The 288,358-nt window shown below is 42.8% G+C and overlaps 2 protein-coding genes and 2 long non-coding RNA genes across 4 annotated transcripts in view; 2 read left to right on the top strand and 2 right to left on the bottom strand.

Moving 5' to 3' along the window:
* Nucleotides 1–29,470: 29,470 nt before the first annotated feature.
* On the bottom strand, nucleotides 29,471–41,206 carry LOC142910707 (heterogeneous nuclear ribonucleoprotein L-like). Its single transcript, XM_076060103.1, has 11 exons — nucleotides 41,115–41,206; nucleotides 40,648–40,733; nucleotides 40,420–40,516; nucleotides 38,911–38,980; nucleotides 35,581–35,667; nucleotides 34,837–35,093; nucleotides 34,360–34,481; nucleotides 33,480–33,681; nucleotides 32,811–32,868; nucleotides 31,865–31,960; nucleotides 29,471–31,408 (listed from the first exon to the last, which is right to left on the bottom strand). The coding sequence occupies exons 5-11, from the start codon at nucleotides 35,654–35,656 to the stop codon at nucleotides 31,353–31,355; spliced, it is 867 nt and encodes a 288-aa protein (XP_075916218.1). The 5' UTR covers nucleotides 35,657–35,667; nucleotides 38,911–38,980; nucleotides 40,420–40,516; nucleotides 40,648–40,733; nucleotides 41,115–41,206; the 3' UTR covers nucleotides 29,471–31,352.
* Nucleotides 41,207–76,267: 35,061 nt separating this feature from the next.
* On the top strand, nucleotides 76,268–235,875 carry LOC142910734 (uncharacterized). The gene is made up of 3 exons (XM_076060129.1): nucleotides 76,268–76,468; nucleotides 76,886–77,882; nucleotides 235,864–235,875. Exons 1-3 carry the CDS (start codon nucleotides 76,395–76,397, stop codon nucleotides 235,873–235,875), a joined length of 1,083 nt encoding a protein of 360 aa, XP_075916244.1. The 5' UTR covers nucleotides 76,268–76,394.
* A 28,757-nt stretch (nucleotides 235,876–264,632) lies between these two features.
* Nucleotides 264,633–269,408, top strand: LOC142910706 (uncharacterized). The gene is made up of 2 exons (XR_012933071.1): nucleotides 264,633–264,700; nucleotides 267,242–269,408. It is a non-coding gene; the product is annotated as an uncharacterized LOC142910706 (long non-coding RNA).
* A 14,644-nt stretch (nucleotides 269,409–284,052) lies between these two features.
* Nucleotides 284,053–288,358, bottom strand: part of LOC142910748 (uncharacterized) — a 4,336-nt gene continuing 30 nt past the window's right edge. The window contains exons 1-3 of the long non-coding RNA XR_012933083.1: nucleotides 288,149–288,358; nucleotides 287,538–287,697; nucleotides 284,053–286,294 (exon numbers count right to left, since the gene is read on the bottom strand). The exon at nucleotides 288,149–288,358 is cut by the window's right edge and continues 30 nt beyond it. This is a non-coding gene — a long non-coding RNA (uncharacterized LOC142910748). The remainder of the gene's footprint in view (nucleotides 286,295–287,537; nucleotides 287,698–288,148) is intronic.

The following is a 288,358-nucleotide window of genomic DNA, read 5'->3' as shown; positions in this document are numbered from 1 at the left end:
GACCAGGGTGGTGAAGTATGGTCAGTACACATTGACCAGAGTGGTGAAGTATGGTCAGTACACATTGACCAGGGTGGTGAAGTATGGTCAGTACACATTGACCAGCGTGGTGAAGTATGGTCAGGTCACATTGACCAGCGTGGTGAAGTATGGTCAATACACATTGACCAGCGTGGTGAAGTATGGTCAGGTCACATTGACCAGCGTGGTGAAGTATGGTCAGTACACATTGACCAGCGTGGTGAAGTATGGTCAGGTCACATTGACCAGCGTGGTGAAGTATGGTCAGTACACATTGACCAGCGTGGTGAAGTATGGTCAGTACACATTGACCAGCGTGGTGAAGTATGGTCAGTACACATTGACCAGGGTGGTGAAGTATGGTCAGTACACATTGACCAGCGTGGTGAAGTATGGTCAGTCCACATTGACCAGCGTGGTGAAGTATGGTCAGTACACATTGACCAGGGTGGTGAAGTATGGTCAGTCCACATTGACCAGAGTGGTGAAGTATGGTCAGTACACATTGACCAGGGTGGTGAAGTATGGTCAGGTCACATTGACCAGCGTGGTGAAGTATGGTCAGTACACATTGACCAGGGTGGTGAAGTATGGTCAGTACACATTGACCAGCATGGTGAAGTATGGTCAGTCCGCATTGACCAGAGTGGTGAAGTATGGTCAGTACACATTGACCAGAGTGGTGAAGTATGGGCAGTACACATTGACCAGAGTGGTGAAGTATGGTCAGGTCACATTGACCAGGGTGGTGAAGTATGGTCAGGTCACATTGACCAGCGTGGTGAAGTATGGTCAGTACACATTGACCAGCGTGGTGAAGTATGTTCAGTACACACCGACCAGGGTGGTGAAGTATGGTCAGTCCACATCGACCAGCGTGGTGAAGTATGGTCAGTACACATTGACCAGGGTGGTGAAGTATGGTCAGTACACATTGACCAGCGTGGTGAAGTATGGTCAGTACACATTGACCAGCGTGGTGAAGTATGGTCAGTACACATTGACCAGGGTGGTGAAGTATGGTCAGTACACATTGACCAGATTGGTGAAGTATGGTCAGTACACATTGACCAGCGTGGTGAAGTATGGTCAGGTCGCATTGACCAGCGTGGTGAAGTATGGTCAGTACACATTGACCAGAGTGGTGAAGTATGGTCAGTACACATTGACCAGCGTGGTGAAGTATGGTCAGGTCACATTGACCAGCGTGGTGAAGTATGGTCAGTACACATTGACCAGGGTGGTGAAGTATGGTCAGTACACATTGACCAGCATGGTGAAGTATGGTAAGTACACATTGACCAGGGTGGTGAAGTATGGTCAGTACACATTGACCAGCGTGGTGAAGTATTGTCAGTACACATTGACCCGGGTGGTGAAGTATGGTCAGTACACATTGACCAGGGTGGTGAAGTATGGTCAGTACACATTGACCAGCGTGGTGAAGTATTGTCAGTACACATTGACCAGCATGGTGAAGTATGGTCAGTACACATTGACCAGGGTGGTGAAGTATGATCAGTACACATTGACCAGGGTGGTGAAGTATGGTCAGGTCACATTGACCAGCGTGGTGAAGTATGGTCAGTACACATTGACCAGCGTGGTGAAGTATGGTCAGGTCACATTGACCAGGGTGGTGAAGTATGGTCAGTACACATTGACCAGGGTGGTGAAGTATGGTCAGGTCACATTGACCAGCGTGGTGAAGTATGGTCAGTACACATTGACCAGCGTGGTGAAGTATGGTCAGGTCACATTGACCAGGGTGGTGAAGTATGGTCAGTACACATTGACCAGGGTGGTGAAGTATGGTCAGTACACATTGACCAGCATGGTGAAGTATGGTCAGTACACATTGACCAGGGTGGTGAAGTATGGTCAGTACACATTGACCAGCGTGGTGAAGTATGGTCAGTACACATGGACCAGGGTGGTGAAGTATGGTCAGTACACATTGACCAGGGTGGTGAAGTATGGTCAGTACACATTGACCAGCGTGGTGAAGTATGGTCAGTACACATTGACCAGCGTGGTGAAGTATGGTCAGGTCACATTGACCAGCGTGGTGAAGTATGGTCAGTACACATTGACCAGCGTGGTGAAGTATGGTCAGTACACATTGAACAGCGTGGTGAAGTATGGTCAGTACACATTGACCAGGGTGGTGAAGTATGGTCAGTACACATTGACCAGCGTGGTGAAGTATGGTCAGTACACATTGACCAGGGTGGTGAAGTATGGTCAGTACACATTGACCAGAGTGGTGAAGTATGGTCAGTACACATTGACCAGGGTGGTGAAGTATGGTCAGTACACATTGACCAGGGTGGTGAAGTATGGTCAGTCCACATCGACCAGCGTGGTGAAGTATGGTCAGTACACATTGACCAGGGTGGTGAAGTATGGTCAGTACACATTGACCAGCGTTGTGAAGTATGGTCAGTACACATTGACCAGCGTGGTGAAGTATGGTCAGTACACATTGACCAGGGTGGTGAAGTATGGTCAGTACATATTGACCAGAGTGGTGAAGTATGGTCAGTACACATTGACCAGGGTGGTGAAGTATGGTCAGTACACATTGACCAGGGTGGTGAAGTATGGTCAGTACACATTGACCAGCGTGGTGAAGTATGGTCAGGTCGCATTGACCAGGGTGGTGAAGTATGGTCAGTACACATTTTCCAGAGTGGTGAAGTATGGTCAGTACACATTGACCAGCGTGGTGAAGTATGGTCAGGTCACATTGACCAGCGTGGTGAAGTATGGTCAGTACACATTGACCAGAGTGGTGAAGTATGGTCAGGTCACATTGACCAGGGTGGTGAAGTATGGTCAGTACACATTGACCAGGGTGGTGAAGTATGGTCAGTACACATTGACCAGCGTGGTGAAGTATGGTCAGGTCACATTGACCAGCGTGGTGAAGTATGGTCAGTACACATTGACCAGCGTGGTGAAGTATGGTCAGGTCACATTGACCAGCGTGGTGAAGTATGGTCAGTACACATTGACCAGGGTGGTGAAGTATGGTCAGGTCACATTGACCAGCGTGGTGAAGTATGGTCAGTACACATTGACCAGGGTGGTGAAGTATGGTCAGGTCACATTGACCAGCGTGGTGAAGTATGGTCAGTACACATTGACCAGCGTGGTGAAGTATGGTCAGGTCACATTGACCAGCGTGGTGAAGTATGGTCAGTACACATTGACCAGGGTGGTGAAGTATGGTCAGTACACATTGACCAGATTGGTGAAGTATGGTCAGTACACATTGACCAGCGTGGTGAAGTATGGTCAGGTCGCATTGACCAGCGTGGTGAAGTATGGTCAGTACACATTGACCAGAGTGGTGAAGTATGGTCAGTACACATTGACCAGCGTGGTGAAGTATGGTCAGGTCACATTGACCAGCGTGGTGAAGTATGGTCAGTACACATTGACCAGGGTGGTGAAGTATGGTCAGTACACATTGACCAGCATGGTGAAGTATGGTAAGTACACATTGACCAGCATGGTGAAGTATGGTAAGTACACATTGACCAGGGTGGTGAAGTATGGTCAGTACACATTGACCAGCGTGGTGAAGTATGGTCAGTACACATTGACCAGGGTGGTGAAGTATGGTCAGTACACATTGACCAGCATGGTGAAGTATGGTCAGTACACATTGACCAGCATGGTGAAGTATGGTAAGTACACATTGACCAGGGTGGTGAAGTATGGTCAGTACACATTGACCAGCGTGGTGAAGTATTGTCAGTACACATTGACCAGGGTGGTGAAGTATGGTCAGTACACATTGACCAGGGTGGTGAAGTATGGTCAGTACACATTGACCAGCGTGGTGAAGTATTGTCAGTACACATTGACCAGCATGGTGAAGTATGGTCAGTACACATTGACCAGGGTGGTGAAGTATGATCAGTACACATTGACCAGGGTGGTGAAGTATGGTCAGGTCATATTGACCAGCGTGGTGAAGTATGGTCAGTACACATTGACCAGCGTGGTGAAGTATGGTCAGGTCACATTGACCAGGGTGGTGAAGTATGGTCAGTACACATTGACCAGGGTGGTGAAGTATGGTCAGGTCACATTGACCAGCGTGGTGAAGTATGGTCAGTACACATTGACCAGCGTGGTGAAGTATGGTCAGGTCACATTGACCAGGGTGGTGAAGTATGGTCAGTACACATTGACCAGGGTGGTGAAGTATGGTCAGTACACATTGACCAGCATGGTGAAGTATGGTCAGTACACATTGACCAGGGTGGTGAAGTATGGTCAGTACACATTGACCAGCGTGGTGAAGTATGGTCAGTACACATGGACCAGGGTGGTGAAGTATGGTCAGTACACATTGACCAGGGTGGTGAAGTATGGTCAGTACACATTGACCAGCGTGGTGAAGTATGGTCAGTACACATTGACCAGCGTGGTGAAGTATGGTCAGGTCACATTGACCAGCGTGGTGAAGTATGGTCAGTACACATTGACCAGCGTGGTGAAGTATGGTCAGTACACATTGAACAGCGTGGTGACGTATGGTCAGTACACATTGACCAGGGTGGTGAAGTATGGTCAGTACACATTGACCAGCGTGGTGAAGTATGGTCAGTACACATTGACCAGGGTGGTGAAGTATGGTCAGTACACATTGACCAGAGTGGTGAAGTATGGTCAGTACACATTGACCAGGGTGGTGAAGTATGGTCAGTACACATTGACCAGGGTGGTGAAGTATGGTCAGTCCACATCGACCAGCGTGGTGAAGTATGGTCAGTACACATTGACCAGGGTGGTGAAGTATGGTCAGTACACATTGACCAGCGTTGTGAAGTATGGTCAGTACACATTGACCAGCGTGGTGAAGTATGGTCAGTACACATTGACCAGGGTGGTGAAGTATGGTCAGTACACATTGACCAGAGTGGTGAAGTATGGTCAGTACACATTGACCAGGGTGGTGAAGTATGGTCAGTACACATTGACCAGGGTGGTGAAGTATGGTCAGTACACATTGACCAGCGTGGTGAAGTATGGTCAGGTCGCATTGACCAGGGTGGTGAAGTATGGTCAGTACACATTTTCCAGAGTGGTGAAGTATGGTCAGTACACATTGACCAGCGTGGTGAAGTATGGTCAGGTCACATTGACCAGCGTGGTGAAGTATGGTCAGTACACATTGACCAGAGTGGTGAAGTATGGTCAGGTCACATTGACCAGGGTGGTGAAGTATGGTCAGTACACATTGACCAGGGTGGTGAAGTATGGTCAGTACACATTGACCAGCGTGGTGAAGTATGGTCAGGTCACATTGACCAGCGTGGTGAAGTATGGTCAGTACACATTGACCAGCGTGGTGAAGTATGGTCAGGTCACATTGACCAGCGTGGTGAAGTATGGTCAGTACACATTGACCAGGGTGGTGAAGTATGGTCAGGTCACATTGACCAGCGTGGTGAAGTATGGTCAGTACACATTGACCAGAGTGGTGAAGTATGGTCAGTACACATTGACCAGAGTGGTGAAGTATGGTCAGTCCACATTGACCAGCGTGGTGAAGTATGGTCAGTACACATTGACCAGGGTGGTGAAGTATGGTCAACCCACATTGACCAGGGTGGTGAAGTATGGTCAGTACACATTGACCAGAGTGGTGAAGTATGGTCAGTACACATTGACCAGGGTGGTGAAGTATGGTCAGTACACATTGACCAGCGTGGTGAAGTATGGTCAGGTCACATTGACCAGCGTGGTGAAGTATGGTCAATACACATTGACCAGCGTGGTGAAGTATGGTCAGGTCACATTGACCAGCGTGGTGAAGTATGGTCAGTACACATTGACCAGCGTGGTGAAATATGGTCAGGTCACATTGACCAGCGTGGTGAAGTATGGTCAGTACACATTGACCAGCGTGGTGAAGTATGGTCAGTACACATTGACCAGCGTGGTGAAGTATGGTCAGTACACATTGACCAGGGTGGTGAAGTATGGTCAGTACACATTGACCAGAGTGGTGAAGTATGGTCAGTACACATTGACCAGGGTGGTGAAGTATGGTCAGTACACATTGACCAGGGTGGTGAAGTATGGTCAGTACACATTGACCAGCGTGGTGAAGTATGGTCAGGTCGCATTGACCAGGGTGGTGAAGTATGGTCAGTACACATTTACCAGAGTGGTGAAGTATGGTCAGTACACATTGACCAGCGTGGTGAAGTATGGTCAGGTCACATTGACCAGCGTGGTGAAGTATGGTCAGTACACATTGACCAGAGTGGTGAAGTATGGTCAGGTCACATTGACCAGGGTGGTGAAGTATGGTCAGTACACATTGACCAGGGTGGTGAAGTATGGTCAGTACACATTGACCAGCGTGGTGAAGTATGGTCAGGTCACATTGACCAGCGTGGTGAAGTATGGTCAGTACACATTGACCAGAGTGGTGAAGTATGGTCAGTCCACATTGACCAGCGTGGTGAAGTATGGTCAGTACACATTGACCAGGGTGGTGAAGTATGGTCAACCCACATTGACCAGGGTGGTGAAGTATGGTCAGTACACATTGACCAGAGTGGTGAAGTATGGTCAGTACACATTGACCAGGGTGGTGAAGTATGGTCAGTACACATTGACCAGCGTGGTGAAGTATGGTCAGGTCACATTGACCAGCGTGGTGAAGTATGGTCAATACACATTGACCAGCGTGGTGAAGTATGGTCAGGTCACATTGACCAGCGTGGTGAAGTATGGTCAGTACACATTGACCAGCGTGGTGAAGTATGGTCAGGTCACATTGACCAGCGTGGTGAAGTATGGTCATTACACATTGACCAGCGTGGTGAAGTATGGTCAGTACACATTGACCAGCGTGGTGAAGTATGGTCAGTACACATGGACCAGGGTGGTGAAGTATGGTCAGTACACATTGACCAGGGTGGTGAAGTATGGTCAGTACACATTGACCAGCGTGGTGAAGTATGGTCAGTACACATTGACCAGCGTGGTGAAGTATGGTCAGGTCACATTGACCAGCGTGGTGAAGTATGGTCAGTACACATTGACCAGCGTGGTGAAGTATGGTCAGTACACATTGAACAGCGTGGTGAAGTATGGTCAGTACACATTGACCAGGGTGGTGAAGTATGGTCAGTACACATTGACCAGCGTGGTGAAGTATGGTCAGTACACATTGACCAGGGTGGTGAAGTATGGTCAGTACACATTGACCAGAGTGGTGAAGTATGGTCAGTACACATTGACCAGGGTGGTGAAGTATGGTCAGTACACAATGACCAGGGTGGTGAAGTATGGTCAGTCCACATCGACCAGCGTGGTGAAGTATGGTCAGTACACATTGACCAGGGTGGTGAAGTATGGTCAGTACACATTGACCAGCGTGGTGAAGTATGGTCAGTACACATTGACCAGCGTGGTGAAGTATGGTCAGTACACATTGACCAGGGTGGTGAAGTATGGTCAGTACACATTGACCAGAGTGTTGAAGTATGGTCAGTACACATTGACCAGGGTGGTGAAGTATGGTCAGTACACATTGACCAGGGTGGTGAAGTATGGTCAGTACACATTGACCAGCGTGGTGAAGTATGGTCAGGTCGCATTGACCAGGGTGGTGAAGTATGGTCAGTACACATTTTCCAGAGTGGTGAAGTATGGTCAGTACACATTGACCAGCGTGGTGAAGTATGGTCAGGTCACATTGACCAGCGTGGTGAAGTATGGTCAGTACACATTGACCAGAGTGGTGAAGTATGGTCAGGTCACATTGACCAGGGTGGTGAAGTATGGTCAGTACACATTGACCAGGGTGGTGAAGTATGGTCAGTACACATTGACCAGCGTGGTGAAGTATGGTCAGGTCACATTGACCAGCGTGGTGAAGTATGGTCAGTACACATTGACCAGCGTGGTGAAGTATGGTCAGGTCACATTGACCAGCGTGGTGAAGTATGGTCAGTACACATTGACCAGGGTGGTGAAGTATGGTCAGGTCACATTGACCAGCGTGGTGAAGTATGGTCAGTACACATTGACCAGAGTGGTGAAGTATGGTCAGTACACATTGACCAGAGTGGTGAAGTATGGTCAGTCCACATTGACCAGCGTGGTGAAGTATGGTCAGTACACATTGACCAGGGTGGTGAAGTATGGTCAACCCACATTGACCAGGGTGGTGAAGTATGGTCAGTACACATTGACCAGAGTGGTGAAGTATGGTCAGTACACATTGACCAGGGTGGTGAAGTATGGTCAGTACACATTGACCAGCGTGGTGAAGTATGGTCAGGTCACATTGACCAGCGTGGTGAAGTATGGTCAATACACATTGACCAGCGTGGTGAAGTATGGTCAGGTCACATTGACCAGCGTGGTGAAGTATGGTCAGTACACATTGACCAGCGTGGTGAAGTATGGTCAGGTCACATTGACCAGCGTGGTGAAGTATGGTCAGTACACATTGACCAGCGTGGTGAAGTATGGTCAGTACACATTGACCAGCGTGGTGAAGTATGGTCAGTACACATTGACCAGGGTGGTGAAGTATGGTCAGTACACATTGACCAGCGTGGTGAAGTATGGTCAGTCCACATTGACCAGCGTGGTGAAGTATGGTCAGTACACATTGACCAGGGTGGTGAAGTATGGTCAGTCCACATTGACCAGAGTGGTGAAGTATGGTCAGTACACATTGACCAGGGTGGTGAAGTATGGTCAGGTCACATTGACCAGCGTGGTGAAGTATGGTCAGTACACATTGACCAGGGTGGTGAAGTATGGTCAGTACACATTGACCAGCATGGTGAAGTATGGTCAGTCCGCATTGACCAGAGTGGTGAAGTATGGTCAGTACACATTGACCAGAGTGGTGAAGTATGGGCAGTACACATTGACCAGAGTGGTGAAGTATGGTCAGGTCACATTGACCAGGGTGGTGAAGTATGGTCAGGTCACATTGACCAGCGTGGTGAAGTATGGTCAGTACACATTGACCAGCGTGGTGAAGTATGTTCAGTACACATCGACCAGGGTGGTGAAGTATGGTCAGTCCACATCGACCAGCGTGGTGAAGTATGGTCAGTACACATTGACCATGGTGGTGAAGTATGGTCAGTACACATTGACCAGCGTGGTGAAGTATGGTCAGTACACATTGACCAGCGTGGTGAAGTATGTCAGTACACATTGACCAGGGTGGTGAAGTATGGTCAGTACACATTGACCAGAGTGGTGAAGTATGGTCAGTACACATTGACCAGCGTGGTGAAGTATGGTCAGGTCGCATTGACCAGCGTGGTGAAGTATGGTCAGTACACATTGACCAGAGTGGTGAAGTATGGTCAGTACACATTGACCAGCGTGGTGAAGTATGGTCAGGTCACATTGACCAGCGTGGTGAAGTATGGTCAGTACACATTGACCAGGGTGGTGAAGTATGGTCAGTACACATTGACCAGCATGGTGAAGTATGGTCAGTACACATTGACCAGGGTGGTGAAGTATGGTCAGTACACATTGACCAGCGTGGTGAAGTATGGTCAGTACACATTGACCAGGGTGGTGAAGTATGGTCAGTACACATTGACCAGGGTGGTGAAGTATGGTCAGTACACATTGACCAGCGTGGTGAAGTATGGTCAGTACACATTGACCAGCATGGTGAAGTATGGTCAGTACACATTGACCAGGGTGGTGAAGTATGATCAGTACACATTGACCAGGGTGGTGAAGTATGGTCAGGTCACATTGACCAGCGTGGTGAAGTATGGTCAGTACACATTGACCAGCGTGGTGAAGTATGGTCAGTACACATTGACCAGGGTGGTGAAGTATGGTCAGGTCACATTGACCAGCGTGGTGAAGTATGGTCAGTACACATTGACCAGCGTGGTGAAGTATGGTCAGGTCACATTGACCAGCGTGGTGAAGTATGGTCAGTACACATTGACCAGCGTGGTGAAGTATGGTCAGTACACATTGACCAGCGTGGTGAAGTATGGTCAGTACACATTGACCAGGGTGGTGAAGTATGGTCAGTACACATTGACCAGCGTGGTGAAGTATGGTCAGTCCACATTGACCAGCGTGGTGAAGTATGGTCAGTACACATTGACCAGGGTGGTGAAGTATGGTCAGTCCACATTGACCAGAGTGGTGAAGTATGGTCAGTACACATTGACCAGGGTGGTGAAGTATGGTCAGGTCACATTGACCAGCGTGGTGAAGTATGGTCAGTACACATTGACCAGGGTGGTGAAGTATGGTCAGTACACATTGACCAGCATGGTGAAGTATGGTCAGTCCGCATTGACCAGAGTGGTGAAGTATGGTCAGTACACATTGACCAGAGTGGTGAAGTATGGGCAGTACACATTGACCAGAGTGGTGAAGTATGGTCAGGTCACATTGACCAGGGTGGTGAAGTATGGTCAGGTCACATTGACCAGCGTGGTGAAGTATGGTCAGTACACATTGACCAGCGTGGTGAAGTATGTTCAGTACACATCGACCAGGGTGGTGAAGTATGGTCAGTCCACATCGACCAGCGTGGTGAAGTATGGTCAGTACACATTGACCATGGTGGTGAAGTATGGTCAGTACACATTGACCAGCGTGGTGAAGTATGGTCAGTACACATTGACCAGCGTGGTGAAGTATGTCAGTACACATTGACCAGGGTGGTGAAGTATGGTCAGTACACATTGACCAGAGTGGTGAAGTATGGTCAGTACACATTGACCAGCGTGGTGAAGTATGGTCAGGTCGCATTGACCAGCGTGGTGAAGTATGGTCAGTACACATTGACCAGAGTGGTGAAGTATGGTCAGTACACATTGACCAGCGTGGTGAAGTATGGTCAGGTCACATTGACCAGCGTGGTGAAGTATGGTCAGTACACATTGACCAGGGTGGTGAAGTATGGTCAGTACACATTGACCAGCATGGTGAAGTATGGTCAGTACACATTGACCAGGGTGGTGAAGTATGGTCAGTACACATTGACCAGCGTGGTGAAGTATGGTCAGTACACATTGACCAGGGTGGTGAAGTATGGTCAGTACACATTGACCAGGGTGGTGAAGTATGGTCAGTACACATTGACCAGCGTGGTGAAGTATGGTCAGTACACATTGACCAGCATGGTGAAGTATGGTCAGTACACATTGACCAGGGTGGTGAAGTATGATCAGTACACATTGACCAGGGTGGTGAAGTATGGTCAGGTCACATTGACCAGCGTGGTGAAGTATGGTCAGTACACATTGACCAGCGTGGTGAAGTATGGTCAGGTCACATTGACCAGGGTGGTGAAGTATGGTCAGTACACATTGACCAGGGTGGTGAAGTATGGTCAGGTCACATTGACCAGCGTGGTGAAGTATGGTCAGTACACATTGACCAGCGTGGTGAAGTATGGTCAGGTCACATTGACCAGCGTGGTGAAGTATGGTCAGTACACATTGACCAGCGTGGTGAAGTATGGTCAGGTCACATTGACCAGGGTGGTGAAGTATGGTCAGTACACATTGACCAGGGTGGTGAAGTATGGTCAGTACACATTGACCAGCGTGGTGAAGTATGGTCAGTACACATTGACCAGGGTGGTGAAGTATGGTCAGTACACATTGACCAGCGTGGTGAAGTATGGTCAGTACACATTGACCAGGGTGGTGAAGTATGGTCAGTACACATTGACCAGGGTGGTGAAGTATAGTCAGGTCACATTGACCAGCGTGGTGAAGTATGGTCAGTACACATTGACCAGCGTGGTGAAGTATGGTCAGGTCACATTGAACAGCGTGGTGAAGTATGGTCAGTATACATTGACCAGCGTGGTGAAGTATGGTCAGTACACATTGAACAGCGTGGTGAAGTATGGTCAGTACACATTGACCAGGGTGGTGAAGTATGGTCAGTACACATTGACCAGCGTGGTGAAGTATGGTCAGTACACATTGACCAGGGTGGTGAAGTATGGTCAGTACACATTGACCAGGGTGGTGAAGTATGGTCAGTACACATTGACCAGCGTGGTGAAGTATGGTCAGTACACATTGACCAGGGTGGTGAAATATGGTCAGTACACATTGACCAGCGTGGTGAAGTATGGTCAGGTCGCATTGACCAGGGTGGTGAAGTATGGTCAGTACACATTTACCAGAGTGGTGAAGTATGGTCAGTACACATTGACCAGCGTGGTGAAGTATGGTCAGGTCACATTGACCAGCGTGGTGAAGTATGGTCAGTACACATTGACCAGAGTGGTGAAGTATGGTCAGGTCACATTGACCAGGGTGGTGAAGTATGGTCAGTACACATTGACCAGGGTGGTGAAGTATGGTCAGTACACATTGACCAGCGTGGTGAAGTATGGTCAGGTCACATTGACCAGCGTGGTGAAGTATGGTCAGTACACATTGACCAGGGTGGTGAAGTATGGTCAGTACACATTGACCAGGGTGGTGAAGTATGGTCAGTACACATTGACCAGCGTGGTGAAGTATGGTCAGTACACATTGACCAGCATGGTGAAGTATGGTCAGTACACATTGACCAGGGTGGTGAAGTATGATCAGTACACATTGACCAGGGTGGTGAAGTATGGTCAGGTCACATTGACCAGCGTGGTGAAGTATGGTCAGTACACATTGACCAGCGTGGTGAAGTATGGTCAGGTCGCATTGACCAGGGTGGTGAAGTATGGTCAGTACACATTGACCAGGGTGGTGAAGTATGGTCAGGTCACATTGACCAGCGTGGTGAAGTATGGTCAGTACACATTGACCAGCGTGGTGAAGTATGGTCAGGTCACATTGACCAGGGTGGTGAAGTATGGTCAGTACACATTGACCAGGGTGGTGAAGTATGGTCAGTACACATTGACCAGCATGGTGAAGTATGGTCAGTACACATTGACCAGGGTGGTGAAGTATGGTCAGTACACATTGACCAGCGTGGTGAAGTATGGTCAGTACACATTGACCAGGGTGGTGAAGTATGGTCAGTACACATTGACCAGGGTGGTGAAGTATGGTCAGTACACATTGACCAGCGTGGTGAAGTATGGTCAGTACACATTGACCAGCGTGGTGAAGTATGGTCAGGTCACATTGACCAGCGTGGTGAAGTATGGTCAGTACACATTGACCAGCGTGGTGAAGTATGGTCAGTACACATTGAACAGCGTGGTGAAGTATGGTCAGTACACATTGACCAGGGTGGTGAAGTATGGTCAGTACACATTGACCAGCGTGGTGAAGTATGGTCAGTACACATTGACCAGGGTGGTGAAGTATGGTCAGTACACATTGACCAGAGTGGTGAAGTATGGTCAGTACACATTGACCAGGGTGGTGAAGTATGGTCAGTACACATTGACCAGGGTGGTGAAGTATGGTCAGTACACATTGACCAGCGTGGTGAAGTATGGTCAGGTCGCATTGACCAGGGTGGTGAAGTATGGTCAGTACACATTTACCAGAGTGGTGAAGTATGGTCAGTACACATTGACCAGCGTGGTGAAGTATGGTCAGGTCACATTGACCAGCGTGGTGAAGTATGGTCAGTACACATTGACCAGAGTGGTGAAGTATGGTCAGGTCACATTGACCAGGGTGGTGAAGTATGGTCAGTACACATTGACCAGGGTGGTGAAGTATGGTCAGTACACATTGACCAGCGTGGTGAAGTATGGTCAGGTCACATTGACCAGCGTGGTGAAGTATGGTCAGTACACATTGACCAGCGTGGTGAAGTATGGTCAGGTCACATTGACCAGCGTGGTGAAGTATGGTCAGTACACATTGACCAGCGTGGTGAAGTATGGTCAGGTCACATTGACCAGAGTGGTGAAGTATGGTCAGGTCACATTGACCAGGGTGGTGAAGTATGGTCAGTACACATTGACCAGAGTGGTGAAGTATGGTCAGTACACATTGACCAGCGTGGTGAAGTATGGTCAGGTCACATTGACCAGAGTGGTGAAGTATGGTCAGGACACATTGACCAGGGTGGTGAAGTATGGTCAGTACACATTGACCAGGTTGGTGAAGTATGGTCAGTACACATTGACCAGGGTGGTGAAGTATGGTCAGGTCACATTGACCAGGGTGGTGAAGTATGGTCAGTCCACATTGACCAGCGTGGTGAAGTATGGTCAGTACACATTGACCAGAGTGGTGAAGTATGGTCAGTACACATTGACCAGCGTGGTGAAGTATGGTCAGGTCAAATTGACCAGCGTGGTGAAGTATGGTCAGTACACATTGACCAGAGTGGTGAAGTATGGTCAGTACACATTGACCAGGGTGGTGAAGTATGGTCAGTACACATTGACCAGCGTGGTGAAGTATGGTCAGTACACATTGACCAGCATGGTGAAGTATGGTCAGTACACATTGACCAGGATGGTGAAGTATGATCAGTACACATTGACCAGGGTGGTGAAGTATGGTCAGGTCACATTGACCAGCGTGGTGAAGTATGGTCAGTACACATTGACCAGCGTGGTGAAGTATGGTCAGGTCACATTGACCAGGGTGGTGAAGTATGGTCAGTACACATTGACCAGGGTGGTGAAGTATGGTCAGGTCACATTGACCAGCGTGGTGAAGTATGGTCAGTACACATTGACCAGCGTGGTGAAGTATGGTCAGGTCACATTGACCAGGGTGGTGAAGTATGGTCAGTACACATTGACCAGGGTGGTGAAGTATGGTCAGTACACATTGACCAGCATGGTGAAGTATGGTCAGTACACATTGACCAGGGTGGTGAAGTATGGTCAGTACACATTGACCAGCGTGGTGAAGTATGGTCAGTACACATTGACCAGGGTGGTGAAGTATGGTCAGTACACATTGACCAGGGTGGTGAAGTATGGTCAGTACACATTGACCAGCGTGGTGAAGTATGGTCAGTACACATTGACCAGCGTGGTGAAGTATGGTCAGGTCACATTGACCAGCGTGGTGAAGTATGGTCAGTACACATTGACCAGCGTGGTGAAGTATGGTCAGTACACATTGAACAGCGTGGTGAAGTATGGTCAGGTCACATTGACCAGCGTGGTGAAGTATGGTCAGTACACATTGACCAGGGTGGTAAAGTATGGTCAGGTCACATTGACCAGCGTGGTGAAGTATGGTCAGTACACATTGACCAGCGTGGTGAAGTATGGTCAGTACACATTGACCAGGGTGGTGAAGTATGGTCAGTCCACATCGACCACTGTGGTGAAGTATGGTCAGTACACATTGACCAGGGTGGTGAAGTATGGTCAGTACACATTGACCAGCGTGGTGAAGTATGGTCAGTACATATTGACCAGCGTGGTGAAGTATGGTCAGTACACATTGACCAGGGTGGTGAAGTATGGTCAGTACACATTGACCAGAGTGGTGAAGTATGGTCAGTACACATTGACCAGGGTGGTGAAGTATGGTCAGTACACATTGACCAGGGTGGTGAAGTATGGTCAGTACACATTGACCAGCGTGGTGAAGTATGGTCAGGTCGCATTGACCAGGGTGGTGAAGTATGGTCAGTACACATTTACCAGAGTGGTGAAGTATGGTCAGTACACATTGACCAGCGTGGTGAAGTATGGTCAGGTCACATTGACCAGCGTGGTGAAGTATGGTCAGTACACATTGACCAGAGTGGTGAAGTATGGTCAGGTCACATTGACCAGGGTGGTGAAGTATGGTCAGTACACATTGACCAGGGTGGTGAAGTATTGTCAGTACACATTGACCAGCGTGGTGAAGTATGGTCAGGTCACATTGACCAGCGTGGTGAAGTATGGTCAGTACACATTGACCAGCGTGGTGAAGTATGGTCAGGTCACATTGACCAGCGTGGTGAAGTATGGTCAGTACACATTGAACAGCGTGGTGAAGTATGGTCAGGTCACATTGACCAGCGTGGTGAAGTATGGTCAGTACACATTGACCAGGGTGGTAAAGTATGGTCAGGTCACATTGACCAGCGTGGTGAAGTATGGTCAGTACACATTGACCAGCGTGGTGAAGTATGGTCAGTACACATTGACCAGGGTGGTGAAGTATGGTCAGTCCACATCGACCACTGTGGTGAAGTATGGTCAGTACACATTGACCAGAGTGGTGAAGTATGGTCAGTACACATTGACCAGCGTGGTGAAGTATGGTCAGTACACATTGACCAGCGTGGTGAAGTATGGTCAGTACACATTGACCAGAGTGGTGAAGTATGGTCAGTACACATTGACCAGTGTGGTGAAGTATGGTCAGTACACATTGACCAGGGTGGTGAAGTATGGTCAGTACACATTGACCAGGGTGGTGAAGTATGGTCAGTACACATTGACCAGCGTGGTGAAGTATGGTCAGGTCGCATTGACCAGGGTGGTGAAGTATGGTCAGTACACATTGACCAGGGTGGTGAAGTATGATCAGTACACATTGACCAGGGTGGTGAAGTATGGTCAGGTCACATTGACCAGCGTGGTGAAGTATGGTCAGTACACATTGACCAGAGTGGTGAAGTATGGTCAGGTCACATTGACCAGGGTGTTGAAGTATGGTCAGTACACATTGACCAGGGTGGTGAAGTATGGTCAGTACACATTGACCAGCGTGGTGAAGTATGGTCAGGTCACATTGACCAGCGTGGTGAAGTATGGTCAGTACACATTGACCAGCGTGGTGAAGTATGGTCAGGTCACATTGACCAGCGTGGTGAAGTATGGTCAGTACACATTGACCAGCGTGGTGAAGTATGGTCAGGTCACATTGACCAGAGTGGTGAAGTATGGTCAGGTCACATTGACCAGGGTGGTGAAGTATGGTCAGTACACATTGACCAGGGTGGTGAAGTATGGTCAGTACACATTGACCAGGGTGGTGAAGTATGGTCAGTACACATTGACCAGAGTGGTGAAGTATGGTCAGTACACATTGACCAGGGTGGTGAAGTATGGTCAGTACACATTGACCAGGTTGGTGAAGTATGGTCAGTACACATTGACCAGGGTGGTGAAGTATGGTCAGGTCACATTGACCAGGGTGGTGAAGTATGGTCAGTCCACATTGACCAGCGTGGTGAAGTATGGTCAGTACACATTGACCAGAGTGGTGAAGTATGGTCAGTACACATTGACCAGCGTGGTGAAGTATGGTCAGGTCACATTGACCAGCGTGGTGAAGTATGGTCAGTACACATTGACCAGAGTGGTGAAGTATGGTCAGTACACATTGACCAGGGTGGTGAAGTATGGTCAGTACACATTGACCAGGGTGGTGAAGTATGGTCAGTACACATTGACCAGGGTGGTGAAGTATGGTCAGTACACTTTGACCAGCGTGGTGAAGTATGGTCAGTACACATTGACCAGCATGGTGAAGTATGGTCAGTACACATTGACCAGGGTGGTGAAGTATGATCAGTACACATTGACCAGGGTGGTGAAGTATGGTCAGTACACATTGACCAGGGTGGTGAAGTATGGTCAGTACACATTGACCAGCGTGGTGAAGTATGGTCAGGTCGCATTGACCAGGGTGGTGAAGTATGGTCAGTACACATTTACCAGAGTGGTGAAGTATGGTCAGTACACATTGACCAGAGTGGTGAAGTATGGTCAGTACACATTGACCAGGGTGGTGAAGTATGGTCAGTACACATTGACCAGGTTGGTGAAGTATGGTCAGTACACATTGACCAGGGTGGTGAAGTATGGTCAGGTCACATTGACCAGGGTGGTGAAGTATGGTCAGTCCACATTGACCAGCGTGGTGAAGTATGGTCAGTACACATTGACCAGAGTGGTGAAGTATGGTCAGTACACATTGACCAGCGTGGTGAAGTATGGTCAGGTCACATTGACCAGCGTGGTGAAGTATGGTCAGTACACATTGACCAGAGTGGTGAAGTATGGTCAGTACACATTGACCAGGGTGGTGAAGTATGGTCAGTACACATTGACCAGGGTGGTGAAGTATGGTCAGTACACATTGACCAGGGTGGTGAAGTATGGTCAGTACACTTTGACCAGCGTGGTGAAGTATGGTCAGTACACATTGACCAGCATGGTGAAGTATGGTCAGTACACATTGACCAGGGTGGTGAAGTATGATCAGTACACATTGACCAGGGTGGTGAAGTATGGTCAGTACACATTGACCAGGGTGGTGAAGTATGGTCAGTACACATTGACCAGCGTGGTGAAGTATGGTCAGGTCGCATTGACCAGGGTGGTGAAGTATGGTCAGTACACATTTACCAGAGTGGTGAAGTATGGTCAGTACACATTGACCAGCGTGGTGAAGTATGGTCAGGTCACATTGACCAGCGTGGTGAAGTATGGTCAGTACACATTGACCAGAGTGGTGAAGTATGGTCAGGTCACATTGACCAGGGTGGTGAAGTATGGTCAGTACACATTGACCAGGGTGGTGAAGTATGGTCAGTACACATTGACCAGCGTGGTGAAGTATGGTCAGGTCACATTGACCAGCGTGGTGAAGTATGGTCAGTACACATTGACCAGCGTGGTGAAGTATGGTCAGGTCACATTGACCAGCGTGGTGAAGTATGGTCAGTACACATTGACCAGCGTGGTGAAGTATGGTCAGGTCACATTGACCAGAGTGGTGAAGTATGGTCAGGTCACATTGACCAGGGTGGTGAAGTATGGTCAGTACACATTGACCAGAGTGGTGAAGTATGGTCAGTACACATTGACCAGCGTGGTGAAGTATGGTCAGGTCACATTGACCAGAGTGGTGAAGTATGGTCAGGACACATTGACCAGGGTGGTGAAGTATGGTCAGTACACATTGACCAGGTTGGTGAAGTATGGTCAGTACACATTGACCAGGGTGGTGAAGTATGGTCAGGTCACATTGACCAGGGTGGTGAAGTATGGTCAGTCCACATTGACCAGCGTGGTGAAGTATGGTCAGTACACATTGACCAGAGTGGTGAAGTATGGTCAGTACACATTGACCAGCGTGGTGAAGTATGGTCAGGTCACATTGACCAGCGTGGTGAAGTATGGTCAGTACACATTGACCAGAGTGGTGAAGTATGGTCAGTACACATTGACCAGGGTGGTGAAGTATGGTCAGTCCACATTGACCAGCGTGGTGAAGCATGGTCAGTACACATTGACCAGAGTGGTGAAGTATGGTCAGTACACATTGACCAGCGTGGTGAAGTATGGTCAGGTCACATTGACCAGCGTGGTGAAGTATGGTCAGTACACATTGACCAGGGTGGTGAAGTATGGTCAGTACACATTGACCAGCATGGTGAAGTATGGTCAGTACACATTGACCAGGGTGGTGAAGTATGGTCAGTACACATTGACCAGCGTGGTGAAGTATGGTCAGTACACATTGACCAGGGTGGTGAAGTATGGTCAGTACACATTGACCAGGGTGGTGAAGTATGGTCAGTACACATTGACCAGCGTGGTGAAGTATGGTCAGTACACATTGACCAGCGTGGTGAAGTATGGTCAGGTCACATTGACCAGCGTGGTGAAGTATGGTCAGTACACATTGACCAGCGTGGTGAAGTATGGTCAGTACACATTGAACAGCGTGGTGAAGTATGGTCAGGTCACATTGACCAGCGTGGTGAAGTATGGTCAGTACACATTGACCAGCGTGGTGAAGTATGGTCAGTACACATTGACCAGGGTGGTGAAGTATGGTCAGTACACATTGACCAGCGTGGTGAAGTATGGTCAGGTCACATTGACCAGCGTGGTGAAGTATGGTCAGTACACATTGACCAGCGTGGTGAAGTATGGTCAGGTCACATTGACCAGCGTGGTGAAGTATGGTCAGTACACATTGACCAGCGTGGTGAAGTATGGTCAGGTCACATTGACCAGAGTGGTGAAGTATGGTCAGGTCACATTGACCAGCGTGGTGAAGTATGGTCAGTACACATTGACCAGAGTGGTGAAGTATGGTCAGGTCACATTGACCAGGGTGGTGAAGTATGGTCAGTACACATTGACCAGGGTGGTGAAGTATGGTCAGTACACATTGACCAGCGTGGTGAAGTATGGTCAGGTCACATTGACCAGCGTGGTGAAGTATGGTCAGTACACATTGACCAGCGTGGTGAAGTATGGTCAGGTCACATTGACCAGCGTGGTGAAGTATGGTCAGTACACATTGACCAGCGTGGTGAAGTATGGTCAGGTCACATTGACCAGAGTGGTGAAGTATGGTCAGGTCACATTAACCAGGGTGGTGAAGTATGGTCAGTACACATTGACCAGAGTGGTGAAGTATGGTCAGGACACATTGACCAGGGTGGTGAAGTATGGTCAGTACACATTGACCAGGGTGGTGAAGTATGGTCAGTACACATTGACCAGGGTGGTGAAGTATGGTCAGGTCACATTGACCAGGGTGGTGAAGTATGGTCAGTCCACATTGACCAGCGTGGTGAAGTATGGTCAGTACACATTGACCAGCGTGGTGAAGTATGGTCAGGTCACATTGACCAGCGTGGTGAAGTATGGTCAGTACACATTGACCAGCGTGGTGAAGTATGGTCAGGTCACATTGACCAGCGTGGTGAAGTATGGTCAGTACACATTGACCAGCGTGGTGAAGTATGGTCAGGTCACATTGACCAGAGTGGTGAAGTATGGTCAGGTCACATTAACCAGGGTGGTGAAGTATGGTCAGTACACATTGACCAGAGTGGTGAAGTATGGTCAGGACACATTGACCAGGGTGGTGAAGTATGGTCAGTACACATTGACCAGGGTGGTGAAGTATGGTCAGTACACATTGACCAGGGTGGTGAAGTATGGTCAGGTCACATTGACCAGGGTGGTGAAGTATGGTCAGTCCACATTGACCAGCGTGGTGAAGTATGGTCAATACACATTGACCAGAGTGGTGAAGTATGGTCAGTACACATTGACCAGCGTGGTGAAGTATGGTCAGGTCACATTGACCAGCGTGGTGAAGTATGGTCAGTACACATTGACCAGAGTGGTGAAGTATGGTCAGTACACATTGACCAGGGTGGTGAAGTATGGTCAGTCCACATTGACCAGCGTGGTGAAGCATGGTCAGTACACATTGACCAGAGTGGTGAAGTATGGTCAGTACACATTGACCAGCGTGGTGAAGTATGGTCAGGTCACATTGACCAGCGTGGTGAAGTATGGTCAGTACACATTGACCAGAGTGGTGAAGTATAGTCAGTACACATTGACCAGGGTGGTGAAGTATGGTCAGTACACATTGACCAGCGTGGTGAAGTATGTTCAGTACACATTGACCAGCGTGGTGAAGTATGGTCAGTACACATTGACCAGGGTGGTGAAGTATGGTCAGTACACATTGACCAGCGTGGTGAAGTATGGTCAGTACACATTGACCAGTGTGGTGAAGTATGGTCAGGTCACATTGACCAGCGTGGTGAAGTATGGTCAGTACACATTGACCAGGGTGGTGAAGTATGGTCAGGTCACATTGACCAGCGTGGTGAAGTATGGTCAGTACACATTGACCAGAGTGGTGTTGTATGGTCAGTACACATTGACCAGAGTGGTGAAGTATGGTCAGTCCACATTGACCAGCGTGGTGAAGTATGGTCAGTACACATTGACCAGGGTGGTGAAGTATGGTCAACCCACATTGACCAGGGTGGTGAAGTATGGTCAGTACACATTGACCAGAGTGGTGAAGTATGGTCAGTACACATTGACCAGGGTGGTGAAGTATGGTCAGTACACATTGACCAGCGTGGTGAAGTATGGTCAGGTCACATTGACCAGCGTGATGAAGTATGGTCAGTACACATTGACCAGCGTGGTGAAGTATGGTCAGGTCACATTGACCAGCGTGGTGAAGTATGGTCAGTACACATTGACCAGCGTGGTGAAGTATGGTCAGTCCACATTGACCAGCGTGGTGAAGTATGGTCAGTACACATTGACCAGGGTGGTGAAGTATGGTCAGTACACATTGACCAGAGTGGTGAAGTATGGTCAGTACACATTGACCAGGGTGGTGAAGTATGGTCAGGTCACATTGACCAGCGTGGTGAAGTATGGTCAGTAAACATTGACCAGCGTGGTGAAGTATGGTCAGTCCACATTGACCAGCGTGGTGAAGTATGGTCAGGTCGCATTGACCAGCGTGGTGAAGTATGGTCAGTCCACATTGACCAGAGTGGTGAAGTATGGTCAGTACACATTGACCAGGGTGGTGAAGTATGGTCAGTCCACATTGACCAGCGTGGTGAAGTATGGTCAGTACACATTGACCAGGGTGGTGAAGTATGGTCAGTACACATTGACCAGCGTGGTGAAGTATGGTCAGTCCACATTGACCAGGGTGGTGAAGTATGGTCAGTCCACATTGACCAGCGTGGTGAAGTATGGTCAGTCCACATTGACCAGGGTGGTGAAGTATGGTCAGTACACATTGACCAGCGTGGTGAAGTATGGTCAGTACACATTGACCAACGTGGTGAATTATGGTCAGGTTACATTGACCAGCGTGGTGAAGTATGGTCAGGTCACATTGACCAGGGTGGTGAAGTATGGTCAGTACACATTGACCAGGGTGGTGAAGTATGGTCAGTTCACATTGACCAGGGTGGTGAAGTATGGTCAGTCCACATTGACCAGCGTGGTGAAGTATGGTCAGTCCACATTGACCAGCGTGGTGAAGTATGGTCAGTACACATTGACCAGCGTGGTGAAGTGTGGTCAGTAAACATTGACCAGCGTGGTGAAGTGTGGTCAGTCCACATTGACCAGCGTGGTGAAGTATGGTCAGTCCACATTGACCAGGGTGGTGAAGTATGGTCAGTACACATTGACCAGGGTGGTGAAGTATGGTCAGTACACATTGACCAGCGTGGTGAAGTATGGTCAGGTCACATTGACCAGCGTGGTGAAGTATGGTCAGTACACATTGACCAGGGTGGTGAAGTATGGTCAGTACACATTGACCAGGGTGGTGAAGTATGGTCAGTCCACATTGACCAGCGTGGTGAAGTATGGTCAGTACACATTGACCAGCGTGGTGAAGTATGGTCAGTACACATTGACCAGCGTGGTGAAGTATGGTCAGTCCACATTGACCAGCGTTGTGAAGTATGGTCAAGCAAATCGCTCCTCAACCTCTCACCGGGAGACTAGCATGATGTTTTGTGTTTCTCACTCATGATGTTACTTTGTAGTATGAACGTTGAGATGTATAAGGGGCACCGAGGGGTGATCAATAAGTTCTGAATTACTCATTGGTTTTGTCGGTAAAGTCACGTATGTAGAAATACAATAAAATTATATTAAAACAAAAAAAACACAATCACGACGTTTCGATCACAACGCAAGCGATCTTCATGAGGTGTCAAGAACAAATCGCGGAGGTAAATACAGCAAAAAGATGAGAGACGAGAATTCAACAAACCTGAAAAACCATTATGTGAAGCACATCCAGTCAGGCCAACGACACAGTTAGACACTTCCAGGCGGACCACGAATTTCAGAAGAGTTTTACATTTCGTGTTCAACCTTTGGATTGCACATACCACCTGATGAAGATCGCTTGCGTTGTGATCGAAACGTCGTGATTGTTTATTGTTTTAATATAATTTTATTGTATTTCTACATACGTGACTTTACCGAAGAAACCAATGAGTAATTTCATGCAGTCACGAAAGCTTTAATACTTTATTAAGTTCTGAATTGGCCCGTAGTAAGGTAGGGGCAACTGATGAGGGGTTGACAGCTGCGCCATCGAGAGGGAATCTTGATGGTTACGGTGTTTGTCTTTGTGGGTGAAGGACGCCAGTGGGAGAGCCTCGCCATGGACACGTCAGGTGACGAACTTGGCCGTGGTGGCAGCAGCAGCAGCAAGGCCGCTTCTGACAGCCGGTGATGGCTCTGTGGTGATCGTGATGGGGTTGGTGGTGGTGATTGTGAGGGTGGTAGTGATGGGTGGTGATCGTAATGATTGTGGTAATGGTGGTGATCGTGAGGGTGGTTATCGTGATGGGGTTGGTGGTGATCATGATGATGGTAGTGATGGTTGGGGATCGTTATGGTGAATGTGAGGATGGTAGTAATGGTGGTGATCGTGAGGGTGGTTATTGTGAGGGTGGTTATCGTGATGGGGTTGGTGGTGATCATGATGATGGTAGTGATGGTTGGAGGTCTTTATGGTGATTGTGAGGGTGGTAGTGATGGTGGTGATCGTGAGGGTCGTGGTGATGGTGGTGATTGTGAGGGTGGTGATCGTGATGATGGTGGTGATCGTGATGGCGATGATGTTCATGACGATGGTGCACGTGATGGGGATGGTTATGATGGCGATTGTGGTCATCAGGGCCATAGAAAGTCATAGACGACAGTTAGGCAATACAAAAAAAAGATGTGTTCCTGACCAGGGAGTATACATTTTGTGAAGTATAATTACCTTCTCAGGGAGTATAATTTCCAACAGTTTTGCACTATTGGACATTGTGCTCCCTAGTTGGATCGTATTCTCCCCGTACAGAAATTCACGATCACATTGTGTCTCGTACATTTTCTCTCCCACCTGTCACAATCCCAACACCAGGTACGATTCCAACACCAACTATGACCCTTCCACCCAATTATCTCCAGCCGCCGAGGAAGCCTCGACCCTGCTCTCAACCCCCTTGGGCAGGCCCACCTCTGACGATCTGACAAACGAGCTGGAAGCACTGGTGCAGGAGATTAACGATAAACGCGCCAGGGACTTGGAGATGTTGAACGAGTTCCAGAATTCACTATTATTCGAGGTGAGAGGATGTTACTACGACCCAGGGTCGCCTTAATCTGGCTCTCTTGAGCCTCTGGGGCTTAACACCTGGGTCCTTAGGCACCCTCATTCTGGCTTTGAAACTGTGCGAAGGATTTATGAAACAAGCCTCAGAGTTGTAACACTGAACCTGACGGGGAGCCTTCAGACCAAATTGAACGAGGGCCATTTTCAGGAAACGGTTGGCAAAAATCATCAATGATGATTGCATGTGAAAGAAATGCTGTATCTTAAAAAAAAAACTGACTCAAATCTGATGACTTGATCTCCCTTTTGTACATTTGGGTAAGCAACTTCCGTTGAGATCTTAGAAGTCACCTTTCTTGAGGTGCGCTCTTCAGATACCCAGTGGTCGCCCATGTAACCCACGTAGCAACAAACTCGTTTTTTTACCAGCTAGACCAGGGGTGGGAACATTTTTTGACTCGCCGGCCACAGTGGGTTCTAAAATTTGGCAGAGGGGCTGGGCCAGGAACAGATGGATGGAGTGTTTGTGTGAACTAAATATAAATGACGTGTTAAAAATAATTACGTGAAAGGATTTGGCCTTTAACAGGTAGCAAAGCATTTATTTGCAAGGCAATTTAACAAAGTGCACGAACATAAACAATACAAAAACATAAATTTTGATTTAAAGCTTTCGTGACTGCAGTAATTCATATTCTTAGCTCTTTTGGTAAAGTCACGTTGAAGGGAAACAATTAAATAATAAAATATATAAAACAATAAAAATTCTCACGACGTTTCGACCATAACACAAACGGTCGTCATCAGGTGTGTCGGTTTGCATTAATTTATTGTTTCATATATATTTTATTTTATTGTTTCCCTTCAACGTGACTTTACCGAAAGAGCTAAGAATATGAAATACAAAAACGTGTCGTAACTCGCGGTCAAAGTGCACCATCTAATGGGGAAACGGGGGCATTACAGGAGAAAGGGAAAATTCTATTTAATAATAATATTTGGACAAGTTCGGCGGGCCGAATTAAACGGCCCGGGGGCCGTACTTTGCCCACATCTGAGCTAGACACAACTCTTTCACCATACGGCAGGATTCCTCACGTTGGCTATTAGGCCACGTGACATCACGCACGTTATCTCTGTCTTGGGGGAGCTTGGCTGTCATCACGCTTTATCTCTTATCTCCAGCTATTTAACAACAAAAAAACACTCAGTGGGACACTCCAAGAGCATTTGACTTACAGAACCACCAGTTGCGCATTTACTTACCGTGACAATGTGTGTTTCCCTCAAGTTTAGTTCAAATAAATGTTTAACAAGGTGAGAACTCAAGGGACCAGGATAGTCTCATTGTTCAAAATCGATCCCCCGAGTCCAAGGTTGACAAAAGAGTAAGCAACAAAGAAAGTACAGAAATTATCACATAAAAAAATCTGAAGAAAAAAACAACTGCCGCCATTCACCGCTCCGCCACTAAATGGTGGTAATGTCACCAAATAGCTTGCGCCTTTGAATCCATGGTGCCCATTTCGAAGGCAAGAGGTCATTGGACAGGCCCAGATCATTGTGGGTTAACTGACCGAGGTAAATGGCAGATGCACGGCCTGTGAGCCCCAATGTGCCAACTTGTGTGTTTTAGCCGCCCACTGCTCCACTCTTTAGCGTCGCTCCTCCACCCTACATTGATGCTTGCAGAGCGACTGCCTCCAACTGCCCAGTAGCATCCTTCATGAGCCTCCTCCACAGAGGCCGATCTTGACAACGCTGGTACCAATCCTTGGCAAGTCCAATCAGCTTTATATTCTCCTGTACCACAGCAGCCCCTGTGTTTTGTAGCTTGTACCATGACCATTCAGTCCTTTCTATCTGGCTAGACAGAAACTGATTGGGCATGCGGTGGCTGGGCATGTGGGCTATGTGACCCAGCTAACACACAGTCTAGCCTCATTGAGGAAGTCACTGGTGTGACTTTGTCCAGATCTTTCAAGATCATGTGAGTTCCTCACAACACAGCCTGGTTAAATGCAGGGTGGATTGGAGGCAGGCCAGCCTGAATGTTTCAAACCGATGCAAAATGTTCCTTTAAATGTGTTCAGTTCCACGAAAACAAAACACGATCATATGAGGAATTGAAAACATTTCCCTCCATTATTGCTTGTAAAATTGCCCTTTCGCCCCCCTCCCTCCCCCCACTGTAGGTGTCTCAGGTGTGCGATGCTATCCGCTCCTCCGTCATGTCACGTCACGAAGGCTACAATATCCGCTTGACCATGCAGTTTGGGGAAATGGCGACGGTGCTGCAACAAGCTCGACAACAAGAGGTAGCCCTCGCCACCTCGTGGCAAGCCCTGGACTCAATCATGCAGTTACAACAGAGTCCCTAGAGGGCGTCAGTAATGGCCGTGTCAGACATGAGCCCTGGGGTATTTATTTACAGAGAGAAAAAGCAATGTAGGAAGTTCACAACGCCCATGGTAGATTGACAACGGATTTGTTGGTAAAGTCACGTAAAATAGAAATAATAATAAAAGGAAATTAATAAAAATAAAACCTACGACGTTTCAATCGCAGCGCAAGCGGCGGTCGTCATCAGGGTTCATATTGGCCATGCCATGTTCTGACTGAGTTCGTACCGGATTGAGGCTTCACTTGAGCCTAACGAGGTGCAGAGTAATGGGAGAAAACTGGCAGAGGAAAAAAAACCCTATAGAGGAATCGAGCCGGAGGACTCCACCATTTGTGGAGGTGCAGATGTGCGTGTTTGGCAGGGGTCTTACACGAGACCAGCACTTAAAACATTCATATGCCAGGTTCCTAAACTTAAATACAAATTGTTGGCTGATCCTTCACTCACAACGCTCCTCCACACGTGGAATTATATCACATTTGTATAACATCTAAACATGATCCTGGCCCACTCAGTTTTTATAATTGTCAAGTCAAAGTTGATTTCCTGCTCAAATGTGCAATGGTGTTGTGTTTTTACGGCCCTTAACCAGTCTTATAAATGTCACATTTCAATGATGGGTGTGAGTCGACCCATAGGACAACCACTGTTTACTTCCCTACTTAGTGGTACTAATTGTATTGTCCCTGGAGGGCTCATAGGCTGAGTCAACCCCCAACCTTAGGATTTTATTGGTTTTTAATAAGATATTAATTCCATAATTGGATGTTATAAATTTGAGCGCTTTTCAGTTTTGTTGCATAAATAGTATGAGTTTTCAGATTTTAGTTAGACCTTTTCGGCAATGTTAATTGTAAAATGTTGTGAAATGTATTCTAATATATTCTTAGCTGTTACTGCAACTGCTTTTAAAATTGCTTTGTACTTGCTGTGCTTTCGTGATGTTTCATGAGTGCTGACCCAGGGCTCACTGAAATAAAATACATCGAGACTCTGGGCTTACACTTGGTTATAAAGTTAATACTGGTAGGAACCTCCTGGTTATTACACCACCAGCCCACAGGGGATTATTGTTGGGTCCGTCCGTCGTGCATCCACAAATGGGAGGGGTGGGGCTGGGTGGAGAGGGGAGGGTGGGGAGGGGCTGGGTGGGGAGGGGAGGGTGGGGAGGGGAGGGTGGGGAGGGGAGGGTGGGGCTGGGTGGGGTGGGTGGTGGAGGGGCTGAGTGGGGTGGGTGTGGCGGGGTGGGGAGGGGAGGGAGGGGAGGGTGGGGCTGAGTGGGGATGGGTGGGGCTGGGTGGGGAGGGGCTGGTCACCCCGTGGTGCCCTTATAAAACTCAACGTGTAACCTACTCACGCCGGCTCATGCCCGCCCACACAGTCGAGCATATTTACGGAATACACCACGTGGTGGTGCCGCCGTTGACCCTGGCCATTGACCGAGCAGCCCAACGTTCCTACTACCAGCTCCCTCCGCAGGAGAATCTGTTATGTTATCTTATGGTTGTGCCTCTACGTGCCTTTGGCCTTGCTTTACATACCCTTTAACTCTCTAAACATTGGGCCTCGCTCTTTGGCTCTTTAGGTAAAGTCACGTAGTAGGTATAAAATAAATTAAATCCGCGACGTTTCGGGCGCAACACAAGCGTCCGCCGTGAGGTGGGACAATCACAGCAAGAAAACAATTGCTGAAGAGGGCAAAAGGGCTGCTGTGACAAGAGGCTATGTAGGTAAGAGAGGGGTTCAGGAGCCAGGGAGGAGAGAGTAGAGGGGGTGTGGAGTAGGGGCAGTGGAGTGCTGCAAGTGAGTCACATCTAGATTGGGTCTTGCGTTTCATTATAAAGTTACATTTTCCGAAAGCGCACCAACCTGCTCTCATCCGCTTATTTTGTAAGTTTGATCCCAGGCGGCCTTCAGTTTTATGCGTGCCTCTTATGGCAGCCAGGATGCGTTCTTGATAAACGGAACACTTCGTGAAACAGCGCTGTAGGAGGTCATCATAACATGCTTCCAATGGAGATGCATTACCGAATGAGCATTGGTTTTCCTCTGACCAAATATGAGCACTTTATTGGGGTATCAGTACCCGCCTTAATTACAATACTGTGCACATGATAAATGTTTAGAGTTTTTATATGTATTTAAAACAAGTTCAATGGTTAAAGACGTAAGAGTTATTCCTGTACATGTGTAGTGGGTTCTTTAAGACAGCGTAGAGACGAATCGGTAGAGGCAATGCTTATTTATTACAAAGGTGCTTAACACAATACAATACAGCCTTCTACTTGAAGGGGTAACGGCCCCTTCACCCGCTGCTAGCTGAGGAGGTACGGCTTCGGTCTAACTCGCCCTATTCCTGGGCTAGGGTCTCGGGGTCCTCCGGCTAAGGGGGTCCTAGGGGAGGCTAGTCTGACCTGACCCAGCCAAGGTACAGGTCTCGACCACTGGCCACACGGGACCCGTCCCTGATAAGCCACCCACACAGACACACAGTCACTCACCTAGCCACCCACACACTCAGTCACTCACTCACCTAGCCACCCACACAGTCACTCACCTAGCCACCCACACACTCAGTCATTCACTCACCTAGCCACCCACACACTCAGTCATTCACTCACCTAGCCGCACACACACACAGTCACTCATTCACGCACTCACCTAGCCACCCACACACTCACCTAGCCACCCACAGACACACAGTCACTCACCTACCCACCCACACAGACACTGTCACTCACTCACCTAGCCACCCACACAGTCACTCACTCACCTAGCCACCCACACAGTCACTCATTCACTCACCTAGCCACCCACACACTCAGTCACTCACTCACCTAGCCACCCACACACTCAGTCACTCACTCACCTAGCCACCCACACACTCAAGTCACTCATTCACTCACTCACCTAGCCACCCACACACACTCATTAACACACTCACCTAGCCACCCACACACTCAGTCACTCATTCACTCAGTCACTCACTTAGCCACCCACACACTCATTCACTCAGTCACTCACCTAGCCACCCACAGACACAGTCACTCATTCACTCAGTGACTCATCTAGCCACCCACACACTCACTCATTCACTCAGTCACTCACTTAGCCACCCACACAGACACTTAGTCACTCATTCAGTCACTCACCTAGCCACCCACAGTCACTCACCTAGCCACCCACACAGTCACTCATTCACGCAGTCACTCACCTAGCCACCCACACATTCACTCACTCATTCACTCAGTCACTCACCTAGCCACCCACACACTCATTCACTCACCTAGCCACCCACACACTCAGTCACTCAGTCACTCACCTAGCCACCCACACACTCAGTCACTCACCTACCCTATGCCCAACTTCCTTCATGTCTCCACGCTCATGTTCAATCGATTCCAGTTCGATGTCAAACATGCATCTCTCCATACTTTTATTTTCAAACACTGTTCTATTTTCTCTTGGGGTTTATATTTGCAAGCGTATTAACCTGCTAAATACACGCACTGTACAGAATGGCAACCCATGTTTTTCAATGGGATTGTCAATGAGTCGGGGTATATTTTTACCAGCCCCCCCCCAAAAGGGTCTCTTTGGCATTTATTTCAGAGCTCTCCGTTATGAAATTAAATGGGCAATATTAGTGCCATGGGCTACAGCAAGAAAGGAGCATCACTCGTGGTGGGAGCAAAAACTTTGGCTATGAGCAAGTTGAGAACCCCCCCAAATTGTAAATTAATTGGAGCCGCTAAAGTTACGGCACCCGAGGACTGCCAAGTGAAATCTGGTTTGGGGCTCATGGACAAAATGGCAATGCACACGGCAGACAAACTCGGCAGGTTAAGGAGACTAACCATAATTATTTTAATTTCAACATTCTTCATTTCCACTGCGACCTTTAAAATCTTTCGGTGCAGTCAATATAGAAATCTAAATTAATCCTCCAAAAAATGACAACTAAAATGTAAACGCGTCAAATTGCACTTTCGACCTATACCCACGGTTAACTTTCAACAAGAGTGATGGGACATTCACAAATAATACACAAAGTGACAATGATGTTGACACCGACGTTCAATACGGCATGAAACATGTTGAGTTGTCTTCTATGAAGGCTGGGCAGTGGAGAAGCACAGTTTGAGGGTGTAGAAGTATGGAACATCTGAGAAAATAAAAACAGGGGAGCCACATGACGTCTTCACTGGAGCACACAAAAACTTAAAACAATGAAGCGATTCTTAGGAGGATCTTTGTCGATGTCGACAAACTCGTTCAGGGAGCTAAGATAATGTTGAGTTGTGATAAGTGAAAGTGCTTGGCTATGTCAACTTTCAATTCCATTCTGTATATGCAAACAACAACGAAATCCAAATCGCCCATAAATAACAACCTGTTAATATATAATACAACAATCTACAACTGCTTTCACTTCCTGCAATTTCACCCAAGGCTGCTAGGCAGCCAGTGTACACAGATGGTGCTATGGTAATAACAAGCGCCCCCCCCCAAATCTGAACATTAGGTGCTCAACAGAGCGTACGACCAAAGATTTGCCAATAATGCAGCACCGCTTCAATGTCATCGCACCAACACAAATGGCCAACACCCCACAACTTACTTGCGTTCTTCAGGGGGTGATGGTTAATGCACGCCAGAGCCTCCATGGCATCGTTCTTGGTCTCCCACTCCGTCAGGCCGGACACGCTCCTATCGGCTGGACACGTGGACGGACCATTGCTCATGGAGTCATTTGGGTCGTGTAAAACGCAACACCCTTCACCATTTTGATTTAAAGCTTTCGTGACTGCAGGGATTCATATTCTTGGTTCTTTCGGTAAAGTCACCACCACGTAGAAGGGAAACAATAAAATAATAAAAATATAAAACAATAAAATTCTCACGACGTTTCGACTGCAACACAAGCAATCATCATCAGGTGTGAAAACCACAGCAAGAAAATTTGAAAAAAGTGGCGGTTATTTTTAACGTTAGCACCACGGAGAGCGATTTGGCAGTTGTTCAGATGGACGAGTTCATCTATGTTCTGAAAAGAGGAGGGGGGAGACGAAAATAATGGATGCGGTCTGAAAGCCACCGTAAGCGTGAACAATCAATTAAGACCCGAAATGGTTTATCAAATCCTTCCAATGATTGCTAAGCCAGAATCCATCTTCTCGGTTGAAATTGTCTGTGTTTGTATATATTTATTATTTTGTTGTTTCCCTTCTACGTGACTTTACCTAAAGAACCAAGAATATGAAACCCTTTGCCGTGTTTAAAGGGTGGTGTCAGTCGTCGGTGAATTTCTGCAGCAGGAAGGCTTCAGTCCGATGCCTTGGCTACGCTAACACGCTTCAGTCAGCTTGGGCGCGAGTGAATAGCAAGGATTGCTCTCGGGAGAGAATTTCTCACAGGGTTTCTTGAGCATGGCCTCATAGCACACGTTGCAGATCATCTGGTGTCGTGCTGTAAATCAAGCGACGATTGCATGGAGAATACAGTACACGATTTATTCTGTGCCATGACACGTAAGATAAATAATAAACATACTTTGCGGGACTTACTTTTTCCAGAAAACACTTTGAAAGAGCGGGGCTTCGCAATCGACATTTCGTCGCACAGCTGCGGGGACAGAACGGGCGGCGTTCACGTTATAGTTGGTAACAGTTAACGTGCACCGGTAAAGCATTCGGGAGATGTCATTTTAATTGCAGGCACAAATCCCGTTGTCCATTTTTAAATTTACATTCGCCAGCTTTGGAGCAGTCTTTTAAAGTGCTCAGATTATTGTGAACACCAAGCATAGACTCAGGGGGAATGCAACCATTTGCAGAAACAATGTCCAAAGACTGAAATGTAAACCTTTCGAATACGAATGAATATGAATCGTAATGTATTAAACAGGACAAATTAACGCGAGGTGTTGTCTAGTCTGTAACAAAAAAGTCCCTTTGGAACATCGACTGCATTATTTATACATCTTATGTTTTAACCGCTGAAAGGAAACTACATTACACCATTTTACATTTGTCCCGTCACAGGAAACGTGTCATTGGCCACCACAAACTCCACAACATCAATAGGCTCATCTTAAAAACCCACGATTGTTTCACGTGCAAACTTTGGACTTGAATATTTATAAAAGCTTCACCTGGGAAAACTTTTAAAGAAACCGAACGCGCTCCCCTTCTGCGCTGCTGGCAGTAGGCTGAAGGGGCGGCGGGGGCACGGACCTGCGCGAACATCTCGGCCGTGATGTCCGTGGGCGCGTTGAAGAAGTGCAGCACCACGGTGGGACGCTGGTTGCGGTTCTTCGCCGCCTTCTCGCTGTTGGCGTAGCGGTGGTTGTGAGAACCTGCGTAGTCCCTGTAGCTGTCGGTGCCGTCCGGCAGCTCGAACGCCTGGCCCGGCACAATCGACCGCTGCCTCGACACGCTGCCAAGACGAGGGCGGAAGGGAGGGAATAGCGCGAAGAAACTGTTTTTAGTTTTTATTTTATCACGTTCCAAATTTCACGTGCTCTTTGGTTCGATTCGGTAAAGTCTCGTGGGTAAAAAATAAAATAACAAAAAATCACGACGTTTCGGCCACAACACAAGTGGCCTTCATCAGGTGAAGGGACCGGACTGTCCAGAGGACAGCGTTGGAGTGAAGACAGCAAGCCCAGGTCGCGTCCTTTAAGCTTGTTGTCGCGGCATCTTTTGAGGAAGGTCAGCGTCTCGATGAGCTTTGACTTCTTGTCCCGTTGTCTGTTGAAAGCTCTAACAGATAGGTGAAAGCCCTCCCCGTAGAGCTTCAAATCTAGAATCCAAATTTCACGTTCGCTATTTCAATAAAGGCCCTCCCCGTAAAGCTTCAAATCTAGAATCCAAATTTCATGTTCGCCACTTCAATAAAGGCTCTGGACAGCAAGTCACCGGGGTCCTCGTGAGCTGTGACGAGTGTTTCGTTCACAGTATTCATCAGCTCTCTTTTTCACCGTCCTAAAATTTAGTCACTTGCACTAAATATTTACTAAAGTTGTCTTCTCTAAATGGAAAGCAGTATCCAATTACATTAACAGGATATGACGAGTTACATTTACCAATTTAACACGGGAACAAAAAGGCTCACCAGAGGTTGATTTTATTTCCAAAGATCTGAGACATATTGAAGTGAAAAACCGCCCTGTGCACGGCGTACTGATCTCCCATCTCGACCATGGCGGCTCCCGGCTTGCTCTTCAGGAACTTAACCTACAAAAATAACAACCCGTAAGATGGTTCAGCATCGTGCAATCTTGCACGAAAATATCTACAAGTTTCGTTGTAACGCATTGTTGAAATGTGAAGTGTTGGCCGAGGGGCCATTAGAAAACATGCACAAAGAACACTTCGCATTGGGTACATTTTTGTAAAGAAAATTACCAAATGTTTATGTTGTCAATCGGTGCACAAATTTGGTCGTGTGAATCTCCCACTTTATATAACACGATCAGCGCACGACGTGCACCACACGCGTGCGTACGCATTGCACCGCGGTTGAACCTTTGGAAGAAAAAAAACGGGGACTCATTTCAAAGCAGGTGCGCGCAACACCCAGCGAAGGCACCTTCTCCACGTCGCCGAAGAGGCAGAGGATGTTAAACACGCGGTCGCAGTTGAAGCGTTCGGCGTCCAAGTCGTACACAATGAGGACCTTGTTGTCGGCCTGCTGGTTCATCATGGCCTGCACGTGCTGGCCCTGGGTACCACCCTGGGGCCCAACCTGGTTGCCCATGCCTACTCCCATGCCCATTCCTCCCCCACCGCCCATGCCGTCGCCGCCAGATCCGTAGTCGACGCCCGGTGGTGGTGGCTGCTGGTGGCCTGTGACGCAAACACACAAGAGGGGGAAACGCATCGTGAACTAGCTGAAACTCTCTAAACTTCTCTGAAAAACAGATTTATGATAACCATCATCTTACACACGTGTGCCCTTTCCTATAAGGTCAGGTAACCCAGGAATCACCACTCTACTCCTTGGAGACACTGGAAAACATTGGTCCAGAAGACTCAGTTGCCTAGGGAATAGACTAAACTAGTTTTTATTTTAGGTTGAGGGCCACCAAGCTAGAGCTCTTATTCAGCATAGCTTGTTTTAAATACCCAATACATCTGATAGCTATTGGAAATATCGTCTCTTAAAACACAAAGCAACTCATACGTTGCAATTGTTAATCGCAAAAAAAGGTTTTTAGGATGCACCTTAACACTAATTCCAAATAAGAAATGTTCTCAACAGGCAGCAGGTTCTTTCAATCTGACAGCAAGCTGAAGGAAACCGAAATTATAGCATTCGCAACAAGGGGATTACCTCCACAGTCGCCACCACCGCAAGCGTGTGCTTTGGGATGGTCGCCAAGGAGAGACGTTTGCTTCGCTGGCATCATTGCATTGTCCTCTGAAAACAACAAAAAAACGATCACCAAATTCACCCACGGGAAACATAAGCGCTCATTGCTGCACAAAATAAGGACAATCCAAAAAATGCATTCTGCACCCAGAACATTCACATGACCAACACATTAAGAAATTCCGGGCACACTCCACACGGGGGCGCGCTGCGTCTGTCGATAAAAACAATTGGCGGTATTTTTTAAAATGCAGATTTCACACGGCGCAACATAAATAACGAGCACCATACAAAATACAGCGCGTAAAGAAACGCTCATCGCAAGAAGAAGAAAAAACAAAATTTATTCGAGGTGTACAGATGCACGCGACAAATTGTTCCGAGGTGCGGCGTCAGCGAGTGTCCGTGGTTGCCGCCTGCGATGCCCGCTCATTTCTTACCCAGTCTACGCTTCGACGGGAACACAAAGTTGCCCAGAGTCGGGCGGCGGCTGACGACCCATCGCGAGGAGGATGCAATAGAAAGGCCGGCGCCTTCTTTCCTGCGCCAACAGCAGTCACGCTTGGCACAAATGCACCCCCCCGCGTTGTCCGTGCCACCGCACCTCTCGCTCTCCGGCGACCCTTTTTGGTTTGGGGCTTAAAATTGGGACGCTTGAAGTGGGCGACGGGGCCTTACGAACCTTTAAAATGAAAAAGATCGCCGCTTATAAACCGATGCGAAATGCGTTGTGTCTGGCATCTGCAATGTCAAAATCCTCGTTTGCAAACAAAACTTTAGCAAGGCAGTCTAAACGTACGAGCGTGGAGGTAAATTCTCACCAACGGAGCGATTTTAAGCCCCAAACGCATCGGCACGCGTTCCGTTCGGCTTATTTCCAAGTCCCGTTCGCGGTGAATGCGGGCTTTCGTCGCTCCCGGCTTCTTCGCGGCGGTTCCGGTGCTTTGCCGGTCTGTCAGCGCCGTGTCCCCCGGTGCCTGCGGCTGGACGCAGGTTATCCGATGGCCTCTGCCAAGCGGCACGTGGCGGTTGCGGTGCAGCGGACGCGGCGTGCTGCGCCGAGTGCCGAGTGTTCCGTGACGTGGCGCTGCAGGCGTGGGGGGCGCGGGTCGGCCGTGCGTGTCACAGCGGTGGCGGCGTGTTGGTTGCATGGTCCCCGGTGCCTCCCAAGTGCCGACGAGGATGTCGCCAATGTCGCCGTTCGTGTCGTCGCCGTTCACGTCGGTGGCTGTTGGCTGCCGGGCGCTTGATTGCTCGTGTGTTGCTTGCAAATTGCCTCGTGTGCTTGTGTGCGGCAATGCTCGCAGATGCTCCTTGTAGCGTTGATGTTGGGAGTGAGGAAAATACTCTTCGAAGCGTTTACGGAAATTTGGCGATTAAATCAAACCGCACCGTGTCCCTGAAGCTCCCTTGATAAAGTGGCGAGACTTACCTCTTCGGAAACTAATATCTGTGCGTACACACAATGTACTCGGGACAAAGATACCATTTTCCTGTTCAGGCTCAATCGTACCAAATTAAAAGGGTTACTTTATAATAAGTGATATTTTCAATCGTAAATATCGGCTTTTATGACATCCTCTAAGCTTCTCCGCTTAGTATCCAGACACCACATAATGCAGTCAAGGTTTCTCAACCCTACAAAATATAAAAACGCAACGTGCAATGTCCACCTCAAATATGCCAGTGAAAGTTGGCACCTACTTCTGATCCAACAGACACACACCCTGGTAAATCTAAATATAAAAGTAAAACCTTGGATTGCGAGTAACTTGGTCTGCAAGTGTTTTGCAAGACGAGCTAAAATTGAAAATAAATATTAACTTGATAAACGAGCGAGGTCTTGCAATACGAGCAGTGTACGTGTAGACACACTTTGTACTGCCGTGAGTCACGTGATCACACAACTGATAGACGAGTGCTTTGATGTACGAGCGCTTTGGATTACAAACACGTTCCCGGAACGAATTATGCTCGCAATGCAAGGTTTTACACTGTAGTGTAAAAATGCCCAGCCTTGATACACCCCGAACAACCGAGTACCCGCCTATGGGCCACATGCACTTGACGTTGGGAAAATCTTCAAAGCTGATCAAAATCTAAAACGCCACCAACTTAATGGCAATGTCTATCGCATGTCCAGTACCAGGGCAACAGCTTTAATGGTAACAAAAAAATTAATCCAATGGATTATTGAACACTCCAGCAGCCACATGCCTCCTTGTGAATCCTGTTCTTCACAACATTCACTTATACTGCCACATTGTTGTGAAGGGTAAACTAGAAAAACAAAGTACAAGGGCAGGAGTTTAAAACCAATCTGCCCAGAGTAAACTACGCAAGCTTAGCATGGGCTAAAAAAACACAAAGATTATTTAGTTATATGTTGCGCTAGCTGTTACTACCCGGCTTCGCCCGGGACTTGGATCCACCACGCCCGGCCGCCTTTGTCTCCCCAGTGGCGATGTTCACACACCACAGCAGTTACTCGTTTGAGGCTGAGTCGACCTAGGGGAGGCCCAGGACCGGTTAAAATAATCGTCACCGGTGGTGGCGGTGAGCGGGAATCGAACTTGGGTCGCCGGGTTCGTAGCGCAGCGTAGCGCTAACCGCTACACTACGGGTCACGTGACAGATTTGACGTCACAGCTCACTTGCCGTGCAAAAAATAAATGCATTATCGAGCTCCCCCCCCCCCCAAAAAACAAAAGTGTATTTGTGTAATGTTTGCACGGTGTACAGTCTGGAAAGTACCCACATGGCAAATTTCCAGTTTGTTGCATGTCGGGAAGTACGCTAAACATTTTGAACAGACACACATATTCACAACTTTGCCTTTTATATATATGGAGAAGATAGGTATAAACGAAAATAACCTTGACCAGCTCTACACAATTGCAGTGATTGCATGATTGATACAAAAGAGGGGAATGGCGTTTCAAATAACTTCCTGTGACAACGACCAAGTTCTGTAGATTGTAAACAGTACACCAATGTGCTTCAAGACAACCAAGTGTCTGCAGGTGTGACATTTTTCTGCAACCAAAATCTCAAGTGCAGAAGCTGCATTATCCTCTTGAGAACGCTCCAAACTTCCCCCTCTACTTGGCCACTGATCTTCAAGTATAACACGGCAAAGCCGGCCGCGTACAGAAAGTCAATGCCTGTTTCATCACGCCGTACACACCCCCCAGCCCTTGCGTTAAAAACGTCACCCCCCACACACCCGAGGGCTCACCACCACCAGCTGTCGAGAGAGCGCGGCTCTGATATGCTCAATATTGGTCTTACCTTGCTTGAGGCCAGGGTTGGTGAAGTCCCAGGTATCAGAGTCATTTTTAAACACATTCAGACGCGTCGCCTGTAAAGAGGACACAGCAGGGGGAAAAGATAAACATTATTCGTGGCCAGCATATAGGGCATAGATGCTGGGAAAAAATTATATAACTTTAGAACCTTCTTTGGTTCTTTCGGTAAAGTCACCACGTAGAATGAGGATAAAATAATAAAATAAAACAATAAAATTCTCACGACGTTTCGGCCACAACACAAGTGGCCTTCTTCAGGTGAAAGGAACAAACCTGTCGTCCCGACCTTGTGTTGTGGCCGAAACGTCGTGATAATTTTATTGTTTTATTTTATTATTTTATTCTCATTCTACGTGGTGACTTTACCGAAAGAACCAAAGAAGATGAATCCTTGCAGTCACGAAAGCTTTAAATCGAAACTTTAGAACCATTTAAAATTTACAAGCATAATAATTATTAAGCGGTCATTACCCCCGAGACAATTACGGCACGCAACTTGCGGTAAAGCCGAGGTACTTAACGCAACCCTTAACCTCCTGGGAGATGAATGAATAAGAGCTGCCACACGTAGCAAGTCAACGATAAGCTAAACTTTCGCACCGTACGTAGCAAAAGCGTGCTTATCGGAGTTGTGGGAAAACAGTGGCCTTCTGCCACCAGTTTTTTTTTTAAGATCACGTGTTGATTATCCCTCTTCGTTGGAACAAGCTCCCTTCGTGTTTGCAGATAAAAATCGCTATCCCTCGGTGGCCTATTTAAATTCCAAACTTGTTTAATCGCACATAAGTTTGGCATGCTCTGCCTAACTCGGTATTATTTATTCGCAGTGTTCCTCGTGTACTGTAAAGCGTTAGCCTTGATCGTATACCTCAAAAATGTTGAAGTGCCATAACCCCGTTATGAAAATGATGCATTCGTTATTACTGTTCTGTAATTTTATTTCCTGCTAACAATGTAACATCTCCCCTCAGGTACTCTGCAGGTCTCGCAAAGCAGCCTATGGCTGAATGTTAATCACCCGTCACCAAATAAAATCGAATTGAAAACCAACTCTACCCTTCCCACTGGATGCGAATTTTACATTAACTGGCTCAGGGCACTGGCTCAGATGAGAACCACCCTCACACGGTAATATCAATTGGGAAAAGTTTGACTTTAGACAACGGCAAGGATGCCCGTCATGCACAATGGGTTGTTGTAGGTTGTGGGGCTGTGTGGTGGGCAGCTGTAAAATCCATTGGGTGCATTGTATTTCTATGCAGCCACAATATATGCTACACTCCTTTACCCCGCACACAAGTCAAATAACCCCCACAACAGGCATCGAGTGCAGAAGCCCTCATCTAGCAATGAATTGCCGTGTGTATTCAGCATTATTTGCTCACCAAAGTGGTCAATTCATAATATTAAATGAAATCTTTGGTCTGCGGGTGAAAAAACCCAGGTTGTGGTGCACACACTTGTGAATGTACAAAGTATCGGTTGTACTTGCCCTTGCATAGTCCACTATGAGAGTACAGCAGCCCGAATAGATGTCCGCTCCATTCAGAGATGAGTTCGCTCTCTCGGCGCTCTCAACCGAAACAAACGTGGCCAAAAATTAAGGAAAACACGACCATTTCATTTTAAAAACAATACATTTAGCATCTCCAAAATAACACGTAAAATTACGTGAATGGCGGACATATCGTTACGGTTATGCATCTCGTTGAAAGGATATTCCACAAAGGCCTGCAGGCCATTCTTCCTGAAGATAACAATGCGTTGCAGAGGCCCAAATGGTTTGCAAATGTTGTAAAGCACATCCTGCAGGACCACATGGAGCACACAAACGCAGCGAGGTGATTTTGCACGCATTACCAAGTAAATTTGAAAAGCTTTTTTTCCAGTGAATTTTTAAGATCGAGCCATACAGGACATCAACGCTTTCCAAAATCAACATTAGGTCTATATATTGTTTTTTATTCAATGCCATTGGTAGACTTCAAAGCACAAACAAAAAACACGACTTCAATTGCCTCAAATGAACCAAAGGATCAATGTAATTTCCTTAGCAAAGCCATTCACTGTAATCCAAAACGGACATAATTTCACTCGTATAAATGAAACATGCGCGTGTGTGCGTGGCACACCCGACAAACTATTCACACATTAATGTCCAGCTGCTGTAAGTGTAACAATGCCCACCGTGGTGATGGGGTAGATGGGGTTGAGAATGGTGAAGAGCAGGATGTGGTTGCTGTTGCCGTTGTCCCCCGGGACGCCAGGGCGCCAAAGCTTCTAGCTGGTAGAGAAGTTAAAGTAGGCCGGCTGCCCGCACACGTAGACGGAGCCCTTGGACGAGTAGTCGACGCAGCTGCGGGAGCTCTCCGGGTCTTCAAACTCCACCAGCGCCTGCCGCGTCTTGGGTATCATCACCACGTAGCTGCACGGAGGGAGCGATTCAAACGAGTGCCGTTATTCAAAGATGTGGCCGACTTTAAAACGCATGCCTGTTGTTGTTAATGTTAAACACGAGGTTGGTCTGCTCCAAGTCACCTCATTTGATCTCAAGAAATGTTTCAATGCATGCAACGGAGTGGAGACTGGTTGGATGCAGGTTAGATGCCACGTCCCATTTCAGTTTGGCAGTGTAGTACGTTGGAATTGAATGTACTGTAAGAATATAATTATATTTAAAATACATCTTGAGGGTAATGTAGTCTTCTTCTGTCGATGTATCACCTGACAAACGAAGCCTCTTCAAACGTACATAAACAAGGTACGTGTGTGCACCATTTCAATACGAGATATTAATTTTTAACACGGTTACTAATCACAGTTGAACGTGTGCCGCTTTTGTCAGACGGCACAACAAAAGCAGCAGCGGCACTTTAATTCGGAGGGAATTCGTGACTTGGGGAAATTGAAAATCAAACGGTTTTTGTTTCCATTTAAAGCTTTCGTGACTGCAAGGATTCATCTTCTTTGGTTCTTTCGGTATAGTCGCGTAGAATGAGAATAAAATAATAAATTAATAAAAAAAAACACAATAAAATTCTCACGACGTTTCGGCCACAACACAAGTCGCCTTCATCAGGTGAAGGGACGAGACTGTCCCATTTCAGTTTGGCAGTCTCGTCCCTTCACCTGATGAAGGCCACTTGTGTTGTGGCCCGAAACGTCGTGAGAATTTTATCGTGTTATTTTTATTAATTTATTATTTTATTCTCATTCTACGCGGTGGTGACTTTACCGAAAGAACCCCAAAGAAGATGAAGTGGTTTTTGGTTGGTCACTTCAGGCTGGCAAGGCCCCGAGTAAGCCACGCACGGCGTCGCCGATCACGCCGTGACGTGGGCAACGCCGCGCCCTCTCGTCCACCGCCACACGCGGCCACGACTTTTTATTTACGGAAGTGGTTCTTGAGCTTTAACCTGCAGCCTTGCCACCCCCCCTTTGGTTCTCAATATTTTTTTTAAAACGTACAATGTTTATTAATTTAGAGGTTTGATGGAACAAAGTAGCGGTGCGTACGTGCCCGTGCTCAATGTGTTTCGATGGATTTACCTTGTTAAAAAATAATCTGGCACGTCTTGCACCCCCAGAAAGGGCATCTCCCACCCCGTGCTTAAGAACCATCGAGTATTTTTGTGTTATGCAATTTCTTGAGTTATTGAACCGAAAATCGGTAATACTCGAATTTCCAAGGTCTACGTTCACTCCACGTCCGCAAACACCACCACCACAACAATAATAACAATAATAACAACACCAATAACAATAATAACTATAATAACAACAATAATCTTTGTTTTTTTTTCGGTAAAGTCACGTATAAATAAGAATTAATAAAATTACATAATAGCGTACGACGTTTCGGTTGCAACACAAGCAGCCATCATCAGGTACAGAAGAGCTAAATTTAAGAGAGAGGGGAAACACATAACCCCAGATGTATATACAGACACCCAAGTAGGGGGGAACTAACACCGACACAATAGGGGACATAGAGAGAGAAGCATACCAAACAGACAAGAGTTTAGCAGAATTTGGAAACCAAATAAAGCAACATAGACGGTCGGTCAAAACACAATTAACGCAAAGCCTGGTTGATTACGTTATTTCAAAGATTGCTAAATTGCAAGTTAAGTATGAAATTTAAGATACAGACGGCACACACACACATAGACATTCAAGTACAGCAGACCAGCACAGGTACAAGCACACAGTGAAGTCGCCTTAAATAGGCAGAGAAGGCAAGGCTGAGAGACAATGGGACATATTAGCATGAGAAGGCAAGGCTGAGAGACAATGGGACATTTTAGCATGAGAAGGCAAGGCTGAGAGACAATGGGACATTTTAGCATGAGGTATGCATAGAGCAAAGTGGAGCACGGCAGCAAACATTCGGAAGCACCAAGACCGACACACAGGCAGAGACAGCACAGAGAAACAAATCCAAGCACAGACACAAAGGCAGATACACAAGCAGAGACAACACAAGACAACACAAAGACAGACACAAAGATACAGACCTTATACCTCCCCGTAGAGGCGGTTTAAACTTGGTTCAAAGCTTTCGTGACTGCAGGAATTAATCTTTGGTGTTTTCGGTAAACAACAATAATAATACAGCTTTCTTCCCCATGCGGGCAACGGTCACCACCGACTGGTCACCTGACTAGGCCAAAGTACCGCACGGCCTCCACGAGGTCCGACTCGAGGGCTGTGTCCGAGAGTCCCCGCACGTGAACCACAGCCGACGGTGGGGGCTTGTGTGGGTCCTCAAACGTGTCCTGTGCACGTCGGCAAGGAAGCAAACTCAACACGACTATTGTGCAAAGCTGTTGTTTCCTCCTATACCGAGAAGACAGTTTTCAGTTTCATTTATTTGGTATAGCCCTGTGAGCCATTTGGCTCTTGAATCGGGTGCAACCGCAACAAACAAAAACATGAACAATAAAAACATCTTAAAGTGACTTTGTGTGACTGTGCAAACAAAAAATCCAGGAAAAAACAGCAAAATAATCCTTGAAATAGCACCGTACACCAACGCTGTGTGCAAAAATCCCAGTGGGATGCAAGTCAAACAACAACAACAACCACAAGACAACTAAGATTAAAGCCATCAGTCTAACTCCGTACTACAACAAAACAATCATGGCCAAACCATAAAACTTTTTCAAAATCACCAAAATAAAGCCAAGGCTAACATCGCCGGCAAGTGATATCGGAGCAGATGCAGACACTTGCATTAAAGGGCTTTTTAAATCTGCATCCGTTTGGCAAAAAATGGCCATAGCTCAGTGCCATCATTTCAGTAATCGCTAAGAACGTTCGCGAGTTTAACTTTAAATCTAAACGGCCCTCGAGTTACAAACTCTGGAACTCGCATCCCCCACCGCCAGGTGCGCTTTTGTAGACGCTGTAAAGTTTATTCCGCAAAGTTTTTAATCACATTGGGGAGGGTCGAAGAGCTACCCCACGACGCTATCGCGTGGGACATTTAACATATCGGTATTTTAACTTAATTAGTATTTTAACTTTTGATTTAAAGCTTTCGTGACTGCAGGGATTAATATTCTTGGTTCTTCCGGAAAAGTCACCACGTAGAAGGGAAACAATAAAATAATAAAAATATAAAACAATACAATTCTCACGACGTTTTGACTGCAACACAAGAAGCAATCATCATCAGGTGTGAAAACCACAGCAAGAAAATTTGAATAAAAGTGGCATTTTTTTAACGTCAGCACCACGGAGAGCGATTTGAGAGTTTGTTCAGATGGACCAGTCCATCTATGTTCTGAAAAGAGGAGGGGGGAGACGAAAATAATGGATGTGGTCTGAAAGCCACCGTAAGCGTGAACAATTAAGACCCGAAATGGTTTATCAAATCCTTCCAATGATTGTTAAGCCAGAATCCATCTTCTCGGTTGAAATTGTCTCTGTGCTTGTATATGTGGATAGCCTCATGAACGAATTTCTCCTGGTAGGCAATGTTTTTATTCGTGGTCCGCCAGGAAGTGTCTGTGTTGTTGGCCTGACTGGATGTGCTTCACATGTTGTTTCAGGTTTGTTGAATTCTCGTCTCTCATCTTTTGCTGTATTTACCTCCGTGATTTGTTCTTGACACCTGATGAAGATCGCTTGCGTTGTGATCGAAACGTCGTGATTGTTTTTTGTTTTAATATAATTTTATTGTATTTCTACATACGTGACTTTACCGAAAAAAACAATGAGTAATGTTTTTATTGTTTCATATTTTTTTATTATTTTAGTTCAGTGCAAAGAGAATACCCACCCTTAGAAGAGAAAACGCCGTATAAAAAAATTACACTGGAAATAGCCCAAAGTGTTAACGAACACGAAATCCACGTTTACCAAAACGCGTTTTACTGAACGTAAGCAGAGCCTAGCGATGCTGTGGTCCGCGTGGTCCATCCCCAACACCAACAACGAGAAGCTCTTCGCAACGGCACTGGAATCTGCGAGTTACAAAGCTAAACAATCACGTTAAATAATATAAACACGGCTGGTGGTGGTGGTGGCACGTCGCCTGAGTGAAGCCTCTGGCCCAGGCCTCACAACGAGGCTCTGGGCGAGGAGGAGTAAAATAAACATCTTCTCGTTATAAAAACACCTCGTCAAGTCGCTCGTCACTGACGCTCACCATCGCGCCCGCCTGGACGCGGTCGTTGCCTTCGCCATTGACTCCCAGGCGCTTGGCCGCGTGCCGGGCGGCGGAGGCGGCGGCGGTGGTCAACATCGTGATGGCGTGGAGCGCCGGAGGGAATCGATTCGCGATCCTGTCGCTCGAAAACGACGCCCGCGCGGATTGCCGAGCGTCAGCGGCAGCAGCGGGCGGCGGCGGCGGGGCGATTCCAACGCGTGACATCGATTCTCGGATCGATGTGGCCTCTGGCGATGTTCGCGCGGCTTGGTGTGACCCCACAGCCACTCGTCACGTGACGCCTCTCTCGGCCGACTGGGGCCGGCGACGGAGATCTGAAGCAGTCGTGGGCCTCCCCCTAGGTCGGACTCGGACTACATAATTAAATTTGATTAAATTTTTATAATATTAAATAAATAATAATAAATGATAAATAAAAATAATCAAATTTGATTATTGTAAAAGCATTATAAATAAATAAAAAAATCCAACAATCACATTTTATTACTTTTAAATAAGAATAAATAAAAACCACGTTTTATTATTTTTAAAATAAGATTAAATAAATAAAAAACATACATTAAAATAATAAAATGTGATTGTTTTAAATAATAAAGAAATATACATTATAAGTTAAAATAATCAAATTGGATTATTTTTAAATAATAATGATTAAATAATAAAATAATTGACCTATTTCGATCACTTTTACATAATAAATAAAGGCAGAAATATTTAATTAATAATTTAGCCTTTCTTTATAACCACAAATAATCACATTTGATTATTTTAAATAATAAGTAAATAAAATTTCGTTTAAAATGTAACTAATCAAATTTGATTATATTTAAATAAGAATAAATAAATAAAAATAATGAAATCTGATTATTATATGAATTAAAAAAAGAGGGATGACATTGTCATCCTCTCAGCCGACAAGGTCAATGCCACTGTCATCATGGATAAAATAGAATATAACAACAAAATTAAAGAATTACTCAATGATGGTAGCTATACAAAAATAAAAAGAGATCCCACCAACAGCCTCGTCATACAAACCAAAATCATTTCTGATTCAACCACATTAATTGATCAAACCAAACAGTTCTCGTTGAAACCTTCTGCTGCCAGGCCACCAAGATTATACGGCTTACCAAAAATACATGAAGTAGCACCCTTCGTCCCATCGTCTCTACTACAGTGAGGGAAAAAAGTATTTGATCCCCCGCTGATTTTGTACGTTTGCCCACTGACTCAACACTGCCCATAGACTCAACACTGCACCATAGACTCAACACTGCACCACCATAGACTCAACACTGTACCATAGACTCAGCACTGCACCATAGACTCAACACCGCACCATAGACTCAACACTGCCCATAGACTCAACACTGCACCATAGACTCAACACTGCACCATAGACTCAACACTGCACCATAGACTCAACACTGCACCATAGATTCAACACTGCCCATAGACTCAACACTGCCCATAGACTCAACACTGCCCATATACTCAACACTGCACCATAGACTCAACACTGCACCATAGACTCAGCACTGCACCATAGACTCAGCACTGCACCATAGACTCAACACTACACCATAGACTCAGCACTGCACCATAGACTCAGCACTGCACCATAGACTCAACACTGCACAATAGACTCAGCACTGTACCATAGACTCAGCACTGCACCATAGACTCAGCACTGCACCATAGACTCAACACTGCACCATAGACTCAGCACTGCACCATAGACTCAGCACTATACCATAGACTCAACACTGCACCATAGACTCAACACTGCACCATAGACTCAACACTGCCCATAGACTCAACACTGCACCATAGACTCAACACCGCACCATAGACTTAACACTGCCCACTGACTCAACACTGCACCATAGACTCAACACTGCCCATAGACTCAGCACTGCACCATAGACTCAGCACTGCACCATAGACTCAACACTGCACCATAGACTCAACACCGCACCATAGACTCAACACTGCCCACTGACTCAACACTGCACCATAGACTCAGCACTACACCATAGACTCAACACTGCCCATAGGGGGATCCCTGCCTAGGGGTGTGAGGGGTCAAGGGGATCCCTGCCTAGGGGGTGTGAGGGGTCAAGGGGATCCCTGCCTAGGGGGTGTGAGGGGTCAAGGGGATCCCTGCCTAGGGGGTGTGAGGGGTCAAGGGGATCCCTGCCTAGGGGGTGTGAGGGGTTTTACTGGCACGAAGTTTTCGCCGAGGCTTCGCGGTCCGCCCCTCTAGGCCGCTGTAACTTTATTGACACCACGCGGTTCCTGTAACTTTATTGACACCACGTGGTGTCTGTAACTTTATTGACACCACGTGTGTCACTGTGTGTCGCTGTGTCACTGTGTACACTGTGTGTGTGTACACTGTGTCACTGTGTGTGTGTACACTGTGTGTGTACACTGTGTGTGTGTACACTGTGTGTGTGTACTGTGTGTCACTGTGTGTCACTGTGTGTACACTGTGTGATGTACTGTGTGTCACTGTGTGTGTGTCGCTGTGTGTCACTGTGTGTGGGGAGCGATAGTGTAGCGGTTAGCGCGCTGCGCTATGAACCTGGCGACCCGGGTTCGATTCCCGCTCACGGCCAACACCAGTGACGATTATCTGAACCGGTCCCGGGCTTCCCCTAGGTCGACTCAGCCTAAAATGAGTACCTGGTGCGGTGTGTAAACATTGCCACTAGGGAGACAAAGGCGGTCGGGCGTGGTGCTGGCCACCCACCCCCTCGTGTACCGTTCAGGCCTTCATAGGTGCTCGCTAACAGCACTTGCCCCTACAGTCTAAGGCTATATGGGGGATCTTCAGCAGTTTCTATTGCTGTGGTTGTCCCACCTGATGACGATTGCTTGTGTTGTGATCTAAACGCCGTGATCTGTTATGTTTCTACCCACGTGGTGACTTTACCGAAATAACTCAAGAGTGTGGATTCCTGCAGTCACGACAGCTTCGAATCAAGATTACCTACAAACAACACAACTGAGATGACGAAAAAAGTATTTGATCCCCCGCTGATTTTGTACGTTTGCCCACTGACTCAACACTGCCCATAGACTCAACACTGCACCATAGACTCAACACTGCACCACCATAGACTCAACACTGTACCATAGACTCAGCACTGCACGATAGACTCAACACCGCACCATAGACTCAACACTGCCCATAGACTCAACACTGCACCATAGACTCAACACTGCACCATAGACTCAACACTGCACCATAGACTCAACACTGCACCATAGATTCAACACTGCCCATAGACTCAACACTGCCCATAGACTCAACACTGCCCATATACTCAACACTGCACCATAGACTCAACACTGCACCATAGACTCAGCACTGCACCATAGACTCAGCACTGCACCATAGACTCAACACTACACCATAGACTCAGCACTGCACCATAGACTCAGCACTGCACCATAGACTCAACACTGCACAATAGACTCAGCACTGTACCATAGACTCAGCACTGCACCATAGACTCAGCACTGCACCATAGACTCAACACTGCACCATAGACTCAGCACTGCACCATAGACTCAGCACTGTACCATAGACTCAACACTGCACCATAGACTCAACACTGCACCATAGACTCAACACTGCCCATAGACTCAACACTGCACCATAGACTCAACACCGCACCATAGACTTAACACTGCCCACTGACTCAACACTGCACCATAGACTCAACACTGCCCATAGACTCAGCACTGCACCATAGACTCAGCACTGCACCATAGACTCAACACTGCACCATAGACTCAACACCGCACCATAGACTCAACACTGCCCACTGACTCAACACTGCACCATAGACTCAGCACTACACCATAGACTCAACACTGCCCATAGGGGGATCCCTGCCTAGGGGTGTGAGGGGTCAAGGGGATCCCTGCCTAGGGGGTGTGAGGGGTCAAGGGGATCCCTGCCTAGGGGGTGTGAGGGGTCAAGGGGATCCCTGCCTAGGGGGTGTGAGGGGTCAAGGGGATCCCTGCCTAGGGGGTGTGAGGGGTTTTACTGGCACGAAGTTTTCGCCGAGGCTTCGCGGTCCGCCCCTCTAGGCCGCTGTAATTTTATTGACACCACGCGGTTCCTGTAACTTTATTGACACCACGTGGTGTCTGTAACTTTATTGACACCACGTGTGTCACTGTGTGTCGCTGTGTCACTGTGTACACTGTGTGTGTGTACACTGTGTCACTGTGTGTGTACACTGTGTGTGTGTACACTGTGTGTGTGTACTGTGTGTCACTGTGTGTCCACTGTGTGATGTACTGTGTGTCACTGTGTGTGTGTCGCTGTGTGTCACTGTGTGTGGGGAGCGATAGTGTAGCGGTTAGCGCGCTGCGCTATGAACCTGGCGACCCGGGTTCGATTCCCGCTCACGGCCAACACCAGTGACGATTATCTGAACCGGTCCCGGGCTTCCCCTAGGTCGACTCAGCCTAAAATGAGTACCTGGTGCGGTGTGTAAACATTGCCACTAGGGAGACAAAGGCGGTCGGGCGTGGTGCTGGCCACCCACCCCCTCGTGTACCGTTCAGGCCTTCATAGGTGCTCGCTAACAGCACTTGCCCCTACAGTCTAAGGCTATATGGGGGATCTTTGTATCTTTGTTTTTGTCACTGTGTGTGTCGCTGTGTCACTGTTTGTGTACACTGTGTGTGTACACTGTGTGTGTACACTGTGTGTGTGTACACTGTGTATACACTGTGTGTGTGTACACTGTGTGTGTACACTGTGTTTGTGTACACTGTGTGTGTGTACACTGTGTGTGTACACTGTGTATGTGTACACTATGTGTGTATACACTGTGTGTGTGTACACTGTGTGTGTACACTGTGTATACACTGTGTGTGTACACTGTGTGTGTGTACTGTGTGTACACTGTATGTGTGTATACACTGTGTGTGTGTACATTGTTTGTGTCCGCATTGAACCGAACCCCCGGCAAGGCCATCCACTTAACGTTGAGAGAAAATTCACACGAAATGTCCTTTTCAACGAAGTCTTCCAGATGTAAATTGTTACAAGCTTTTAATGAAGAAATAAAATCATCTAATTCAAAACACAACACAATTCAAAGATGCTTCATTTTAAAACTTCAAAACGGAGCATGGGGTACTTGCGTGAATGCGTCCTTCGTGTGCAAATGTTGTGACTTTCCTGGCCTGAAGGCCGTCAATGTGTTGGACCCTTATTGGTGCACAGCGTCTCAACAACAGCAGTGGGGTTTGCTTCAACCGATAGGTACGAACATCCAGACGTCAATCAGCAAGGAGCATTTATAGTCCTAGCTAGACAAAATCTACGTCAACACGTAAGACAAAACTACAATTCGTGTTGTAGAGAATGTACCTCCTCCTATACGTGTAACTTTTAAGTGGTATGCCTTGTAACTGATAAATGATCCGAGCGTGCTCCCTATTTCAAAGACAATGAGTTGCTCCAGAGGCAGACGCTTTGTGAAACACAAAAGTACCCTTTGACCTGTATCACAAGAACAACGGGTCTCACCCGAGTTATCTGTACAGGTTACTTCCAAAACACACACACACACTTTGTCCTAACATCACTTATTCAATGTTTGACCCTCAGATAAAATGTTACATTTACGCGCACAATCAGACAAGTATTAATTCTAAATTATTGACGGGCATATTAACAACATTGAATTACTGCAGCGAAATTGACTGCATCACGTTAAATCGTATTAACAAGAAGTTATTTTACAAATACGCACCGTCTACTTAACAGTGTATGTACAACGTACTATTGTTGCGTCATTCAAAACGAGTAGGCCGTTGCATGCTGGCGTCTGGGTCAAAATGTATCAAATTCTAAACATTACGCTACAAATAATAGATCACGGCGTTTCGATGGCAACACAAGCAATCGTCATCAGGTGGGACAAGCACAGCAGCAAGAAGAAGAAACTGCTGGAGTAGGCGCCTACTACTTCAGCAGTTTCTATTGCTGTGGTTGTCCCACCTGATGACGATTGCTTGTGTTGTGATCTAAACGCCGTGATCTGTTATGTTTCTACCAACGTGGTGACTTTACCGAAATAACTCAAGAGTGTGGATTCCTGCAGTCACAACAGCTTCGAATCAAGATTACCTACAAACAACACAACTGAGATGACGCATCAATCATCGCCCCCTACTGACAGGCTCTTGTCCACATGCAGGCCGGTGCAGGGCCACCACCTTGTACCACACAGGGGCAGCTGCTACTTGGGGATGCTCTTCGAGTGTTTCAGACGAGGTACGACACGAAACTTTGAGTTGCTGAGGCGATAAAGCAAGCACCGTGTAAATGCAATTGTTATAACATAGTGAATGCTTGGGAGCTTATTGTCTCTCGCTCCTGGTTACAGATCTACCCAACCCATGGGCCCACAAAGTGTTCAACTTCACGTTCTTGTCATTAAAGGCCTGTGACAAAGGTGCATCTATTGTAGCGACATCGTCTCTGGCTTACACATCTACCGGGTCTCCACTTGACTTTGGATTGTCAAGGAGGAAGTCCACCCACACCTCCACTTCCACAAACTGCTGGGAGTTGCCTCGCTCTGCCTCAGTCAGAATTCTCCTCCTGCTTTACGTTGCCTCCATCGATGTGAAGGTCCCATTTTGGAGTTGAATCTTCATCTTCACATTTCACCTTCACTTCTTCGCTCTTCACCATCACTTCTTCACATTTCACCTTCACCTCTTCATATTTCACCTCGATACCTTTAAAAGTGTCCAAGCTGGGATTTTTTTCCAGTTCATGTTTCATGAGGGATGGGCTCATTGCGGCACTTTGACTTTCACAAGCTGATTTCAGACTCCACTCCTTGTGGATCTTCTGATGCTTCTGTGTTCTCTGGTGTACTTGAAGATTTGATGAATGTGCAAATGCCTTCCCACACACACTGCACTTAAAGGGTTTCTCTCCCGTGTGTACTCTGGTGTTTTTTAAGAGCAGATGACTGTGAAAATGCCTTCCCACACACACTGCACTTGAAGGCTTTCTCTCCCGTGTGTGTTCTCCGGTGTGATTTAAGACCAGATGACTGTGAAAATGCCTTCCCACACACACTGCATTTGAAGGGTTTCTCTCCCGTGTGTGTTTTCTGGTGTTTTTTAAGAGCAGATGACCGTGAAAATGCCTTCCCACACACACTGCACTTGAAGGGTTTCTCTCCCGTGTGTGTTCTGTGGTGTTTTATAAGAGTAGATGAATCTGAAAATGTCTTCCCACACACAGTGCACCTGAAGGGTTTCTCTCCCGTGTGTGTTCTCTGGTGTGTTTTAAGAGCAGATGAATCAGAAAATGTCTTCCCACACACACTGCACAAGAAGGATTTCTCTCCTGTATGTGTTCTCTGGTGTGTTTTAAGAACAGATGACCGTGAAAATGCCTTCCCACACACACTGCAAATGAAGGGTTTCTCTCCTGTGTGTGTTCTCTGGTGTGTTTTAAGAGCAAATGAATCTGAAAATGTCTTCCCACACACAGTGCACCTGAAGGGTTTCTCTCCCGTGTGTGTTCTCTGGTGTGTTTTAAGAGCAGATGAATCAGAAAATGTCTTCCCACACACACTGCACAAGAAGGGTTTCTCTCCTGTATGTGTTCTCTGGTGTGTTTTAAGAGCAGATGACCGTGAAAATGCCTTCACACACACACTGCACTTGAAGGGTTTCTCTCCCGTGTGTGTTCTGTGGTGTTTTATAAGAGTAGATGAATCTGAAAATGTCTTCCCACACACAGTGCACCTGAAGGGTTTCTCTCCCGTGTGTGTTCTCTGGTGTGTTTTAAGAGCAGATGACCGTGAAAATGCCTTCACACACACACTGCACTTGAAGGGTTTCTCTCCCGTGTGTGTTCTCTGGTGTTTTTTAAGAGTAGATAAATCTGAAAATTTCTTCCCACATACAGTGCACTTGAAGGGTTTCTCTCCCGTGTGTGTTCTCTGGTGTGCTTTAAGAGCAGATGACCATGAAAATGCCGTCCCACACACACTGCACTTGAAGGGTTTCTCTCCCGTGTGTGTTCTCTGGTGTTTTTTAATATTAGATGATTCTGGAAATGCCTTCCCACACACACTGCAAATGAAGGGTTTCTCTCCTGTGTGTGTTCTCTGGTGTGTTTTAAGAGCAAATGAATCTGAAAACGTCTTCACACACATACTGCACTTGAAGGGTTTCTCTCCCGTGTGTGTTCTCTGGTGTATTTTAAGAGTCGATGAATCTGAAAATGCCTTCCCACACACAGTGCACTTGAAGGGTTTCTCTCCTGTGTGTGTTCTCTGGTGTATTTTAAGAGCAGATGACCGTGAAAATGCCTTCCCACACACACTGCACTTGAAGGGTTTCTCTCCTGTGTGAGTTCTCTGGTGGGTCTCAAGAACTGATGGCCATGCAAATGCCTTGTCACACACAGTGCACTTAAAGGGTTTCTCTCCCGTGTGTGTTCTCTGGTGTGATATAAGACCATATGACTGTGAAAATGCCTTCCCACACACACTGCACTTGAAGGGTTTCTCTCCCGTGTGTGTTTTCTGATGTTTTTTAAGAGCAGATGACCGTGAAAATGCCTTCCCACACACACTGCACTTGAAGGGTTTCTCTCCCGTGTGTGTTCTCTGGTGTGTTTTAAGAGTAGATGAATCTGAAAATGTCTTCCCACACACACTGCACCTGAAGGGTTTCTCTCCCGTGTGTGTTCTCTGGTGTGTTTTAAGAGCAGATGAATCAGAAAATGTCTTCCCACACACACTGCACAAGAAGGATTTCTCTCCCGTGTGTGTTCTCTGGTGTATTTTAAGAGCAGATGACCGTGAAAATGCCTTCACACACACACTGCACTTGAAGGGTTTCTCTCCCGTGTGTGTTCTCTGGTGTTTTTTAAGAGTCGATGAATCTGAAAATGTCTTCCCACACACAGTGCACTTGAAGGGTTTCTCTCCTGTACGAGTTCTCTGGTGCTGTGTCAAATTTCCAGTCCGATCCGTGCTGTATGCACGCTGGTCGCATTGTTGACTTGTCGTACCGAGCTGCTGTGCTGAGGGCCTTTGCTCCATCAGACCAGCGTCAGCTGCAGCCAGAAAATAAGAATATCCACACCATCTACACGTCAGTATCGAGCCATGGAGGAATGAATATAAACAGTCACACGTGAGTTACACGTCTATATTCATTCATGTATTCACGACTAGCTGTACTACCTGGCTTCGCCCGGGACTTGGATCCACCACGTCCGGCCGCCTTTGTCTCCCCAGTGGCGATGTTCACACCACAGCAGTTCCTCGTTTGAGGCTGACTCGACCTAGGAGAGGCCCAGAAGCGGTTCAAATAATCGTCGCCGGTGGTGGCCGTGAGCGGGAATCGAACTCGGGTCGCCGGGTTCGTAGCGCGGTGTAGCGCTAACCGATACACTACAATACTTTACGCTTCCACACACACACAGATACACACACAGACACACACACAGACACACACACAGATACACACACAGACAACGCTAACCGCTACACTACAATGAGTGACGCTTCCACATGCGCGGGTCACGTGACAGATTTGACGTCACAGCTCACTTGCTGTGCAAAAAATCTATACATTATTGAGCTCCCCCCCCCTAAAAAAACCAAAAGTGTATTTGTATAATGTTTGCACGGTGTACAGTCTGGAAAGTACCCACATGGCAAATTTCCAGTTTGTTGCATGTCGGGAAGTACGCTAAACATTTTGAACAGACAACACACAATCACAACTTTGCCTTTTATATATATTTGGAGATGCAGTGAAAAACCTTCCCAAATTCATCACGCGGTTTCAGTTTTTTGATTTTCAGTTTGATTTCTTTTGGTTATAGTCCCGTGAGGCATTCGGCTCTTGAATCGGGTGCAACCACAACAAGCAAAAAAACAAAACCACGACCGAGAAAATCATCTTACAGTGAGTATGTGTGACTGTGCAAACAGCACTGTCATGGCACGCAATGAGAGGGCAAATGTCATAAATATTCCTGTAAGCCCTCGCATCTTCAACATTAATGTTGCCATAGAAACGTTGTGGGGTGTTTTGCTTCATTTAAAAAAATATAATTTATTATGTTATTTTAATTTTATTTTCTATCTACGTGACTTTACCGAAAGAACCAAGAATATTAATTCCTGCAGTCACCAAAGTTTTAAGTCAAAACATTCACACACGTTGACAAAGCCTCACCTTGTGTTGTTGTGGGCAGGTCGCTTCTGATAACAAGAGCGGTATAGGAGCTCAAGCGGGCTTGGCCTGGTAACAAAAGAAAATAAAAACTGCGTGAATATTTACAATAAAACAAAGTTACAAAGTGGCGAGCCGGGTGAAGACAAATTAAATTTAAGCGAGATAATTAAAGTGAATGCAATCAGGCGAGGGCAGGAGGCAAGGCCCCGCGTGGCTAGGCCCTGCGTTGTAAAGTTCCAACCTGGACATCGATTCCCATGCTCGCTGCTACTCAACTGACATCCCTACGAGAGAGAGGCTCTACCTTGGTAAACAACAACAACAACCACCACCACCACAACGATGAGAATTTCTCACCTCGGATTTCAGTGCAAGCGCGCACACGGCAGCTTCCTGTTGCCTCGCGACAGCAGGAAGTAGTATGACGTCACTTCCCTCCCACAAGCGGCTCTGTAACTGAATAAATTATGTTAATGAGGCCTGCCCATATGTCGAGGGATGGGGGCGTGGGCACTGAACCCATTGCAATAAACTCGCGACGGCTTTAACGAACACATTATGTTAATGAGCCGCCAGTCACTGGGCGTAGCTTTGCCCAAATAAGGATTGCCACTGGAACCATATTGGCAGCGACCCGAGCGGAGGTGACGTCACGCTCAAGAGCGCGGTGGACGGGGGAGGGGTGAACACCTTGGTGACATGACGTCACTAGCGATGTACACCTCCCCCTGACGTTTCACGCCGATGAGGTAATGCAGAGTGGTGACGTCACAGAGTTGGAGTTTAAGTTGATTTAGATTCATTTTCCATTGCTCCCTCCCTTGGGTGTGTGAGCTCAGCAACAACGTGGACATTGTTGTGTGTGCACTGTGTGTGTGTGTACACTCTGTGTGTGTACACTATGTGTATACACTGTGTGTCACTGTGTGTGTCACTGTGTGTGTACACTGTGTGTATGTACACTATGTGTATACACTGTGTGTGTACACTGTGTGTCACTGTGTGTGTGTACACTGTGTGTGTATATATACACTGTGTGTACCCTGTGTGTGTACACTAGGTGTATACACTGTATGTACACCGTGTGTACACTGTGTGTGTGTACAGTGTATACCCTGTGTGTGTGTGTACACTGTGTGTGTACACTGTGTGTGTACACTATGTGTATACACTGTGTGTACACTGTGTGTGTACATTGTGTGTGTACATTGTGTGTGTGTACACTGTGTATACCCTGTGTGTGTGTACACTGTGTGTACACTGTGTGTGTGTACACTATGTGTATACACTGTGTGTACACTGTGTGTACATTGTGTACATTGTGTGTACACTGTGTGTGTACATTGTGTGTACACTGTGTGTGTACACTGTGTGTGTCACTGTGTGTCGCTGTGTGTGTCACTGTGTGTGTCACTGTGTCACTGTGTGTGTCTGTGTGTCACTGTGCCTGGCACAAGCGTCGTGGTGACGTCACCGCCACTTAGTGGCGAATGGCGGTTGTTCTTGTGTCACTGTGTACACTGTGTGTGTCACTGTGTGTGTACACTGTGTGTGTGTACACTGTGTCACTGTGTGTGTCACTGTCACTGTGTGTGTGTACACTGTGTATATGTACACTGTGTGTGTACACTGTGTGTGTGTACACTGTGTGTATGTACAGTGTGTATGTACACTGTGTATACAGTGTGTGTGTACACTGTGTACACTGTGTGTACACTGTGTGTGTACAGTGTGTGTACATTGTGTGTACAGTGTATAAACTGTGTGTGTACACTGTGTGTGTGTACACTGCGTGTACACTGTGTGTGTGTACACTGTGTGTGTGTACACACTGTGTGTACACTGTGTGTGTACACTGTGTGTGTGTACACTGTGTGTGTACACTGTTTGTGTCCGCATTGAACCGAACCCCCGGCAAGGCCATCTACTTAATGACGAGAGAAAATTCACACGAAATGTCCTTTTCAATTAAGTCTTCCAGATGTAAATTGATACAAGCTTTTAATGAAGAAATAAAATCATCTAATTCAAAACACAACACAAGTCAAAGATGTTTCATTTTAAAACTTCAAAAGGGAGCATGGGGTACTTGTGTGAATGCGTCCTTCGTGTGCAAATGTTGTGACTTTCCTGGCCTGAAGGCCGTCAATGTGTTGGACAATTATTGGTGCACAGCGTCTCAACAACAGCAGCGGGGTTTGCTTCAACCGATAGGTACGAACATCCAGACGTCAATCAGCAAGGTGCACTTCTAGTCCCAGTTAGACAAAATCTACGTCAACATGTAAGACAAAACTACAAGTCGTGTTGTAGAGAATGTATCTCTTCTACGTGTAACTTCAAGGTGGTATGCCTTGTAACTGATGAATGATCCGAGCGTGTTCCCTATTTCAAACACAATGAGTTGCTCCAGATGCTTCGTGAAACACAAAAATACCGTTTGACCTGTATCACAAGAACAACGGGTCTCACCTGAGTAATCTGTACAGGTTACTTTCAAACACACACACACACTTTGTCCTAACATCACTTAATCAATGTTTGACCCTTATAGATCAAATGTTACAAGTATGCACAAAACCAGACAAGTATACATTCTAAATTATTGACAGGCATATTAACAAAATTGGATTACTGCAGTGAAATATACTGCATCACGTTACATCATATTAACAAGAAGCTTTTTAAAAAAGTTGCAGTCTGCTTCACCGTGTATGTAAAACATACTATTGTCATTCAAAACGAGTAGGCCATTGCATGCTGGCGTCTGAGTGAAAATGTAGCAAATTCTAAACATTACCTACAAACCACACAACTGAGATGACACATCAATCATCGCCCCCTACTGACAGGCTCTTGTCCACATGCAGGCCGGTGCAGGGCCACCACCTTGTGCCACACAGGGGCAGCTGCTACTTGGGGATGCTCTTTGAGTGTTTCAGGCGAGGTACGACACAAAACTCCGAGTTGCTGAGGCGATTAAGCAAGCACCGTGTAAAAGCAATTATTATAACATAGTGAATGCTTGGGAGCTTATTGGCTCTTGCTCCTGGTTAGAGATCTACCCAACCCACGGGCCCACAAAGTGTTCAACTTCACATTGTCATTAAAGGCTTGTGACAAAGGTGCATCTATTGTAGCGACATCGTCTCTGGCTTACACATCTACCGGGTCTCCACTTGACTTTGGATTGTCTCGGAAGTCCACCCACACCTCCACTTCCACAAACTGCTGGGAGTTGCCTCGCTCTGCCTCACAGTCAGAATTCTCCTCCTGCTTTACGTTGCCTCCATCGATGTGAAGGTCCCATTTTGGAGTTGAATCTTCATCTTCACATTTCACCTTCACTTCTTCCCTCTTCACCATCACCTCTTCATATTTCACCTCGATACCTTTAAAAGTGTCCAAGCTGCGATTTTCGTCCGGTTCTTGTTTCATGAGGGATGGGCTTATTGTGGCACTTTGGCTTTCACAAGCTGATCTCAGATTCCACTCCTTGCAGATCTTCTGATGCTTCCGTGTTCTCTGGTGTACTTGAAGATTTTATGAATGTGCAAACGCCTTCCCGCAGAGTGCACCTGAAGGGTTTCTCTCCCGTGTGTGTTCTCTGGTGTACTTTAAGATGTGATGACTGTGCAAACATCATCCCACACAGAGTGCACCTCAAGGGTTTCTCTCCTGTCTGTGTTCTCTGGTGTACTTGAAGATTTGATGAATGTGCAAATGCCTTCCCGCACACACTGCACTTGAAGGGTTTCTCTCCCGTGTGTTTTCTGGTGGTTTAAGAGCAGATAACTGTGAAAATGCCTTCACACACACAGTGCACTTGAAGGGTTTCTCTCCCGTGTGTGTTCTCTGGTGTTTTTTAAGAGATGACCGTGAAAATGTCTTCCCACAAACACTGCACTTGAAGGGTTTCTCTCCCGTGTGTGTTCTGTGGTGTTTTTTAAGAGCAGATGAATCAGAAAATGTCTTCCCACACACACTGCACAAGAAGGGTTTCTCTCCCGTGTGTGTTCTCTGGTGTGTTTTAAGAGCAGATGACCGTGAAAATGCCTTCACACACACACTGCACTTGAAGGGTTTCTCTCCCGTGTGTGTTCTCTGGTGTGTTTTAAGAGCAAATGAATCTGAAAATGTCTTCACACACTGCACTTGAAGGGTTTCTCTCCCGTGTGTGTTCTCTGGTGTGTTTTAAGAGCAGATGACCATGCAAATGTCTTCCCACACACACTGCACCTGAAGGGTTTCTCTCCCGTGTGTGTTCTCTGGTGTGTTTTAAGAGTCGATGAATCTGAAAATTTCTTCCCACACACACTGCACTTGAAGGGTTTCTCTCCCGTGTGTGTTCTCTGGTGTGATTTAAGACCAGATGACTGTGAAAATGCCTTCCCACACACACTGCACTTGAAGGGTTTCTCTCTCGTGTGTGTTTTCTGGTGTGTTTTAAGAGCAGATGACTGTGAAAATGCCTTCACACACACAGTGCACTTGAAGGGTTTCTCTCCCGTGTGTGTTCTCTGGTGTTTTTTAAGAGCAGATGACCGTGAAAATGTCTTCCCACAAACACTGCACTTGAAGGGTTTCTCTCCCGTGTGTATTCTCTGGTGTGTTTTAAGAGTAGATTAATCTAAAAATGTCTTCCCACACACACTGCACCTGAAGGGTTTCTCTCCCGTGTGTGTTCTCTGGTGTTTTTTAAGAGCAGATGAATCAGAAAATGTCTTCCCACACACACTGCACAAGGGTTTCTCTCCCGTGTGTGTTCTCTGATGTATTTTAAGAGCAGATGACCGTGAAAATGCCTTCACACACACACTGCACTTGAAGGGTTTCTCTCCCATGTGAGTTCTCTGGTGTGTTTTAAGAGCAAATGAATCTGAAAATGTCTTCACACACTGCACTTGAAGGGTTTCTCTCCCGTGTGTGTTCTCTGGTGTGTTTTAAGAGTAGATGAATCTGAAAAGTCTTCCCACACACACTGCATCTGAAGGGTTTCTCTCCCGTGTGTGTTCTCTGGTGTGTTTTAAGAGCAAATGAACCTGAAAATGTCTTCCGACACACACTGCACCTGAAGGGTTTCTCTCCCGTGTGTGTTCTCTGGTGTTTTTTAAGAGCAGATGACCGTGAAAATGTCTTCCCACAAATACTGCACTTGAAGGGTTTCTCTCCCGTGTGTGTTCTCTGGTGTTTTATTAGATGAATCTGGAAATGCCTTCCCACACACACTGCACTTGAAGGGTTTCTCTCCCGTGTGTGTTCTCTGGTGTGTTTTAAGAGTAGATGAATCTGAAAAAGTCTTCCCACACACAGTGCATTTGAAGGGTTTCTCTCCCGTGTGTGTTCTCTGGTGTTTTTTAAGAGCAAATGACTGTGAAAATGACTTTCCACACACACTGCACTTGAAGGGTTTCTCTCCCGTGTGTGTTCTCTGGTGTGTTTTAAGAGCAAATGAATCTGAAAATGTCTTCCCACACACACTGCACTTGAAGGGTTTCTCTCCCGTGTGTGTTCTCTGGTGTCTTTGAAGATGAGATGAATCTGAAAATGCCTTCCCACACACACTGCATTTGAAGGGTTTCTCTCCCGTGTGTGTTCTCTGGTGTGTTTTAAGAGCAGATGAATCTGAAAATGTCTTCCCACACACACTGCACTTGAAGGGTTTCTCTCCCGTGTGTGTTCTCTGGTGAATTTTAAGAGCAGATGACTGTGAAAATGCCTTCCCACACACAGTGCACTTGAAGGGTTTCTCTCCCGTGTGTGTTCTCTGGTGTTTTTTAAGAGTCCATGAATCTGAAAATGCCTTCCCACACACAGTGCACTTGAAGGGTTTCTCTCCCGTGTGTGTTCTCTGGTGTTTTTTAAGAGTCGATGAATCTGAAAATGCCTTGTCACACACAGTGCACTTGAAGGGTTTCTCTCCTGTGCGAGTTCTCTGGTGCTGTGTCAAATTTCCAGTCCGATCCGTGCTGTATGCACGCTGGTCGCATTGTTGACTTGTCGTCCCGGCTTGCTGTGCTGAGTGCATTTGCTCCATCAGACCAGCGTGAGCTGCAGACAGAAAATAAGAATATCCACACCATCTACACGTCAGTATCGAGCCATGGAGGAATGAATATATACAGTCACACGTGACTTACACGTCTATATTCATTCATGTATTCATGACTAGGTGTACTACCCGGCTTCGACCGGGACTTGGATCCACCACGTCCGGCCGCCTTTGTCTCCCCAGTGGCGATGTTCACACCACGACAGTTACTCGTTTTAGGCTGAGTCTACCTAGGGGAGGCCCAGAAGCTGTTCAAATAATCGTCACCGGTGGTGGCCGTGAGCGGGAATCGAACTCGGGTCGCCGGGTTCATAGCGCGGCGTAGCGCTAACCGCTACACTACAATGCGTTAGGCTTCCACACACACACAGACACACAGACACACACACACACAGACACACACACAGACACACAGATACACACACAGACACACACACACAGATACACACACAGACAACGCTAACCGCTACACTACAATGCGTTACTCTTCCACGTGCGAGGGTCACGTGACAGATTTGACGTCACAGCTCACTTGCCGTGCAAAAAATCTATACATTATTGAGCTCCCCTCCCCCCCCAATAAAAACCAAAAGTGTATTTGTATAATGTTTGCACGGTGTACAGTCTGGAAAGTACCCACATGGCAAATTTCCAGTTTGTTGTATGTTGGGAAGTACGCTAAACATTTTGAACAGACACACAATCACAACTTTGCCTTTTATATATATTTGGAGATGCAGTGAAAAACTTTCCCAAAATTCATCACGCGGTTTCAGTTTTTTGATTTTCAGTTTGATTTATTTTGGTTATAGTCCCGTGAGCCATTCGGCTCTTGAATCGGGTGCAACCACAACAAGCGAAAAAACAAAAACACGACCAAGAAAATCATCTTACAGTGACTTTGTGTGACTGTGCAAACAGCACTGTCATGGCACGCAATGAGAGGGCAAATGTCATAAATATTCCTGTAAGCCCGCGCATCTTCAACATTAATGTTGCCATAGAAACGTTGTGGGGTTTTTTGCTTCATTTAAAAAAAGAAAAATTATTCTCTTTTATTTTATTTTCTATCTACGTGACTTTACCGAAAGAACCAAGAATATTAATTCCTGCAGTCACCACAGTTTTAAGTCAAAACATTCACACACGATGACAAAGCCTCACCTTGTGTTGTTGTGGGCAGGTCGCTTCTGATAACAAGAGCGGTATAGGAGCTCAAGCGGGCTTGGCCTGGTAACAAAAGAAAATAAAAACTGCGTGAATATTTACAATAAAGCAAAGTTACAAAGTGGCGAGCCGGGTGAAGACAAATTAAATTTAAGCGAGATAATTAAAGTGAATGCAATCAGGCGAGGGCAGGAGGCAAGGCCCCGCGTGGCTAGGCCCTGCGTTGTAAAGTTCCAACCTGGACATCGATTCCCATGCTCGCTGCTACTCAACTGTCATCCCTACGAGAGAGAGGCTCTACCTTGGTAAACAACAACAACAACCACCACCACCACAACGATGAGAATTTCTCACCTCGGATTTCAGTGCAAGCGCGCACACGGCAGCTTCCTGTTGCCTCGCGACAGCAGGAAGTAGTATGACGTCACTTCCCTCCCACAAGCGGCTCAGTAACTGAATAAATTATGTTAATGAGGCCTGCCCATATGTCGAGGGATGGGGGCGTGGGCACTGAATCCATTGCAATAAACTCGCGACGGCTTTAACGAACACATTATGTTAATGAGCCGCCAGTCACTGGGCGTAGCTTTGCCCAAATAAGGATTGCCACTGGAACCATATTGGCAGCGACCCGAGCGGAGGTGACGTCACGCTCAAGAGCGCGGTGGACGGGGGAGGGGTGAACACCTTGGTGACATGACGTCACTAGCGATGTACACCTCCCCCTGACGTTTCACGCCGATGAGGTAATGCAGAGTGGTGACGTCACAGAGTTGGAGTTTAAGTTGATTTAGATTAATTTTCCATTGCTCCCTCCCTTGGGTGTGTGAGCTCAGCAACAACGTGGACATTGTTGTGTGTGCACTGTGTGTGTGTGTACACTCTGTGTGTGTACACTATGTGTATACACTGTGTGTCACTGTGTGTGTGTCACTGTGTGTGTACACTGTGTGTATGTACACTATGTGTATACACTGTGTGTACACTGTGTGTGTCACTGTGTGTGTGTGTACACTGTGTGTATATATATACACTGTGTGTACCCTGTGTGTGTACACTAGGTGTATACACTGTATGTACACCGTGTGTACACTGTGTGTACAGTGTATACCCTGTGTGTGTGTGTACACTGTGTGTGTACACTATGTGTATACACTGTGTGTACACTGTGTGTGTACATTGTGTGTGTGTACACTGTGTATACCCTGTGTGTGTGTGTGTACACTGTGTGTGTACACTGTGTGTGTGTACACTATGTGTATACACTGTGTGTACACTGTGTGTACATTGTGTACATTGTGTGTGTGTACACTGTGTGTGTGTACACTGTGTGTGTACATTGTGTGTACACTGTGTGTGTACACTGTGTGTGTCACTGTGTGTCGCTGTGTGTGTCACTGTGTGTGTCACTGTGTGTCTGTGTGTCACTGTGCCTGGCACAAGCGTCGTGGTGACGTCACCGCCACTTAGTGGCGAATGGCGGTTGTTCTTGTGTCACTGTGTCACTGTGTACACTGTGTGTGTCACTGTGTGTGTACACTGTGTGTGTGTACACTGTGTCACTGTGTGTGTCACTGTCACTGTGTGTGTGTACACTGTGTGTATGTACACTGTGTGTGTACACTGTGTGTGTGTACACTGTGTGTATGTACACTGTGTATAGTGTGTGTGTACACTGTGTACACTGTGTGTACACTGTGTGTGTACAGTGTGTGTACATTGTGTGTACAGTGTATAAACTGTGTGTGTACACTGTGTGTACACTGTGTGTGTGTACACTGTGTGTGTGTACACTGTTTGTGTCCGCATTGAACCGAACCCCCGGCAAGGCCATCTACTTAATGACGAGAGAAAATTCACACGAAATGTCCTTTTCAATTAAGTCTTCCAGATGTAAATTGATACAAGCTTTTAATGAAGAAATAAAATCATCTAATTCAAAACACAACACAAGTCAAAGATGTTTCATTTTAAAACTTCAAAAGGGAGCATGGGGTACTTGTGTGAATGCGTCCTTCGTGTGCAAATGTTGTGACTTTCCTGGCCTGAAAGCCGACAATGTGTTGGACCATTATTGGTGCACAGCGTCTCAACAACAGCAGCGGGGTTTGCTTCAACCGATGGTTACGAACATCCAGACGTCAATCAGCAAGGTGCACTTCTAGTCCCAGTTAGACAAAATCTACGTCAACATGTAAGACAAAACTACAAGTCGTGTTGTAGAGAATGTATCTCTTCTACGTGTAACTTCAAGGTGGTATGCCTTGTAACTGATGAATGATCCGAGCGTGTTCCCTATTTCAAAGACAATGAGTTGCTCCAGATGCTTCGTGAAACACAAAAATACCGTTTGACCTGTATCACAAGAACAACGGGTCCCACCTGAGTTCTCTGTACAGGTTACTTTCAAACACACACACACTTTGTCCTAACATCACTTATTCAATGTTTGACCCATATAGATCAAATGTTACAAGTATGCACAAAACCAGACAAGTATACATTCTCAATTATTGACGGGCATATTAACAAAATTGGATTACTGCAGTGAAATATCCTGCATCACGTTACATCGTATTAACAAGAAGCTTTTAAAAAAAGTGGCACAGTCTGCTTCACAGTGTATGTAAAACATACTATTGAGTAGGCCATTGCATGCTGGCGTCTGAGTGAAAATGTAGCAAATTCTAAACATTACCTACAAACTACACAAGTGAGATGACACATCAATCATCGCCCCCTACTGACAGGCTCTTTTTTTCGATTTAAAGCTTTCGTGACTGCAAGGATTCATCTTCTTTGGTTCTTTCGGTAAAGTCACGTAGAATCTTAGCAGCGTTGATTGTAGCTCTGTCGTCCCGACAGGTTTGTTCCTTTCACCTGAAGAAGGCCACTTGTGTTGTGGCCGAAACGTCGTGAGAATTTTATTGTTTTATTTTATTATTTTATTCTCATTCTACGTGACTTTACCGAAAGAACCAAAGAAGATGACAGGCTCTTGTCCAGGCTCTTACCACACAGGGGCAGTAGCAGCTGCCCCTGTGTGGTACAAGGGACACCACCTTGTACCACACAGGGGCAGCTGCTACTTGGGGATGCTCTTCGAGCGTGAGATGAGATACAAAACTCCGAGTTGCTGAGGCGATTAAGCAAGCACCATGTAAAAGCAATTATTATAACATAGTGAATGCTTGGGAGCTTATTGGCTCTTGCTCCTGGTTAGAGATCTACCCAACCCACGGGCCCACAAAGTGTTCAACTTCACGTTCTTGTCATTAAAGGCCTGTGACAAAGGTGCATCTATTGTAGCGACATCGTCTCTGGCTTACACATCTACCGGGTCTCCGCTTGACTTTGTATTGTCTAGGAGCAAGTCCACCCACACCTCCACTTCCACAAACTGCTGGGAGTTGCCTCACTCTGACTCACAGTCAGAATTCTCCTCCTGCTTCACGATGTGAAGGTCCCATTTTGGAGTTGAATCTTCAGATTTTACCTTCACTTCTTCACTCATCACTTCTTCACATTTCACCATCACCTCTTCATATTTCACCTTGATACCTTTAAAAGTGTCCAAGCTGGGATTTTCGTCCGGTTCTTGTTTCATGAGGGATGGGCTCATTGCAGCACTTTGACTTTCACAAGCTGATTTCAGACTCCGACTCCGCTCCTTGTGGATCTTCCGATGCTTTTGTGTTCTCTGGTGTACTTGAAGATTTGATGAATCTGCAAACGGCTTCCCGCACAGAGTACACTTGAAGGGTTTCTCTCCTGTGTGTGTTCTCTGGTGTTTTACAAGATCAGATGACTGTGCAAACGCCTTCATGCACACACTGCACTTGAAGGGTTTCTCTCCCGTGTGTGTTCTCTGGTGTATTACAAGATTACATGAATCTGAAAATGTCTTCCCACACACACTGCACTTGAAGGGTTTCTCTCACGTGTGTGTTCTCTGGTGTTTTTTAAGAGATGACCGTGAAAATGCCTTCCCACAAACACTGCACTGGAAGGGTTTCTCTCCCGTGTGTGTTCTCTGGTGTAATACGAGATATGACTGTGTAAACGCCATCCCGCAGATCGTGCACCTGAAGGGTTTCTCTCCCGTGTGTGTTCTCTGGTGTTTTTTAAGAGCAGATGAATCTGAAAATGTCTTCCCACACACACTGCACCTGAGGGGTTTCTCTCCTGTGTGTGTTCTCTGGTGTGATTTAAGAGCAGATGAATGTGCAAATGCCTTCACGCACACACTGCACTTGAAGGGTTTCTCTCCCGTGTGTGTTCTATGGTGTACTATAAGATGTGGTGACTGTGTAAACGCCATCCCGCAGATCGTGCACCTGAAGGGTTTCTCTCCCGTGTGTTCTCTGGTGTTTTTTAAGAGCAGATGAATCTGAAAATGTCTTCCCACACACACTGCACCTGAAGGGTTTCTCTCCTGTGTGTGTTCTCTGGTGTGATTTAAGAGCAGATGAATGTGCAAATGCCTTCACGCACACACTGCACTTGAAGGGTTTCTCTCCCGTGTGTGTTCTATGGTGTACTATAAGATGTGGTGACTGTGCAAACGTCATCCCGCACAGAGTACACTTGAAGGGTTTCTCTCCCGTGTGTGTTCTCTGGTGTTTTACAAGATTATATGACTGTGTAAACGCCATCCCGCACATCGTGCACCTGAAGGGTTTCTCTCCCGTGTGTGTTCTCTGGTGTTTTACAAGATCAGATGACTGTGCAAATGCCTTCCCGCACACACTGCACTTGAAGGGTTTCTCTCCCGTGTGTGTTCTCTGGTGTGTTTTAAGAGCAAATGAATCTGAAAATGCCTTCCCACAAACACTGCACTTGAAGGGGTTCTCTTCTGTGTGTGTTCTTTGGTGTTTTTTAAGAGCAGATGACCATAAAAATGCCTTCCCATAAACACTGCACCTGAAGGGTTTCTCTCCCGTGTGTGTTCTCTGGTGTGTTTTAAGAGCAAATGAATCTGAAAATGCCTTCCCACAAACACTGCACTTGAAGGGGTTCTCTTCCGTGTGTGTTCTCTGGTGTTTTTTAAGAGCAGATGGCCATAAAAATGCCTTCCCACAAACACTGCACCTGAAGGGTTTCTCTCCTGTGTGTGTTCTATGGTGGTTCTGAAGAACTGATGACCATGGAAATGCCTTGTTACACACAGTACATTTGAAGGGTTTCTCTCCTGTGTGACTTCTCTGGTGCCGTGTCAAATTTCCAGTCCGGTCCGTGCTGTATGCACGCTGGTCGCATTGTTGACTTGTCGTACCGAGCTGCGCTGAGTGCCTTTGCTCCATCAGACCAAATCTGCAGAGGAAGCGTCAGCTGCAGACAGAAAAAAGAATATCCACACCATCTACACGTCAGGCACAGAGGAATGCACACGAGACTTACACGTCTATACTTATTAATATATTCATGATGTAGTGAAAAAGTTTCCCAAATTAATCAGATTTGATGAACGTGCAAATGCCTTCACGCACACACTGCAACTTGAAGGGTTTATCTCCCGTGTGTGTTCTCTGGTGTACTTTAAGATGTGGTGACTGTGCAAACGCCTTCACGTACAGAGTGCACCTGAAGGGTTTCTCTCCACGGGCTGCTATGGCACACAATGAGAGGGAAAATGTCATTAATATGCCTGGAAGCCTTCATATCTTCAAGATGAATGTTAACCCAAAACTCTAAGCACAATTTCGGCTGTCTGACTACAAAATGAATATTTATGAAAACTAAATTCAGCTGACATAGCAAAGGGTTTTGAAAACAATACTATTTGTGTTTTGCAGAAATGCATGAATTAATGTTCAATCGCAACTCAGGTGTGAGTCCAGGCTCAGATGTTCTTGAATGCTGGGGATGAACAGTTCTGATTTCAGCTGAATGTGTGTGCTGTGTTCACATCCTGTTTCCATTCTTACAAAGAGTTCCAGAGGAAAACAAAAATAAACTATTGCTTTGATATAACCTCCGTGTTCAACCTAGTTAATAGACTTTACTGCAAACACAAACTTGACACTGTCACACACTGCCATGAGTAAACAGGTGGTGGTGTGACCAGCACCATGCCTGGCCACCTTCATCTGCTCAGCATTAATTCTTCCTCACTCCACCAAATAATGAATCGAGGATCATCAACATAGCCGAGGCTATCCGTGTCTCTGTCTCTCTCTCCCCGTGGTGAAGGTGTTCCCATCCACACATTCAGAGTCAACAGCGGCACGCGCTTAGCGTCTTTGACCGATAGATACATTGACGATTGTATTGTTGGTTCTTTCAGTAAAGTCACGTAGATAGAAAATAAAAATAACAGATTAAATTCAATAAGATAAAGACCACTTGTGTTGCGATCGAAACGTCGTGGGTTTTTTGCTTCATTTTAAAAAATATATATTTTCATTTAATTTTCTATCTACGTGACTTTACCGAAAGAACCAAGAATATTAATTCCTGCAGTCACCAAAGTTTTAAGTCAAAACATTCACACACGTTGACAAAGCCTCACCTTGTGTTGTTGTGGGCTGGTCGCTTCTGATAACAAGAGCGGTATAGCAGCTCAAGCGGGCTTGGCCTGGTGAAAAAAATAAAAACTGCGTGAATATTTACAATAAAACAAAGTTACAAAGTGGCGAGCCGGGTGAAGCCAAATTAAACTTAAGCGAGATAATTAAAGTAAACGCAATCAGGCGAGGGCAGGAGGCAAGGCCCCGCGTGGCTAGGCCCCGCATTGTAAAGTTCCAACCTGGACATCGATTCCCATGCTCGCTGCTACTCAACTGACATCCCTACGAGAGAGAGAGGCTCTACCTTGGTAAACAACAACAACAACCACCACAACCACAACGACCACCACCACAAGGATGAGAATTTCTCACCTCGGATTTCAGTGCAAGCGCGCACACGGCAGCTTCCTGTTACCTCGCGACAGCAGGAAGTAGCATGACGTCACTTCCCTTCTACGTGGTGGTGACTTTACCGACAGAACCAAGAATATAAGTGTGCTTTCTCTCTCTCTGCGTGTCCTCGTGTTATTATTATTTCCTGCAGTCACCAAAGTTCCAAATCTCTCATTGACACAAGGCCGTAATTAAAATATATAATAATTATAATATGTTATAATAATTATAATATATATTGGTGGGGGACATATCCCCCCCCCAATAATCAAACATGCTCAAAATGTCCCCCCCCCAATATATTGCTATAAAAATATTTTTTTAAATAATAATTGCTATGCTATGTTAATAAAAACAACAATTTCGCTAAACCTTGGCCACAAAATCCGGACTTGTCTTCATATAACAATGCGTAGTTTTGTGTTTGTATGATTGCGTTGTACTTTATGAATCCCTAATCTCTGCCATTACATACTATGAAACAAGAAAAGTAAAAAAAATAAACAACAGAGCAATGTAATACAATACAATATTATACATTATTGTATCAAATAAAACAAAAATTCCATCCCATGTGTTAGTGAAATTTTTCAATATTTTAGGAAATGTCAGGAAATTAGTTTTCAAATTTAGATTTTTTTTTCCTGGGGGGTGGGGACCCCAGAGCCCCTGGTAGATTTGGTCCCCCCCAATGTTGACTCCATGGCTACGGCCTTGCATTAACTCGCGGATTTCTCTACACCCCCTCCCCTCTCTCTCTGCCCCCCTCTCTCTATTTAAGGCCTCGACACAGAGGCGTTGTTTCTCTGTGCCTACAGTGAGGGAAAAAAGTATTTGATCCCCTGCTGATTTTGTACGTTTGCCCACTGACAAGGAAATGATCAGTCTATAATTTTAATGGTAGGTTTATTTGAACAGTGAGAGACAGAATAACAACAAGAAAATCCAGATAAACGCATGTCAAAAATTTTATAAATTGATTTGCATTTTAATGAGGGAAATAAGTATTTGACCCCCTCTCAATCGGAAAGATGTCTGGCTCCCAGGTGTCTTTTATACAGGTAACGAGCTGAGATTAGGAGCATAATCTTAAAGGGTGTGCTCCTAATCTCAGCTTGTTACCTGTATAAAAGACACCTGTCCACAGAAGCAATCAATCAATCAGATCCCAAACTCTCCACCATGGCCAAGACCAAAGAGCTCTCCAAGGATGTCAGGGACAAGATTGTAGACCTACACAAGGCTGGAATGGGCTACAAGACCATTGCCAAGCAGCTTGGTGAGAAGGTGACAACAGTTGGTGCGATTATTCGCAAATGGAAGAAACGCAAAAAAACTGTCAATCTCCTTCGGCCTGGGGCTCCATGCAAGATCTCACCTCGTGGAGTTGCAATGATCATGAGAACGGTGAGGAATCAGCCCAGAACTAAACGGGAGGATCTTGTCAATGATCTCAAGGCAGCTGGGACCATAGTCACCAAGAAAACAATTGATAACACTTCACCGTGAAGGACTGAAATCCTGCAGCGCATGCAAGGTTCCCCTGCTCAAGAAAGCACATATACATGCCCGTCTGAAGTTTGCCAATGAACATTTCAATGATTCAGAGGACAACTGGGTGAAAGTGTTTTGGTCGGATTAGACCAAAATGGAGCTCTTTGGCATCAACTCAACTCGCCGTGTTTGGAGGAGGAGGAATGCTGCCTATGACCCCAAGAACACCATGCCCACCGTCAAACATGGAGGTGGAAACATTATGCTTTGGGGGTGTTTTTCTGCTAAGGGAACAGGACAACTTCACCGCATCAAAGGGACGATGGACGGTGCCATGCACCGTCAAATTTTGGGTGAGAACCTCCTTCCCTCAGCCAGGGCATTTAAAATAGATGGTGGATGGGTATTCCAGCATGACAATGTCCCAAAACACACGGCCAAGGCAACAGGAGTGGCTCAAGAAGAAGCACATTAAGGTCCTGGGGTGGCCTAGCCAGTCTCCAGACCTTAATCCCATAGGAAATCTGGAGGGAGCTGAAGGTTCGAGTTGCCAAACGTCAGCCTCGAAACCTTAATGACTTGGAGAAGATCTGCAAAGAGGAGTGGGACAAAATCCCTCCTGAGATGTGTGCAAACCTGGTGGCCAACTACAAGAAACGTCTGACCTCTGTGATTGCCAACAAGGGTTTTGCCACCAAGTACTAAGTCATGTTTTGCAGAGGGGTCAAATACTTTTTTCCCTCATTAAAATGCAAATAAATTTATAACATTTTTGACATGCGTTTATCTGGATTTTTTTGTTGTTATTTTGTCTCTCACTGTTCAAATAAACCTTCCATTAAAATTATAGACTGATCATTTCTTTGTCAGTGGGCAAACGTACAAAATCAGCAGGGGATCAAATACTTTTTCCCTCACTGTATGTGTGTATCTCTCTCTGTGTGTCTCTCTGTTATCTCTCTCTGTCTATGTGTCTCCGTGTCTGTGTTTTGTCTCTCTTTCAAATTGAGCAATCTTTGGAAGAACGTTATCAACCAGGTGAGGTGTTGACTCTTATGTTGGCTGTCTCTGTTGTATTGCATTACATTTCTATTCTAGATTTAAAGCTTTCGTGACTGCTAGGATCCATACTCTTTGGTTCTATTGGGTAAAGTTACGTAGGTAAAAAATAAAATAACAAAAATCACGATGTTTTGGCCACAACACAAGCGGCCTTCATCAGGTGAAGGGATGAGACTGTCTAGAGGACAGCGCTGGAGTGGAAAAAGCCACGCGCAGATCACGACCTTTAAGCTGTGTGAGAAGAAACAAAGCGCCTTGACAAAGGAATTAGCATATAATTTAGCATTGAAATGGCTCATTGAAATAGCTAAGTTAAAGTATACACATCCGCAGAGGCACCCCTTGACAAAGGAATTAGCATAGAATTTAGCATTGAAATAGCTGAGTGATTAGCTTGTAATTGGTCACAGAAATAGGTATGTTAAAGTCAGAGCATATACATTCACCGACGCACTTAGTACAAATCAAACAGGAGAATTTAGCGAAATACAACCACGCTCAGACCGCGGACCTTTAAACTGTGTGTGAGCAAACAAGGTGTCCTGACAAAGAAATTAGCATAAAAATTAGCATTTGATTGGCCGATTTTAGAAAAGAGGTGTTGTACGTGCCGGTGGACTTGCCGTTTGGCGCGGGGGGGGGGGGGGGGGAGGAGAGTTTACCTATTGATGGTGTGAAAAGGGAATTTATAAGAGCTGCGAAAGTTTGGGGTACCACTACTTGAAAAATATACTGTACCATTGAAATTAGTTTAATGTTTAGTTCGATTTAGAACATCTTTCCAATGGTTGCTTAATTTGAAACCATCCTCTCGGTTGAAATTGTGTCTGTGTTTGTAGATCTGAATTGCCTCATGAACAAATCTCTGATAAAAGCCCGTGGGTTTGCAAAGAACCTTGGTATCGGAGAAAATTATATCGTGATCCCCCACAGCGTTGTAACAGTGATCAGCCACGGCAGAAAAGAATTCGTTTTGCCGTGTTTCAAATCTGATTTGTGGTCGCGAATTCGGTCAGAGACATGTCAATTTGTCTCCCCGATATAGCAATCACCGCAGGTACAACTCAATTTGTACACCCCGGGGTACTGTAAGTCAGGAATGACATCCTTCGCGGATGGGATCAGATCACGAATTTTGTGTACTGTATTGAACCGGACCTGGATCTTGTGTTTGTTTAGAATTTTGGAAATCTTTTTAGTAATGCCTGCTATATATGGTAGTGTGATGGTTTTGACCGGAGTATCAAGTGGTTGTTTCTGTATGGAGGGAGAAACAGCTTTGCGGATGGTACGGTCAGAGTAACCATTCCTTTTGAGGACCAGTTGTACATGTTTTAATTCACTGGTCAGGTGGTGTTGGTCCGAAATGCAATGAGCCCTATGGTATAAAGTTTTGATGAGATAATTATTTTGGGTTGGGTGGTGGTGGGAATCAGGTTTCACGTAGGAATCTGTGTGGGTGGGTTTCCTGTAGACAGAATGCCCCAATGAGCCATCAGGTCTCCTCTCAAACAGAACATCTAAGAATGGTAGCTTGCCATCTTTCTCCACTTCCATGGTGAATTTGATGGCGGGATGTTTGGAATTGATGTAGTGTAGGAAAAGGTTCAGAGCTGGGAGGCCATGTGGCCAAATCACGAAAGTGTCATCCACATATCTCTTCCACAGGGAAGGTCTGAGGGTGGAAGTCTGGATGGCGTCTGATTCAAATTTCTCCATGAAAATATTGGCTATCACTGGTGATAAGGGGGATCCCATGGGGGTACCCTCATTTTGTCTGTAGAAGGAGCCATTCCAAGTAAAGTAGGTATTGTTGAGGCAGTGCCTAACCAGTGCAGGTGTGTCGGGGTCTAGTCCATGTTGGACCAAATTTTCAATTATTTCAATGGTATCAGGTACTGGGACCTTGGTGAACAAAGAGACCACATCGAAGCTGACAAGGATATCGTCAGGGGACAGTACGTCTTTGACCTACGTGACTTTACCCAATAGAACCAAAGAGTATGGATCCTTGCAGTCACGAAAGCTTTAAATCTAGAAGTGTACACACACACACTGTACACACACACAGTGTACACACACACAGTGTACACACACACACACACAGTGTACACACACAGTGTACACACACACACAGTGTACACACACACACAGTGTACACACACAGTGTATACACAGTGTACACACACACACAGTGTACACACACACGGTGTACACACACACAGTACACACACACACAGTATACACAGACACAGTGTATACACACAGTGTACACACACACACAGTGTACACACACACAGAGTATACACAATAATGTCCACGTTGTTGTTGCTGAGCTCACGCACCCAAGGGAGGGAGCAATGGAAAATGAATCTAAATCAACTTAAACTCCAATCCCGCTCTGTGACGTCACCACTCAGCATTACTTCATCGGCGTGAAACGCCAGGGGGAGGTGTACTTCGCTAGTGACGTCATGTCACCAAGGTATTCCCCCGTCCACCACGCTCTTGAACGTGACGTCACCTCCGCTTGGGTCACTGCCGTTATTGGTCCAGTGGCAATCCTTATTTGGGCAAAGCTACGCCCAGTGACTGGCGGCTCATTAACATAATGTAATTCTTTGAAGCAGTCGCGAATTTATTGCGACGGGTTCAGCACCTACAATATATCGAATGGTACATTAACATAATTTAATCATACTTTAATTTGTTTACGGAGCAGCTCATTGTGGGAGGAGCGTGGCTCGTACTCCGGAAGTGACGTCATGTCACCTGCTGCCGCGTGGCGTCACGAGGTCACAGGAAGCTATCGCTTCCTGCACTGAAATCCGAGGTGAGAAATTCTCATTGCGATTGTGGTTGTTGTGGTGGTGGTTGTGGTGGTGGTGGTTGTTGTTGTTTACCAAGGTAGAGCCTCGCTCTCGTAGGGATGTCAGTTGAGTAGCAGCGAGCATGGGAATCGATGTCCAGGTTGGAACTTTACAACGCGGGGCCTAGCCACGCGGGGCCTTGCCTCCTGCCCTCGCCTGATTGCGTTCACTTTAATTATCTCGCTTAAGTTTAATTTGTCTTCACCCAGCTCGCCACTTTGTAACTTTGTTTTATTGTAAATATTCACGCAGTTTTTATTTTCTTTTGTTAGCAGGCCAAGCCCGCTTGAGCTGCTATCCCGCTCTTGTTATCAGAAGCGACCTGCCCACAACAACACAAGGTGAGGCTTTGTCAACGTGTGTGAATGTTTTGACTTAAAACTTTGGTGACTGCAGGAATTAATATTCGTGGTTCTTTCGGTAAAGTCAAGTAGATAGAAAATTGAATAAAATAACAATGAAATAAATAAATAACTTCAAATAAAGAAAAACAACTCACGTCGTTTTGATCGCAACACAAGTGGTCTTTATTTAATGTAATTGTATTATCTGTTATTGTTATTTTCTATCTACGTAACTTTACCGAAATCAACAAGAATACGTGTGTCAATGTCAATCGGTCAAAGACGCTCAGCGGAGAGACGCGCAAACTCCAAATATACAGCAGGCGTCAGGGTCGGGATCGAACCCACGACTTCCTGTACACCAGGTGAGGCAGTTAACATCTCACCACGGAGAGGGACACGCAAACTCCAGTTAGCCTTGGCTATGTTCATTGATCCTCGATTAATTACTTGGTGGAGTGAGGAAGCATTCATGCCAAGCAGATGAAGGTGGCCAGGCATGATTCTAGACACGCCACTGCCAGTGTGTGACAGTGTCAAGTTTGTATTTGCAGTAAAGTCTATTAACTCTGTTGAACACGGAAGTTATATCAAAACAATAGTTTCTTTTTGTTTTCCTCTGGAACTCTTTGTAAGAATGGAAACAGGAGGTGAACACAGCACACACGTGCAGCTGAAGTCGGAACTGTTCATCCCAGCATTTAAGGACATGTGAGCCTGGATTCACACCTCTAATTTGCGATTGAACGTTAATTTATGCATTTCTGCCTAACACAAATAGTATTGTTTTCAATACCCTTTGCTATGTCAGCTGAATTTAGCTCTCATAAATATTCCTTTTGTAACCAGACAGCAGAAATTGTGTGCTCGGAGTTTTAGGTTAACATTCATTTTGAAGATACGAGGGCTTCCAGGCATGTTTATGACCATTTGCCCTCTCATTGTGTGCCGTAACTGCCCTGTGATGAATTTGTGAAACGTTTTTACTACATCATGAATATATGAATATAGACGTGTAAGTCACATGTATATATGCATTCCTCTGTGCCTCGATACTGACGTGTAGATGGTGTGGATATTATTTTTTTCTGTCTGCAGCTGACGCTTCCTCTGACGCTTCCTCCGCAGAATTGGACTGATGGAGCAAATGCACTCAGCGCAGCTCGGTAGGACAAGTCAACAATGCGACCGGTGTGCATACAGCACAGATCGGACTGGAAATTTGACACGGCACCAGAGAACTCACACAGGAGAGAAACCCTTCAGGTGCACGATGTGCGGGAAGGCGTTTGCACATTCATCTACTCTTAAAATACACCAGAGAACACACACAGGAGAGAAACCCTTCAAGTGTAGTGTGTGCAACTATGCATTTGCACGGTCATTTGCTCTTAAAATACACCAGAGAACACATACGGGAGAGAAACCCTTCAAGTGCACTGTGTGTGGGAAGGCATTTTCACAGTCATCTGTTCTTAAAGAACACCAGAGAACACACACAGGAGAGAAACCCTTCAAGTGCAGTGTGTGTGGGAAGGCGTTTGCACGTTCATCTGCTCTTGTAACCCACCAGAGAACACACATGGCAGTGAAACCCTTCAAGTGCAGTGTGTGTGGGAAGGCATTTTCACAGTCGGTTGCTCTTGTAACACACCAGAGAACACACACGGGAGTGAAACCCTTCAAGTGCACTGTGTGTGGGAAGGCATTTGCATGGACATCAGTTTTTCAGACCCACCAGAGAACACACACGGGAGAGAAACCCTTTAAGTGCACTGTGTGTGGGAAGGCATTTGCATGGTCATCAGTTTTTCAGACCCACCAGAGAACACACACGGGAGAGAAACCCTTCAGGTGCAGTGTGTGTGGGAAGGCGTTTCCACGTTCATCTGCTCTTGTAATACACCAGAGAACACACACGGGAGTGAAACCCTTCAGGTGCACGATGTGTGGGAAGGCGTTTGCACATTCATCTACTCTTGTAGAACACCAGAGAACACACACGGGAGAGAAACCCTTCAAGTGCAGTGTGTGTGGGAAGGCGTTTCCACGTTCATCTGCTCTTGTAATACACCAGAGAACACACACGGGAGTGAAATCCTTCAGGTGCACGATGTGTGGGAAGGCATTTGCACATTCATCTACTCTTGTAGAACACCAGAGAACACACACGGGAGAGAAACCCTTCAAGTGCAGTGTGTGTGGGAAGGCATTTTCACAGTCAACTGTTCTTAAAAAACACCAGAGAACACACACAGGAGAGAAACCATTCAAGTGCACTGTGTGTGGGAAGGCATTTTCACTGTCATCTGTTCTTAAAAAACACCAGAGAATACACACAGGAGAGAAACCCTTCAGGTGCATTTTGTGTGGGATGATGTTTGCACAGTCATCAAATCTTCAAGTACACGAGAGAACACACACGGGAGAGAAACCCTTCAAGTGCACTCTGTGCGGGAAGGCGTTTTCACAGTCACCACATCTTAAAGTACACCAGAGAACACACACGGGAGAGAAACCCTTCAAGTGCACTCTATGCGGGAAGGCGTTTTCACAGTCACCACATCTTAAAGTACACCAGAGAACACACACGGGAGAGAAACCCTTCAGGTGCACTCTGCGGGAAGGCGTTTGCACATTCATAAAATCTTCAAGTACACCAGAGAACATAGAAGCATCAGAAGATCTGCAAGGAGTGGAGTCTGAAATCAGCTTGTGAAAGTCAAAGTGCCCCAATAAGCCCATCCCTCATGAAACAAGAACCGGACGAAAATCCCAGCTTGGACACTTTTAAAGGTATCGAGGTGAAATATAAAGAGGTGATGGTGAAGAGGGAAGAAGTGATGGTGAAGAGGGAAGAAGTGAAGGTGAAATGTGAAGATGAAGATTCAACTCCAAAATGGGACCTTCACATCGATGGACGCAACGTGAAGCAGGAGGAGAATTCTCACTGTGAGGCAGAGCGAGGCAACTCCCAGCAGTTTGTGGAAGTGGAGGTGTGGGTGGACTTGCTCCTAGACAATACAAAGTCAAGTGGAGACCCGGTAGATGTGTAAGCCAGAGACGATGTTGCTACAATAGATGCACCTTTGTCACAGGCCATTAATGACAAGAATGTGAAGTTGAACACTCAATTCCTAGGTTCAACCTGCAGAGTAAGAGCGGCCAGTCTTTGTGGACCTGTGGGTTGGGTAGATCTCTAACCAGGAGCGAGAGACAATAAGCTCCCAAGCATTCACTATGTTATAATAATTGCATTTACTCGGCGCTTGCTTAACCGCCTCGGCATCTCCGAGTTTTGTCGTACCTCGTCTGAAACACTCGAAGCGCATCACCAAGTAGCAGCTGCCCCTGTGTGGCACAGGGTGGTGGCCCTGCACCAACCTGCATGTGGACAAGAGCCTGTCAGTAGGGGGCGATGATTGATGCGTCATCTCAGTTGTGTAGTTTGTAGGCAATCTTGATTCGAATCCACACTCTTGAGTTCTTTCGGTAAAGTCACCACGTGGGTAGAAACATAACAGGTCACGGCGTTTAGATCACAACACAAGCAATCGTCATCAGGTCGGACAACCACAGCAAGAGAAACTGCTGAAGTAGTAGACGCCTACTCCAGCAGTTTCCTCTTATTGCTGCTGTGCTTGTCCCACCTGATGACGATTGCTTGTGTTGCCATCGAAGTGCCGTGATCTATTATTTGTAGCGTAATGTTTAGAATTTGCTAAATTTTGACCCAGACGCCAGCATGCAACGGCCTACTCGTTTTGAATGACGCAACAATAGTACGTTGTACATTCACTGTTAAGCAGATGGTGCGTATTTGTAAAATAACTTCTTGTTAATACGATGTAACGTGATGCAGTCAATTTCGCTGCAGTAATTCAATGTTGCTAATATGCCCGTCAATGATTTAGAATGAATACTTGTCTGATTGTGCATGTAACATTTTATCTGAGGGTCACACATTGAATATGTGATGTTAGGACAAAGTGTGTGTGTGTTTTGGAAGTAACCTGTACAGAGAACTAAGGTGAGACCCGTTGTTCTTGTGATACAGGTCAAAGGGTACTTTTGTGTTTCTCGAAGCGTCTGCCTCTGGAGCAACTCATCGTCTTTGAAATAGGGAGCACGCTCGGATCATTCATCAGTTACAAGGCATACCACTTGAAAGTTACACGTATAGGAGGAGATACATTCTCTACAACACGAATTGTAGTTTTGTCTTACGTGTTGACGTATATTTTGTCTAACTGGGACTAGAAATGCACCTTGCTGATTCACGTCTGGATGTTCACAACCATCGGTTGAGGCAAACCCCACTGCTGTTGTTGAGACGCTGTGCACCATTTAATGGTCCAACACATTGACGGCCTTCATGCCAGGAAAGTCACAACATTTGCACACGAAGGACGAATTCACGCAAGCACCCGGTGCTCCTTTTTGAAGTTTTAAAATGAAACATCTTCGACTTGTGTTGTGTTTTGAATTGGATGATTTTATTTCTTCATTAAAAGCTTGTCTCAATTTACATCTGGAAGACTTCATTGAAAAGGACATTTCGTGTGAATTTTCTCTCGTCATTAAGTAGATGGCCTTGCAGGGGTTCGGTTCAATGTGGACACAAACACAGTGTACACACACACTTAACATACAGACACTTACATACAGACACTTACATACAGACACTTACATACAGACACTTACATACAGACACTGAGACACTTACATACAGTCACTTACATACAGACACTTACATACAGACACTGAGATATTCACATTCAGACACTTACATACAAACACTTAACATACAGACACTTACATACAGACACTTACATACAGACACTTACTTAGACACTTACTTACAGACACTGAGATGCTTAAATACAGACACTTACATACAGACACTTACATACAGACACTTACAAACACACTGACATACAGACACTGATACTTACATACAGACACTTACATACAGACACTTACATACAGACACTTACATAAAGACATTTACATACAGATACTGAGACACTTACATACAGACACTTACATACAGACACTTACATACACACACTTACATACAGACACTTACATACAGACACTTACATACAGGCACTTACATACAGACACTTACATAGACACTTACATACAGACACTTACATACTGACACAAACAGACACTGAGACACTTACATACAGAAACTTACATACAAACACTTACATACAGACACTTACATACAGACACTTACATACAGACACTTGCATACAGACCCTTACATACACACACTTAGATACTTACATTCAGACTCTTACATAAAGACACTTACATACAGACACTTAGACACTTACATACAGACACTTACATACAGACTCTTACATAAAGACACTTACATACAGACAATTACATACAGACACTTACATACAGAGACTAAGACACTCACATACAGACACTTACATACAGACACTTACATACAGACACTGAGACACTTACATAGACACTTACATAAAGACGCTTACATACACTTACATACAGACACTGAGACACTTACATACAGACACTTAGATACAGACACTGAGACACTAACATACAGACACTTACATACAGACACTGAGACACTTACATACAGACACTTACATACAGACACTTACATACAGACACTGAGACACGTACATACAGACACTTACATACAGACACTGAGACACTTACATACAGACACTGAGACACTTACATACAGACACTTACATAAAGACACTGAGACACTTACATAGACACTTACATACAGACGCTTACATACAGACACTTACATACAGACACTGAGACACTTACATACAGACACTTACATAGACACTTACATACAGACACTGTGACACATACAGATGCTTACATACAGACACTTATATACAGACACTGAGACACTTACATACAGACACTTACATAGACACTTACATAAGACACTTACATAAAGACATTTACATACAGATACTGAGACACTTACATACAGACACTTACATACAGACACTTACATACACACACTTACATACAGACACTTACATACAGACACTTACATACAGACACATACAGGCACTTACATACAGACACTTACATAGACACTTACATACAGACACTTACATACTGACACAAACAGACACTGAGACACTTACATACAGACACTTACATAAAAAACACTTACATACAGACACTTACATACAGACACTTACATACAGACCCTTACATACACACACTTAGACAATTACATACAGACACTTACATACAGACTCTTACATAAAGACACTTACATACAGACACTTAGACACTTACATACAGACACTTACATACAGACTCTTACATAAAGACACTTACACACAGACAATTACATACAGACACTTACATACAGACACTAAGACACTTACATACAGACACTTACATACAGACACTTACATACAGACACTGAGACACTTACATAGACACATACAGACGCTTACATACACTTACATACAGACACTGAGACATTTACATACAGACACTTGCATACAGACACTTACATACAGACACTTACATACAGACACTGAGACACTTACATACAGACACTTACATACAGGCACTTATATACAGACACTTACATACAGACACTTACAAACAGGCACTTACATACAGACACTTACATACAGACACTTACAAACATACACTTACATACAGAAACTTACATACAGACACTTACATACAGATACTTACATACAGACACTTACAGACACTTACATACAGCCACTTACATACAGACACTTACATACAGACACTTACATACAGACACTAAGACACTTACATACAACAACAACCGCAATTCGCCACTAAGTGGCGGTGACGTCACCACGACGCTTGTGCCAGGCTATGTGCACCCTGAGGCCACGTGAAGTGTCGAACGCCCGCTGGCAGGAGGTCACGGGGCAGACCCAGGTGCCACGGGTCGACTGACTGAGATGACTGGCTGATGCACCACCTGTGCCCCCTACTGTGCCAACCTGCTGTGCTTTAGCCACCCGGCGCTCCGCTCGCTGTTGTGAGCGTCGCTCCTCCGCCCTCCGTTGTTGTTGGAGGGCGACTGCCTCCAACTGCCCAGTAGCATCCTTCACGAGCCTCCTCCACAGAGGCCGATCTTGACACCGCTGGTACCAGTCATCGGCAAGTCCACTCAGCTCCACGTCCTCCTGTACCACATCACTCCATCTCTTCTCTAGCCCGTGCCGCGCCCGCTTAGCCCCCTCAATCCGGCCAAACAAAAGCTGTTTCGGCATGCGGTGGCTGGGCATGCGGGCTACATGACCCAGCCATCGCAGCCTTGCCTGCCGGAGGAGCTCACCGATGGGACCCTGCCCAGATCTTTCAAGGATTTGTGAGCTCCTCACACAATCCAGTCTGGTTAAACCCAGGATGGATCGTAGGCAGGTCAGCCTAAATGTTTCTAACCGGCGAAGATGTTCCATTAGGGAGGTCCACGTTTCGCAAGCGTAGAGAAGGGAGGGAATGACCGTGGCCGAGAAGACCTGAAGCTTAGTGCGGAGCGACAGACCAGGTAGCTTCCACACAGCGTTACGCAACCGATGAAAAGATATTGCCGCTCGACTGATTCGGAGTGAGACCTCTGCTGTTAAACTGGAGCCAGTCATAAGCACACTGCCCAGGTATGGGAAACTCTCCACTCTCTCCACAACTGCCCCATCACCGATTGGGAGTTGTGGGGGTGGAGTGTCCGATGGTACAAAATACCCAGGCAGGTGCTTAGTTTTGGTGGGGCTGATGGTAAGGCCCCACCTCTTAGTGGCACGCTCCAGTCTCAGCAGCAGCGTCTCCAACTCCTCCTCTGACTGAGCAGCTATTACCAAGTCATCAGCATACATAACGTGGTTGAGCAATAGGGAGCCATCCCTTGACCGCACCCGGGCATCGATTAGCCTCCCATTATATCTGTACCATATGGAGATTCCCCCGGTACAGCTATTGAAGGCTTCACGAACTACGTGGTCAAAATAGATGTTAAATAATGTGGGAGCCAGAGGACATCCCTGTCGCACCCCAAGGTGTACAGGGAATGGCTCTGACTCCCGGCCACGTAGTTTTACCCGGGCCCGCTCACCATCATGAAGGTCCTTAATGATCGTGAGCAGAGGGTCAGGTACTCCAAAAGCACGAAGAACGACCCAGAGCCCAGGCCTACTGATGGTATCATAGGCCTTGACCAGGTCAATAAAGCAGAGATGTAGGTCTAGTTGGAATTCCCTACACCTCTGCTGTAGCAGACGGACAGAAAATATGGCATCTGTGCAGGACCGCCCTTTCCTGAAACCGCATTGGGGCTCCGCAAGCCTCTCCTCAGCGTGCCTGGCAAGGCGATGCTGAATAATCCTTGCCAGGACCTTTCCCGGCACACTGAGGAGTGAGATGCCCCTGTAGTTGTTACAGTCTGTGCGGTCCCCCTTCTTAAAAAGGGGGACCACCAGGGCATCCTTCCAATCCTGCGGAACCCGTCCAGTGGTCCAGACTGTTGTTATGATGTCATATAGGGCAGTCTGTGCACAAACGCCACCCTCCCTCAGCATTTCGCTTGGGAGATCATCTCTGCCCGCTGCCTTTCCTGGTCTCAGACTCCGGATCGCCTTCAATACTTCCTCAGCAGATGGAACCTCAGCCAGCCACTCACAGGGGGTGACTTCATCCAATATTTGAGGCACCGCAGCCTCAGCAGGGTCATCCTCACTTTGTGCCACGATGTCTTCCTGGCTGAGGGATTTTCCCTCCCCCAGGACCTCACAGAAATGCTCAGCAAATCTGCGAACCTGTTCCTGGGGGTCGGAAATTGGATCACCGATTTTTCCCCTAATGATGGTAATAGGTGTGGCGCTGCAGGTTACTTTTTTGATGGAGTTAAATAGAGATTTGTGATCACGGGCCACTGAGGCAGACTCCATCTCCTCAGCAACCCGCGACCACCACCCATCCTTGCAGCGCCTCACGGCTCTCCGAACCTCCGAGCGAAGGCTGCGGTAAGCCTTCTCATTCTCTGACGTGGGATTCTGTAGGCGATGACAGTGGGCCTGTCGCTTTTTCTCAACCATCCTGAACAACTCCTCTGTCATCCAGACACTTACACACAGACATTTACATACAGATACTTACATACAGAAACTTACATACAGACACTTACATACAGACACTGAGACACTTACATACAGACACTTACATACAGAAACTTACATACAGACACTGAGATACTTACATACAGACACTTACATACAGACACTTAACATACAGACACTTACATACAGACACTTACATACAGACACTTACATACAGACACTTACATACAGACACTGAGACACTTACATACAGACACTTACATACAGACACTTACATACAGACACTGAGATATTCACATACAGACACTTACATACAAACACTTAACATACAGACACTTACATACAGACACTTACATACAGACTCTTACATAAAGACACTTACATACAGACACTTACATACAGAAACTTACATACAGACACTGAGATACTTACATACAGACACTTACATACAGACACTTACATACAGACACTTAGATACAGACACTGAGACACTAACATACAGACACTTACATACAGACACTGAGACACTTACATACAGACACTTACATAGAGACACTTACATACAGACACTTACATACAGACACTGAGACACTTACATACAGACACTTACATACAGACACTGAGACACTTACATACAGACACTGAGACACTTACATACAGACACTTACATAAAGACACTGAGACACTTACATAGACACTTACATACAGACGCTTACATACAGACACTTACATACAGACACTGAGACACTTACATACAGACACTTACATACAGACACTTACATAGACACTTACATACAGACACTTACATAAAGACATTTACATACAGATACTGAGACACTTACATACAGACACTTACATACAGACACTTACATACAGACACTTACATACAGGCACTTACATACAGACACTTACATAGACACTTACATACAGACACTTACATACTGACACAAACAGACACTGAGACACTTACATACAGACACTTACATAAAAACACTTACATACAGACACTTACATACAGACACTTACATACAGACCCTTACATACACACACTTAGACACTTACGTACAGACACTTACATACAGACTCTTACATAAAGACACTTACATACAGACACTTAGACACTTACATACAGACACTTACATACAGACTCTTACATAAAGACACTTACACACAGACAATTACATACAGACACTTACATACAGACACTAAGACACTTACATACAGACACTTACATACAGACACTTACATACAGACACTGAGACACTTACATAGACACTTACATACAGATGCTTACATACACTTACATACAGACACTGAGACATTTACATACAGACACTTACATACAGACACTTACATACAGACACTTACATACAGACACCGAGACACTTACATACAGACACTTACATACAGACACTGAGACACTTACATAGAGACACTACTTACAGACACTTACATACAGAAGCTTACATACAGACACTTACATACAGACACTGAGACACTTACATACAGACACTTACATACAGACACTGAGACACTTACATACAGACACTTACATACAGGCACTTATATACAGACACTTACATACAGACACTTACAAACAGGCACTTACATACAGACACTTACATACAGACACTTACATACAGACACTTACATACAGGCACTTACATACAGACACTTACATAGACACTTACATACAGACACTTACATACTGACACAAACAGACACTGAGACACTTACATACAGACACTTACATAAAAACACTTACATACAGACACTTACATACAGACACTTACATACAGACCCTTACATACACACACTTAGACACTTACGTACAGACACTTACATACAGACTCTTACATAAAGACACTTACATACAGACACTTAGACACTTACATACAGACACTTACATACAGACTCTTACATAAAGACACTTACACACAGACAATTACATACAGACACTTACATACAGACACTAAGACACTTACATACAGACACTTACATACAGACACTTACATACAGACACTGAGACACTTACATAGACACTTACATACAGATGCTTACATACACTTACATACAGACACTGAGACATTTACATACAGACACTTACATACAGACACTTACATACAGACACTTACATACAGACACCGAGACACTTACATACAGACACTTACATACAGACACTGAGACACTTACATAGAGACACTACTTACAGACACTTACATACAGAAGCTTACATACAGACACTTACATACAGACACTGAGACACTTACATACAGACACTTACATACAGACACTGAGACACTTACATACAGACACTTACATACAGGCACTTATATACAGACACTTACATACAGACACTTACAAACAGGCACTTACATACAGACACTTACATACAGACACTTACAAACATACACTTACATACAGAAACTTACATACAGACACTTACATACAGATACTTACATACAGACACTTACAGACACTTACATACAGCCACTTACATACAGACACTTACATACAGACACTTACATACAGACACTAAGACACTTACATACAGTCACTTACACACAGACATTTACATACAGATAGTTACATACAGAAACTTACATACAGACACTTACATACAGACACTGAGACACTTACATACAGACACTTACATACAGAAACTTACATACAGACACTGAGATACTTACATACAGACACTTACATACAGACACTGAGACACTTACATACAGACACTTACATACAGACACTTACATACAGACACTGAGATATTCACATACAGACACTTACATACAAACACTTAACATACAGACACTTACATACAGACTCTTACATAAAGACACTTACATACAGACACTTACATACAGAAACTTACATACAGACACTGAGATACTTACATACAGACACTTACATACGGACACTTAACATACAGACACTTACATACAGACACTTACATACAGACACTTACATACAGACACTTACATACAGACACTGAGACACTTACATACAGACACTTACATACAGACACTTACATACAGATGCTGAGATTTTCACATACAGACACTTACATACAAACACTTAACATACAGACACTTACATACAGACACTTACATACAGACACTTACATAAAGACATTTACATACAGATACTGAGACACTTACATACAGACACTTACATACAGACACTTACATACACACACTTACATACAGACACTTACATACAGACACTTACATACAGGCACTTACATACAGACACTTACATAGACACTTACATACAGACACTTACATACTGACACAAACAGACACTGAGACACTTACATACAGACACTTACATACAAACACTTACATACAGACACTTACATACAGACACTTACATACAGACACTTACATACAGACCCTTACATACACACACTTAGACACTTACATACAGACACTTACATACAGACTCTTACATAAAGACACTTACATACAGACACTTAGACACTTACATACAGACCCTTACATACAGACTCTTACATAAAGACACTTACATACAGACAATTACATACAGACACTTACATACAGACACTTACATACATACACTTACATACAGACACTGAGACATTTACATACAGACACTTACATACAGACACTTACATACAGACACTTACATACAGACACTGAGACACTTACATACAGACACTTACATACAGACACTGAGACACTTACATACAGACACTTACATACAGACACTTACATACAGACACTTACATGCAGACACTGAGACACTTACATACAGACCCTTACATACAGACACTGAGACACTTACATACAGACGCTTACATACAGACACTTACATACAGACACTTAGACACTTACATACAGACACTTACATACAGACACCTACATACAGACACTGAGACACTTACATACAGACGCTTACATACAGACACTTATATACAGACACTGAGACACTTACATACAGACACTTACATACAGACACTTACATACAGACACTTACATACTGACACTGTGACACTGACATACAGACACTTACATACAGATACTTACATAGAGACAGTTACATACAGAAACTTACATACAGACACTTACATACAGATACTTACATACAGGCACTTACATACAGACACTTACATAGACACTTACATACAGACACTTACATACTGACACAAACAGACACTGAGACACTTACATACAGACACTTACATACAAACACTTACATACAGACACTTACATACAGACACTTACATACAGACACTTACATACAGACCCTTACATACACACACTTAGACACTTACATACAGACACTTACATACAGACTCTTACATAAAGACACTTACATACAGACACTTAGACACTTACATACAGACACTTACATACAGACTCTTACATAAAGACACTTACATACAGACAATTACATACAGACACTTACATACAGACACTAAGACACTTACATACAGACACTTACATACATACACTTACATACAGACACTGAGACATTTACATACAGACACTTACATACAGACACTTACATACACACACTTACATACAGACACAGAGACACTTACATACAGACACTTACATACAGACACTGAGACACTTACATACAGACACTTACATACAGACACTTACATACAGACACTTACATGCAGACACTGAGACACTTACATACAGACACTTACATACAGACACTGAGACACTTACATACAGACGCTTACATACAGACACTTACATACAGACACTGAGACACTTACATACAGACACTTACATACAGACACCTACATACAGACACTGAGACACTTACATACAGACGCTTACATACAGCCACTTATATAAAGACACTGAGACACTTACATACAGACACTTACATACAGACACTTACATACAGACACTTACATACAGACACTTACATACTGACACTGTGACACTGACATACAGACACTTACATACAGATACTTACATAGAGACAGTTACATACAGAAACTTACATACATACAGACACTTACATACAGATACTTACATACAGGCACTTACATACAGACACTTACATAGACACTTACATACAGACACTTACATACTGACACAAACAGACACTGAGACACTTACATACAGACACTTACATACAAACACTTACATACAGACACTTACATACAGACACTTACATACAGACCCTTACATACACACACTTAGACACTTACATACAGACACTTACATACAGACTCTTACATAAAGACACTTACATACAGACAATTACATACAGACACTTACATACAGACACTTACATACAGACACTTAGATACAGACACTGAGACACTAACATACAGACACTTACATACAGACACTGAGACACTTACATACAGACACTTACATAGAGACACTTACATACAGACACTTACATACAGACACTGAGACACTTACATACAGACACTTACATACAGACACTGAGACACTTACATACAGACACTGAGACACTTACATACAGACACTTACATAAAGACACTGAGACACTTCCATAGACACTTACATACAGACGCTTACATACAGACACTTACATACAGACACTGAGACACTTACATACAGACACTTACATACAGACACTTACATAGACACTTACATACAGACACTTACATAAAGACATTTACATACAGATACTGAGACACTTACATACAGACACTTACATACAGACACTTACATACAGACACTTACATACAGGCACTTACATACAGACACTTACATAGACACTTACATACAGACACTTACATACTGACACAAACAGACACTGAGACACTTACATACAGACACTTACATAAAAACACTTACATACAGACACTTACATACAGACACTTACATACAGACCCTTACATACACACACTTAGACACTTACGTACAGACACTTACATACAGACTCTTACATAAAGACACTTACATACAGACACTTAGACACTTACATACAGACACTTACATACAGACTCTTACATAAAGACACTTACACACAGACAATTACATACAGACACTTACATACAGACACTAAGACACTTACATACAGACACTTACATACAGACACTTACATACAGACACTGAGACACTTACATAGACACTTACATACAGATGCTTACATACACTTACATACAGACACTGAGACATTTACATACAGACACTTACATACAGACACTTACATACAGACACTTACATACAGACACCGAGACACTTACATACAGACACTTACATACAGACACTGAGACACTTACATAGAGACACTACTTACAGACACTTACATACAGAAGCTTACATACAGACACTTACATACAGACACTGAGACACTTACATACAGACACTTACATACAGACACTGAGACACTTACATACAGACACTTACATACAGGCACTTATATACAGACACTTACATACAGACACTTACAAACAGGCACTTACATACAGACACTTACATACAGACACTTACATACAGACACTTACATACAGGCACTTACATACAGACACTTACATAGACACTTACATACAGACACTTACATACTGACACAAACAGACACTGAGACACTTACATACAGACACTTACATAAAAACACTTACATACAGACACTTACATACAGACACTTACATACAGACCCTTACATACACACACTTAGACACTTACGTACAGACACTTACATACAGACTCTTACATAAAGACACTTACATACAGACACTTAGACACTTACATACAGACACTTACATACAGACTCTTACATAAAGACACTTACACACAGACAATTACATACAGACACTTACATACAGACACTAAGACACTTACATACAGACACTTACATACAGACACTTACATACAGACACTGAGACACTTACATAGACACTTACATACAGATGCTTACATACACTTACATACAGACACTGAGACATTTACATACAGACACTTACATACAGACACTTACATACAGACACTTACATACAGACACCGAGACACTTACATACAGACACTTACATACAGACACTGAGACACTTACATAGAGACACTACTTACAGACACTTACATACAGAAGCTTACATACAGACACTTACATACAGACACTGAGACACTTACATACAGACACTTACATACAGACACTGAGACACTTACATACAGACACTTACATACAGGCACTTATATACAGACACTTACATACAGACACTTACAAACAGGCACTTACATACAGACACTTACATACAGACACTTACATACAGACACTTACATACAGGCACTTACATACAGACACTTACATAGACACTTACATACAGACACTTACATACTGACACAAACAGACACTGAGACACTTACATACAGACACTTACATAAAAACACTTACATACAGACACTTACATACAGACACTTACATACAGACCCTTACATACACACACTTAGACACTTACGTACAGACACTTACATACAGACTCTTACATAAAGACACTTACATACAGACACTTAGACACTTACATACAGACACTTACATACAGACTCTTACATAAAGACACTTACACACAGACAATTACATACAGACACTTACATACAGACACTAAGACACTTACATACAGACACTTACATACAGACACTTACATACAGACACTGAGACACTTACATAGACACTTACATACAGATGCTTACATACACTTACATACAGACACTGAGACATTTACATACAGACACTTACATACAGACACTTACATACAGACACTTACATACAGACACCGAGACACTTACATACAGACACTTACATACAGACACTGAGACACTTACATAGAGAAACTACTTACAGACACTTACATACAGAAGCTTACATACAGACACTTACATACAGACACTGAGACACTTACATACAGACACTTACATACAGACACTGAGACACTTACATACAGACACTTACATACAGGCACTTATATACAGACACTTACATACAGACACTTACAAACAGGCACTTACATACAGACACTTACATACAGACACTTACAAACATACACTTACATACAGAAACTTACATACAGACACTTACATACAGATACTTACATACAGACACTTACAGACACTTACATACAGCCACTTACATACAGACACTTACATACAGACACTTACATACAGACACTAAGACACTTACATACAGTCACTTACACACAGACATTTACATACAGATAGTTACATACAGAAACTTACATACAGACACTTACATACAGACACTGAGACACTTACATACAGACACTTACATACAGAAACTTACATACAGACACTGAGATACTTACATACAGACACTTACATACAGACACTGAGACACTTACATACAGACACTTACATACAGACACTTACATACAGACACTGAGATATTCACATACAGACACTTACATACAAACACTTAACATACAGACACTTACATACAGACTCTTACATAAAGACACTTACATACAGACACTTACATACAGAAACTTACATACAGACACTGAGATACTTACATACAGACACTTACATACGGACACTTAACATACAGACACTTACATACAGACACTTACATACAGACACTTACATACAGACACTTACATACAGACACTGAGACACTTACATACAGACACTTACATACAGACACTTACATACAGATGCTGAGATTTTCACATACAGACACTTACATACAAACACTTAACATACAGACACTTACATACAGACACTTACATACAGACACTTACATAAAGACATTTACATACAGATACTGAGACACTTACATACAGACACTTACATACAGACACTTACATACACACACTTACATACAGACACTTACATACAGACACTTACATACAGGCACTTACATACAGACACTTACATAGACACTTACATACAGACACTTACATACTGACACAAACAGACACTGAGACACTTACATACAGACACTTACATACAAACACTTACATACAGACACTTACATACAGACACTTACATACAGACACTTACATACAGACCCTTACATACACACACTTAGACACTTACATACAGACACTTACATACAGACTCTTACATAAAGACACTTACATACAGACACTTAGACACTTACATACAGACCCTTACATACAGACTCTTACATAAAGACACTTACATACAGACAATTACATACAGACACTTACATACAGACACTTACATACATACACTTACATACAGACACTGAGACATTTACATACAGACACTTACATACAGACACTTACATACAGACACTTACATACAGACACTGAGACACTTACATACAGACACTTACATACAGACACTGAGACACTTACATACAGACACTTACATACAGACACTTACATACAGACACTTACATGCAGACACTGAGACACTTACATACAGACCCTTACATACAGACACTGAGACACTTACATACAGACGCTTACATACAGACACTTACATACAGACACTTAGACACTTACATACAGACACTTACATACAGACACCTACATACAGACACTGAGACACTTACATACAGACGCTTACATACAGACACTTATATACAGACACTGAGACACTTACATACAGACACTTACATACAGACACTTACATACAGACACTTACATACAGACACTTACATACTGACACTGTGACACTGACATACAGACACTTACATACAGATACTTACATAGAGACAGTTACATACAGAAACTTACATACAGACACTTACATACAGATACTTACATACAGGCACTTACATACAGACACTTACATAGACACTTACATACAGACACTTACATACTGACACAAACAGACACTGAGACACTTACATACAGACACTTACATACAAACACTTACATACAGACACTTACATACAGACACTTACATACAGACACTTACATACAGACCCTTACATACACACACTTAGACACTTACATACAGACACTTACATACAGACTCTTACATAAAGACACTTACATACAGACACTTAGACACTTACATACAGACACTTACATACAGACTCTTACATAAAGACACTTACATACAGACAATTACATACAGACACTTACATACAGACACTAAGACACTTACATACAGACACTTACATACATACACTTACATACAGACACTGAGACATTTACATACAGACACTTACATACAGACACTTACATACACACACTTACATACAGACACAGAGACACTTACATACAGACACTTACATACAGACACTGAGACACTTACATACAGACACTTACATACAGACACTTACATACAGACACTTACATGCAGACACTGAGACACTTACATACAGACACTTACATACAGACACTGAGACACTTACATACAGACGCTTACATACAGACACTTACATACAGACACTGAGACACTTACATACAGACGCTTACATACAGCCACTTATATACAGACACTGAGACACTTACATACAGACACTTACATACAGACACTTACATACAGACACTTACATACAGACACTTACATACTGACACTGTGACACTGACATACAGACACTTACATACAGATACTTACATAGAGACAGTTACATACAGAAACTTACATACATACAGACACTTACATACAGATACTTACATACAGGCACTTACATACAGACACTTACATAGACACTTACATACAGACACTTACATACAGACCCTTACATACACACACTTAGACACTTACATACAGACACTTACATACAGACTCTTACATAAAGACACTTACATACAGACAATTACATACAGACACTTACATACAGACACTAAGACACTTACATACAGACACTTACATACAGACACTTACATACAGACACTGAGACACTTACATAGACACTTACATACAGACGCTTACATACAGACACTTACATACAGACACTGAGACACTTACATACAGACACTTAGATACAGACACTGAGACACTTACATACAGACACTTACATACAGACACTGAGACACTTACATACAGACACTTACATACAGACACTTACATACAGACACTTACATACAGACACTGAGACACTTACATACAGACACTTACATACAGACACTGAGACACTTACATACAGACACTGAGACACTTACATAGAGACACTTACATAAAGACACTGAGACACTTACATAGACACTTACATACAGACGCTTACATACAGACACTTACATACAGACACTGAGACACTTACATACAGACACTTACATACAGACACTTACATAGACACTTACATACAGACACTTACATGAAGACATTTACATACAGATACTGAGACACTTACATACAGACACTTACATACAGACACTTACATACAGACACTTACATACAGGCACTTACATACAGACACTTACATAGACACTTACATACAGACACTTACATACTGAAACAAACAGACACTGAGACACTTACATACAGACACTTACATAAAAACACTTACATACAGACACTTACATACAGACACTTACATACAGACCCTTACATACACACACTTAGACACTTACGTACAGACACTTACATACGGACTCTTACATAAAGACACTTACATACAGACACTAAGACACTTACATACAGACACTTACATACAGACTCTTACATAAAGACACTTACACACAGACAATTACATACAGACACTTACATACAGACACTAAGACACTTACATACAGACACTTACATACAGACACTTACATACAGACACTGAGACACTTACATAGACACTTACATACAGACGCTTACATACACTTACATACAGACACTGAGACATTTACATACAGACACTTACATACAGACACTTACATACAGACACTTACATACAGACACCGAGACACTTACATACAGACACTTACATACAGACACTGAGACACTTACATAGAGACACTACTTACAGACACTTACATACAGAAGCTTACATACAGACACTTACATACAGACACTGAGACACTTACATACAGACACTTACATACAGACACTGAGACACTTACATACAGACACTTACATACAGGCACTTATATACAGACACTTACATACAGACACTTACAAACAGGCACTTACATACAGACACTTACATACAGACACTTACAAACATACACTTACATACAGAAACTTACATACAGACACTTACATACAGATACTTACATACAGACACTTACAGACACTTACATACAGACACTTACATACAGACACTTACATACAGACACTAAGACACTTACATACAGTCACTTACACACAGACATTTACATACAGATACTTACATACAGAAACTTACATACAGACACTTACATACAGACACTGAGACACTTACATACAGACACTTACATACAGAAACTTACATACAGACACTGAGATACTTACATACAGATACTTACATACAGACACTTAACATACAGACACTTACATACAGACACTTACATACAGACACTTACATACAGACACTTACATACAGACACTGAGACACTTACATACAGACACTTACATACAGACACTTACATACAGACACTGAGATATTCACATACAGACACTTACATACAAACACTTAACATACAGACACTTACATACAGACACTTACATACAGACTCTTACATAAAGACACTTACATACAGACACATACAGAAAATTACATACAGACACTGAGATACTTACATACAGACACTTACATACAGACACTTAACATACAGACACTTTCATACAGACACTTACATACAGACACTTACATACAGACACTTACATACAGACACTGAGACACTTACATACAGACACTTACATACAGACACTTACATACAGACACTGAGATATTCACATACAGACACTTACATACAAACACTTAACATACAGACACTTACATACAGACACTTACATACAGACACTTACATAAAGACATTTACATACAGATACTGAGACACTTACATACAGACACTTACATACAGACACTTACATACACACACTTACATACAGACACTTACATACAGACACTTACATACAGGCACTTACATACAGACACTTGCATAGACACTTACACACAGACACTTACATACTGACACAAACAGACACTGAGACACTTACATACAGACACTTACATACAAACACTTACATACAGACACTTACATACAGACACTTACATACAGACACTTACATACAGACCCTTACATACACACACTTAGACACTTACATACAGACACTTACATACAGACTCTTACATAAAGACACTTACATACAGACACTTAGACACTTACATACAGACCCTTACATACAGACTCTTACATAAAGACACTTACATACAGACAATTACATACAGACACTTACATACAGACACTTACATACATACACTTACATACAGACACTGAGACATTTACATACAGACACTTACATACAGACACTTACATACAGACACTTACATACAGACACTGAGACACTTACATACAGACACTTACATACAGACACTGAGACACTTACATACAGACACTTACATACAGACACTTACATACAGACACTTACATGCAGACACTGAGACACTTACATACAGACCCTTACATACAGACACTGAGACACTTACATACAGACGCTTACATACAGACACTTACATACAGACACTTAGACACTTACATACAGACACTTACATACAGACACCTACATACAGACACTGAGACACTTACATACAGATGCTTACATACAGACACTTATATACAGACACTGAGACACATACATACAGACACTTACATACAGACACTTACATACAGACACTTACATACAGACACTTACATACTGACACTGTGACACTGACATACAGACACTTACATACAGATACTTACATAGAGACAGTTACATACAGAAACTTACATACAGACACTTACATACAGATACTTACATACAGGCACTTACATACAGACACTTACATAGACACTTACATACAGACACTTACATACTGACACAAACAGACACTGAGACACTTACATACAGATACTTACATACAAACACTTACATACAGACACTTACATACAGACACTTACATACAGACACTTACATACAGACCCTTACATACACACACTTAGACACTTACATACAGACACTTACATACAGACTCTTACATAAAGACACTTACATACAGACACTTAGACACTTACATACAGACACTTACATACAGACTCTTACATAAAGACACTTACATACAGACAATTACATACAGACACTTACATACAGACACTAAGACACTTACATACAGACACTTACATACATACACTTACATACAGACACTGAGACATTTACATACAGACACTTACATACAGACACTTACATACAGACACTTACATACAGACACTGAGACACTTACATACAGACACTTACATACAGACACTGAGACACTTACATACAGACACTTACATACAGACACTTACATACAGACACTTACATGCAGACACTGAGACACTTACATACAGACACTTACATACAGACACTGAGACACTTACATACAGACGCTTACATACAGACACTTACATACAGACACTTAGACACTTACATACAGACACTTACATACAGACACCTACATACAGACACTGAGACACTTACATACAGACGCTTACATACAGACACTTATATACAGACACTGAGACACTTACATACAGACACTTACATACAGACACTTACATACAGACACTTACATACAGACACTTACATACTGACTCTGTGACACTGACATACAGACACTTGCATACAGATACTTACATAGAGACAGTTACATACAGAAACTTACATACAGACACTTACATACAGATACTTACATATAGGCACTTACATACAGACACTTACATAGACACTTACATACAGACACTTACATACTGACACAAACAGACACTGAGACACTTACATGCAGACACTTACATACAAACACTTACATACAGACATTTACATATAGACACTTACATACAGACACTTACATACAGACCCTTACATACACACACTTAGACACTTACATACAGACACTTACATACAGACTCTTACATAAAGACACTTACATACAGACACTTAGACACTTACATACAGACACTTACATACAGTCTCTTACATAAAGACACTTACATACAGACAATTACATACAGACACTTACATACAGACACTAAGACACTTACATACAGACACTTACATACAGACACTTACATACAGACACTGAGACACTTACATAGACACTTAAATACAGACGCTTACATACAGACACTTACATACAGACACTGAGACACTTACATACAGACACTTAGATACAGACACTGAGACACTTACATACAGACACTTACATACAGACAGTGAGACACTTACATACAGACACTTACATACAGACACTTACATACAGACACTTACATACAGACACTGAGACACTTACATACAGACACTTACATACAGACACTGAGACACTTACATACAGACACTGAGACACTTACATACAGACACTTACATAAAGACACTGAGACACTTACATAGACACTTACATACAGACGCTTACATACAGACACTTACATACAGACACTGAGACACTTACATACAGACACTTACATACAGACACTTACATAGACACTTACATACAGACACTTACATAAAGACATTTACATACAGATACTGAGACACTTACATACAGACACTTACATACAGACACTTACATACAGACACTTACATACAGGCACTTACATACAGACACTTACATAGACACTTACATACAGACACTTACATACTGACACAAACAGACACTGAGACACTTACATACAGACACTTACATAAAAACACTTACATACAGACACTTACATACAGACACTTACATACAGACCCTTACATACACACACTTAGACACTTACGTACAGACACTTACATACAGACTCTTACATAAAGACACTTACATACAGACACTTAGACACTTACATACAGACACTTACATACAGATTCTTACATAAAGACACTTACACACAGACAATTACATACAGACACTTACATACAGACACTAAGACACTTACATACAGACACTTACATACAGACACTTACATACAGACACTGAGACACTTACATAGACACTTACATACAGACGCTTACATACACTTACATACAGACACTGAGACATTTACATACAGACACTTACATACAGACACTTACATACAGACACTTACATACAGACACCGAGACACTTACATACAGACACTTACATACAGACACTGAGACACTTACATAGAGACACTACTTACAGACACTTACATACAGAAGCTTACATACAGACACTTACATACAGACACTGAGACACTTACATACAGACACTTACATACAGACACTGAGACACTTACATACAGACACTTACATACAGGCACTTATATACAGACACTTACATACAGACACTTACAAACAGGCACTTACATACAGACACTTACATACAGACACTTACAAACATACACTTACATACAGAAACTTACATACAGACACTTACATACAGATACTTACATACAGACACTTACAGACACTTACATACAGCCACTTACATACAGACACTTACATACAGACACTTACATACAGACACTAAGACACGTACATACAGTCACTTACACACAGACATTTACATACAGATACTTACATACAGAAACTTACATACAGACACTTACATACAGACACTGAGACACTTACATACAGACACTTACATACAGAAACTTACATACAGACACTGAGATACTTACATACAGACACTTACATACAGACACTTAACATACAGACACTTACATACAGACACTTACATACAGACACTTACATACAGACACTTACATACAGACACTGAGACACTTACATACAGACACTTACATACAGACACTTACATACAGACACTGTGATATTCACATACAGACACTTACATACAAACACTTAACATACAGACACTTACATACAGACACTTACATACAGACTCTTACATAAAGACACTTACATACAGACACTTACATACAGAAACTTACATACAGACACTGAGATACTTACATACAGACACTTACATACAGACACTTAACATACAGACACTTACATACAGACACTTACATACAGACACTTACATACAGACACTTACATACAGACACTGAGACACTTACATACAGACACTTACATACAGACACTTACATACAGACACTGAGATATTAACATACAGACACTTACATACAAACACTTAACATACAGACACTTACATACAGACACTTACATACAGACACTTACATAAAGACATTTACATACAGATACTGAGACACTTACATACAGACACTTACATACAGACACTTACATACAGACACTGAGATATTCACATACAGACACTTACATACAAACACTTAACATACAGACACTTACATACAGACACTTACATACAGACACTTACATAAAGACATTTACATACAGATACTGAGACACTTACATACAGACACTTACATACAGACACTTACATACACACACTTACATACAGACACTTACATACAGACACTTACATACAGGCACTTACATACAGACACTTACATAGACACTTACATACAGACACTTACATACTGACACAAACAGACACTGTGACACTTACATACAGACACTTACATACAAACACTTACATACAGACACTTACATACAGACACTTACATACAGACACTTACATACAGACCCTTACATACACACACTTAGACACTTACATACAGACACTTACATACAGACTCTTACATAAAGACACTTACATACAGACACTTAGACACTTACATACAGACCCTTACATACAGACTCTTACATAAAGACACTTACATACAGACAATTACATACAGACACTTACATACAGACACTTACATACATACACTTACATACAGACACTGAGACATTTACATACAGACACTTACATACAGACACTTACATACAGACACTTACATACAGACACTGAGACACTTACATACAGACACTTACATACAGACACTGAGACACTTACATACAGACACTTACATACAGACACTTACATACAGACACTTACATGCAGACACTGAGACACTTACATACAGACCCTTACATACAGACACTGAGACACTTACATACAGACGCTTACATACAGACACTTACATACAGACACTTAGACACTTACATACAGACACTTACATACAGACACCTACATACAGACACTGAGACACTTACATACAGACGCTTACATACAGACACTTATATACAGACACTGAGACACATACATACAGACACTTACATACAGACACTTACATACAGACACTTACATACAGACACTTACATACTGACACTGTGACACTGACATACAGACACTTACATACAGATACTTACATAGAGACAGTTACATACAGAAACTTACATACAGACACTTACATACAGATACTTACATACAGGCACTTACATACAGACACTTACATAGACACTTACATACAGACACTTACATACTGACACAAACAGACACTGAGACACTTACATACAGACACTTACATACAAACACTTACATACAGACACTTACATACAGACACTTACATACAGACACTTACATACAGACCCTTACATACACACACTTAGACACTTACATACAGACACTTACATACAGACTCTTACATAAAGACACTTACATACAGACACTTAGACACTTACATACAGACACTTACATACAGACTCTTACATAAAGACACTTACATACAGACAATTACATACAGACACTTACATACAGACACTAAGACACTTACATACAGACACTTACATACATACACTTACATAAAGACACTTACATACAGACACTTAGACACTTACATACAGACCCTTACATACAGACTCTTACATAAAGACACTTACATACAGACAATTACATACAGACACTTACATACAGACACTTACATACAAACACTTAACATACAGACACTTACATACAGACACTTACATACAGACACTTACATAAAGACATTTACATACAGATACTGAGACACTTACATACAGACACTTACATACAGACACTTACATACAGACACTGAGATATTCACATACAGACACTTACATACAAACACTTAACATACAGACACTTACATACAGACACTTACACACAGACACTTACATAAAGACATTTACATACAGATACTGAGACACTTACATACAGACACTTACATACAGACACTTACATACACACACTTACATACAGACACTTACATACAGACACTTACATACAGGCACTTACATACAGACACTTACATAGACACTTACATACAGACACTTACATACTGACACAAACAGACACTGAGACACTTACATACAGACACTTACATACAAACACTTACATACAGACACTTACATATAGACACTTACATACAGACACTTACATACAGACCCTTACATACACACACTTAGACACTTACATACAGACACTTACATACAGACTCTTACATAAAGACACTTACATACAGACACTTAGACACTTACATACAGACCCTTACATACAGACTCTTACATAAAGACACTTACATACAGACAATTACATACAGACACTTACATACAGACACTTACATACATACACTTACATACAGACACTGAGACATTTACATACAGACACTTACATACAGACACTTACATACAGACACTTACATACAGACACTGAGACACTTACATACAGACACTTACATACAGACACTGAGACACTTACATACAGACACTTACATACAGACACTTACATACAGACACTTACATGCAGACACTGAGACACTTACATACAGACCCTTACATACAGACACTGAGACACTTACATACAGACGCTTACATACAGACACTTACATACAGACACTTAGACACTTAAATACAGACACTTACATACAGACACCTACATACAGACACTGAGACACTTACATACAGACGCTTACATACAGACACTTATATACAGACACTGAGACACATACATACAGACACTTACATACAGACACTTACATACAGACACTTACATACAGACACTTACATACTGACACTGTGACACTGACATACAGACACTTACATACAGATACTTACATAGAGACAGTTACATACAGAAACTTACATACAGACACTTACATACAGATACTTACATACAGGCACTTACATACAGACACTTACATAGACACTTACATACAGACACTTACATACTGACACAAACAGACACTGAGACACTTACATACAGACACTTACATACAAACACTTACATACAGACACTTACATACAGACACTTACATACAGACACTTACATACAGACCCTTACATACACACACTTAGACACTTACATACAGACACTTACATACAGACTCTTACATAAAGACACTTACATACAGACACTTAGACACTTACATACAGACACTTACATACAGACTCTTACATAAAGACACTTACATACAGACAATTACATACAGACACTTACATACAGACACTAAGACACTTACATACAGACACTTACATACATACACTTACATTGAAGACACTTACATACAGACACTTAGACACTTACATACAGACCCTTACATACAGACTCTTACATAAAGACACTTACATACAGACAATTACATACAGACACTTACATACAGACACTTACATACATACACTTACATACAGACACTGAGACATTTACATACAGACACTTACATACAGACACTTACATACAGACACTTACATACAGACACTGAGACACTTACATACAGACACTTACATACAGACACTGAGACACTTACATACAGACACTTACATACAGACACTTACATACAGACACTTACATGCAGACACTGAGACACTTACATACAGACCCTTACATACAGACACTGAGACACTTACATACAGACGCTTACATACAGACACTTACATACAGACACTTAGACACTTACATACAGACACTTACATACAGACACCTACATACAGACACTGAGACACTTACATACAGACGCTTACATACAGACACTTATATACAGACACTGAGACACATACATACAGACACTTACATACAGACACTTACATACAGACACTTACATACAGACACTTACATACTGACACTGTGACACTGACATACAGACACTTACATACAGATACTTACATAGAGACAGTTACATACAGAAACTTACATACAGACACTTACATACAGATACTTACATACAGGCACTTACATACAGACACTTACATAGACACTTACATACAGACACTTACATACTGACACAAACAGACACTGAGACACTTACATACAGACACTTACATACAAACACTTACATACAGACACTTACATACAGACACTTACATACAGACACTTACATACAGACCCTTACATACACACACTTAGACACTTACATACAGACACTTACATACAGACTCTTACATAAAGACACTTACATACAGACACTTAGACACTTACATACAGACACTTACATACAGACTCTTACATAAAGACACTTACATACAGACAATTACATACAGACACTTACATACAGACACTAAGACACTTACATACAGACACTTACATACATACACTTACATACAGACACTGAGACATTTACATACAGACACTTACATACAGACACTTACATACAGACACTTACATACAGACACTGAGACACTTACATACAGACACTTACATACAGACACTGAGACACTTACATACAGACACTTACATACAGACACTTACATACAGACACTTACATGCAGACACTGAGACACTTACATACAGACCCTTACATACAGACACTGAGACACTTACATACAGACGCTTACATACAGACACTTACATACAGACACTTAGACACTTACATACAGACACTTACATACAGACACCTACATACAGACACTGAGACACTTACATACAGACGCTTACATACAGACACTTATATACAGACACTGAGACACATACATACAGACACTTACATACAGACACTTACATACAGACACTTACATACAGACACTTACATACTGACACTGTGACACTGACATACAGACACTTACATACAGATACTTACATAGAGACAGTTACATACAGAAACTTACATACAGACACTTACATACAGATACTTACATATAGGCACTTACATACAGACACTTACATAGACACTTACATACAGACACTTACATACTGACACAAACAGACACTGAGACACTTACATGCAGACACTTACATACAAACACTTACATACAGACATTTACATATAGACACTTACATACAGACACTTACATACAGACCCTTACATACACACACTTAGACACTTACATACAGACACTTACATACAGACTCTTACATAAAGACACTTACATACAGACACTTAGACACTTACATACAGACACTTACATACAGTCTCTTACATAAAGACACTTACATACAGACAATTACATACAGACACTTACATACAGACACTAAGACACTTACATACAGACACTTACATACAGACACTTACATACAGACACTGAGACACTTACATAGACACTTAAATACAGACGCTTACATACAGACACTTACATACAGACACTGAGACACTTACATACAGACACTTAGATACAGACACTGAGACACTTACATACAGACACTTACATACAGACAGTGAGACACTTACATACAGACACTTACATACAGACACTTACATACAGACACTTACATACAGACACTGAGACACTTACATACAGACACTTACATACAGACACTGAGACACTTACATACAGACACTGAGACACTTACATACAGACACTTACATAAAGACACTGAGACACTTACATAGACACTTACATACAGACGCTTACATACAGACACTTACATACAGACACTGAGACACTTACATACAGACACTTACATACAGACACTTACATAGACACTTACATACAGACACTTACATAAAGACATTTACATACAGATACTGAGACACTTACATACAGACACTTACATACAGACACTTACATACAGACACTTACATACAGGCACTTACATACAGACACTTACATAGACACTTACATACAGACACTTACATACTGACACAAACAGACACTGAGACACTTACATACAGACACTTACATAAAAACACTTACATACAGACACTTACATACAGACACTTACATACAGACCCTTACATACACACACTTAGACACTTACGTACAGACACTTACATACAGACTCTTACATAAAGACACTTACATACAGACACTTAGACACTTACATACAGACACTTACATACAGATTCTTACATAAAGACACTTACACACAGACAATTACATACAGACACTTACATACAGACACTAAGACACTTACATACAGACACTTACATACAGACACTTACATACAGACACTGAGACACTTACATAGACACTTACATACAGACGCTTACATACACTTACATACAGACACTGAGACATTTACATACAGACACTTACATACAGACACTTACATACAGACACTTACATACAGACACCGAGACACTTACATACAGACACTTACATACAGACACTGAGACACTTACATAGAGACACTACTTACAGACACTTACATACAGAAGCTTACATACAGACACTTACATACAGACACTGAGACACTTACATACAGACACTTACATACAGACACTGAGACACTTACATACAGACACTTACATACAGGCACTTATATACAGACACTTACATACAGACACTTACAAACAGGCACTTACATACAGACACTTACATACAGACACTTACAAACATACACTTACATACAGAAACTTACATACAGACACTTACATACAGATACTTACATACAGACACTTACAGACACTTACATACAGCCACTTACATACAGACACTTACATACAGACACTTACATACAGACACTAAGACACGTACATACAGTCACTTACACACAGACATTTACATACAGATACTTACATACAGAAACTTACATACAGACACTTACATACAGACACTGAGACACTTACATACAGACACTTACATACAGAAACTTACATACAGACACTGAGATACTTACATACAGACACTTACATACAGACACTTAACATACAGACACTTACATACAGACACTTACATACAGACACTTACATACAGACACTTACATACAGACACTGAGACACTTACATACAGACACTTACATACAGACACTTACATACAGACACTGTGATATTCACATACAGACACTTACATACAAACACTTAACATACAGACACTTACATACAGACACTTACATACAGACTCTTACATAAAGACACTTACATACAGACACTTACATACAGAAACTTACATACAGACACTGAGATACTTACATACAGACACTTACATACAGACACTTAACATACAGACACTTACATACAGACACTTACATACAGACACTTACATACAGACACTTACATACAGACACTGAGACACTTACATACAGACACTTACATACAGACACTTACATACAGACACTGAGATATTAACATACAGACACTTACATACAAACACTTAACATACAGACACTTACATACAGACACTTACATACAGACACTTACATAAAGACATTTACATACAGATACTGAGACACTTACATACAGACACTTACATACAGACACTTACATACAGACACTGAGATATTCACATACAGACACTTACATACAAACACTTAACATACAGACACTTACATACAGACACTTACATACAGACACTTACATAAAGACATTTACATACAGATACTGAGACACTTACATACAGACACTTACATACAGACACTTACATACACACACTTACATACAGACACTTACATACAGACACTTACATACAGGCACTTACATACAGACACTTACATAGACACTTACATACAGACACTTACATACTGACACAAACAGACACTGTGACACTTACATACAGACACTTACATACAAACACTTACATACAGACACTTACATACAGACACTTACATACAGACACTTACATACAGACCCTTACATACACACACTTAGACACTTACATACAGACACTTACATACAGACTCTTACATAAAGACACTTACATACAGACACTTAGACACTTACATACAGACCCTTACATACAGACTCTTACATAAAGACACTTACATACAGACAATTACATACAGACACTTACATACAGACACTTACATACATACACTTACATACAGACACTGAGACATTTACATACAGACACTTACATACAGACACTTACATACAGACACTTACATACAGACACTGAGACACTTACATACAGACACTTACATACAGACACTGAGACACTTACATACAGACACTTACATACAGACACTTACATACAGACACTTACATGCAGACACTGAGACACTTACATACAGACCCTTACATACAGACACTGAGACACTTACATACAGACGCTTACATACAGACACTTACATACAGACACTTAGACACTTACATACAGACACTTACATACAGACACCTACATACAGACACTGAGACACTTACATACAGACGCTTACATACAGACACTTATATACAGACACTGAGACACATACATACAGACACTTACATACAGACACTTACATACAGACACTTACATACAGACACTTACATACTGACACTGTGACACTGACATACAGACACTTACATACAGATACTTACATAGAGACAGTTACATACAGAAACTTACATACAGACACTTACATACAGATACTTACATACAGGCACTTACATACAGACACTTACATAGACACTTACATACAGACACTTACATACTGACACAAACAGACACTGAGACACTTACATACAGACACTTACATACAAACACTTACATACAGACACTTACATACAGACACTTACATACAGACACTTACATACAGACCCTTACATACACACACTTAGACACTTACATACAGACACTTACATACAGACTCTTACATAAAGACACTTACATACAGACACTTAGACACTTACATACAGACACTTACATACAGACTCTTACATAAAGACACTTACATACAGACAATTACATACAGACACTTACATACAGACACTAAGACACTTACATACAGACACTTACATACATACACTTACATAAAGACACTTACATACAGACACTTAGACACTTACATACAGACCCTTACATACAGACTCTTACATAAAGACACTTACATACAGACAATTACATACAGACACTTACATACAGACACTTACATACAAACACTTAACATACAGACACTTACATACAGACACTTACATACAGACACTTACATAAAGACATTTACATACAGATACTGAGACACTTACATACAGACACTTACATACAGACACTTACATACAGACACTGAGATATTCACATACAGACACTTACATACAAACACTTAACATACAGACACTTACATACAGACACTTACACACAGACACTTACATAAAGACATTTACATACAGATACTGAGACACTTACATACAGACACTTACATACAGACACTTACATACACACACTTACATACAGACACTTACATACAGACACTTACATACAGGCACTTACATACAGACACTTACATAGACACTTACATACAGACACTTACATACTGACACAAACAGACACTGAGACACTTACATACAGACACTTACATACAAACACTTACATACAGACACTTACATATAGACACTTACATACAGACACTTACATACAGACCCTTACATACACACACTTAGACACTTACATACAGACACTTACATACAGACTCTTACATAAAGACACTTACATACAGACACTTAGACACTTACATACAGACCCTTACATACAGACTCTTACATAAAGACACTTACATACAGACAATTACATACAGACACTTACATACAGACACTTACATACATACACTTACATACAGACACTGAGACATTTACATACAGACACTTACATACAGACACTTACATACAGACACTTACATACAGACACTGAGACACTTACATACAGACACTTACATACAGACACTGAGACACTTACATACAGACACTTACATACAGACACTTACATACAGACACTTACATGCAGACACTGAGACACTTACATACAGACCCTTACATACAGACACTGAGACACTTACATACAGACGCTTACATACAGACACTTACATACAGACACTTAGACACTTAAATACAGACACTTACATACAGACACCTACATACAGACACTGAGACACTTACATACAGACGCTTACATACAGACACTTATATACAGACACTGAGACACATACATACAGACACTTACATACAGACACTTACATACAGACACTTACATACAGACACTTACATACTGACACTGTGACACTGACATACAGACACTTACATACAGATACTTACATAGAGACAGTTACATACAGAAACTTACATACAGACACTTACATACAGATACTTACATACAGGCACTTACATACAGACACTTACATAGACACTTACATACAGACACTTACATACTGACACAAACAGACACTGAGACACTTACATACAGACACTTACATACAAACACTTACATACAGACACTTACATACAGACACTTACATACAGACACTTACATACAGACCCTTACATACACACACTTAGACACTTACATACAGACACTTACATACAGACTCTTACATAAAGACACTTACATACAGACACTTAGACACTTACATACAGACACTTACATACAGACTCTTACATAAAGACACTTACATACAGACAATTACATACAGACACTTACATACAGACACTAAGACACTTACATACAGACACTTACATACATACACTTACATTGAAGACACTTACATACAGACACTTAGACACTTACATACAGACCCTTACATACAGACTCTTACATAAAGACACTTACATACAGACAATTACATACAGACACTTACATACAGACACTTACATACATACACTTACATACAGACACTGAGACATTTACATACAGACACTTACATACAGACACTTACATACAGACACTTACATACAGACACTGAGACACTTACATACAGACACTTACATACAGACACTGAGACACTTACATACAGACACTTACATACAGACACTTACATACAGACACTTACATGCAGACACTGAGACACTTACATACAGACCCTTACATACAGACACTGAGACACTTACATACAGACGCTTACATACAGACACTTACATACAGACACTTAGACACTTACATACAGACACTTACATACAGACACCTACATACAGACACTGAGACACTTACATACAGACGCTTACATACAGACACTTATATACAGACACTGAGACACATACATACAGACACTTACATACAGACACTTACATACAGACACTTACATACAGACACTTACATACTGACACTGTGACACTGACATACAGACACTTACATACAGATACTTACATAGAGACAGTTACATACAGAAACTTACATACAGACACTTACATACAGATACTTACATACAGGCACTTACATACAGACACTTACATAGACACTTACATACAGACACTTACATACTGACACAAACAGACACTGAGACACTTACATACAGACACTTACATACAAACACTTACATACAGACACTTACATACAGACACTTACATACAGACACTTACATACAGACCCTTACATACACACACTTAGACACTTACATACAGACACTTACATACAGACTCTTACATAAAGACACTTACATACAGACACTTAGACACTTACATACAGACACTTACATACAGACTCTTACATAAAGACACTTACATACAGACAATTACATACAGACACTTACATACAGACACTAAGACACTTACATACAGACACTTACATACATACACTTACATACAGACACTGAGACATTTACATACAGACACTTACATACAGACACTTACATACAGACACTTACATACAGACACTGAGACACTTACATACAGACACTTACATACAGACACTGAGACACTTACATACAGACACTTACATACAGACACTTACATACAGACACTTACATGCAGACACTGAGACACTTACATACAGACCCTTACATACAGACACTGAGACACTTACATACAGACGCTTACATACAGACACTTACATACAGACACTTAGACACTTACATACAGACACTTACATACAGACACCTACATACAGACACTGAGACACTTACATACAGACGCTTACATACAGACACTTATATACAGACACTGAGACACATACATACAGACACTTACATACAGACACTTACATACAGACACTTACATACAGACACTTACATACTGACACTGTGACACTGACATACAGACACTTACATACAGATACTTACATAGAGACAGTTACATACAGAAACTTACATACAGACACTTACATACAGATACTTACATACAGGCACTTACATACAGACACTTACATAGACACTTACATACAGACACTTACATACTGACACAAACAGACACTGAGACACTTACATACAGACACTTACATACAAACACTTACATACAGACACTTACATACAGACACTTACATACAGACACTTACATACAGACCCTTACATACACACACTTAGACACTTACATACAGACACTTACATACAGACTCTTACATAAAGACACTTACATACAGACACTTAGACACTTACATACAGACACTTACATACAGACTCTTACATAAAGACACTTACATACAGACAATTACATACAGACACTTACATACAGACACTAAGACACTTACATACAGACACTTACATACATACACTTACATTGAAGACACTTACATACAGACACTTAGACACTTACATACAGACCCTTACATACAGACTCTTACATAAAGACACTTACATACAGACAATTACATACAGACACTTACATACAGACACTTACATACATACACTTACATACAGACACTGAGACATTTACATACAGACACTTACATACAGACACTTACATACAGACACTTACATACAGACACTGAGACACTTACATACAGACACTTACATACAGACACTGAGACACTTACATACAGACACTTACATACAGACACTTACATACAGACACTTACATGCAGACACTGAGACACTTACATACAGACCCTTACATACAGACACTGAGACACTTACATACAGACGCTTACATACAGACACTTACATACAGACACTTAGACACTTACATACAGACACTTACATACAGACACCTACATACAGACACTGAGACACTTACATACAGACGCTTACATACAGACACTTATATACAGACACTGAGACACATACATACAGACACTTACATACAGACACTTACATACAGACACTTACATACAGACACTTACATACTGACACTGTGACACTGACATACAGACACTTACATACAGATACTTACATAGAGACAGTTACATACAGAAACTTACATACAGACACTTACATACAGATACTTACATACAGGCACTTACATACAGACACTTACATAGACACTTACATACAGACACTTACATACTGACACAAACAGACACTGAGACACTTACATACAGACACTTACATACAAACACTTACATACAGACACTTACATACAGACACTTACATACAGACACTTACATACAGACCCTTACATACACACACTTAGACACTTACATACAGACACTTACATACAGACTCTTACATAAAGACACTTACATACAGACACTTAGACACTTACATACAGACACTTACATACAGACTCTTACATAAAGACACTTACATACAGACAATTACATACAGACACTTACATACAGACACTAAGACACTTACATACAGACACTTACATACATACACTTACATACAGACACTGAGACATTTACATACAGACACTTACATACAGACACTTACATACAGACACTTACATACAGACACTGAGACACTTACATACAGACACTTACATACAGACACTGAGACACTTACATACAGACACTTACATACAGACACTTACATACAGACACTTACATGCAGACACTGAGACACTTACATACAGACACTTACATACAGACACTGAGACACTTACATACAGACGCTTACATACAGACACTTACATACAGACACTTAGACACTTACATACAGACACTTACATACAGACACCTACATACAGACACTGAGACACTTACCTACAGACGCTTACATACAGACACTTATATACAGACACTGAGACACTTACATACAGACACTTACATACAGACACTTACATACAGACACTTACATACAGACACTTACATACTGACACTGTGACACTGACATACAGACACTTGCATACAGATACTTACATAGAGACAGTTACATACAGAAACTTACATACAGACACTTACATACAGATACTTACATATAGGCACTTACATACAGACACTTACATAGACACTTACATACAGACACTTACATACTGACACAAACAGACACTGAGACACTTACATACAGACACTTACATACAAACACTTACATACAGACACTTACATATAGACACTTACATACAGACACTTACATACAGACCCTTACATACACACACTTAGACACTTACATACAGACACTTACATACAGACTCTTACATAAAGACACTTACATACAGACACTTAGACACTTACATACAGACACTTACATACAGTCTCTTACATAAAGACACTTACATACAGACAATTACATACAGACACTTACATACAGACACTAAGACACTTACATACAGACACTTACATACAGACACTTACATACAGACACTGAGACACTTACATAGACACTTACATACAGACGCTTACATACAGACACTTACATACAGACACTGAGACACTTACATACAGACACTTAGATACAGACACTGAGACACTTACATACAGACACTTACATACAGACACTGAGACACTTACATACAGATACTTACATACAGACACTTACATACAGACACTTACATACAGACACTGAGACACTTACATACAGACACTTACATACAGACACTGAGACACTTACATACAGACACTGAGACACTTACATACAGACACTTACATAAAGACACTGAGACACTTACATAGACACTTACATACAGACGCTTACATACAGACACTTACATACAGACACTGAGACACTTACATACAGACACTTACATACAGACACTTACATAGACACTTACATACAGACACTTACATAAAGACATTTACATACAGATACTGAGACACTTACATACAGACACTTACATACAGACACTTACATACAGACACTTACATACAGGCACTTACATACAGACACTTACATAGACACTTACATACAGACACTTACATACTGACACAAACAGACACTGAGACACTTACATACAGACACTTACATAAAAACACTTACATACAGACACTTACATACAGACACTTACATACAGACCCTTACATACACACACTTAGACACTTACGTACAGACACTTACATACAGACTCTTACATAAAGACACTTACATACAGACACTTAGACACTTACATACAGACACTTACATACAGATTCTTAAATAAAGACACTTACACACAGACAATTACATACAGACACTTACATACAGACACTAAGACACTTACATACAGACACTTACATACAGACACTTACATACAGACACTGAGACACTTACATAGACACTTACATACAGACGCTTACATACACTTACATACAGACACTGAGACATTTACATACAGACACTTACATACAGACACTTACATACAGACACTTACATACAGACACCGAGACACTTACATACAGACACTTACATACAGACACTGAGACACTTACATAGAGATACTACTTACAGACACTTACATACAGAAGCTTACATACAGACACTTACATACAGACACTGAGACACTTACATACAGACACTTACATACAGACACTGAGACACTTACATACAGACACTTACATACAGGCACTTATATACAGACACTTACAAACATACACTTACATACAGAAACTTACATACAGACACTTACATACAGATACTTACATACAGACACTTACAGACACTTACATACAGCCACTTACATAGAGACACTTACATACAGACACTTACATACATACACTTACATACAGACACTGAGACATTTACATACAGACACTTACATACAGACACTTACATACAGACACTTACATACAGACACTGAGACACTTACATACAGACACTTACATACAGACACTGAGACACTTACATACAGACACTTACATACAGACACTTACATACAGACACTTACATGCAGACACTGAGACACTTACATACAGACCCTTACATACAGACACTGAGACACTTACATACAGACGCTTACATACAGACACTTACATACAGACACTTAGACACTTACATACAGACACTTACATACAGACACCTACATACAGACACTGAGACACTTACATACAGACGCTTACATACAGACACTTATATACAGACACTGAGACACATACATACAGACACTTACATACAGACACTTACATACAGACACTTACATACAGACACTTACATACTGACACTGTGACACTGACATACAGACACTTACATACAGATACTTACATAGAGACAGTTACATACAGAAACTTACATACAGACACTTACATACAGATACTTACATACAGGCACTTACATACAGACACTTACATAGACACTTACATACAGACACTTACATACTGACACAAACAGACACTGAGACACTTACATACAGACACTTACATACAAACACTTACATACAGACACTTACATACAGACACTTACATACAGACACTTACATACAGACCCTTACATACACACACTTAGACACTTACATACAGACACTTACATACAGACTCTTACATAAAGACACTTACATACAGACACTTAGACACTTACATACAGACACTTACATACAGAGTCTTACATAAAGACACTTACATACAGACAATTACATACAGACACTTACATACAGACACTAAGACACTTACATACAGACACTTACATACATACACTTACATACAGACACTGAGACATTTACATACAGACACTTACATACAGACACTTACATACAGACACTTACATACAGACACTGAGACACTTACATACAGACACTTACATACAGACACTGAGACACTTACATACAGACACTTACATACAGACACTTACATACAGACACTTACATGCAGACACTGAGACACTTACATACAGACACTTACATACAGACACTGAGACACTTACATACAGACGCTTACATACAGACACTTACATACAGACACTTAGACACTTACATACAGACACTTACATACAGACACCTACATACAGACACTGAGACACTTACATACAGACGCTTACATACAGACACTTATATACAGACACTGAGACACTTACATACAGACACTTACATACAGACACTTACATACAGACACTTACATACAGACACTTACATACTGACACTGTGACACTGACATACAGACACTTGCATACAGATACTTACATAGAGACAGTTACATACAGAAACTTACATACAGACACTTACATACAGATACTTACATATAGGCACTTACATACAGACACTTACATAGACACTTACATACAGACACTTACATACTGACACAAACAGACACTGAGACACTTACATACAGACACTTACATACAAACACTTACATACAGACACTTACATATAGACACTTACATACAGACACTTACATACAGACCCTTACATACACACACTTAGACACTTACATACAGACACTTACATACAGACTCTTACATAAAGACACTTACATACAGACACTTAGACACTTACATACAGACACTTACATACAGTCTCTTACATAAAGACACTTACATACAGACAATTACATACAGACACTTACATACAGACACTAAGACACTTACATACAGACACTTACATACAGACACTTACATACAGACACTGAGACACTTACATAGACACTTACATACAGACGCTTACATACAGACACTTACATACAGACACTGAGACACTTACATACAGACACTTAGATACAGACACTGAGACACTTACATACAGACACTTACATACAGACACTGAGACACTTACATACAGACACTTACATACAGACACTTACATACAGACACTTACATACAGACACTGAGACACTTACATACAGACACTTACATACAGACACTGAGACACTTACATACAGACACTGAGACACTTACATACAGACACTTACATAAAGACACTGAGACACTTACATAGACACTTACATACAGACGCTTACATACAGACACTTACATACAGACACTGAGACACTTACATACAGACACTTACATACAGACACTTACATAGACACTTACATACAGACACTTACATAAAGACATTTACATACAGATACTGAGACACTTACATACAGACACTTACATACAGACACTTACATACAGACACTTACATACAGGCACTTACATACAGACACTTACATAGACACTTACATACAGACACTTACATACTGACACAAACAGACACTGAGACACTTACATACAGACACTTACATAAAAACACTTACAGACAGACACTTACATACAGACACTTACATACAGACCCTTACATACACACACTTAGACACTTACGTACAGACACTTACATACAGACTCTTACATAAAGACACTTACATACAGACACTTAGACACTTACATACAGACACTTACATACAGATTCTTACATAAAGACACTTACACACAGACAATTACATACAGACACTTACATACAGACACTAAGACACTTACATACAGACACTTACATACAGACACTTACATACAGACACTGAGACACTTACATAGACACTTACATACAGACGCTTACATACACTTACATACAGACACTGAGACATTTACATACAGACACTTACATACAGACACTTACATACAGACACTTACATACAGACACCGAGACACTTACATACAGACACTTACATACAGACACTGAGACACTTACATAGAGATACTACTTACAGACACTTACATACAGAAGCTTACATACAGACACTTACATACAGACACTGAGACACTTACATACAGACACTTACATACAGACACTGAGACACTTACATACAGACACTTACATACAGGCACTTATATACAGACACTTACAAACATACACTTACATACAGAAACTTACATACAGACACTTACATACAGATACTTACATACAGACACTTACAGACACTTACATACAGCCACTTACATAGAGACACTTACATACAGACACTTACATACATACACTTACATACAGACACTGAGACATTTACATACAGACACTTACATACAGACACTTACATACAGACACTTACATACAGACACTGAGACACTTACATACAGACACTTACATACAGACACTGAGACACTTACATACAGACACTTACATACAGACACTTACATACAGACACTTACATGCAGACACTGAGACACTTACATACAGACCCTTACATACAGACACTGAGACACTTACATACAGACGCTTACATACAGACACTTACATACAGACACTTAGACACTTACATACAGACACTTACATACAGACACCTACATACAGACACTGAGACACTTACATACAGACGCTTACATACAGACACTTATATACAGACACTGAGACACATACATACAGACACTTACATACAGACACTTACATACAGACACTTACATACAGACACTTACATACTGACACTGTGACACTGACATACAGACACTTACATACAGATACTTACATAGAGACAGTTACATACAGAAACTTACATACAGACACTTACATACAGATACTTACATACAGGCACTTACATACAGACACTTACATAGACACTTACATACAGACACTTACATACTGACACAAACAGACACTGAGACACTTACATACAGACACTTACATACAAACACTTACATACAGACACTTACATACAGACACTTACATACAGACACTTACATACAGACCCTTACATACACACACTTAGACACTTACATACAGACACTTACATACAGACTCTTACATAAAGACACTTACATACAGACACTTAGACACTTACATACAGACACTTACATACAGAGTCTTACATAAAGACACTTACATACAGACAATTACATACAGACACTTACATACAGACACTAAGACACTTACATACAGACACTTACATACATACACTTACATACAGACACTGAGACATTTACATACAGACACTTACATACAGACACTTACATACAGACACTTACATACAGACACTGAGACACTTACATACAGACACTTACATACAGACACTGAGACACTTACATACAGACGCTTACATACAGACACTTACATACAGACACTTAGACACTTACATACAGACACTTACATACAGACACCTACATACAGACACTGAGACACTTACATACAGACGCTTACATACAGACACTTATATACAGACACTGAGACACTTACATACAGACACTTACATACAGACACTTACATACAGACACTTACATACAGACACTTACATACTGACACTGTGACACTGACATACAGACACTTGCATACAGATACTTACATAGAGACAGTTACATACAGAAACTTACATACAGACACTTACATACAGATACTTACATATAGGCACTTACATACAGACACTTACATAGACACTTACATACAGACACTTACATACTGACACAAACAGACACTGAGACACTTACATACAGACACTTACATACAAACACTTACATACAGACACTTACATATAGACACTTACATACAGACACTTACATACAGACCCTTACATACACACACTTAGACACTTACATACAGACAATTACATACAGACACTTACATACAGACACTAAGACACTTACATACAGACACTTACATACATACACTTACATACAGACACTGAGACATTTACATACAGACACTTACATACAGACACTTACATACAGACACTTACATACAGACACTGAGACACTTACATACAGACACTTACATACAGACACTGAGACACTTACATACAGACGCTTACATACAGACACTTACATACAGACACTTAGACACTTACATACAGACACTTACATACAGACACCTACATACAGACACTGAGACACTTACATACAGACGCTTACATACAGACACTTATATACAGACACTGAGACACTTACATACAGACACTTACATACAGACACTTACATACAGACACTTACATACAGACACTTACATACTGACACTGTGACACTGACATACAGACACTTGCATACAGATACTTACATAGAGACAGTTACATACAGAAACTTACATACAGACACTTACATACAGATACTTACATATAGGCACTTACATACAGACACTTACATAGACACTTACATACAGACACTTACATACTGACACAAACAGACACTGAGACACTTACATACAGACACTTACATACAAACACTTACATACAGACACTTACATATAGACACTTACATACAGACACTTACATACAGACCCTTACATACACACACTTAGACACTTACATACAGACACTTACATACAGACTCTTACATAAAGACACTTACATACAGACACTTAGACACTTACATACAGACACTTACATACAGTCTCTTACATAAAGACACTTACATACAGACAATTACATACAGACACTTACATACAGACACTAAGACACTTACATACAGACACTTACATACAGACACTTACATACAGACACTGAGACACTTACATAGACACTTACATACAGACGCTTACATACAGACACTTACATACAGACACTGAGACACTTACATACAGACACTTAGATACAGACACTGAGACACTTACATACAGACACTTACATACAGACACTGAGACACTTACATACAGACACTTACATACAGACACTGAGACACTTACATACAGACACTTACATACAGACACTGAGACATTTACATACAGACACTTACATACAGACACTTACATACAGACACTTACATACAGACACTGAGACACTTACATACAGACACTTACATACAGACACTGAGACACTTACATACAGACGCTTACATACAGACACTTACATACAGACACTTAGACACTTACATACAGACACTTACATACAGACACCTACATACAGACACTGAGACACTTACATACAGACGCTTACATACAGACACTTACATACAGACACTGAGACACTTACATACAGACACTTACATACAGACACTTACATACAGACACTTACATGCAGACACTGAGACACTTACATACAGACACTTACATACAGACACTGAGACACTTACATACAGACGCTTACATACAGACACTTACATACAGACACTTAGACACTTACATACAGACACTTACATACAGACACCTACATACAGACACTGAGACACTTACATACAGACGCTTACATACAGACACTTATATACAGACACTGAGACACTTACATACAGACACTTACATACAGACACTTACATACAGACACTTACATACAGACACTTACATACTGACACTGTGACACTGACATACAGACACTTGCATACAGATACTTACATAGAGACAGTTACATACAGAAACTTACATACAGACACTTACATACAGATACTTACATATAGGCACTTACATACAGACACTTACATAGACACTTACATACAGACACTTACATACTGACACAAACAGACACTGAGACACTTACATACAGACACTTACATACAAACACTTACATACAGACACTTACATATAGACACTTACATACAGACACTTACATACAGACCCTTACATACACACACTTAGACACTTACATACAGACACTTACATACAGACTCTTACATAAAGACACTTACATACAGACACTTAGACACTTACATACAGACACTTACATACAGTCTCTTACATAAAGACACTTACATACAGACAATTACATACAGACACTTACATACAGACACTAAGACACTTACATACAGACACTTACATACAGACACTTACATACAGACACTGAGACACTTACATAGACACTTACATACAGACGCTTACATACAGACACTTACATACAGACACTGAGACACTTACATACAGACACTTAGATACAGACACTGAGACACTTACATACAGACACTTACATACAGACACTGAGACACTTACATACAGACACTTACATACAGACACTTACATACAGACACTTACATACAGACACTGAGACACTTACATACAGACACTTACATACAGACACTGAGACACTTACATACAGACACTGAGACACTTACATACAGACACTTACATAAAGACACTGAGACACTTACATAGACACTTACATACAGACGCTTACATACAGACACTTACATACAGACACTGAGACACTTACATACAGACACTTACATACAGACACTTACATAGACACTTACATACAGACACTTACATAAAGACATTTACATACAGATACTGAGACACTTACATACAGACACTTACATACAGACACTTACATACAGACACTTACATACAGGCACTTACATACAGACACTTACATAGACACTTACATACAGACACTTACATACTGACACAAACAGACACTGAGACACTTACATACAGACACTTACATAAAAACACTTACAGACAGACACTTACATACAGACACTTACATACAGACCCTTACATACACACACTTAGACACTTACGTACAGACACTTACATACAGACTCTTACATAAAGACACTTACATACAGACACTTAGACACTTACATACAGACACTTACATACAGATTCTTACATAAAGACACTTACACACAGACAATTACATACAGACACTTACATACAGACACTAAGACACTTACATACAGACACTTACATACAGATACTTACATACAGACACTGAGACACTTACATAGACACTTACATACAGACGCTTACATACACTTACATACAGACACTGAGACATTTACATACAGACACTTACATACAGACACTTACATACAGACACTTACATACAGACACCGAGACACTTATATACAGACACTTACATACAGACACTTACATACTGACACAAACAGACACTGAGACACTTACATACAGACACTTACATACAAACACTTACATACAGACACTTACATACAGACACTTACATACAGACACTTACATACAGACCCTTACATACACACACTTAGACACTTACATACAGACACTTACATACAGACTCTTACATAAAGACACTTACATACAGACACTTAGACACTTACATACAGACACTTACATACAGAGTCTTACATAAAGACACTTACATACAGACAATTACATACAGACACTTACATACAGACACTAAGACACTTACATACAGACACTTACATACATACACTTACATACAGACACTGAGACATTTACATACAGACACTTACATACAGACACTTACATAGAGACACTTACATACAGACACTGAGACACTTACATACAGACACTTACATACAGACACTGAGACACTTACATACAGACACTTACATACAGACACTTACATACAGACACTTACATGCAGACACTGAGACACTTACATACAGACACTTACATACAGACACTGAGACACTTACATACAGACGCTTACATACAGACACTTACATACAGACACTTAGACACTTACATACAGACACTTACATACAGACACCTACATACAGACACTGAGACACTTACATACAGACGCTTACATACAGACACTTATATACAGACACTGAGACACTTACATACAGACACTTACATACAGACACTTACATACAGACACTTACATACAGACACTTACATACTGACACTGTGACACTGACATACAGACACTTGCATACAGATACTTACATAGAGACAGTTACATACAGAAACTTACATACAGACACTTACATACAGATACTTACATATAGGCACTTACATACAGACACTTACATAGACACTTACATACAGACACTTACATACTGACACAAACAGACACTGAGACACTTACATACAGACACTTACATACAAACACTTACATACAGACACTTACATATAGACACTTACATACAGACACTTACATACAGACCCTTACATACACACACTTAGACACTTACATACAGACACTTACATACAGACTCTTACATAAAGACACTTACATACAGACACTTAGACACTTACATACAGACACTTACATACAGTCTCTTACATAAAGACACTTACATACAGACAATTACATACAGACACTTACATACAGACACTAAGACACTTACATACAGACACTTACATACAGACACTTACATACAGACACTGAGACACTTACATAGACACTTACATACAGACGCTTACATACAGACACTTACATACAGACACTGAGACACTTACATACAGACACTTAGATACAGACACTGAGACACTTACATACAGACACTTACATACAGACACTGAGAAACTTACATACAGACACTTACATACAGACACTTACATACAGACACTTACATACAGACACTGAGACACTTACATACAGACACTTACATACAGACACTGAGACACTTACATACAGACACTAAGACACTTACATACAGACACTTACATAAAGACACTGAGACACTTACATAGACACTTACATACAGACGCTTACATACAGACACTTACATACAGACACTGAGACACTTACATACAGACACTTACATAGACACTTACATAGACACTTACATACAGACACTTACATAAAGACATTTACATACAGATACTGAGACACTTACATACAGACACTTACATACAGACACTTACATACAGACACTTACATACAGGCACTTACATACAGACACTTACATAGACACTTACATACAGACACTTACATACTGACACAAACAGACACTGAGACACTTACATACAGACACTTACATAAAAACACTTACATACAGACACTTACATACAGACACTTACATACAGACCCTTACATACACACACTTAGACACTTACGTACAGACACTTACATACAGACTCTTACATAAAGACACTTACATACAGACACTTAGACACTTACATACAGACACTTACATACAGATTCTTACATAAAGACACTTACACACAGACAATTACATACAGACACTTACATACAGACACTAAGACACTTACATACAGACACTTACATACAGACACTTACATACAGACACTGAGACACTTACATAGACACTTACATACAGACGCTTACATACACTTACATACAGACACTGAGACATTTACATACAGACACTTACATACAGACACTTACATACAGACACTTACATACAGACACCGAGACACTTACATACAGACACTTACATACAGACACTGAGACACTTACATAGAGATACTACTTACAGACACTTACATACAGAAGCTTACATACAGACACTTACATACAGACACTGAGACACTTACATACAGACACTTACATACAGACACTGAGACACTTACATACAGACACTTACATACAGGCACTTATATACAGACACTTACATACAGACACTTACAAACAGGCACTTACATACAGACACTTACATACAGACACTTACAAACATACACTTACATACAGAAACTTACATACAGACACTTACATACAGATACTTACATACAGACACTTACAGACACTTACATACAGCCACTTACATACAGACACTTACATACAGACACTTACATACAGACACTAAGACACTTACATACAGTCACTTACACACAGACATTTACATACAGATACTTACATACAGAAACTTACATACAGACACTTACATACAGACACTGAGACACTTACATACAGACACTTACATACAGAAACTTACATACAGACACTGAGATACTTACATACAGACACTTACATACAGACACTTAACATACAGACACTTACATACAGACACTTACATACAGACACTTACATACAGACACTTACATACAGACACTGAGACACTTACATACAGACACTTACATACAGACACTTACATACAGACACTGAGATATTCACATACAGACACTTACATACAAACACTTAACATACAGACACTTACATACAGACACTTACATACAGACTCTTACATAAAGACACTTACATACAGATACTTACATACAGAAACTTACATACAGACACTGAGATACTTACATACAGACACTTACATACAGACACTTAACATACAGACACTTACATACAGACACTTACATACAGACACTTACATACAGACACTGAGACACTTACATACAGACACTTACATACAGACACTTACATACAGACACTGAGATATTAACATACAGACACTTACATACAAACACTTAACATACAGACACTTACATACAGACACTTACATACAGACACTTACATAAAGACATTTACATACAGATACTGAGACACTTACATACAGACACTTACATACAGACACTTACATACAGACTCTTACATAAAGACACTTACATACAGACAATTACATACAGACACTTACATACAGACACTAAGACACTTACATAAGACACTTACATACATACACTTACATACAGACACTGAGACATTTACATACAGACACTTACATACAAACACTTACATACAGACACTTACATACAGACACTGAGACACTTACATACAGACACTTACATACAGACACTGAGACACTTACATACAGCCACTTACATACAGACACTTACATACAGACACTTACATGCAGACACTGAGACACTTACATACAGACACTTACATACAGACACTGAGACACTTACATACAGACGCTTACATACAGACACTTACATACAGACACTTAGACACTTACATACAGACACTTACATACAGACACCTACATACAGACACTGAGACACTTACATACAGACGCTTACATACAGACACTTATATACAGACACTGAGACACTTATATACAGACACTTACATACAGACACTTACATACAGACACTTACATACAGACACTTACATACTGACACTGTGACACTGACATACAGACACTTACATACAGATACTTACATAGAGACAGTTACATACAGAAACTTACATACAGACACTTACATACAGATACTTACATACAGGCACTTACATACAGACACTTACATAGACACTTACATACAGACACTTACATACTGACACAAACAGACACTGAGACACTTACATACAGACACTTACATACAAACACTTACATACAGACACTTACATACAGACACTTACATACAGACACTTACATACAGACCCTTACATACACACACTTAGACACTTACATACAGACACTTACATACAGACTCTTACATAAAGACACTTACATACAGACACTTAGACACTTACATACAGACACTTACATACAGTCTCTTACATAAAGACACTTACATAGACACTTACATACAGACGCTTACATACACTTACATACAGACACTGAGACATTTACATACAGACACTTACATACAGACACTTACATACAGACACTGAGACACTTACATACAGACACTTACATACAGCCACTTACATACAGACACTTACATACAGACACTGAGACACTTACATACAGACACTTACATACAGACACTGAGACACTTACATACAGACACTGAGACACTTACATACAGACACTTACATAAAGACACTGAGACACTTACATAGACACTTACATACAGACGCTTACATACAGACACTTACATACAGACACTGAGACACTTACATACAGACACTTACATACAGACACTTACATACAGACACTGAGACACTTACATACAGATGCTTACATACAGACACTTACATACAGACACTTACATAAAGACATTTACATACAGATACTGAGACACTTACATACAGACACTTACATACAGACACTTACATACAGACACTTACATACAAACACTTACATACTGACACAAACAGACACTGAGACACTTACATACAGACACTTACATACAAACACTTACATACAGACACTTACATACAAACACTTACATACAGGCACTTACATACAGACACTTACATAGACACTTACATACAGACACTTACATACTGACACAAACAGACACTGAGACACTTACATACAGACACTTACATACAAACACTTACATACAGACACTTACATACAGACACTTACATACAGACACTTACATACAGACCCTTACATACACACACTTAGACACTTACATAGAGACACTTACATACAGACTCTTACATAAAGACACTTACACACAGACAATTACATACAGACACTTACATACAGACACTAAGACACTTACATACAGACACTTACATACAGACACTTACATACAGACACTTACATACTGACACTGTGACACTGACATACAGACACTTGCATACAGATACTTACATAGAGACAGTTACATACAGAAACTTACATACAGACACTTACATACAGATACTTACATATAGGCACTTACATACAGACACTTACATAGACACTTACATACAGACACTTACATACTGACACAAACAGACACTGAGACACTTACATACAGACACTTACATACAAACACTTACATACAGACACTTACATATAGACACTTACATACAGACACTTACATACAGACCCTTACATACACACACTTAGACACTTACATACAGACACTTACATACAGACTCTTACATAAAGACACTTACATACAGACACTTAGACACTTACATACAGACACTTACATACAGTCTCTTACATAAAGACACTTACATACAGACAATTACATACAGACACTTACATACAGACACTAAGACACTTACATACAGACACTTACATACAGACACTTACATACAGACACTGAGACACTTACATAGACACTTACATACAGACGCTTACATACAGACACTTACATACAGACACTGAGACACTTACATACAGACACTTAGATACAGACACTGAGACACTTACATACAGACACTTACATACAGACACTGAGACACTTACATACAGACACTTACATACAGACACTTACATACAGACACTTACATACAGACACTGAGACACTTACATACAGACACTTACATACAGACACTGAGACACTTACATACAGACACTGAGACACTTACATACAGACACTTACATAAAGACACTGAGACACTTACATAGACACTTACATACAGACGCTTACATACAGACACTTACATACAGACACTGAGACACTTACATACAGACACTTACATACAGACACTTACATAGACACTTACATACAGACACTTACATAAAGACATTTACATACAGATACTGAGACACTTACATACAGACACTTACATACAGACACTTACATACAGACACTTACATACAGGCACTTACATACAGACACTTACATAGACACTTACATACAGACACTTACATACTGACACAAACAGACACTGAGACACTTACATACAGACACTTACATAAAAACACTTACATACAGACACTTACATACAGACACTTACATACAGACCCTTACATACACACACTTAGACACTTACGTACAGACACTTACATACAGACTCTTACATAAAGACACTTACATACAGACACTTAGACACTTACATACAGACACTTACATACAGATTCTTACATAACAACAACAACAACAACCGCCATTCGCCACTAAGTGGCGGTGACGTCACCACGACGCTTGTGCCAGGCTATGTGCACCCTGAGGCCACGTGAAGTGTCGAACGCCCGCTGGCAGGAGGTCACGGGGCAGACCCAGGTGCCACGGGTCGACTGACTGAGATGACTGGCTGATGCACCACCTGTGCCCCCTACTGTGCCAACCTGCTGTGCTTTAGCCACCCGGCGCTCCGCTCGCTGTTGTGAGCGTCGCTCCTCCGCCCTCCGTTGTTGTTGGAGGGCGACTGCCTCCAACTGCCCAGTAGCATCCTTCACGAGCCTCCTCCACAGAGGCCGATCTTGACACCGCTGGTACCAGTCATCGGCAAGTCCACTCAGCTCCACGTCCTCCTGTACCACATCACTCCATCTCTTCTCTAGCCCGTGCCGCGCCCGCTTAGCCCCCTCAATCCGGCCAAACAAAAGCTGTTTCGGCATGCGGTGGCTGGGCATGCGGGCTACATGACCCAGCCATCGCAGCCTTGCCTGCCGGAGGAGCTCACCGATGGGACCCTGCCCAGATCTTTCAAGGATTTGTGAGCTCCTCACACAATCCAGTCTGGTTAAACCCAGGATGGATCGTAGGCAGGCCAGCCTAAATGTTTCTAACCGGCGAAGATGTTCCATTAGGGGGGTCCACGTTTCGCAAGCGTAGAGAAGGGAGGGAATGACCGTGGCCGAGAAGACCTGAAGCTTAGTGCGGAGCGACAGACCAGGTAGCTTCCACACAGCGTTACGCAACCGATGAAAAGATATTGCCGCTCGACTGATTCGGAGTGAGACCTCTGCTGTTAAACTGGTGCCAGTCATAAGCACACTGCCCAGGTATGGGAAACTCTCCACTCTCTCCACAACTGCCCCATCACCGATTGGGAGTTGTGGGGGTGGAGTGTCCGATGGTACAAAATACCCAGGCAGGTGCTTGGTTTTGGTGGGGCTGATGGTAAGGCCCCACCTCTTAGTGGCACGCTCCAGTCTCAGCAGCAGCGTCTCCAACTCCTCCTCTGACTGAGCAGCTATTACCAAGTCATCAGCATACATAACGTGGTTGAGCAATAGGGAGCCATCCCTTGACCGCACCCGGGCATCGATTAGCCTCCCATTATATCTGTACCATATGGAGATTCCCCCGGTACAGCTATTGAAGGCTTCACGAACTACGTGGTCAAAATAGATGTTAAATAATGTGGGAGCCAGAGGACATCCCTGTCGCACCCCAAGGTGTACAGGGAATGGCTCTGACTCCCGGCCACGTAGTTTTACCCGGGCCCGCTCACCATCATGAAGGTCCTTAATGATCGTGAGCAGAGGGTCAGGTACTCCAAAAGCACGAAGAACGACCCAGAGCCCAGGCCTACTGATGGTATCATAGGCCTTGACCAGGTCAATAAAGCAGAGATGTAGGTCTTGTTGGAATTCCCTACACCTCTGCTGTAGCAGACGGACAGAAAATATGGCATCTGTGCAGGACCGCCCTTTCCTGAAACCGCATTGGGGCTCCGCAAGCCTCTCCTCAGCGTGCCTGGCAAGGCGATGCTGAATAATCCTTGCCAGGACCTTTCCCGGCACAGACAATTACATACAGACACTTACATACAGACACTAAGACACTTACATACAGACACTTACATACAGACACTTACATACAGACACTGAGACACTTACATAGACACTTACATACAGACGCTTACATACACTTACATACAGACACTGAGACATTTACATACAGACACTTACATACAGACACTTACATACAGACACTTACATACAGACACCGAGACACTTACATACAGACACTTACATACAGACACTGAGACACTTACATAGAGATACTACTTACAGACACTTACATACAGAAGCTTACATACAGACACTTACATACAGACACTGAGACACTTACATACAGACACTTACATACAGACACTGAGACACTTACATACAGACACTTACATACAGGCACTTATATACAGACACTTACATACAGACACTTACAAACAGGCACTTACATACAGACACTTACATACAGACACTTACAAACATACACTTACATACAGAAACTTACATACAGACACTTACATACAGATACTTACATACAGACACTTACAGACACTTACATACAGCCACTTACATACAGACACTTACATACAGACACTTACATACAGACACTAAGACACTTACATACAGTCACTTACACACAGACATTTACATACAGAAACTTACATACAGACACTTACATACAGACACTGAGACACTTACATACAGACACTTACATACAGAAACTTACATACAGACACTGAGATACTTACATACAACAACAACAACCGCCATTCGCCACTAAGTGGCGGTGACGTCACCACGACGCTTGTGCCAGGCTATGTGCACCCTGAGGCCACGTGAAGTGTCGAACGCCCGCTGGCAGGAGGTCACGGGGCAGACCCAGGTGCCACGGGTCGACTGACTGAGATGACTGGCTGATGCACCACCTGTGCCCCCTACTGTGCCAACCTGCTGTGCTTTAGCCACCCGGCGCTCCGCTCGCTGTTGTGAGCGTCGCTCCTCCGCCCTCCGTTGTTGTTGGAGGGCGACTGCCTCCAACTGCCCAGTAGCATCCTTCACGAGCCTCCTCCACAGAGGCCGATCTTGACACCGCTGGTACCAGTCATCGGCAAGTCCACTCAGCTCCACGTCCTCCTGTACCACATCACTCCATCTCTTCTCTAGCCCGTGCCGCGCCCGCTTAGCCCCCTCAATCCGGCCAAACAAAAGCTGTTTCGGCATGCGGTGGCTGGGCATGCGGGCTACATGACCCAGCCATCGCAGCCTTGCCTGCCGGAGGAGCTCACCGATGGGACCCTGCCCAGATCTTTCAAGGATTTGTGAGCTCCTCACACAATCCAGTCTGGTTAAACCCAGGATGGATCGTAGGCAGGCCAGCCTAAATGTTTCTAACCGGCGAAGATGTTCCATTAGGGGGGTCCACGTTTCGCAAGCGTAGAGAAGGGAGGGAATGACCGTGGCCGAGAAGACCTGAAGCTTAGTGCGGAGCGACAGACCAGGTAGCTTCCACACAGCGTTACGCAACCGATGAAAAGATATTGCCGCTCGACTGATTCGGAGTGAGACCTCTGCTGTTAAACTGGTGCCAGTCATAAGCACACTGCCCAGGTATGGGAAACTCTCCACTCTCTCCACAACTGCCCCATCACCGATTGGGAGTTGTGGGGGTGGAGTGTCCGATGGTACAAAATACCCAGGCAGGTGCTTGGTTTTGGTGGGGCTGATGGTAAGGCCCCACCTCTTAGTGGCACGCTCCAGTCTCAGCAGCAGCGTCTCCAACTCCTCCTCTGACTGAGCAGCTATTACCAAGTCATCAGCATACATAACGTGGTTGAGCAATAGGGAGCCATCCCTTGACCGCACCCGGGCATCGATTAGCCTCCCATTATATCTGTACCATATGGAGATTCCCCCGGTACAGCTATTGAAGGCTTCACGAACTACGTGGTCAAAATAGATGTTAAATAATGTGGGAGCCAGAGGACATCCCTGTCGCACCCCAAGGTGTACAGGGAATGGCTCTGACTCCCGGCCACGTAGTTTTACCCGGGCCCGCTCACCATCATGAAGGTCCTTAATGATCGTGAGCAGAGGGTCAGGTACTCCAAAAGCACGAAGAACGACCCAGAGCCCAGGCCTACTGATGGTATCATAGGCCTTGACCAGGTCAATAAAGCAGAGATGTAGGTCTTGTTGGAATTCCCTACACCTCTGCTGTAGCAGACGGACAGAAAATATGGCATCTGTGCAGGACCGCCCTTTCCTGAAACCGCATTGGGGCTCCGCAAGCCTCTCCTCAGCGTGCCTGGCAAGGCGATGCTGAATAATCCTTGCCAGGACCTTTCCCGGCACAGACAATTACATACAGACACTTACATACAGACACTAAGACACTTACATACAGACACTTACATACAGACACTTACATACAGACACTGAGACACTTACATAGACACTTACATACAGACGCTTACATACACTTACATACAGACACTGAGACATTTACATACAGACACTTACATACAGACACTTACATACAGACACTTACATACAGACACCGAGACACTTACATACAGACACTTACATACAGACACTGAGACACTTACATAGAGATACTACTTACAGACACTTACATACAGAAGCTTACATACAGACACTTACATACAGACACTGAGACACTTACATACAGACACTTACATACAGACACTGAGACACTTACATACAGACACTTACATACAGGCACTTATATACAGACACTTACATACAGACACTTACAAACAGGCACTTACATACAGACACTTACATACAGACACTTACAAACATACACTTACATACAGAAACTTACATACAGACACTTACATACAGATACTTACATACAGACACTTACAGACACTTACATACAGCCACTTACATACAGACACTTACATACAGACACTTACATACAGACACTAAGACACTTACATACAGTCACTTACACACAGACATTTACATACAGAAACTTACATACAGACACTTACATACAGACACTGAGACACTTACATACAGACACTTACATACAGAAACTTACATACAGACACTGAGATACTTACATACAACAACAACAACCGCCATTCGCCACTAAGTGGCGGTGACGTCACCACGACGCTTGTGCCAGGCTATGTGCACCCTGAGGCCACGTGAAGTGTCGAACGCCCACTGGCAGGAGGTCACGGGGCAGACCCAGGTGCCACGGGTCGACTGACTGAGATGACTGGCTGATGCACCACCTGTGCCCCCTACTGTGCCAACCTGCTGTGCTTTAGCCACCCGGCGCTCCGCTCGCTGTTGTGAGCGTCGCTCCTCCGCCCTCCGTTGTTGTTGGAGGGCGACTGCCTCCAACTGCCCAGTAGCATCCTTCACGAGCCTCCTCCACAGAGGCCGATCTTGACACCGCTGGTACCAGTCATCGGCAAGTCCACTCAGCTCCACGTCCTCCCGTACCACATCACTCCATCTCTTCTTTAGCCCGTGCCGCGCCCGCTTAGCCCCCTCAATCCGGCCAAACAAAAGCTGTTTCGGCATGCGGTGGCTGGGCATGCGGGCTACATGACCCAGCCATCGCAGCCTTGCCTGCCGGAGGAGCTCACCGATGGGACCCTGCCCAGATCTTTCAAGGATTTGTGAGCTCCTCACACAATCCAGTCTGGTTAAACCCAGGATGGATCGTAGGCAGGCCAGCCTAAATGTTTCTAACCGGCGAAGATGTTCCATTAGGGAGGTCCACGTTTCGCAAGCGTAGAGAAGGGAGGGAATGACCGTGGCCGAGAAGACCTGAAGCTTAGTGCGGAGCGACAGACCAGGTAGCTTCCACACAGCGTTACGCAACCGATGAAAAGATATTGCCGCTCGACTGATTCGGAGTGAGACCTCTGCTGTTAAACTGGAGCCAGTCATAAGCACACTGCCCAGGTATGGGAAACTCTCCACTCTCTCCACAACTGCCCCATCACCGATTGGGAGTTGTGGGGGTGGAGTGTCCGATGGTACAAAATACCCAGGCAGGTGCTTAGTTTTGGTGGGGCTGATGGTAAGGCCCCACCTCTTAGTGGCACGCTCCAGTCTCAGCAGCAGCGTCTCCAACTCCTCCTCTGACTGAGCAGCTATTACCAAGTCATCAGCATACATAACGTGGTTGAGCAATAGGGAGCCATCCCTTGACCGCACCCGGGCATCGATTAGCCTCCCATTATATCTGTACCATATGGAGATTCCCCCGGTACAGCTATTGAAGGCTTCACGAACTACGTGGTCAAAATAGATGTTAAATAATGTGGGAGCCAGAGGACATCCCTGTCGCACCCCAAGGTGTACAGGGAATGGCTCTGACTCCCGGCCACGTAGTTTTACCCGGGCCCGCTCACCATCATGAAGGTCCTTAATGATCGTGAGCAGAGGGTCAGGTACTCCAAAAGCACGAAGAACGACCCAGAGCCCAGGCCTACTGATGGTATCATAGGCCTTGACCAGGTCAATAAAGCAGAGATGTAGGTCTTGTTGGAATTCCCTACACCTCTGCTGTAGCAGACGGACAGAAAATATGGCATCTGTGCAGGACCGCCCCTTCCTGAAACCGCATTGGGGCTCCGCAAGCCTCTCCTCAGCGTGCCTGGCAAGGCGATGCTGAATAATCCTTGCCAGGACCTTTCCCGGCACACTGAGGAGTGAGATGCCCCTGTAGTTGTTACAGTCTGTGCGGTCCCCCTTCTTAAAAAGGGGGACCACCAGGGCATCCTTCCAATCCTGCGGAACCCGTCCAGTGGTCCAGACTGTTGTTATGATGTCATATAGGGCAGTCTGTGCACAAACGCCACCCTCCCTCAGCATTTCGCTTGGGAGATCATCTCTTCCCGCTGCCTTTCCTGGTCTCAGACTCCGGATCGCCTTCAATACTTCCTCAGCAGATGGCACCTCAGCCAGCCACTCACAGGGGGTGACTTCATCCAATATTTGAGGCACCGCAGCCTCAGCAGGGTCATCCTCACTTTGTGCCACGATGTTTTCCTGGCTGAGGGATTTTCCCTCCCCCAGGACCTCACAGAAATGCTCAGCAAATCTGCGAACCTGTTCCTGGGGGTCGGAAATTGGATCACCGTTTTTTCCCCTAATGATGGTAATAGGTGTGGCGCTGCAGGTTACTTTTTTGATGGAGTTAAATAGAGATTTGTGATCACGGGCCACTGAGGCAGACTCCATCTCCTCAGCAACCCGCGACCACCACCCATCCTTGCAGCGCCTCACGGCTCTCCGAACCTCCGAGCGAAGGCTGCGGTAAGCCTCCTCATTCTCTGACGTGGGATTCTGTAGCTGATGACAGTGGGCCTGTCGCTTTTTCTCAACCATCGTGAACAACTCCTCTGTCATCCAGGGTGTCTGGGGAGGTCTGGACCGCGTACCCAAAGCAGCCATTGCAGCTGCATGAGTCACAGTCCTAAACCTCGCCCATTTACCCTCGACATCAGGAGGAGTCGGGGACGATGCCAATCCCAGCCGCAAGCGATGATGAAATTCTCGCTTGCAACTTTCATCAGATAACTGAGACCAGGCCACTTTAGGTTGGAATGGGGTCCTGGGTGTACACCCACCACCGGAGTGGAAGAATGGCAGGCGCATCTTACAGATGACTAGTCGATGGTCAGAGGGCAGATCAGCTCCACGGTAGGTCCTGGTGTCAAGGACATGGGCTCGCATTCGCTGGTCCGTCACTATGTAGTCCAGCAGATGTTCTTGCTTGGACCCGGCATGCATCCATGATGTTGTGTGGATGCGCCGATGCCGGAACAGCGTGTTGGTAATTACAAGCCCATGGGCTGCACAAAAATCTAGCAGCCTCCTACCGTTGTTATTGAGCTGATCTGGCCCATGCCCTCCAATCACTCCAGACCAGGTGCCAGTATCATGACCAACTCGGGCATTGAAGTCACCCAACATGATGACTCTATCCCGAGGGGCCACTTTAGCCAGCACCTGTGACAGGAGGTCATAGAAGGCATCTGACTCATCGGCTTTGCCTGCATCCCTCCACGGATGTTCATCTTCGGTGGGGGCATAAGTAACCACGACCACCATTCCTCGCCTCCGGTTGATGGGAAGGCGAGCCCAAAGTAGCCTGGGGCTTACAGCTTCCCACACCTCACCGCCACGCTCCCACGCCCCCTTCATTCTTTTGTTCAAAAGAAGACCCACACCCTGTTGTTTGGCAGTCTGCTGCCCCGAGTAGAGGACTGTCCACCCCTCATGGTGGCAGGAGCCAGAGCCGGTCCACCGGACCTCCTGAATGCCGCATAGATCCAGGCGGTACCGGTCCAGCTCCCGACAGAGGAGTGGCAGCCTCTCCTCTGCAGTGAGCGTTCGAACATTCCACGTGGCCAACCGTAGTGGCTTTTCGTTGTTTCTGGAGTAGCCCCGAGGGTAGGTATTCAATCTCCTGGCTCCGCCAATTGGGGTTTGGCCAGGAGACGTCATAGACGCCTGGCCCCCCGGGGCCTCCGGCACAAGCTTAGTTGTTACATATTTCAGTTTAATTCGTAGTTTCGTGGTAATTAATTGAAGGTGGAGGGGTTACCAGCCCCTCGCACCCGTCCAGAGCCCCCGTTTAGCCCCTGTGGTGGACACATATGCCATGAGGGGAGGAGCCAATCAAAATTGGATCTCCCCCCACAGCGCTGTCCACGACAGAGTTGCCCGTCCGGCACCGCGAGGAGGTAGGGGGTTGTTTTGCCGGACTTACATACAGACACTTACATACAGACACTTAACATACAGACACTTACATACAGACACTTACATACAGACACTTACATACAGACACTTACATACAGACACTGAGACACTTACATACAGACACTTACATACAGACACTTACATACAGACACTGAGATATTCACATACAGACACTTACATACAAACACTTAACATACAGACACTTACATACAGACACTTACATACAGACTCTTACATAAAGACACTTACATACAGACACTTACATACAGAAACTTACATACAGACACTGAGATACTTACATACAGACACTTACATACAGACACTTAACATACAGACACTTACATACAGACACTTACATACAGACACTTACATACAGACACTTACATACAGACACTGAGACACTTACATACAGACACTTACATACAGACACTTACATACAGACACTGAGATATTAACATACAGACACTTACATACAAACACTTAACATACAGACACTTACATACAGACACTTACATACAGACACTTACATAAAGACATTTACATACAGATACTGAGACACTTACATACAGACACTTACATACAGACACTTACATACAGACTCTTACATAAAGACACTTACATACAGACAATTACATACAGACACTTACATACAGACACTAAGACACTTACATAAGACACTTACATACATACACTTACATACAGACACTGAGACATTTACATACAGACACTTACATACAAACACTTACATACAGACACTTACATACAGACACTGAGACACTTACATACAGACACTTACATACAGACACTGAGACACTTACATACAGCCACTTACATACAGACACTTACATACAGACACTTACATGCAGACACTGAGACACTTACATACAGACACTTACATACAGACACTGAGACACTTACATACAGACGCTTACATACAGACACTTACATACAGACACTTAGACACTTACATACAGACACTTACATACAGACACCTACATACAGACACTGAGACACTTACATACAGACGCTTACATACAGACACTTATATACAGACACTGAGACACTTATATACAGACACTTACATACAGACACTTACATACAGACACTTACATACAGACACTTACATACTGACACTGTGACACTGACATACAGACACTTACATACAGATACTTACATAGAGACAGTTACATACAGAAACTTACATACAGACACTCACATACAGATACTTACATACAGGCACTTACATACAGACACTTACATAGACACTTACATACAGACACTTACATACTGACACAAACAGACACTGAGACACTTACATACAGACACTTACATACAAACACTTACATACAGACACTTACATACAGACACTTACATACAGACACTTACATACAGACCCTTACATACACACACTTAGACACTTACATACAGACACTTACATACAGACTCTTACATAAAGACACTTACATACAGACACTTAGACACTTACATACAGACACTTACATACAGTCTCTTACATAAAGACACTTACATAGACACTTACATACAGACGCTTACATACACTTACATACAGACACTGAGACATTTACATACAGACACTTACATACAGACACTTACATACAGACACTGAGACACTTACATACAGACACTTACATACAGCCACTTACATACAGACACTTACATACAGACACTGAGACACTTACATACAGACACTTACATACAGACACTGAGACACTTACATACAGACACTGAGACACTTACATACAGACACTTACATAAAGACACTGAGACACTTACATAGACACTTACATACAGACGCTTACATACAGACACTTACATACAGACACTGAGACACTTACATACAGACACTTACATACAGACACTTACATACAGACACTGAGACACTTACATACAGATGCTTACATACAGACACTTACATACAGACACTTACATAAAGACATTTACATACAGATACTGAGACACTTACATACAGACACTTACATACAGACACTTACATACAGACACTTACATACAAACACTTACATACTGACACAAACAGACACTGAGACACTTACATACAGACACTTACATACAAACACTTACATACAGACACTTACATACAAACACTTACATACAGGCACTTACATACAGACACTTACATAGACACTTACATACAGACACTTACATACTGACACAAACAGACACTGAGACACTTACATACAGACACTTACATACAAACACTTACATACAGACACTTACATACAGACACTTACATACAGACACTTACATACAGACCCTTACATACACACACTTAGACACTTACATAGAGACACTTACATACAGACTCTTACATAAAGACACTTACACACAGACAATTACATACAGACAATTACATACAGACACTAAGACACTTACATACAGACACTTACATACAGACACTTACATACAGACACTGAGACACTTACATAGACACTGACATATAGACGCTTACATACACTTACATACAGACACTGAGACATTTACATACAGACACTTACATACAGGCACTTACATACAGACACTTACATACAGACACTGAGACACTTACATACAGACACTTACATACAGACACTTACATACAGACACTGAGACACTTACATACAGACACTTACATACAGACACTGAGGCACTTACATACAGACACTTACATACAGGCACTTACAAACAGGCACTTACATACAGACACTTACATACAGACACTTACAAACATACACTTACATACAGAAACTTACATGCAGACACTTACATACAGATACTTACATATAGACACTTACAGACACCTACATACAGCCACTTACATACAGACACTTACATACAGACACTCACATACAGACACTTACATACAGACACATACAGACACTTACATACAGACACTTACATACAGACACTAAGACACTTACATACAGACACTTACACACAGACATTTACATACAGATACTTGCATACAGACACTTACATACAGACACTTACATGCAGACACTGAGACACTTACATACAGACACTTACATACAGAAACTTACATACAGACACTGAGATACTTACATACAGACACTTACATACAGACACTTAACTTACAGACACTGAGACACTTACATACAGACACTTACATACAGACACTTACATACAGACACTGAGACACTTACATACAGACACTTACGTACGGACACTTACATACAGACACTGAGATATTCACATACAGACACTTACATACAAACACTTAACATACAGACACTTACATACAGACACTTACATACAGACACTTACTTAGACACTGACTTACAGACACTGAGACACTTAAATACAGACACTTACATAAAGACACTTACAAACACACACTGACATAAAGACACTGAGACTTACATACAGACACTTACATACAGACACTTACATACAGACACTTACATACAGACACTTACATAAAGACATTTACATACAGATACTGAGACACTTACATACAGACACTTACATACAGACACTTACATACACACACTTACATACAGACACTTACATACAGACACTTACATACAGGCACTTACATACAGACACTTACATACAGACACTTACATACAGACACTGAGATATTCACATACAGACACTTACATACAAACACTTAACATACAGACACTTACATACAGACACTTACATACAGACACTTACATAAAGACATTTACATACAGATACTGAGACACTTACATACAGACACTTACATACAGACACTTACATACACACACTTACATACAGACACTTACATACAGACACTTACATACAGGCACTTACATACAGACACTTACATAGACACTTACATACAGACACTTACATACTGACACAAACAGACACTGAGACACTTACATACAGACACTTACATACAAACACTTACATACAGACACTTACATACAGACACTTACATACAGACACTTACATACAGACACTTACATACACACACTTAGACACTTACATACAGACACTTACATACAGAATCTTACATAAAGACACTTACATACAGACACTTAGACACTTACATACAGACCCTTACATACAGACTCTTACATAAAGACACTTACATACAGACAATTACATACAGACACTTACATACAGACACTTACATACATACACTTACATACAGACACTGAGACATTTACATACAGACACTTACATACAGACACTTACATACAGACACTTACATACAGACACTGAGACACTTACATACAGACACTTACATACAGACACTGAGACACTTACATACAGACACTTACATACAGACACTTACATGCAGACACTGAGACACTTACATACAGACACTTACATACAGACACTGAGACACTTACATACAGACGCTTACATACAGACACTTACATACAGACACTTAGACACTTACATACAGACACTTACATACAGACACCTACATACAGACACTGAGACACTTACATACAGACGCTTACATACAGACACTTATATACAGACACTGAGACACTTACATACAGACACTTACAAACAGACACTTACATACAGACACTTACATACAGACACTTACATACTGACACTGTGACACTGACATACAGACACTTACATACAGATACTTACATAGAGACAGTTACATACAGAAACTTACATACAGACACTTACATACAGATACTTACATACAGGCACTTACATACAGACACTTACATAGACACTTACATACAGACACTTACATACTGACACAAACAGACACTGAGACACTTACATACAGACACTTACATACAAACACTTACATACAGACACTTACATACAGACACTTACATACAGACACTTACATACAGACCCTTACATACACACACTTAGACACTTACATACAGACACTTACATACAGACTCTTACATAAAGACACTTACATACAGACACTTAGACACTTACATACAGACACTTACATACAGACTCTTACATAAAGACACTTACATACAGACAATTACATACAGACACTTACATACAGACACTAAGACACTTACATAAGACACTTACATACATACACTTACATACAGACACTGAGACATTTACATACAGACACTTACATACAGACACTTACATACAGACACTTACATACAGACACTGAGACACTTACATACAGACACTTACATACAGACACTGAGACACTTACATACAGACACTTACATACAGACACTTACATACAGACACTTACATGCAGACACTGAGACACTTACATACAGACACTTACATACAGACACTAAGACACTTACATACAGACGCTTACATACAGACACTTACATACAGACACTTAGACACTTACATACAGACACTTACATACAGACACCTACATACAGACACTGAGACACTTACATACAGACGCTTACATACAGACACTTATATACAGACACTGAGACACTTATATACAGACAATTACATACAGACACTTACATACAGACACTTACATACAGACACTTACATACTGACACTGTGACACTGACATACAGACACTTACATACAGATACTTACATAGAGACAGTTACATACAGAAACTTACATAGAGACACTTACATACAGATACTTACATACAGGCACTTACATACAGACACTTACATAGACACTTACATACAGACACTTACATACTGACACAAACAGACACTGAGACACTTACATACAGACACTTACATACAAACACTTACATACAGACACTTACATACAGACACTTACATACAGACACTTACATACAGACCCTTACATACACACACTTAGACACTTACATACAGACACTTACTTACAGACTCTTACATAAAGACACTTACATACAGACACTTAGACACTTACATACAGACACTTACATACAGTCTCTTACATAAAGACACTTACATACAGACAATTACATACAGACACTTACATACAGACACTAAGACACTTACATACAAACACTTACATACAGACACTTACATACAGACACTGAGACACTTACATAGACACTTACATACAGACGCTTACATACACTTACATACAGACACTGAGACATTTACATACAGACACTTACATACAGACACTTACATACAGAAACTTACATACAGACACTGAGATACTTACATACAGACACTTACATACAGACACTTAACATACAGACACTTACATACAGACACTTACATACAGACACTTACATACAGACACTTACATACAGACACTGAGACACTTACATACAGACACTTACATACAGACACTTACATACAGACACTGAGATATTCACATACAGACACTTACATACAAACACTTAACATACAGACACTTACATACAGACACTTACATACAGACTCTTACATAAAGACACTTACATACAGACACTTACATACAGAAACTTACATACAGACACTGAGATACTTACATACAGACACTTACATACAGACACTTAACATACAGACACTTACATACAGACACTTACATACAGACACTTACATACAGACACTTACATACAGACACTGAGACACTTACATACAGACACTTACATACAGACACTTACATACAGACACTGAGATATTAACATACAGACACTTACATACAAACACTTAACATACAGACACTTACATACAGACACTTACATACAGACACTTACATAAAGACATTTACATACAGATACTGAGACACTTACATACAGACACTTACATACAGACACTTACATACAGACACTTACATAAAGACACTTACATACAGACAATTACATACAGATACTTACATACAGACACTAAGACACTTACATAAGACACTTACATACATACACTTACATACAGACACTGAGACATTTACATACAGACACTTACATACAAACACTTACATACAGACACTTACATACAGACACTGAGACACTTACATACAGACACTTACATACAGACACTGAGACACTTACATACAGCCACTTACATACAGACACTTACATACAGACACTTACATGCAGACACTGAGACACTTACATACAGACACTTACATACAGACACTGAGACACTTACATACAGACGCTTACATACAGACACTTACATACAGACACTTAGACACTTACATACAGACACTTACATACAGACACCTACATACAGACACTGAGACACTTACATACAGACGCTTACATACAGACACTTATATACAGACACTGAGACACTTATATACAGACACTTACATACAGACACTTACATACAGACACTTACATACAGACACTTACATACTGACACTGTGACACTGACATACAGACACTTACATACAGATACTTACATAGAGACAGTTACATACAGAAACTTACATACAGACACTTACATACAGATACTTACATACAGGCACTTACATACAGACACTTACATAGACACTTACATACAGACACTTACATACTGACACAAACAGACACTGAGACACTTACATACAGACACTTACATACAAACACTTACATACAGACACTTACATACAGACACTTACATACAGACACTTACATACAAACCCTTACATACACACACTTAGACACTTACATACAGACACTTACATACAGACTCTTACATAAAGACACTTACATACAGACACTTAGACACTTACATACAGACACTTACATACAGTCTCTTACATAAAGACACTTACATAGACACTTACATACAGACGCTTACATACACTTACATACAGACACTGAGACATTTACATACAGACACTTACATACAGACACTTACATACAGACACTGAGACACTTACATACAGACACTTACATACAGCCACTTACATACAGACACTTACATACAGACACTGAGACACTTACATACAGACACTTACATACAGACACTGAGACACTTACATACAGACACTGAGACACTTACATACAGACACTTACATAAAGACACTGAGACACTTACATAGACACTTACATACAGACGCTTACATACAGACACTTACATACAGACACTGAGACACTTACATACAGACACTTACATACAGACACTTACATACAGACACTGAGACACTTACATACAGATGCTTACATACAGACACTTACATACAGACACTTACATAAAGACATTTACATACAGATACTGAGACACTTACATACAGACACTTACATACAGACACTTACATACAGACACTTACATACAAACACTTACATACTGACACAAACAGACACTGAGACACTTACATACAGACACTTACATGCAAACACTTACATACAGACACTTACATACAAACACTTACATACAGGCACTTACATACAGACACTTACATAGACACTTACATACAGACACTTACATACTGACACAAACAGACACTGAGACACTTACATACAGACACTTACATACAAACACTTACATACAGACACTTACATACAGACACTTACATACAGACACTTACATACAGACCCTTACATACACACACTTAGACACTTACATAGAGACACTTACATACAGACTCTTACATAAAGACACTTACACACAGACAATTACATACAGACACTTACATACAGACACTAAGACACTTACATACAGACACTTACATACAGACACTTACATACAGACACTGAGACACTTACATAGACACTGACATACAGACGCTTACATACACTTACATACAGACACTGAGACATTTACATACAGACACTTACATACAGGCACTTACATACAGACACTTACATACAGACACTGAGACACTTACATACAGACACTTACATACAGACACTTACATACAGACACTGAGACACTTACATACAGACACTTACATACAGACACTGAGGCACTTACATACAGACACTTACATACAGGCACTTACAAACAGGCACTTACATACAGACACTTACATACAGACACTTACAAACATACAATTACATACAGAAACTTACATGCAGACACTTACATACAGATACTTACATATAGACACTTACAGACACCTACATACAGCCACTTACATACAGACACTTACATACAGACACTCACATACAGACACTTACATACAGACACATACAGACACTTACATACAGACACTTACATACAGACACTAAGACACTTACATACAGACACTTACACACAGACATTTACATACAGATACTTGCATACAGACACTTACATACAGACACTTACATGCAGACACTGAGACACTTACATACAGACACTTACATACAGAAACTTACATACAGACACTGAGATACTTACATACAGACACTTACATACAGACACTTAACTTACAGACACTGAGACACTTACATACAGACACTTACATACAGACACTTACATACAGACACTGAGACACTTACATACAGACACTTACATACGGACACTTACATACAGACACTGAGATATTCACATACAGACACTTACATACAAACACTTAACATAGAGACACTTACATACAGACACTTACATACAGACACTTACTTAGACACTTACTTACAGACACTGAGACACTTAAATACAGACACTTACATACAGACACTTACAAACACACACTGACATAAAGACACTGAGACTTACATACAGACACTTACATACAGACACTTACATACAGACACTTACATACAGACACTTACATAAAGACATTTACATACAGATACTGAGACACTTACATACAGACACTTACATACAGACACTTACATACACACACTTACATACAGACACTTACATACAGACACTTACATACAGGCACTTACATACAGACACTTACATACAGACACTTACATACAGACACTGAGATATTCACATACAGACACTTACATACAAACACTTAACATACAGACACTTACATACAGACACTTACATACAGACACTTACATAAAGACATTTACATACAGATACTGAGACACTTACATACAGACACTTACATACAGACACTTACATACACACACTTACATACAGACACTTACATACAGACACTTACATACAGGCACTTACATACAGACACTTACATAGACACTTACATACAGACACTTACATACTGACACAAACAGACACTGAGACACTTACATACAGACACTTACATACAAACACTTACATACAGACACTTACATACAGACACTTACATACAGACACTTACATACAGACACTTACATACACACACTTAGACACTTACATACAGACACTTACATACAGAATCTTACATAAAGACACTTACATACAGACACTTAGACACTTACATACAGACCCTTACATACAGACTCTTACATAAAGACACTTACATACAGACAATTACATACAGACACTTACATACAGACACTTACATACATACACTTACATACAGACACTGAGACATTTACATACAGACACTTACATACAGACACTTACATACAGACACTTACATACAGACACTGAGACACTTACATACAGACACTTACATACAGACACTTACATACAGATACTTACATACAGACACTTACAGACACTTACATACAGCCACTTACATACAGACACTTACATACAGACACTTACATACAGACACTAAGACACTTACATACAGTCACTTACACACAGACATTTACATACAGAAACTTACATACAGACACTTACATACAGACACTGAGACACTTACATACAGACACTTACATACAGAAACTTACATACAGACACTGAGATACTTACATACAACAACAACAACCGCCATTCGCCACTAAGTGGCGGTGACGTCACCACGACGCTTGTGCCAGGCTATGTGCACCCTGAGGCCACGTGAAGTGTCGAACGCCCGCTGGCAGGAGGTCACGGGGCAGACCCAGGTGCCACGGGTCGACTGACTGAGATGACTGGCTGATGCACCACCTGTGCCCCCTACTGTGCCAACCTGCTGTGCTTTAGCCACCCGGCGCTCCGCTCGCTGTTGTGAGCGTCGCTCCTCCGCCCTCCGTTGTTGTTGGAGGGCGACTGCCTCCAACTGCCCAGTAGCATCCTTCACGAGCCTCCTCCACAGAGGCCGATCTTGACACCGCTGGTACCAGTCATCGGCAAGTCCACTCAGCTCCACGTCCTCCTGTACCACATCACTCCATCTCTTCTCTAGCCCGTGCCGCGCCCGCTTAGCCCCCTCAATCCGGCCAAACAAAAGCTGTTTCGGCATGCGGTGGCTGGGCATGCGGGCTACATGACCCAGCCATCGCAGCCTTGCCTGCCGGAGGAGCTCACCGATGGGACCCTGCCCAGATCTTTCAAGGATTTGTGAGCTCCTCACACAATCCAGTCTGGTTAAACCCAGGATGGATCGTAGGCAGGCCAGCCTAAATGTTTCTAACCGGCGAAGATGTTCCATTAGGGGGGTCCACGTTTCGCAAGCGTAGAGAAGGGAGGGAATGACCGTGGCCGAGAAGACCTGAAGCTTAGTGCGGAGCGACAGACCAGGTAGCTTCCACACAGCGTTACGCAACCGATGAAAAGATATTGCCGCTCGACTGATTCGGAGTGAGACCTCTGCTGTTAAACTGGTGCCAGTCATAAGCACACTGCCCAGGTATGGGAAACTCTCCACTCTCTCCACAACTGCCCCATCACCGATTGGGAGTTGTGGGGGTGGAGTGTCCGATGGTACAAAATACCCAGGCAGGTGCTTGGTTTTGGTGGGGCTGATGGTAAGGCCCCACCTCTTAGTGGCACGCTCCAGTCTCAGCAGCAGCGTCTCCAACTCCTCCTCTGACTGAGCAGCTATTACCAAGTCATCAGCATACATAACGTGGTTGAGCAATAGGGAGCCATCCCTTGACCGCACCCGGGCATCGATTAGCCTCCCATTATATCTGTACCATATGGAGATTCCCCCGGTACAGCTATTGAAGGCTTCACGAACTACGTGGTCAAAATAGATGTTAAATAATGTGGGAGCCAGAGGACATCCCTGTCGCACCCCAAGGTGTACAGGGAATGGCTCTGACTCCCGGCCACGTAGTTTTACCCGGGCCCGCTCACCATCATGAAGGTCCTTAATGATCGTGAGCAGAGGGTCAGGTACTCCAAAAGCACGAAGAACGACCCAGAGCCCAGGCCTACTGATGGTATCATAGGCCTTGACCAGGTCAATAAAGCAGAGATGTAGGTCTTGTTGGAATTCCCTACACCTCTGCTGTAGCAGACGGACAGAAAATATGGCATCTGTGCAGGACCGCCCTTTCCTGAAACCGCATTGGGGCTCCGCAAGCCTCTCCTCAGCGTGCCTGGCAAGGCGATGCTGAATAATCCTTGCCAGGACCTTTCCCGGCACACTGAGGAGTGAGATGCCCCTGTAGTTGTTACAGTCTGTGCGGTCCCCCTTCTTAAAAAGGGGGACCACCAGGGCATCCTTCCAATCCTGCGGAACCCTTCCAGTGGTCCAGACTGTTGTTATGATGTCATATAGGGCAGTCTGTGCACAAACGCCACCCTCCCTCAGCATTTCGCTTGGAAGATCATCTCTGCCCGCTGCCTTTCCTGGTCTCAGACTCCGGATCGCCTTCAATACTTCCTCAGCAGATGGCACCTCAGCCAGCCACTCACAGGGGGTGACTTCATCCAATATTTGAGGCACCGCAGCCTCAGCAGGGTCATCCTCACTTTGTGCCACGATGTTTTCCTGGCTGAGGGATTTTCCCTCCCCCAGGACCTCACAGAAATGCTCAGCAAATCTGCGAACCTGTTCCTGGGGGTCGGAAATTGGATCGCCGTTTTTTCCCCTAATGATGGTAATAGGTGTGGCGCTGCAGGTTACTTTTTTGATGGAGTTAAATAGAGATTTGTGATCACGGGCCACTGAGGCAGACTCCATCTCCTCAGCAACCCGCGACCACCACCCATCCTTGCAGCGCCTCACGGCTCTCCGAACCTCCGAGCGAAGGCTGCGGTAAGCCTCCTCATTCTCTGACGTGGGACTCTGTAGCCGATGACAGTGGGCCTGTCGCTTTTTCTCAACCATCGTGAACAACTCCTCTGTCATCCAGGGTGTCTGGGGAGGTCTGGACCGCGTACCCAAAGCAGCCATTGCCGCTGCATGAGTCACAGTCCTAAACCTCGCCCATTTACCCTCGACATCAGGAGGAGTCGGGGACGATGCCAATCCCAGCCGCAAGCGATGATGAAATTCTCGCTTGCAACTTTCATCAGATAACTGAGACCAGGCCACTTTAGGTTGGAATGGGGTCCTGGGTGTACACCCACCACCGGAGTGGAAGAATGGCAGGCGCATCTTACAGATGACTAGTCGATGGTCAGAGGGCAGATCAGCTCCACGGTAGGTCCTGGTGTCAAGGACATGGGCTCGCATTCGCTGGTCCGTCACTATGTAGTCCAGCAGATGTTCTTGCTTGGACCCGGCATGCATCCATGATGTTGTGTGGATGCGCCGATGCCGGAACAGCGTGTTGGTAATTACAAGCCCATGGGCTGCACAAAAATCTAGCAGCCTCCTACCGTTGTTATTGAGCTGATCTGGCCCATGCCCTCCAATCACTCCAGGCCAGGTGCCAGTATCATGACCAACTCGGGCATTGAAGTCACCCAACATGATGACTCTATCCCGAGGGGCCACTTTAGCCAGCACCTGTGACAGGAGGTCATAGAAGGCATCTGACTCATCGGCTTTGCCTGCATCCCTCCACGGATGTTCATCTTCGGTGGGGGCATAAGTAACCACGACCACCATTCCTCGCCTCCTGTTGATGGGAAGGCGAGCCCAAAGTAGCCTGGGGCTTACAGCTTCCCACACCTCACCGCCACGCTCCCACGCCCCCTTCATTCTTTTGTTCAAAAGAAGACCCACACCCTGTTGTTTGGCAGTCTGCTGCCCCGAGTAGAGGACTGTCCACCCCTCATGGTGGCAGGAGCCAGAGCCGGTCCACCGGACCTCCTGAATGCCGCATAGATCCAGGCGGTACCGGTCCAGCTCCCGACAGAGGAGTGGCAGCCTCTCCTCTGCAGTGAGCGTTCGAACATTCCACGTGGCCAACCGTAGTGGCTTTTCGTTGTTTCTGGAGTAGCCCCGAGGGTAGGTATTCAATCTCCTGGCTCCGCCAATTGGGGTTTGGCCAGGAGACGTCATAGACGCCTGGCCCCCCGGGGCCTCCGGCACAAGCTTAGTTGTTACATATTTAAGTTTAATTCGTAGTTTCGTGGTAATTAATTGAAGGTGGAGGGGTTACCAGCCCCTCGCACCCGTCCAGAGCCCCCGTTTAGCCCCTGTGGTGGATACATATGCCATGAGGGGAGGAGCCAATCAAAATTGGATCTCCCCCCACAGCGCTGTCCACGACAGAGTTGCCCGTCCGGCACCGCGAGGAGGTAGGGGGTTGTTTACATACAGACACTTACATACAGACACTTACATGCAGACACTGAGACACTTACATACAGACACTTACATACAGACACTGAGACACTTACATACAGACGCTTACATACAGACACTTACATACAGACACTTAGACACTTACATACAGACGCTTACATACAGACACTTATATACAGACACTGAGACACTTACATACAGACACTTACAAACAGACACTTACATACAGACACTTACATACAGACACTTACATACTGACACTGTGACACTGACATACAGACACTTACATACAGATACTTACATAGAGACAGTTACATACAGAAACTTACATACAGACACTTACATACAGATACTTACATACAGGCACTTACATACAGACACTTACATAGACACTTACATACAGACACTTACATACTGACACAAACAGACACTGAGACACTTACATACAGACACTTACATACAAACACTTACATACAGACACTTACATACAGACACTTACATACAGACACTTACATACAGACCCTTACATACACACACTTAGACACTTACATACAGACACTTACATACAGACTCTTACATAAAGACACTTACATACAGACACTTAGACACTTACATACAGACTCTTACATACAGACTCTTACATAAAGACACTTACATACAGACAATTACATACAGACACTTACATACAGACACTAAGACACTTACATAAGACACTTACATACATACACTTACATACAGACACTGAGACATTTACATACAGACACTTACATACAGACACTTACATACAGACACTTACATACAGACACTGAGACACTTACATACAGACACTTACATACAGACACTGAGACACTTACATACAGACACTTACATACAGACACTTACATACAGACACTTACATGCAGACACTGAAACACTTACATACAGACACTTACATACAGACACTGAGACACTTACATACAGACGCTTACATACAGACACTTACATACAGACATTTAGACACTTACATACAGACACTTACATACAGACACCTACATACAGACACTGAGACACTTACATACAGACGCTTACATACAGACACTTATATACAGACACTGAGACACTTATATACAGACACTTACATACAGACACTTACATACAGACACTTACATACAGACACTTACATACTGACACTGTGACACTGACATACAGACACTTACATACAGATACTTACATAGAGACAGTTACATACAGAAACTTACATAGAGACACTTACATACAGATACTTACATACAGGCACTTACATACAGACACTTACATAGACACTTACATACAGACACTTACATACTGACACAAACAGACACTGAGACACTTACATACAGACACTTACATACAAACACTTACATACAGACACTTACATACAGACACTTACATACAGACACTTACATACAGACCCTTACATACACACACTTAGACACTTACATACAGACACTTACTTACAGACTCTTACATAAAGACACTTACATACAGACACTTAGACACTTACATACAGACACTTACATACAGTCTCTTACATAAAGACACTTACATACAGACAATTACATACAGACACTTACATACAGACACTAAGACACTTACATACAAACACTTACATACAGACACTTACATACAGACACTGAGACACTTACATAGACACTTACATACAGACGCTTACATACACTTACATACAGACACTGAGACATTTACATACAGACACTTACATACAGACACTTACATACAGACACTGAGACACTTACATACAGACACTTACATACAGCCACTTACATACAGACACTTACATACAGACACTGAGACACTTACATACAGACACTTACATACAGACACTGAGACACTTACATACAGACACTGAGACACTTACATACAGACACTTACATAAAGACACTGAGACACTTACATAGACACTTACATACAGACGCTTACATACAGACACTTACATACAGACACTGAGACACTTACATACAGACACTTACATACAGACACTTACATACAGACACTGAGACACTTACATACAGATGCTTACATACATACACTTATATACAGACACTGAGACACTTACATACAGACACTTACATACAGACACTTACATACAGACACTTACATAAAGACATTTACATACAGATACTGAGACACTTACATACAGACACTAACATACAGACACTTACATACAGACACTTACATACAAACACTTACATACAGGCACTTACATACAGACACTTACATAGACACTTACATACAGACACTTACATACTGACACAAACAGACACTGAGACACTTACATACAGACACTTACATACAAACACTTACATACAGACACTTACATACAGACACTTACATACAGACACTTACATACAGACCCTTACATACACACACTTAGACACTTACATAGAGACACTTACATACAGACTCTTACATAAAGACACTTACACACAGACAATTACATACAGACACTTACATACAGACACTAAGACACTTACATACAGACACTTACATACAGACACTTACATACAGACACTGAGACACTTACATAGACACTGACATACAGACGCTTACATACACTTACATACAGACACTGAGACATTTACATACAGACACTTACATACAGACACTTACATACAGACACTTACATACAGACACTGAGACACTTACATACAGACACTTACATACAGACACTTACATACAGACACTGAGACACTTACATACAGACACTTACATACAGACACTGAGGCACTTACATACAGACACTTACATACAGGCACTTACAAACAGGCACTTACATACAGACACTTGCATACAGACACTTACAAACATACACTTACATACAGAAACTTACATGCAGACACTTACATACAGATACTTACATATAGACACTTACAGACACCTACATACAGCCACTTACATACAGACACTTACATACAGACACTCACATACAGACACTTACATACAGACACATACAGACACTTACATACAGACACTTACATGCAGACACTGAGACACTTACATACAGACACTTACATACAGAAACTTACATACAGACACTGAGATACTTACATACAGACACTTACATACAGACACTTAACATACAGACACTGAGACACTTACATACAGACACTTACATACAGACACTTACATACAGACACTGAGACACTTACATACAGACACTTACATACGGACACTTACATACAGACACTGAGATATTCACATACAGACACTTACATACAAACACTTAACATACAGACACTTACATACAGACACTTACATACAGACACTTACTTAGACACTTACTTACAGACACTGAGACACTTAAATACAGACACTTACATACAGACACTTACAAACACACACTGACATAAAGACACTGAGACTTACATACAGACACTTACATACAGACACTTACATACAGACACTTACATACAGACACTTACATAAAGACATTTACATACAGATACTGAGACACTTACATACAGACACTTACATACAGACACTTACATACACACACTTACATACAGACACTTACATACAGACACTTACATACAGGCACTTACATACAGACACTTACATACAGACACTTACATACAGACACTGAGATATTCACATACAGACACTTACATACAAACACTTAACATACAGACACTTACATACAGACACTTACATACAGACACTTACATAAAGACATTTACATACAGATACTGAGACACTTACATACAGACACTTACATACAGACACTGAGACACTTACATACAGACACTTACATACAGACACTGAGACACTTACATACAGACACTTACATACAGACACTTACATGCAGACACTGAGACACTTACATACAGACACTTACATACAGACACTGAGACACTTACATACAGACGCTTACATACAGACACTTACATACAGACACTTAGACACTTACATACAGACACTTACATACAGACACCTACATACAGACACTGAGACACTTACATACAGACGCTTACATACAGACACTTATATACAGACACTGAGACACTTACATACAGACACTTACAAACAGACACTTACATACAGACACTTACATACAGACACTTACATACTGACACTGTGACACTGACATACAGACACTTACATACAGATACTTACATAGAGACAGTTACATACAGAAACTTACATACAGACACTTACATACAGATACTTACATACAGGCACTTACATACAGACACTTACATAGACACTTACATACAGACACTTACATACTGACACAAACAGACACTGAGACACTTACATACAGACACTTACATACAAACACTTACATACAGACACTTACATACAGACACTTACATACAGACACTTACATACAGACCCTTACATACACACACTTAGACACTTACATACAGACACTTACATACAGACTCTTACATAAAGACACTTACATACAGACACTTAGACACTTACATACAGACACTTACATACAGACTCTTACATAAAGACACTTACATACAGACAATTACATACAGACACTTACATACAGACACTAAGACACTTACATAAGACACTTACATACATACACTTACATACAGACACTGAGACATTTACATACAGACACTTACATACAGACACTTACATACAGACACTTACATACAGACACTGAGACACTTACATACAGACACTTACATACAGACACTGAGACACTTACATACAGACACTTACATACAGACACTTACATACAGACACTTACATGCAGACACTGAGACACTTACATACAGACACTTACATACAGACACTGAGACACTTACATACAGACGCTTACATACAGACACTTACATACAGACACTTAGACACTTACATACAGACACTTACATACAGACACCTACATACAGACACTGAGACACTTACATACAGACGCTTACATACAGACACTTATATACAGACACTGAGACACTTATATACAGACACTTACATACAGACACTTACATACAGACACTTACATACAGACACTTACATACTGACACTGTGACACTGACATACAGACACTTACATACAGATACTTACATAGAGACAGTTACATACAGAAGCTTACATACAGACACTTACATACAGATACTTACATACAGGCACTTACATACAGACACTTACATAGACACTTACATACAGACACTTACATACTGACACAAACAGACACTGAGACACTTACATACAGACACTTACATACAAACACTTACATACAGACACTTACATACAGACACTTACATACAGACACTTACATACAGACCCTTACATACACACACTTAGACACTTACATACAGACACTTACTTACAGACTCTTACATAAAGACACTTACATACAGACACTTAGACACTTACATACAGACACTTACATACAGACACTGAGACACTTGCATACAGACACTTACATACAGACACTTACATACAGACACTTACATGCAGACACTGAGACACTTACATACAGACACTTACATACAGACACTGAGACACTTACATACAGACGCTTACATACAGACACTTACATACAGACACTTAGACACTTACATACAGACACTTACATACAGACACCTACATACAGACACTGAGACACTTACATACAGACGCTTACATACAGACACTTATATACAGACACTGAGACACTTATATACAGACACTTACATACAGACACTTACATACAGACACTTACATACAGACACTTACATACTGACACTGTGACACTGACATACAGACACTTACATACAGATACTTACATAGAGACAGTTACATACAGAAGCTTACATACAGACACTTACATACAGATACTTACATACAGGCACTTACATACAGACACTTACATAGACACTTACATACAGACACTTACATACTGACACAAACAGACACTGAGACACTTACATACAGACACTTACATACAAACACTTACATACAGACACTTACATACAGACACTTACATACAGACACTTACATACAGACCCTTACATACACACACTTAGACACTTACATACAGACACTTACTTACAGACTCTTACATAAAGACACTTACATACAGACACTTAGACACTTACATACAGACACTTACATACAGTCTCTTACATAAAGACACTTACATACAGACAATTACATACAGACACTTACATACAGACACTAAGACACTTACATACAAACACTTACATACAGACACTTACATACAGACACTGAGACACTTACAAAGACACTTACATACAGACGCTTACATACACTTACATACAGACACTGAGACATTTACATACAGACACTTACATACAGACACTTACATACAGACACTGAGACACTTACATACAGACACTTACATACAGCCACTTACATACAGACACTTACATACAGACACTGAGACACTTACATACAGACACTTACATACAGACACTGAGACACTTACATACAGACACTGAGACACTTACATACAGACACTTACATAAAGACACTGAGACACTTACATAGACACTTACATACAGACGCTTACATACAGACACTTACATACAGACACTGAGACACTTACATACAGACACTTACATACAGACACTTACATACAGACACTGAGACACTTACATACAGATGCTTACATACATACACTTATATACAGACACTGAGACACTTACATACAGACACTTACATACAGACACTTACATACAGACACTTACATAAAGACATTTACATACAGATACTGAGACACTTACATACAGACACTAACATACAGACACTTACATACAGACACTTACATACAAACACTTACATACAGGCACTTACATACAGACACTTACATAGACACTTACATACAGACACTTACATACTGACACAAACAGACACTGAGACACTTACATACAGACACTTACATACAAACACTTACATACAGACACTTACATACAGACACTTACATACAGACACTTACATACAGACCCTTACATACACACACTTAGACACTTACATAGAGACACTTACATACAGACTCTTACATAAAGACACTTACACACAGACAATTACATACAGACACTTACATACAGACACTAAGACACTTACATACAGACACTTACATACAGACACTTACATACAGACACTGAGACACTTACATAGACACTGACATACAGACGCTTACATACACTTACATACAGACACTGAGACATTTACATACAGACACTTACATACAGACACTTACATACAGACACTTACATACAGACACTGAGACACTTACATACAGACACTTACATACAGACACTTACATACAGACACTGAAACACTTACATACAGACACTTACATACAGACACTGAGGCACTTACATACAGACACTTACATACAGGCACTTACAAACAGGCACTTACATACAGACACTTGCATACAGACACTTACAAACATACACTTACATACAGAAACTTACATGCAGACACTTACATACAGATACTTACATATAGACACTTACAGACACCTACATACAGCCACTTACATACAGACACTTACATACAGACACTCACATACAGACACTTACATACAGACACATACAGACACTTACATACAGACACTTACATACAGACACTAAGACACTTACATACAGACACTTACACACAGACATTTACATACAGATACTTGCATACAGACACTTACATACAGACACTTACATGCAGACACTGAGACACTTACATACAGACACTTACATACAGAAACTTACATACAGACACTGAGATACTTACATACAGACACTTACATACAGACACTTAACATACAGACACTGAGACACTTACATACAGACACTTACATACAGACACTTACATACAGACACTGAGACACTTACATACAGACACTTACATACGGACACTTACATACAGACACTGAGATATTCACATACAGACACTTACATACAAACACTTAACATACAGACACTTACATACAGACACTTACATACAGACACTTACTTAGACACTTACTTACAGACACTGAGACACTTAAATACAGACACTTACATACAGACACTTACAAACACACACTGACATAAAGACACTGAGACTTACATACAGACACTTACATACAGACACTTACATACAGACACTTACATACAGACACTTACATAAAGACATTTACATACAGATACTGAGACACTTACATACAGACACTTACATACAGACACTTACATACACACACTTACATACAGACACTTACATACAGACACTTACATACAGGCACTTACATACAGACACTTACATACAGACACTTACATACAGACACTGAGATATTCACATACAGACACTTACATACAAACACTTAACATACAGACACTTACATACAGACACTTACATACAGACACTTACATAAAGACATTTACATACAGATACTGAGACACTTACATACAGACACTTACATACAGACACTTACATACACACACTTACATACAGACACTTACATACAGACACTTACATACAGGCACTTACATACAGACACTTACATAGACACTTACATACAGACACTTACATACCGACACAAACAGACAATGAGACACTTACATACAGACACTTACATACAAACACTTACATACAGACACTTACATACAGACACTTACATACAGACACTTACATACAGACCCTTACATACACACACTTAGACACTTACATACAGACACTTACATACAGACTCTTACATAAAGACACTTACATACAGACACTTAGACACTTACATACAGACCCTTACATACAGACTCTTACATAAAGACACTTACACACAGACAATTACATACAGACACTTACATACAGACACTTACATACAGACACTTACATACGGACACTTACATACAGACACTGAGATATTCACATACAGACACTTACATACAAACACTTAACATACAGACACTTACATACAGACACTTACATACAGACACTTACTTAGACACTTACTTACAGACACTGAGACACTTAAATACAGACACTTACATACAGACACTTACAAACACACACTGACATAAAGACACTGAGACTTACATACAGACACTTACATACAGACACTTACATACAGACACTTACATACAGACACTTACATAAAGACATTTACATACAGATACTGAGACACTTACATACAGACACTTACATACAGACACTTACATACACACACTTACATACAGACACTTACATACAGACACTTACATACAGGCACTTACATACAGACACTTACATACAGACACTTACATACAGACACTGAGATATTCACATACAGACACTTACATACAAACACTTAACATACAGACACTTACATACAGACACTTACATACAGACACTTACATAAAGACATTTACATACAGATACTGAGACACTTACATACAGACACTTACATACAGACACTTACATACACACACTTACATACAGACACTTACATACAGACACTTACATACAGGCACTTACATACAGACACTTACATAGACACTTACATACAGACACTTACATACAGACACTGAGATATTCACATACAGACACTTACATACAAACACTTAACATACAGACACTTACATACAGACACTTACATACAGACACTTACATAAAGACATTTACATACAGATACTGAGACACTTACATACACACACTTACATACAGACACTTACATACAGACACTTACATACAGGCACTTACATACAGACACTTACATACAGACACTTACATACAGACACTGAGATATTCACATACAGACACTTACATACAAACACTTAACATACAGACACTTACATACAGACACTTACATACAGACACTTACATAAAGACATTTACATACAGATACTGAGACACTTACATACAGACACTTACATACAGACACTTACATACACACACTTACATACAGACACTTACATACAGACACTTACATACAGGCACTTACATACAGACACTTACATAGACACTTACATACAGACACTTACATACCGACACAAACAGACAATGAGACACTTACATACAGACACTTACATACAAACACTTACATACAGACACTTACATACAGACACTTACATACAGACACTTACATACAGACCCTTACATACACACACTTAGACACTTACATACAGACACTTACATACAGACTCTTACATAAAGACACTTACATACAGACACTTAGACACTTACATACAGACCCTTACATACAGACTCTTACATAAAGACACTTACACACAGACAATTACATACAGACACTTACATACAGACACTTACATACAGACACTTACATACGGACACTTACATACAGACACTGAGATATTCACATACAGACACTTACATACAAACACTTAACATACAGACACTTACATACAGACACTTACATACAGACACTTACTTAGACACTTACTTACAGACACTGAGACACTTAAATACAGACACTTACATACAGACACTTACAAACACACACTGACATAAAGACACTGAGACTTACATACAGACACTTACATACAGACACTTACATACAGACACTTACATACAGACACTTACATAAAGACATTTACATACAGATACTGAGACACTTACATACAGACACTTACATACAGACACTTACATACACACACTTACATACAGACACTTACATACAGACACTTACATACAGGCACTTACATACAGACACTTACATACAGACACTTACATACAGACACTGAGATATTCACATACAGACACTTACATACAAACACTTAACATACAGACACTTACATACAGACACTTACATACAGACACTTACATAAAGACATTTACATACAGATACTGAGACACTTACATACAGACACTTACATACAGACACTTACATACACACACTTACATACAGACACTTACATACAGACACTTACATACAGGCACTTACATACAGACACTTACATAGACACTTACATACAGACACTTACATACCGACACAAACAGACAATGAGACACTTACATACAGACACTTACATACAAACACTTACATACAGACACTTACATACAGACACTTACATACAGACACTTACATACAGACCCTTACATACACACACTTAGACACTTACATACAGACACTTACATACAGACTCTTACATAAAGACACTTACATACAGACACTTAGACACTTACATACAGACCCTTACATACAGACTCTTACATAAAGACACTTACACACAGACAATTACATACAGACACTTACATACAGACACTTACATACATACACTTACATACAGACACTGAGACATTTACATACAGACACTTACATACAGACACTTACATACAGACACTTACATACAGACACTGAGACACTTACATACAGACACTTACATACAGACACTGAGACACTTACATACAGACACTTACATACAGACACTTACATGCAGACACTGAGACACTTACATACAGACACTTACATACAGACACTGAGACACTTACATACAGACGCTTACATACAGACACTTACATACAGACACTTAGACACTTACATACAGACACCTACATACAGACACTGAGACACTTACATACAGACGCTTACATACAGACACTTATATACAGACACTGAGACACTTACATACAGACACTTACAAACAGACACTTACATACAGACACTTACATACAGACACTTACGTACTGACACTGTGACACTGACATACAGACACTTACATACAGATACTTACATAGAGACAGTTACATACAGAAACTTACATACAGACACTTACATACAGATACTTACATACAGGCACTTACATACAGACACTTACATAGACACTTACATACAGACACTTACATACTGACACAAACAGACACTGAGACACTTACATACAGACACTTACATACAAACACTTACATACAGACACTTACATACAGACACTTACATACAGACACTTACATACAGACCCTTACATACACACACTTAGACACTTACATACAGACACTTACATACAGACTCTTACATAAAGACACTTACATACAGACACTTAGACACTTACATACAGACACTTACATACAGACTCTTACATAAAGACACTTACATACAGACAATTACATACAGACACTTACATACAGACACTAAGACACTTACATAAGACACTTACATACATACACTTACATACAGACACTGAGACATTTACATACAGACACTTACATACAGACACTTACATACAGACACTTACATACAGACACTGAGACATTTATATACAGACACATACATACAGACACTGAGACACTTACATACAGACATTTACATACAGACACTTACATACAGACACTTACATACAGACACTGAGATATTCACATACAGACACTTACATACAAACACTTAACATACAGACACTTACATACAGACACTTACATACAGACACTTACATAAAGACATTTACATACAGATACTGAGACACTTACATACAGACACTTACATACAGACACTTACATACACACACTTACATACAGACACTTACATACAGACACTTACATACAGGCACTTACATACAGACACTTACATAGACACTTACATACAGACACTTACATACAGACACTGAGATATTCACATACAGACACTTACATACAAACACTTAACATACAGACACTTACATACAGACACTTACATACAGACACTTACATAAAGACATTTACATACAGATACTGAGACACTTACATACACACACTTACATACAGACACTTACATACAGACACTTACATACAGGCACTTACATACAGACACTTACATACAGACACTTACATACAGACACTGAGATATTCACATACAGACACTTACATACAAACACTTAACATACAGACACTTACATACAGACACTTACATACAGACACTTACATAAAGACATTTACATACAGATACTGAGACACTTACATACAGACACTTACATACAGACACTTACATACACACACTTACATACAGACACTTACATACAGACACTTACATACAGGCACTTACATACAGACACTTACATAGACACTTACATACAGACACTTACATACCGACACAAACAGACAATGAGACACTTACATACAGACACTTACATACAAACACTTACATACAGACACTTACATACAGACACTTACATACAGACACTTACATACAGACCCTTACATACACACACTTAGACACTTACATACAGACACTTACATACAGACTCTTACATAAAGACACTTACATACAGACACTTAGACACTTACATACAGACCCTTACATACAGACTCTTACATAAAGACACTTACACACAGACAATTACATACAGACACTTACATACAGACACTTACATACAGACACTTACATACGGACACTTACATACAGACACTGAGATATTCACATACAGACACTTACATACAAACACTTAACATACAGACACTTACATACAGACACTTACATACAGACACTTACTTAGACACTTACTTACAGACACTGAGACACTTAAATACAGACACTTACATACAGACACTTACAAACACACACTGACATAAAGACACTGAGACTTACATACAGACACTTACATACAGACACTTACATACAGACACTTACATACAGACACTTACATAAAGACATTTACATACAGATACTGAGACACTTACATACAGACACTTACATACAGACACTTACATACACACACTTACATACAGACACTTACATACAGACACTTACATACAGGCACTTACATACAGACACTTACATACAGACACTTACATACAGACACTGAGATATTCACATACAGACACTTACATACAAACACTTAACATACAGACACTTACATACAGACACTTACATACAGACACTTACATAAAGACATTTACATACAGATACTGAGACACTTACATACAGACACTTACATACAGACACTTACATACACACACTTACATACAGACACTTACATACAGACACTTACATACAGGCACTTACATACAGACACTTACATAGACACTTACATACAGACACTTACATACCGACACAAACAGACAATGAGACACTTACATACAGACACTTACATACAAACACTTACATACAGACACTTACATACAGACACTTACATACAGACACTTACATACAGACCCTTACATACACACACTTAGACACTTACATACAGACACTTACATACAGACTCTTACATAAAGACACTTACATACAGACACTTAGACACTTACATACAGACCCTTACATACAGACTCTTACATAAAGACACTTACACACAGACAATTACATACAGACACTTACATACAGACACTTACATACATACACTTACATACAGACACTGAGACATTTACATACAGACACTTACATACAGACACTTACATACAGACACTTACATACAGACACTGAGACACTTACATACAGACACTTACATACAGACACTGAGACACTTACATACAGACACTTACATACAGACACTTACATGCAGACACTGAGACACTTACATACAGACACTTACATACAGACACTGAGACACTTACATACAGACGCTTACATACAGACACTTACATACAGACACTTAGACACTTACATACAGACACCTACATACAGACACTGAGACACTTACATACAGACGCTTACATACAGACACTTATATACAGACACTGAGACACTTACATACAGACACTTACAAACAGACACTTACATACAGACACTTACATACAGACACTTACGTACTGACACTGTGACACTGACATACAGACACTTACATACAGATACTTACATAGAGACAGTTACATACAGAAACTTACATACAGACACTTACATACAGATACTTACATACAGGCACTTACATACAGACACTTACATAGACACTTACATACAGACACTTACATACTGACACAAACAGACACTGAGACACTTACATACAGACACTTACATACAAACACTTACATACAGACACTTACATACAGACACTTACATACAGACACTTACATACAGACCCTTACATACACACACTTAGACACTTACATACAGACACTTACATACAGACTCTTACATAAAGACACTTACATACAGACACTTAGACACTTACATACAGACACTTACATACAGACTCTTACATAAAGACACTTACATACAGACAATTACATACAGACACTTACATACAGACACTAAGACACTTACATAAGACACTTACATACATACACTTACATACAGACACTGAGACATTTACATACAGACACTTACATACAGACACTTACATACAGACACTTACATACAGACACTGAGACATTTATATACAGACACATACATACAGACACTGAGACACTTACATACAGACATTTACATACAGACACTTACATACAGACACTTACATACAGACACTGAGATATTCACATACAGACACTTACATACAAACACTTAACATACAGACACTTACATACAGACACTTACATACAGACACTTACATAAAGACATTTACATACAGATACTGAGACACTTACATACAGACACTTACATACAGACACTTACATACACACACTTACATACAGACACTTACATACAGACACTTACATACAGGCACTTACATACAGACACTTACATAGACACTTACATACAGACACTTACATACCGACACAAACAGACAATGAGACACTTACATACAGACACTTACATACAAACACTTACATACAGACACTTACATACAGACACTTACATACAGACACTTACATACAGACCCTTACATACACACACTTAGACACTTACATACAGACACTTACATACAGACTCTTACATAAAGACACTTACATACAGACACTTAGACACTTACATACAGACCCTTACATACAGACTCTTACATAAAGACACTTACACACAGACAATTACATACAGACACTTACATACAGACACTTACATACAGACACTTACATACGGACACTTACATACAGACACTGAGATATTCACATACAGACACTTACATACAAACACTTAACATACAGACACTTACATACAGACACTTACATACAGACACTTACTTAGACACTTACTTACAGACACTGAGACACTTAAATACAGACACTTACATACAGACACTTACAAACACACACTGACATAAAGACACTGAGACTTACATACAGACACTTACATACAGACACTTACATACAGACACTTACATACAGACACTTACATAAAGACATTTACATACAGATACTGAGACACTTACATACAGACACTTACATACAGACACTTACATACACACACTTACATACAGACACTTACATACAGACACTTACATACAGGCACTTACATACAGACACTTACATACAGACACTTACATACAGACACTGAGATATTCACATACAGACACTTACATACAAACACTTAACATACAGACACTTACATACAGACACTTACATACAGACACTTACATAAAGACATTTACATACAGATACTGAGACACTTACATACAGACACTTACATACAGACACTTACATACACACACTTACATACAGACACTTACATACAGACACTTACATACAGGCACTTACATACAGACACTTACATAGACACTTACATACAGACACTTACATACCGACACAAACAGACAATGAGACACTTACATACAGACACTTACATACAAACACTTACATACAGACACTTACATACAGACACTTACATACAGACACTTACATACAGACCCTTACATACACACACTTAGACACTTACATACAGACACTTACATACAGACTCTTACATAAAGACACTTACATACAGACACTTAGACACTTACATACAGACCCTTACATACAGACTCTTACATAAAGACACTTACACACAGACAATTACATACAGACACTTACATACAGACACTTACATACATACACTTACATACAGACACTGAGACATTTACATACAGACACTTACATACAGACACTTACATACAGACACTTACATACAGACACTGAGACACTTACATACAGACACTTACATACAGACACTGAGACACTTACATACAGACACTTACATACAGACACTTACATGCAGACACTGAGACACTTACATACAGACACTTACATACAGACACTGAGACACTTACATACAGACGCTTACATACAGACACTTACATACAGACACTTAGACACTTACATACAGACACCTACATACAGACACTGAGACACTTACATACAGACGCTTACATACAGACACTTATATACAGACACTGAGACACTTACATACAGACACTTACAAACAGACACTTACATACAGACACTTACATACAGACACTTACGTACTGACACTGTGACACTGACATACAGACACTTACATACAGATACTTACATAGAGACAGTTACATACAGAAACTTACATACAGACACTTACATACAGATACTTACATACAGGCACTTACATACAGACACTTACATAGACACTTACATACAGACACTTACATACTGACACAAACAGACACTGAGACACTTACATACAGACACTTACATACAAACACTTACATACAGACACTTACATACAGACACTTACATACAGACACTTACATACAGACCCTTACATACACACACTTAGACACTTACATACAGACACTTACATACAGACTCTTACATAAAGACACTTACATACAGACACTTAGACACTTACATACAGACACTTACATACAGACTCTTACATAAAGACACTTACATACAGACAATTACATACAGACACTTACATACAGACACTAAGACACTTACATAAGACACTTACATACATACACTTACATACAGACACTGAGACATTTACATACAGACACTTACATACAGACACTTACATACAGACACTTACATACAGACACTGAGACATTTATATACAGACACATACATACAGACACTGAGACACTTACATACAGACATTTACATACAGACACTTACATACAGACACTTACATGCAGACACTGAGACACTTACATACAGACACTTACATACAGACACTGAGACACTTACATACAGACGCTTACATACAGACACTTACATACAGACACTTAGACACTTACATACAGACACTTACATACAGACACCTACATACAGACACTGAGACACTTACATACAGACGCTTACATACAGACACTTATATACAGACACTGAGACACTTATATACAGACACTTACATACAGACACTTACATACAGACACTTACATACAGACACTTACATACTGACACTGTGACACTTACATACAGACACTTACATACAGACACTTACATACTGACACTGTGACACTGACATACAGACACTTACATACAGATACTTACATAGAGACAGTTACATACAGAAACTTACATACAGACACTTACATACAGACACTTATATACAGACACTGAGACACTTACATACAGACACTTACATACAGACACTTACATACAGACACTTACATTCAAACACTTACATACAGGCACTTACATACAGACACTTACATAGACACTTACATACAGACACTTACATACTGACACAAACAGACACTGAGACACTTACATACAGACACTTACATACAAACACTTACATACAGACACTTACATACAGACACTTACATACAGACACTTACATACAGACCCTTACATACACACACTTAGACACTTACATAGAGACACTTACATACAGACTCTTACATAAAGACACTTACATACAGACACTTAGACACTTACATACAGACACTTACATACAGACTCTTACATAAAGACACTTACACACAGACAATTACATACAGACACTTACATACAGACACTAAGACACTTACATACAGACACTTACATACAGACACTTACATACAGACACTGAGACACTTACATAGACACTGACATACAGACGCTTACATACACTTACATACAGACACTGAGACATTTACATACAGACACTTACATACAGACACTTACATACAGACACTTACATACAGACACTGAGACACTTACATACAGACACTTACATACAGACACTGAGACACTTACATACAGACACTTACATACAGACACTGAGGCACTTACATACAGACACTTACATACAGGCACTTACAAACAGGCACTTACATACAGACACTTACATACAGACACTTACAAACATACACTTACATACAGAAACTTACATGCAGACACTTACATATAGATACTTACATATAGACACTTACAGACACCTACATACAGCCACTTACATACAGACACTTACATACAGACACTCACATACAGACACTTACATACAGACACATACAGACACTTACATACAGACACTTACATACAGACACTAAGACACTTACATACAGACACTTACACACAGACATTTACAAACAGATACTTGCATACAGACACTTACATACAGACACTTACATGCAGACACTTACATACAGACACTTACATACAGAAACTTACATACAGACACTGAGATACTTACATACAGACACTTACATACAGACACTTAACATACAGACACTGAGACACTTACATACAGACACTTACATACAGACACTTACATACAGACACTGAGACACTTACATACAGACACTTACATACGGACACTTACATACAGACACTGAGATATTCACATACAGACACTTACATACAAACACTTAACATACAGACACTTACATACAGCCACTTACATACAGACACTTACTTAGACACTTACTTACAGACACTGAGACACTTAAATACAGACACTTACATACAGACACTTACAAACACACACTGACATAAAGACACTGAGACTTACATACAGACACTTACATACAGACACTTACATACAGACACTTACATACAGACACTTACATACACACACTTACATACAGACACTTACATACAGACACTGAGATATTCACATACAGACACTTACATACAAACACTTAACATACAGACACTTACATACAGACACTTACATACAGACACTTACATAAAGACATTTACATACAGATACTGAGACACTTACATACAGACACTTACATACAGACACTTACATACACACACTTACATACAGACACTTACATACAGACACTTACATACAGGCACTTACATACAGACACTTACATAGACACTTACATACAGACACTTACATACTGACACAAACAGACACTGAGACACTTACATACAGACACTTACATACAAACACTTACATACAGACACTTAGACACTTACATACAGACACTTACATACAGACACCTACATACAGACACTGAGACACTTACATACAGACGCTTACATACAGACACTTATATACAGACACTGAGACACTTATATACAGACACTTACATACAGACACTTACATACAGACACTTACATACAGACACTTACATACTGACACTGTGACACTGACATACAGACACTTACATACAGATACTTACATAGAGACAGTTACATACAGAAACTTACATACAGACACTTACATACAGATACTTACATACAGGCACTTACATACAGACACTTACATAGACACTTACATACAGACACTTACATACTGACACAAACAGACACTGAGACACTTACATACAGACACTTACATACAAACACTTACATACAGACACTTACATACAGACACTTACATACAGACACTTACATACAGACCCTTACATACACACACTTAGACACTTACATACAGACACTTACATACAGACTCTTACATAAAGACACTTACATACAGACACTTAGACACTTACATACAGACACTTACATACAGTCTCTTACATAAAGACACTTACATACAGACAATTACATACAGACACTTACATACAGACACTAAGACACTTACATACAGACACTTACATACAGACACTTACATACAGACACTGAGACACTTACATAGACACTTACATACAGACGCTTACATACACTTACATACAGACACTGAGACATTTACATACAGACACTTACATACAGACACTTACATACAGACACTGAGACACTTACATACAGACACTTACATACAGCCACTTACATACAGACACTGAGACACTTACATACAGACACTTACATACAGACACTGAGACACTTACATACAGACACTGAGACACTTACATACAGACACTTACATAAAGACACTGAGACACTTACATAGACACTTACATAAAGACGCTTACATACAGACACTTACATACAGACACTGAGACACTTACATACAGACACTTACATACAGACACTTACATACAGACACTGAGACACTTACATACAGATGCTTACATACATACACTTATATACAGACACTGAGACACTTACATACAGACACTTACATACAGACACTTACATACAGACACTTACATAAAGACATTTACATACAGATACTGAGACACTTACATACAGACACTTACATACAGACACTTACATACAGACACTTACATACAAACACTTACATACAGGCACTTACATACAGACACTTACATAGACACTTACATACAGACACTTACATACTGACACAAACAGACACTGAGACACTTACATACAGACACTTACATACAAACACTTACATACAGACACTTACATACAGACACTTACATACAGACACTTACATACAGACCCTTACATACACACACTTAGACACTTACATAGAGACACTTACATACAGACTCTTACATAAAGACACTTACATACTGACACTTAGACACTTACATACAGACACTTACATACAGACTCTTACATAAAGACACTTACACACAGACAATTACATACAGACACTTACATACAGACACTAAGACACTTACATACAGACACTTACATACAGACACTTACATACAGACACTGAGACACTTACATAGACACTGACATACAGACGCTTACATACACTTACATACAGACACTGAGACATTTACATACAGACACTTACATACAGACACTTACATACAGACACTTACATACAGACACTGAGACACTTACATACAGACACTTACATACAGACACTTACATACAGACACTGAGACACTTACATACAGACACTTACATATAGACACTGAGGCACTTACATACAGACACTTATATACAGGCACTTACAAACAGGCACTTACATACAGACACTTACATACAGACACTTACAAACATACACTTACATACAGAAACTTACATGCAGACACTTACATATAGATACTTACATATAGACACTTACAGACACCTACATACAGCCACTTACATACAGACACTTACATACAGACACTCACATACAGACACTAACATACAGACACATACAGACACTTACATACAGACACTTACATACAGACACTAAGACACTTACATACAGACACTTACACACAGACATTTACATACAGATACTTGCATACAGACACTTACATACAGACACTTACATGCAGACACTGAGACACTTACATACAGACACTTACATACAGAAACTTACATACAGACACTGAGATACTTACATACAGACACTTACATACAGACACTTAACATACAGACACTGAGACACTTACATACAGACACTTACATACAGACACTTACATACAGACACTGAGACACTTACATACAGACACTTACATACGGACACTTACATACAGACACTGAGATATTCACATACAGACACTTACATACAAACACTTAACATACAGACACTTACATACAGACACTTACATACAGACACTTACTTAGACACTTACTTACAGACACTGAGACACTTAAATACAGACACTTACATACAGACACTTACAAACACACACTGACATAAAGACACTGAGACTTACATACAGACACTTACATACAGACACTTACATACAGACACTTACATACAGACACTTACATACACACACTTACATACAGACACTTACATACAGACACTGAGATATTCACATACAGACACTTACATACAAACACTTAACATACAGACACTTACATACAGACACTTACATACAGACACTTACATACACACACTTACATACAGACACTTACATACAGACACTTACATACAGGCACTTACATACAGACACTTACATAGACACTTACATACAGACACTTACACACTGACACAAACAGACACTGAGACACTTACATACAGACACTTACATACAAACACTTACATACAGACACTTACATACAGACACTTACATACAGACCCTTACATACACACACTTAGACACTTACATACAGACACTTACATACAGACTCTTACATAAAGACACTTACATACAGACACTTAGACACTTACATACAGACCCTTACATACAGACTCTTACATAAAGACACTTACATACAGACAATTACATACAGACACTTACATACAGACACTTACATACATACACTTACATACAGACACTGAGACATTTACATACAGACACTTACATACAGACACTTACATACAGACACTTACATACAGACACTGAGACACTTACATACAGACACTTACATACAGACACTGAGACACTTACATACAGACACTTACATACAGACACTTACATGCAGACACTGAGACACTTACATACAGACACTTACATACAGACACTGAGACACTTACATACAGACGCTTACATACAGACACTTATATACAGACACTGAGACACTTACATACAGACACTTACAAACAGACACTACATACAGACACTTACATACAGACACTTACATACTGACACTGTGACACTGACATACAGACACTTACATACAGATACTTACATAGAGGCACTTACATACAGACACTTACATAGACACTTACATACAGACACTTACATACTGACACAAACAGACACTGAGACACTTACATACAGACACTTACATACAAACACTTACATACAGACACTTACCTACAGACACTTACATACAGACACTTACATACAGACTTACATAGAAACTTACATACAGACACTTACATACAGATACTTACATACAGGCACTTACATACAGACACTTACATAGACACTTACATACAGACACTTACATACTGACACAAACAGACACTGAGACACTTACATACAGACACTTACATACAAACACTTACATACAGACACTTACCTACAGACACTTACATACAGACACTTACATACAGACCCTTACATACACACACTTAGACACTTACATACAGACACTTACATACAGACTCTTACATAAAGACACTTACATACAGACACTTAGACACTTACATACAGACACTTATATACAGACTCTTACATAAAGACACTTACATACAGACAATTACATACAGACACTTACATACAGACACTAAGACACTTACATAAGACACTTACATACATACACTTACATACAGACACTGAGACATTTACATACAGACACTTACATACAGACACTTACATACAGACACTTACATACAGACACTGAGACACTTACATACAGACACTTACATACAGACACTGAGACAATTACATACAGACACTTACATACAGACACATACATACAGACACTTACATGCAGACACTGAGACACTTACATACAGACACTTACATACAGACACTGAGACACTTACATACAGACGCTTACATACAGACACTTACATACAGACACTTAGACACTTACATACAGACACTTACATACAGACACCTACATACAGACACTGAGACACTTACATACAGACGCTTACATACAGACACTTATATACAGACACTGAGACACTTATATACAGACACTTACATACAGACACTTACATACAGACACTTACATACAGACACTTACATACTGACACTGTGACACTGACATACAGACACTTACATACAGATACTTACATAGAGACAGTTACATACAGAAACTTACATACAGACACTTACATACAGATACTTACATACAGGCACTTACATACAGACACTTACATAGTCACTTACATACAGACACTTACATACTGACACAAACAGACACTGAGACACTTACATACAGACACTTACATACAAACACTTACATACAGACACTTACATACAGACACTTACATACAGACACTTACATACACACACTTAGACACTTACATACAGACACTTACATACAGACTCTTACATAAAGACACTTACATACAGACACTTAGACACTTACATACAGACACTTACATACAGTCTCTTACATAAAGACACTTACATACAGACAATTACATACAGACACTTACATACAGACACTAAGACACTTACATACAGACACTTACATACAGACACTTACATACAGACACTTACATACAGACACTGAGACACTTACATAGACACTTACATACAGACGCTTACATACACTTACATACAGACACTGAGACATTTACATACAGACACTTACATACAGACACTTACATACAGACACTGAGACACTTACATACAGACACTTACATACAGCCACTTACATACAGACACTTACATACAGACACTGAGACACTTACATACAGACACTTACATACAGACACTGAGACACTTACATACAGACACTGAGACACTTACATACAGACACTTACATAAAGACACTGAGACACTTACATAGACACTTACATACAGATGCTTACATACAGACACTTACATACAGACACTGAGACACTTACATACAGACACTTACATACAGACACTTACATACAGACACTGAGACACTTACATACAGATGCTTACATACATACACTTATATACAGACACTGAGACACTTACATACAGACACTTACATACAGACACTTACATACAGACACTTACATAAAGACATTTACATACAGATACTGAGACACTTACATACAGACACTTACATACAGACACTTACATACAGACACTTACATACAAACACTTACATACAGGCACTTACATACAGACACTTACATAGACACTTACATACAGACACTTACATACTGACACAAACAGACACTGAGACACTTACATACAGACACTTACATACAAACACTTACATACAGACACTTACATACAGACACTTACATACAGACACTTACATACAGACCCTTACATACACACTCTTAGACACTTACATAGAGACACTTACATACAGACTCTTACATAAAGACACTTACATACAGACACTTAGACACTTACATACAGACACTTACATACAGACTCTTACATAAAGACACTTACACACAGACAATTACATACAGACACTTACATACAGACACTAAGACACTTACATACAGACACTTACATACAGACACTTACATACAGACACTGAGACACTTACATAGACACTGACATACAGACGCTTACATACACTTACATACAGACACTGAGACATTTACATACAGACACTTACATACAGACACTTACATACAGACACTTACATACAGACACTGAGACACTTACATACAGACACTTACATACAGACACTGAGACACTTACATACAGACACTTATATACAGACACTGAGGCACTTACATACAGACACTTACATACAGGCACTTACAAACAGGCACTTACATACAGACACTTACAAACATACACTTACATACAGAAACTTACATGCAGACACTTACATACAGATACTTACATATAGACACTTACAGACACCTACATACAGCCACTTACATACAGACACTTACATACAGACACTCACATACAGACACTTACATACAGACACATACAGACACTTACATACAGACACTTACATACAGACACTAAGACACTTACATACAGACACTTACACACAGACATTTACATACAGATACTTGCATACAGACACTTACATACAGACACTTACATGCAGACACTGAGACACTTACATACAGACACTTACATACAGAAACTTACATACAGACACTGAGATACTTACATACACACACTTACATACAGACACTTACATACAGGCACTTACATACAGACACTTACATAGACACTTACATACAGACACTGAGACATTTACATACAGACACTTACATACAGACACTTACATACAGACACTTACATACAGACACTGAGACACTAACATACAGACACTTACATACAGACACTGAGACACTTACATACAGACACTTACATACAGCCACCTACATACAGACACTTACATACAGACACTGAGACACTTACATACAGACACTTACATACAGACACTGAGACACTTACATACAGACACTGAGACACTTACATACAGACACTTACATAAAGACACTGAGACACTTACATAAACACTTACATACAGACGCTTACATACAGACACTTACATACAGACACTGAGACACTTACATACAGACACTTACATACAGACACTTACATACAGACACTGAGACACTTACATACAGATGCTTACATACATACACTTATATACAGACACTGAGACACTTACATACAGACACTTACAAACAGACACTACATACAGACACTTACATACAGACACTTACATACTGACACTGTGACACTGACATACAGACACTTACATACAGATACTTACATAGAGGCACTTACATACAGACACTTACATAGACACTTACATACAGACACTTACATACTGACACAAACAGACACTGAGACACTTACATACAGACACTTACATACAAACACTTACATACAGACACTTACCTACAGACACTTACATACAGACACTTACATACAGACTTACATAGAAACTTACATACAGACACTTACATACAGATACTTACATACAGGCACTTACATACAGACACTTACATAGACACTTACATACAGACACTTACATACTGACACAAACAGACACTGAGACACTTACATACAGACACTTACATACAAACACTTACATACAGACACTTACCTACAGACACTTACATACAGACACTTACATACAGACCCTTACATACACACACTTAGACACTTACATACAGACACTTACATACAGACTCTTACATAAAGACACTTACATACAGACACTTAGACACTTACATACAGACACTTATATACAGACTCTTACATAAAGACACTTACATACAGACTCTTACATAAAGACACTTACATACAGACACTGAGACACTTACATACAGACACTTACATACAGACACTTACATACAGACACTGAGATATTAACATACAGACACTTACATACAAACACTTAACATACAGACACTTACATACAGACACTTACATACAGACACTTACATAAAGACATTTACATACAGATACTGAGACACTTACATACAGACACTTACATACAGACACTTACATACAGACTCTTACATAAAGACACTTACATACAGACAATTACATACAGACACTTACATACAGACACTAAGACACTTACATAAGACACTTACATACATACACTTACATACAGACACTGAGACATTTACATACAGACACTTACATACAAACACTTACATACAGACACTTACATACAGACACTGAGACACTTACATACAGACACTTACATACAGACACTGAGACACTTACATACAGCCACTTACATACAGACACTTACATACAGACACTTACATGCAGACACTGAGACACTTACATACAGACACTTACATACAGACACTGAGACACTTACATACAGACGCTTACATACAGACACTTACATACAGACACTTAGACACTTACATACAGACACTTACATACAGACACCTACATACAGACACTGAGACACTTACATACAGACGCTTACATACAGACACTTATATACAGACACTGAGACACTTATATACAGACACTTACATACAGACACTTACATACAGACACTTACATACAGACACTTACATACTGACACTGTGACACTGACATACAGACACTTACATACAGATACTTACATAGAGACAGTTACATACAGAAACTTACATACAGACACTTACATACAGATACTTACATACAGGCACTTACATACAGACACTTACATAGACACTTACATACAGACACTTACATACTGACACAAACAGACACTGAGACACTTACATACAGACACTTACATACAAACACTTACATACAGACACTTACATACAGACACTTACATACAGACACTTACATACAGACCCTTACATACACACACTTAGACACTTACATACAGACACTTACATACAGACTCTTACATAAAGACACTTACATACAGACACTTAGACACTTACATACAGACACTTACATACAGTCTCTTACATAAAGACACTTACATAGACACTTACATACAGACGCTTACATACACTTACATACAGACACTGAGACATTTACATACAGACACTTACATACAGACACTTACATACAGACACTGAGACACTTACATACAGACACTTACATACAGCCACTTACATACAGACACTTACATACAGACACTGAGACACTTACATACAGACACTTACATACAGACACTGAGACACTTACATACAGACACTGAGACACTTACATACAGACACTTACATAAAGACACTGAGACACTTACATAGACACTTACATACAGACGCTTACATACAGACACTTACATACAGACACTGAGACACTTACATACAGACACTTACATACAGACACTTACATACAGACACTGAGACACTTACATACAGATGCTTACATACAGACACTTACATACAGACACTTACATAAAGACATTTACATACAGATACTGAGACACTTACATACAGACACTTACATACAGACACTTACATACAGACACTTACATACAAACACTTACATACTGACACAAACAGACACTGAGACACTTACATACAGACACTTACATACAAACACTTACATACAGACACTTACATACAAACACTTACATACAGGCACTTACATACAGACACTTACATAGACACTTACATACAGACACTTACATACTGACACAAACAGACACTGAGACACTTACATACAGACACTTACATACAAACACTTACATACAGACACTTACATACAGACACTTACATACAGACACTTACATACAGACCCTTACATACACACACTTAGACACTTACATAGAGACACTTACATACAGACTCTTACATAAAGACACTTACACACAGACAATTACATACAGACACTTACATACAGACACTAAGACACTTACATACAGACACTTACATACAGACACTTACATACAGACACTTACATACTGACACTGTGACACTGACATACAGACACTTGCATACAGATACTTACATAGAGACAGTTACATACAGAAACTTACATACAGACACTTACATACAGATACTTACATATAGGCACTTACATACAGACACTTACATAGACACTTACATACAGACACTTACATACTGACACAAACAGACACTGAGACACTTACATACAGACACTTACATACAAACACTTACATACAGACACTTACATATAGACACTTACATACAGACACTTACATACAGACCCTTACATAAACACACTTAGACACTTACATACAGACACTTACATACAGACTCTTACATAAAGACACTTACATACAGACACTTAGACACTTACATACAGACACTTACATACAGTCTCTTACATAAAGACACTTACATACAGACAATTACATACAGACACTTACATACAGACACTAAGACACTTACATACAGACACTTACATACAGACACTTACATACAGACACTGAGACACTTACATAGACACTTACATACAGACGCTTACATACAGACACTTACATACAGACACTGAGACACTTACATACAGACACTTAGATACAGACACTGAGACACTTACATACAGACACTTACATACAGACACTGAGACACTTACATACAGACACTTCCATACAGACACTTACATACAGACACTTACATACAGACACTGAGACACTTACATACAGACACTTACATACAGACACTGAGACACTTACATACAGACACTGAGACACTTACATACAGACACTTACATAAAGACACTGAGACACTTACATAGACACTTACATACAGACGCTTACATACAGACACTTACATACAGACACTGAGACACTTACATACAGACACTTACATACAGACACTTACATAGACACTTACATACAGACACTTACATAAAGACATTTACATACAGATACTGAGACACTTACATACAGACACTTACATACAGACACTTACATACAGACACTTACATACAGGCACTTACATACAGACACTTACATAGACACTTACATACAGACACTTACATACTGACACAAACAGACACTGAGACACTTACATACAGACACTTACATAAAAACACTTACATACAGACACTTACATACAGACACTTACATACAGACCCTTACATACACACACTTAGACACTTACGTACAGACACTTACATACAGACTCTTACATAAAGACACTTACATACAGACACTTAGACACTTACATACAGACACTTACATACAGATTCTTACATAACAACAACAACAACAACCGCCATTCGCCACTAAGTGGCGGTGACGTCACCACGACGCTTGTGCCAGGCTATGTGCACCCTGAGGCCACGTGAAGTGTCGAACGCCCGCTGGCAGGAGGTCACGGGGCAGACCCAGGTGCCACGGGTCGACTGACTGAGATGACTGGCTGATGCACCACCTGTGCCCCCTACTGTGCCAACCTGCTGTGCTTTAGCCACCCGGCGCTCCGCTCGCTGTTGTGAGCGTCGCTCCTCCGCCCTCCGTTGTTGTTGGAGGGCGACTGCCTCCAACTGCCCAGTAGCATCCTTCACGAGCCTCCTCCACAGAGGCCGATCTTGACACCGCTGGTACCAGTCATCGGCAAGTCCACTCAGCTCCACGTCCTCCTGTACCACATCACTCCATCTCTTCTCTAGCCCGTGCCGCGCCCGCTTAGCCCCCTCAATCCGGCCAAACAAAAGCTGTTTCGGCATGCGGTGGCTGGGCATGCGGGCTACATGACCCAGCCATTGCAGCCTTGCCTGCCGGAGGAGCTCACCGATGGGACCCTGCCCAGATCTTTCAAGGATTTGTGAGCTCCTCACACAATCCAGTCTGGTTAAACCCAGGATGGATCGTAGGCAGGCCAGCCTAAATGTTTCTAACCGGCGAAGATGTTCCATTAGGGGGGTCCACGTTTCGCAAGCGTAGAGAAGGGAGGGAATGACCGTGGCCGAGAAGACCTGAAGCTTAGTGCGGAGCGACAGACCAGGTAGCTTCCACACAGCGTTACGCAACCGATGAAAAGATATTGCCGCTCGACTGATTCGGAGTGAGACCTCTGCTGTTAAACTGGTGCCAGTCATAAGCACACTGCCCAGGTATGGGAAACTCTCCACTCTCTCCACAACTGCCCCATCACCGATTGGGAGTTGTGGGGGTGGAGTGTCCGATGGTACAAAATACCCAGGCAGGTGCTTGGTTTTGGTGGGGCTGATGGTAAGGCCCCACCTCTTAGTGGCACGCTCCAGTCTCAGCAGCAGCGTCTCCAACTCCTCCTCTGACTGAGCAGCTATTACCAAGTCATCAGCATACATAACGTGGTTGAGCAATAGGGAGCCATCCCTTGACCGCACCCGGGCATCGATTAGCCTCCCATTATATCTGTACCATATGGAGATTCCCCCGGTACAGCTATTGAAGGCTTCACGAACTACGTGGTCAAAATAGATGTTAAATAATGTGGGAGCCAGAGGACATCCCTGTCGCACCCCAAGGTGTACAGGGAATGGCTCTGACTCCCGGCCACGTAGTTTTACCCGGGCCCGCTCACCATCATGAAGGTCCTTAATGATCGTGAGCAGAGGGTCAGGTACTCCAAAAGCACGAAGAACGACCCAGAGCCCAGGCCTACTGATGGTATCATAGGCCTTGACCAGGTCAATAAAGCAGAGATGTAGGTCTTGTTGGAATTCCCTACACCTCTGCTGTAGCAGACGGACAGAAAATATGGCATCTGTGCAGGACCGCCCTTTCCTGAAACCGCATTGGGGCTCCGCAAGCCTCTCCTCAGCGTGCCTGGCAAGGCGATGCTGAATAATCCTTGCCAGGACCTTTCCCGGCACAGACAATTACATACAGACACTTACATACAGACACTAAGACACTTACATACAGACACTTACATACAGACACTTACATACAGACACTGAGACACTTACATAGACACTTACATACAGACGCTTACATACACTTACATACAGACACTGAGACATTTACATACAGACACTTACATACAGACACTTACATACAGACACTTACATACAGACACCGAGACACTTACATACAGACACTTACATACAGACACTGAGACACTTACATAGAGATACTACTTACAGACACTTACATACAGAAGCTTACATACAGACACTTACATACAGACACTGAGACACTTACATACAGACACTTACATACAGACACTGAGACACTTACATACAGACACTTACATACAGGCACTTATATACAGACACTTACATACAGACACTTACAAACAGGCACTTACATACAGACACTTACATACAGACACTTACAAACATACACTTACATACAGAAACTTACATACAGACACTTACATACAGATACTTACATACAGACACTTACAGACACTTACATACAGCCACTTACATACAGACACTTACATACAGACACTTACATACAGACACTAAGACACTTACATACAGTCACTTACACACAGACATTTACATACAGAAACTTACATACAGACACTTACATACAGACACTGAGACACTTACATACAGACACTTACATACAGAAACTTACATACAGACACTGAGATACTTACATACAACAACAACAACCGCCATTCGCCACTAAGTGGCGGTGACGTCACCACGACGCTTGTGCCAGGCTATGTGCACCCTGAGGCCACGTGAAGTGTCGAACGCCCGCTGGCAGGAGGTCACGGGGCAGACCCAGGTGCCACGGGTCGACTGACTGAGATGACTGGCTGATGCACCACCTGTGCCCCCTACTGTGCCAACCTGCTGTGCTTTAGCCACCCGGCGCTCCGCTCGCTGTTGTGAGCGTCGCTCCTCCGCCCTCCGTTGTTGTTGGAGGGCGACTGCCTCCAACTGCCCAGTAGCATCCTTCACGAGCCTCCTCCACAGAGGCCGATCTTGACACCGCTGGTACCAGTCATCGGCAAGTCCACTCAGCTCCACGTCCTCCTGTACCACATCACTCCATCTCTTCTCTAGCCCGTGCCGCGCCCGCTTAGCCCCCTCAATCCGGCCAAACAAAAGCTGTTTCGGCATGCGGTGGCTGGGCATGCGGGCTACATGACCCAGCCATCGCAGCCTTGCCTGCCGGAGGAGCTCACCGATGGGACCCTGCCCAGATCTTTCAAGGATTTGTGAGCTCCTCACACAATCCAGTCTGGTTAAACCCAGGATGGATCGTAGGCAGGCCAGCCTAAATGTTTCTAACCGGCGAAGATGTTCCATTAGGGGGGTCCACGTTTCGCAAGCGTAGAGAAGGGAGGGAATGACCGTGGCCGAGAAGACCTGAAGCTTAGTGCGGAGCGACAGACCAGGTAGCTTCCACACAGCGTTACGCAACCGATGAAAAGATATTGCCGCTCGACTGATTCGGAGTGAGACCTCTGCTGTTAAACTGGTGCCAGTCATAAGCACACTGCCCAGGTATGGGAAACTCTCCACTCTCTCCACAACTGCCCCATCACCGATTGGGAGTTGTGGGGGTGGAGTGTCCGATGGTACAAAATACCCAGGCAGGTGCTTGGTTTTGGTGGGGCTGATGGTAAGGCCCCACCTCTTAGTGGCACGCTCCAGTCTCAGCAGCAGCGTCTCCAACTCCTCCTCTGACTGAGCAGCTATTACCAAGTCATCAGCATACATAACGTGGTTGAGCAATAGGGAGCCATCCCTTGACCGCACCCGGGCATCGATTAGCCTCCCATTATATCTGTACCATATGGAGATTCCCCCGGTACAGCTATTGAAGGCTTCACGAACTACGTGGTCAAAATAGATGTTAAATAATGTGGGAGCCAGAGGACATCCCTGTCGCACCCCAAGGTGTACAGGGAATGGCTCTGACTCCCGGCCACGTAGTTTTACCCGGGCCCGCTCACCATCATGAAGGTCCTTAATGATCGTGAGCAGAGGGTCAGGTACTCCAAAAGCACGAAGAACGACCCAGAGCCCAGGCCTACTGATGGTATCATAGGCCTTGACCAGGTCAATAAAGCAGAGATGTAGGTCTTGTTGGAATTCCCTACACCTCTGCTGTAGCAGACGGACAGAAAATATGGCATCTGTGCAGGACCGCCCTTTCCTGAAACCGCATTGGGGCTCCGCAAGCCTCTCCTCAGCGTGCCTGGCAAGGCGATGCTGAATAATCCTTGCCAGGACCTTTCCCGGCACAGACAATTACATACAGACACTTACATACAGACACTAAGACACTTACATACAGACACTTACATACAGACACTTACATACAGACACTGAGACACTTACATAGACACTTACATACAGACGCTTACATACACTTACATACAGACACTGAGACATTTACATACAGACACTTACATACAGACACTTACATACAGACACTTACATACAGACACCGAGACACTTACATACAGACACTTACATACAGACACTGAGACACTTACATAGAGATACTACTTACAGACACTTACATACAGAAGCTTACATACAGACACTTACATACAGACACTGAGACACTTACATACAGACACTTACATACAGACACTGAGACACTTACATACAGACACTTACATACAGGCACTTATATACAGACACTTACATACAGACACTTACAAACAGGCACTTACATACAGACACTTACATACAGACACTTACAAACATACACTTACATACAGAAACTTACATACAGACACTTACATACAGATACTTACATACAGACACTTACAGACACTTACATACAGCCACTTACATACAGACACTTACATACAGACACTTACATACAGACACTAAGACACTTACATACAGTCACTTACACACAGACATTTACATACAGAAACTTACATACAGACACTTACATACAGACACTGAGACACTTACATACAGACACTTACATACAGAAACTTACATACAGACACTGAGATACTTACATACAACAACAACAACCGCCATTCGCCACTAAGTGGCGGTGACGTCACCACGACGCTTGTGCCAGGCTATGTGCACCCTGAGGCCACGTGAAGTGTCGAACGCCCGCTGGCAGGAGGTCACGGGGCAGACCCAGGTGCCACGGGTCGACTGACTGAGATGACTGGCTGATGCACCACCTGTGCCCCCTACTGTGCCAACCTGCTGTGCTTTAGCCACCCGGCGCTCCGCTCGCTGTTGTGAGCGTCGCTCCTCCGCCCTCCGTTGTTGTTGGAGGGCGACTGCCTCCAACTGCCCAGTAGCATCCTTCACGAGCCTCCTCCACAGAGGCCGATCTTGACACCGCTGGTACCAGTCATCGGCAAGTCCACTCAGCTCCACGTCCTCCTGTACCACATCACTCCATCTCTTCTCTAGCCCGTGCCGCGCCCGCTTAGCCCCCTCAATCCGGCCAAACAAAAGCTGTTTCGGCATGCGGTGGCTGGGCATGCGGGCTACATGACCCAGCCATCGCAGCCTTGCCTGCCGGAGGAGCTCACCGATGGGACCCTGCCCAGATCTTTCAAGGATTTGTGAGCTCCTCACACAATCCAGTCTGGTTAAACCCAGGATGGATCGTAGGCAGGCCAGCCTAAATGTTTCTAACCGGCGAAGATGTTCCATTAGGGGGGTCCACGTTTCGCAAGCGTAGAGAAGGGAGGGAATGACCGTGGCCGAGAAGACCTGAAGCTTAGTGCGGAGCGACAGACCAGGTAGCTTCCACACAGCGTTACGCAACCGATGAAAAGATATTGCCGCTCGACTGATTCGGAGTGAGACCTCTGCTGTTAAACTGGTGCCAGTCATAAGCACACTGCCCAGGTATGGGAAACTCTCCACTCTCTCCACAACTGCCCCATCACCGATTGGGAGTTGTGGGGGTGGAGTGTCCGATGGTACAAAATACCCAGGCAGGTGCTTGGTTTTGGTGGGGCTGATGGTAAGGCCCCACCTCTTAGTGGCACGCTCCAGTCTCAGCAGCAGCGTCTCCAACTCCTCCTCTGACTGAGCAGCTATTACCAAGTCATCAGCATACATAACGTGGTTGAGCAATAGGGAGCCATCCCTTGACCGCACCCGGGCATCGATTAGCCTCCCATTATATCTGTACCATATGGAGATTCCCCCGGTACAGCTATTGAAGGCTTCACGAACTACGTGGTCAAAATAGATGTTAAATAATGTGGGAGCCAGAGGACATCCCTGTCGCACCCCAAGGTGTACAGGGAATGGCTCTGACTCCCGGCCACGTAGTTTTACCCGGGCCCGCTCACCATCATGAAGGTCCTTAATGATCGTGAGCAGAGGGTCAGGTACTCCAAAAGCACGAAGAACGACCCAGAGCCCAGGCCTACTGATGGTATCATAGGCCTTGACCAGGTCAATAAAGCAGAGATGTAGGTCTTGTTGGAATTCCCTACACCTCTGCTGTAGCAGACGGACAGAAAATATGGCATCTGTGCAGGACCGCCCTTTCCTGAAACCGCATTGGGGCTCCGCAAGCCTCTCCTCAGCGTGCCTGGCAAGGCGATGCTGAATAATCCTTGCCAGGACCTTTCCCGGCACACTGAGGAGTGAGATGCCCCTGTAGTTGTTACAGTCTGTGCGGTCCCCCTTCTTAAAAAGGGGGACCACCAGGGCATCCTTCCAATCCTGCGGAACCCTTCCAGTGGTCCAGACTGTTGTTATGATGTCATATAGGGCAGTCTGTGCACAAACGCCACCCTCCCTCAGCATTTCGCTTGGAAGATCATCTCTGCCCGCTGCCTTTCCTGGTCTCAGACTCCGGATCGCCTTCAATACTTCCTCAGCAGATGGCACCTCAGCCAGCCACTCACAGGGGGTGACTTCATCCAATATTTGAGGCACCGCAGCCTCAGCAGGGTCATCCTCACTTTGTGCCACGATGTTTTCCTGGCTGAGGGATTTTCCCTCCCCCAGGACCTCACAGAAATGCTCAGCAAATCTGCGAACCTGTTCCTGGGGGTCGGAAATTGGATCGCCGTTTTTTCCCCTAATGATGGTAATAGGTGTGGCGCTGCAGGTTACTTTTTTGATGGAGTTAAATAGAGATTTGTGATCACGGGCCACTGAGGCAGACTCCATCTCCTCAGCAACCCGCGACCACCACCCATCCTTGCAGCGCCTCACGGCTCTCCGAACCTCCGAGCGAAGGCTGCGGTAAGCCTCCTCATTCTCTGACGTGGGACTCTGTAGCCGATGACAGTGGGCCTGTCGCTTTTTCTCAACCATCGTGAACAACTCCTCTGTCATCCAGGGTGTCTGGGGAGGTCTGGACCGCGTACCCAAAGCAGCCATTGCCGCTGCATGAGTCACAGTCCTAAACCTCGCCCATTTACCCTCGACATCAGGAGGAGTCGGGGACGATGCCAATCCCAGCCGCAAGCGATGATGAAATTCTCGCTTGCAACTTTCATCAGATAACTGAGACCAGGCCACTTTAGGTTGGAATGGGGTCCTGGGTGTACACCCACCACCGGAGTGGAAGAATGGCAGGCGCATCTTACAGATGACTAGTCGATGGTCAGAGGGCAGATCAGCTCCACGGTAGGTCCTGGTGTCAAGGACATGGGCTCGCATTCGCTGGTCCGTCACTATGTAGTCCAGCAGATGTTCTTGCTTGGACCCGGCATGCATCCATGATGTTGTGTGGATGCGCCGATGCCGGAACAGCGTGTTGGTAATTACAAGCCCATGGGCTGCACAAAAATCTAGCAGCCTCCTACCGTTGTTATTGAGCTGATCTGGCCCATGCCCTCCAATCACTCCAGGCCAGGTGCCAGTATCATGACCAACTCGGGCATTGAAGTCACCCAACATGATGACTCTATCCCGAGGGGCCACTTTAGCCAGCACCTGTGACAGGAGGTCATAGAAGGCATCTGACTCATCGGCTTTGCCTGCATCCCTCCACGGATGTTCATCTTCGGTGGGGGCATAAGTAACCACGACCACCATTCCTCGCCTCCTGTTGATGGGAAGGCGAGCCCAAAGTAGCCTGGGGCTTACAGCTTCCCACACCTCACCGCCACGCTCCCACGCCCCCTTCATTCTTTTGTTCAAAAGAAGACCCACACCCTGTTGTTTGGCAGTCTGCTGCCCCGAGTAGAGGACTGTCCACCCCTCATGGTGGCAGGAGCCAGAGCCGGTCCACCGGACCTCCTGAATGCCGCATAGATCCAGGCGGTACCGGTCCAGCTCCCGACAGAGGAGTGGCAGCCTCTCCTCTGCAGTGAGCGTTCGAACATTCCACGTGGCCAACCGTAGTGGCTTTTCGTTGTTTCTGGAGTAGCCCCGAGGGTAGGTATTCAATCTCCTGGCTCCGCCAATTGGGGTTTGGCCAGGAGACGTCATAGACGCCTGGCCCCCCGGGGCCTCCGGCACAAGCTTAGTTGTTACATATTTCAGTTTAATTCGTAGTTTCGTGGTAATTAATTGAAGGTGGAGGGGTTACCAGCCCCTCGCACCCGTCCAGAGCCCCCGTTTAGCCCCTGTGGTGGATACATATGCCATGAGGGGAGGAGCCAATCAAAATTGGATCTCCCCCCACAGCGCTGTCCACGACAGAGTTGCCCGTCCGGCACCGCGAGGAGGTAGGGGGTTGTTTACATACAGACACTTACATACAGACACTTACATGCAGACACTGAGACACTTACATACAGACACTTACATACAGACACTGAGACACTTACATACAGACGCTTACATACAGACACTTACATACAGACACTTAGACACTTACATACAGACGCTTACATACAGACACTTATATACAGACACTGAGACACTTACATACAGACACTTACAAACAGACACTTACATACAGACACTTACATACAGACACTTACATACTGACACTGTGACACTGACATACAGACACTTACATACAGATACTTACATAGAGACAGTTACATACAGAAACTTACATACAGACACTTACATACAGATACTTACATACAGGCACTTACATACAGACACTTACATAGACACTTACATACAGACACTTACATACTGACACAAACAGACACTGAGACACTTACATACAGACACTTACATACAAACACTTACATACAGACACTTACATACAGACACTTACATACAGACACTTACATACAGACCCTTACATACACACACTTAGACACTTACATACAGACACTTACATACAGACTCTTACATAAAGACACTTACATACAGACACTTAGACACTTACATACAGACTCTTACATACAGACTCTTACATAAAGACACTTACATACAGACAATTACATACAGACACTTACATACAGACACTAAGACACTTACATAAGACACTTACATACATACACTTACATACAGACACTGAGACATTTACATACAGACACTTACATACAGACACTTACATACAGACACTTACATACAGACACTGAGACACTTACATACAGACACTTACATACAGACACTGAGACACTTACATACAGACACTTACATACAGACACTTACATACAGACACTTACATGCAGACACTGAGACACTTACATACAGACACTTACATACAGACACTGAGACACTTACATACAGACGCTTACATACAGACACTTACATACAGACATTTAGACACTTACATACAGACACTTACATACAGACACCTACATACAGACACTGAGACACTTACATACAGACGCTTACATACAGACACTTATATACAGACACTGAGACACTTATATACAGACACTTACATACAGACACTTACATACAGACACTTACATACAGACACTTACATACTGACACTGTGACACTGACATACAGACACTTACATACAGATACTTACATAGAGACAGTTACATACAGAAACTTACATAGAGACACTTACATACAGATACTTACATACAGGCACTTACATACAGACACTTACATAGACACTTACATACAGACACTTACATACTGACACAAACAGACACTGAGACACTTACATACAGACACTTACATACAAACACTTACATACAGACACTTACATACAGACACTTACATACAGACACTTACATACAGACCCTTACATACACACACTTAGACACTTACATACAGACACTTACTTACAGACTCTTACATAAAGACACTTACATACAGACACTTAGACACTTACATACAGACACTTACATACAGTCTCTTACATAAAGACACTTACATACAGACAATTACATACAGACACTTACATACAGACACTAAGACACTTACATACAAACACTTACATACAGACACTTACATACAGACACTGAGACACTTACATAGACACTTACATACAGACGCTTACATACACTTACATACAGACACTGAGACATTTACATACAGACACTTACATACAGACACTTACATACAGACACTGAGACACTTACATACAGACACTTACATACAGCCACTTACATACAGACACTTACATACAGACACTGAGACACTTACATACAGACACTTACATACAGACACTGAGACACTTACATACAGACACTGAGACACTTACATACAGACACTTACATAAAGACACTGAGACACTTACATAGACACTTACATACAGACGCTTACATACAGACACTTACATACAGACACTGAGACACTTACATACAGACACTTACATACAGACACTTACATACAGACACTGAGACACTTACATACAGATGCTTACATACATACACTTATATACAGACACTGAGACACTTACATACAGACACTTACATACAGACACTTACATACAGACACTTACATAAAGACATTTACATACAGATACTGAGACACTTACATACAGACACTAACATACAGACACTTACATACAGACACTTACATACAAACACTTACATACAGGCACTTACATACAGACACTTACATAGACACTTACATACAGACACTTACATACTGACACAAACAGACACTGAGACACTTACATACAGACACTTACATACAAACACTTACATACAGACACTTACATACAGACACTTACATACAGACACTTACATACAGACCCTTACATACACACACTTAGACACTTACATAGAGACACTTACATACAGACTCTTACATAAAGACACTTACACACAGACAATTACATACAGACACTTACATACAGACACTAAGACACTTACATACAGACACTTACATACAGACACTTACATACAGACACTGAGACACTTACATAGACACTGACATACAGACGCTTACATACACTTACATACAGACACTGAGACATTTACATACAGACACTTACATACAGACACTTACATACAGACACTTACATACAGACACTGAGACACTTACATACAGACACTTACATACAGACACTTACATACAGACACTGAGACACTTACATACAGACACTTACATACAGACACTGAGGCACTTACATACAGACACTTACATACAGGCACTTACAAACAGGCACTTACATACAGACACTTGCATACAGACACTTACAAACATACACTTACATACAGAAACTTACATGCAGACACTTACATACAGATACTTACATATAGACACTTACAGACACCTACATACAGCCACTTACATACAGACACTTACATACAGACACTCACATACAGACACTTACATACAGACACATACAGACACTTACATACAGACACTTACATGCAGACACTGAGACACTTACATACAGACACTTACATACAGAAACTTACATACAGACACTGAGATACTTACATACAGACACTTACATACAGACACTTAACATACAGACACTGAGACACTTACATACAGACACTTACATACAGACACTTACATACAGACACTGAGACACTTACATACAGACACTTACATACGGACACTTACATACAGACACTGAGATATTCACATACAGACACTTACATACAAACACTTAACATACAGACACTTACATACAGACACTTACATACAGACACTTACTTAGACACTTACTTACAGACACTGAGACACTTAAATACAGACACTTACATACAGACACTTACAAACACACACTGACATAAAGACACTGAGACTTACATACAGACACTTACATACAGACACTTACATACAGACACTTACATACAGACACTTACATAAAGACATTTACATACAGATACTGAGACACTTACATACAGACACTTACATACAGACACTTACATACACACACTTACATACAGACACTTACATACAGACACTTACATACAGGCACTTACATACAGACACTTACATACAGACACTTACATACAGACACTGAGATATTCACATACAGACACTTACATACAAACACTTAACATACAGACACTTACATACAGACACTTACATACAGACACTTACATAAAGACATTTACATACAGATACTGAGACACTTACATACAGACACTTACATACAGACACTGAGACACTTACATACAGACACTTACATACAGACACTGAGACACTTACATACAGACACTTACATACAGACACTTACATGCAGACACTGAGACACTTACATACAGACACTTACATACAGACACTGAGACACTTACATACAGACGCTTACATACAGACACTTACATACAGACACTTAGACACTTACATACAGACACTTACATACAGACACCTACATACAGACACTGAGACACTTACATACAGACGCTTACATACAGACACTTATATACAGACACTGAGACACTTACATACAGACACTTACAAACAGACACTTACATACAGACACTTACATACAGACACTTACATACTGACACTGTGACACTGACATACAGACACTTACATACAGATACTTACATAGAGACAGTTACATACAGAAACTTACATACAGACACTTACATACAGATACTTACATACAGGCACTTACATACAGACACTTACATAGACACTTACATACAGACACTTACATACTGACACAAACAGACACTGAGACACTTACATACAGACACTTACATACAAACACTTACATACAGACACTTACATACAGACACTTACATACAGACACTTACATACAGACCCTTACATACACACACTTAGACACTTACATACAGACACTTACATACAGACTCTTACATAAAGACACTTACATACAGACACTTAGACACTTACATACAGACACTTACATACAGACTCTTACATAAAGACACTTACATACAGACAATTACATACAGACACTTACATACAGACACTAAGACACTTACATAAGACACTTACATACATACACTTACATACAGACACTGAGACATTTACATACAGACACTTACATACAGACACTTACATACAGACACTTACATACAGACACTGAGACACTTACATACAGACACTTACATACAGACACTGAGACACTTACATACAGACACTTACATACAGACACTTACATACAGACACTTACATGCAGACACTGAGACACTTACATACAGACACTTACATACAGACACTGAGACACTTACATACAGACGCTTACATACAGACACTTACATACAGACACTTAGACACTTACATACAGACACTTACATACAGACACCTACATACAGACACTGAGACACTTACATACAGACGCTTACATACAGACACTTATATACAGACACTGAGACACTTATATACAGACACTTACATACAGACACTTACATACAGACACTTACATACAGACACTTACATACTGACACTGTGACACTGACATACAGACACTTACATACAGATACTTACATAGAGACAGTTACATACAGAAGCTTACATACAGACACTTACATACAGATACTTACATACAGGCACTTACATACAGACACTTACATAGACACTTACATACAGACACTTACATACTGACACAAACAGACACTGAGACACTTACATACAGACACTTACATACAAACACTTACATACAGACACTTACATACAGACACTTACATACAGACACTTACATACAGACCCTTACATACACACACTTAGACACTTACATACAGACACTTACTTACAGACTCTTACATAAAGACACTTACATACAGACACTTAGACACTTACATACAGACACTTACATACAGACACTGAGACACTTACATACAGACACTTACATACAGACACTTACATACAGACACTTACATGCAGACACTGAGACACTTACATACAGACACTTACATACAGACACTGAGACACTTACATACAGACGCTTACATACAGACACTTACATACAGACACTTAGACACTTACATACAGACACTTACATACAGACACCTACATACAGACACTGAGACACTTACATACAGACGCTTACATACAGACACTTATATACAGACACTGAGACACTTATATACAGACACTTACATACAGACACTTACATACAGACACTTACATACAGACACTTACATACTGACACTGTGACACTGACATACAGACACTTACATACAGATACTTACATAGAGACAGTTACATACAGAAGCTTACATACAGACACTTACATACAGATACTTACATACAGGCACTTACATACAGACACTTACATAGACACTTACATACAGACACTTACATACTGACACAAACAGACACTGAGACACTTACATACAGACACTTACATACAAACACTTACATACAGACACTTACATACAGACACTTACATACAGACACTTACATACAGACCCTTACATACACACACTTAGACACTTACATACAGACACTTACTTACAGACTCTTACATAAAGACACTTACATACAGACACTTAGACACTTACATACAGACACTTACATACAGTCTCTTACATAAAGACACTTACATACAGACAATTACATACAGACACTTACATACAGACACTAAGACACTTACATACAAACACTTACATACAGACACTTACATACAGACACTGAGACACTTACAAAGACACTTACATACAGACGCTTACATACACTTACATACAGACACTGAGACATTTACATACAGACACTTACATACAGACACTTACATACAGACACTGAGACACTTACATACAGACACTTACATACAGCCACTTACATACAGACACTTACATACAGACACTGAGACACTTACATACAGACACTTACATACAGACACTGAGACACTTACATACAGACACTGAGACACTTACATACAGACACTTACATAAAGACACTGAGACACTTACATAGACACTTACATACAGACGCTTACATACAGACACTTACATACAGACACTGAGACACTTACATACAGACACTTACATACAGACACTTACATACAGACACTGAGACACTTACATACAGATGCTTACATACATACACTTATATACAGACACTGAGACACTTACATACAGACACTTACATACAGACACTTACATACAGACACTTACATAAAGACATTTACATACAGATACTGAGACACTTACATACAGACACTAACATACAGACACTTACATACAGACACTTACATACAAACACTTACATACAGGCACTTACATACAGACACTTACATAGACACTTACATACAGACACTTACATACTGACACAAACAGACACTGAGACACTTACATACAGACACTTACATACAAACACTTACATACAGACACTTACATACAGACACTTACATACAGACACTTACATACAGACCCTTACATACACACACTTAGACACTTACATAGAGACACTTACATACAGACTCTTACATAAAGACACTTACACACAGACAATTACATACAGACACTTACATACAGACACTAAGACACTTACATACAGACACTTACATACAGACACTTACATACAGACACTGAGACACTTACATAGACACTGACATACAGACGCTTACATACACTTACATACAGACACTGAGACATTTACATACAGACACTTACATACAGACACTTACATACAGACACTTACATACAGACACTGAGACACTTACATACAGACACTTACATACAGACACTTACATACAGACACTGAAACACTTACATACAGACACTTACATACAGACACTGAGGCACTTACATACAGACACTTACATACAGGCACTTACAAACAGGCACTTACATACAGACACTTGCATACAGACACTTACAAACATACACTTACATACAGAAACTTACATGCAGACACTTACATACAGATACTTACATATAGACACTTACAGACACCTACATACAGCCACTTACATACAGACACTTACATACAGACACTCACATACAGACACTTACATACAGACACATACAGACACTTACATACAGACACTTACATACAGACACTAAGACACTTACATACAGACACTTACACACAGACATTTACATACAGATACTTGCATACAGACACTTACATACAGACACTTACATGCAGACACTGAGACACTTACATACAGACACTTACATACAGAAACTTACATACAGACACTGAGATACTTACATACAGACACTTACATACAGACACTTAACATACAGACACTGAGACACTTACATACAGACACTTACATACAGACACTTACATACAGACACTGAGACACTTACATACAGACACTTACATACGGACACTTACATACAGACACTGAGATATTCACATACAGACACTTACATACAAACACTTAACATACAGACACTTACATACAGACACTTACATACAGACACTTACTTAGACACTTACTTACAGACACTGAGACACTTAAATACAGACACTTACATACAGACACTTACAAACACACACTGACATAAAGACACTGAGACTTACATACAGACACTTACATACAGACACTTACATACAGACACTTACATACAGACACTTACATAAAGACATTTACATACAGATACTGAGACACTTACATACAGACACTTACATACAGACACTTACATACACACACTTACATACAGACACTTACATACAGACACTTACATACAGGCACTTACATACAGACACTTACATACAGACACTTACATACAGACACTGAGATATTCACATACAGACACTTACATACAAACACTTAACATACAGACACTTACATACAGACACTTACATACAGACACTTACATAAAGACATTTACATACAGATACTGAGACACTTACATACAGACACTTACATACAGACACTGAGACACTTACATACAGACACTTACATACAGACACTGAGACACTTACATACAGACACTTACATACAGACACTTACATGCAGACACTGAGACACTTACATACAGACACTTACATACAGACACTGAGACACTTACATACAGACGCTTACATACAGACACTTACATACAGACACTTAGACACTTACATACAGACACTTACATACAGACACCTACATACAGACACTGAGACACTTACATACAGACGCTTACATACAGACACTTATATACAGACACTGAGACACTTACATACAGACACTTACAAACAGACACTTACATACAGACACTTACATACAGACACTTACATACTGACACTGTGACACTGACATACAGACACTTACATACAGATACTTACATAGAGACAGTTACATACAGAAACTTACATACAGACACTTACATACAGATACTTACATACAGGCACTTACATACAGACACTTACATAGACACTTACATACAGACACTTACATACTGACACAAACAGACACTGAGACACTTACATACAGACACTTACATACAAACACTTACATACAGACACTTACATACAGACACTTACATACAGACACTTACATACAGACCCTTACATACACACACTTAGACACTTACATACAGACACTTACATACAGACTCTTACATAAAGACACTTACATACAGACACTTAGACACTTACATACAGACACTTACATACAGACTCTTACATAAAGACACTTACATACAGACAATTACATACAGACACTTACATACAGACACTAAGACACTTACATAAGACACTTACATACATACACTTACATACAGACACTGAGACATTTACATACAGACACTTACATACAGACACTTACATACAGACACTTACATACAGACACTGAGACACTTACATACAGACACTTACATACAGACACTGAGACACTTACATACAGACACTTACATACAGACACTTACATACAGACACTTACATGCAGACACTGAGACACTTACATACAGACACTTACATACAGACACTGAGACACTTACATACAGACGCTTACATACAGACACTTACATACAGACACTTAGACACTTACATACAGACACTTACATACAGACACCTACATACAGACACTGAGACACTTACATACAGACGCTTACATACAGACACTTATATACAGACACTGAGACACTTATATACAGACACTTACATACAGACACTTACATACAGACACTTACATACAGACACTTACATACTGACACTGTGACACTGACATACAGACACTTACATACAGATACTTACATAGAGACAGTTACATACAGAAGCTTACATACAGACACTTACATACAGATACTTACATACAGGCACTTACATACAGACACTTACATAGACACTTACATACAGACACTTACATACTGACACAAACAGACACTGAGACACTTACATACAGACACTTACATACAAACACTTACATACAGACACTTACATACAGACACTTACATACAGACACTTACATACAGACCCTTACATACACACACTTAGACACTTACATACAGACACTTACTTACAGACTCTTACATAAAGACACTTACATACAGACACTTAGACACTTACATACAGACACTTACATACAGACACTGAGACACTTACATACAGACACTTACATACAGACACTTACATACAGACACTTACATGCAGACACTGAGACACTTACATACAGACACTTACATACAGACACTGAGACACTTACATACAGACGCTTACATACAGACACTTACATACAGACACTTAGACACTTACATACAGACACTTACATACAGACACCTACATACAGACACTGAGACACTTACATACAGACGCTTACATACAGACACTTATATACAGACACTGAGACACTTATATACAGACACTTACATACAGACACTTACATACAGACACTTACATACAGACACTTACATACTGACACTGTGACACTGACATACAGACACTTACATACAGATACTTACATAGAGACAGTTACATACAGAAGCTTACATACAGACACTTACATACAGATACTTACATACAGGCACTTACATACAGACACTTACATAGACACTTACATACAGACACTTACATACTGACACAAACAGACACTGAGACACTTACATACAGACACTTACATACAAACACTTACATACAGACACTTACATACAGACACTTACATACAGACACTTACATACAGACCCTTACATACACACACTTAGACACTTACATACAGACACTTACTTACAGACTCTTACATAAAGACACTTACATACAGACACTTAGACACTTACATACAGACACTTACATACAGTCTCTTACATAAAGACACTTACATACAGACAATTACATACATACACTTACATACAGACACTAAGACACTTACATACAAACACTTACATACAGACACTTACATACAGACACTGAGACACTTACAAAGACACTTACATACAGACGCTTACATACACTTACATACAGACACTGAGACATTTACATACAGACACTTACATACAGACACTTACATACAGACACTGAGACACTTACATACAGACACTTACATACAGCCACTTACATACAGACACTTACATACAGACACTGAGACACTTACATACAGACACTTACATACAGACACTGAGACACTTACATACAGACACTGAGACACTTACATACAGACACTTACATAAAGACACTGAGACACTTACATAGACACTTACATACAGACGCTTACATACAGACACTTACATACAGACACTGAGACACTTACATACAGACACTTACATACAGACACTTACATACAGACACTGAGACACTTACATACAGATGCTTACATACATACACTTATATACAGACACTGAGACACTTACATACAGACACTTACATACAGACACTTACATACAGACACTTACATAAAGACATTTACATACAGATACTGAGACACTTACATACAGACACTAACATACAGACACTTACATACAGACACTTACATACAAACACTTACATACAGGCACTTACATACAGACACTTACATAGACACTTACATACAGACACTTACATACTGACACAAACAGACACTGAGACACTTACATACAGACACTTACATACAAACACTTACATACAGACACTTACATACAGACACTTACATACAGACACTTACATACAGACCCTTACATACACACACTTAGACACTTACATAGAGACACTTACATACAGACTCTTACATAAAGACACTTACACACAGACAATTACATACAGACACTTACATACAGACACTAAGACACTTACATACAGACACTTACATACAGACACTTACATACAGACACTGAGACACTTACATAGACACTGACATACAGACGCTTACATACACTTACATACAGACACTGAGACATTTACATACAGACACTTACATACAGACACTTACATACAGACACTTACATACAGACACTGAGACACTTACATACAGACACTTACATACAGACACTTACATACAGACACTGAAACACTTACATACAGACACTTACATACAGACACTGAGGCACTTACATACAGACACTTACATACAGGCACTTACAAACAGGCACTTACATACAGACACTTGCATACAGACACTTACAAACATACACTTACATACAGAAACTTACATGCAGACACTTACATACAGATACTTACATATAGACACTTACAGACACCTACATACAGCCACTTACATACAGACACTTACATACAGACACTCACATACAGACACTTACATACAGACACATACAGACACTTACATACAGACACTTACATACAGACACTAAGACACTTACATACAGACACTTACACACAGACATTTACATACAGATACTTGCATACAGACACTTACATACAGACACTTACATGCAGACACTGAGACACTTACATACAGACACTTACATACAGAAACTTACATACAGACACTGAGATACTTACATACAGACACTTACATACAGACACTTAACATACAGACACTGAGACACTTACATACAGACACTTACATACAGACACTTACATACAGACACTGAGACACTTACATACAGACACTTACATACGGACACTTACATACAGACACTGAGATATTCACATACAGACACTTACATACAAACACTTAACATACAGACACTTACATACAGACACTTACATACAGACACTTACTTAGACACTTACTTACAGACACTGAGACACTTAAATACAGACACTTACATACAGACACTTACAAACACACACTGACATAAAGACACTGAGACTTACATACAGACACTTACATACAGACACTTACATACAGACACTTACATACAGACACTTACATAAAGACATTTACATACAGATACTGAGACACTTACATACAGACACTTACATACAGACACTTACATACACACACTTACATACAGACACTTACATACAGACACTTACATACAGGCACTTACATACAGACACTTACATACAGACACTTACATACAGACACTGAGATATTCACATACAGACACTTACATACAAACACTTAACATACAGACACTTACATACAGACACTTACATACAGACACTTACATAAAGACATTTACATACAGATACTGAGACACTTACATACAGACACTTACATACAGACACTTACATACACACACTTACATACAGACACTTACATACAGACACTTACATACAGGCACTTACATACAGACACTTACATAGACACTTACATACAGACACTTACATACCGACACAAACAGACAATGAGACACTTACATACAGACACTTACATACAAACACTTACATACAGACACTTACATACAGACACTTACATACAGACACTTACATACAGACCCTTACATACACACACTTAGACACTTACATACAGACACTTACATACAGACTCTTACATAAAGACACTTACATACAGACACTTAGACACTTACATACAGACCCTTACATACAGACTCTTACATAAAGACACTTACACACAGACAATTACATACAGACACTTACATACAGACACTTACATACAGACACTTACATACGGACACTTACATACAGACACTGAGATATTCACATACAGACACTTACATACAAACACTTAACATACAGACACTTACATACAGACACTTACATACAGACACTTACTTAGACACTTACTTACAGACACTGAGACACTTAAATACAGACACTTACATACAGACACTTACAAACACACACTGACATAAAGACACTGAGACTTACATACAGACACTTACATACAGACACTTACATACAGACACTTACATACAGACACTTACATAAAGACATTTACATACAGATACTGAGACACTTACATACAGACACTTACATACAGACACTTACATACACACACTTACATACAGACACTTACATACAGACACTTACATACAGGCACTTACATACAGACACTTACATACAGACACTTACATACAGACACTGAGATATTCACATACAGACACTTACATACAAACACTTAACATACAGACACTTACATACAGACACTTACATACAGACACTTACATAAAGACATTTACATACAGATACTGAGACACTTACATACAGACACTTACATACAGACACTTACATACACACACTTACATACAGACACTTACATACAGACACTTACATACAGGCACTTACATACAGACACTTACATAGACACTTACATACAGACACTTACATACCGACACAAACAGACAATGAGACACTTACATACAGACACTTACATACAAACACTTACATACAGACACTTACATACAGACACTTACATACAGACACTTACATACAGACCCTTACATACACACACTTAGACACTTACATACAGACACTTACATACAGACTCTTACATAAAGACACTTACATACAGACACTTAGACACTTACATACAGACCCTTACATACAGACTCTTACATAAAGACACTTACACACAGACAATTACATACAGACACTTACATACAGACACTTACATACAGACACTGAGACACTTACATACAGATGCTTACATACATACACTTATATACAGACACTGAGACACTTACATACAGACACTTACATACAGACACTTACATACAGACACTGAGACACTTACATACAGATGCTTACATACATACACTTATATACAGACACTGAGACACTTACATACAGACACTTACATACAGACACTTACATACAGACACTTACATAAAGACATTTACATACAGATACTGAGACACTTACATACAGACACTAACATACAGACACTTACATACAGACACTTACATACAAACACTTACATACAGGCACTTACATACAGACACTTACATAGACACTTACATACAGACACTTACATACTGACACAAACAGACACTGAGACACTTACATACAGACACTTACATACAAACACTTACATACAGACACTTACATACAGACACTTACATACAGACACTTACATACAGACCCTTACATACACACACTTAGACACTTACATAGAGACACTTACATACAGACTCTTACATAAAGACACTTACACACAGACAATTACATACAGACACTTACATACAGACACTAAGACACTTACATACAGACACTTACATACAGACACTTACATACAGACACTGAGACACTTACATAGACACTGACATACAGACGCTTACATACACTTACATACAGACACTGAGACATTTACATACAGACACTTACATACAGACACTTACATACAGACACTTACATACAGACACTGAGACACTTACATACAGACACTTACATACAGACACTTACATACAGACACTGAAACACTTACATACAGACACTTACATACAGACACTGAGGCACTTACATACAGACACTTACATACAGGCACTTACAAACAGGCACTTACATACAGACACTTGCATACAGACACTTACAAACATACACTTACATACAGAAACTTACATGCAGACACTTACATACAGATACTTACATATAGACACTTACAGACACCTACATACAGCCACTTACATACAGACACTTACATACAGACACTCACATACAGACACTTACATACAGACACATACAGACACTTACATACAGACACTTACATACAGACACTAAGACACTTACATACAGACACTTACACACAGACATTTACATACAGATACTTGCATACAGACACTTACATACAGACACTTACATGCAGACACTGAGACACTTACATACAGACACTTACATACAGAAACTTACATACAGACACTGAGATACTTACATACAGACACTTACATACAGACACTTAACATACAGACACTGAGACACTTACATACAGACACTTACATACAGACACTTACATACAGACACTGAGACACTTACATACAGACACTTACATACGGACACTTACATACAGACACTGAGATATTCACATACAGACACTTACATACAAACACTTAACATACAGACACTTACATACAGACACTTACATACAGACACTTACTTAGACACTTACTTACAGACACTGAGACACTTAAATACAGACACTTACATACAGACACTTACAAACACACACTGACATAAAGACACTGAGACTTACATACAGACACTTACATACAGACACTTACATACAGACACTTACATACAGACACTTACATAAAGACATTTACATACAGATACTGAGACACTTACATACAGACACTTACATACAGACACTTACATACACACACTTACATACAGACACTTACATACAGACACTTACATACAGGCACTTACATACAGACACTTACATACAGACACTTACATACAGACACTGAGATATTCACATACAGACACTTACATACAAACACTTAACATACAGACACTTACATACAGACACTTACATACAGACACTTACATAAAGACATTTACATACAGATACTGAGACACTTACATACAGACACTTACATACAGACACTTACATACACACACTTACATACAGACACTTACATACAGACACTTACATACAGGCACTTACATACAGACACTTACATAGACACTTACATACAGACACTTACATACCGACACAAACAGACAATGAGACACTTACATACAGACACTTACATACAAACACTTACATACAGACACTTACATACAGACACTTACATACAGACACTTACATACAGACCCTTACATACACACACTTAGACACTTACATACAGACACTTACATACAGACTCTTACATAAAGACACTTACATACAGACACTTAGACACTTACATACAGACCCTTACATACAGACTCTTACATAAAGACACTTACACACAGACAATTACATACAGACACTTACATACAGACACTTACATACAGACACTTACATACGGACACTTACATACAGACACTGAGATATTCACATACAGACACTTACATACAAACACTTAACATACAGACACTTACATACAGACACTTACATACAGACACTTACTTAGACACTTACTTACAGACACTGAGACACTTAAATACAGACACTTACATACAGACACTTACAAACACACACTGACATAAAGACACTGAGACTTACATACAGACACTTACATACAGACACTTACATACAGACACTTACATACAGACACTTACATAAAGACATTTACATACAGATACTGAGACACTTACATACAGACACTTACATACAGACACTTACATACACACACTTACATACAGACACTTACATACAGACACTTACATACAGGCACTTACATACAGACACTTACATACAGACACTTACATACAGACACTGAGATATTCACATACAGACACTTACATACAAACACTTAACATACAGACACTTACATACAGACACTTACATACAGACACTTACATAAAGACATTTACATACAGATACTGAGACACTTACATACAGACACTTACATACAGACACTTACATACACACACTTACATACAGACACTTACATACAGACACTTACATACAGGCACTTACATACAGACACTTACATAGACACTTACATACAGACACTTACATACCGACACAAACAGACAATGAGACACTTACATACAGACACTTACATACAAACACTTACATACAGACACTTACATACAGACACTTACATACAGACACTTACATACAGACCCTTACATACACACACTTAGACACTTACATACAGACACTTACATACAGACTCTTACATAAAGACACTTACATACAGACACTTAGACACTTACATACAGACCCTTACATACAGACTCTTACATAAAGACACTTACACACAGACAATTACATACAGACACTTACATACAGACACTTACATACATACACTTACATACAGACACTGAGACATTTACATACAGACACTTACATACAGACACTTACATACAGACACTTACATACAGACACTGAGACACTTACATACAGACACTTACATACAGACACTGAGACACTTACATACAGACACTTACATACAGACACTTACATGCAGACACTGAGACACTTACATACAGACACTTACATACAGACACTGAGACACTTACATACAGACGCTTACATACAGACACTTACATACAGACACTTAGACACTTACATACAGACACCTACATACAGACACTGAGACACTTACATACAGACGCTTACATACAGACACTTATATACAGACACTGAGACACTTACATACAGACACTTACAAACAGACACTTACATACAGACACTTACATACAGACACTTACGTACTGACACTGTGACACTGACATACAGACACTTACATACAGATACTTACATAGAGACAGTTACATACAGAAACTTACATACAGACACTTACATACAGATACTTACATACAGGCACTTACATACAGACACTTACATAGACACTTACATACAGACACTTACATACTGACACAAACAGACACTGAGACACTTACATACAGACACTTACATACAAACACTTACATACAGACACTTACATACAGACACTTACATACAGACACTTACATACAGACCCTTACATACACACACTTAGACACTTACATACAGACACTTACATACAGACTCTTACATAAAGACACTTACATACAGACACTTAGACACTTACATACAGACACTTACATACAGACTCTTACATAAAGACACTTACATACAGACAATTACATACAGACACTTACATACAGACACTAAGACACTTACATAAGACACTTACATACATACACTTACATACAGACACTGAGACATTTACATACAGACACTTACATACAGACACTTACATACAGACACTTACATACAGACACTGAGACATTTATATACAGACACATACATACAGACACTGAGACACTTACATACAGACATTTACATACAGACACTTACATACAGACACTTACATGCAGACACTGAGACACTTACATACAGACACTTACATACAGACACTGAGACACTTACATACAGACGCTTACATACAGACACTTACATACAGACACTTAGACACTTACATACAGACACTTACATACAGACACCTACATACAGACACTGAGACACTTACATACAGACGCTTACATACAGACACTTATATACAGACACTGAGACACTTATATACAGACACTTACATACAGACACTTACATACAGACACTTACATACAGACACTTACATACTGACACTGTGACACTTACATACAGACACTTACATACAGACACTTACATACTGACACTGTGACACTGACATACAGACACTTACATACAGATACTTACATAGAGACAGTTACATACAGAAACTTACATACAGACACTTACATACAGACACTTATATACAGACACTGAGACACTTACATACAGACACTTACATACAGACACTTACATACAGACACTTACATTCAAACACTTACATACAGGCACTTACATACAGACACTTACATAGACACTTACATACAGACACTTACATACTGACACAAACAGACACTGAGACACTTACATACAGACACTTACATACAAACACTTACATACAGACACTTACATACAGACACTTACATACAGACACTTACATACAGACCCTTACATACACACACTTAGACACTTACATAGAGACACTTACATACAGACTCTTACATAAAGACACTTACATACAGACACTTAGACACTTACATACAGACACTTACATACAGACTCTTACATAAAGACACTTACACACAGACAATTACATACAGACACTTACATACAGACACTAAGACACTTACATACAGACACTTACATACAGACACTTACATACAGACACTGAGACACTTACATAGACACTGACATACAGACGCTTACATACACTTACATACAGACACTGAGACATTTACATACAGACACTTACATACAGACACTTACATACAGACACTTACATACAGACACTGAGACACTTACATACAGACACTTACATACAGACACTGAGACACTTACATACAGAGACTTACATACAGACACTGAGGCACTTACATACAGACACTTACATACAGGCACTTACAAACAGGCACTTACATACAGACACTTACATACAGACACTTACAAACATACACTTACATACAGAAACTTACATGCAGACACTTACATATAGATACTTACATATAGACACTTACAGACACCTACATACAGCCACTTACATACAGACACTTACATACAGACACTCACATACAGACACTTACATACAGACACATACAGACACTTACATACAGACACTTACATACAGACACTAAGATACTTACATACAGACACTTACACACAGACATTTACAAACAGATACTTGCATACAGACACTTACATACAGACACTTACATGCAGACACTTACATACAGACACTTACATACAGAAACTTACATACAGACACTGAGATACTTACATACAGACACTTACATACAGACACTTAACATACAGACACTGAGACACTTACATACAGACACTTACATACAGACACTTACATACAGACACTGAGACACTTACATACAGACACTTACATACGGACACTTACATACAGACACTGAGATATTCACATACAGACACTTACATACAAACACTTAACATACAGACACTTACATACAGCCACTTACATACAGACACTTACTTAGACACTTACTTACAGACACTGAGACACTTAAATACAGACACTTACATACAGACACTTACAAACACACACTGACATAAAGACACTGAGACTTACATACAGACACTTACATACAGACACTTACATACAGACACTTACATACAGACACTTACATACACACACTTACATACAGACACTTACATACAGACACTGAGATATTCACATACAGACACTTACATACAAACACTTAACATACAGACACTTACATACAGACACTTACATACAGACACTTACATAAAGACATTTACATACAGATACTGAGACACTTACATACAGACACTTACATACAGACACTTACATACACACACTTACATACAGACACTTACATACAGACACTTACATACAGGCACTTACATACAGACACTTACATAGACACTTACATACAGACACTTACATACTGACACAAACAGACACTGAGACACTTACATACAGACACTTACATACAAACACTTACATACAGACACTTAGACACTTACATACAGACACTTACATACAGACACCTACATACAGACACTGAGACACTTACATACAGACGCTTACATACAGACACTTATATACAGACACTGAGACACTTATATACAGACACTTACATACAGACACTTACATACAGACACTTACATACAGACACTTACATACTGACACTGTGACACTGACATACAGACACTTACATACAGATACTTACATAGAGACAGTTACATACAGAAACTTACATACAGACACTTACATACAGATACTTACATACAGGCACTTACATACAGACACTTACATAGACACTTACATACAGACACTTACATACTGACACAAACAGACACTGAGACACTTACATACAGACACTTACATACAAACACTTACATACAGACACTTACATACAGACACTTACATACAGACACTTACATACAGACCCTTACATACACACACTTAGACACTTACATACAGACACTTACATACAGACTCTTACATAAAGACACTTACATACAGACACTTAGACACTTACATACAGACACTTACATACAGTCTCTTACATAAAGACACTTACATACAGACAATTACATACAGACACTTACATACAGACACTAAGACACTTACATACAGACACTTACATACAGACACTTACATACAGACACTGAGACACTTACATAGACACTTACATACAGACGCTTACATACACTTACATACAGACACTGAGACATTTACATACAGACACTTACATACAGACACTTACATACAGACACTGAGACACTTACATACAGACACTTACATACAGCCACTTACATACAGACACTGAGACACTTACATACAGACACTTACATACAGACACTGAGACACTTACATACAGACACTGAGACACTTACATACAGACACTTACATAAAGACACTGAGACACTTACATAGACACTTACATAAAGACGCTTACATACAGACACTTACATACAGACACTGAGACACTTACATACAGACACTTACATACAGACACTTACATACAGACACTGAGACACTTACATACAGATGCTTACATACATACACTTATATACAGACACTGAGACACTTACATACAGACACTTACATACAGACACTTACATACAGACACTTACATAAAGACATTTACATACAGATACTGAGACACTTACATACAGACACTTACATACAGACACTTACATACAGACACTTACATACAAACACTTACATACAGGCACTTACATACAGACACTTACATAGACACTTACATACAGACACTTACATACTGACACAAACAGACACTGAGACACTTACATACAGACACTTACATACAAACACTTACATACAGACACTTACATACAGACACTTACATACAGACACTTACATACAGACCCTTACATACACACACTTAGACACTTACATAGAGACACTTACATACAGACTCTTACATAAAGACACTTACATACTGACACTTAGACACTTACATACAGACACTTACATACAGACTCTTACATAAAGACACTTACACACAGACAATTACATACAGACACTTACATACAGACACTAAGACACTTACATACAGACACTTACATACAGACACTTACATACAGACACTGAGACACTTACATAGACACTGAGATACAGACGCTTACATACACTTACATACAGACACTGAGACATTTACATACAGACACTTACATACAGACACTTACATACAGACACTTACATACAGACACTGAGACACTTACATACAGACACTTACATACAGACACTTACATACAGACACTGAGACACTTACATACAGACACTTACATATAGACACTGAGGCACTTACATACAGACACTTATATACAGGCACTTACAAACAGGCACTTACATACAGACACTTACATACAGACACTTACAAACATACACTTACATACAGAAACTTACATGCAGACACTTACATATAGATACTTACATATAGACACTTACAGACACCTACATACAGCCACTTACATACAGACACTTACATACAGACACTCACATACAGACACTTACATACAGACACATACAGACACTTACATACAGACACTTACATATAGACACTAAGACACTTACATACAGACACTTACACACAGACATTTACATACAGATACTTGCATACAGACACTTACATACAGACACTTACATGCAGACACTGAGACACTTACATACAGACACTTACATACAGAAACTTACATACAGACACTGAGATACTTACATACAGACACTTACATACAGACACTTAACATACAGACACTGAGACACTTACATACAGACACTTACATACAGACACTTACATACAGACACTGAGACACTTACATACAGACACTTACATACGGACACTTACATACAGACACTGAGATATTCACATACAGACACTTACATACAAACACTTAACATACAGACACTTACATACAGACACTTACATACAGACACTTACTTAGACACTTACTTACAGACACTGAGACACTTAAATACAGACACTTACATACAGACACTTACAAACACACACTGACATAAAGACACTGAGACTTACATACAGACACTTACATACAGACACTTACATACAGACACTTACATACAGACACTTACATACACACACTTACATACAGACACTTACATACAGACACTGAGATATTCACATACAGACACTTACATACAAACACTTAACATACAGACACTTACATACAGACACTTACATACAGACACTTACATACACACACTTACATACAGACACTTACATACAGACACTTACATACAGGCACTTACATACAGACACTTACATAGACACTTACATACAGACACTTACACACTGACACAAACAGACACTGAGACACTTACATACAGACACTTACATACAAACACTTACATACAGACACTTACATACAGACACTTACATACAGACCCTTACATACACACACTTAGACACTTACATACAGACACTTACATACAGACTCTTACATAAAGACACTTACATACAGACACTTAGACACTTACATACAGACCCTTACATACAGACTCTTACATAAAGACACTTACATACAGACAATTACATACAGACACTTACATACAGACACTTACATACATACACTTACATACAGACACTGAGACATTTACATACAGACACTTACATACAGACACTTACATACAGACACTTACATACAGACACTGAGACACTTACATACAGACACTTACATACAGACACTGAGACACTTACATACAGACACTTACATACAGACACTTACATGCAGACACTGAGACACTTACATACAGACACTTACATACAGACACTGAGACACTTACATACAGACGCTTACATACAGACACTTATATACAGACACTGAGACACTTACATACAGACACTTACAAACAGACACTACATACAGACACTTACATACAGACACTTACATACTGACACTGTGACACTGACATACAGACACTTACATACAGATACTTACATAGAGGCACTTACATACAGACACTTACATAGACACTTACATACAGACACTTACATACTGACACAAACAGACACTGAGACACTTACATACAGACACTTACATACAAACACTTACATACAGACACTTACCTACAGACACTTACATACAGACACTTACATACAGACTTACATAGAAACTTACATACAGACACTTACATACAGATACTTACATACAGGCACTTACATACAGACACTTACATAGACACTTACATACAGACACTTACATACTGACACAAACAGACACTGAGACACTTACATACAGACACTTACATACAAACACTTACATACAGACACTTACCTACAGACACTTACATACAGACACTTACATACAGACCCTTACATACACACACTTAGACACTTACATACAGACACTTACATACAGACTCTTACATAAAGACACTTACATACAGACACTTAGACACTTACATACAGACACTTATATACAGACTCTTACATAAAGACACTTACATACAGACAATTACATACAGACACTTACATACAGACACTAAGACACTTACATAAGACACTTACATACATACACTTACATACAGACACTGAGACATTTACATACAGACACTTACATACAGACACTTACATACAGACACTTACATACAGACACTGAGACACTTACATACAGACACTTACATACAGACACTGAGACAATTACATACAGACACTTACATACAGACACATACATACAGACACTTACATGCAGACACTGAGACACTTACATACAGACACTTACATACAGACACTGAGACACTTACATACAGACGCTTACATACAGACACTTACATACAGACACTTAGACACTTACATACAGACACTTACATACAGACACCTACATACAGACACTGAGACACTTACATACAGACGCTTACATACAGACACTTATATACAGACACTGAGACACTTATATACAGACACTTACATACAGACACTTACATACAGACACTTACATACAGACACTTACATACTGACACTGTGACACTGACATACAGACACTTACATACAGATACTTACATAGAGACAGTTACATACAGAAACTTACATACAGACACTTACATACAGATACTTACATACAGGCACTTACATACAGACACTTACATAGTCACTTACATACAGACACTTACATACTGACACAAACAGACACTGAGACACTTACATACAGACACTTACATACAAACACTTACATACAGACACTTACATACAGACACTTACATACAGACACTTACATACACACACTTAGACACTTACATACAGACACTTACATACAGACTCTTACATAAAGACACTTACATACAGACACTTAGACACTTACATACAGACACTTACATACAGTCTCTTACATAAAGACACTTACATACAGACAATTACATACAGACACTTACATACAGACACTAAGACACTTACATACAGACACTTACATACAGACACTTACATACAGACACTTACATACAGACACTGAGACACTTACATAGACACTTACATACAGACGCTTACATACACTTACATACAGACACTGAGACATTTACATACAGACACTTACATACAGACACTTACATACAGACACTGAGACACTTACATACAGACACTTACATACAGCCACTTACATACAGACACTTACATACAGACACTGAGACACTTACATACAGACACTTACATACAGACACTGAGACACTTACATACAGACACTGAGACACTTACATACAGACACTTACATAAAGACACTGAGACACTTACATAGACACTTACATACAGATGCTTACATACAGACACTTACATACAGACACTGAGACACTTACATACAGACACTTACATACAGACACTTACATACAGACACTGAGACACTTACATACAGATGCTTACATACATACACTTATATACAGACACTGAGACACTTACATACAGACACTTACATACAGACACTTACATACAGACACTTACATAAAGACATTTACATACAGATACTGAGACACTTACATACAGACACTTACATACAGACACTTACATACAGACACTTACATACAAACACTTACATACAGGCACTTACATACAGACACTTACATAGACACTTACATACAGACACTTACATACTGACACAAACAGACACTGAGACACTTACATACAGACACTTACATACAAACACTTACATACAGACACTTACATACAGACACTTACATACAGACACTTACATACAGACCCTTACATACACACTCTTAGACACTTACATAGAGACACTTACATACAGACTCTTACATAAAGACACTTACATACAGACACTTAGACACTTACATACAGACACTTACATACAGACTCTTACATAAAGACACTTACACACAGACAATTACATACAGACACTTACATACAGACACTAAGACACTTACATACAGACACTTACATACAGACACTTACATACAGACACTGAGACACTTACATAGACACTGACATACAGACGCTTACATACACTTACATACAGACACTGAGACATTTACATACAGACACTTACATACAGACACTTACATACAGACACTTACATACAGACACTGAGACACTTACATACAGACACTTACATACAGACACTGAGACACTTACATACAGACACTTATATACAGACACTGAGGCACTTACATACAGACACTTACATACAGGCACTTACAAACAGGCACTTACATACAGACACTTACAAACATACACTTACATACAGAAACTTACATGCAGACACTTACATACAGATACTTACATATAGACACTTACAGACACCTACATACAGCCACTTACATACAGACACTTACATACAGACACTCACATACAGACACTTACATACAGACACATACAGACACTTACATACAGACACTTACATACAGACACTAAGACACTTACATACAGACACTTACACACAGACATTTACATACAGATACTTGCATACAGACACTTACATACAGACACTTACATGCAGACACTGAGACACTTACATACAGACACTTACATACAGAAACTTACATACAGACACTGAGATACTTACATACACACACTTACATACAGACACTTACATACAGGCACTTACATACAGACACTTACATAGACACTTACATACAGACACTGAGACATTTACATACAGACACTTACATACAGACACTTACATACAGACACTTACATACAGACACTGAGACACTAACATACAGACACTTACATACAGACACTGAGACACTTACATACAGACACTTACATACAGCCACCTACATACAGACACTTACATACAGACACTGAGACACTTACATACAGACACTTACATACAGACACTGAGACACTTACATACAGACACTGAGACACTTACATACAGACACTTACATAAAGACACTGAGACACTTACATAAACACTTACATACAGACGCTTACATACAGACACTTACATACAGACACTGAGACACTTACATACAGACACTTACATACAGACACTTACATACAGACACTGAGACACTTACATACAGATGCTTACATACATACACTTATATACAGACACTGAGACACTTACATACAGACACTTACAAACAGACACTACATACAGACACTTACATACAGACACTTACATACTGACACTGTGACACTGACATACAGACACTTACATACAGATACTTACATAGAGGCACTTACATACAGACACTTACATAGACACTTACATACAGACACTTACATACTGACACAAACAGACACTGAGACACTTACATACAGACACTTACATACAAACACTTACATACAGACACTTACCTACAGACACTTACATACAGACACTTACATACAGACTTACATAGAAACTTACATACAGACACTTACATACAGATACTTACATACAGGCACTTACATACAGACACTTACATAGACACTTACATACAGACACTTACATACTGACACAAACAGACACTGAGACACTTACATACAGACACTTACATACAAACACTTACATACAGACACTTACCTACAGACACTTACATACAGACACTTACATACAGACCCTTACATACACACACTTAGACACTTACATACAGACACTTACATACAGACTCTTACATAAAGACACTTACATACAGACACTTAGACACTTACATACAGACACTTATATACAGACTCTTACATAAAGACACTTACATACAGACAATTACATACAGACACTTACATACAGACACTAAGACACTTACATAAGACACTTACATACATACACTTACATACAGACACTGAGACATTTACATACAGACACTTACATACAGACACTTACATACAGACACTTACATACAGACACTGAGACACTTACATACAGACACTTACATACAGACACTGAGACAATTACATACAGACACTTACATACAGACACATACATACAGACACTTACATGCAGACACTGAGACACTTACATACAGACACTTACATACAGACACTGAGACACTTACATACAGACGCTTACATACAGACACTTACATACAGACACTTAGACACTTACATACAGACACTTACATACAGACACCTACATACAGACACTGAGACACTTACATACAGACGCTTACATACAGACACTTATATACAGACACTGAGACACTTATATACAGACACTTACATACAGACACTTACATACAGACACTTACATACAGACACTTACATACTGACACTGTGACACTGACATACAGACACTTACATACAGATACTTACATAGAGACAGTTACATACAGAAACTTACATACAGACACTTACATACAGATACTTACATACAGGCACTTACATACAGACACTTACATAGTCACTTACATACAGACACTTACATACTGACACAAACAGACACTGAGACACTTACATACAGACACTTACATACAAACACTTACATACAGACACTTACATACAGACACTTACATACAGACACTTACATACACACACTTAGACACTTACATACAGACACTTACATACAGACTCTTACATAAAGACACTTACATACAGACACTTAGACACTTACATACAGACACTTACATACAGTCTCTTACATAAAGACACTTACATACAGACAATTACATACAGACACTTACATACAGACACTAAGACACTTACATACAGACACTTACATACAGACACTTACATACAGACACTTACATACAGACACTGAGACACTTACATAGACACTTACATACAGACGCTTACATACACTTACATACAGACACTGAGACATTTACATACAGACACTTACATACAGACACTTACATACAGACACTGAGACACTTACATACAGACACTTACATACAGCCACTTACATACAGACACTTACATACAGACACTGAGACACTTACATACAGACACTTACATACAGACACTGAGACACTTACATACAGACACTGAGACACTTACATACAGACACTTACATAAAGACACTGAGACACTTACATAGACACTTACATACAGATGCTTACATACAGACACTTACATACAGACACTGAGACACTTACATACAGACACTTACATACAGACACTTACATACAGACACTGAGACACTTACATACAGATGCTTACATACATACACTTATATACAGACACTGAGACACTTACATACAGACACTTACATACAGACACTTACATACAGACACTTACATAAAGACATTTACATACAGATACTGAGACACTTACATACAGACACTTACATACAGACACTTACATACAGACACTTACATACAAACACTTACATACAGGCACTTACATACAGACACTTACATAGACACTTACATACAGACACTTACATACTGACACAAACAGACACTGAGACACTTACATACAGACACTTACATACAAACACTTACATACAGACACTTACATACAGACACTTACATACAGACACTTACATACAGACCCTTACATACACACTCTTAGACACTTACATAGAGACACTTACATACAGACTCTTACATAAAGACACTTACATACAGACACTTAGACACTTACATACAGACACTTACATACAGACTCTTACATAAAGACACTTACACACAGACAATTACATACAGACACTTACATACAGACACTAAGACACTTACATACAGACACTTACATACAGACACTTACATACAGACACTGAGACACTTACATAGACACTGACATACAGACGCTTACATACACTTACATACAGACACTGAGACATTTACATACAGACACTTACATACAGACACTTACATACAGACACTTACATACAGACACTGAGACACTTACATACAGACACTTACATACAGACACTGAGACACTTACATACAGACACTTATATACAGACACTGAGGCACTTACATACAGACACTTACATACAGGCACTTACAAACAGGCACTTACATACAGACACTTACAAACATACACTTACATACAGAAACTTACATGCAGACACTTACATACAGATACTTACATATAGACACTTACAGACACCTACATACAGCCACTTACATACAGACACTTACATACAGACACTCACATACAGACACTTACATACAGACACATACAGACACTTACATACAGACACTTACATACAGACACTAAGACACTTACATACAGACACTTACACACAGACATTTACATACAGATACTTGCATACAGACACTTACATACAGACACTTACATGCAGACACTGAGACACTTACATACAGACACTTACATACAGAAACTTACATACAGACACTGAGATACTTACATACACACACTTACATACAGACACTTACATACAGGCACTTACATACAGACACTTACATAGACACTTACATACAGACACTGAGACATTTACATACAGACACTTACATACAGACACTTACATACAGACACTTACATACAGACACTGAGACACTAACATACAGACACTTACATACAGACACTGAGACACTTACATACAGACACTTACATACAGCCACCTACATACAGACACTTACATACAGACACTGAGACACTTACATACAGACACTTACATACAGACACTGAGACACTTACATACAGACACTGAGACACTTACATACAGACACTTACATAAAGACACTGAGACACTTACATAAACACTTACATACAGACGCTTACATACAGACACTTACATACAGACACTGAGACACTTACATACAGACACTTACATACAGACACTTACATACAGACACTGAGACACTTACATACAGATGCTTACATACATACACTTATATACAGACACTGAGACACTTACATACAGACACTTACATACTAACACTTACATACAGACACTGAGACACTTACATACAGATGCTTACATACATACACTTATATACAGACACTGAGACACTTACATACAGACACTTACATACTAACACTTACATAAAGACATTTACATACAGATACTGAGACACTTACATACAGACACTTACATACAGACACTTACATACAGACACTTACATACAGACACTTACATACAGGCACTTACATACAGACACTTACATAGACACTTACATACAGACACTTACATACTGACACAAACAGACACTTAGACACTTACATACAGACACTTACATACAAACACTTACATACAGATACTTACATACAGACACTTACATACAGACCCTTACATACACACACTTAGACACTTACATAGAGACACTTACATACAGACTCTTACATAAAGACACTTACATACAGACACTTAGACACTTACATACAGACACTTACATACAGACACTTACATACAGACACTGAGACACTTACATACAGACACTTACATACAGACACTGAGACACTTACATAGAGACACTACTTACAGACACTTACATACAGGAGCTTACATACAGACACTTACATACAGACACTGAGACACTTACATACAGACACTTACATACAGACACTGAGGCACTTACATACAGACACTTACATACAGGCACTTACATACAGACACTGAGACACTTACATACAGACACTTACATACAGACACTGAGACACTTACATAGAGACACTACTTACAGACACTTACATACAGAAGCTTACATACAGACACTTACATACAGACACTGAGACACTTACATACAGACACTTACATACAGACACTGAGGCACTTACATACAGACACTTACATACAGGCACTTACAAACAGGCACTTACATACAGACACTTACATACAGACACTTACAAACATACACTTACATACAGAAACTTACATACAGACACTTACATACAGATACTTACAGATAGACACTTACAGACACTTACATACAGCCACTTACATACAGACACTTACATACAGACACTTACATACAGGCACTTACATACAGACACTGAGACACTTACATATAGACACTTACATACAGACACTGAGACACTTACATAGAGACACTACTTACAGACACTTACATACAGAAGCTTACATACAGACACTTACATACAGACACTGAGACACGTACATACAGACACTTACATACAGACACTGAGGCACTTACATACAGACACTTACATACTGGCACTTACAAACAGGCACTTACATACAGACACTTACATACAGACACTTACAAACATACACTTACATACAGAAACTTACATACAGACACTTACATACAGATACTTACATATAGACACTTACAGACACTTACATACAGCCACTTACATACAGACACTTACATACAGACACTTACATACAGACACTTACATACAGACACATACAGACACTTACATACAGACACTTACATACAGACACTAAGACACTTACATACAGACACTTACACACAGCCATTTACATACAGATACTTACATACAGACACTTACATACAGACACTTACATGCAGACACTGAGACACTTACATACAGACACTTACATACAGAAACTTACATACAGATACTGAGACACTTACATACAGACACTTACATACTAACACTTACATAAAGACATTTACATACAGATACTGAGACACTTACATACAGACACTTACATACAGACACTTACATACAGACACTTACATACAGACACTTACATACAGGCACTTACATACAGACACTTACATAGACACTTACATACAGACACTTACATACTGACACAAACAGACACTTAGAGACTTACATACAGACACTTACATACAAACACTTACATACAGACACTTACATACAGACACTTACATACAGACACCTACATACAGACCCTTACATACACACACTTAGACACTTACATAGAGACACTTACATACAGACTCTTACATAAAGACACTTACATACAGACACTTAGACACTTACATACAGACACTTACATACAGACACTTACATACAGACACTGAGACACTTACATACAGACACTCACATACAGACACTGAGACACTTACATAGAGACACTACTTACAGACACTTACATACAGAAGCTTACATACAGACACTTACATACAGACACTAAGACACTTACATACAGACACTTACATACAGACACTGAGGCACTTACATACAGACACTTACATACAGGCACTTACATACAGACACTGAGACACTTACATACAGACACTTACATACAGACACTGAGACACTTACATAGAGACACTACTTACAGACACTTACATACAGAAGCTTACATACAGACACTTACATACAGACACTGAGACACTTACATACAGACACTTACATACAGACACTGAGGCACTTACATACAGACACTTACATACAGGCACTTACAAACAGGCACTTACATACAGACACTTACATACAGACACTTACAAACATACACTTACATACAGAAACTTACATACAGACACTTACATACAGATACTTACATATAGACACTTACAGACACTTACATACAGCCACTTACATACAACAACAACAACCGCCATTCGCCACTAAGTGGCGGTGACGTCACCACGACGCTTGTGCCAGGCTATGTGCACCCTGAGGCCACGTGAAGTGTCGAACGCCCGCTGGCAGGAGGTCACGGGGCAGACCCAGGTGCCACGGGTCGACTGACTGAGATGACTGGCTGATGCACCACCTGTGCCCCCTACTGTGCCAACCTGCTGTGCTTTAGCCACCCGGCGCTCCGCTCGCTGTTGTGAGCGTCGCTCCTCCGCCCTCCATTGTTGTTGGAGGGCGACTGCCTCCAACTGCCCAGTAGCATCCTTCACGAGCCTCCTCCACAGAGGCCGATCTTGACACCGCTGGTACCAGTCATCGGCAAGTCCACTCAGCTCCACGTCCTCCTGTACCACATCACTCCATCTCTTCTCTAGCCCGTGCCGCGCCCGCTTAGCCCCCTCAATCCGGCCAAACAAAAGCTGTTTCGGCATGCGGTGGCTGGGCATGCGGGCTACATGACCCAGCCATCGCAGCCTTGCCTGCCGGAGGAGCTCACCGATGGGACCCTGCCCAGATCTTTCAAGGATTTGTGAGCTCCTCACACAATCCAGTCTGGTTAAACCCAGGATGGATCGTAGGCAGGTCAGCCTAAATGTTTCTAACCGGCGAAGATGTTCCATTAGGGGGGTCCACGTTTCGCAAGCGTAGAGAAGGGAGGGAATGACCGTGGCCGAGAAGACCTGAAGCTTAGTGCGGAGCGACAGACCAGGTAGCTTCCACACAGCGTTACGCAACCGATGAAAAGATATTGCCGCTCGACTGATTCGGAGTGAGACCTCTGCTGTTAAACTGGAGCCAGTCATAAGCACACTGCCCAGGTATGGGAAACTCTCCACTCTCTCCACAACTGCCCCATCACCGATTGGGAGTTGTGGGGGTGGAGTGTCCGATGGTACAAAATACCCAGGCAGGTGCTTAGTTTTGGTGGGGCTGATGGTAAGGCCCCACCTCTTAGTGGCACGCTCCAGTCTCAGCAGCAGCGTCTCCAACTCCTCCTCTGACTGAGCCGCTATTACCAAGTCATCAGCATACATAACGTGGTTGAGCAATAGGGAGCCATCCCTTGACCGCACCCGGGCATCGATTAGCCTCCCATTATATCTGTACCATATGGAGATTCCCCCGGTACAGCTATTGAAGGCTTCACGAACTACGTGGTCAAAATAGATGTTAAATAATGTGGGAGCCAGAGGACATCCCTGTCGCACCCCAAGGTGTACAGGGAATGGCTCTGACTCCCGGCCACGTAGTTTTACCCGGGCCCGCTCACCATCATGAAGGTCCTTAATGATCGTGAGCAGAGGGTCAGGTACTCCAAAAGCACGAAGAACGACCCAGAGCCCAGGCCTACTGATGGTATCATAGGCCTTGACCAGGTCAATAAAGCAGAGATGTAGGTCTTGTTGGAATTCCCTACACCTCTGCTGTAGCAGACGGACAGAAAATATGGCATCTGTGCAGGACCGCCCTTTCCTGAAACCGCATTGGGGCTCCGCAAGCCTCTCCTCAGCGTGCCTGGCAAGGCGATGCTGAATAATCCTTGCCAGGACCTTTCCCGGCACACTGAGGAGTGAGATGCCCCTGTAGTTGTTACAGTCTGTGCGGTCCCCCTTCTTAAAAAGGGGGACCACCAGGGCATCCTTCCAATCCTGCGGAACCCGTCCAGTGGTCCAGACTGTTGTTATGATGTCATATAGGGCAGTCTGTGCACAAACGCCACCCTCCCTCAGCATTTCGCTTGGGAGATCATCTCTGCCCGCTGCCTTTCCTGGTCTCAGACTCCGGATCGCCTTCAATACTTCCTCAGCAGATGGCACCTCAGCCAGCCACTCACAGGGGGTGACTTCATCCAATATTTGAGGCACCGCAGCCTCAGCAGGGTCATCCTCACTTTGTGCCACGATGTTTTCCTGGCTGTGGGATTTTCCCTCCCCCAGGACCTCACAGAAATGCTCAGCAAATCTGCGAACCTGTTCCTGGGGGTCGGAAATTGGATCACCGTTTTTTCCCCTAATGATGGTAATAGGTGTGGCGCTGCAGGTTACTTTTTTGATGGAGTTAAATAGCGATTTGTGATCACGGGCCACTGAGGCAGACTCCATCTCCTCAGCAACCCGCGACCACCACCCATCCTTGCAGCGCCTCACGGCTCTCCGAACCTCCGAGCGAAGGCTGCGGTAAGCCTCCTCATTCTCTGACGTGGGATTCTGTAGCCGATGACAGTGGGCCTGTCGCTTTTTCTCAACCATCCTGAACAACTCCTCTGTCATCCAGGGTGTCTGGGGAGGTCTGGACCGCGTACCCAAAGCAGCCATTGCAGCTGCATGAGTCACAGTCCTAAACCTCGCCCATTTACCCTCGACATCAGGAGGAGTCGGGGACGATGCCAATCCCAGCCGCAAGCGATGATGAAATTCTCGCTTGCAACTTTCATCAGATAACTGAGACCAGGCCACTTTAGGTTGGAATGGGGTCCTGGGTGTACACCCACCACCGGAGTGGAAGAATGGCATGCGCATCTTACAGATGACTAGTCGATGGTCAGAGGGCAGATCAGCTCCACGGTAGGTCCTGGTGTCAAGGACATGGGCTCGCATTCGCTGGTCCGTCACTATGTAGTCCAGCAGATGTTCTTGCTTGGACCCGGCATGCATCCATGATGTTGTGTGGATGCGCCGATGCCGGAACAGCGTGTTGGTAATTACAAGCCCATGGGCTGCACAAAAATCTAGCAGCCTCCTACCGTTGTTATTGAGCTGATCTGGCCCATGCCCTCCAATCACTCCAGACCAGGTGCCAGTATCATGACCAACTCGGGCATTGAAGTCACCCAACATGATGACTCTATCCCGAGGGGCCACTTTAGCCAGCACCTGTGACAGGAGGTCATAGAAGGCATCTGACTCATCGGCTTTGCCTGCATCCCTCCACGGATGTTCATCTTCGGTGGGGGCATAAGTAACCACGACCACCATTCCTCGCCTCCGGTTGATGGGAAGGCGAGCCCAAAGTAGCCTGGGGCTTACAGCTTCCCACACCTCACCGCCACGCTCCCACGCCCCCTTCATTCTTTTATTCAATACAGACACTTACATACAGACACTTACATACAGGCACTTACATACAGACACTGAGACACTTACATATAGACACTTACATACAGACACTGAGACACTTACATAGAGACACTACTTACAGACACTTACATACAGAAGCTTACATACAGACACTTACATACAGACACTGAGACACGTACATACAGACACTTACATACAGACACTGAGGCACTTACATACAGACACTTACATACAGGCACTTACAAACAGGCACTTACATACAGACACTTACATACAGACACTTACAAACATACACTTACATACAGAAACTTACATACAGACACTTACATACAGATACTTACATATAGACACTTACAGACACTTACATACAGCCACTTACATACAGACACTTACATACAGACACTTACATACAGACACTTACATACAGACACATACAGACACTTACATACAGACACTTACATACAGACACTAAGACACTTACATACAGACACTTACACACAGCCATTTACATACAGATACTTACATACAGACACTTACATACAGACACTTACATGCAGACACTGAGACACTTACATACAGACACTTACATACAGACACTGAGACACTTACATACAGACACTTACATACAGACACTTACATACAGACACTTAACATACAGACACTGAGACACTTACATACAGACACTTACATACAGACACTTACATACAGACACTGAGACACTTACATACAGACACTTACATACAGACACTTACATACAGACACTGAGATATTCACATACAGACACTTACATACAAACACTTACATACTGACACAAACAGACACTGAGACACTTACATACAGACACTTACATACAGACACTTACTTAGACACTTACTTACAGACACTGAGACACTTAAATACAGACACTTACATACAGACACTTACAAACACACACTGACATACAGACACTGAGACTTACATACAGACACTTACATACAGACACTTACATACAGACACTTACATAAAGACATTTACATACAGATTTTGAGACACTTACATACAGACACTTACATACAGACACTTACATACACACACTTACATACAGACACTTACATACAGACACTTACATACAGGCACTTACATACAGACACTTACATAGACACTTACATACAGACACTTACATACTGACACAAACAGACACTGAGACACATTGTGCAACAGATGGCAAATATTTCCTCCCCACTTTTGCACGCGGCGACCAATCAGATCGCGGGAGGACGCTACCATTTTTAATGCCCTACACGCTGAGCAGCGCGCGCCCATGTGCGTGTGAGTGTTTAGTTTTGTTTTAATTACTTTAATCATTAAAGTTCGCGAGTGTCAAGGTAAGCTAAGTTGACTTTTTTTAAAAAGCATTTTCTCAAGAGAACCGTTGTTGCTGCTGCGGCTGTTGTTGTGAAAGGCCCGGTACACCCTGAGGCCTTGCCTAGACTAGGACAGCCTTGATGTCACGTGGGTCCACACTCTTTGCTTTCGGTAAAGTCACGGAGGTAGAATTTTTTATATATATTTATTATTTAATTTAATTACATTTTATTTTATACCTACGTTAAATTTGATTTAAAATTTTAATTAAGTTGATTTAAACTTGTTTTATATCTACGTATTTTTTAAATAAATGAATGAGTTCTTAATTTAAATTTATTTTATACCTACGTTAAATTTAATTGAAATTTGTAATAAATCAAAATTTATTTATTTTATTTCATAGCTACGTTAAATTAAGTTGAAATTTTTAATAAATTAAATTTATTTTATTTAAATTACATTTATTTAATACCTACGTTTAATTTAATTTTTAAAATAAATTACATTATTTAAATACATTTTATATTATACCTACGTTAAATAAACATTTTTATAAATTAGATTATTTTATTTAAATTAAATTTTTTATAAATTACATTTATTTTATACCTACGTTAAATTAAATTAAATGTTTTAATAAATCAAATTTATTTTATTTTATACCTACGTTAAATTAAATTTTTAACAAGTTGCCTCTCGACAACTTGTTAACTGCTCTGACTGCTACAAGCTAAGTGCGGCCTGGAAGCGTATTATTAAGTAATACATTTTACAATTACAATTCCTTATAGAGGAACCCCATACTAATGAACTGACTACGTATCTATATAATTAAAAGACCGCACGCAGATACCGCAAAAGCAGACCCCGTTGTCAATGATATAATTTCATGTACGTACAGCAGTTGCTGTACGTGCATCATTAAAATTACACCGATTGTAATACGTCACCAAAGACGACACAATTTTAATTTGACCCCCGGGTCTGATCGCGTTAACTGTGCAGGTGGCGGGTCGAGAGGTGACTTGCACGTGTGTGCAGCTTGTTGAATATTGACGTGCGATGACTTGTGGAGAGGAAGAATGATGATGATGGCGATGCAAGTCTTGAAGTCTGACGTTGTTCTCCGAGTCGTGTAGCCTACCCCGTGCGACTTTGGGGATTGCGTAATGTCATTTTAGTTTCCTCTGTGGAACTTTTTATTTTGTTGATTCTAACGATGTAACTGACGTAGGGCGGGCTTGGGAGCGGCGTTGACGATGTGTTTTGGCGTTGCACCAACCAGCACCTTTGCATTCAGAAGTTGGAGGTGCTTTGATTGTTACGGTGAGAGGTGGAATCGTCACCGCCATCGTCATGGGTTTAAGTGGGCACGGAGCCCGTCAAGGGAATGGGTAGGTAGAGGAATGGGGTTGGAGAGTATACACAACTTGCATTTCTAGTCATTTCAACAATTTATGGGCATGCGCATCATTAACAGTGTCCTGATTGATGAGCAAAACAAAATCGCAATTTAATCGTGAATCTATTGTCATAAATGAGTCCAAAATATCAATAGTCATGCTCAAAACCGCATTCCTATTGTTATAAAAATAATTGTACCCCCCATTCATGATGACAATTCCAATGTGGTCATTATGATGCTCAGAATTACACTTATATTCTCAGAATCATGAACATTTATTAAAACAGCAGTGTGCTCAAAATGCTCATTTAACAATTGCAACATGTACACAATCAATTCCAACATTCTAATCAAAGTAAGTCCTATGTATCGTGGTGTTTTCATGCTTATCCATTATTGCGCGCCCCCCCCAAAAAATATACAAAAGTGTATTTTTATGTTTGCATGGTGTACAGTCTGGAAATTACTCACATGGCAAATTTCAAGCTTGGTGCGTGTCGGGAAGTACGCTAAACATTTTGAACAGACATAGATTCACAACTTTGCCTTTGATATATGGAGATTAGTAATAAATTGTTAATTTAACTACTTTCATGTTGACGGATTGGAAATAGGAATAGCACTGGCTCACCACGGGGCTTATCGCGTGGTATCTGGGCACTTTATTTGAAACGTAAACCCCACAGTTTGTGGGTACAATTCCTCGCAAGTTGCGTCCACAGAGACAGACAGACAGACAATGACGTTTCTAGGTAAGAGTAAGAAATGAATCTACGTGTCGAGGAGAGACGAGAGAGCCAAGAGGTCACCTCGGGAGACGGGGCGGCGCGTCAACCTTAGTCACGTGACTGAAGGAGTGTGGGCGTGCCGTGCGTACGTGTGTGTACTGTGTGTGTGTACCGTGAGTGTGTGTGTACCGTGTGTGTACTGTGCGTGTGTGTGTACCGTGTGTCTGTGTACCGTGTGTGTGTACTGTGCGTGTGTGTACTGTGTGTGTGTGTACCGTGCGTGTGTGTAGTGTGTGTGTGTGTACTGTGTGTGTACTGTGTGTGTGTAACGTGTGTGTGTGTAACGTGTGTGTGTGTAACGTGTGGTGGTAGTCTAGCGGTTAGTGCACTGTACTACGAACATAACGACCCGAGTTTGATTCCCGCTCACAGCCAACACCCAGTGACGATTATTTGAACCGGTTCTGGGCCTCCCCTAGGTCGACTCAGCCTCAAATGTGTGTGTGTGTACGTACACTACACACACAGACAGTGTGTACGTACACACAATAATATCCACGTTGTTGTTGCTGAGTTCACGCACCCAAGGGAGGGGGCAATGGAAAATGAATCTAAATCAACTTAAACTCCATCCCCGCTCTGTGACGTCACCACTCAGCATGACCTCATCGGCATGAAGTGCCAGCGGGAGGTGGACCTCGCTAGTGACGTCATGTCACCAAGTTATTCACCCGTCCATCGCGCTCCTGAACGTGACGTCACCTCCGCTGGGGTCACTGTTGATATCGTTCCAGTGCCAATCCTTATTTGGGCAAAGCTACGCCCAGTGACGGCGGTTCATTAACATAATGTATCCGTTGAAGCCGTCGGGTTAAGCAGCCACGCCCTATCCCTCGACATATGGCCAGTTAACATTAACATAATTTATTCAGTTCCAGAGCCGCTCAATATGGGAGGGGCGTGTTTCTTACCCGGAAGTGACGTCACGTTACCTGCTTACCCGCGTGACGTCGCGAGGTAATAGGAGGCTGCCGATCCACGCTTGCACTGAAATCCGAGGTGAGAAATTCTCATGGTGGTTGTGGTGGTTGTTGTTTACCAAGGTAGAGCCTCTCTCTCTCTCTCAGGGATGTCAGTTGAGTAGCAGCGAGCATGGGAATCGATGTCCAGGTTGGAACTTTACAACGCGGGGCCTAGCCACGCGGGGCCTTGCCTCCTGCCCTCGCCTGATTGCGTTCACTTTAATTATCTCGCTTAAGTTTAATTTGTCTTCACCCGGCTCGCCACTTTGTAACTTTGTTTTATTGTAAATATTCACGCAGTTTTTATTTTCTTTTGTTAGCAGGCCAAGCCCGCTTGAGCTGCTATACCGCTCTTGTCATCAGAAGCGACCTGCCCACACCAACACAAGGTGAGGCTTTGTCAACGTGTGTGAATGTTTTGACTTAAAACTTTGGTGACTGCAGGAATTAATATTCTTGGTTCTTTCGGTAAAGTCACGTAGATAGAAAATTTAATGAAAATAACAATAAAAATAAATGTAAATAAAGCAAAAAACTCACGTCGTTTTGATCGCAACACAATTGGTCTTTATTTAATGTAATTGTATTATCAATTATTGTTATTTTCTATCTACATAACTTTACTGAAAGAAACAAGAATACGTGTGTCAATGTCTATCGGTCAAAAACGCAATACGGAGAGACGCGCAAACTCCAAATATACAGCAGGCGTCAGGGTCGGAATCGAACCCACGACTTCCTGTATACCAGGTGAGGTAGTTAACATCTCACCACGGAGAGAGACATGCAAACTCCAGTTAGCCTCAGCTATGTTCGTTGATCCTCAATTAATTACTTGGTGGAGTGAGGAAGCATTCATGCCAAGCAGATGAAGGTGGCCAGGCGTGATTCTAGACACGCCACCGCCTGTTTACCCAGTGACAGTGTACAGTTTGTGTTTGCAGTAACGTCTATTAACTCTGTTGAACATGGAGGTTATAGCGTAACAATATTCATAATAAAGGTTTTTGGGTTAGATCGCGTTTATTTATAAATGTGTCGTAACCCTCCACCACCCGACATGGCCAATCAGCAAAAAAAGTGTCACGTTGACAAAAGACAAATAATTCACTACTTCAGCCCCCCGGTGTGTTGAAGAGTGAATCCACATTTACAGTTTGAGTACGACGTTTCGCTGGTAAATACATCCAGCATCATCGGGCAATTCGCCAGAATGGTAAAGCCCTCGCTTGCTCCCGGTTTTATATAGAGCAGCAGGGTGACGTCATCACTTAACTCATATCAGGTGCAGTGATTAGAGACGGAGGGGGGGGTATTGTAATTATATAATCGATTAGTAATCAGTCATTGGTTATGATTAGTAATGAGTTGTAGATTAGTAATTCTTTAAATCAAAATGTAATGTGTATTATTTAATAATACGCTTCCAGGCCGCACTAAGCCTGTAGCTGTCAGAGCGATTAAAGTTATTCTTGTTCCTCTCAATTTCAATGGATTCGCAGGGAGGCCGCGGTTGGACCGCGTGCGGCGCGGAAGAGACACTTCGACTTTTGGTGGCAGGGCGTGGGCAGGAGGGGGAGCAGCAGGAGGGGCGGAGGAGGAGGCGGAGCGAGAGGAGGAGGAGGGGAAGAGGAGGCCGAGGCGGCGATGAAGGCGGAGGAGGAAGAGGAGGAGCTTTTGGCCGGGCGGTCGCCGCTAAGCAAGCGGCGGGAGGCGGCGGAGGCGGATTGCCCGGTGGGACCGAATCCCGATCCCTGCCCGGGCTCCTCTACCTGCCGCGCTCCTCCGTCTCCTCCGTCGCCACCGGCTCCTCCTCCGCCTCCTCCGTCTCCTCTGTCTCCTCCATCGCCGCCGGCGGCGGTCGCGGGCAAGCGGCGCTCGGCCCCGCGTGGGGTGACGTTCCACTTCTGCTCGCTGATGCCGCGGCCGCTGGCTGAGCCGCCGCCGCCGCCCACCGGGAGGTGCCGGGGTCGCGCCCTGGAGAAGCAGCGGCAGCGACGGAGACAAATTCAGCAACAATACCGGCAGCAGAGAGCGTCGTCATCGTCGTCCAGCTGTTGGTCGTTCTCGGACGCATCGTCGTCATCGTCTTCATCGCCGGAGGAGGTGGTGGAGGGTGACGAGGCGAAGGAGCGGAGGGGCGAGGAGGAGGAGGGGGAGGTGGTGGTGGAGGGTGATGAGGTGAAGTAGCGGAGGGACGAGGAGGAGGAGGAGGTGGTGGAGGGTGACGAGGTGAAGGAGCGGAGAGATGACGAGGAGGAGGGGGAGGTGGTGGTGGAGGGTGACGAGGTGAAGGAGCGGAGGGGCAAGGAGGAGAAGGAGGTGGTGGTGGAGGGTGACGAGGTGAAGGAGCGGAGGGACGACAAGGAGGAGGAGGTGGTGGAGTCTACAGGGGGCGTCCGCAGGCTGCTGCTGAAGTTTCGCGCCAGCCGCCTGCAGCCGAGCGTCGACAGAGCACGAGACGAGGAGGAGGTGGCGGACAACGAGGAGGAGGAGAACGAGGAGGAGGAGGAGGAGAGGAAGACGAGGAGGAGGAGGAGGAAGAAGAGGACGAGGAGGAGGAGGAGGGGACTACGGAGATCACGCAGTGCAGCCGATGATGGCGACTGTAAGTCGGGCGACGAGGAAGAGGTGGAGAAGAGGGTGGCGAGTCTCAAGAGGGTGGAGGAGTGCTGGATTCTCAAGCAGATAGACGACATCATGGCTGAGATACCCCAGCTGGAGGGGAGATGCAGGGTGAGGAGGAGGAGATGAGGTGTAGGGTGGTGAGGAGGGGCTGGGTGGTGAGGTGTAGTGTGGTGAGGAGGGGCTGGGTGGTGAGGTGTAGGGTGGTGAGGAGGGGCTGGGTGGTGAGGTGTAGGGTGGTGAGGAGGGGCTGGGTGGTGAGGTGTAGGGTGGTGAGGAGGGGCTGGGTGGTGAGGTGTAGGGTGGTGAGGAGGGGCTGGGTGGTGAGGTGTAGGGTGGTGAGGAGGGGCTGGGTGGTGAGGTGTAGGGTGGTGAGGAGGAGGGTGAGGAGACTCCAGGGCAGCGGGTGAGGGCGTTGGGAGTGGTTCACTCGCTTGCTCGGACACTCAGTCACTCAGTTACTCAATCAGACACTCACTCAGTCACTCGCTCAGTCACTCAGACACTCAGTCACTCACTCAGTCACTCACTCAGACACTCACTCAGACACTCAGTCACTCAGACACTCAGTCACTCAGACACGTACTCAGACACTCAGTCACTCACTCAGACAGTCACTCAGTCACTCACTCATACACTCAGTCACTCAGACACACACTGACACACACACACTGACACACACACTGACAACAACAACCGCCATTCGCCACTAAGTGGCGGTGACGTCACCACGACGCTTGTGCCAGGCTATGCGCACCCTGAGGCCACGTGAAGTGTCGAACGCCCGCTGGCAGGAGGTCATGGGGCAGACCCAGGTGCCACGGGTCGACTGACTGAGATGACTGGCTGATGCACCACCTGTGCCCCCTACTGTGCCAACCTGCTGTGCTTTAGCCACCCGGCGGTCCGCTCGTTTTTCTGAGCGTCGCTCCTCCGCCCTCCGTTGTTGTTGGAGGGCGACTGCCTCCAACTGCCCAGTAGCATCCTTCACGAGCCTCCTCCACAGAGGCCGATCTTGACACCGCTGGTACCAGTCATCGGCAAGTCCACTCAGCTCCACGTCCTCCTGTACCACATCACTCCATCTCTTCTCTAGCCCGTGCCGCGCCCGCCTAGCCCCCTCAATTCGGCCGAATAAAAGCTGTTTCGGCATGCGGTGGCTGGGCATGCGGGCTACATGACCCAGCCATCGCAGCCTTGCCCGCCGGAGGAGCTCACTGATGGGACCTTGCCCAGATCTTTCAAGGATTTGTGAACTCACACAATCCAGTCTGGTTAAACCCAGGATGGATTGTAGGCAGGCCAGACTAAATGTTTCTAACTGGCGAAGATGTTCCATTAGGGGGGTCCACGTTTCGCAAGCGTAGAGAAGGGAGGGAATGACCGTGGCCAAGAAGACCTGAAGCTTAGTGCGGAGCGACAGACCAGGTAGCTTCCACACAGCGTTACGCAACCGATGAAAAGATATTGCCGCTCGACTGATTCGGAGTGAGACCTCTGCTGTTAAACTGGAGCCAGTCATACCCAGGCAGGTGCTTAGTTTTGGTGGGGCTGATGGTAAGGCCCCACCTCTTAGTGGCACGCTCCAGTCTCAGCAGCAGCATCTCCAACTCCTCCTCTGACTGAGCAGCTATTACCAAATCATCAGCATACATAACGTGGTTGAGCAATAGGGAGCCATCCCTTGACCGCACCTGGGCATCGATCAGCCTCCCATTATATCTGTACCATATGGAGATTCCCCCAGTACAGCTATTGAAGGCTTCACGAACTACGTGGTCAAAATAGATGTTAAATAATGTGGGAGCCAGAGTACATCTCTGTCGCACCCCAAGGTGTACAGGGAATGGCTCTGACTCCCAGCCACGTAGTTTTACCCGGGCCCGCTCACCATCATGAAGGTCCTTAATGATCGTGAGCAGAGGGTCAGGTACTCCAAAAGCACGAAGAACAACCCAGAGCCCAGGCCTACTGATGGTATCATAGGCCTTGACCAGGTCAATAAAGCAGAGAGTTAAACACACACTGACACACACACTGACACACACACTCAGACACACACTGACACACACACTGACACATACACTGACACACACACCATGATACACACACTGACTGGAGGAGGTGGAGTGTGGTCAACACATCTACGCCTGAAACATTTTAGAAAGAAGTGGAGAATACGGAACAACCCACCTGTTGTCCATTTCGATTTCTGCGTTGCCTCTAATCTTCAGTCTTGCTGTGTATCCACCGTCTGCTGGAGCTCACCTTCTATAGCGAGGATATCCATCATCTCCAGTTTGTGTGTCTTTAATAAATTGTCTCGGATATTTCTTGCTGCTCTCTATGTCCCCTTCATACATGCTGCTGCATTGACATTAAGGTTTCCGCATGGTCCATGAATCATATTTGCGGTCACTACTGCAAACAGATTTTGGGTCTTCCTCTGGATTTGGAAACTCGGCAGATATAACATCGATTTGGATTGGATGATTTTTTTCTTTCAGCCGGATTAAAATATGAGCGTGGGCAAGTCATCTACATCATTAGACCTCCTTTGCCAGTACCAAAATATAAATACAACAAAACTGAAACCTTTTTACAAAGATTCATGTCTACTGCATTAACCACAATACCTGCAGTCAAAATGCAAACAAAACACACGCACTATGATAATATATGTGGCATTGTCCTTGAAACCGATTGGTCCACACCAAGGGACGGCTTTCTTGAGAGCCTCGACCCAATTGGTGCTCGACCAGAGGACGCCAAAAGGTTTCAGTTTTGTTGCCAGAAAAAAAGGGGAAACCCCTATGATGTGGAAGTCCTCGTTTCTGCCACTCAATTGAGTACATCCAGCATCTTGTTTCTCCAAAAAACACGACTCTCAGTGAATGCTCTCGATGAATTTGACTTTTGTCTGAACACCCTGGCTGTGAAGTCGTATCGACGGCTGGGTGTCTGGCCGAATGAAAGTTATTACTTTTTTTGTTTTATCTGAGGCCAAGTTGGATTACATGTAAAGGTAATAAATAAGTCGGGGACATCCATACGCTCGAACGTATGACATGGCACCTTGAGCATATTCGTGAATGCGTCTAGGGCTTCCTGTGAACGTAGCAGACACCTGGATGCTACAAGGGGGGGGGGGATGATGTAGCGCCATGTTGGGCTGTATGCGTATTACCACGGGAGCTGACCTGTAATAGCGGACATGCGTCAACAGGGGGTGGTGTACAGACCAGGTGGGACGAACAGGGCCCCCAGACCCCAAGAGGGGGGGGGGGGGCTGGGGGATGTTCCAGGGCCCCCTAGAGAGTTCCAGAAGGCTTGGCCAGGGGCGGAGAGACCCTGGAACGGGGATAAAAGCCGGACCCCTGAACGGGTTTGGCGGTCCTCGTCCACCTGAAGCTCTGAAGAAGACTCTTGAGCGCTACCCTGAAGACCCTGAAGACCCTGAAGCGAAGAGCCCAGTGACCCTGGCTAGGGTCGGGTTCAGACATAACCAGTGTAGGGTTAGCGCTAGAACCAGAGTAAGGGCACCGTAGTGTGGAGGGACTGCCTCCTGAGGTTATCGGCTGTGAGGGGTCGTCACCCCTCTGTGTTGTGGTTCCAGCGAACCGTCTCGCCTCATCTTGGGCCCACTGCACGTGTAACCTGTGATAATGAAACCTCTTGTTGCAAAAAATTAGCGGCGTGCGAAAGTGAAAGATGTTAACAAAGTAAAAATAAATTTTTATTTAAAGCTTTCGTGACTGCGAGGAATTCATATTCTTGGTTCTTTCGGTAAAGTCACCACCACGTAGAAGGGAAACAATAAAATAATAAAAATATAAAACAATAAAATTATCACGACGTTTCGACTGCAACACGAGCAATCATCATCAGGTGTGAAAACCACAGCAAGAAATTTTGAAAAAAAGTGGCGGGTTTTTTTTAACGTTAGCACCACAGAGAGCGATTTGACAGTTTATTTAGAAGGACTAGTCCATCTATGTTCGGAATAGAGGAGGGGGGAGACGAAAATAATGGAATGCGGTCTGAAAGCCACCGTAAGCGTGAACAACAATTAAGACCCGAAATGGTTTATCAAATCTTTCCAATGATTGCTAAGCCAGAATGCATCTTCCCGGTTGCAATTGTCTCTGTGTATATGTGGATAGCCTCATGAACGAATCTCTCATGGTAGCCAGATGGCTTACAAAGAACCTCTGTCTTGGAGAAGTCAATGTCATGTGAGCCTACTGAATTATAACAGTGATCTGCCACGGCTGAGGTGTTGGTCCTACCGTGTTTTAGGTCTGCATTCTGTTCACGAATGAGGTCCGAGACATGTCGTTTGGTTTCTCCAATGTAACTACTACCACAGAGGCAACTTAGTTTGTAGACGCCAGGGTACTGTATGTCCGGAATCACATCTTTTACAGACGGAACCAGATCACGGATTTTATGTAATGTGTTGAATCGGACCTGGATCTTGTGTTTACTCAAGATTTTGGAGATCTTTTTTGTGATCCCCGCAATGTAGGGCAAAGTGATGGTTTTGAAAGGCTCCTCAAGAGGGTCCTTCTTCATGGTTGGAGTGATAGCTTTGCGGATTGTAGTCGGAGTAACCATTAGCCTTAAGAGCGTGGTGTACGTGCTTGAGTTCACTGGCTACGTGTTCCTGGTCGGATATGTATTGGGCTCTATGGTGCAGAGTCTTGATGAGGGAATTCTGGGATGGATGGTGGTTGGAATCCGGTTTCAGGTAAACATCCGTATGGGTAGCTTTCCCGTAGACGGAGTGGCTCATTGAATCATCATTTTTTTTTACCAATTCCACTTTACAGTAAAATTGTAGACACGGCACAATATATATTTCTGAATCTTTATTTTTACCAACATTTAAAAAAATATTCTCCGTTAAGGCAAAATTCTGAAATATTGGATTTTTAACAAAGCCTTGTGAATTCACCTTGTATCTGAACAAGTTCAATTTATGCAAATATTTTTTTTCAAACGTATAAATAAAAAAGACATTGCTTACAAATATCAGCTCTATGTTTTCAAGTAAATTCATTTTGGGTAGTGAATAAATTATAGTCTAAATAAGCTACACATGACGAATTGTAGGCAATCATAGTTATAATCAAAGACATTTTTAAACAATCAGGTGGTCCCTGTAGTCGCCGTTAGAGACAAAATCTGCTTGAAAAGTTTATCAACATATACGAATACATTGATTCAAATAAGCAGAGTTAATTTCCTATTTATGGCATGCCAGTTATGTGTCAGTTTTCGATATTAACATCACCTTATAAAGAATAACATTTAAAATACGCACAGACAAGTATTCGTAATTATTGACAGGCATATGAACAAAATTTAATTACTGCAGTGAAATATACTGCATCAGGTTACATCGTATTAAGAAGCATTTTTAAAAATACGCACCGCCTGCTTAACAGTGTATGTACAACGTACTATTGTAGTGTCACTCAAAACGAGTAGGCCATTGCATGCTGGCGTCTGGGTCAAAATGTAGCAAATTATAAACATTAGCTACAAATAATAGATCACGGAGTTTAGATCGCAACACAAGCGATCGTCATCAGGTGAGACAACCACAGCAGCAAGAAGACAAAACTGCTGAAGTAGGCGCCTACTTCAGCGTCTTCTTTTTGCTGTGGTTGTCCCACCTGATGACGATTGCTTGTGTTGTGATCTAAACGCCGTGATCTGTTATGTTTCTACCCACGTGGTGACTTTACCGAAATAACTAGAGAGTGTGGATTCCCGCGGTCACAAAAGCTTCGAATCAAGATTGCCGACAAACTACACAACTGAGATGATGCACCAATCATCGCCCCCTACTGACAGGCTCTTGTCCACATGCAGGCCGGTGCAGGGCCACCACCTTGTGCCACACAGGGGCAGCTGCTACTTGGGGATGCTCTTCGAGCGTCTCAGACGAGATACGAAACTCCGAGTTGCCGAGGCGATTAAGCAAGCACCATGTAAAAGCAATTATCATTAGAACATCGTGAATGCTTGGGAGCTTATTGGCTCTCGCTCCTGGTCAGAGATCTACCCAACCCACAGGTCCACAAAGACTGGCCGCTCGCTCTTACTCTGCAGGTTGAACCTAGGAATTGAGTGTTCAACTTCACATACTTTTCATTAAAGGCCTGTGACAAAGGTGCATCTATTGTAGCGACATCGTCTCTGGCTTACACATCTACCGGGTCTCCACTTGACTTTGTATTGTCTAGGAAGTCCACCAACACCTCCACTTGCACAAACTGCTGGGAGTTGCCTCGCTCTGCCTCACAGTCAGAATTCTCCTCCTGCTTCACGTTGCCTCCATCGATGTGAAGGTCCCATTTTGGAGTTGAATCTTCATCTTCACATTTTACCTTCACTTCTTCGCTCTTCACCATCACTTCTTCACATTTCACCTTCACTTCTTCACTCTTCACCATCACTTCTTCACATTTCACCATCACTTCTTCGCTCTTCACCATCACTTCTTCACTCTTCACCATCACTTCTTCACTCTTCACCATCACTTCTTCGCTCTTCACCATCACTTCTTCACTCTTCACCATCACTTCTTCAATCTTCACCATCACTTCTTCACATTTTACCTCGATACCTTTAAAAGTGTCCAAGCTGGGATTTTCTTCCGGTTCGTGTTTCATGAGGGATGGTCTCATTGCGGCACTTTGACTTTCACAAGCTGATTTCAGACTGCACTCCTTGTGGATCTTCTGATGCTTCTGTGTTCTCTGGTGTACTTGAAGATTTGATGACTGTGAAAATGCCTTCCCACACACACTGCACTTGAAGGGTTTCTCTCCCGTGTGTGTTCTCTGGTGTTTTTTAAGAGTAGATGAATCTGAAAATGTCTTCCCACACACACTGCACCTGAAGGGTTTCTCTCCAGTGTGTGTTCTCTGGTGTGTTTTAAGAGCAAATGACTGTACAAATGCCTTCCCACATACAGTGCACTTGAAGGGTTTCTCTCCCGTGTGTGTTCTCTGGTGTGTTTTAAGAGCAGATGAATCTGAAAATGTCTTCCCACACACACTGCACTTGAAGGGTTTCTCTCCCGTGTGTGTTCTCTGGTGTTTTTTAAGAGCAGATGACTGTGCAAATGCCTTCCCACACACAGTGCACTTGAAGGGTTTCTCTCCCGTGTGTGTTCTCTGGTGTGTTTTAAGAGCAGATGAATCTGAAAATGTCTTCCCACACACACTGCACTTGAAGGGTTTCTCTCCCGTGTGTGTTCTCTGGTGTGTTTTAAGAGCAGATGAATCTGAAAATGTCTTCCCACACACACTGCACTTGAAGGGTTTCTCTCCCGTGTGTGTTCTCTGGTGTCTTTGAAGATGAGATGAATCTGAAAATGCCTTTCCACACACACTGCACTTGAAGGGTTTCTCTCCCATGTGTGTTCTCTGGTGTATTTTAAGAGTAGATGAATCTGAAAATGTCTTCCCACACACACTGCACCTGAAGGGTTTCTCTCCCGTGTGTGTTCTCTGGTGTGTTTTAATAGTAGATGAATCTGAAAATGCCTTCCCACACACACTGCACTTGAAGGGTTTCTCTCCCGTGTGTGTTCTCTGGTGTGTTTTAAGAGCAAATTAATCTGAAAATGTCTTCCCACACACACTGCACTTGAAAGGTTTCTCTCCCGTGTGTGTTCTCTGGTGTGTTTTAAGAGCAGATGAATCTGAAAATGTCTTCCCACACACAATGCACATGAAGGGTTTCTCTCCCGTGTGTGTTCTCTGGTGAATTTTAAGAGCAGATGACTGTGAAAATGCCTTCCCACACACAGTGCACTTGAAGGGTTTCTCTCCCGTGTGTGTTCTCTGGTGGGTCTCAAGAACTGATGGCCATGCAAATGCTTTGTCACACACAGTGCACTTAAAGGGTTTCTCTCCTGTGTGAGTTCTCTGGTGCTGTGTCAAATTTCCAGTCCGATCCGTGCTGTATGCACGCCGGTCGCATTGTTGACTTGTCGTACCGAGCTGCTGTGCTGAGGGCCTTTGCTCCATCAGACCAGCGTCAGCTGCAGACAGAAAATAAGAATATCCACACCATCTGCACGTCAGTATCGAGCCATGGAGGAATAAATATATACAGTCACACGTGACTTACACGTCTATATTCATTCATGTATTCATGACTAGCTGTACTACCCGGCTTCGCCCGGGACTTGGATCCACCACGTCCGGCCGCCTTTGTCTCCCCAGTGGCGATGTTCACACCACAACAGTTACTCGTTTTAGGCTGAGTCGACCTAGGGGAGGCCCAGAAGCGGTTCAAATAATCGTCGCCGGTGGTGGCCGTGAGCGGGAATCGAACTCGGGTCGCCGGGTTCGTAGCGCGGGGTAGCGCTAACCGCTACACTACAATGCGTTACGCTTCCACACACACACAGACACACACACAGACACACACAGATAGACACACACACACAGACACATACACACACAGACACAAACACACAGACACACACACATACAGATACACAGACAGCGCTAACCACTACAGTACAATGCGTTACGCTTCCACGTGCGAGGGTCACGTGACAAATTTGACGTCACAGCTCACTTGCCGTGCAAAAAATCTATACATTATTGAGCTCCCCTCCCCCCCCCCTAAAACAACACAAAAATGTATTTGTATAATGTTTGCACGGTGTACAGTCTGGAAAGTACCCACATGGCAAATTTCCAGTTTGTTGCGTGTTGGGAAGTATGCTAAACATTTTGAACAGACAACACACACAATCACAACTTTGCCTTTTATATATATTTGGAGATGCAGTGAAAAACTTTCCCAAAATTCATCACACGGTTTCAGTTTTTTGATTTTCAGTTTTATTTATTTTGGTATAGTCCCATGAGCCATTCGGCTCTTGAATCGGGTGCAACCACAACAAGCAACAAAACAAAAACACGATCAAGAAATTCATCTTACAGTGACTATGTGTGGCTGTGCAAACAGCACTGTCATGGCACGCAATGAGAGGGCAAATGTCATAAATATTCCTGTAAGCCCTCGCTTCTTCAACATTAATGTTGCCATAGAAACGTTGTGGGGTTTTTGCTTCATTGTAAAAAAGAAAAATTATTATCTGTTATTTTAATTTTATTTTCTATCTACGTGACTTTACCGAAAGAACCAAGAATATTAATTCCTGCAGTCACCAAAGTTTTAAGTCAAAACATTCACACACGTTGACAAAGCCTCACCTTGTGTTGTTGTGGGCAGGTCGCTTCTGATAACAAGAGCGGTATAGCAGCTCAAGCGGGCTTGGCCTGCTAACAAAAGAAAATAAAAACTGCGTGAATATTTACAATAAAACAAAGTTACAAAGTGGCGAGCCGGGTGAAGACAAATTAAACTTAAGCGAGATAATTAAAGTGAATGCAATCAGGCGAGGGCAGGAGGCAAGGCCCCGCGTGGCTAGGCCCCGCGTTGTAAAGTTCCAACCTGGACATCGATTCCCATGCTCGCTGCTACTCAACTGACATCCCTACGAGAGAGAGAGGCTCTACCTTGGTAAACAACAACAACCACCACCACCACAACGACCACCACCACAACGATTTCAGTGCAAGCGCGCACACGGCAGCTTCCTGTTGCTTCGCGACAGCAGGAAGTAGTATGACGTCACTTCCCTCCCAAGAGCGGCTCTCCAACTGAATAAATTATGTTAATGAGGCCGGCCCATATGTCGAGGGATGAGGGCGTGGGCGCTGAACCCGTCGCAATGAACTCGCGACGGCTTTAACGAACACATTATGTTAATGAGCGGCCAGTCACTGGGCGTAGCTTTGCCCAAATAAGGATTGCCACTGGAACGATATCGGCAGTGACCCAAGCGGAGGTGACGTCACGCTCAGGAGCACGGTGGACGGGTGAATACCTTGGTGACATGACGTCACTAGCGAGGTACACCTCCCCCTTGCGTTTCACGCCGATGAGGTAATGCAGAGTGGTGACGTCACAGAGTTTGAGTTTAAGTTGATTTAGATTAATTTTCCATTGCTCCCTCCTTTGGGTGTGTGAGCTCAGCAACAACGTGGACATTATTGTGTATACACTGTGTGTGTACACTGTGTATGTATGTACACTGTGTGTATACACTGTGTGTCACTGTGTGTGTGTCACTGTGTCACTGTGTGTGTGTCACTGTGCCTGGCACAAGCGTCGTGGTGACATCACCGCCACTTAGTGGCGAATGGAGGTTGTTGTTGTGTCACTGTGTGTACACTGTGTGTGTGCACACTGTGTCACTGTGTTACTGTGTGTGTCACTGTGTGTGTGTACACTGTGTGTATATACACTGTGTGTGTACCCTGTGTGTGTACACCGTGTGTGTTCACTGTGTGTACACTGTGTGTGTACACTGTGTGTGTGTGTGTAAACTGTGTATACACTGTGTGTCACTGTGTGTGCACACTGTGTGTCACTGTGTCACGGTGTGTGTGTACACTGTATGAGTGTACACTGTGTGTGTGCACTGTGTGTACACTGTGTGTTTGTACACTGTGTGTACACTGTGTACACTGTGTGTTTGTACCCTGTGTGTACACTGTGTATAAACTGTATGTGTACACTGTATGTGTGTACACTGTATGTGTGTACACTGTGTGTGGACACTGTATGTGTGTACACTGTATGTGTGTACACTGTGTGTGTACACTGTGTGTGTGTGTAGACTGTGTGTGTGTACAATGTGTGTGTACATTGTGTGTGTAGACTGTGTGTACACTATGTGTATACACTGTGTGTGTGTACACTGTGTCACTGTGTCACTGTGTGTGTCACTGTGTGTCACTGCGTGTGTGTCACTGTGTGTCACTGCGTGTCGCTGTGTGGTCACTATGTGTGTGTACACTGTGTGTGTGTCACTGTGTCACTGTGTGTGTCACTGTGTGTGTCACTGTTTGTATACACAGTGTGTGTATACACTGTGTGTACACTGTTTGTGTGTGTACACTGTGTGTGTGTCCGCATTGAACCAAACCCCCGGCAAGGCCATCTACTTAATGATGAGAGAAAATTCACACGAAATCTCCTTTTCAATGAAGTCTTCCAGATGTAAATTGATACAAGCTTTTAATGAAGAAATAAAATCATCTAATTCAAAACACAACACAATTCAAAGATGTTTCATTTTAAAACTTCAAAACGGAGCATGGGGTACTTGCGTGAATGCGTCCTTCGTGTGCAAATGTTGTGACTTTCCTGGCCTGAAGGCCGTCAACGTGTTGGACCCTTATTGGTGCACAGCGTCTCAACAACAGCAGTGGGGTTTGCTTCAACCGATGGTTACGAACATCCAGACGTGAATCAGCAAGGAGCACTTCTAGTCCCAATTAGACAAAATTTACGTCAACACGTAAGACAAAACTACAATTCGTGTTGTAGAGAATGTACCTCCTCCTATACGTTTAACTTTCAAGTGGTATGCCTTGTAACTGATGAATGATCCGAGCGTGCTCCCTATTTCAAAGACGATGAGCTGTTCCAGAGGCAGACGCTTCGTGAAACACAAAAGTACCCTTTGACCTGTATCACAAGAACAACGGGTCTCACCTGAGTTCTCTGTATAGGTTACTTCCAAAACACACACACACTTTGTCCTAACATCACATATTCAATGTGTGACCCTCAGATAAAATGTTACATGCACAATCAGACAAGTATTCATTCTAAATCATTGACGGGCATATTAGCAACATTGAATTACTGCAGCGAAATTGACTGCATCACGTTACATCGTATTAACAAGAAGTTATTTTACAAATACGCACCGGCTGCTTAACCGTGTATGTACAACATACTATTGTTGCGTCATTCAAAACGAGTAGGCCGTTGTATGCTGGCGTCTGGGTCAAAATGTAGCAAATTCTAAACATTACGCTACAAATAATAGATCACGGCACTTCTATGGCAACACAAGCAATCGTCACCAGGTGGGACAAGCACAGCAGCAATAAGAAGAAACTGCTAGAGTAGACGCCTACTACTTCAGCGTCTTCTTCTTGCTGTGGTTGTCCCACCTGATGACGATTGCTTGTGTTGTGATCTAAACGCCGTGGTCTGTTATGTTTCTACCCACGTGGTGACTTTACTGAAACAATTCAAGAGTGTGGATTCCTGCAGTCACGACAGCTTCGAATCAAGATTGCCTACAAACTACACAACTGAGATGACGCATCAATCGTCGCCCCCTACTGACAGGCTCTTGTCCACATGCAGGGTGGTGCAGGGCCACCACCTTGTGCCACACAGGGGCAGCTGCTACTTGGGGATGCTCTTCGAGTGCTTCAGACGAGACACAAACTCCGAGTTGCTGAGGCGGTTAAGCAAGCACCGTGTAAATGCAAATATTATAACATAGTGAATGCTTGGGAGCTTATTGTCTCTCGCTCCTGGTTAGAGATCTACCCAACCCACAGGTCCACAAAGACTGGCCGCATTTACTCTGCAGGTTGAAACTAGCTAGGAATTGAGTGTCCAACTTCACGTTCTTGTCATTAAAGGCCTGTGACAAAGGTGCATCTATTGGAGCGACATCATCTCAAGCTTACACATCTACCGGATCTCCACTTGACTTTGTATTGTCTCGGAGGAAGTCCACCCACACCTCCACTTCCACAAACTGCTGGGAGTTGCCTCACTCTGCCTCAGTCAGAATTCTCCTCCTGCTTCACGTTGTGAAGGTCCCATTTTGGAGTTGAATCTTCATCTTCACATTTCACCATCACTTCTTCCCTCTTCACCATCACCTCTTTATATTTCACATTGATACCTTTAAAGGTGTACAAGCTGGGATTTTCTTCCGGTTCTTGTTTCATGAGGGATGGGCTCATTACGGCACTTTGACTTTCACAAGCTGATTTCAGACTCCACTCCTTGTGGATCTTCTGATGCGTCTGTGTTCTCTGGTGTACTTGAAGATTTGATGAATTTGCAAATGCCTTCCTGCACACACTGCACTTGAAGGGTTTCTCTCCCATGTGTGTTTTCTGGTGTTTTTTAAGAGCAGATGACTGTGAAAATGCCTTCCCACACACAGTGCACTTGAAGGATTTCTCTCCAGTGTGTGTTCTCTGGTGTGTTTTAAGAGCAGATGACTGTGAAAATGCCTTCCTACAAACACTGCACTTGAAGGGTTTCTCTCCCGTGTGTGTTTTCTGGTGTCTTTGAAGATTATATGAATCTGGAAATGCCTTCCCACACACACTGCACTTGAAGGGTTTCTCTCCCGTGTGTGTTCTCTGGTGTGTTTTAAGACGAGATGACCATGAAAATGCATTCCCACACACACTGCACTTGAAGGGTTTCTCTCCCGTGTGTGTTCTCTGGTGTCTTTGAAGATTAGATGAATATGGAAATGCCATCCCACACACACTGCACTTGAAGGGTTTCTCTCCCGTGTGTGTTCTCTGGTGTGTTTTAAGAGTAGATAAATCTGAAAATGTCTTCCCACACACACTGCACTTGAAGGGTTTCTCTCCCGTGTGTGTTCTCTGGTGTGTTTGAAGAGCAGATGACCATGAAAATGTCTTCCCACACACACTGCACCTGAAGGGTTTCTCTCCCGTGTGTGTTCTCTGGTGTGTTTTAAGAGCACATGACCATGAAAATGCCTTCCCACAAACACTGCACTTGAAGGGTTTCTCTCCTGTGTGTGTTCTCTGGTGTTTTTTAAGAGTAGATGAATCTGAAAATGTCTTCCCACACACACTGCACTTGAAGGGTTTCTCTCTCGTGTGTGTTCTCTGGTGTGTTTTAAGAGCAAATGAACCTGAAAATGTTTTTGCACACACACTGCACCTGAAGAGTTTCTCTCCCGTGTGTGTTCTCTGGTGTGTTTTCAGAGCAAATGAATCTGAAAATTCCTTCCCACCCAGAGTGCACTTGAAGGGTTTCTCTCCCGTGTGTGTTCTCTGGTGTATTTTAAGAGTAGATGACCGTGAAAATGCCTTCCCACACACACTGCACTTGAAGGGTTTCTCTCCTGTGTGTGTTCTCTGGTGGGTCTCAAGAACTGATGGCCATGCAAATGCCTTGTCACACACAGTGCACTTTAAGAGTTTCTCTCCTGCGCGAGTTCTCTGGTGCTGCGTCAAATTTCCAGTCCAATCCATGCTGTATGCACGCTGGTCACATTGTTGACTTGTCGTACTGAGCTGCTGCGCTGAGGGCCTTTGCTCCATCAGACCAGCGTCAGCTGCAGACAGAAAATAAGAATATCCACACCATCTACACGTCAGTATCGAGCCATGGAGGAATTAATATATACAGTCACACGTGACTTACACGTCTATATTCATTCATGTATTCATGACTAGCTGTGCTACCCGGCTTCGCCCGGGACTTGGATTAACCACGTCCGGCCGCCTTTGTCTCCCCAGTGGCGATGTTCACACACCACAGCAGTTACTCGTTTGAGGCTGAGTCGACCTAGGGGAGGCCCAGAAGCGGTTCAAATAATCGTCGCCGGTGGTGGCCGTGAGCGGGAATCGAACTCGGGTCGCCGGGTTCGTAGCGCGGCGTAGCGCTAACCGCTACACTGCAATGCGTTACGCTTCCACACACAGACATACACACACACACACAGACACACACACTGACACACACACACACAGACACACAGACACAACAACAACAACAACCGCCATTCGCCACTAAGTGGCGGTGACGTCACCACGACGCTTGTGCCAGGCTATGTGCACCCTGAGGCCACGTGAAGTGTCGAACGCCCGCTGGCAGGAGGTCACGGGGCAGACCCAGGTGCCACGGGTCGACTGACTGAGATGACTGGCTGATGCACCACCTGTGCCCCCTACTGTGCCAACGTGCTGTGCTTTAGCCACCCGGCGCTCCACTCGTTGTTCTGAGCGTCGCTCCTCCGCCCTCCGTTGTTGTTGGAGGGCGACTGCCTCCAACTGCCCAGTAGCATCCTTCACGAGCCTCCTCCACAGAGGCCGATCTTGACACCGCTGGTACTAGTCATCGGCAAGTCCACTCAGCTCCACGTCCTCCTGTACCACATCACTCCATCTCTTCTCTAGCCCGTGCCGCGCCCGCTTAGCCCCCTCAATCCGGCCAAACAAAAGCTGATTCGGCATGCGGTGGCTGGGCATGCGGGCTACATGACCCAGCCATCGCAGCCTTGCCTGCCGGAGGAGCTCACCGATGGGACCCTGCCCAGATCTTTCAAGGATTTGTGAGCTCCTCACACAATCCAGTCTGGTTAAACCCAGGATGGATCGTAGGCAGGCCAGCCTAAATGTATCTAACCGGCGAAGATGTTCCATTAGGGGGGTCCACGTTTCGCAAGCCTAGAGAAGGGAGGGAATGACCATGACCGAGAAGACCTGAAGCTTAGTGCGGAGCGACAGACCAGGTAGCTTCCACACAGCGTTACGCAACCGATGAAAATATATTGCCGCTCGACTGATTCGGAGTGAGACCTCTGCTGTTAAACTGGAGCCAGTCATAAGCATACTGCCCAGGTATGGGAAACTCTCCACTCTCTCCACAACTGCCCCATCACCGATTGGGAGTTGTGGGGGTGGAGTGTCCGATGGTACAAAATACCCAGGCAGGTGCTTAGTTTTGGTGGGGCTGATGGTAAGGCCCCACCTCTTAGTGGCACGCTCCAGTCCCAGCAGCAGCGTCTCCAACTCCTCCTCTGACTGACCAGCCATTACCAAATCATCAGCATACGTAACGTGGTTGAGCAATAGGGGGCCATCCCTTGACCGCACCTGGGCATCGATTAGCCTCCCATTATATCTGTACCATATGGAGATTCCCCCGGTACAGCTATTGAAGGCTTCACGAACTAAGTGGTCAAAATAGATGTTAAATAATGTGTGAGCCAGAGGACATCCCTGTCGCACCCCAAGGTGTACAGGGAATGGCTCTGACTCCCGGCCACGTAGTTTTACCCGGGCCCGCTCACCATCATGAAGGTCCTTAATGATCGTGAGCAGAGGGTCAGGTACTCCAAAAGCACGAAGAACGACCCAGAGCCCAGGCCTACTGATGGTATCATAGGCCTTGAACAGGTCAATAAAGCAGAGATGTAGGTCTTGTTGGAATTCCCTACACCTCTGCTGTAGCAGACGGACAGAAAATATGGCATCTGTGCAGGACCGCCCTTTCCTGAAACCGCATTGGGGCTCCGCAAGCCTCTCCTCAGCGTGCCTGGCAAGGCGATGCTGAATAATCCTTGCCAGGACCTTTCCCGGCACACTGAGGAGTGAGATGCCCCTGTAGTTGTTACAGTCTGTGCGGTCCCCCTTCTTAAAAAGGGGGACCACCAGGGCATCCTTCCAATCCTGCGGAACCCGTCCAGTGGTCCAGACTGTTGTTATGTCATATAGGGCAGTCTGTGCACAAACGCCACCCTCCCTCAGCATTTCGCTTGGGAGATCATCTCTGCCCGCTGCCTTTCCTGGTCTCAGACTCCGGATCGCCTTCAATACTTCCTCAGCAGATGGCACCTCAGCCAGCCACTCACAGGGGGTGACTTCTTCCAATATTTGAGGCACCGCAGCCTCAGCAGGGTCATCCTCAGTTTGTGCCACGATGTTTTCCTGGCTGAGGGATTTTCCCTCCCCCAGGACCTCACAGAAATGCTCAGCAAATCTGCTAACCTGTTCCTGGGGGTCGGAGATTGGATCACCGTTTTTTCCCCTAATGATGGTAATAGGTGTGGCGCTGCAGGTTACTATTTTGATGGAGTTAAATAGAGATTTGTGATCACGGGCCACTGAGGCAGACTCCATCTCCTCAGCAACCCGCGACCACCACCCATCCTTGCAGCGCCTCACGGCTCTCCGAACCTCCGAGCGAAGGCTGCGGTAAGCCTCCTCATTCTCTGACGTGGGATTCTGTAGCCGATGACAGTGGGCCTGTCGCTTTTTCTCAACCATCCTGAACACCTCCTCTGTCAGCCAGGGTCTCTGGGGAGGTCTGGACCGTGTACCCAAAGCAGCCATTGCAGCTGCATGAGTCACAGTCCTAAACCTCGCCCATTTACCCTCGACATCAGGAGGAGTCGGGGACGATGCCAATCCCAGCCGCAAGCGATGATGAAATTCTCGCATGCAACTTTCATCAGATAACTGAGACCAGGCCACTTTATGTTGGAATGGGGTCCTGGGTGTACACCCACCACCGGAGTGGAAGAATGGCAGGCGCATCTTACAGATGACTAGTCGATGGTCAGAGGGCAGATCAGCTCCACGGTAGGTCCTGGTGTCAAGGACATGGGCTCGCATTCGCTGGTCCGTCACTATGTAGTCCAGCAGATGTTCTTGCTTGGACCCGGCATGCATCCATGATGTTGTGTGGATGCGCCGATGCCGGAACAGCGTGTTGGTAATTACAAGCCCATGGGCTGCACAAAAATCTAGCAGCCTCCTACCGTTGTTATTGAGCTGATCTGGCCCATGCCCTCCAATCACTCCAGACCAGGTGCCAGTATCATGACCAACTCGGGCATTGAAGTCACCCAACATGATGACTCTATCCCGAGGGGCCACTTAAGCCAGCACCTGTGACAGGAGGTCATAGAAGGCATCTGACTCATCGGCTTTGCCTGCATCCCTCCACGGATGTTCATCTTCGGTGGGGGCATAAGTAACCACGACCACCATTCCTCGCCTCCGGTTGATGAGAAGGCGAGCCCAAAGTAGCCTGGGGCTTACAGCTTCCCACACCTCACCGCCACGCTCCCACGCCCCCTTCATTCTTTTGTTCAAAAGAAGACCCACACCCTGTTGTTTGGCAGTCTGCTGCCCCGAGTAGAGGACTGTCCACCCCTCATGGTGGCAGGAGCCAGAGCCAGTCCACCGGACCTCCTGAATGCCGCATAGATCCAGGCGGTACCGGTCCAGCTCCCGACAGAGGAGTGGCAGCCTCTCCTCTGCAGTGAGCGTTCGAACATTCCACGTGGCCACCCGTAGTGGCTTTTCGTTGTTTCTGGATTAGCCCCGAGGGTAGGTATTCAATCTCCTGGCTCCACAGACTCACACAGATACACACACAGACACACACAGATACACAGACACACACACACACAGACACACACACAGACACACACACACACACAGACACACACACAGACACAGACAACGCTAACCGCTACACTACAATGCGTGACGCTTCCACGTGCGCGGGTCACGTGACAGATTTGACGTCACAGCTCACTTGCCGTGCAAAAAATCTATACATTATTGAGCTCCCCCCCCCAAAAAAACACAAAAGTGTATTTGTATAATGTTTGCACGGTGTACAGTCTGGAAAGTACCCACATGGCAAATTTCCAGTTTGTTGCATGTCGGGAAGTACGCTAAACATTTTGAACAGACAACACACGCAATCACAACTTTGCCTTTTATATATATTTGGAGATGCAGTGAAAAACTTTCCCAAATTCCGATTTAAAGCTTTCGTGACTGCAATGATTCATCTTCTTTGGTTCTTTCGGTAAAGTCACGTAGAATGAGAATAAAATAATAAATTGATAAAATAAAATAACACAATAATATTCTCACGACGTTTCGGCCACAACACAAGCAGCCTTCATCAGGTGAAGGGAGCGAGACTGTCTGGTAGGACAGCGCTGGAGTGAGAGAGCCACGTTCAGATCACGGCTTTTAAGCTGTGTGAGAGGAACAAAGAGCCTTTCTGAAGAGATGCCGCGACTCTAAGGCTCTTTGTTCCCCTCACACAGCTTAAAAGCCGTGATCTGAACGTGGCTCTCTCACTCCAGCGCTGTCCTACCAGACAGTCTCGCTCCCTTCACCTGATGAAGGCCGCTTGTGTTGTGGCCGAAACGTCGTGAGAATATTATTGTGTTATTTTATTTTATCAATTTATTATTTTATTCTCATTCTACGTGACTTTACCGAAAGAACCAAAGAAGAAGATTTCCCAAATTCATCACGCGGTTTCAGTTTTTTGATTTTCAGTTTGATTTATTTTGGTTATAGTCCCGTGAGCCGTTCGGCTCTTGAATCGGGTGCAACCACAACAAGCAACAAAACAAAAACACGACCAAGAAAATAATCTTACAGTGACTGTGTGTGACTGTGCAAACAGCACTGTCATGGCACGCAATGAGAGGGCAAATGTCATAAATATTCCTGTAAGCCCTCGCATCTTCAACATTAATGTTGCCGTAGAAACGTTGTGGGGTTTTTTGCTTCATTTAAAAAAAGATCAATTATTACCTGTTATTTTTATTTTATTTTCTATTTACGTGACTTTACCGAAAGAACCAAGAATATTAATTCCTACAGTCACCAAAGTTTTAAGTCAAAACATTCACACACGTTGACAAAGCCTCACCTTGTGTTGTTGTGGGCAGGTCGCTTCTGATAACAAGAGCGGTATAGCAGCTCAAGCGGGCTTGGCCTGGTGAAAAAAATAAAAACTGCGTGAATATTTACAATAAAACAAAGTTACAAAGTGGCGAGCCGGGTGAAGACAAATTAAACTTAAGCGAGATAATTAAAGGAAACGCAATCAGGCGAGGGCAGGAGGCAAGGCCCCGCGTGGCTAGGCCCCGCGCTGTAAAGTTCCAACCTGGACATCGATTCCCATGCTCGCTGCTACTCAACTGACATCCCTACGAGAGAGAGGCTCTACCTTGGTAAACAACAACAACAACCACCACCACAACCACCACCACCACAACGATGAGAATTTCTCACCTCGGATTTCAGTGCAAGCGCGCACACGGCAACTTCCTGTTACCTCGCGACACCAGGAAGTAGTATGACGTCACTTCCCTCCCACAAGCGGCTCTCTAACTGAATAAATTATGTTAATGAGGCCGGCCCAAACTGCGAGGGATGGGAGCGTGAGGTCCGAACCCGTCGCAATAAACTCGCGACGGCTTCAACGGATACATTATGTTAATGAGCCGCCAGTCACTGGGCCTAGCTTTGCCCAAATAAGGATTGCCACTGGAACGATATCGGCAGTGACCCAGGCGGAGGTGACGTCACGCTCAAGCGCGCGGTGGACGGGCGAGGGGTGAATACCTTGGTGACCTGACGTCACTAGCGAGGTACACCTCACCCTGGCGTTTCACACCGATGAGGTAATGCAGAGTGGTGACGTCACAGAGTTGGAGTTTAAGTTGATTTAGATTAATTTTCCATTGCTCCCTCCCTTGGGTGTGTGAGCTCAGCAACAACGTGGACATTATTGTGTATACACTGTGTGTGTGTGTACACTGTGTGTGTACACTGTGTGTGTCACTGTGTGTGTCACTGTGTGTGTCACTGTGCCTGGCACAAGCGTCGTGACGTCACCGCCACTTAGCGGCGAATGGCGGTTGTTGTTGTGTCACTGTCATTGTGTGTGTCACTGTGTCACTGTGTGTACACTGTGTGTGTACCCTGTGTGTGTACAGTGTGTACAGTGTGTGTACACTGTGTATACACTGTGTGTGTACACTGTGTGTGTGTGTACACTGTGTGTGTGTACACTGTGTGTACACTGTGTCTACACTGTGTGTACACTGTGTGTGTGTCTACACTGTGTGTACACTGTGTGTGTGTACACTGTGTGTCCGCATTGAACCGCACCCCTGGCAAGGCCATCCACTTAATGACGAGAGAAAATTCACACGAAATGTCTTTTTCAATGAAGTGTTCCAGATGTAAATTGATACAAGCTTTTAATGAGGAAATAAAATTATCTAATTCAAAACACAACACAATTCAAAGATGTTGCATTTTAAAGCTTCAAAACGGAGCATGGGGTACTTGCGTGAATGCGTCCTTCGTGTGCAAATGTTGTGACTTTCCTGGCCTGAAGGCCGTCAATGTGTTGGACCCTTATTGGTGCACAGCGTCTCAACAACAGCAGTGGGGTTTACTTCAACCGAAGGTTACGAACATCCAGACGTCAATCAGCAAGGAGCATTTCTAGTCCTAGCTAGACAAAATCTATGTCAACACGTAAGACAAAACTACAATTCGTGTTGTAGAGAATGTACCTCCTCCTATACGTGTAAATTTCAAGTGGTATGCCTTGTAACTGATGAATGATCCGAGCGTGCTCCCTATTTCAAAGACAATGAGTTGCTTCAGAGGCAGACGCTTCGTGAAACACAAAAGTACCCTTTGACCTGTATCACAAGAACAACGGGTCTCACCCGAGTTATGTGTACAGGTTACTTCCAAAACACACACACTTTGTCCTAACATCACTTATTCAATGTGTGACCCTCAGACAAAATGTTACATGCACGCGCACAATCAGACAAGTATTCATTCTAAATCATTGACGGGCATATTAACAACATTGAATTACTGCAGCAAAATTGACTGCATCACGTTACATCGTATTAACAAGCAGTTATTTTACAAATACGCACCGTCTGCTTAACAGTGTATGTACAACGTACTATTGTTGCGTCATTCAAAACGAGTAGGCCGTTGCATGCTGGCGTCTGGGTCAAAATGTAGCAAATTCTAAACATTACGCTACAAATAATAGATGAGGGCGTTTCGATGGCAACACAAGCAATCGTCATCAGGTGGGACAAGCACAGCAGCAATAAGAAGAAACTGCTGGAGTAGGCGCCTACTACTTCAGCAGTTTCTCTTGCTGTGGTTGTCCCACCTGATGACGATTGCTTGTGTTGCGATCGAAACGCCGTGATCTATTATGTTTCTACCCACGTGGTGACTTTACCGAAAGAACTCAAGAGTGTGGATTCCTGTAGTCACGAAAGCTTCGAATCAAGATTGCCTACAAACTACACAACTGAGATGACGCATCAATCATCGCCCGCTACTGACAGGCTCTTGTCCACATGCAGGCCGGTGCAGGGCCACCACCTTGTGCCACACAGGGGCAGCTGCTACTTGGGGATGCTCTTCCGAGTGTTTCAGACGAGGTACAACACAAAAATCCGAGTTGCTGAGGCGGTTAAGCAAGCAACGTGTAAATACAATTATCATGATAACATAGTGAATGCTTGGGGGCTTATTGTACCTCGCTCCTGGTTAGAGATCTACCCAACCCACAGATCCACAAAGACTGGCCGCCCTTACTCTGCAGGTTGAACCTAGGAACAGAGTGTTCAACTTCACGTTCTTGTCATTAAAGGCCTGTGACAAAGGTGCATCTATTGGAGCGACATCGTCTCAAGCTTACACATCTACCGGGTCTCCACTTGACTTTGGATTGTCTCGGAGGAAGTCCACCCACACCTCCACTTGCACAAACTGCTGGGAGTTGCCTCGCTCTGCCTCACAGTCAGAATTCTCCTCCTGCTTCACGATGTAAAGGTCCCATTTTGGAGTTGAATCTTCATCTTCACATTTTACCTTCACTTCTTCCCTCTTCACCATCACTTCTTCCCTCTTCACCTTCACTTCTTCCCTCTTCACCATCACTTCTTCACTCTTCACCATCACTTCTTCCCTCTTCACCATCACCTCTTCATATTTCACCTCGATAACTTTAAAAGTTTCCAAGCTGGGATTTTTTTCCGGTTCGTGTTTCATGAAGGATGGGCTCATTGCGGCACTTTGACTTTCACAAGCTGATTTCAGACTCCACTCCTTGTGGATCTTCTGATGCTTCTGTGTTCTCTGGTGTACTTTAAGATGTGGTGACTGTGCAAACGCCTTCCTGCACAGAGTGCACTTGAAGGGTTTCTCTCCTGTGTGTGTTCTCTGGTGTATTACAAGAGCAGGTGACTGTGAAAATGCTTTCCCACAAACACTGCATTTGAAGGGTTTCTCTCCCGTGTGTGTTCTCTGGTGTTTTACAAGATCAGATGACTGTGCAAATGCCTTCACGCACACACTGCACTTGTAGGGTTTCTCTCCCGTGTGTGTTCTCTGGTGTTTTACAAGATTACATGACTGTGTAAACGCCATCCCGCACATCGTGCACCTGAAGGGTTTCTCTCCCGTGTGTGTTCTCTGGTGTAGTTTAAGATGTGGTGACTGTGCAAACGCCATCCCGCACAGAGTGCACCTAAAAGGTTTCTCTCCCGTGTGTGTTCTCTGGTGTTCTACAAGATGAGATGAACGTGCAAACGCCTTCCCACACACACTGCACTTGAAGGGTTTCTCTCCTGTGTGAGTTCTCTCGTGCTGTGTGAAATCTCCAGTACGATCTGTGCTGTATGCACACCGGTCGCATTGGAGCCTTGTCCTACCGAGCTGTGCTGAGTGCCTTTGCTCCATCAGACCAATTCTGCAGAGGAAGCGTCAGAGGAAGCGTCAGCTGCAGACAGAAAAAAATAATATCCACACCATCTACACGTCAGTATCGATGCACAGAGGAAAGCATATATACACAGTAACACGTGACTTACACGTCTATACTTATTCATATATTCATGATACAGTGGAAAAGTGTCCCAAATTCATCACACGGGCTGTTATGGCACACAATGAGAGGGCAAATGGTTATAAACATGCCTGGAAGCCCTCGTATCTTCAAAATGAATGTTCACCCAAAACTCCGAGCACACAATTTCAGCTGTCTGGCTACAAAAGGAATATTTATGAGAGCTAAATTCAGCTGACATAGCAAAGGGTGTTGAAAACAATAGTATTTGTGTTAGGTAGAAATGCATAAATTAATGTTCAATCGCAACTTAGAGGTGTGAATCCAGGCTCAGATGTCCTTAAATGCTGGGATGAACAGTTTCCGACTTCAGCTGCATGTGCGTGCTGTGTTAACTCTCTGTTCCATTCTTATAAAGAGTTCCAGAGGAAAACAAAAAATAACTATTGTTATGATATAACCTCCGCGTTCAACAGAGTTAATATACGTTACTGCAAACACAAACTGTACACTGTCACTGGGTAAACAGGCAGTGGCGTGTCTAGAATCATGCCTGGCCACCTTCATCTGCTTGGCATGAATGCTTCCTCACTCCACCAAATAATTGAGGATCAACGAACATAGCCGAGGCTAACTGGAGTTTGCGTGTCTCTCTCCGTGGTGAGATGTTAACTACCTCACCTGGTATACAGGAAGTATACCAGGCCGATAGACATTGACACACGTATTCTTGTTTCTTTCAGTAAAGTTACGTAGATAGAAAATAACAATAATTGATAATACAATTACATTAAATAAAGACCACTTGTGTTGCGATCAAAACGACGTGAGTTTTTTTGCTTTATTTACAGTTATTTATTTTTCTTGTTATTTTCATTTAATTTTCTATCTACGTGACTTTACCGAAAGAACCAAGAATATTCATTCCTGCAGTCACCAAAGTTTTAAGTCAAAACATTCACACACGTTGACAAAGCCTCACCTTGTGTTGGTGTGGGCAGGTCGCTTCTGATAACAAGAGCGGTATAGCAGCTCAAGCGGGCTTGGCCTGCTAACAAAAGAAAATAAAAACTGCGTGAATATTTACAATAAAACAAAGTTACAAAGTGGCGAGCCGAGTGAAGACAAATTAAACTTAAGCGAGATAATTAAAGTGAACGCAAATCAGGCGAGGGCAGGAGGCAAGGCCCCGGGTGGCTAGGCCCCGCGTTGTAAAGTTCCAACCTGGACATCGATTCCCATGCTCGCTGCTACTCAACTGACATCCCTACGAGAGAGAGCGAGGCTCTACCTTGGTAAACAACAACAACCACCACCACCACAACGACCACCACCACAACGATGAGAATTTCTCACCTCGGATTTCAGTGCAAGCGCGCACACGGCAGCTTCCTGTTACCTCGCGACAGCAGGAAGTAGTATGACGTCACTTCCCCCCCACGAGCGGCTCTCTAACTGAATAAATTATATGCTTAGTTTTTTCGGTAAAGTCACGTTGAAGAGAAACAACAAAATAATAATATATATTTTATATTTATATTATAAGAATATGAATTACTGCAGTCACGCAAGCTTTAAATCAAAATTTGGTTAAATTATGTTAATGAGGCCGGCCCAAATGTCGAGGGATGGGGGCGTGGGCGCTGAACCCGTCGCAATAAACTCGCGACGGCTTTAACGGACACATTATGTTAATGAGCTACCAGTCACTGGGCGTAGCTTTGCCCAAATAAGGATTGCAACTGGAACGATATCGGCAGTGACCCAAGCGGAGGTGACGTCACGCTCAAGAGCGCGGTGGACGGGGGTGGGGTGAATACCTTGGTGACGTGAAATCACTAGCGAGGCTCACATGAAATTGACTTTTCCAAGACAGAGGTTCTTTGTAAGCCATCTGGCTACCATGAGAGATTCGTTCATGAGGCTATCCACATATACAAGCACAGAGACAATTTCAACCGAGAAGATGGATTCTGGCTTAGCAATCATTGGAACGATTTGATAAACCATTTCAGGTCTTAATTGATTATTCATGCTTACAGTGGCTTTCAGACAGCATACATTAATTTTTCGTCTCCCCCCTTCTCTTTTCAGAACATAGATGGACTAGTCCTTCTAAATAAACTGCCAAATCGCTGCGCGTGGCGCTAACGTTTTAAAAATAAATAAATACACCGTTAAAAAATAAATACATTTATGCAAACCGACACACCTGATGACGACCGTTTGTGTTATGGTCAAAACGTCATGAGAATTTTTATTGTTTTATATATATTTTATTATTTTATTGTTTCCCTTCAACGTGACTTTACCGAAAGAGCTAAGATTACGGAATATCATTTGGGTCATTTTTTTTTGTTACTCAAGATGAGATTTCTGATATTACTGCGTTTTTTTAAATATTTACATAACCAATAAAAATTTGTGTTTTTTTTATTCAGACCGCGCCAATGCCAACGCGAGTGTTTATTGTTGATGGTGAGTTTTGTAAATCCGTCGTACGGTAAAAAGAATAAAGTTTTCCCCGAAAAAAAATAAAAATCTCTCCGCCTTGGAGCCAATCAAGTTTCAGTTTCTCCCCTCCCACGTGACGCGGAGTTTTCTGGCTCCTCCCCCTCCTTGCTCGCCGCCATTTTGAGAGTCGTGAGGGAGGTGAAGCCTGCGGCCTTGACAACGACGAAGATTCACCAGGGTCAGTGACAACCTCACACTTACACACACTGTGACAACCTCACACTCACACACACTGTGACAACCTCACACTCACACACACTGTGACAACCTCACACTCACACACACTGTGACAACCTCACACACACTGTGACAACCTCACACTCACACACTGTGACAACCTCACACTCACACACACTGTGACAACCTCACACTCACACACACACTGTGACAACCTCACACACACACTGACAACCTCACACTCACACACTGTGACAACCTCACACTCACACACACTGTGACAACCTCACACACACTGACAACCTCACACTCACACACACTGTGACAACCTCACACTCACACACACACACTGACAACCTCACACACACTGTGACAACCTCACACACACACACTGACAACCTCACACTCACACACACTGACAACCTCACACTCACACACACTGACAACCTCACACTCACACACTGACAACCTCACACTCACACACTGACAACCTCACACTCACACACACTGACAACCTCACACTCACACACTGACAACCTCACACTCACACACACTGACAACCTCACACTCACACACACTGACAACCTCACACATTGACAACCTCACACTCACACACACTGACAACCTCACACTCACACATTGACAACCTCACACACACACACACTGTGACAACCTCACACTCACACACACTGACAACCTCACACACACTGACAACCTCACACTCACACACACTGACAACCTCACACACACACACTGACAATCTCACACTCACACACTGACAACCTCACACTCACACACACTGTGACAACCTCACACTCACACACACACTGTGACAACCTCACACTCACACACACACTGTGACAACCTCACACTCACACACACACTGTGACAACCTCACACTCACACACACACTGTGACAACCTCACACTCACACACACTGTGACAACCTCACACACACACACTGACAACCTCACACTCACACTGACAACCTCACACTCACACACACTGTGACAACCTCACACACACACACTGACAACCTCACACTCACACACTGACAACATCACACTCACACACACACACTGACAACCTCACACTCACACACACACTGACAACCTCACACTCACACACACACTGTGACAACCTCACACTCACACACACACTGTGACAACCTCACACTCACACACACACTGTGACAACCTCACACTCACACACACTGTGACAACCTCACACACACACACTGACAACCTCACACTCACACACACACTGACAACCTCACACTCACACACACACTGACAACCTCACACTCACACACACTGTGACAACCTCACACTCACACACACACTGACAACCTCACACTCACACACACACTGACAACCTCACACTCACACACACTGACAACCTCACACACACACACACTGACAACCTCACACACACACACTGACAACCTCACACTCACACACACACTGACAACCTCACACACACACACACTGACAACCTCACACACACACACTGACAACCTCACACACACTGACAACCTCACACACACACACACTGACAACCTCACACTCACACACTGACAACCTCACACTCACACACACTCACTGACAACCTCACACTCACACACACTGACAACCTCACACACACACAGGCTGACAACCTCACACTCACACAGACTGACAATCTTACACACACACTGACAATCTCACACTCACACATTCTGACAATCTCACACACACACAGGCTGACAATCTCACACTCACACACACACTGGCAATCTCACACTCACACACAGACTGACAATCTCACACACAGACTGACAATCTCACACACACACACTGACAATCTCACACTCACACAGGCTGACAATCTCACACACACACTGACAATCTCACACTCACACAGGCTGACAATCTCACACACACACTGACAATCTCACACTCACACAGGCTGACAATCTCACACACACACACTGACAATCTCACACTCACACACACACTGACAACCTCACACTCACACACTGACAATCTCACACTCACACACACTGACAATCTCTCACTCAAACACAGACTTACAATCTCACACTCACACCCTGCCCCAACACAATTAAGGCTGCACACGAGCAGGGCCGGATTAAGATTGTGTATGGCCCTGTGCTACACTTCACGTGGCCTTCACGTGGCCTCAAGGTGCACATGGCCTGGCACAAGCGTCGTGGTGACGTCACCACCACGTAGTGGCGAATGGCATTTGTTGTTGTTGTTGTTACTACAGGTACTTTGAGGCCCCCAGTAATATTCCCAAAAGGAAAACAAAGTTAAAGAACAATACAATTTATTTTTACAAGGCTAACGAGAAAATAAATTCAGCATTCACAACTGAAAAAAACTTTTTCTCTTAATCTCTGGAGGCCCTCCAGCTGGCGGAGGCCTCTGGGCTGCAGTTCCTAAAGCCCCCACGCCTCAATCCGGCCCTGCACACGGTCGATGCTTGTCTCTGTAGTGTGCGTGTGATTTTGTGTGTAACGTGTAAGGTTTATCTGCAGAGTCGATCGCATGGAGAAGTCCTCGACAGAGCCCGGTGCTAAAAGGCACCAATGCGACCGGTGTACCTACAGCACGGATCACGCTGAACACATGAAGCATCATCAGAGAACACACACGGGCGAAAAGCCATTCCGGTGCACCGTGTGTGAGAAGGCATTTGCTTGTTTAACAAATCTAAAAATTCACCAGAGAACACACACGGGCGAAAAGCCATTCAGGTGCACCGTGTGTGAGAAGGCATTTGCTTGTTTAACAAATCTAAAAATTCACCAGAGAACACACACGGGCGAAAAGCCATTCAAGTGCACCGTGTGTGAGAAGGCATTTGTGCATTCATCATATATTCGAATTCACCAGAGAATGCACACGGGTGAGAAGCCCTACAAGTGCACTCTGTGCATGAAGGCATTTACTCGTTTAGAAATTCTTCAACATCATCAGAGTACACATACAGGCGAGAAGCTGTACAAGTGCACCGTGTGTGAGAAGGCATTTCCCTATTCAAACTCTCTTCGGATTCACCAGAGAACACACGGGCGAGAAGCCCTACAAGTGCAGTGTGTGTGGGAAAGCATTTTCCTATTCAAACTATCTTCGGATTCACCAGAGAACACACACAGGCGACAAGCCCTACAAGTGCACCGTGTGTGGGAAAGGGTTTATCGCGTCAGGACAACGAACGATGCATGAAAAGATCCACGAGAGGGTGAAATCTACTTGTGAAGGCCAAAGTGCCGCTGCCATGAGTCCATCTCTCATAAAACAAGAACCGGAAGAAAATGACAACTTTGCTACGTGGCCAGGAGTGATGGTGGAGTGTGAAGAAGAGATAACGGTGAAGCGTGAAGGTCAGGGTTCGACTCGAGGTGGTGACCTCCTGGTGGATGGAGTCAGCGTCAAGCGGGAAGAGGAGAACTGAGACTGTCGCTTGTGATTGCCCGGTCGCTTCTGAACACATTCTCCTGCGGAGGGAGCTAGTAGGAACGTTGGGTTGCCCCGTCAATGGCCAGGGTCAACGGCGGCGCCACCACGTGGTGTATTCCGCAAATATGCCCGACTGTGAGGGCTGGCACAAGCCGGCGTGAGTAGGTTAAACGTTGAGTTTTATAAGGGCACCACGGGGTGACCAGCCCCTCACCACCCAGCCCCACCCAGCCCCTCCCCTCTCCACCCAGCCCCACCCCTCTCATTTTTGGATGCACGACGGACAGACAGACACAATAATCCCCTGTGGGCTGGTGGTGTAACCAGGAAGTTCCTACCAGTAAAAGGCGTCGTGTAGCTCAGTCGGCATTACTGGGAAAAATAACCATTTGTCTAATCTTGATTTGAAGCTTTAGTGATTTCTTTGTCTATTAAACTGGAAAAGGACTTTGGCCACATTTGTGCTACGTTTTTTTTGTTTGGGGGGGGGATGTTATAGATTGCGTAAATATATACCCGGTGCGGGTTGTAAACATCGCCCCCTAGGGAGACAAAGGTGGTCAGCCGTGGTGCTGGCTACCCACCCCCTTCAGTGCCATTCGGGGCTTCAGATGTGTTGCTCGCTAGTGTATAATGTAACATAGACTCACAAAGAGACCCAGAGACTCATCACACAGATACCCATAGACTAATCACACATACCCATAGACTATTTAGAGACCCATAGACTCACACAGAGCCATAGACTCATCATACAGAGACCCATATACTCACACAGAGACCCATAGACTCATCACACAGATACCCATAGACTAATCACACATACCCATAGACTCATCACACAGAGACCCATAGACTCATCACACAGAGACCCATAGACTCATCACACAGAGACCCATTGACTCATCATACAGAGACCCATAGACTCACCACGCAGAGACCCATAGACTCATCACACAGAGATCCATAGACTCATCACACAGAGACCCATAGACTCATCACACAGATACCCAGACTCACCACAGAGACAGTCGACTGATCACACAGAGACCCATTGTAATAAAATAATTGCATTGTGAAAATTCTAAATTTTTCTGAAATGTTAATTGTGTAATGTAATGAACGATGTGTTAAAGTGTCATTACAAACGTGTGTGTTGTGTGTATCATTGTGATTGATATTCTTGTTTAATATGTATGTATATTATTATTTGCGGTTATGCATAAAGTTTATCACGACTTATTATCTTTCAGTTTACCTTGTGTTATGAGGTGTGGTTCAGAGGATGAGGATGGGAGAAAATCTGGGTCACGTGACCTTGATGGTTGAGGACCAGAAGTTTCATCCTCTTCCTCGTCTAGTGAGAATGATTCTGGTGCATCAGGAATCGGCAGTCCTTCTCCGTGGGGTCCTGGGCGTGTAGCTGATGGAATGTTTGGATAATGCCCAGTCCACTTTTAATTCTTTGACAAACCTTTCCTAACTGGAGGCGCCATGCAGAAGTAACAATTGCCGATATGATCTGTTGGCTCTCTCCAAATCATTGGCACTGCAAAAGGCATAGATTTCCTGTTCAACCACTGGTGAAGATTCGTTGCACAAGTGTTGCAGTATAGAAGACAGTATATAAGGCTAGCGGTCACGAGTGGTAATAACAGGCTAGGTAGCAGAGAGGGAGCGATATTGGATCTTCAGGAAGGTTCAAGAACCTTCGAGAGAGTTCGAGAAGTAGGGGCGTGGCCAGGGGTGGGTGGATGGCCACGCTGGGGGTAAAAAGGGGGCGAGGAGCGAGGTTCTGGGCTGCCGTGGGAGTCAGGGGTCGTTGCTGTGTCGCAAGTCGTCGCTGTCAAGAGAACCCTCACCAGTCAGTGTGTCTGCGAGTCATTACACGTGGATTGTGTGTGTTGGGTAGAGGGGGCTAAATAGGAGCAGCCTGAACTTCTGTTGACCCCAATCCCTCGTGAAAACCTTCGTCTTAAAGCATCATTAAACATGTTCACTATACGCAGTATTAGGGAGTATTTAGCTGCTATAGATTTCCACATTTCATATAAGCCCCTTCGTTCAGCTATCATTTGTGATAACCGGGTAGTTTCTGGCTTTACCTAGTAAAATATATAGTTTAATCAGCAGTAGCCTACTTTAGGAGCTTAATATAATACATTAATTACCTGCTATAATCACCCAGAAATGTCTGTCCGTCCCGTGCGTGACGTCACTACACAGGAGGCCTACCCCCCGCGTGACGTCACTCCACATGAACCCCTCTCCCTTCATTAATATTCACGCACGCATGGAAATTTACACTGACGCACAAGAAGGTCGCGCACTCCACATGCCGCACCCCTTTCCCTTCATGAATATTCATGAGCGGGTGACGTCACTCTACATGCCGCACCCCTCCACAACCATGAGCCGGAGACGTCACTCCACATGGGGCAACCCCCACCCCCCCACGATTAATAATCACGAGCTGAACAATTTTTCTATTAAATATTTAAGACTTACTGCAATATACACCCGTCCTTGGACGGGCAAAAAAGCTCGTCTCACATATTAAACTAAAACAATTTAATAAATCAAAATAGCAACCAGTAACGCCTAAAACAACTGTCTTATTAAGGTTACGAGCGCGAGGGGTGACGTCACGCGGGGGGGGGGGTCCGTGACGTCACACGGTCGCCCGCAACCACTCTCCCGTATCGTGACGTCACGAACGCCTGCAACCAACCCCGCACCGTGACGTCACGAGCGCAGCTGCAGGGTGACGTCACCGAGCGTGTGGCTGGCTGAGGTAAAAACAATACAAAACTATATATTTTTCTATAAATCATATTAAACATTTCGGGGTTTATATCAAGTAGAGGACGTGGGGCGGCTGTTATTTTACGTTGCCGAGTAGTTTATTTATAAATACAATTTTACACGTCTTTTTTTTTAAGACTTCGGAGTTGCTACGTCTGAGGGGGGTTTTTTGTTCTTAATTTTTTTCTCACCCCTTGAAGGTCACGAAACAAGCGATAAAAAGTGCGGGAATCCGAGTGTTTATAAATAACAAAAACAATATTACACGCTGGGGGGGGGGGGGGGGCGGGTTAAAAGTCGCCTCATAGAAAAAAAGAGCGGGAAACTGTAAAAAGTTGTGAGGTGATGGATTTATTTCATTTATTTTATTTTTTATTTGGTATCACGCTGTGAGCCACGACCCAGCGTCGCTTTCGTGAGGGTGAAACTTTCATCAGCCTCATGGGGTCCACAACATTTTACTTTGCTTGGAAATACGACGTTTTACACCACCCCCTCCCATCCCCAGCGATTCGATTGCTGTGCAGTGTTTGGAATGTGCTAGGAGATGTTAACTACCTCGCCTGTCATCATCACGGTGACTAGGAGATGTTAACTACCTCGCCTGTTGTCATCACGGTGACTAGGAGATGTTAACTACCTCGCCTGTTATCATCATGGTGACTAGGAGATGTTAACTACCTCGCCTGTTATCATCACGGTGACTAGGAGATGTTAACTACCTCGCCTGTTATCATCACGGTGACTAGGAGATGTTAACTACCTCGCCTGTCATCATCACGGTGACTAGGAGATGTTAACTACCTCACCTGTTATCATCACGGTGACTAGGAGATGTTAACTACCTCGCCTGTCATCATCACGGTGACTAGGAGATGTTAACTACCTCGCCTGTTATCATCACGGTGACTAGGAGATGTTAACTACCTCGCCTGTTATCATCACGGTGATTAGGAGATGTTAACTACCTCGCCTGTTATCATCACGGTGACTAGGAGGTGTTAACTACCTCGCCTGTTATCATCACGGTGACTAGGAGATGTTAACTACCTCGCCTGTTATCATCACGGTGACTAGGAGACGTTAACTACCTCGCCTGTTGTCATCACGGTGACTAGGAGATGTTAACTACCTCGCCTGTCGTCATCACGGTGACTAGGAGATGTTAACCACCTCGCCAGTCGTCATCACGGTGACTAGGAGATGTTAACTACCTCGCCTGTTATCATCACGGTGACTAGGAGATGTTAACTACCTCGCCTGTCGTCATCACGGTGACTAGGAGATGTTAACTACCTCGCCTGTTATCATCACGGTGACTAGGAGGTGTTAACTACCTCGCCTGTTATCATCACGGTGATTAGGAGATGTTAACTACCTCGCCTGTCGTCATCACGGTGACTAGGAGATGTTAACTACCTCGCCTGTTATCATCACGGTGACTAGGAGATGTTAACTTCCTCGCCTGTCGTCATCACGGTGACTATTAGATGTTAACTACCTCGCCTGTTGTCATCACGGTGACTAGGAGATGTTAACTACCTCGCCTGTTATCATCACGGTGACTAGGAGATGTTAACTTCCTCGCCTGTCGTCATCACGGTGACTATTAGATGTTAACTACCTCGCCTGTTGTCATCACGGTGACTAGGAGATGTTAACTACCTCGCCTGTTATCATCACGGTGACTAGGAGGTGTTAACTACCTCGCCTGTCATCATCGGCGACCGGGCAACGTTGGGCGGCGTCGGCGACAGCGTCGGTGGCGTCGTCGGCACTGGCGGCACCGGTCGCGGCGGCGTCGTCGTCGTCGCCCCACGGCCGCTGCCGTCCGGTGACCGGCAGGGCGGTGCCGTGGCCGCTGGCGGCACCAGGAAGGGCGAGGGGTTGGTGGTGGTGATGGAGGAGAAGGGCGAGGAGGTGGAAGAGAAGAGTGAGGAGGTGGTGATGGAGGAGAAGAGTGAGGAGGTGGATGAGAAGGGTGAGGAGGTGGAGGAGAAGAGTGAGGAGGTGGTGGCCTCCTCCTCCCACACCGTCATCAAGCGTCAGCGGAGCTACACGGGGAGGGGCAGCCATGTTTCCTTCCCACACTTGGAGCTGCAGAGAAAAAGGTACATACATACACACATACATACACACATACATATATACATAACAACAACCGCCATTCGCCACTAAGTGGCGGTGACGTCACCACGACGCTTGTGCCAGGCTATGTGCACCCTGAGGCCACATGAAGTGTCGAACGCCCGCTGGCAGGAGGTCACGGGGCAGACCGAGGTGCCACGGGTCGACTGACTGAGATGACTGGCTGAGGCACCACCTGTGCCCCCTACTGTGCCAACCTGCTGTGCTTTAGCCACCCGGCGCTCCGCTCGTTGTTATGAGCATCGCTCCTCCGCCCTCCGTTGTTGTTGGAGGGCGACTGCCTCCAACTGCCCAGTAGCATCCTTCACGAACCTCTTCCACAGAGGCCGATCTTGACACCGCTGGTACCAGTCATCGGCAAGTCCACTCAGCTCCACGTCCTCCTGTACTGCATCACTCCATCTCTTCTCTAGCCTGTGCCGCGCCCGCTTAGCCCCCTCAATCCGGCCGAACAAAAGCTGTTTCGGCATGCGTTGGCTGGGCATGCGGGCTACATGGCCCAGCCATCACAGCCTTGCCCGCCGGAGGAGCTCACCGATGGGACCTTGCCCAGATCTTTCAAGGATTTGTGAGCTCCTCACACAATCCAGTCTGGTTAAACCCAGGATGGATCGTAGGCAGGCCAGCCTAAATGTTTCTAACCGGCGAAGATGTTCCATTAGGGGGGTCCACGTTTCGCAAGCGTAGAGAAGGGAGGGAATGACCGTGGCCGAGAAGACCTGAAGCTTAGTGCGGAGCGACAGACCATGTAGCTTCCACACAGCGTTACGCAACCGATGAAAAGATATTGCCGTTCGACTGATTCGGAGTGAGACCTCTGCTGTTAAACCAGAACCGGTCATGAGCACACTGCCAAAGTATGGGAAACTCTCCACTCTCTCCACAACTGCCCTATCCCTAATTGGGAGTTATGGGGGTGGAGTGTCCGATGGTACAAAATACCCAGGCAGATGCTTAGTTTTTGGTGGGGCTGATGGTAAGGCCCCACCTCTTAGTGGCATACTCCAGGTTCAGCAGCAGCGCCTCCAACTCCTCCTCTGAGTGAGGAGCAATTACCAGATCATCGACATACATAACGTGGTTGAGCAATAGGGAGCAATCCCTTGACCGCACCCGGGCATCAATCAGCCTCCTATTGTATCTGTACCAAGTGGAAATTCCTCCGGTACAGCTATTGAAGGGCTTCAAGAACTACGTGGTCAAAATAGATGTTAAATAATGTGGGAGCCAGAGGACATCCCTGTCGCACCCCAAGGTGGACAGGGAATGGCTCTGACTCCGGGCCACGTAATTTTACCCGGGCCTGCCCACCATCATGAAGGTCCTTAATGATTGTGAGCAGAGGGTCAGGGACTCCAAAAGCACGAAGAACAATCCAGAGCCCAGGCCTTCTGATGGCATCATAGGCCTTGACGAGGTCAATAAAGCAGAGATGTAAGTCTTGTAGGATTTCCTTATACCTCTGCTCTAGCAGACGGACAAAATATGGCATCTGTGCAGGACCGCCTTCTGCTGAAACTGCATTGGGGTTCCGCAAGCCTCTCCTCAGCGTGCCTAGCAAGTTGATGTTGAATAATCCTTGCCAGGACCTTTCCCGGCACACTGGGGAGTTAGATGCCTCTGTAGTTGTTACAGTCTGTGCAGTCCCCCTTCTTAAAGAGGGGGACCACCAGGGCATCCTTCCAATCCTGCGGAACCCGTCCAGTGGTCCAGACTGTTGTTATGATGTCATATAGGGCAGTCTGTGCACAAACGCCACCCTCCCTCAGCATTTCGCTTGGAAGATCATCTCTGCCTGCTGCCTTTCCTGGTCTCAGACTCTGGATCGCCTTCAGTACTTCCTCAACAAATGTCACTTCAGCCAGCCACTCCCAGGGGGTGACTTCCTCCAATATTTGAGGCACCGCATACTCAGCAGGGTCATCCCCATTTTGTGCCACGTTGTTTTCCTGGCTGAGGGATTTCCCCTCCCCCAGGACGTCACAGAAATGCTCAGCAAATCTGCAAATCTGTTCCTGGGGGTCAGAGATTGGATCACCGTTCTTTCCCCTAATGATGGAATTAAAGAGCAATTTGTGATCGCGGGCCACTTAGGCAGACTCCATTTCCTCAGCAATGCGCGACCACCACCCATCATTGCCTCAAGGCTCTCCGAACCTCCGAGTGAAGGCTGCGGTAAGCCTCCTCATTCTCCGACGTGGGATGCTGTAGCCGATGAGAGTGGGCCTGTCGCTTTTTCTCAGCCAGCCTGAACACCTCCTCTGTCAGCCAGGGTCTCTGGGGAGGTCTAAACCGCGTACCCAAAGCAGCCATTGCAGCTGCATGACCCACAGTCCTAAACCTCGCCCATTTACCCTCGACATCAGGAGGAGTGGGGGTCGATGCCAACCCCAGCTGCAAGTGATGATGAAATTCTCGCTTGCAACTTTCATCAGCTCGCTGAGACCAGGCGTCACCCTGTCATTACACACACATACACATATACATACACACATACACACATAAACATACATATGTCTCTGTGTGGTGATGTCTATGGGTCTCTGTGTGGTGAGTGTCACTGTGGGTGAGTGTTGTCAATGTGGTTACCCACAGCCCCGTCTTCGGCTGAGGAATGTGGTTGAAGAAACAAAGACGCACTTGGGGGCTACTGTCCGGCTCTAAGGTCTGTATGTGTGTGTACGTGTGTGTGTACGTGTGTGTGTACGTGTGTGTGTACGTGTGTGTGTGTACGTGTGTGTGTGTACGTGTGTGTACGTGTGTAGGGAGCAGTAGTGTAGCGTTTAGTGCCACACTGCACTATGAACCCGGCGAACTGGATTCGATTATCTGAACCGGTCCTGGGCCTCGCCTAGGTATACTCAGCCTCAAATGAGTACCTGGTGCAGTGTAGTAAACATCGCCACTCGGGATACAAAGGCGGTCGGGCGTGGTGCTGGCCACCCACCCCCTCGTGTACCGTTCCGGCCTTCATAGGTGCTCGCTAACAGCACTTGCCCCTACATTCTATTAAGGCTATAATAGGGAATCTTTGTATGACCATGTGTGTGTGTACGTGTGTGTACGTGTGTGTACGTGTGTACGTGTGTGTACGTTTGTATGTGTGTGTGTACGTGTGTGTGTGTGCAGATATTGTCTCTGGAATCGTACGTCTGGAAAACGGTCTACGAAGACAACGAAACCGATGACGACTTTCCAAGCACACAGACTCAGTGACACACAAACGCAGAGACACAGACACACACAGAGACACAGACACACACAGAGACACATAGACACACACACAGAGACACACACAGACACATAGACACACACACACAGACACAGACACACACACACAGAGACACATAGACACACACAGAGACTGATAGACACAAACGCAGAGACACAGACACACACAGAGAAACATAGACACACATGCAGACACATAGATACACACACAGACACATAGACACACACACGCAGACCCATAGATACACACACAGACACTCATGGACACACAGACACATAGACACACACAGAGACACATAGACACACACAGAGACACATAGACACACACACAGAGACACACACAGACACATAGACACACACACAGAGACACACACACAGAGACACATAGACACACACACAGACACATAGACACAAACGCAGAGACACAGACACACACAGAGAAACATAGACACACACGCAGACACATAGATACACACACAGACACATAGACACAGACACGCAGACACATAGACACACACACGCAGACACATAGATACACACACAGACACATAGACACATGGACACACACGCAGACACATAGATACAGACACATAGACACATGAACACACACGTAGAGACACATAGACACACACACAGAGACACATAGACACACATAGACACACGCATAGACACACAGAGACGCATAGACACACACACAGAGACACATAGACACACAGACACATAGACACACAGACAAATAGACACACACGCAGAGACACATAGACACGAAAAGACACAGACACACACGCAAAGACACATAGACACACACAAAGACATGGACACACACAGAGACATAGACACACACGCAGACACACACACATAGACACACACACATAGACACACACACAGACACATAGACACACAGACACACACAGACAGACACATAGACAGACACATGGACACACACGTAGAGACACATCGACACGCAGACACACATAGACACACACACAGACACATAGACACACAGACACATAGACACACACACGCAGAGCCACATAGACACACAGACACAGACAGACACATAGACACACACAGATACATACACACACATAGAAACACACACACACATAGACACACACACAGACACACACAGACATACAGACACAGTCACACACACAGAGACACAGACACACACACAGACAGAGGCGTGTGTCTGTGTGTGTGTCTGCCAGGATGAGTAAAATAAATGTGTCTCGATAAAAAGATGACCGATAAAAGTGTTTTGAAGTTATATCCGTTGACTTGTGAACCGAATAAATCCTGTGTTCTTCACACACTGAGTCTTGTCATCGTTTTTCTTTTCTTACCTATAAAAGGCATTTTTTTCTGTGTGTCTGTCCGTCTGTCTCTGTGTGGACGCACACTTGCTCGCGAACCGTGGAGTTTACTTTTAAAAAAAGTAGCCGGGTACCACGCCGTAAGCCCCGTGGTGAGCCAGCGGCATTCCGTTTTCCCATCCGTAAACTTTAAAAGTTGTTAAATTAACAATTTAGTGCTATTTCGCATTTAAGTATTTCCTTGCGCCGCTAAAGCTGCCCGGGGGTTGCCCCTAGCAATGCTCGCGCGTCATCGGTGGAGGGTGGGGGGGGGATTTCTCATTTGCGTTCAAAATGGTTTTACTTAACTTGATTCCTCTGTTTGTCGTGGCCAAATCTTGTGATGAAAATTTCATCCACTTCCCGCCGTCCAATCAATTCCACATTTTGCACACGGTACTCAGATGCGGTGACAATGCATGCCTGTATCAAAATCGGCATCAATCAATTCATTCGCTACTTTAAAGAAATTTACATTTTGCATGGACGCCTTTTTATATATATTTGTGTACGTGAAAAACGCTGCGGTCCCTAAACTGTGAAATCGGCTCGCACAAAAAGCCGGCGCCACGTGTCTCAGGGGCCATTGACGTACTTGTCGACCATGAGTTAAACGAAGTTGTTAATAAAACCGTTGTTGTTTTTTTAGAAAACTTTTTGTAAAGGAGTTTACTTCCAAGGAGCATTCATCAGCAACAATGAGGCCATTTGCAGAATTCTTGGCTTCCCCATCCATGACCGTTCCCCGCACAGTCGTCCATTTGGCACTTCGCCTCCAAGAGTGAAGCCGGTGGTAGCCGTAGGAGGTGCTGCTCTTCCCGGTCGGTGGGGTTGGCTAGTGCCCCCATCAGACTCGAGGGAGAGAGACCGGAGCTAGCCGGGCTGGACCAGGACTTAGTGTAGGACCCCTAACCCCTGGGAAGTTGTCACACCCTTTGTGCTAATGTAATACACTTAATAAACCTTTGGCGAAAGCCCTTACCTTCAAGCCGTCTCCGAGTCATCGTCGGGAACTTCTCAACACATGGACTGCTAAAAAAATAAATGGAAGCTACGTGCTGCTGACGGTGAATCTGATGCCTTGGGACGAGTCTACACGGTTCATCCCAACAATCGGCAGTGCTGCTTCCCTCCCAATGCTTCTCCATGCTGCCAAAGGGCACACATCTTTCCAAGACCTCTAAACAGTGGAAGGAGTTGTCTGTGAAACATACAGGGAAGCTTTCAGTCTTCGTGCAATTCTTGCGCGTGATCATCGTCTTCAGGAAGCTATGACAGAAGCTTCTGTTGGTCAGTCCCCTTTCCAACTGACTTTGCTCTTCTGCATAAATCTTCAAGTTTGCAGCCCATCTAACCCCATGGGACTCTGGCAAAAATACAAAGAGGGCCTGAGTGGGGACATCCTCCACGGAGCTCACGCCTGGCCACCTTTGTCTCCCCTAGTGGCGATGTTTACACACCGCACTTGGCACTCATTTGAGGCTGAGTCGACCAAGGGGAGGCCCAGAGCCGGTTCGAACTCGGGGACGCTGGATTCTTAGCGCAGCCAGTTAACCGCTGCACCACACGGCTCCCCATCCTGACGGCTCACACACGCACACATACACACACCCATCCACCACCACAGTTAAGACTCTCCACATCCTACCCACCCGGCTAAAAATATCAGTCTCCACAGTCCAATGGCTGCTGGAGCAATCGTCCAATAGACACCTCAGAGCCATCGGTGCGGCGGCGGCGGAGAATGAGGTCCGCTACGTTGTCCTGGTTTGCTCCGTGTAATGGACCCGTCAGAAATCATCCCGAGCCGTCAACAGGCCCAGCCTCTGGTGGTAGTTACACGCAGCCCCACCGCACGCACATTTCTCCACCGCAATGTACAACAGAGAGAAGCTGTCGTGACAGAACGGTGCTCTCACAGCTCACTCAGCCGTCACGTAATTCGCCATTTAGCCAGGCAGAGGCTAACGTACACCATCAAAAACAGTTTCTTCCCATCCGCTGCGGGCCTCTTAAACAAGGCCAAGGGCTAACACTGACTTTATCATTTTATCTACAAAATGACACCTTGCCAATATTAACCATGTTACCCTATTTGTATTTTTTTATTTTTAGATTGTATCTTATAGCTATTTTATATTTATTCAATTTTATATACTTTAGCCCCTTGGTGTTAGTTACACTTTGAACCCTTAGTATAGTAAGACTTGTTTACCACTTATTTAAGATTTTAGATTCTTACATGTTGAATGTATGCACCATCCTGCCAAAGTAAATTCCGTGTCTGTGTGAACTTTCATGGCGAATAAAACCCTTTCTGATTCTGATTTTCTGCTTTCACCTATTAAGAAATCATGAACAGGTGGCCAGGTTACAGGGCAAGAGATTGTTTTTGATAAGGTTATTACACCAGTGTCCAGAAATATTAATAATATAAATAATAAAAACTGAATTGGATTAATTGTCAATATCCCAAATTAAATTAAATATTGTACACGAAGGCTGCCCACTTTCTTTCAGGAGTGAAATGTTCCAAATAATGTATTTATATGATGACCTAAGTCTATCCACATTAAATAATTTAATCAAGGGTTAAGTTATTCGTTTTTTTTATTAACACCATCCGAGGCTAAGAATGTCTTGCCCGTGAACAGGTTACGGTGTTCCTATTGAACCGATTAAGAAGAATCTGACAATATTATTGTTGCGGATTTCCTCGTGCTTGCAAGGGAAAAACCAAACATTCGTGCGGGAGTGCCGGCTTCGTTACGATGTCGCTCCTCGCTCGTTGAGAGTCAGTGACTCACTCCCCCACGTGGCCAGAAATAAAGTTACTCTTTGGTTCTATTCGGTAAAGTCACGTAGGTAAAAAATAGAACAACAAAAATCACGACGTTTCGGCCACAACACAAGCGGCCTTCATCAGGTGAAGGGACCAGGCTGTCTCGAAGACTGCGCTGGAGTGAAAGTCTTCGAGACAGTCCGGTCCCTTCACCTGATGAAGGCTGCTTGTGTTTGTGGCCGAAACGTCGTGATTTTTGTTTGATTTTTTAGCTACGTGACTTTACCGAATAGAACCAAAGAGTATGGATCCTTGCAGTCACGAAAGCTTCAAATCTAGAACAGAAATAAAGTTGTAAAATAAACGGATTACTTTGAGAGACAACAAAGTCCGCTGACCCCTTCTCTCGGGCTTGACCCCCCCCCCCCCCCCCCACATTCTAGACGGGTCGTCGCATCGCCAGACAGCGCGATGGGAACGGCTTGTGGAGGCCTCTACCCCGCAGCGGATAGATCATGGCTCACAATGAGCAACAGCTGCACGTGTTCCCATGCAGCACGTGACATTCTTCGTGGTTCTAAACTTCTGTGAGTAGTAACCATACTAATAAGAAGACTTGCACACGATAAATTGTGTGTGTCCTACACATATTTAAAAGGCATACAGCACAGAGCAGTATGGGTATTGCATTGCAGCATGTGGCCAGCAGCACTTGGTGCTGCTGTCTGGCTCACGAAGATGTTCGAGGAGCAGAACTCACTGCCACGTAGAGATATATTTTTAGATGAATCCCGTGCCATTGATTACGAGGGCGGTTAGAAGGAGGGCATTGAGGACTCCTTTAAACAACGGGGTTCTGGCGTGTTATTATGATCATTAAACCTCCTTTGCCAGTACCAAAATGTAATAATAGGGGTTTTTCCTCTTTTTTCTGGCAACAAAACTGAAACCTTTTTACAAGGATTCATGTTACTGCATTAACCACAATACCTGCAGTCAAAATGCAAACAAAAAACAAATACTATGATAATATATATGATGCATTGTCCTTGAAACTGATTGAGCCTCGACCCAATTGGTGCTCGACCACATGACGCCAAAAGGCACCAATTGGGTCGAGGCTCAAAAGAAAGCCGTCCCTTGGTGTGGACCAATCAATTTCAAGGACAATGCCACATATATATTATCATAGTATGTTTTTATTTTTGCATTTTGACTGCAGGTATTGTGGTTAATGCAGACATGAATCCTTGTAAAAAGGCTTCAGTTTTGTTGCCAGAAAAAAGGGGAAAAACCCTATTATTATGTCATTATGACTCATGGAGTCTATTTCATGACCAAGTAATGTTCATCAAGGGGTGTTTGCACCTGCGAGAACGCTTGCTGTTTATCCCACTATTGGAATTACCTGAACACGTGTTCATCCCTTTGCAGTCACTAATGACGTTACGTCACGTGCAGTGACGTCAGAGAGTGACGTCATGCACGGCGGGCGGGACGGTGACGTCATGTCCCCCTGGGTTGGGACCCGTGACATAAGCGAGGTCGTCGCGAGGAGCCAGGGACGTGTGAAGTTGGAAGTTGGGACCCAGGGTAGGGGGAAATTGGCACCAGGCTAGGGTAGCCTGTGGGTGTGCTAGGGACCTCCCCAGTACCCTACCCCTGGGGTGTGGAGTGTGAGAGGAGATGGTGACACGTGCCTGCAGTGGGAACAGCCCAGCCGCCGCCGTCGCCGCCGCCGAGGGAAGGCTCGGGCCCCACCTCGTCGCCGGGCGGTGATGGCGAAGTCTCACCGAGTCTCAAAACCATTTTTTAGGTCGGTCCTGCAATTGGATGTTTGACCAATAGCACTAAAGAGTGTTTGACACTTAATAATAAAGCCGATCAGCTGAACTGTACTCAGAGAAAACCCGCGCACGTGATGGGATAACAACTGAGGTTCCGCACTGATAGTTTCAATTCACAAACACATCAATTCAATAAATATGCAGATTGAGTCTATTCCCGTACTTAAATTTCATGGTGACTTCACAACCTGCAGCCCCATGCGGCCCCAAACTTGATATCCTCTGGTTTGACCCTCTTTAGTTTCTGAGCTCCAACTAGGTTGGGCACAAATGACCACATTCATGGTGACTTGGCATAGCTGAAGGCCATGACTTTGTCTTGTTGGACAATCATGTTGAGTTGCAACAAACCAATGTAATCTTTATATCATGTCGAGTAAAGACTAACAGGGATGAACTCAACTAAGTCAAGCTGTGGGGGGATCATGTTGGTTTGGGCTCGTGTGATCAGGTTATTTCCACAATGAGAAGTCCAGACAGGGATTTGAAATCACAATTCTTTCAAGAGCACATAGAGGCACTTTGCCACAGCTCTACCCAGCCAAAAGTTTCATGGAAACGATCAAATTATTGTCATAAAATATCACACATTTATTTTCAGAAAGAACCATGCACCTTAAACCTTGACTTAAAGCTTGTGCGACTGCAGGAATTCATATTATTTTGATCTTTCGGTAAAGTCACGTAGATAGGTTCAAGAGAAACTAATCAAAAACGTTTCGATGGCAACGCAACGCAATCGTCATCAGGAGGAAGCCAACAAAAAGAGGACCGCTTGTGTTGCGATGGAAACGTCGTAGCTTTTTTTTTCTTTCTAGATTTGAAGTTTCGTGACTGCAAGGATCCATACTCTTTGGTTCTTTCGGTAAAGTCACGTAGGCAAAAATTAAATAATAAATAAATCAATAGAAAACATTAAAATCATTATTTTTCTATTTTTCTTTTCTTTGAACCTATCTACGTTACTTTGCTGAAAAACCCAAAGAATATAAAACACGTACCCCATACTTACGTGCGACTACCAGGCTGTGGTTTGCTCCACAATCCACCTGGATGACCTCCAGATCCTCAATAACGACTTCCACCACCACCACCTCGTCTCCGCTTCCCACTCCCGGCCGTCCAAAAGTGTTGCCACTTTGAAGACGAATTGTTCAGAAAATGTACGTTGTTTTCTTCTTCCCTATACAGTATATTTACATATAACACGGCCAACGTCAACTACACGGAGCTAAGGTTATATTTCTTATAAAGCTTTCATTTTTGTTTGAAGTTATCCATATATACATTTTTTAAAATTCTATTGTCATCATTGCCATCAAGGACTGGGCCTAGAGTTACCCATCTTTGTATTGGTGATGATACCACACTGATGAGTCTGATCAATGACTAAATGGGCCTAGAGTTACCCATCTCTGTATTGGTGATGATACCACACTGATGAGTCTGATCAATGACTAAATGGGCCTAGAGTTACCCATCTCTGTATTGGTGATGATACCACTGATGAGTCTGATCAATGACTACATGGGCCTAGAGTTACCCATCTCTGTATTGGTGATGATACCACACATGATGAGTCTGATCAATGACTACATGGGCCTAGAGTTACCCATCTCTGTATTGGTGCTACCTGACAGTCGGTCAGATTTGCTCAGATTTATTTTGACAGTGACCAAAGGTAAGAGAACCACAATGCACTGCTTATAAAGAAACCGTTCATGTTTATTTGCAAGTAAAACATGATTTTACAACCTGCGCTGTTATGATCGGATTTTTTCGTCAATTACAGGTTTAAATACTCTTTGTTGGTGATATTAAAGGAATTACCAACACTGGATCAGGACCACAAATACGAATATCGTGCCATGATCGTTTGAGCAGGAAGACAGTTTTATCAGTAACATAATTTCTTCTAAATTAATAGTCTAAAACAATGAATGATTCCCTTGTCTCACATGCAAGAGATAATTCTGAATCTAAATGCTGTCACCCAGTCACACACAGAATTAATTGTGCCCATTTAAAGTGTACATAATTATCCACAATGAAATTACAGCATTACACCTGTCCGTAGCAGCATCTTTCACATGTCGATGCAGAAAACTTCGAAACTGACTTTGCCATCCCTACAATTACACGTAATTTCATTAATACACGTTCTTTCTGAGAGGTGCATAAGTGATAAGGACGCAATATATAAAAACAAGTAGCAGACAGTTCTCACTGTTTAATGGAAGTGTCTGGGTGGCTTTGGGCTAACACTATGCCCCAAAACAGAGACATGAGATTGGTACAAATTCCACGCATGGTTATTTTTGTTTCTCAATTATTTTAACGGCTAAACAGGTGGCACATTATGTTCAGTGTATTTGGTAATGTTGTTCAGTGTAGCGCAGTGATAAAAGTGTCCAACCTATAACCAGATAGTCGCCAGTTCAATTCCCACACAAGAGGTAGATTCTACAATTATTCCAGTTTAACACGTAGGCTTTCGCGACCAATTATTCCTCCGGGATTGACGCAGTAAGTGCCGCTTTGTGGAACGGCAACGATCGCTTCACAGACGTGTCCTTAAAAAATACCTTAATTGGCTGAGAAACTCCCGTGAAAATAAGCATCAACCAATGCTCACTTAGGCTTGAAGACATTTTCTTACTATGTCTCTTTGGCCATTTGAATTCATGGCCAAACATAAAATGGCCAGAGTGGAGCTGGGCCTGAACAGCGTGGCTTTTAACTGCAGGCCGACCCACTATTTGTCGGCGTTCGGCTGGCCTCTTGACCAGCGGAAGTCGGTTTGCGATATTCACGGGATTGCGTGCGGCACGACGCCTCATTAATTGAAATTTGCAACCATCGCGAAGATTCTGCGACGCTTTCGTTGCCGGTAATCTACAGCTCACTCCAGCGCTGTCCTCCAGACAGTCTCGTCCCTTCACCTGATGAAGGCCGCTTGTGTTGTGGCCGAAACGTCGTGAGAATTTTATTATTTTATTTTTTACCTACGTGACTTTACCCAATAGAACCAAAGAGTATGAATCTACAGCCTCCTTGAACACCCCCCACCCCCCCACAGCTTGCCGACCAAAGCTCTGACGAGCTGAGCAGCTTTGACCGACAACTCGCTCCGTGTTCTGCATTCCTGAAATCGGTGCCCTGCCGAAAACGCAACAGCAATCACCGCACAGCCTGCTGATCTATCTGTTGTGCGGCTCGATGGCCAGGTTCCTGCTGACACGCGGCTTGCGCGGCCAAATCGTGGTCATCCCAAATGTTGCCAAGTGTCTCTTTGCTGAACGGCAGCAGCAGCGGCGGCGACGACGACTCCATCTCCTGACCCACCTCCACAGGTGGCGTCTGCACCGACTTGGGCACCAGATGCTTGGCCGGCACGAGGCAGCGTGGGGGGGGGCACGGCGTGGGGGGCACGGCGTGGGGGGCACGGCGTGGGGGGCACGGCGTGGGGGGCACGGCGTGGGCACTCAGTGCTTCTGCTCCTCCTGCTGCTGCTGTGGCTGCTGCTGCTGCATCATTTGTTGCTGCTGTTGCTGCTGCTGTGGCTGCTGCTGCTGCTGTGGCTGCTGCTGCTGTTGTTGCTGTTGCTGCTGTTGTTGCTGTGGCTGCTGCTGCTGTTGCTGCTGTTGCTGTTGCTGCTGCTGTTACTGCTGCTGTTGTTGCTGTTGTTGCTGCTGCTGTTGTTGCTGTTGTTGCTACTGTTGCTGCTGCTGCTGTTGCTGCTGTTGCTGCTGTTGCTGCTGCTGTGGCTGCTGCTGTTGCTGCTGCTGCTGTTGCTGTGGCTGCTGTAGTGGCTGTGGCTGCTGCTGCTGCTGCTGCTGTTGAGTTGACTGGTGACGAGGCACACGTGGTATGGCTGAGGCTGAGTGGGAGGGCTGCTCAGAGTGGACAGCAGGATTTTCCTGAAGCTCCATGACCTGCTTCCTGTTGAAGTTGTATTTACTGAAGAGTTCGAACACAGGGGGAGGACGTAGAGTTAGTACAGACACACAGGTCCATGCCTGTGGGTCTCATCATGTTAGGTACAAGCCCATCTTGACACACACAGGTCCATGCCTGTGGGTCTAATCATGTTAGGTTCAAGCCCATCTTGACGCACACAGGTCCATGCCTGTGGGTCTAATCATGTTAGGTTCAAGCCCATCTTGACACACACAGGTCCATGCCTGTGCGTCTAATCATATTAGGCTCAAGCCCATCTTGACACACACAGGTCCATGCCTGTGTGTCTAATCATGTTAGGTTCAAGCCATCTTGTAATCCTTGAACCCAATATCACACCGTGCCCTTGACAGCAATATAAGAATTTGACATCAATAAAAACACATGGGATGTACTGCAGTAATTAACACCACTGCATAGTACTGTCGTTTGTAGTAGTTTGTCCTCAATATAGCATAAGTGGAAACAACCCTGGGGCAAAATCTGAAAAGCATACTTCCCAATCTCTAAAAATTAAGAGTGTACAACTTAATGTTGTTAAGTTTAAATAACGGTCGCTAAGCACAGGCCCAAAATGCTAAGAAGCCAGCAACAGCACCGTAAGAATGTCTTCATCTGCTTATTTAATTCAGCAAGTTGATGAGAAACCTCAACCATAAGGGCCCATCTACCAATGAGTCACAAGGCACCATGGGTAATGCTGGGGCCCCTCACCGAGTCTCAGGGCATCCGTGATGGACTAGGACGTGAAATTCGCACGCACAGGAATCCACATATCAGCTTCATTTAGTCGTCATGGATATTGTTTAAAATATTTGCCATCTGTTGCACAATGGCATACTCGTTGGTTTTTTTAGTAGTCTCTCGTCATGCCAACTTGACAACAGTATTTGTCCTCTGGAGATACTGGCCTCCACCGTGTGAATGTTGAATCGACACGAATACCTTGGTCCCACCGACATTGCTCATTTGATCTGGGAGACACTTTCACCTTCCTGTGACTAACAGTTAATCTTAAAGCAGTGATGGTTTGGGCAGCAGTGATGGTTTGGGCAGCGATGCATAACCTGTATTCAATTTCCCTTGGGTAAATTCGGCTTTAACGGGTAACTGGTATTGGTTTGTAAACAAAAATTGTGGAGAGAAAAGAGCACGTTGCTGCCTCGTGAGCCACAACTCAGCCTTAATAGGTCTCTTAAACGGTCACTTAGGAGAGCTTTGTGTTGTTTGTCGTGCAAATCACCAAATCAGCTGCTCCGCGCATGGCAGGATCATCTCCCAGGCAAGGCCAGTGAAGTGTTGCATGTACAGAGTCCACGCAGAGGGCAGCTTTACTTCTATACGGGCCAATGCTATGCTTGCAGCCGCCACCACGGATGGACGGAAACTCAGGAATACGTGGTCTGCATACACACAAACAAAGACAAAAACCCTCCGTTTAGCCTTAACAGACTGTTGGGGCTAACATTTCACTGTGCAATACAGTATTGTAATAAATACATGCGGTATATAGTTTATACTGCACTACTGTAAATTATCTCTGTTTTTGCTAAATTATCACCATTCTGTAAGACTCCCGGCTAGGCTAAGGACGATATTTCCGAGTTACGGTGTTGGTCGCTGTAACGCAACTCTGTCGTAAGTCGAGGACTACCCTGGAAACGCCTTACACACAATAACAACAACAACGTTTTATTCTTAAACAATGCTTTCTTATTTTAAAGTGAGCGAAAAGGTAAAGAAGAAGAAGTCGAGTGGGCAACGGGAAGTGGACGACGTTTTGATCACAAGCTTTAAAGATTAACAATAATAACAATAATAATAACAACAATAATGAAATAGTTTATAACTCACCGCCGTGAGAGAAGGACGTGGCGCCTGCTTCCCCGGCGAGGCGATTCCACACTTTAGAGACCGCGGCGTTTCATTGACCTAGCCAAAAAAACATTAAATTAAATCATTCGTCCATACAAAAAAATTGTAAATTGCTTTAAAAGAGCCTCTTAATTGATCGATTACTTTATAAATTAATCTTCAACGTGCTACTTATTTTTTTGTGTGTGT

This window comes from Petromyzon marinus, unplaced genomic scaffold (genome assembly GCF_048934315.1).
Source record: "Petromyzon marinus isolate PM22_M1 ecotype Great Lakes invasive population unplaced genomic scaffold, UKy_Petmar_22M1.pri1.0 PM_G_Scaffold_15, whole genome shotgun sequence".
Lineage (NCBI taxonomy): Eukaryota > Metazoa > Chordata > Hyperoartia > Petromyzontiformes > Petromyzontidae > Petromyzon > Petromyzon marinus.
Note: the sequence above shows the minus strand (reverse complement) of the source record. Positions and strands in the feature narration are given on the sequence as shown.

Excerpts from the sequence above, each read along its gene's own strand:
- LOC142910707 (XM_076060103.1), bottom strand. The coding sequence starts at position 35,656 with ATGATGCCAGCGAAGCAAACGTCTCTCCTTGGCGACCATCCCAAAGCA. Across the intron at positions 34,482-34,836 it reads TCTTCGGCGACGTGGAGAAG|GTTAAGTTCCTGAAGAGCAA; the intron begins GTGCCTTCGCTG and ends TTATTTTTGTAG. Across the intron at positions 31,409-31,864 it reads TCACCCCCTGAAGAACGCAA|ATGTTCCATACTTCTACACC; the intron begins GTAAGTTGTGGG and ends TTATTTTCTCAG.
- LOC142910734 (XM_076060129.1), top strand. The coding sequence starts at position 76,395 with ATGGAAACAGGAGGTGAACACAGCACACACGTGCAGCTGAAGTCGGAA. Across the intron at positions 76,469-76,885 it reads ATCCCAGCATTTAAGGACAT|AATTGGACTGATGGAGCAAA; the intron begins GTGAGCCTGGAT and ends CTTCCTCCGCAG.